Source organism: Chanodichthys erythropterus, chromosome 8 (genome assembly GCF_024489055.1).
Source record: "Chanodichthys erythropterus isolate Z2021 chromosome 8, ASM2448905v1, whole genome shotgun sequence".
NCBI lineage: Eukaryota > Metazoa > Chordata > Actinopteri > Cypriniformes > Xenocyprididae > Chanodichthys > Chanodichthys erythropterus.
This window is the reverse complement of record NC_090228.1, coordinates 27,673,887-27,962,244: the sequence shown is the minus strand read 5'-3', so window position 1 is coordinate 27,962,244 and position 288,358 is coordinate 27,673,887. Positions and strand designations below refer to the sequence as shown.

The window sequence follows — 288,358 nt, the reverse complement described above, 5'->3', positions numbered from 1 at the left end:
ATGTTAAGTCATTATTACGAGAAAGTTTCTCATTACGAGAAAGTTTCTCATTATTACGAGATGTTAAGTCATTATTACGAGAAAGTTTCTCATTATTACGAGATTTTAAGTCATTATTACGAGAAAGTTTCTCATTATTACGAGATGTTAAGTCATTATTACGAGAAAGTTTCTCATTATTACGAGATTTTAAGTCATTATTTCGAGAAAGTTTCTCATTATAACGAGATGTTAAGTCATTATTACGAGAAAGTTTCTCATTATTACGAGATGTTAAGTCATTATTACGAGAAAGTTTCTCATTATTACGAGATGTTAAGTCGTTATTACGAGAAATTTTCTCATTATTACGAGATGTTAAGTCATTATTACGAGAAAGTTTCTCATTATTACGAGATGTTAAGTCATTATTACGAGAAAGTTTCTCATTATTACGAGATGTTAAGTCATTATTACAAGAAAGTTTCTCATTATTATTGTTACGGTTTGCTGCAGGAAGGAGCACAGATGTAGGAGTAGAAATCCAAATACTAGTTTTAATGACGTAATCCACAGGTTAACAGGCATAGAGAAGCAACACAACATCTTACAACGGTGAACGGACAAGGACTGAGTGAACGGGGGCAAACTAAATAGCAAACATAACAAGGGTGATTAACTAGACACAGGTGATACAGATAACTAATGATTAAGGCGGGAAACAGAACATGTGATCATAGAACGAAAACAAAGTCCATAAACTGAAACTGAAACTAAACAGACTGTGACATTACGCCCCCCCCCGGAAAGGCGTGTCCTCACGCCGTGAAAGGAGAAATGGAGGCGGCTTGGGAGGAGGACGAGGGTGTGGCCAGGAGCAGGAACCGGAGGCAGGCAGAAGACTGGAAGATGACAACCAAGGCGGGATTGGAGGAGGTAGGAGTGGCCAGGTGGATGTGACCCAGAGCACAGCCAAGGCGGTGACCCAAGGTGACGTCAACGGTGGTAGGAGCCTTGATGGTGGTTTCGTGGAGATGACCAACGGTGACGGAGCCTTGGAGGGTGGAATCCCCCGCGCAGACGGAAGTCCGAGGCGGTGATGGGATGCCGATGACCTGGGCGGCCGCGACGAAGCCGCAGTGACGACTTTCCGAGGTGAAGGTGGAGATCCGGAGAGCAGAGGGCGAGCTGGAGTGACCGAGGGCGGAGGTGGAGCCTGAGGGAGGGCGGAGCTTGCCGAAGCCGAAGGGGTGGAGGGCCGAAGAGCAGCGTACGGCCCGCAAGTCCGCAGCGGAGGCTTGGCGACGTCCGACCCAGGGGGAGCCGACGTACCGAGGGAGCCCAGTGAGTCTGAATGCTCGATGGTCGGAGCCGGAGTCGAGGGGAGGAGGAGTGTAGGTGCAGGAGCCAGGCCGACGGGTCGAGGCAGGACAGAGCACGACGAGGCAGGAGGCGGAGCCACGGACTCCTGACGCCCAGAAGGAGTGACCTCCCAGCAGGACCATGATGAGGCCTCGCCACTGAGAGGAGGATGAGGTGAGTCAATGGGAATGATGGGAGGTGACGATGGCTGGGTGACAGGCTTGGCGATGCTCTGGAAATGAGTGGCACAGGAAACCAAAGATGAAGTGTCCTTACTGGTAGTTATTTGAGGTGGTGGGAGAGGGAGGTTGGGTGGGGATGATAGAACTGTCGAAGAATCAGAATCATTGAAAATGCAGGGATACAAAGTATTTTTCACACCACTCTCTATAAAACTGTCCAATAAGTCCAACTGTTGCTCGCTCTCAGTGGCGGGGGTATGGGCGGGGCTCGCATCCATCCCCTCGAACTCCACTAGGACTCCCACGGCGATGGATGATGACGTCGGCTCATGCCCCTGGTCAGATTCCTGGTGGTGCTTCGGCTCCGGGGCGATGTTGAGCTCCACCTCTTTGTCCTCGGGTGTAGGCTCTAGCGTCGCGGCAGGCGGAAGCTTCCAGTCTGCGGGGGGCACAGGCGTCGTCAATCGCGGTGGTGACGGGCTAGGCTCTGGGTCTGGCCGGGTTCGGAGTCGGGACCGCACGCTTTCCAGACACAAATATACGGCTTCCCTCCAACTAAGTCCGGTGGTGTCTGGAAGGTGGGTGGCATGGTAGAGGTTGGCCCCGATCCAGAACAGGTCCTTGATGGTTTCATCCTCCAAAGAGGTCTGTCTAGCCAAAACGCAAAAGTTTGTGGCAAAATGAAAAAAATCGTGGCTTTCCTGGGCCACGGTGATGAACGTGGCCCGTTCATCAAATTTGGGCGGTCCGTTCATCTGTTACGGTTTGCTGCAGGAAGGAGCACAGATAAGGAGTAGAAATCCAAATACTAGTTTTAATGACGTAATCCACAGGTTAACAGGCATAGAGAAGCAACACAACATCTTACAACGGTGAACGGACAAGGACTGAGTGAACGGGGGCAAACTAAATAGCAAACATAACAAGGGTGATTAACTAGACACAGGTGATACAGATAACTAATGATTAAGGCGGGAAACAGAACATGTGATCATAGAACGAAAACAAAGTCCATAAACTGAAACTGAAACTAAACAGACTGTGACAATTATGAGATGTTAAGTCATTATTACGAGAAAGTTTCTCATTACGAGAAAGTTTCTCATTATTATGAGATGTTAAGTCATTATTACGAGAAAGTTTCTCATTATTATGAGATGTTAAGTCATTATTACAAGAAAGTTTCTCATTATTATGAGATGTTAACACTCTGAGGTCTAAAAACGCGCCGGCGCGTTTTGCAGTTTTTTTTTCACATTGCAGCAAAACAGACTTCAAATACTCCGTCATTTTTTGTCATAGAGACATAAGTAATATATCAATTGAAACTATAGAATGTCTTCTTTTATTTATATACACTCAAAGTAAAAACAAAATGTTGTGCTTTTTGTAAAATAAAGAAAACTAACATGATGCGTGATCTCTCCTCTCCCTCTGAACGAAATCCAATCTGATAATTCTCAGAAAATGAACTGTAACTTAGTGAATACTAATCGCAGAAAAATTAAACTTATGTCTAAAAAACGTTAAGATGTCAGGTTTTAAATCATGTAAGTCAAATCGAAAACAAACCTTCTGTGTTTATGTAATCTGTATGAAAAGAGAGCCATGTCAGAAGACTGTGATTCAGCTCATTATCCGCTAATGCGGCCACGCCCACGGAGCCAGCGCTATTCAGACGCAAATTCAGAGGCAATACATGCATTCATCATCTCAATCGTGTATTTATTGTCTTGAAAAGTGTTTATCTGGATGTAAAAGTCATGGTTAGCGATCTCTAGAAGACATACAGTTAGTTCCTGTTTACTTTTCTTCTATGGATGAATTTTAGATGAGTTTTTGTTTCTTTAGCGCCCTCCTGCAGCTGTATGAATTGGAAACTCCATTCATGGAATAGCCTCTTCTTCTTTTAGATGAATTTGTGGACTAAAAATGCATAGAGCGCCCTCCGACTTCAAGGATGAATTGAAAACACCAGCGCTCATAGTAATGACAGTGAATATTAAATAAAAATAACTCCTCTGTATAGAAAATTGACATAAGCATATGAGAATCCAATATTTCTACAAATGTGCATGCTTTTAAACTAAAAGCCTATATTCAGACTCTTTGCATCACAGAAATACATTATATTTTAAAGTATAATATAAAACCATTACTTTATATTGTAATAATATTTTTCTGTATGTTTCATATATCATAATGAGCTTGAGACATCACAGGAGGTTTTTTTTCACAGCCTACCTGACTGAAATGCCTCATTAATATGCAAGTCATTTCAGCTCATTACTATCCAATTCTTTTGTCTTCTCAGGTGAGAATGGCCCATTTTCAGTGGTGATTCACGCCTCCTCGCATACTGTGTTCCTTGGCAAAAAGTGTCTTACAAAAACTAAATCAATATATTGTTTTATATGAAGGAGTAGGCAGCATAATTTTTACATAATTCTGAAGCAAAAATTCTAGTCTACAACCTCCAATACCCAAAAGTCTTGTGAACACAGATTTACTATACTTTTTTTGGCCTTATTTCAGTGACTTAAGTTTTTTGTTTTTTCAATAACCACGCATAAATGTTATTCCTTCAAAAACACAAACATGTACATACATGTTCCTCACATATTATTGTAGCCTAGTTTGTGCTGAATACAGTGTAATGCCACTTTTTCCATTAATATGTTTATGAAGAACTGAAAAAAGCACAAATGTCAGAGCATGTCAAAACTTCTCCAGGCCCCAAATCAGCCTCAGACTCCAGAGGGTTAAGTCATTATTACGAGAAAGTTTCTCATTATTACGAGATGTTTAGTCATTATTTCGAGAAAGTTTCTCATTATTACGAGATGTTAAGTCATTATTTCGAGAAAGTTTCTCATTATTACGAGATGTTAAGTCATTATTACAAGAAAGTTTCTCATTATTATGAGATGTTAAGTCATTATTACGAGAAAGTTTCTCATTATTACGAAATGTTAAGTCATTATTACGAGAAAGTTTCTCATTATTATGAGATGTTAAGTCATTATTACGAGAAAGTTTCTCATTATTACGAGATGTTTAGTCATTATTTCGAGAAAGTTTCTCATTATTACGAGATGTTAAGTCATTATTTCGAGAAAGTTTCTCATTATTACGAGATGTTAAGTCATTATTACAAGAAAGTTTCTCATTATTATGAGATGTTAAGTCATTATTACGAGAAAGTTTCTCATTACGAGAAAGTTTCTCATTATTATGAGATGTTAAGTCATTATTACGAGAAAGTTTCTCATTATTATGAGATGTTAAGTCATTATTTCGAGAAAGTTTCTCATTATTATGAGATGTTAAGTCATTATTACGAGAAAGTTTCTCATTATTATGAGATAAGTCATTATTACGAGAAAGTTTCTCATTATTATGAGATGTTAAGTCATTATTACGAGAAAGTTTCTCATTATTACGAGATTTTAAGTCATTATTTCGAGAAAGTTTCTCATTACGAGAAAGTTTCTCATTATTATGAGATGTTAAGTCATTATTACGAGAAAGTTTCTCATTATTATGAGATGTTAAGTCATTATTTCGAGAAAGTTTCTCATTATTATGAGATGTTAAGTCATTATTACGAGAAAGTTTCTCATTATTATGAGATGTTAAGTCATTATTACGAGAAAGTTTCTCATTATTACGAGATGTTAAGTCATTATTACGAGAAAGTTTCTCATTACGAGAAAGTTTCTCATTATTATGAGATGTTAAGTCATTATTACGAGAAAGTTTCTCATTATTATGAGATGTTAAGTCATTATTTCGAGAAAGTTTCTCATTATTATGAGATGTTAAGTCATTATTACGAGAAAGTTTCTCATTATTATGAGATAAGTCATTATTACGAGAAAGTTTCTCATTATTATGAGATGTTAAGTCATTATTACGAGAAAGTTTCTCATTACGAGAAAGTTTCTCATTATTACGAGATGTTAAGTCATTATTACGAGAAAGTTTCTCATTATTACGAGATGTTAAGTCATTATTACGAGAAAGTTTCTCATTATTACGAGATTTTAAGTCATTATTACGAGAAAGTTTCTCATTATTACGAGATGTTAAGTCATTATTACGAGAAAGTTTCTCATTATTACGAGATTTTAAGTCATTATTTCGAGAAAGTTTCTCATTATTACGAGATGTTAAGTCATTATTACGAGAAAGTTTCTCATTATTACGAGATGTTAAGTCGTTATTACGAGAAATTATTTCATTATTACGAGATGTTAAGTCGTTATTACGAGAAAGTTTCTCATTATTACGAGATGTTAAGTCATTATTACGAGAAAGTTTCTCATTATTACGAGATGTTAAGTCATTATTACGAGAAAGTTTCTCATTATTATGAGATGTTAAGTCATTATTACGAGAAAGTTTCTCATTATTACGAGATTTTAAGTCATTATTTCGAGAAAGTTTATCATTATTACGAGATGTTAAGTCATTATTTCGAGAAAGTTTCTCATTATTACGAGATGTTAAGTCATTATTACGAGAAAGTTTCTCATTATTACGAGATGTTAAGTCATTATTACAACAAAGTTTCTCATTATTACGAGATGTTAAGTCATTATTACAAGAAAGTTTCTCATTATTATGAGATGTTAAGTCATTATTACGAGAAAGTTTCTCATTACGAGAAAGTTTCTCATTATTATGAGATGTTAAGTCATTATTACGAGAAAGTTTCTCATTATTATGAGATGTTAAGTCATTATTACAAGAAAGTTTCTCATTATTATGAGATGTTAAGTCATTATTACGAGAAAGTTTCTCATTATTATGAGATGTTAAGTCATTATTGCGAGAAAGTTTCTCATTATTATGAGATGTTAAGTCATTATTACGAGAAAGTTTCTCATTATTATGAGATGTTAAGTCATTATTACGAGAAAGTTTCTCATTATTACGAGATGTTAAGTCATTATTACGAGAAAGTTTCGCATTACGAGAAAGTTTCTCATTATTACGAGATGTTAAGTCATTATTACGAGAAAGTTTCTCATTATTACGAGATGTTAAGTCGTTATTACGAGAAATTTTTTCATTAGTACAAGATGTTAAGTCGTTATTACGAGAAAGTTTCTCATTATTACGAGATGTTAAGTCATTATTACGAGAAAGTTTCTCATTATTACGAGATGTTAAGTCATTATTACGAGAAAGTTTCTCATTATTATGAGATGTTAAGTCATTATTACGAGAAAGTTTCTCATTATTACGAGATTTTAAGTCATTATTTCGAGAAAGTTTCTCATTATTACGAGATGTTAAGTCATTATTTCGAGAAAGTTTCTCATTATTACGAGATGTTAAGTCATTATTACGAGAAAGTTTCTCATTATTACGAGATTTTAAGTCATTATTTCGAGAAAGTTTCTCATTATTACGAGATGTTAAGTCATTATTACAAGAAAGTTTCTCATTATTATGAGATGTTAAGTCATTATTACGAGAAAGTTTCTCATTACGAGAAAGTTTCTCATTATTATGAGATGTTAAGTCATTATTACGAGAAAGTTTCTCATTATTATGAGATGTTAAGTCATTATTACAAAAAAGTTTCTCATTATTATGAGATGTTAAGTCATTATTACGAGAAAGTTTCTCATTATTATGAGATGTTAAGTCATTATTACGAGAAAGTTTCTCATTATTATGAGATGTTAAGTCATTATTACGAGAAAGTTTCTCATTATTATGAGATGTTAAGTCATTATTACGAGAAAGTTTCTCATTATTATGAGATGTTAAGTCATCATTACGAGAAAGTTTCTCATTATTATGAGATGTTAAGTCATTATTTCGAGAAAGTTTCTCATTATTACGAGATGTTAAGTCATTATTTCGAGAAAGTTTCTCATTATTACGAGATGTTAAGTCATTATTACGAGAAAGTTTCTCATTATTACGAGATTTTAAGTCATTATTTCGAGAAAGTTTCTCATTACGAGATGTTGTCATTATTAAGAGAAAGTTTCTCATTATTACGAGATGTTAAGTCATTATTACGAGAAAGTTTCTCATTATTACGAGATGTTAAGTCGTTATTACGAGAAAGTTTCTCATTATTACGAGATGTTAAGTCATTATTACAAGAAAGTTTCTCATTATTATGAGATGTTAAGTCATTATTTCGAGAAAGTTTCTCATTACGAGATGTTGTCATTATTAAGAGAAAGTTTCTCATTATTACGAGATGTTAAGTCATTATTACGAGAAAGTTTCTCATTATTACGAGATGTTAAGTCGTTATTACGAGAAAGTTTCTCATTATTACGAGATGTTAAGTCATTATTACAAGAAAGTTTCTCATTATTACGAAATGTTAAGTCATTATTACGAGAAAGTTTCTCATTATTACGAGATTTTAAGTCATTATTTCGAGAAAGTTTCTCATTACGAGATGTTGTCATTATTAAGAGAAAGTTTCTCATTATTACGAGATGTTAAGTCATTATTACGAGAAAGTTTCTCATTATTACGAGATGTTAAGTCGTTATTAAGAGAAAGTTTCTCATTATTACGAGATGTTAAGTCATTATTACAAGAAAGTTTCTCATTATTATGAGATGTTAAGTCATTATTACGAGAAAGTTTCTCATTACGAGAAAGTTTCTCATTACGAGAAAGTTTCTCATTATTATGAGATGTTAAGTCATTATTACGAGAAAGTTTCTCATTATTATGAGATGTTAAGTCATTATTTCGAGAAAGTTTCTCATTATTACGAGATGTTAAGTCATTATTTCGAGAAAGTTTCTCATTATTACGAGATGTTAAGTCATTATTACGAGAAAGTTTCTCATTATTACGAGATTTTAAGTCATTATTTCGAGAAAGTTTCTCATTACGAGATGTTGTCATTATTAAGAGAAAGTTTCTCATTATTACGAGATGTTAAGTCATTATTACGAGAAAGTTTCTCATTATTACGAGATGTTAAGTCGTTATTACGAGAAAGTTTCTCATTACGAGAAAGTTTCTCATTATTACGAGATGTTAAGTCATTATTACGAGAAAGTTTCTCATTATTACGAGATGTTAAGTCATTATTTCGAGAAAGTTTCTCATTACGAGATGTTAAGTCATTATTACGAGAAAGTTTCTCATTATTACGAGATGTTAAGTCATTATTTCGAGAAAGTTTCTCATTACGAGATGTTGTCATTATTAAGAGAAAGTTTCTCATTATTACGAGATGTTAAGTCATTATTACGAGAAAGTTTCTCATTATTACGAGATGTTAAGTCATTATTATGAGAAAGTTTCTCATTATTACGAGATGTTAAGTCATTATTACGAGAAAGTTTCTCATTATTATGAGATGTTAAGTCATTATTACGAGAAAGTTTCTCATTATTATGAGATGTTAAGTCATTATATCGAGAAAGTTTCTCATTATTATGAGATGTTAAGTCATTATTACGAGAAAGTTTCTCATTACGAGAAAGTTTCTCATTATTACGAGATGTTAAGTCATTATTACGAGAAAGTTTCTCATTATTACGAGATGTTAAGTCATTATTACGAGAAAGTTTCTCATTATTATGAGATGTTAAGTCTTTATTACGAGAAAGTTTCTCATTATTATGAGATGTTAAATCATTATTACGAGAAAGTTTCTCATTACGAGAAAGTTTCTCATTATTACGAGATGTTAAGTCATTATTGCGAGAATTTTTTTCATTATTACGAGATGTTAAGTCATTATTACAAGAAAGTTTCTCATTATTACGAGATGTTAAGTCATAATTTCGAGAAAGTTTCTCATTATTATGAGATGTTAACTCATTATTACGAGAAAGTTTCTCATTATTACGAGATGTTAACTCATTATTACGAGAAAGTTTCTCATTATTACGAGATGTTAACTCATTATTACGAGAAAGTTTCTCATTTTTATGAGAAACTAAGTCATTATTTCGAGAGTTTTTCATTATTACGAGATCTTAACTTATTATTATGAGAAACTAAGTCATTATTACGAGAAAATAAGTCATAATTACGAGAAATTTTCTCATTATTCTGACATACAAAGTCATTATTATGAGAAACTTTCTCAATATAATGATATACTAAGTCATAATTATGAGAAATTTTCTTATTATTATGACTTACAGAATTATATTTTTTTACTCAACTGTGGCGGAAACGGGCTTCCATATGCAGATGTCTTATGTAGCATAATTTCACAAAGCTAAAATCAGACCATGCTGTTAATCTTGAAATTATACAATAATTTAAATTTCTTCATTAACAACAAATACATTTGCTTTTAAAAAAAAAAAAATCTTAAAAAAAAAAAAAAAAAAAAACAGTACCAGAATCGGACAATTTGCTTAAAAAAAATGTGGAATTGGCCATGAAAAATAAAACTTGGTGCTAATAAAAAATTTTAAATAAAGCATTATTTAAATAAATCTAAGTCTTTTGCTGTAAAACAAATGCAGTTTTAAAGAGCAGTGTACTAGTTCTCTCGCAAATTAATTTGTTGTTTAAATGGTTAATATTAATGCAACACATTTTTTTCTAATCCGGCCATCAGCCTAAAATAAGTTTAACAGCCCTGCTCTAGACAGTGTTAGTTTACTCAGTTGCTCATGACACATTATGACACACAGCGAAAAGGACTTCTAATATGTTTTATGGTCCCACTTTATATTAAGGCCCAATCCCAATTCTATTTTATACCCCTTCCCCTTCCCCTTACCCCGTCGCTAGCTCCTACGTCATAGATGCGCCGATGTTTATCTCACACTTCTAAGATGCCATCGATAGCTGTAGTGATCTCTGTTGCTTGGGCGACAGCTATTTTTACTATTAGTGCACATATCTCACAGTAATTAGGCACAAGCAACATAAACGTTTAATAGATGACTCACTCCCTTGTTTTGCTGTGTATTTCTATTTCAAGAAATGCTGCTCGTTTTCTGCACGAAAACGTATGAGCCTGTGTGTTTCCTCAGGAGTCCCTACATACAATACTGACGAATAAGCACGCAAACTGAATGCACTTTTTGTTTATATCATGTAATGTACACGTATTTATGGACGTAACCACAACAAAACAATACATTAATCAGGCATGCGGCAACAAGACAAGTTAGCTGCCACCGGATTTGAATTTATGTTGTCAAATCAACGCGGGTTTCAATAAAATATAAAAAAATATGTTGTGGAACTATCATAAAGTAAAAAACATTAGCAAACTTTTTTCATAGCGATTTTAACAAATCTTTTTTCAGAGAACATAACTGTATACATGAACACAAGATTAAAGGCAACATAAAACGAGTGATTATTTATTACTAAAATACTGTTTACCGTAAAAAAATACTTACATTTATGGGTCTCTCTGCTCGCTCGGTCGGCCATGTTGGAAATTGATCATACCCCTTCGTCTGAAGTGTGGTCCCGAAAAATCTTTGTTTGAAGGGCTACCTGGCCCTTCCCCTCCAACCAAATGAGAATTGGGACACCCCTTCACGTGAACGCGCGAAACAAAGGGGAAGGGGTAAGGGGTAGAATTGGGATTGGGCCTAAGTGGCCTTAACTACTATGTACTTACATCAAAAAATAAGTACAATGTACTTATTGGGTTCATATTGAATTGCAAAACACATTTGCTGCTATTGGGGTGGGGTACGGGTAAGGTTAGATAAAGCTTTGGTGGTATGGGTAGGTTTAAGGGTAGGGGTAAGGTGTAAGGGATGGGTCAACAGTGTAATTATAAATGTAATTACAGAAATTAATTACATATGTAATTACATGCAGGTGTTTTTAAAATATAACTACAATGTAAAAACATGTATGTACACAATAAGTGCATTGTATCAAATGATTCATTTAAATGTAAGTACATAGTAGTTAAGGCCACTTAATATAAAGTGGGTCCTGTTTTATTGAGAGTGGCCTACATTTACCTGTGGAGACGTGCCTTCACAAGCACCTGTAAGAGCTTCTGTGATGTTTGAGTCGACGGAGGTGCTACATATGAAAGGTGCGTTTGCAAAATATGCTGTATTTTTGTAATTCGCTAGTGTCACACAAACAACATACTTCACCTTTAATCGTATCAGTTTAGGACACACATCTAAATCAGACATGACAAATACAAAACACCATGGTGTCAATTTAAATGTATGCCAGAAGTACTTTTTAAATTAATAATTAGAAATAAGTAGGCCTATAATATAATTAGTATTAGCAGTATATTGTAAATAAAAAGTAGAATGTAATTATAATAAAATAAGTAGGCTATAAAAATACAAATATCAGTATTCTTAAAAAATATTTGAAATTATGCAAACTTTAACAAATGCACAGACTATGGATTAACATCCTGATAGTTACAGTAGGACTGTCTTATTTTGTTTTCAGTTTTCATACAAAAATTAGGCTAATTTCCTGATGGAGAACATTAAATACTATGCAAATAGTGTAAGTTATGATTGGTTTCCCCATTTGGTTTAGTCTAGTTAGATTTGTATCAAATACAATGTGATTTTCTGTGATCGAGATCTGGCAGCAGCTCATTTTTCCTCTTGGGCGAGCGATCCGCTCACAGCTTATCCTGCCATTAAATCTGCCATAGACCAGCAAACCAATGAGAACACGGGATGATGATGACGCTCCAAAAGCGTGAAGGCCCGGAAGTCTCCGTAACTGGCAGATTTAAGAAAAATACTGTTGTTTGGCAAATAAATAAATTATGGACAGTTACATACACATTACCAATCATGTAGGCTTTATGGTACACCTCAAACAAGGGATTTAATAGTAATTTATAATATTAATATTAATTGCCGAGTCCACGAATGGCTTGGGTATGCAGAGCATTCGCAGCTTAAATGGACCACACAACACTGATATATATATATATATATATATATATATATATATATATATATATATATATATATATATATATATGCACACTGCTGTGATTGTTCTGTCATTTAATTGCTTGCTCAGTTGGAAAATGATTTTAAGGAGACGTTATTAAATCCTAAAGTAAAGTGTTTTTTCATATTATTAGGAAACATTCTAGATCTTTTTTTCCCACAAAATGATGCATTTCATTGACAAAACATTATAATGTGGAAAAAACATGAAGGACTGTGAATCAGGATTCAGTTTAACACAGTGTTGATATGAAACTATATATGAAACTAAATGATCAAACCTGCAGTATATTCACAATGAAATGTATTAGTTCTTAAATTAGCTGGTAAAATAATAGACCATATAGTAATTTGCATATCTGTAATATCAAAGATGAAAGTAAATAATGAGAGTAGTTTCATTTTGAATAAAAAAGAGCAACTGATTCTGTGTTTTTAAATTTTATTTTAAAACGAGGAGAAGTCATGACATATTTAATTATCAAAAACACTTGTACTTAAACACACATTAACACACTTTACACAGGGTCTTGTGATCCCAGACAGATGAAAGTTTGATCTGATCATGTGATCCCAGTGATTCCAGCCTTTGCTACTGACACATTCAACCTGAAATATATCATAAAATGAAATTACAACAAACCTGTGTTATTAAAATTAATACACTCGTGTTCAAAACAAAGTGAAAAATAAAAGTGTCTGCTTTGTCTGGTGTACAGGGATATTTATTGTCATATTACATTCATATTTGGGAATGAAACAAGGCTATAGATATTATATTGTCACATGCATAATTCATCATGGTCTATTTGGATAATCTTCAAACTATATTTAAAGTACATTAACATGTTTTTATACATGGGTGCAATTTTGGAAACATATTACATATATAACACTAGAAATTCAAGTCTACTCAGATTAGAAGTGCTTCTGCAAACTAGGAAAGTTTCCTCTGCCTTCAGCACAGGAGTTTATAATTAATACTACCATACATTTTGGCAAACTTTTAAAACTATATGTTTTAAGATTCAAGGTAATACAGAAACAACAAACATAGGCTACTTAAAAGGCTATTGGCTTGTTTAGCGAATCCTAACGACACCTCTGGCCAATCACTGGCTGTGTTCATATCAAACATAGACAGGACATAACACAATGTTGTGCATCAATAACTGTTAGAATATAAGCTTATCTTCATTTAACGCTGAAACATAGGCTAATTACCGTTAATGTAAGCCGAAGAGCGTGCACTAGCATCTTCAGAGTCGCTTCAACTCAAAACAGGAAACTCGTGAATATTCATTGTTCATTCACCGAAAATCTCAGACACAGAATATTTCAGAACACCGGTGTTATGAGATTTTCGGTTTCTGAAGGCGGAGCTTACATGAATATTAATGAGTTTGGCAGACATGCGCGATTGCACGTGCGACTGAGAATATTAGTTCACACTGAATCTCCAGACATTAGTGGATTGATCATCTCGATATCTTACATCTATTCCAGCTGACTACCCTGCTCCTCCCGATTCTCCAGCTCGACTTCTACAGGACTCTGTTTCGCGGATTGTCATTCGACCTCGTCCGGAGGGAGTAAACACTGCAAATCTTCGCTTTCTGAGCAAAGCCCCGGTCTCGTGCGGCACTCTGGCGTTGCATTCTCCAAAAATGGCGCTGATAAACGCTCACTCCCTGGTTAACAAGACTTTTATTCTCAACGATTTTATCTCCTCTCACTGCCTGGACTTCCTGTTTATCACCGAAACCTGGGTGAAGGTAGGAGATTTAAGCCCTTTCTCAGAACTTGCTCCTACTGACTACTGTTTCTATAACTCTCCCCGTCCTGTTGGAAGAGGTGGAGGACTAGCTATAATCACAAAGAAAAACTTTAGTCCCCGTTGTCGGACGTTGCCGTCCGCAAATTTCACGAGCTTTGAAGTCCAGCTATTACTACTTGACTGGTATGACCCCATTGTTTTAGCTCTGATATATCGGCCACCGCATTTAACTAAAGGCTTTTTAGCAGAATTCACAGAGCTTTTAGGGGATCTCATCACTAATTATGATCGGATTATTTTACTAGGTGATTTTAATATCCATGTGTGTTGTCCATCGAAACAACTAACGTCAGAGTTCTTGAACATCATTGACTCTTTCAATCTAAGACAATGGGTTACTCTCCCTACACATACCCAAGGTCATACTCTGGACTTAATTCTGTCTCTTGGCCTGCTGATAACTGACAATGAAGTGATTGAATCTCTCATATCAGATCACTTTCCTATCATATTTAAAATGTCTCTTCTTGCCATCTCAAATAAAGCAGCATCTGACACAAGACAGACCCGTATTTACTCACCACCATTCTGCGAGGCTTTTACTAAGCTTTATAATGAAGCCAGCATTTCTATGTCACTTGAATCTTCATTAGCTGCACTAGATCCTGAACAACATTATCAAGTTTTAAATACTGTATGGCTGGATGTCTTGAATGTTGTTGCTCCTTTTAATTCTTTTAAGCCAAAACCTAAATCCGAGCCATGGGTTGATCAAAATATTCGCTCTCTAAGACAATCATGTAGGAAAGCTGAAAGAAAATGGAAAAAGGACAAACTGCAAATTTCTTTTGATATTCTTAAAAACTGTTTGACTTTGTATCAGTGTGCTGTTAAGAAAGCCAAGTCTCTCTACTTCACTAATTTGATTGACAAACACCACCACACTCCTAAAATTCTTTTCTCTGTTATAAATTCAGTGTTAAATCCTCCTGTAAACACCTTTCAAAATCCTACCTCTGCACTCTGTGAAGGTTTCTTAAGACATTTTAGTGACAAAGCGATGAGTCTGAGGGCCCAGATACAAGCAACTGATCATGAAAACTTGACGCTTGGAAACCCACCTGCCTTTTGGACTACCTTTAACCCTGTCTCTCTACAATCAGTTAAGGAAGTAATTGTAAAACTTAAACCTTCCCTATGTCCCTTTGATACAATACACCCTCGTTATTTGAGGCAATTGACTGACACTATTGGACCGGGACTGGTGTCCCTGTTAAATAAATGTCTACATTCAGGGTATGTCCCGGACAGCTTAAAAATGGCCATGGTCACTCCAGTTTTAAAGAAACCTTCACTGGATGCATCTGTCTTAGCCAATTTCCGGCCTATATCTGTTTTACCATTCATTTCTAAGGTGATGGAAAAAAGTGTGTTTTTACAGCTCCAATCCTTTTTAACTAATAATCACATTTATGAGACATTTCAGTCTGGGTTCAAATCTATGCACAGCACCGAAACTGCCCTTGTTAGAGTCCTCAATGACATCCTCATGGCTACTGATTCAGGCAATTCTGTTATTTTAGTTATGCTTGATCTGTCCTCAGCCTTCGATACTGTTGATCACGAGATTCTTGTCTCTCACCTGGAATCCTGCGTCGGTCTACGGGGGGAGGTCTTAAGTTGGTTTAAATCTTTTTTAACTAATCGAAGCTTCTCAGTTAAAGTCGGTAATTTCACCTCCTCCTTAGGCAACCTAAGCTGCGGTGTTCCTCAGGGTTCTATTTTAGCTCCCACCCTTTTCTCTCTTTATTTACTTCCTTTGGGCTCCATCTTTAGGAAACATGGCGTTTCTTTCCATTGTTACGCAGATGACATGCAAATCTATCTGCCTGTAACAGGAAAAGAAAAATCTCCTCTCCATACTCTATTAGCATGTCTGGACGATGTTAAATCATGGCTTTCCAATAATTTTCTTTTCCTGAACTCAGATAAAACGGAAGTCATTGTCTTCAGCCCCTCTGACTCCAGAACACAAAATCAAATTGATCTTGAGTCATTAAGTTCGTTTATCTCTCCCCAAGTGAGGAATCTGGGAGTGGTTATTGACAACTGTCTGAAATTTGACAAACAAATAAGTACCGTTGTTGGTTCAAGTTTTTTCCATCTTCGCTCTCTCTCAAAAATCAAAACCTTCCTTTCGGAGGGCTCTTTAGAGACTGCAATCCATGCCTTCATTACATCACGACTGGACTATTGCAATTCCCTGTACTACGGGATCGCAAAAACCCAAATTTCTAGATTACAAGTAGTCCAAAATGCTGCAGCTAGATTTCTGAAGAGGCGTAAGAAATTCGATCACATTACGCCCCTCCTGAGATCTCTACACTGGTTGCCCACCCAGTTTAGAGTCGAGTATAAAATCCTACTACTTGTATATAAGTCTTTAAATAATCTAGCTCCCTCCTATCTGACCAACCTTCTTCACCCTTACACTCCTGCGAGAGGACTGAGATCGGAGGCAAAACTACTCTTAAAGATCCCTAGAACCCGTCTAAAGACAAGGGGAAATCGAGCTTTTGAAGTGGCTGGCCCCACGCTCTGGAACAATCTTCCAAACTCTGTCAGAATGGCTTCCAGTTTATCTGAGTTTAAATCATGCCTTAAAACTCATCTTTTCTCTCACACTTTTGGTATATAATGTAGGTATTTGAGTGTAATTATATATATGTGTATGTTCATGCATGTATATGTATGTCTGTATATGTGTATATGGGGTGTATTTATGTGTGCATGTATGCGTATATCATGTATGTCTCATGTACGTGCGTGTGTACGTGCAAATATCTATATATATAATGTAGGTGTATATGTATGTGTGTATACATATGGATGTATATATTTGTGGATATGTGTGTGTATATAACGTCCATATTTCTCTGCCTTCTGTTTCTTTGTCTTTTAACTGTTTCTTTTATATTTTATGTACACTTCTCTTCTAATTGTTGTACAGCACTTTGGTCGGCCTGGCCGTTTTTAAACGTGCTTTAGAAATAAACCGAACTTGAACTTGAACTTGATTATTCCATTAAGAAAACTATACACTCAGCGTCACGGGCGGCTGACTTATGCCTAAACTACAGTTGTTTTCTTCTAGCTAACAGTTCATAATGTTGTCATTAGTATGCTGGATTTGTGCAGTCGTCTGTAACTGAACGACAGACACTTTGTGTAACAACCTTCAGCTATCGTCCAATGAGTCAAAGAATATACACTAACAAGAACATACACTCAATAGAACGATCCATTGAAACACCGGCGCCCAGCAGCAGCCCTGCGTTTCCGCCATTTCGGGGTGAAAACCACGGGGCAGTCCAATAGATTTCAATGGGAATATCAGCTGCTTTGTTAAAACAATCCTGAATGATGACAACACACAATAAAATACTATCACTAGTGATCGTCAAATCCTTTTTACGGTTTATTTTACACACTTTGTGTTTAAGTCTTTCACTTTTTTCACAAAACCTTTGCTCTCTAGAAACCCAGTCAGTTTGGGTTCAAATTCTTTAAAAGGCTTATAAACACTGAATTATTACCAGCATATGAAATTAAATTAAGGACATGCATCAGAAATTGGGAATGTTGGACAATAAATATATGAATATAAGAGCTTGATTTTGCAGTGTTGTCTAATGTCCGTTAAAGCAAAAGTGTCCAAAAGTGTGAATTATGGGATAACGGACACAGCAATGCATCATGTGTTATAAGATCATTATGTTTGTAGCGTGATCCATTAAAAGTACAATATATATTTCAATTCAGATCTAGATATTATTACTATTACTCCACTAGATATGAAATATTGTTCGCTGCAAACATGATGATCTTAAATGTATTAATTATTAATTTACTATTAATAAATGTGTAAAGTTGCATAAAATGGAAATAATAAAGTAGGCTAACTACGTTACCTCAGATGGAGGAATGGTTGGATTCCACAACTGGTCAAATAAAACATATATAAGACAATACAACATTTACTGTAGGATCATACAATTTACTGGTGACTTAATTTAAAAACGTCTCGGTTACAAAGGTAACCCTCGTTCCCTGAAGGAGGGAACGGAGACGTACGTCGGACAGACCGACGAATAGGAATCTCGCTAGAGAGGCCAATCTACTTCGAGTGTAACTAAACGAGCCAATGCACATTGGCATGCAATCATATGCATCAGCTGCTCGCCTCGCAGCGCGGGTATATAATGAGCAGCAGGTGCGTTGCATCTTCAGGTTTTCGCTGAGGAGCCGAACCGGATAGGCGGCAGCATCAGCGGGGTACAGCGACTGTGGCGACGGGACGTACGTCTCCGTTCCCTCCTTCAGGGAACGAGGGTTACCTTTGTAACCGAGACGTTCCCATTCAGTCGGTCACGTTCGACGTACGTCGGACAGACCGACGAATAGGAATCCCTACCAAAGCGCCACAGGAGCTGCCCCCTTCCAGCGCTCTGTTGCAAGCCACCTGAACCCCCTTGCCCGAGGATGGTGGGACAGGGCTAACACAGAGAGAGTCGATCACTGCTGTTCCCCAAAACCCATTCAGTGAGACTATTGGATAACGCTGGGAAAGCGTACCCTTCGCTGGGAAAGGAACGCTGCGGAAGCCACATCCTTCCCCGAAGGAGTTATGTGGAGAAGTACATATGGACTAACCCTGTAGGGCTGTGCTACATATGGAAGAGCTGGGGTGACTCCAACCCGATGAAGGGTAGGTTCTCCCAGAGGGAAAGACACGGGCTTCGTTTAGGAGCAACCGTGGAACCAACCATATGGGATCCCCGTAGGGTCACACATATGGAACCCAGCCTAAACCCGGTTCTCAAGGATACAACGGAGTATAGGCCTGGCGCCAGACGCTCCGCCACGTCGGCTGCCGAAGGGATATCGGAGGACTCGACAGGGTCTGCCTTGTAGGGACTCTCTGGAGAAAAGAAGCGCATGTAGCGCAGCAAGCCGACACTAAGCCGGGGCCTCTCCGTGCCTCTGACCTGTGGCGAGAACATGGGAGGAGACCGGCTCGACACGAAGGCTATAGTATCTAGCGAACGTGTTAGGTGTCGCCCAGCCCGCAGCTCTACAAATGTCTGTCAGCGAGGCGCCACGAGCCAGCGCCCAGGAGGATGCGACACCTCTCGTGGAGTGAGCATGCAACCTGAGCGGGCAGGGCACACCCTGAGCTTGGTAAGCCAGGGCGATGGCATCCACTATCCAGTGGGCCATCCTCTGCTTGGAGACAGCCTTTCCCTTCTGCTGGCCTCCATAACAGACAAGAGCTGGTCTGAGGTCCTGAGGCTTTAGGTTCTGTCTATGTACAGTCGCAAAGCGCGGACTGGACAGAGTAAAGCCAGGGCTGGGTCTGCCTCCTCCGAGGGCAGCGCTTGCAGGCTCACCACCTGGTCCCTGAAGGGAGTGGTAGGAACCTTGGGCACATAGCCAGGCCGGGGTCTTAGTACCACGTGGCTATCACCCGGCCCGAACTCCAGGCACGATTCGTCGACCGAAAATGACTGCAGGTCCCCTACCCTCTTGATGGAGGCCAATGCCACCAGCAGCAAAGTCTTCATAGACAGAATCTTTAAGTCTGCTGACAGCAAAGGCTCAAAGGGAGCAATCTGAAGTGCTCTCAGCACCAGAGTGAGGTCCCAAGAGGGTATGGAGAGGGGACGAGAAGGATTTAACCGTCTCGCCCCCTAAGGAACCTGATGACCAGGTCGTGCTGACCAACAGATTTGCCATCTAAGTGGTCGTGGTAAGCGGATATAGCAGCAGTATGGACTTTTGAGGGTGGAGGGGGGACAGCCTACGCTCCAACCCTACTGCAAGAAGGAAAGCACGACTCTGATCGAGCATCTTCGGGGGTCTTCCCGGCGAGAAGAGCACCACTCGACGAACAGGTTCCACTTTGGAGGCGTAAGCACGTCTCGTAGACAGTGCACGTGCCGAAGTGATGGTGTTAAGTACCTCAGGGGGTAAGTCACCTAGAACCTCCGCATCCCGTCCAAGGGACCAGACATGGAGTTTCCAGAGGTCTGGACGCGGGTGCCAAAGAGTGCCCCGTCTCTGAGAAAGAAGGTCTTTCCTCAGAGGGATGGGCCAGGGAGGGGCTGTAGCGAGGAGTGAGAGTTCTGGGAACCAGGTCCGGTTGGGCCAGTAAGGCGCAACTAACAAGACCTGCTCCTCGTCCTCCCTGACTTTGCACAGGGTCTGTGCAAGTAGGCTCACTGGGGGAAACGCATATTTGCGCAGGCCCCGGGGCCAGCTGTGAGCCAGTGCATCTGTCCCGAGTGTCCCCTCGGTCAGAGAGTAAAACAACTGGCAGTGGGAGGTTTCTGGTGAGGCAAACAGGTCTACCTGAGCCTTTCCGAATTCTCTCCAGATCAGCTGAACCACCTGGGGGTGGAGTCGCCACTCTCCTGGCAGCGCAGCTCGTGATAGCTCGTCGGCCACACGGTTGAGCACACCGGAGACATGAATGGCGCGAAGCGACCTCAGATGCTTCCGACTCCACAGGAGGAGATGGCGGGCGAGTTGTGACATGCGACGGGAGCGTAGACCACCTTGACGGTTGATGTACGCAACGGTCGCAGTGTTGTCCATACGGACCAGTACATGCTTGCCCTGAAGCAGGCCTTTGAGGCGGCTCAGAGCAAGGCGTACTGCCAGCAACTCGAGGCAATTGATGTGCCAATGCAGATGGGGTCCCGTCCAAACCCCTGAGACTGCATGCCCGTATTACGTGGCACCCCAGCCGGTGGCAGAAGCATCTGTGAACACCACAGCATGCCGGGACACCTGTTCTAGGGGCACTCCTGCCCGAAGAAACAAGGGGTCCGACCACGGACTGAAGGTTCGGCGGCACTCCTGAGTGATTGGCACCCGGAATGTGCCGCGCTGCCACGCCCATCTCGGGACTCGGCCGTGAAGCCAGTGCTGAAGCGGTCTCATATGAAGCAGACCGAGCGGTGTTACAGCCGCAGCAGCCGCCATATGCCCCAGGAGCCTCTGAAAGAACTTCAGTGGGACCGCTGTCCTGCCATTGAATGTATTCAGGCAGTTCAACACTGACCGAGCACGTTCCTCTGTGAGGCGTGCTATCTGCTCGACCGAATCCAACTCCATACCGAGAAAAGAGATCCTCTGCACCGGGGCGAGTTTGCTCTTTTCCCAGTTGACCTGAAGCCCCAACTGGCTGAGGTGTCTGAGCACCAAATCCCTGAGTTTGCACAACTGATCCCGGGACTGTGCTAGAATGAGCCAGTCGTCGAGATAGTTGAGAATGCGAACACCCTGTTCTCTCATGGGAACAAGGGCTCCCTCCACGACTTTCGTGAAGACGCGGGGAGACAGGGCCAGCCCGAAGGGTAGGACTCTGTACTGATATGCTCGACCTTCGAACGCGAATCTCAGGAATGGCCTGTGTCGCGGAAGAATTGAAACATGGAAGTACGCGTCCTTCAGGTCAATCGCTGCAAACCAATCTCGGGGACGGATGCACTCGAAAATGCGTTTCTGCGTGAGCATTTTGAATGGTAGCTTGTGGAGGCTCCGATTCAAAACTCGCAGGTCCAAGATCGGTCGTAACCCGCCGCTTTTCCTGGGTACAATGAAGTAGGGGCTGTAGAACCCCGACCTCAAATCGGCTGGAGGGACCGGCTCTATCGCGTCCTTCGCCAGTAGGACTGCGATCTCCGCATGCAGGACAGGGGCATCGGCATCTTTCACTGTAGTGAAGAGGACGTCCCTGAACTTGGGGGGGGGGGGGGGGAGCCGGGCGAACTGAATCGCAAAGCCGACCCTGATGGTCCGAAGGAGCCAGCGAGACGGACTGGGGAGCGCTAACCCGGCTCGCAGAGACCGTACAAGCAGGACCAAAGGGACCACCGGTGTACCCGCAGCAGGGCAGCGAGGTGGAACACAGGGACGCGGCTCGGGGGCTCTCTTTGTGAGGCGGCCCGAAGCGGCGTCACAGTGTGCTAGGCAACACTTACCTGGCTCCACGGATGGACAGAGGGAGCAGTCGAGGCTTTGGCTGCCCGCTGCTCGCTGCTGTCCGCTGGCGACAGAAGAGGGGGATGAGAGTGGTGAGGTTTTTCTCCTCCCACTGCTCTCCAAACCCTCTTCAGACCTGGAAATGGAGGAACTGCTCTTTAAAATTTGGGTACCGCTGCCTCTTGGGTCAGTGGCGGAACAGAAACAAACCCAATAAAGGATTTACCACCTGGCCCTCCTCCAGGGGTGGAAGAGCAGCCCCACCCATCTCTGGGTCGCCCGTCTCAGGGGTGATTCTCACCAACCAGTTAAACAGCTGCAGAGACGGGAGGCGTCATCTCCCCGCAATGGATACAGCAGAGCCTGCTGGGCCGGAGTTTCTTGCAGGGGACGACACCCTTGGCGACGAGCAGACTGAGGGGCGGCCCAAGAGGAACTCAATGGTTTGTCATGGGAAGCTCCCCTATCCGCTACTAACTGAGGAGAACCGCTGGGCTCAGTCCTCGACAGTGTCACCGAAAGGCCACCTCGTAAGATGGGAGCATTGAGAAAGCATTTAGCTTGACAACCTCTCACACCTCACAAGGTAAGCCAGGGGGCACTTCTGGACCACGGAGGTGGACATCGTCTGGCTGAGGGCCTGCGCCGTGACTTTGATCACGGTTAGTCAACAAGCGCAGCTCAACCCCAGCACAGAACTACCCTCATGCAAAAAGAGTGCCTTGGCCTCACATGCAGGGTGGGTGTGGTCTGTGTACAGCCACCCCATCCAAGAGGGTAGTGAGAGAGGAAAAACTTATGCAGATTGGCACCTTTGGCATTCCATATTTATGGCACCAATATACCCCCATACTGCCAAGTTTTCCATGCACATCTGGAAGACCCAGGAAAGCATGGCTGTAAACTCTGAATCTGAGTCAGCATAAGCACACACCATTACAGTGGGCAGCGTCACCCTCATTTCCAGAGCATAACAGCACTCTCTCCGATGCTGCAATCGACGTCTGTCCCTCAGCTGGAGCTCTGAATGAAATGCTAGGTTCCCCTATGAAAAGGACCAGCAATCCAATCCAGAAACTGCACAGCTTGCAATGCGCTAGAGAGGGAGGGGCCCTAGGGGGTTGGTTCCCCGAAGGAACCCCTCAACCTCATGTCACCCAAGCCATATCAGCAAAGTAGACCTCTTCTGGTGCACCAGAGAGGGCGCTACAATGGAGATTACGCAAGGGAACCGCGCATCTAGAGCGCCGAGCGAGCGCTGGGTTGCCGTGACAACCCGCGCTGCAGCCCGGCAGCTCGACGGCACACGACACGCAGAGGAGCGAGAGGTTTGCTCTCGCTGATCTCCGCGGTCTCCCAGAGTGTCGGGCAGAGCCGCGGCTGTGCTTTTACACACAAGCGGCAGCTGGCCAACAACAGAGGGGACTCAAGCTTCCCGGAGAAAGAAGAGTCACGACCGGCGTGTCGACGTGATCATGTTCTCATATGAAAACATGAACACCCACGAACATCATTTCAGCACGCGCCCAGACATGCGAAACGGTGATCGTGGCCGTCAGTGAGGACAGGAACGATCGCATCCAGAAACACAAGTAGGATGTCGTCTTTAAAAAGACGCGAATCTACTTGTGTAAGCTCTTTCAGGGACTTTACTCTTTTAGAAGTGCTGAAGCACGCAGGGGAACGGCCACCGCAACACAGACAGGGATTGTGTGCAGCCTGTCATGTGCTTTCTCTCTCTTTGAAGGCGCTCACTCTTACCAGCCGTAAAAACGGCTTTTCAGCGCTCAAAAGCGCACCGTACCGGCCGTGAGAACAGCCTTCTGACGCTGTCAAACAGCTATTTGCTCAAAAACGGCAAACGAAACAGAAAAAGAGAGGACGTCGACCCCGCTGCTGTGCTGTTCGCCCGCACTCGGAAAAAAAGAGAAGTTCAACCAAAAGCTTGACTCGTCTTCTAGCAGACACTCGCTTGCAGAGAACAGGAACAACACCGTTCGGCTCCGAAGCGAAAAGCTGAAGATGCAACGCACCTGCTGCTCATTATATACCCGCGCTGCGAGGCGAGCAGCTGATGCATATGATTGCATGCCAATGTGCATTGGCTCGTTTAGTTACACTCGAAGTAGATTGGCCTCTCTAGCGAGATTCCTATTCGTCGGTCTGTCCGACGTACGTCGAACGTGACCGACTGAATGGGAACTGTTCTACTGCGCTTCTGATTTGACAGTGATATTCACCAATTTTGGGTGTGTAAGATGTGAAGGATTCAATGGTCCAGTTAGTATTTTCACCCCGTAATGGCAGCTGCGCTACCAGAGCATCATCTAGTGGCTGTTACCCAAAAAATATCAAAGTGTCGCCTCTTGGGTTCTGAGCTCTTTGAATGAGTTCAGCTTGTGCTCTTCCTTTGTACCCTGCGATGTAACAGCAGAGATTATATATAATAAGGAGATAAGAGGGTCTGTCTTTCTTACCATTGGAGAAAGCATGACGGCTAACTTAATCACATGCTCACCTCTCAGCCAATCGCGTTAGCGTTTCCCGGTTGGTGACAAATTCTGAAACTATTACTGAAACTATATTGTCTTTTCATGGTTTCCGTTTATATATATTAAAGAAAGATACTCTGACACCACTAGCTTTAATTTTTCAATTGCACAATAAAACCAAGCATCCCAGAACACCTGAATGAGTTGAAGTAGATTATACGGATTTCATATAACAAATAAATAGGAAAATAAATAAATAACATTGTTAAAAATATGCAGCTGCCATCCATTTCAGTGTTGCTATGTTCTTCTGTTACCTCACATTATGAAGATTTAAAACGGGGTCATCCTTCTGGAAATGAAGGAAATAATGTCTAAAATCAGTGGCCTAATTAAGATTTTTGCAGCCTTGTGTTATTCTCTGCCACCTGTTATTTTGACCATGTGTGACTTGTGTACCTGGATATACAGTTATGAACACTGATGTAAACGGACCATTTATTTTGATACACATTCATTTGGCATATATTCAGGTTCATCGGGAAACTTTTTCCCAGTCATCTCAATGGCCAAAAGTGTCCCAGTCAACCTGAATTCACTGGTGTAACACCACACCAGCAGAGGGAGCCCTCGCCTGAGTATTGACTGTGTCTCACTCCCTCTGCTTCCACTCTTACTTCCTGTTTGTTCAGTATCTCAGGGTGTGGCTATGCACCTGCCCATTGTGAAGTATTGCCAGTCCATCTGCCTTACCGAGCGTTTTTCTATATTCCTGATAATAGTAGCTCAGAATGGTTCTTGATCATAAAATCATCATATTAGATTGATTTCTGAAGGATCATGTGACACTGAAGACTGGAGGAGCAGGAATAAACAGCCATTTGAAATATATTAAAATAGAAAACAAATCACAAAATTACTGTTTTGCCTTTTTTGATCAAATAAATGCAACATTGGTGAGCTTAAACATAAAGAATTGTATTAATCCTTTTGAAGAGCAATATATCATATCAAAATGAACAAGAGCACAATAACAGAACTGATATCGGTCCTCAAAAACATGTACACAGGTTTATTTCAGTTGTTACAGGCAGTGATGAACTCAATGATAATAACTAATGAAATACAGAGTTTTAAAACATGGCAAAGGAAGAGCAGAACGAGCTGAACTCATTGTAGACGATAGCTGAAGGTTGTTACACAAAGTGTCTGTCGTTCAGTTACAGACGACTGCACAAATCCAGCATACTAATGACAACATTATGAACTGTTAGCTAGAAGAAAACAACTGTAGTTTAGGCGTAAGTCAGCCGCCCGTGACGCTGAGAGTATAGTTATCTTTATGGAATAATCCACTAATGTCTGGAGATTCAGTGTGAACTAATATTCTCAGTCGCACGTGCAATCGCGCATGTCTGCCAAACTCATTAATATTCATGTAAGCTCCGCCTTCAGAATAGCTGTTCTCACTGTCCAATGACAGCGCGTGTTACATTCACAGTGACAGAGGATTGGCTCTTCACACTGAAGTGAAAGCTGATGCTTTTAAAAAGAGATTTAAAATGATTTATATTTTTTTTTCCATCAATCTCTTTATTGAATTTTAACATGAAATAGAAACAAAACTCCCCTTCACATATATAAAAAAAAAGATAATAATAACAATACAAAGACCAAAACACCAAGAATCAACAAAAATAAACAATGACAGACAACATAATAATTAAAAAAAACAAAACAAAAAAAAAACTTTAAACTATTAGCTGTGAGTAACGGTCCAAAGGGCTACTGCCCATTCATTTGCAGCAAAAATGCGGGTCACTAAGTTTACTGAGGATTATCTGGAAAGGTCAACTTCCCAACATATTCAAAAAAGGGGTCCCACGTCTTAAAAAAATTTTCTTGGGAGCCCCTTAACAAATGTCTAATTTTTTCCAGTTTGGCAAAGTACAGAACATCCCTAATCCAGTGAATATGCGATGGAGGTGTAGGAGACTTCCAATTCAAAAGTATCAAACGCCTTGCTAACAAACTAACAAAGGCTATGAACATCTTGAGCTCTGCAGACAACGGCATTGTGACTGGAGTTACCCCGAAAAGTGCAGTGATAGCATCAGGCACTATTCTCTTCCCTGTGACCTCACTCAAAGAATCAAAAATATTTTGTCAATAGGTTGTTAAAACAGGGCAAGACCAAAACATATGTATATGTGTTGCTGCTGCCTGGTGACATCGGTCACAAGTCGGGTCAATGTTATTAAACATCTTAGCGAGCCTGGTTTTAGTTAAATGAAGAAGGATGTAAATTTTACATTGGATCAGTCCATGTTTGGCACAAACTGAGGAGTGGTGTACTTTGTCAAGAACATTCCCCCACATATCATCACTGAATGCAATCCCCAGATCCTCCTCCCATAGCGCTTTAATTGACGACAAAGAAACCAATCTAAGTGAGTGGATCTGAGCATAAATAAATGAAATCATACCCTTCAAAGCGGGCGCTGGTTTTAAAAAAATATCAAGGGATGTGTCAGAGGGCATAGAAGGAAACTGAGGGAACCTATGAAAAACAAAATTACGGATCTGCAAGTACCTAAAAAAGTGTTGACTTGGGAGGGAAAATTTTTTGGACAACTGTTCAAATGAGGTGAAAGTGTTATCAATGTAGAGATCCTTAAATGTTTTAATGCCCGTGTTAGACCAAATCTCAAATGCACGATCAATTAACAATGGAGGAAAGGAGTGATTAGCTGTTATTGGTGCCAAAATAGAATATGTTTGAAGGACAAAGGAACGTCTAAACTGATTCCAAATCTTTACAGTTGTCTTAATAATGACATTTTTAGTGTAATTTTTTATAGGTGATTTAATAGGCGAATGAGCCAAAGCTGAAAGTGAAACAGGCTTGCAGGAAGAATGCTCCATTCCCAACCAAACTGACGATAATAACTGTGAACCAGAATGTAGCCAAAACTGAATTATTTTGTGATGAGTAGCCCAGTAATAAAACTTAAAGTTGGGTAAGGCCATTCCTCCTAGCTTCTTCGGGCTCTGTAAATATTGTTTACGTAATATTGGTGGCTTCCCACTCCAAACAAAATCCGAAATAATGGCGTCTAATTTATGAAAAAAGGTTTGCGGAAGGAAAATCGGTACACACTGAAACAAGTATAGAAACCTGGGAAGGACATTCATCTTAATACTATTAATCCGAGCTGCTAGAGATAAGTTCAGCACTGACCAACGATTAAAACTACTTTGTACTTGAGACAGAAGAGTAATGAAATTAGCGTGATAAAGATCCCTGAATTTAGCAGTAACCTGAATCCCAAGATATTTCAACTCATGCTGAGCAACTTTAAATGACAGGGTGTGAAGTAGGTATTCACGTGCTGCCTTATTAAGAGGAAGCAGCTCACTCTTTCCTAAATTTAGTTTGTAACCAGATATGGATCCAAAAGAACCAAGAACAGAAAGTGCAGCTGGGACTGACACAGAGAAGTCAGTAATGAATAAAAGAAGATCGTCTGCATATAGAGACACCTTCTGTTCTTGCCCACAACTCACAATACCTTTAATATGTGGGTCAGCACAAAGCGCAATAGAAAGAGGCTCAATTGCCACAGTGAATAAAAGAGGACTTAAAGGACACCCTTGCCGCGTTGAACGATAGAGAGGAAAGTAAGAGGACTGATTATTATTTGTCCTAACTGAAGCCAAATGTGACGAGTATAAAAGCTTCACCCAAGAAATGAAATTTTCCTTAAAGCCGAATTTCCCCAAAGTATGAAATAAGTATGCCCATTCCACACGATCGAAGGCCTTCTCCGCGTCTAACGATATAATTGCTTGCGGTGAGGTTGTTGACGGAAGATTATAAATAGTATTAAAAAGCCTTCTCAAATTAAAAAAAGAGTGCCTATTTTTAACAAACCCCGTTTGATCAGAAGAGATGATATCTGTAAGTTCTAATATCAGGAGAGATGATATCTGGAACCCTAACAGTTTCCAAATGAAGAGCAAGCATTTTGGATAAAATTTTAAAATCAACATTCAATAAACTAATTGGTCTATACGAAGAGCAACTAAGGAGATCCTTGTCCTTCTTCAAAATAAGAGAAATCGAAGCCTGATTAAGCGTAGGGGGAAGTTTACACGTCAGAAAAGATTCATTAAACATATCAATCAGAACCGGAGCTAGTTTATTTTGAAAGCATCTGTAAAACTCTACAGGAAAGCCGTCTGGCCCTGGGCATTTGCCAGACTGCATCGCTTTAAGAGGACCTGAAAGTTCAAGGGCAGTTATTGGGATTTCTAATTGATCTGCCATGTCCAAATTAACCTGAGGGATTTCTAAATGGGAGAGGAAGCCATCAAAATCACACTTTTCCACATTTGTCTCTGATGTATATAATGAGGCATAATAAGCTCTAAATTCATCATTTATTTTTCTGGGTCTATCGTAGTGCCTGAAGATGTGGCAATTTCCGGAATCTGATGAGAGGAGATAGTCTGCCGTAATTGATGTGCCAACATTCTACCAGCTTTGTCCCCCTGTTCAAAGTATGTACTGTTAGTCTTAAGTAATAGCTCAACAGCACGGTCCGCAGCCAATGTATTAAATTCAGACTGAGCTGTGAGGCGTTCCTTATACAACTCAGGAGTTGGAGAAGTGGCTAACGCTGCGTCCAATTGGGCAATGCGATTGGTTAGAGTGACCACTCTCTCCCTCCTCCGCCTTCTATCATAATTCACATAAGAGATTATTTGACCTCTAATGTAAGCTTTCAACGTCTCCCATAAGACAGACACAGACACATCAGAGGTCCTGTTAGTACTCAAAAATAAATAAATTTGGCTGGATATCATATCAACAATTTTTTCGTCTGACAGTAAGCGCGTATTAAGACGCCAAGGGTAGTGTGATCGAACCAAGCCTTTAAACCTAATGTTGAGTACAACAGGAGAATGGTCTGAGATAACCATTGGTTCATATGAGCAAGAGGTAGGGGTGAGACATGGAAGAAATCTATTATCCAATAAGAGATAATCAATCTGAGTAAATGTACAATGCACAGGAGAGAAAAAAGAAAATGTTTTACTTGTAGGGTTAAAGAAACGCCAAGGATCTGAAATTGAAAAGTTCACCATAAAGTCTTTTATAACTTTAGCCGAATTTGAAAGTATTGCCGCTTTATTAGAGGAACGGTCAAGATCTGGGTTCAACCAACAATTAAAGTCCCCACCTAAAATGAGTAAGTGGGAGGACATGTCCGGAAGGGCAGAAAAAAGTTTCTTGAAAAACTCAGCATCATCCCAGTTTGGGGCATATACATTAACAAAAATCAGTTGGATGCCGTATAAACTACCTGTAACAATCAAATATCTACCATTAGGATCAGAGACCACTTTAGAACAAACAAAAGGGATTGATTTATGAAATAAAATGGCAACTCCCCTAGACTTGCTATAAAATGAAGAGAAATAGGACTGACCCTCCCACCTACTTCTAATTTGAAAATGAGGAGTAGATTTTAAGTGCGTCTCTTGAAGATAAACAATCTGTGCTCCTAAGTTTTTGAGATAGTACCTTAATGCGTTTCACAGGGGAGTTCAGGCCTTTACAATTCCAGGCCATCCACCAAAAATAGGGCAGAAAAAGAATGTCAAGAAAAATGACAAATAAACCGTCACCACAGCTGCGTAAACTGGTAAAATAATTATAAAACCAATACAATAAAACCTTGAAAACACATGACAACCACAACAAAAATAAAACACAAACCTCCCCATCCCACCACACCACCCCATTGTTAGCATCTCCCCAACTGAGATGCACACAAACCCAAACCTAACTAAAGGCACAGAACGCTCCGTAATAGCTCTACGCTAAAAAAAAATAGTGCTACCTGAGAGAAAATTGTTCTGCAGAGAGCGGTAAGCACGATCAAGTAGCGGTTTTTCTTCCAGTCCTAATAGATCCTGTAGCAAAACTGCAATAAAATCAGTAGGACGAGGTCCTTCCATTCCCTCCGGTACACCAACCACACGGATATTATTTCTTCGAGATCTGCTTTCCAAGTCTTCGCACTTATCATCCAGACGAATCACCTGAGCGGATAACTTGGTGACGGTAGCCTCGAGTTCAGTTATACGGGAGCTATGGTCGTTAGCGGCCTGCTCGAGATCCCGCACTGCTGCTTCATGAGAGTCTACTAATCGCTGAAGTGGTTCAATTGAAGCTTTCAATTCTCCGCTAACAGACGAGATCTCAGAGTGCAATCCAACAGCAACCGTGTCCATTTTAGAGAAAAGATTGTTCTTAAGCAGGTCCATCATGGCTTGTATCCTAGCATCCAAAGTGCTAGCCGTGCTGCTCTACCGATCCGGTGTTTCGGAATCAAGCGGAGGCGGTGTTTTGCGGTCTCCTCTTTGGGTGTCCTGTTTCTGTCGAGTGTTTTTCATCTTGTAATGCCTCAGTTGAAATAATTAGTATAAACTGTCTTCTAACTACAGTAAAAGCAATTGCAAAAAGTTATATTGAAAAAGGTACAACAAAATTAATATAAAAGTCAATTTCCCTCGGAGCTAGTGGAGGACACGTCTACTCTTCACCATACGCCATAGCGCCCCCCCAACCTTTAAAATGATTTATTAATGTACGTTTAAAACATGAATCAAATAAACGGTTTTAAATGTGTGTATTTATTGATACGTGTAAAAATGTCCATTTGTGTTTGAATGATTAAATTGATGAATTGATTGTTGATGTTATTTTTCAGTGGGTTAGTGGATCTAAATCTGTAAGTGTCACTCCTGCTCCTCATAACGACACCACATGACACAATATACATGAGTTCAACATTTATAACAATATTTCAACATTTACTTCATCATGTGACTCTGAGTCATTAACACACATTTATTGTGTCCTGATATTTCAGTGTTAATGTCATGAAGAGACTCTACAACAGTTTCACTGATGATCCATTAGACCAAACACTAAACCCAGGATAGAGCGGTTGAGTGAATGTGGTCTGGACTGTGTGGATGAGGATCATTGTATCTTCAGAGACGCTGTAGAAGGACAGAGTTCCTGCACTGTGATCCACATACACTCCTACTCTATAGTGATTCTCCTCATTCACTGTTCTCCTGATGATGGGCTTTACAGGGAGAACAGTCTTTATGTTATTGTGCCAGAATGAGTAACTGGAGGAAGAGCAGAACAAACTCCAGGACTGATCATTAGATCCAAACACACACTCATCACTCCATCCATTCCTGCTGATGCTCTTATATGACACTGATATACGCACACCACTATCACTCCACTCAATCTCCCAGTAACAGCGTCGATCACACACACTCTCTCTACACAACACCTGAAGATGATGATCAAATCTGTCTGGATGATCAGGATACGACTGCGGTGTGTGAGTGAATGTAATCACTGTGTTGCTCTCAGACAGACAGAGGCGTTTATTCACTGTGTTCAGATCCGGAGTGATCCGATGGGAATCTGATGGAGATAAAACACATCACAATCAGGAATCATCAATCTGTCCATCTTTTAATCTACACTGTAAACATGATTTCTGCTGCTTGTTAAATGAACTTCATTAAAATGAGTTAAAGCACACAATTACTGCACATTCTGTCCTGATTTAATGGAGTAAATCCACTTAAACACGTCAAACTGAAGTTCACTTCATCATTAAAGGAACTGAAACTGGGCCGTTCCCAGCATGCTTTGCTCTGGTCTGGATCTATCACAGAATCTGACGAGTTCATGTAGGATTTGTCTCAGATCTGAACTTAATTGAGGATCTTCTGGTCTCTAGTTGTGAATCTTAAAGCCTCCATCAGTTCGGTGGTCGACTCTCAGGTCTGTTACCAAGTGCAGCTGTTGTGAAGAAACGCTCCAGATTCAAATGGAGGATCAAAACAGCTTTAATGAAGTTTGATCAAAGCCTGGCACTGTATTTCACTAGTCTGTCATTATTCATCAGTGTTTTGTGTTCAGAAAGTCTTTCCAGCGCTGATCTTCATAGTTCATCATTAACTCTTTCCCTCCAAACACAGGATTTTCCAGGTTTCCATGTTTTCTCTGTTACACACTGTTGTGGCAAAAATCAACTCCGACTCTACTGCATAAGAGACAAACACGTCCAATTGTCTTTAAAGCTTTTATTTCTTGCAAGAAAGGTCAGACAGGTCATACAGAAACACAAGTAGCTGCAGAGTGTAAGACCAAGAACGAAAGCTTCCCCTCACTTTTATATCTCTAACCTCCAAGGCCGAAGCCTCTGTCCTTTTACCATATTTGGAACATCTCTTAGTGGCTGTAACTTTCCACACATTGTTAGCAAAGACATGTTTTAAACATACATCTTGCATGTCCCCATACCATATCTTGCTCTTTCTATTTCCAACATCTATGTTAACACTATGTTAAACATTACCACTTAAGCCAACATCATATCATGTTCCATAAGCATCATATTTCACAAGAATACAGGTAAAAAGCATATGAAAATTTAAAATTTCCACAACAATTCCCTCTTCTTATCATTCATTGATAACTAATGATTACTTCTACTTCATTTCACATCACAGTGAGGTGAAGAAAGTTAGAAAATGCTTAAGGCTTTTTCTGTGGGGATAGACCCTGTGTTTTAGCAAGTTAAATAGGATAGATAAAGAATGGGCTTTACCATGAAGTCAAATACCTCGGTCATGTAAGGCTTGATTTTCCTGCTAAACAAAAACTGAGATCAAGCGTCCTGCAATAAAGTAATAAAACTTTAATCTGGAAAGAAGATCTCAAAGAAGTAGCAATGGACAACTCCTCGCCCTAACCCCAAAAGGACAACGCCTCCCCCACCACACACACACACACACACACACACACACACACACACACACACACACACACACACACACACACACACACACACACCTCCCCTTCCTCTGGCTCAAGTCACTGAAAGTTATTCAAAACATGTAATGTAACTTGTGTATCTATTGTTTCTCCCTTTTCATGTTTGGTATCATTTAAATTGTCTCAGTGCGAGTGGTAAAACGGTCTCAATTTCACAGCAGTCACTAGTATCATGAAGAAGATTGAAAACTAAGGAAAATTCTGTCCTCTTTTGGGTGGTGCCTTTTGTGAAAACCCACTTCTCTCCCCCAAAACAGGTGTTGGTGTAATAAACATTTACAATCCTTTTGTTCTGGTTCTGATATAAAAGGTAAAGAGCAAAGCAGTCACGTGGGATCTTCTGCAGGCCCCCACAGAGAGGTGGGTGAATGTCTGAGGACATTCACCCATCCCTGTGTATATATGCATTTCTTTGAGTAATCGATATTATGCATTTATCATTTCTGAATTGGCTTCTAATTGTCATGATATATTTTTACTTGACAAATAAAATGTTATATTTGGTTGATTCTGTATTATTCTTAATCCATTATTTCTAGTAGATCAAAGCGAAGGTATTACCTCAAATCTGTGTTCAGGATTGTTCATACGAAAGGTTTAATAGATGGAGCATGGGGCACGTCAATTAAGTCCATTTCGATTTCTGACTATCACTGCCTTAAATAAGTTGCAGTTTTCGTAAATATATCAAAACTATGCCTTTTGTTAAGAGTTAGCAGAGCGCGACCGACTTAAAGGTAGATATTTACCCTGCATCCAATGTTTAAGGTCAGACTGACGAGTTTGTGTCCGGGAAGAGTGCTCAAATCGGCCGAAGTAACTCTTCTAAAGCGATACCTGGACTGCAGTGAACTAAATAATTGAAGATAAGGTAATCAGAATAATCGAATATCTAAATTAATACATAACAAATGATTAATTTCTAATTGGAGACACAACCCTTAGAATAAGAATCATTTGAAATTGGAGTCAGATTAAGCTAGTGAAATTAAATGAACTTAATAGAGACGCTGAAAAGGTATACACGCGTTAACCTTCCCTGTCCTGTGGGAAACCGTTATTGGACCCATTAGGCGGGCCTTACAGTCACATTTTACTATCACATTGCTTCTACTTCATTTCTGATCTTCATACAAACAACAAATTCAGATACATCACCCAATCATAGAAATTCTTCATTTTACAGACATATAGCATGCAAATTTATGTTCTATAACATCTTATCACAACAGATCCATTTTGTAGCCCATGATGTCATTGTCCAGCCTCAGTGGTGATTTGGAATTCCTTGAGCTGATTTCACCTACATGAAAATTTTAGACAGGATACAGATAGAAATAGAAAACATAATAGAAAATAGAAAACATTACTTTGCAATAGTTCAACATGTCATGTTCACCAACAACACTAAACTAAAATCCATCTTCAATTCTGCAACCAGATTTTCTCCAGCTTTGTCTGTCTCTGAACATGCTCTGTAAAGAGTTTGAAAAAATCAAGGTTATTTTCAGATGACAGATTACACACAATCTCCTGTGTCTGCTCCAGCACTTCCTAAAGAAACAGAAACCTTTTTCATTAGTTTGGGCACAACCAGAAATTCAAACCACAGCACCCCAAAGATCGTCTTCTACCCCAACCTAAGAATGGGCACCTGTGTAGAAGGTCACAGTTCTTCCCACCTTGTCTTCTCCCTTGTTTTTGTGTCATAAAAGCTCCTAACTTCTCACTGTAACTCACATTGTCACTCTTCTCTTCAGACTCCAGTCTGTAGTCTCAACACACTCTCTGACAAACAGGACCACTTTATTCTTATGTTTAGCTCAAAATTTAGCAGGTACCTCAGCCAATGCCGGGTGTACTTCTGAAGCGCACTCATTTACTGTGCAATGATTTTTCTTTTCTCTGTTTTTCAATTGATATTACAATTCTTTCAGTCACTCTACCCCCTCCAGTGAGGGTCAAAACTCATCTGCTTATGCCAAATAGAGGACAGTAGCTCTGAAACCAACACTTCACATCCCATGGTCGCAATTTATCCTTCGCTATTCCGGTCTGTTGTTTTGTCTCTGAAGACAGAGCCATCTACAAACAACACGTCCTCACAGTTATCAAATGGTTTATCTAGCAGGTCAAGTCATGGTGTACAGACTTGATCAAGGATAGTCAAACAACAATGATCTTTCTTCTCATCATCCTTCGTTCTATGAAGGCTACTGGGCTCTCTGGATAATCTGGTTTACTGCCAGTGTGTCACTGTTTCTCTGCCGTCAAGTCTACATTTTTACATTTAGCATTGTGATCACACATAGCTGACAGTGTTTAAATTCAGACTCCAAGTTAAATTTAGACAAGGGGTTTTAACCCATGGACGGCAATTTTCAATTTCACAATTCCAATTTTCCATAAATACTTAAACTTACTGATCCAGAGAGTAATTCAAATCAATATCATCAAATGACAAAAGTATTTGAACTGTAACAATAAAACACTCATTCACACTAGTTACTAACATATACTCTCTCTCTATGGATTTTCTCCAACTTAACGCATACAACACATAAAGTCCAGTCACTCTCGCACTCACTCATATTAGACACACATGACTATAAACTGCTCACTTTCAAAGTTGCTTTTGGTGTTAATCCTAAAAGCATATCTTTAAACTTCCCTTTTTTTTCTGTAGATCTTTACTTAGTTTCTTACATGATCTTTCATTCAGTCTCAAAACATCTCTGTTCATTTTAATTCTTTTTCACAAAAGTCAGCTGGGTTGTTTTGGTTCTAGTCTCATTGCTTTGTTTTGTTTAAACTTTAGCAGATTGATAACAGACAGACAGAGTATCCTTGCCTCTACCCCAGCCGTCTCTCTCTCTCTCTTCACAAATAATCACTTCAGCAGCCTCTTAAGACTGTAACTTAGACTGAATTTAACATCAAATTACTATACATAACCCTTGGTCAAATGTAAATGTTTTAACTTTCAAATATGTTATGCCAGTAGCCATTTTTGAGGGTATCTTTAGTTTAAATGCTGAATGCACTTAACTTTCTCTTGAATCTACAAAATCAGTCTTCATCTTTCACACCACCATTGCCTTGGAATTATCCTCTGCCATGTCTAATGACCTGCAGGAGTAAAAACTATGATAGAGACACATTAGTTCAAAAATCACACAGCCTCATGAATTCAGGTATTCATCATCCTGCTGAATCCTAAACTTCTATACAGTTCTTGCCAACAGGGCAACCAACATCATGTTACTAAATTTTACTCTGGTCTCCCCAGAACTTACGGACAATCACCTCATGTTCTCAGTCGGCTCTTGAAAGCTCATTCCCATCAGCTCTATATCAATACTCTTTTTCCTCAGGGTCTTTTCCCCTGGCATAGTTGCTTGTCACAATGAAAAACAAGCCCTCTCTGGAATGCGGTTTCTGGTGAGTGGTATAGAGGAGCATTTTTGGGTCAGACTGCTGTTCTTCTCACAGGTCATTCCCCCTTCATGATGCTGCTGGCCTCACAGACATCCTGCTCAACTCTCATACCCATCTCACATAAACACCTCCCAACAGGGTAGATGCCCAGTGGCGGCGGCAACCCCCTGCCTTAGGTTGTCCTCGTCTGGCCAAAGAGGATCTTACCTGTCTTTGAGAAATCACCTCGTGCACACTGGTTACCGCTCTTTCCCATCATTCCAGATCTTTGACAGTTTTCTTCAACAGAATCAGGTGTTTTCTGGAGCTTAGGGAAGTTGCATTCAAGAGCCACCTGAGCCATTGGACTGCCTAATAGTGTTAAAACATGGAGACAGGTTAATAACAGCAGTATTTAATCACTAAAATCATAAGACTGTGTATTCTCTCAGCAGCAACATATTAGTGCTGAGACTATTCTCAGTGAATCAAACTCTCACTGTCCATTCAGTGTAATGTTCTGCTACATCTATAACTGGAGCCATCGGCCCTGCACATGGTGGTGACAAAGATCAGACAAAAAAGTTACTTTCCTTAGCTTTCCTGTAGCTCAGTGGTTAGAGCATGGCACTAGCAATGCCAAGGTCATGGGTTCGATCCCAGGGATTGCACATACTCAGATACAAATGTATAGTATAATGCAATGTAAGTCGCTTTGGATAAAAGCGTCTGCCAAATGCATAAATGTAAATGTAATGTAAATGTTACTGGTCATACAAGAAATTCATCAAAATATTCACTTCTGACCTTCAAGGTCTATATTTCTAATTTAAAGACCTCATTGAGTTTTCCTTTAACAAATTTAACAGTTAATTTCCCTCTTCATGGCAATCATTTCTTTTCACATCTCTGTGTCCATGATTTTCAGCTGAGACACTGTGCTTCACTATAAATAGCTTGTTATCTCTTATGACACAAGCTCAGATAGCAGCATTTAGCTGACTTTGAATGAGAGAGACTGAGGATTTCAGGACTGGTACTCTGCCTTTTATAACTTTTAACATCAAACTTTATCTACTGTCTTTTGACTCTGGCCTAGCTTAAGACTTTGCCAGAAATGACATTAATTCCCAAATAAACAACTGTTTATATTTGTCTTTTACTCACACATCATGGAAATTAGAGGTTACAAATTTCCAGTCAGGTTGAGTCTTTGTTACAACTGTGTAGTGAACAGCACATTCTAGGGCCCAGTTTATGGCCAGGCCTCTCTCTGTCCGTAACAGCGGACAAACGTTTGCTACATTTTGATTGGATCTTGGTGGCCCAACACAAACAAACTGTCCAACGCCATCAGATAAAGATGTAAGGACAACATCCAGACCTTTCTTAGAGGGTAAGAAGAAGACCTCTTGTACCAAGCCTGGGAAGGACAAGGCTTCTCATTGGTCCACAGGCAGTTACTGCCCTTCAGCCATCTAGACATTATTTCCTAATGTTGGCCAGAGACTGCCATAAAAATTCCTTGGGACCTTAGCAGAAATGGGTGAAACAAAGAGAGATCCATCCGAATCCATTCAAAACTATGTTTGAAAACCTTAGAACTAATGCAAACTACACATCCATTTGATACTTATTCACCGAAATAAGTATTCTCAGTGACAGCCATTTGTAGTGCAACATCTGATACAAATACAGCTGTTAATGTACAATTGAATGACAGTTCAATCTTTTTCCATCATGTTTAGTCTCTATTTGTTTAGAATATTGCCAAAGGTATTCTGGTGGTGGTTTGGAAAGTGAGAAATGCATTGGTAAACTTTAAAGACACTGTAAAGACTTCCAACTTTGTGCTTTATGCAAATGAGTTCCACAGGGGAGAGAAGGGTGGGCCACACTCTGTTTGTCCCCTCTGATGCCAGCAGCCAATCACAGCACTCGAATGGAGAAGCGCCAAAATGCAATCTCCTCCTCATCGGAAAGGGATAAAGGTACCCTTTCTACCGACACTCCTTGTTCTGAGTCTGCCCTTCAAACAGGGAAAGACGTAACAGATATTGTTCTGAGTCTGCCCTTGAAAGGGGGAAGACGTAACAGATATAGCGTTCTGAGTCTCCCATCGGGTGAGACATAACAGATATTGTTCTGAGTCCCGGCTTGCGAAGCTGAGACACAACAGATACACGGTTCTGGGTCTTAACTCTGTAAGGAGTGAGACATTAACAGATATACCGTTCTGAGCCTCTGGTCCATCCAGAAGAGACAACAACAGAGATGACCACGTTCTAAGCCTCCAGCTTTGGAGGAAAGAGACATTAACCAACACTACGTTCAAAGTTTCAGTCCAGCGAGACAGTGACGACATCTGCAACAAGGTTAAGCTCAGGAGAGCAAACTTTCACTTCAAGGTACCTTCGTCTGCGTGTTCCAGATTGTTAAGGACCTTCTGCACCTACGCCAGGGCCTCGTCTGCGTGTTCCAGATTTTAGGACCCTTTGGTGCTCTAGGAGATCAGTATCCCACAGAGCTTCGTGTTCAAGACTGTTGAAACAGATTCTGGCTCCTCTCCCCACTGCATTGTCACCCAGCACAACCAGTGGAAGACGTCACCGTCATCGGACTCGACCAAGTGGAACGTAAATATCACTTAACCAAACCTCTTTCCAGAGACCTTGGCATTGTTGTATATTATCAGTATATAGTTTCCTAATTCCTATTAGATTCAATATAGCTGGTGTTAGTCAATAACAAATAATCTCTCGTTTATTTGTTTGTTGCATTATAAGGTTCTCCACCTTACTATTTTCAGAGAAACAGTTTATCTTTCCCTAAGATAACGTAACTCTTCCATAGCCACACTCAACTTAATCACTTGTATTCTATGTATCTTATGCACTTTATTCCTTTATCATTCATGGTATTAATTTAGTAGTTGTGTTAGTTATTTTTGTTTATCTTCTGTTAATAAAATTTATTTTATTACACTTGTGTCTTCCTTGTGCTGATAATACAGAAAAGGCTCTACAAGTTAGCAATTTCACCAGTCTTTCAGATAAATCAGCTAACCACTTTACATTAATTCTAAATGAATGAAAGCCCCTGTAGGGAGTGAAAGACCCTGACTGGTGCCCTGATCTAGGGAAAGGGGGGAAAGTGGTTATCTGATGTACTCATAACCACACCTTAAGAGACGTGTGATCCAAAATCACAACGTCAGCGGTGACGTGAGTACCAATCCCTATTTTACTTCGCGTCCTTGGACGGACAAAGTAAAAATCACTACAACTGGCAGTCTCATTTTTCCTGCCATTTAACTTTTGACCATCAAAAACCAAACATTTAGACATTAAAGGTCCAAAATCATTTTAGTCATTTTACATTGTGATAGCGATGCGCTAATCACATAAAAACATACTTGAGACTGTTCAACCTTTTTTTTCCCCAAAGTGAAACTTTCTTTAAGAATTTTCATTTTCACTTTCACAAAATTAATTTTCTCCTGCTATATTTCCCTTCATCATAGCCACTTATCTCACTATCAAATAGTTAGTTTGCAGATGCAAAACACATTATCAATATGGTTTCTACTGTTTTGCAGAACCACAATATTATTTTAATCATATTTCTACTACTTGGTTGGACTGACAGCCTTATAGCTGCTTTCTCCTTCAACCATTCTTATATAAATTGTCGTTCTCTAGACATCTAATGTCATGCATCCATTTAATGGATGAATAAACAAAACTTTTTTGTAAGTTACGTTCATTAACCTTCTTTCCCTTCTGTCTGCTTCCTCTAGCCTACAATCTATTGTCTGCTTACATTTCACACACACATTGCTCTCACACAAACACAACATCCCCAAATCGCAGTTCTCTTCAACTCATTCCCTTACGACCTTAAGTCTTATGACCACTCAACGTTCCCTCTTCTGGTAAATCACAATTCTTAACTAACTTTTCCTTAATTTTTATTGTGTTTTATATTTTTCTATTTTTCTTCAGGTTTTTTTTTTTTTTTTTTTTTTTTTTATCCTGCATTTCCTCCTCTACCGGTTGCACTAACTGTTTCTGCAGAGCTCTCCGCTCTCTTTTCTGCTTCCTGCAACCAGCAGTTCACACATGTTTTCTTTTCCAGCTGGGAAATCGTGATACTTAATTAATTTATCAATGTCCCCTAGACACACACGTTTTGCAAGCTTGCTCTGGGATTCCCCATTTTGGTTCTCCTTTTCTGACTCCCATGGATTTACTTTCAGCACGCACCTAATAATCTGGTGGACGTCTCCTCCAGATCCAATTTTTATCCCAAAATTGGACGGGTTGAGCCTCTCTGCTCAGATCACTATATACTCGAGCGCTCAGACTGTCACACCTTCACAGATTTATAAATTACAGCAACCTCGTCTGTAGTTGGGCTCAATCCCAAAATTTGTTTCAGTGTGATCCAGCCTAGATTTATCACCCCAAAATCGGCAACGGGTATCGCCGATTGTTTACCCCAAAATCGGTAACAGGTATCGCCGATCCAGACCACGACCACAGAGTCAGTCAGAGTCGCCACAATGGTTTGTCCTGTTTCTAATTATTTGTTTTCAAATCATAAATTCCCCTTTTTTCACTTTTTCTATTCAAAAACTTATTTTACCCACATAAACTCATATTTAAATCACTTAAATCACAAAGTTTCCTAATCTTCCAAACTTTACCAAATCACACTTACTCTTAATTCCCCATAAAATTTAAATTTATCTCTTACCAGAGAGTCGTGTAGCCACCCGGGTTCGTTTTCTGATTCCAGTGGTGTCCCCCTCTGGACCCTGGCGGTCGGCCCCTCATCCCTTAATCTATTCGGGGTAGGGCTGAGACTACTATTAAGTCCAGGATGATCAGTCACCGTCCGCTCTGGGGTCCAAAAGGCACATCCAAGGAATCCCACTTCTGACACCAATTGTTGTGGCAAAAATCAACTCCGACTCTACTGCATAAGAGACAAACACGTCCAATTGTCTTTAAAGCTTTTATTTCTTGCAAAAAAGGTCAGACAGGTCATACAGAAAAACACAAGTAGCTGCAGAGTGTAAGACCAAGAACGAAAGCTTCCCCTCACTTTTATATCTCTAACCTCATAGGCCAGAGCCTCTGTCCTTTTACCATATTAGGAACATCTCTTAGTGGCTGTAACTTTCCACACATTGTTAGCACAGACATGTTTTAAACATACATCTTGCATTTCCCCATACCATATCTTGCTCTTTCTATTTCCAACATCTATGTTAACACTATGTTAAACATTACCACTTAAGCCAACATCATACCATGTTCCATAAGCATCATATTTCACAAGAATACAGGTAAAAAGCATATGAAAATTAAAAATTTCCACAACACACACTGTTAAACATCATCTGAATGAGTACAGACTCTGCTTGATTAAAACTCATTTATAAACTCGGGATTTTGGTCATGAAACATCATCTGTCTGTGTCCATTATCTTTTCATCTCCCCATCTCCAGCGGAAACACTTCAAAATAAAAGTCCCAGTAAATATATATATATATATATATATATATATATATATATATATATATATATATATATATATATATATATATATATTTTTTTTTTAAAAAAAATAAGTACATAACTAATACTAAAACACACTTAATTAATACTTATACTTATATTTAACCCTTGATCGGCTCTTGGGGTCAGGCTGACCCCGCTGACAGTTCCCTTCGTTTTTAAAAAGTGTTCCCTTCATCTCAGGGGCATGAAACTCTGTCACTTTTCCTAATTAATCTATCTAAAAAATCTGGGCTTGATATGGTTGTTCTAAAGGTGAGTAAAAAACATTTTAGTCCCTCGTGGTCAGATTGACCCCACACTGAAAATGAATGGAAAAATAAAAAATTACTTTCTTTTCATTGCATGTGTCAAAAAATTAATACATAAAAAATCCAGAATAAATCTGAAATGTTCTACATTTCCATAAAGGTCTGGTCCTAGACCATAAACACAAAGTGGAACGAACTTTCTATCTCACACACACACACACACACACACACAAACACACACGTGTGCCGTGGTGTAGTCTACGTGATACGCAGGTATAGGCCGTATACCCACTAGGAAAGGTCAAGGATTTCCGTATGTAACCATCCAGTAAATTACAATAAGATTTGTTGTTTGTTGCTTTTGACATGAAACAAAGTCTAATTGTCTAGTCTAAATGAATTAATCCATCAAGTTGACAGCCAGCCATATACATTTATATTTCAAAAAACGAATTGGATCATTTTAGTTAGTAGGCCTACTTTATTATTACAAAAATGTCCTTAAGTGTAATTTAAGTTTGTATACAAATCAGTTCATTTTAACCTTCAATATTTATGTAGTACCAAATGATTCCCATTTATATAAAGCATTTGTTTAGCTTTTTTTTTCTTGAGAAAATTTGCCATGTACTGATATACAGTATATCCAAAATAACTGACACTGAATCGAATTTCAAGTTAGTGAATTGAAATGTATAACTATGATGACAGATTGGCAGGAATCACAGAAAAACTACAGAAAAACAGAAAATAAAGTCCAAACGGTGTGATATTGTGACATACTGATATGCCTCATCTTTCCATTATTGTTACACTCTAAACATGCTGGGTTAAAAACAACCCAAGTTGGGTTGAAAATGGATTGGGTTTTTTTAACCCAGCAGTTGGGTTAAATGTTTGCTTTTATTTAACTCAACTATTATTTAAAAATGACTATATGGCTGTCTTAAAATTAACCCAAAATAGATTGGAAATTAAAAATCAGACACAATTACAGAGGCAGCAGTAATAATCAAAAGGTGAACATTTATTAATAAACAATTTAAATGTTTAATGTTTAATTAGTAAATATAATATTAATAAATGTTAATTTCCAACTTATTTGGGGTTCATTTTTAACAAACAAGCAATACAGCAATTTTTACACAATAGTTGGGTTAAAACAACCCAATTGCTGGTTTTGTCCATTTTCAACCCAACTTGGGTTGTTTTTAACCCAACATTTTGTAATAGTAGTTGCAACTTGCACTCTTAAATGTGCATAGAAACTTGCCACCTGATCAAACTTATGATCCAGGGACCATATCCATATAATGTCTAAGGTTATCTTAACTGGCTGAGTTAGATGGTGATTGACACTAAACAGTAGAAAATCATCCCGTCTCTTCAGCTGTAAATGCCATTGGATGTTAAAGTCTTGTTTTGCCCAGATTTAAGTCTTTCAGAATGCCCTCGGTAACATGTAGCCTAGATCAGATGCACACTATATGCATTAGTGAGTGTGGCGGTGCTTATGGGGTGTCGCTCTGGGACGGGTGAGTATGAGGCTGGGAGGGAAAAATCACAGTATACTCACTACAAAAAACTAGACTACACCACTGCACATGTATGACTGCAACTGAGAGCACTTTTATAGAAACTGGCTAATAAAATCAACAAAACTGACCTAAATCTGAAAAATGTTACATGCAAGTAAAGGTCTGATCCTTGACCATAAACACAAATACTATCTCACACACACACACACACACACACACACACACACACACACACACACACACACACACACACACATACAAATATACTCTCTATTGACCTCTATTGGAGATATGTGGTCATTGCACTTTTCTTCTTTCACTATAATTCCTGAAGTTCTTCTACAAACCTCTAGATGGTAGCATTCTATCCCTAACACATAGAGCAATGTCCAAATACAATTTAGATTTAATTAAGTTCATCATTAAAGTAAATTTTTTTTATTAAAAATCAATTTTTCATAAGCCAATTTATGACATTTTATGACATATTAAGTAATTATGCAGTAAATAGGTAAAAGAAAATACAAAATATCCACTAAAACACAGCATAAATGCATAGATGAGAAGTAAATAAAAAATGATATGTAGTTTAGTAAATTTATATTTGTGCGATCGCTCTGTAAAAGTTTGGGGTCGATCTGACCCCAAGGGACTAAATCGTCGGTACAATTAAGGGTGCGTTCACACTTGTAGTTCGGTTCGTTTGGTTCATTTGGTCTGGACCAAAGAAAAAAACATTTAGTCCTGGTCTGATTAGCGTTCAAGCAATTTTATCACCGAACCAAAAGATACCGAAACTAACGGCATAGGGATACATTCACAACCTGATTGGTCGGATTTTGAGACGGAACTTACCGAACATCAAATCAATGCTGTGTGCTGAGGTAAATGCGCTCTTGTGTGTGCGTAGCCTGCATGTGATGGTATTTTGGCCAGCTGGGAACTCGTGAAGACCTTATAAAATGTGTAAAGGAGTCAAAACAGCGGCAGGAATCCCTCCGTCACACACACAAATGATCTGCTGCGTGGAGACACGCATCTGATGCCTGTGATGGGCAAACTCACGACTATGAACCGGATTCTGTCCTTTTTAGGGTCTCGTCTTCCTGTTTTTGGTTCGTTTACATGTCTTTGGTCCGTGTTGTGTTCATATATCATTCGAACCGCACCAGAGATCTTTTCAGCGGTCTCGGTCCGCTTGCCTGTCCAGGAGCGAGTGTTCAAAAGAGCACAGCTGTGTCGATGGGGCACATGACGAGTAAGAAGTGTCTCTGGTTAAAGGGATAGTTCACCCAAAACTGAAAATTACCCCATGATTTACTCACACAGCTCTGGGGGTTAATAAAGGTCTTCTGAAGTGAAGCAATGCGTTTGAGTAAGAAAAATATCCATATTTAAAACTTTATAACCTGTAACCTCCAGTTTCCGCTAACCCATTATACGGTGTTCATGAGAGAGTGGAGCTCCAGCTCATGACGTAAGACGCAGCGTGAGCTCCGGTGATGAACACGGAAGTGCAGAGGAGAGAGCAAAACAAAACACCAGTCACGAATTATAAGAATACAGAATACAGACCAGGAACTCCAGGAGATGGAGGAAGCTGCAGGAGCAGCGGCACAAACAACTGACCTGAGGAGACAGAGAGCTCGTGACCCACTGAGGAGACGGAGAGCTTGTGACCCACCGAGGAGACGGAGAGCTTGTGACCCACCGAGGAGACGGAGAGCTCGTGACCCACCGAAGAGACGGAGAGGTCATGACCCACCGAGGAGACGGAGAGCTCGTGACCCACCGAGGAGACGGAGAGCTCGTGACCCACCGAAGAGACGGAGAGGTCATGACCCACCGAGGAGACGGAGAGCTCGTGACCCACCGAGGAGACGGAGAGCTCGTGACCCACCGAGGAGACGGAGAGCTCGTGACCCACCGAGGAGACGGAGAGCTCGTGACCCACCGAGGAGACGGAGAGCTCGTGACCCACCGAGGAGACGGAGAGGTCGTGACCCACCGAGGAGACGGAGAGCTCGTGACCCACCGAGGAGACGGAGAGGTCATGACCCACCGAGGAGACGGAGAGCTCGTGACCCACCGAGGAGACGGAGAGCTCGTGACCCACCGAGGAGACGGAGAGCTCGTGACCCACCGAGGAGACGGAGAGGTCGTGACCCACCGAGGAGACGGAGAGCTCGTGACCCACCGAGGAGACGGAGAGCTCGTGACCCACTGAGAAGATGGAGAGGTCATGACCCACTGAGGAGACGGAGAGCTTGTGACCCACCGAGGAGACGGAGAGCTCGTGACCCACCGAGGAGACGGAGAGCTCGTGACCCACCGAGGAGACGGAGAGCTTGTGACCCACCGAGGAGACGGAGAGCTCGTGACCCACCGAGGAGACGAAGAGCTCGTGACCCACCGAGGAGACGGAGAGCTCGTGACCCACTGAGAAGATGGAGAGGTCATGACCCACTGAGGAGACGGATAGGTCGTGACCCACTGAGGAGACGGAGAGCTCGTGACCCACCGAGGAGACGGAGAGCTCGTGACCCACTGAGAAGATGGAGAGGTCATGACCCACTGAGGAGACGGAGAGCTCGTGACCCACCGAGGAGACGGAGAGGTCGTGACCCACCGAGGAGACGGAGAGCTTGTGACCCACCGAGGAGACGGAGAGCTCGTGACCCACTGAGGATATGGAGAGCTCGTGACCCACCGAGGAGACGGAGAGCTTGTGACCCACCGAGGAGACGGAGAGCTAGTGACCCACCGAGGAGACGGAGAGCTCGTGACCCACCGAGGAGACGAAGAGCTCGTGACCCACCGAGGAGACGGAGAGCTCGTGACCCACTGAGAAGATGGAGAGGTCATGACCCACTGAGGAGACGGATAGGTCGTGACCCACTGAGGAGACGGAGAGCTCGTGACCCACCGAGGAGACGGAGAGCTCGTGACCCACTGAGAAGATGGAGAGGTCATGACCCACTGAGGAGACGGAGAGCTCGTGACCCACCGAGGAGACGGAGAGGTCGTGACCCACCGAGGAGACGGAGAGCTTGTGACCCACCGAGGAGACGGAGAGCTCGTGACCCACTGAGGATATGGAGAGCTCGTGACCCACCGAGGAGACGGAGAGCTTGTGACCCACCGAGGAGACGGAGAGCTTGTGACCCACCGAGGAGACGGAGAGCTCGTGACCCACTGAGGATACGGAGAGCTCGTGACCCACCGAGGAGACGGAGAGCTTGTGACCCACCGAGGAGACGGAGAGCTCGTCACCCACTGAGAAGATGGAGAGGTCATGACCCACTGAGGAGACGGAGAGCTCGTGACCCACCGAGGAGACGGAGAGGTCGTGACCCACCGAGGAGACGGAGAGCTTGTGACCCACCGAGGAGACGGAGAGCTCGTGACCCACTGAGGATACGGAGAGCTCGTGACCCACCGAGGAGACGGAGAGCTTGTGACCCACCGAGGAGACGGAGAGCTTGTGACCCACCGAGGAGACGGAGAGCTCGTGACCCACTGAGGATACGGAGAGCTCGTGACCCACCGAGGAGACGGAGAGCTCGTGACCCACTGAGGAGACGGAGAGCTCGTGACCCACTGAGAAGACGGAGAGGTCATGACCCACTGAGGAGACGGAGAGGTCATGACCCACTGAGGAGACGGAGAGGTCATGACCCACTGAGAAGATGGAGAGCTCGTGACCCAGACAACGTGCCCCCTAATCAGTCATTCAAATTCCCGATTGAGAGCAAAAGCTTATTTCTGTGGATCTGGCCATTCACATATTCCATAACGAACTGTCTTCAGCAGCATTTAGCTCACAGGAACCAATAATAATTAATCAGCAGTGTTTATGTTGGGATATGTAGGTTGAGCTGTGTCAAGTGAGGTAAAGCTATTTCGAGGAAATCTGTTTAAATGTGTTTTTAAATGGCAATCACATCTCTTTAGTTGGTTCACCCTCCGCCTATGATCAGAAAATTCATATTTAACACATTATTACACAAAACTGAACTTGAAACATAATTAGACCTCATTTATTAATGACTATATCACTCAGAGACCCGCCGTCTTCAGCTATTTTAATGGTGAGTACACTCACAGTCTTTACACATCAATATGATACAGATGTAGGCTAGCCCACATGTTTTTATTGCTATATGGTATGTTTTTATTATTGTGTTGTTCGAGGAATTGAAAAGCTTTTGTGCCTCGCGTTTGCAAAGTAAACGGCCATAATGCAAAGGGGTTTAGTTTTTGGTGTAGTTTGATCTAATTAGGATCTTGTGTTTTGTGGTAATATAGAGCTTTATTTCATTATAGAAGTCTATTTCATTAATAATAAACACGGTAACATGACACTATTATTTTGGCGAACGTGTTTCTCAGATTATAAAAGTGTGTGCCCCTTATTGATGCTGCCGGTGAGAGGATGAGCGCTGCTGTGGGACACAATATGAAGCTTTCTGCCTTTGCTGAGCTAAAGTGTTCTTGAAGAAGTGTTCTCCTTAACTCGTATAAACTGGAGCCATCGGCCGAGGCCTGAAGGACGATGGCTGATGATTTCTGATCTCATCATGTGTCTTCTCTGCCTTGTAATCGGAGTGGAAATGTTGACTGCACAGCACATGTTTAGATCATTTTTCTACGGGTGTATTTACAGCTTCAATCGCTCCGGATCCTTTACAGGGAATTTGTGGAATGGTGCATCTGCCTTTGATGTCGGCGCATGTAATCTCAAGACTTTAGCTTTGTTGAAGCAATCCGATATTCACAAGAAATCAGCTTTTTAACTCTAATAAAATGTAGAGTATAGCTCAAACAATTCACGTGGATTTCCTTTGCTGTACACAACGTGGTTCTCGCGAGACTAGCATATTCTCACCGGAGCTCACGCTGCGTCTTATGTCATGAGCTGGAGCTCCATTCTCTCTCGTGTATAACGGTTAGCAGAAGCTGGAGATTACAGGTTATAAATATGGATATTTTTCATACACAAATGCATTGCTTCACTTCAGAAGACCTTTATTAACCCCCAGGAGCTGTGTGGACTTCTCTTATAATGGATTGGTGCAATTATTTAGACTTCAAATTTGGGCCACCATCCACTCCCATTATAAAGCATGGATTAGCCAGGACATTATTTAATATAACTCTGATTGTGTTCGTCTGAGGGAATAATGTCATATACACCTAGGATGGCTTGGGAGTGAGTAAATCATGGGGTAATTTTCAGTTTTGTGTGAACTATCCCTTTAAGTTTCCTATGGAAATGCTTAGATCTGTGCTTCCAGATCGCAGGTATTGATGAAGGAGAGTTGTAATCATAAATCCATCGATGTTTTGCAGACCGATGGATGTACTGTGCACAATGAGCAATTCTGAGGGTAGTACATCAATCAAATGTAGAGTCCAGTCGGGAGGGGCGATTTAGGTTATGCAGCTGCAATGAGTTATAATAATGATCCATGCTATCAACGAGAATCAAAACAAGCCCGAGTATGAGTATACGTAGGGCCAGCGGTCTCAATGCTGGAAAATCATCAATAGCAAAAGACATCTGCTTGCATAGTTTAAGACAGCACTCACAGAAAGCAGTATAGCCACCCTAAACAACACTACATTAGCCAGACCCAGCTAGGCATGATCGGTTGCAAGACACGCTCCCTGTGCAAGCAGAGGGTCACAGGCGCTGTTTAATATCATTGCTCCTGCTGGACTCATGGTACGGCAGCAAAGCTCCTTGATTATTACGCCGGAATGAGAGTATAGTTCCTAGCCATATCGGCCTAGAAAATCACAACTTTTAATTTTCCATCAGTCTTTGTACACAATGTGACTACAGAAGAGTCACGTTTTAAATAGAAAAAAAATATCAAAACTCTTTGGTCATTTTTGAGCGAGATGCTAACGGTCTAATCAGATTCAATGAACTATGACAAAAACGGTAAAAGTTGGAAAGGAGAGTTGGAAAATGAGTCTATTTTCAAAAAAAGTACAGTGTTCCTTTAAGAGAGAGACTCTTGAAAGAAAAGAAGAAACTTAAATGTTTTCTCTGTTCAGTTGACCTGTGTGGTGAACATTTTTGAGTTCCAGATTTCAGGGGAGGAGTGTTGTGTATTAACAACATCACCAGAACCACATGATTGCAAACAACCTATTACAGTTACCAGTTACATCAGCCTCAGTGTAATCTGTCAGAATGACGGATGATTGGTGATGTGACCTCTGACACATTATCTTCAGAAATGATTGGTTAATGTGACCTCTGGTCCCGCCACAGATTTATGTTCATTTAATGTAAGGATATCTGCCATTCTGCAGAAGTCGGCTGCTTTAAAATGCTCCTGTGAGCACTTGTGTAAGTGCTCTGTGAAGAGTGTTGCTATATTTACAACATATTTCTGCAGCGCTGAGCTTTGTAGCCAATCACAGACATTTGTGTTGAGCACGTGAACACAGTGGCCAATCAGAATCGTTTAAGTTAGTCGGTATGTGCTCAACATCACTTAAATTGGCTGAGTTTTTGCTTAGCCCGAGTGCTGCACATTGAATCCTTTCATTATAATCAACAAAGTATAAGGTAGCACTTTACAATAAGATTATACGTCACAACACTGGAGAAAAGATTTTTGCAACTTCCGGTTCACGCGGACTTTAAAGTCCCCCTGTAGTCAAATATTTTATCCCTTAATAATCATCTTTAATCACCATAATGACATATTTAAAAAAATTCAAGTGAAAAAAATTTCTTCATGCCTTAAAATAGCTTGAATGTAACTCTACACCCTTGCTCATTTAACCCTTTAAGACCTGAATGATTTTTTAGAGTTTTTTTTCTCTGAGCGACAAACACAAAAGTAAAGACTCATAACTGCAAAACTGTAGAAAGGAGGGTCAAAAGATAGGTCTCATTTGATAGAACACTTTTTAAATTTTAAGAAAATATAAATTACATTACATCTGGACATTTTCTTGCTGAGAAACAGCTGATAAAAGACAAAAAAATCTATATAATTTTTCTTAATAATTTTTCTTTTTTTTATTTGACATGGAATAACTCAGGAATGCAAAGTGAAAATTCAAATTTCGTGGTGATAGCATAAAGAATAGTTTAATAAATTGTTGTTCATTTTTTCGCAGCTAAATGGCGCCAACGGGCGGTAAACTCCGATTTAAAAGGCACTTCTCAGCACTTGTTAGGAGTTTTTCAAAATGGTTAGATGCATTAAAAAGAGGATATTTTAAGCTTTAAATGATATCTATTTTGTGTTATTCCACGTTGGTAAAATGTACATGGATGGGTCTGGGAACATTGGATACACACTTCATCCCTGAAAGATGAGAGACATGTTTTTAGCCAAGTATGTTATATATTATGTTGATTTTGGATTCATTTTAATCTTGAGAATCTGCTTTAAATATTGATGTGCCATTTTCTATGATCTGTGCATTTTTCATGAAGTTATGAGCACGTGAAATATACATACTTGTATTCAGTTAGCTGCTGTGCTGTTTTTGTTGTAAACGCATATTACTCAGTCAGAGCAGCGGCAGGCCTCAAGACTCTCGTTCGGTCCGGTTGAAGGGTTTTTGACCCTGTGCCGCCGCCCAGTCCCCGGCGCCATGGGCGGGCATTGGGGGGCCTGGCCCGCCCTGTGAGTCACTAGTGCCCGCCCTGGACGAATCAACTCCAAGTCCCACCAATCACCAGTCCTTGCTTTTTTTTATCAATAGGCTACTGTTATCAGAAGTTATCGTTTTGTATATACATAACTCCTGGATAAAAATAAAAATGTGTTTGGTCTGATTTAAAAAAAAAATAATTGATTGGTTTGTCGATAGTGAGCGCGGAAAATGTTTGGTTGTGTGCTAAGCATAGCGCTGCCGCTTAACGTTAGCTGTCATTTTTTAAACAACTATGCTGAGCTATCTCGTGTGACAGTGTCTGAGGATATACGGCGTTTCTTTGATCAAAGGCCACCAAAGTTGGCAGGAGAGATCAGCGAGGTAATGCTAGGCGAAAGCCCGAGTGTTGCTGTGATCTTTGTCTGAACTATTTTCGCTGCTAAAACAGAACAAAAACAGTCAATATTGTGTCTAAAATGTAATTAAATTCATATTAATTACTTGTTTATAGAACTGCCATATGAAATCAGTGTCATTTTCAGTCGTGATGGTATTATTCGTCACTCTTGGTCGTGTAATGTTGCTTTACTGTATCATATGTCATAAATATAAAAACTCCACATTTTGAATTTTTACTGCAGTATTCCGCGGCTCATCTGTATGGGCAGGTGGGGCAGAGCCCAACAAAATATTCATCCAAACATAGACCTCTATATACACTGAATTAATAATAAATTATAAACGTGTTCAGCATTCTGCAACAAATATTTTTCAGATTTTCTAGTCATAAAGTGAGCAGAATATATTAAAATGTAGCGCAAGGATTCGGCAGGCATGAATCATGATAAGCGGGGCATCCGGTCTCAGAGCCCTCCCAGCTTGTTTCCAATGTAAATCTGTGGTGTAAAATGGAACTGCAGTACCTCTCGTAGAGAGCAGATTTCTGGCTGCCCCGCTTATTTCCATGTGACGTTACCTCACGTAAACCTCGCTCGAGACTTGGGCTGCGTTCCAGTTCGGTTTTTAAATGCCTTTCCCTCGCTAACTTCCCTCGGTCTCGTTGACTCGGATGCACGTCATTGCTTACGTTGCACGAGTGCCCACTTCTGGCGGAACCTTTCTATGGGCTGAACTGGAACGTCATAAGCCCTTGATCACTTGGAATCCGCAATGGAGCTGATTTATTATTTATTTTTTCCCCTTACAAATTTGTTTAATACAGCATTCTATATGTATGTGAGTTTGAAATGTTTAAAAAAATTATTAATATATCATAGAATTGTTTGTGGTAGGGTAAATTAAATGCGATATGCGTTGACGTCATAATCGTGTTGCATTGTGGGTTATGGAGCTGCCTGAAGTGTACATGTGAAGTAGACTCACTCCCTCGGTTAAAATCGAGGGAGCGAGGGTCTGTCCATGTAAACTTCCCTCGTCCACTTCACGAAGTGGAACGCACTTCAAAATGGCGGCAGGGATTCCCCCGAGGGGAAGTGTGTAGGGAAGTTCGCGAGTGCGTGTCTAAAACTGGAGTGGAACGCAGCCCAAGACGACATCAGTCCGCTTCATATGTGTCTGTATCTGGTCAGTAACTAGATAACATGTCTGTTCTTCCTATGTGGAGTAGCGTATTAAATGAATGAGAGTATAAACCTTATTTTAAACGTGCTCATGTGAATATCTTTTATATACAGTAGTTCTGTTGTGTTTGTTTTAGTTTTTTCTGAGAATAGACCATTCCTACACACCTTGTAACATCCTAAAACATCATTCGGACATAATAAATACTACATTGAGGCAATTCAGATTTTATGCGTTTGTTTGTACTAAAGTCTTTCAAACATCATTAGAGCGCCATCCTCGGGCTGAATAACGCAAGGACATTCGAATTCTGCCAAAGTGTGTCTGATATGTTCAGGGATTAGGATATAAAGCTTACAAAATGTCTATCATAAACTAGCGCTAAGACCCAGAATCTGCCCTACCTAAATTTATGGCCAGGAGACGCTACTGGCAGGATGTTGACTGAGTTTCTTTGTTTCTGCTGCGCTAATTTGTTTGGATTTCTCCTCGAGAGGCAGCGCGAGCGCATCAACAGCGCAACGTTTTGTTAGCGTCAGTACATTACATCAGCCTATATATTATTATGCACTATCAATAATATCATATTATTATGCAATAAGCCACTTAGACTAAATGAATGCAGAAGCATCATCGCGTTTTGGTGATTCCCTAGTCATTTTTTTGTTATTGGCATTTTAATCAGGCCAGGCAATTAAAATTCTCTTTCACTTGCCCCTTTAAAAAATCAACTTGTCACGGGCAATGTCGAGCCCTGCGACGTGTGTTTAGTTCTTCCTCGTTTTTTTTTTTTGTCCATTTAATTCATAATTAATGTTATTATGCAATAAGGTTGATCTCATTTGTGCCCCCCTGAAAAAAATGTAATGCCCGTCCGTGAATTTGTGTCTGGCGCCGGGTCTGCTGCCGCCATTTCATAATGAACCGAAAATTTAAAACATGTAAAAAGTCTCTACGTCGTATTTTGCCAGCGAACTAAAATCGAAACCATGAAATGGCTTTGTGCCTTTATAAAACAGCAAAATACAGTGATTAAGTATATTTACAGTCTGTCTGTGCTGCGTTTTAAAGAGAAGTACACACATTGCTCACACAATCAGCTGGCGATTTGGTGATCAAAATAAAAGATATTACAAACTGTTGTTTTAATTTCCCTATACGTTGTGTAAAGTAGCCTACCAAAAAAAAAAAACAAACAAAAAAAAAAATAATAATAATAATAATAATAATTTTAGTGTGCATTTGTTACAATAGCCTATATGGCTATTATTGTCATGGATAATTATATAAGCCTTAAACATTATTATATTATTATTTTATTGTAATAATTGTTTGGCATCCTAAAACACCTAAAACGTAGGGCTCCGATTCCGATTCCAATTCCTGTTTCTGGAATCGAAAGAATCCAATTCCTCCCTGTTATTCTTGATTTTTTTTTTTTAATGCCAACACCGTGTCTAACATTGTCGCATCTTACCGTGCCACACAGCAAGTAACTCTCTACACCGGGCGTGCAAAGCGACCGCTGCAAATCCATTTGTACTTCCTATTAGACATATTGCGACTGCTGCTTGGTCATAATTAGAACGAGGCATTTACTTCGGAGATTTGTCACATCGTGCTTCCTGCGTCAGGTGTAGACAGTAGACACAGTGTAAAGACTAGGAATATGTTCACCATATACATATAGGTACATTTACAGGGTGCGATTTGTGAAAAAAAAAGGGGGGCGGGGGGGGCTGGGTTTGAAAAGTTTACTATATATTTTTTTTTAATTTATTAAAAACCACAGTGGAGCTATATAGTATTTTTGGCAGCTGTTACAGAAACATTTTTTTATTTTTTTTTAAATGATTTAACCTTGAGATTTGAAGTATTAGATAGCTTAGATATTTGCAACACTAGTGTCATTGTAGTGTTGCAAATATAAGCTATCTAATAAATTAATATAATTCTTAATGACTTTCTGATAGAAATGCATTATCAATCAGTATTATTAATAGAATAACGATACACAAACCTTTACATTCAATCGCGTTTGGTCCCATTTATTTTTGATCACGCACTGCATACACAAACTTTCAGTCCAAAAGTGCGCACATTTGGAGAAATGCACGTTTACCTCATATTTCATTAGATATAAGCTGGCCAGGGTTTCATAATTACCGAGGACAGAAAATGTAGTTTGCCAGGGCGGTACGGGGGTATGCTCCCCCGAGAATTTCCCTGGTGTACATATATGAATGTTTAAGATGTTTTAAGGCCAACAAATTGGATAACAATAAAACCATGTCAACAAATACATGCACGCACAGTTTTGAGGCAGCTTTAATCGCATGTTTGGTAATTTCATGACTTAACTTACAACAGAACAACGACGGTTGACAAATGAAATCAGCTACGTGGCCGCGGGTTGTGTTAAAAAAACGATTCCCCTTAATGGAATCGATTCCAACCTTTGGAATCGACTCTCGATTCCCAACGCCTCGGAATCGAGGAATCGATTCTTTTTGGAATCGATTCCCAGCCCTACTAAAACGATATAGACTTTATATCACAACTAAAAAGATGTTTTAACCATCTTTCATGTCCAGGTACAATGCTGTTTCTTTGTTCAATGTGCACACTGTACATGGGTTGAAGCTCTTAATTTTGAGCTTCCAAAGTGCACCAGATTGATGCACTAAACCTTAAAATGTGCAACATTTTCTTCCGGGGGGGCATGCCCCTGGACCCCCTTACAGGAGGAATACCGAACATTTTACAAATTCCAGTGGGAAATAATAAAGTAGCCTACATTTTATGAACTTTACTCATGAACACCACAACAAAGCTCCTTTCATGTCAGTAAAGCTGTTAACAGCAAACTAAAATGTCACTGCACAAAAGTTGTAATTTCGTTCAGTATAAACAGCTTGTGAAATTTAAAATATTCAGTTCAATAATAAATGTTGCAAATATTATTTGTGTTATTTATCTCACATTATGTTTTGTAATGTGATTTTTCAAAATAGTTTAATAGTTTTTTGTAGTTAGGCCTACTGGCTAGTTATTTTGGTGAATTGTATTAAAACCAGACCAAAAATTGTAATAATAAAATTAAATCATAATATTTATTAATGTAAACTGTGAAACCCACAACAATAAAAAATAAATAAAAAATGTACTGTCCCTGTTTTTTAATTAATAGATAATAACAAATGAGATTTTGGTGGTATTTTGACCACTTAGATAGGAAATGTCCCCGGTTTCCATTTCAGAAATCTAGTCACCTTAACCTATATGGATTCAATTTTTTTTGGCTCTTAAAGAGAGACGGGCAAACAGGAGCGCCGACGCTCCATCTGGTCTTAAAGGGTTAATATACACTCATCAATGAATATGCAAATTAGCCCCGCCTCCACTCGCTCACGGCAGCTCGGTCAAGTCAAGTCAAGTCAAATTTATTTATATAGCGCTTTTACAATTGGTAATTGTTTCAAAGCAGCTTTACATATTAGAAGCAGAGAAAAAAAAAGGGAAGTGGTTAAAACTGTACAAACAAGCGTGGTAATATGTAACATATAGAAGATGGTGCTACATTAAGCCAATGTCGGCTGACTTCCAGGGGTGGAAAAAAAAACCCTAGGAGAAAACCCCAGCGTGCTAGCACTGGGAAAAAAGTCCTAGGAGGGAAAAAACCCTTTGGAAGATATATATAATATATGTAAATGTATATGGAGATCAAAATCTGAATTGTACATTTTTATTATAGAGATTAAAAATCGATTATATATAAATATATGTAAGCGGATACGGGGATTAAAAATCTGAATTGCAGCCAGAATTGGATCTTTAGGCCCATTGTCTCCTGGGCTACGTTGTAGTCAGGTCCAGACGCAGGTTCTCCATCTGATCTGGATACGGCCTGGATCCAGCACCCGGCAAACCTCAGGATAAGCAGAGAGACAGATATTAGCGGAGATGCAATTCTTATTCTGATGTACAGGTATATCTAGTGTTATAGGAAATGTTCTCGGTACCAGCCGACCTAATTATTGCAGTGTAAGGGTGGAACTCCTACAGGGGTTCAGGCTGTAAGGTTTGCCGAGCGACTAAAGAAACTTCATCAGTAAGATGTTAGAATACTGTACATTTCTTGTCTATTACCACCCACTGCAACTTATACCAACGACGGAAATAAGCGCAGTTATAATAGCAAAATATGTGGGAGAGCGTTGCTATAGTGTGACAAAATTGTATTGCAATAGGGAGTACATTAATGTTACTAAATCAAAACTAGTTAGCACATCATTTGTAATAGAAAGGGTTTAATGACAATATCTGATTATGGCTACACTTAAAATAATTACAAAATAGATGTATGAGATGATAAAATCATATACCATTAATTGTACACAGCATGTATGTAAAAAGTTACCTGAGAGAGAGAAAGAGAAATAAAGAGAGAGAGAGAGAGAGAGAGAGAGAGAGAGAGAGAGAGAGAGAGAGAGAGAGAGGGCAAGGGAGTGCCCGAGATCCAAGGAAGAAGAGCATAGAAAAGAGACCAGAGCAACAGTTAAAATCTTCTTTTATCCCTTCCTTGACCATGTGACTGAAACTCAAATGTGAGACATTCAAACTGACCAATCAGAAGATTTAAACTTCCCCCCACTGTACTAAAGGTGTGACCATTTGTAGACCCCCGATGTACATACATCTTGGCCTACAGGGCTTGATCACTATCAACACCTTTGAGCCTTCCAAATGGCCCTTGGCAAGAGAGAGGGGGTTGAAACAGTAAAGCAAATGTCTTTGTTCATTTTAAAATATCTTTAGATATTTTCAATTCTTACAGTCCCTCCTTGGCACCGTTGGCCACACTCATGTGTCAAAAGGTGGCACAGTCCATGAAGACATGCTTTCTGTTGTGTGTAGATGTCAACTTCAGACTTCTTGTCCAGACTTGTTGCAATAGCAGTCGGTCAGTCTTCAGTCTTTGTTCTCCTTTCAGTCCTGCATGAGAAGGTCCATCAAATGGTGTTGCACCATTCATAGATATGCAAATCGTCCATCGAACACTTCACACCTCCACAAGAATCAGGTACTGATAATGGCAGAACTCAGTTGTCCCTCCTTTGAGACAAGACACAGGATTTGAACTTTGGCAGTAGGGACCCTGTGATTTAAAAGAACATATAACACAACAAACAGCAAAAGCATACATATGGCATTTGTCATTGGTCAGAGGTTTGATGTGGTCAGATTAAATTTGTCTCTGGCAATAAGCCCTTAAATCGATGTACTTGATAAAGTGGTCATGGCGAGAATAAAAGAAGATCTTACAAGCTCTTACATTGTTTCTGGAAACATTGAAATAAATTGCATAATAACAAAACAACAAATGTTGGTTTAAAACACCCCATTTCATGAAGAGTATCAGCAAAATATTCAGTGTAACCAAATGCAGAGATTCAAGTGAATAAATGTCCAAAAACATTGTTACAAGTCAATTGGACAAAATACAAAGAAACAAATGAAATAAGCTTCAAAATTGTTTCAAATGCATTTATGATAATACACCTTTTGTGCTTAGGTAGAATGAGAAATACTAACATACATTTTGATATTTAACTTGGTGAGACAAATAACGAAGTGATTTATTAAATCCAAAGTAAAAAACAACAACAACAACTGGATGAAATTCACAGTTATAGTGCAGTCTAGACTTAAAGATTTAAAAACAAAAACATTATATGCAAACATTTTGTGAGACATATGTAGATGTAGATTTGACTTTGTGTGAAGATCAAATCTATGTGGCTGCATTTAGCTGTGGCTATGTGTAAATTCAATCATGCTCCAAACAAAGGTGAGGGAGTTTTACAATTGTGATGCAAATTTGGTCCTGTTATAACAGGGAGCCAGCATGAGAATGTGAGCATGAGGTTTGATCCGGCTCAAAAACCTTCAACACCAATGTTTTTGTTAGAGAGCATGATAAAGTGCAAAGTTCAGAGTTACTGAATCCTGTTGTGAGGAAAGCATTTTCATGGTTAATGCAACTGTGAATCACATTGTAGCCACATGGCAATTCTATGCTCCTGTACATGGTTTTACTCTAGCTATATGGAAAATAGCTGAGTTTTCCATTTAGGAGGCAAATAAATTCAACATAGTGCACGTGCAACTTGAAATTGCTACACAATTTCAGTACTACACTTATTATTCCAATTAACACAAGATACATGGCCTAGAATGAATAACATCTACAACCTTAACCTAAGTGTTTAATCCAACACTTACAGTAAAGCAATCATGTGTTTTAAAGAATAAACTCAGCTAGTCTATGTGTACATATAGTATCACAAACAACTTTAATGTGTTCTATGCGCACAATCTGTTTAGCACAATTACAGATTTGAAAATACAAAAGGGATGATCGCTATTGGGCTGCTAATCCACTAGCAAGTGAAGTTAAAAGTTGGAGGCCTTGCATGAACAATGCAGTTAACTCACTTAGAGTTTTTCCTGCAAATGAGCACTGATATTTGCTCTTAGAATGTGGTTTCCTATTTTTCTGAAAATAAGGTGGAGGTCTACCCCTACCCAGTGACCAGCATTTGTCCTCTGTATGGCCTATTTTCTGACAGGAACTGCAAAACCTGTTCTCTTTGCCACCGGGTTGTTTGCTGTGTTCTCCTGGAGTTTGAGGATTTCCATGACTCTCAAATGCTTGAACACCATGCGTTCTGGTACATGACTCTGCGCTATTACGGTGCTGCATCACCTTAAGAACTGAAATAGGCAAACTTTCTTGAGCAGTGGCCTCTGAACAAAACATTCCAGATTCATCAGAGCAATTCACCTCATCTAAGAAGGGAACATGCTTTTTAGCCCCAACGCTGTTAAGCATTTTGGGAGACTTTTGAGCATTTAGCTTAGCTTTGAGATCTGCAATGGTCTCTTTGTGTTTTTTACACTTTTCAGTCAGAACTAATTGTTCAGCTAGTAAATTATCTAGCTGTGTTTGAAGATCCTGAATCTTTGCCTCACACTTTTGTACCTCTGCATTTTTAGAATGCACTTCTTCACATTTAGCATCTATACTTGAAAATAGATGTGTGGTCACATCACGCAGCTGTGCACAACTTATGAAGTTTAAAGCCTCAATTATTTCACCACGTTTTGATTTCTTTTGGTGTTTGCCAATTATGTCCCACCATTTGAGCATTTCATCATCTGAACATTTAATCCCAATGTATTGTTTCTTGAGTTTGCACAAGGTAGGCTCAACTTTTTTGCTCCATAAAGCAAACAATACTTCACTCTTTCCAGAAATTTTCCCTTCCATCCCTGAGGAGATCTGAATATCATACCATTAAACAATTAAAACAGACTTACCCATTCCTTGGTGAGAAGGTCAGCTTTAATCCATTCACAAGCTCAACTGTGAAAAAATGTCCTCATTCTGATGACCGATCAAAGTAGATTTCAGAAAACTCACTGCAAGGGATCCCGGGTTTCGGCACCATCTGTAAGGGTGGAACTCCTACAGGGGTTCAGGCTGTAAGGTTTGCCGAGCGACTAAAGAAACTTCATCAGTAAGATGTTAGAATACTGTACATTTCTTGTCTATTACCACCCACTGCAACTTATACCAACGACGGAAATAAGCGCAGTTATAATAGCAAAATATGTGGGAGAGCGTTGCTATAGTGTGACAAAATTGTATTGCAATAGGGAGTACATTAATGTTACTAAATCAAAACTAGTTAGCACATCATTTGTAATAGAAAGGGTTTAATGACAATATCTGATTATGGCTACACTTAAAATAATTACAAAATAGATGTATGAGATGATAAAATCATATACCATTAATTGTACACAGCATGTATGTAAAAAGTTACCTGAGAGAGAGAAAGAGAAATAAAGAGAGAGAGAGAGAGAGAGAGAGAGAGAGAGAGAGAGAGAGGGCAAGGGAGTGCCCGAGATCCAAGGAAGAAGAGCATAGAAAAGAGACCAGAGCAACAGTTAAAATCTTCTTTTATCCCTTCCTTGACCATGTGACTGAAACTCAAATGTGAGACATTCAAACTGACCAATCAGAAGATTTAAACTTCCCCCCACTGTACTAAAGGTGTGACCATTTGTAGACCCCCGATGTACATACATCTTGGCCTACAGGGCTTGATCACTATCAACACCTTTGAGCCTTCCAAATGGCCCTTGGCAAGAGAGAGGGGGTTGAAACAGTAAAGCAAATGTCTTTGTTCATTTTAAAATATCTTTAGATATTTTCAATTCTTACAGAACACAGAGAGGTTATGGCAGTTATAAGGTACTTGAGAGATGAATCGAGAGTAATACTGTCCTTGTATGGTTTGTTTGTCCAGGAGCTGAGATGGGATGAAGGGAGACGTTGGAGACACTCACACACACAGAAGGGTAAGCACATGCAGGAACCAGGAGACGAAGGAGATGAAGGAGATCGCTGGAGCAGGTAAGTTTGATGAAGGGGAGTCCTTAAGGTAAGCATCAACACAAGGTATAGCAAACGAGACCGGACAGTGAGTGTGTGTGAGGGTGGTGGTTTTGTAGTGCTGGTGATTGCAGAGTGAATGAGATGCAGGTGGCGGTGATTAGTATGCTGGTGATTGGGTGCGTGGGTACTGTGGTGAGGTGGAGCCTGGCGTGTCTGTGACACCACCCAGTAGAGCGTTACAATAATCTAGTCTTGAGGTCATGAATGCATGAACCAACTGTTCCGCATTTGTCATTGAGAGCATATGTCGTAATTTAGATATATTTTTTAGATGGAAGAAGGCGGTTTTACAGATTCTAGAAACATGACTTTCAAATGAAAGATTGGTATCAAAGAGCACACCCAGGTTCCTAACTGAGGACGAAGATTTAATGGAGCACCCGTCAAGTGTTAGAGAGTATTCAAGGTTTTTTCGTGAGGAAGTTTTTGGTCCAAAGATTAGGATATCGGTGAGTCTATTGTTGCTGTAGTGACGACTGACGAGCAATTTGTTGCTTGAATTTATAATGGACTGAATAGCTCTCTCAGAACTTGACGTGCGATTCCACACTGACTGATTATGCACATGAATCATGGTCACACGCTCAGAGCAATATTGTTTTATTGTATGTTTTATAGTATTAAAATATTTCGAAGGACAAAAACATGAACTTTATTGGCTTTACTTCAAGTCAGCTGTCACTTTATTTTGGCGTGAGCTCGCACACTTGACACAGCCCTTGCGACGACTGTGTCATTAATTAATATGAATTAATATGATTAGCCTTTTGCTTGACTACATTATCAAACAGCTAACAATGTGTTGCTAATGTTACACACACCGTTCCTGTTCTTCATCTCAGAGTCAGACAGCCTTCTAACAATCGGTATCCTCACAAACGCTTTAATCAACTCAGAACATCAGTGGAAAAAGGCTTATAGTTCATCATAACATCGTAATAGACTCGCTATATTGATAAATCTACACAATTTTTACTTTGATAACCTGGCTTCTCTCGAGACTTTCCTGCTTCAGAGCAGTCATAGTTAATGATATGCTAAAGCCTGCCAGCACGTTGTTGTGATACAAGGTAATCTGTGACGTCACAAACACCACCGATTTCAAACCGCGGGTTTTTGGTTTACTGTAGTTTAAACATAAAATACTCAGCAATGGTGCTGACTTATGAATTTGCACATGGTTTGTCTTAAAGCATATTAAAAGCACTACGGCCCAATCCCAATTCTATTTTATAACCCCTTCCCCTTACCCCTTCCCCTTGCCGACAGAGTGTCAAGGGGTAGGGCTGAAAATATTCCCCTAAGAAATGGGACACCACTACTAGAGCGTTACACGTCACCATAAGTCGTCGCTAGCTCCTACGTCATAGATGCGCCGATGTTTATCACACACTTCTAAGATGCCATCGATAGCTGTAGTGATCTTTGTTGCTTGGGCGACAGCTATTTTTACTATTAGTGCACATATCTCACAGTAATCAGGCACAAGCAACATAAACGTTTAACAGATGACTCACTCCCAAAGTTGTTTTGCTGTGCATTTCGATTTCAAGAAACGCTGCTCGTTTTCTGCACGAAAACGTATGAGCCTGCGTGTTTCCTCAGGAGTCCCTACATACAATACTGATGAATAAGCACGCAAACTGAATGCACTTTTTGTTTATATCATGTAACGTACACGTATTTATGGACGCAACCACAACAAAACAATACAGCATGCGGCAAAAAGACTGAATGAGTTGAATCATGGATCATTCCGATGGATCTAATCATGTTTATGGGGAACGAATGTTCATGGATGAGTGAATGCATTCATGGTTTTAACATGACTGGGATTAAGCAGGGTGTGGCCGAGAATCGTGGGCTAATGAGAGACAGATATCAGCGCCACACGCCAGTCCCAGGGGATATAAAGGAATGAGGACATTTCATTCTCCAGAACTACTCACAAAGCTGAAATACTGCTCATACAGGTCAGTTTACTTGACAAATTACAACTGTGAGGTAACGCAGCGTTACACTATCAATCTAAACTGCATTTGAAAGTTGTAAAGTTGTTCTATGTATTAGTTTGTTGGCTGTATGAGACCAACAGTAAGCTAGATCAACATTACATTATCATACTGATGATATTCTAACATTTCATCGTGTTATAATCTATATAACATTGATTAGTCTTACGTAACCTACATTTGCTTGTCTAATAAGGTGCAAGAACGGCGTCTCTGTCAAGTCAAAGTTTGTCACAAAGCTCTCGCCATCTCGGAAATGCCACACCGATATTGATCCTCGTTTTATTTTTTATTTTTGTCCCAAAGTTTGCTTGCCATGGTCCATAATGTTTGAACGAATCAACAACAGTAGACGTAAGGCAGCTGTCCCATCTGTTGCCATGGTTACTATGCAGTACAAGGAAACCAGGATAACGCAGATATTACATCACTGACAGGCGCCAAGTGACAAGGGAGGGACGGGCACTATTTAAAACTGTGGGTAACACTTTAGAATACTGATCCTTCATTAATGAATAACTACACAGGAACAAATGAGTAATGCATTATTAACACTCTAGTAACTACTATTAACTAACAAGAAACTCTGATTAATGAATTAGTAAGTAATAGTGCTCAGTTAAAGGTGGTAGTTCACTATTAACTAATCAGTAACTACTGTTTTTTCATTCCTCCCAGAGAACTACTAAGAACTACTATATACAGGTTCATAATTAACATGAATGATGCATAATGTATAATTAATTCTAAATTAAAGGTCATGGTAACCCACTAGTAATGACTGAAGTATTACTAAATACTTAAGAAGGAATTACTAATTATTTGGATCAGTATTCTAAAGTGAAAAGCATGATAACTCTCTAGTAACTACTGTAGTCATTGTAAACCTTTGATGTTTTTGTATGTTTTTGTACAGTAATTCCTTATGATATATTTGGTAACACTTAAGTAATTACTAGAGGGTTACCATGATCTTCACTGTAGAATACTGATCCAAATAATTAGTAGTTCCTTTAGAAGGACGTAGTAACACTTGAGTAATTACTAGTGTGTTACAAAGATCTTCACTTTAGAATACTGATCCAAATAAGTAGTAGTTACTTTAGAGTTATATAGTAACTCTTGAGTTATTACTATCCAATACTTTACAAAAACCTCAAAAGTTTACAGTGACTCCAGTAGTTACTAGAGAGTTATCATGCTTTTCACTTTAGAATACTGATCCAAATAATTAGTAATTCCTTCTGAAGTATTTGGTAATACTTCAGTCATTACTAGTGGCTTAACAAAGCCTTTACTCTAGAATTAATTATACATTATTCATTATTCACATTAATTATGAACCTGTATATAGTAGTTCACTGGGAGGAATGAAAAAGCAGTAGTTACTAATTAGTTAATAGTGAACTACCACCTTTAACTGAGCACTATTACTTACTAATTCATTCATCAGAGTTACTTGTTAGTTAATAGTAGTTACTATAGTGTTAATAATGCATTACTCATTTGTTCCTGTGTAGTTATTCATTAATGAAGGATCAGTATTCTAAAGTGTTACCAAACTGTGAATTTCTCTTAAACATTTAGGATAATGTAACTACACAGCTGAGTGAAATATATAACACTGTGCAGGTGGTTTTTGGATATTTTAATGTAAAAATCTTACATATTGTGCCTTTAATGTTAATTTCAACATTTACTAATACATTATTAAAATCTTGTTAACATTAGTTAATGCACTGTGAACTAACATGAACAAACAATGAACAGCTGTATTTTCATTAACTAACATTAACAAAGATTAGTGAATACAGTAACAAATGTATTGCTCGTAGTTAGTTAATGTCAGTTAATATATTAACTAATGTTTAACCAATGAACCATATTATAAAATGTTACCAAGTATAAACACAATACAAATAAGAGATAAACAGCACACTGTAGACAGACACCTTCGTTTATTATAACTGAAGTTTTGGCAGAAGCGTTGTGTTTCTCGTGTTGACTAATACAGCAGCAATCTTTGCTTTCTGTAGGCCTATATAATGAATATTTAAAATATATTAGTTTCTGGATTGACAAATGTATTTAAATGTGTGATTAAATCCAACTGACCCTGATTACCATAGCAATTGTCGGAACAAAATAATCTCTTTATTAAGTATTGGGGTGTAAATGTAAAAATAACAGATCTCCTACTTTTGCTGTGTAATGTATTACTCTGTTCATTTTATTACTAACTTTTCAAAGTGGTCACTTAGTGACTTTTTACATTTAAATGTACAGATTTTTAAATATAAATGAGTTTTATTATCTGTCCTGACAGTGTTCATTCCTAAATTCATGAATAGGATATGTTGATATTTGTTGGATTTACTGTCAGTACTGAACTCACAGATCACATGGGTATGGTATTTTGTACTGTGGATGACAGTGTTTGTCCACCACCACCGAAGATCATTTCTGACCCAGGAAAAACCCTGTATTGTGAAAATGTTTTCAGTTGACAGATCAATCAGTGTTAATCAGTGTAAAGTTTCTGTGCTGCTTCATTTGGATCATCTCTGAATCTTTTGTCTGCAGTAAAATGTTTTCTTGAGAAAAATAAATATAATTTTTTTCTGAAATATAAAGCTTTTGTAACATTATAAATGTCTATACTGTCACTTTTGACCAATTTAATGCATCCTTGCTGAATAGAAGTATTAATTTCTTTAAAAAAAAAAAAAACTGATAATAATCATAAATGTTTCTTTAGCAAATCATCATATTAGAATGATTTCTGAAGGATCATGTGACACTGAAGACTGGAGTAATGATGCTGAAAATTCAGCTTTGATCACAGGAATAAATGACTTTTTTGAATATATTTAAATAGAAAACAGCTATTTTAAACTGTAATAATATTTCACAATATTAATGTTTTTGCTGTGTTTTGGATAAAATAAATGAAGCCTTGGTGAGCAGAAGAGACGTCTTTTAAAACCTTTAAAAAATCTTACTGTTCATAAACTTTTGACCGGTAGAATATAGCTGTGACGACTCGTCACACGAAGTGGGATCTATAAGCAGGCTTTATTAGACGATGATCATGGTCAGACAGGCAACGGTCAAACAACAGCAGACTAGAACAGCAGAGGGCAGGCAGAATCGTAGCCATTATACAGGCAATGGGTCAGGGCAGGCAGATAACAATCACCGGTCAGAATCAAGGCAAATAGTCCAATGGGCAGGCAGCAGAGAATCCTAATGGGGATCAAACGGGGTCAACAACAGGAAGGCAGAAAAACTAAAAGCAAAAAAAGCAAACTGTAGTAGTACAAGACCTTGCAAAGAATGCAAGACAATGCAGCTTAAGTAGTCCAGGTAATGAGTTGCAGCTGGATGGGATGATCAGTGGAAAGGTACGGGGCCGATGGGAAATGTAGTGTGTGCGTGTGTGTCAGTATTCCGGTGAGGGTGACCTCTGATGGCCAGAGTAGGGAACCACGGATTTCGTCTCTGTGACAATAGCACACTCTCACATGTTTATTTTTTAGTATTTTTGGGAGGAGTATAATTTACATATGTGGTATAAAACAACCAGATGCATTTAGACTTCAGTTCAGTTTCATCTGGAATGCGTCCCAGACCACCTCTTGAAGTGATTTGAGCGAATGTGTTTCAGAGGGCATTTACACCTGATAACTATCCCATCAGAGAAAATGCATGAAGTGACCAGGTGTACACAGATTTTAAAGAAACACAGTTTGAACCAAAAATATTTTACATGTCTCATAATAACATAAATCTTTGTGTTTTGTGTCGTTGCTTTGGTAAAGCATCTAAAGATACAAAGAAGTTCTGCACTCTAAAAAGACTTTAATTGAAGTACACAGGAGATAAGTGGACAAACGTTTCTTCGCCTTCGTCAGTGTGACAATTTCATTCACTCTCAATAGTAATATAGAGAATGAAATCTAAATCCACAGGTGTTTACAATCATGATTAAAACAGTCAGATAATTAGCCCAAAACTTCAAGTCAAGTCTATAATAGGTCACAATTAAATAAATGACAAGAGTAAATCACATATCCGACAAGAAAAATCACAAATCTGACAAGATAGACAACGATCGCTGAGGCACCAGAACAGATCCTTCAAAAATAAAATAAACACCAGAATAGCTCCATCAAACAAACAAATATAAATGGGATACAATAACAAATCAGGCAGCAAGCCATTCATAAACAGAAACTAAAATAAAAAGCACGATATGGCTTTGTGCCCTTATCAAATCACAAAAGACGATAATTAACACTCTGAGGTCTAAAAACGCGCCGGCGCGTTTTGCAGTTTTTTTTTCACATTGCAGCAAAACAGACTTCAAATACTCCGTCATTTTTTGTCATAGAGACATAAGTAATATATCAATTGAAACTATAGAATGTCTTCTTTTATTTATATACACTCAAAGTAAAAACAAAATGTTGTGCTTTTTGTAAAATAAAGAAAACTAACATGATGCGTGATCTCTCCTCTCCCTCTGAACGAAATCCAATCTGATAATTCTCAGAAAATGAACTGTAACTTAGTGAATACTAATCGCAGAAAAATTAAACTTATGTCTAAAAAACGTTAAGATGTCAGGTTTTAAATCATGTAAGTCAAATCGAAAACAAACCTTCTGTGTTTATGTAATCTGTATGAAAAGAGAGCCATGTCAGAAGACTGTGATTCAGCTCATTATCCGCTAATGCGGCCACGCCCACGGAGCCAGCGCTATTCAGACGCAAATTCAGAGGCAATACATGCATTCATCATCTCAATCGTGTATTTATTGTCTTGAAAAGTGTTTATCTGGATGTAAAAGTCATGGTTAGCGATCTCTAGAAGACATACAGTTAGTTCCTGTTTACTTTTCTTCTATGGATGAATTTTAGATGAGTTTTTGTTTCTTTAGCGCCCTCCTGCAGCTGTATGAATTGGAAACTCCATTCATGGAATAGCCTCTTCTTCTTTTAGATGAATTTGTGGACTAAAAATGCATAGAGCGCCCTCCGACTTCAAGGATGAATTGAAAACACCAGCGCTCATAGTAATGACAGTGAATATTAAATAAAAATAACTCCTCTGTATAGAAAATTGACATAAGCATATGAGAATCCAATATTTCTACAAATGTGCATGCTTTTAAACTAAAAGCCTATATTCAGACTCTTTGCATCACAGAAATACATTATATTTTAAAGTATAATATAAAACCATTACTTTATATTGTAATAATATTTTTCTGTATGTTTCATATATCATAATGAGCTTGAGACATCACAGGAGGTTTTTTTTCACAGCCTACCTGACTGAAATGCCTCATTAATATGCAAGTCATTTCAGCTCATTACTATCCAATTCTTTTGTCTTCTCAGGTGAGAATGGCCCATTTTCAGTGGTGATTCACGCCTCCTCGCATACTGTGTTCCTTGGCAAAAAGTGTCTTACAAAAACTAAATCAATATATTGTTTTATATGAAGGAGTAGGCAGCATAATTTTTACATAATTCTGAAGCAAAAATTCTAGTCTACAACCTCCAATACCCAAAAGTCTTGTGAACACAGATTTACTATACTTTTTTTGGCCTTATTTCAGTGACTTAAGTTTTTTGTTTTTTCAATAACCACGCATAAATGTTATTCCTTCAAAAACACAAACATGTACATACATGTTCCTCACATATTATTGTAGCCTAGTTTGTGCTGAATACAGTGTAATGCCACTTTTTCCATTAATATGTTTATGAAGAACTGAAAAAAGCACAAATGTCAGAGCATGTCAAAACTTCTCCAGGCCCCAAATCAGCCTCAGACTCCAGAGGGTTAAGTTAGTCTGTAGACCGTTGTGCTGCATGTTTCAGAGTGAAGAGCACACTTTGCTCACTCCATCAGCTTGTTTTCCACGTCTTGGTTCACAGGGAATGAATGCATCTCTTCATGTGCTTTGAGTTTAATGTGCATTTGGAAACGCAGCGAGCACTGGTTACACTCAGTTTTCACAGTCGCATTATATCCAACATTTTTGTGGACAGCTGATTACAGTATTTCACCTGATTTGTAATAAGATGAATTTATAAACCTGTTTTCACTGAAACTGCTGGTTTCTGCCAATATAACAGTATTGTAACGTCCTATTGTAGAGTAATATACTCTTTATAAAATATTAATTTTCATTCACAGTAGTAGTATTTAGTAGTTCCCTTTCAGTCGGTCACGAATTGGGATATCGCTAGAGAGCCCCTATCAGCTTCGAGAAAACTAAAGCAAGCCAATGAACATTGGCGTGCGATATTTGCATAACGCACCCCTCCCCATCCGGGGCATATAAAAGGGGGAGGAGATGCAATCGCACTCTGTCTTTCGCTTCGGAGCCAAGCTTTGGTGTCCTACAGCTAAGAAGATCTTTAAAACAAGAAGAAACAGCGTTCTTACCGTGTTTGGCGCAACGACACTGCAGCGAGTCCACGAGCTTCCGGGTCCGGGCGGCAACATCGGCTGTGAAACAGCGTTCCGCTGTAATTCCAATTGTTTGGTCTGCGATTTGGCCGGGTCCCGTGTGTGTGTTTACCACACTTCGTGACACTCCCTGTGTGTCTCATTCACAAAAGAGCTGTGAGTTTCCCCCTCTATTAGACTTTACAGACGAACCCTGCATCTGGGGAGATGGCATTTCGTCTGTGCGCTACTGGGTGTGGTCGTTCCCTGGTCCCTGCTGATGGGCACAATCGCTGTATCACGTGCTTGGGCGTTCAGCACGCTGAGGCCGCGTTTGTAGATGGTTCATGTTCTCATTGTGGGAACATGACTATCGCGGTGCTGAGGTCGAGACTCTCGTTCCTTGGTTCTCAGGGAGCGGGGGTCCCCTCCCCTATGCCCCGTGCGGCCGTTTTCTCTGGCTCCGGTCGGGGTGACGGTTCGTCGGCGTGTAGGCAGGGTGACTTGAGGGTCACGGTTAGGGCTTCCCCGCCGAGTGTTGCTCCGCGGGCCCCTGCCGCCTCTGCTGCACTGCAGCCAGTGGTGTTACCGCCGTGTCACGCCGGGCCCTCTTCGGAGCGTCCGGTATTGTCCTTCGGTGCACCTGCGGAGGACCAGATGTCGATCACGGTATCGGAAGGCGAGCATGAGTCCTCGGGAGAGGATGACTCGGCTGAGCCCCCGTCTCACGGGGTGGCGGCTGTGGCCGAGTCGGATCCTGAGTTGATGGCTGTGCTTTCCCGGGCTGCCGAGAGCGTCGGGCTCGTGTGGAACCCTCCACCCTGTCCCGGCCCCTCTTGGCTTGACGATTGGTACCTTGGGGCGGGTCGCGCTGGTCCTCAGCGTCCCGCCCCGATGCCTTTCTTCCCGGAGGTGCACGACGAGGTGACCAGGTCTTGGCGGACGCCGTATAGTGTTCGTTCGAGGCCAGGCCCCTCGTCCGCCTTCACCACCCTGGATGGCGGAGAGGCTAAAGGCTATACGGGAATCCCTCCAGTCGAACGGTCTGTAGCGATGCAGTTGTGCCCTACGGCCGCCGGCTGGCGTGGTGACCCGCGCCTTCCGTCCCGAGCCTGTAAGTTTTCTTCCTCTCTGACGGAGAAGGCTTATAGAGCTTGTGGGCAGGCTGCCTCCGCCCTGCATGCCATGGCCCTTTTGCAAGTGTATCAGGCAAAAGCGTTATCGGAAATGCCACAGGGTGGTCTTGACCAGCATCTGTTGGGGGAGTTGCGAGCTGCCACCGATCTCGCCCTACGGGCGACTAAAGTGACAGCACGCTCCGTTGGTCAAGCGATGGCTACTATGGTAGTCCAGCAGCGCCATCTATGGCTAAACCTGGCTGACATGACGGAGACCGATAAATATCGGTTCCTGGACTCCCCCGTGTCCCAGGCTGGCCTATTCGGCGACGCAGTAGAGAGCTTCGCCCAACAGTTCTCTGCTGCCCAGAAGCAGGCTGAGGCCATTAAACATGTCTTGCCCCGCCGGCCCGCTGCTGCCTCCACCCCGCCGGCGGCGCAACCTCAGCCTGCTCGTCGCCGAGGGCGCCCGGCCGCGTCGTCCTCCGCTCCCGCTAAGTTGGCCAAGCAGCAGCCTCCACCAGCCAAACAGCAGGGAGCCGGCGCCGGCCGGGGCGCCCAGCCCGCTCAAGCCAAGCCAGGTGGTAAGAGGTCGAGGAAGTCGCGATCCTGAAGCGGGCGACCTGGAGGAGGAAGTAGCAGCTCTTCAGGGGGGGATTCCATCTGCCCCTCCACTCCCGGGGGAGGGCCGGGAGAAACTTGTTGTATGTGTTCCGCCGCTGGCTCTCCGGAGTCCAGCGGTACCCACCTTTTCAGAAAGAGCTGTTTCCCTTTCATCCTCCAGGTCACAAGAGGGCGCGGTTGTCAGGACCCGGGGCTCTGCCTTGGTGTCCGCAGCCCCCTCTCATTTCGCCAGTAGGGGGCGCCCCGATGGTGCAGGCCGTACCACGTGTACCGTCTCCCATCGTTGCTGTCACCCCGCAGAATCTGACTCCACTTCGGGCCGCTGTGCTGTGCTGTCCGAGTCGAGTCCCAGTATTCTGCCTCTCTGCCCCACTCCCGGTGCGCCTGTGGTGCCCTTGGTCCCGCTCGTTCGGCGTCTGGAAGCCTGGTTAACGCTTCCCAGCCCGTCCCGCTGGCTCATCCGCACTATCAGGCTCGGCTATGCGATTCAGTTCGCCCGGCGTCCCCCGGTGTTCAGAGGTGTCCACTACACTCAGGTGTCACTGGACAGTGCTCCTGTTCTTCGGGCGGAGATTGCTGTCCTCCTGGCGAAGGACGCAATCGAGCCGGTCCCTCCAGCCGATATGAAGTCAGGGTTTTACAGTCCCTACTTCATTGTACCGAAGAAAGGAGGTGGGTTACGGCCAATCTTGGATCTGCGAGTCCTGAATCGGTCCCTTCACAGGCTGCCATTCAAGATGTTGACGCAGAAACGCATTTTTCAATGCATCCGTCCCCAAGATTGGTTCGCAGCTATAGACCTGAAGGACGCGTACTTTCATGTCTCGATTCTGCCTCGTCACAGACCCTTCCTACGGTTTGCGTTCGAGGGTCGGGCATATCAGTACAAAGTCCTGCCCTTCGGGCTGGCCCTGTCTCCCCGCGTCTTTACGAAGGTTGCGGAGGCGGCCATTGTTCCCCTCAAGGAACAAGGCGTTCGTATTCTCAACTATCTCGACGACTGGCTTATTCTAGCCAGTTCGCGGGAGCAGTTGTGCGAACACAGGGATCTGGTGTTGGCACACCTCAGCCGGTTGGGTCTTCGGGTCAGCTGGGACAAGAGCAAACTCTCCCCCGGGCAGAGGATCTCTTATCTCGGTATGGAACTGGACTCGGTCGCCCCGACTGCGCAACTCACAGAGGAGCGCGTCCAGTCGGTGTTGAACTGCCTGAGTACGCTCAAGTGCAGGACAGCGGCCCCACTGAAAATGTTTCAGAGGCTCCTGGGGCATATGGCATCCGTAGCCGCGGTCACGCCGCTCGGATTGCTTCATATGAGGCCGCTCCAACACTGGCTCCACGGCCGGGTCCCGAGATGGGCGTGGCAACACGGCACGTTCCGTGTTCCTCTGACACAGAGCTGCCGCCGTGCCCTCACTCGATGGTCAGACCCCTCGTTCCTGCGGGCAGGAGTTCCCCTCGAACAGGTGTCCAGGCACGCTGTGGTTCACACAGATGCCTCGACCTTAGGGTGGGGCGCCACGTACAACGGGCATGCAGCCTCAGGTCTTTGGACGGGGCCTCAGCTGCATTGGCATATCAATTGCCTCGAGTTGCTGGCAGTTCGTCTTGCGCTGGGCCGCTTCAAGGAGCTGTTGACAGGCAAGCACGTTCTAGTCCGCTCAGACAGCATTGCGACCGTAGCGTACATCAATCATCAAGGTGGTCTACGCTCCCGCCGCATGTCGCAACTCGCCCGCCATCTCTTGTTATGGAGTCAGAAGCATCTGAGGTCGCTTCGTGCCAGTCATGTCCCAGGTGTGCTCAACCGTGCAGCCGACGAGCTTTCACAGCAGCCTCCACTTGCGGGCGAATGGAGACTCCATCCCCAGGTAGTCCAGCTGATTTGGCATTACTTCGGCGAGGCTCAGATAGATCTGTTTGCCTCCCAGGAGAATGCTCAGTGCCAGTGGTTCTATTCCCTGACCGCAGGTACTCTCGGCACGGATGCACTGGCACACAGTTGGCCCCGGGGTCTTCGCAAGTATGCGTTTCCCCCAGTGAGCCTTCTTGCTCAACTCTTGTGCAAAGTCAGGGAGGATGGGGAGCAGGTCTTGTTGGTGGCCCCTTATTGGCCCACCCGGACATGGTTTTCGGACCTCATGCTCCTCACGGCAGCCCCTCCCTGGCCCATTCCTCTGAGGAAGGATCTTCTGACTCAGAGAGGGGGCACCCTCTGGCACCCGCGTCCCGACCTGTGGAACCTCCACGTGTGGTCCCTGGACGGGATGCGGAGGTTCTAAATGATCTCCCGCAAGCGGTTGTAGACACTATCACTTCCGCTAGAGCTCCTTCCACTAGGAGCCTCTATGCGTTGAAGTGGAACCTGTTCGTTGAGTGGTGCTCTTCTCACCGAGAAGACCCCCGATCATGCTCGGTCAGATCCGTGCTTTCCTCCTGCAGGAGGGTCTGGAGCGAAAGCTGTCTCCCTCCACCCTCAAAGTGTATGTTGCCGCCATTGCCGCACATCACAATGCAGCTGATGGGAAGTCCTTGGGGAAGCACGATCTGGTCGTCAGGTTCCTGAGGGGAGCGAGGAGACTGAATCCGCCTCGTCCCCCCTCCATACCCTCTTGGGATCTTTCCGTAGTTCTTTCATCCCTTCGGCATCATCCCTTCGAGCCCTTGCAATCAGTTGAGTTAAAAGTACTGTCCTTTAAGACCGTCCTCCTGGTTGCATTGGCCTCGCTCAAGAGGGTAGGGGACCTGCACGCATTTTCGGTCGACGAATCGTGCCTGGAATTCGGGCCTGGTGACTCTCACGTTATCCTGAGACCCCGGCCTGGATATGTGCCCAAGGTTCCTACCACTCCCTTCAGAGATCAGGTAGTGAACCTGCAAGCGCTGCCTTCGGAGGAGGCAGACCCAGCCCTGGCTTTGCTCTGTCCAGTCCGCGCTCTGCGCGTTTACGTGGATAGAACTCGAAGCTTTAGGACCTCAGATCAGCTCTTTGTCTGTTATGGAGGCCAGCAGAAAGGGAAGGCTGTCTCCAAGCAGAGGATGGCCCACTGGATTGTGGATGCCATCGCCCTGGCTTATGATTCCCAGGGCGTGCCTTGCCCGTTCGGGTTGAGAGCCCACTCCACCAGAGGGGTGGCCTCTTCCTGGGCGTTGGCTCAGGGCGCCTCGCTGACAGATATCTGTAGAGCTGCGGGCTGGGCGACACCAAACACGTTTGCTAGGTTTTATAGCTTACGTGTGGAACCGGTTTCTTCCCGTGTACTCGCTTCCACTAGCCGGTAGACGCGTTGAACCTGTTCTCTGTGTCGGCTTGCAATGCCATTCCCGCTCTCTGGGCTGGATACGTGCATTTTTGACTCCAGTCGTGTTCCCCGATCGGTGAACCCTGTTGAGTTCCTCCGCCTCCCCTTCGGCTCGGACATTGCGGAGTGTCTGATGCCAGACCAACATCCACCTTCGGTGTTGTCTGTTGGTTGGGTTCCATATGTTGTAATCCCTCTAAGCGAGTGATTCCATATGTGCATGGTCCACGGTTACTCCCTACGGTGAGTCCGTGTCTTCCCTTAGCAGAGTTCTGCTGTCACCTGTCAGATGAGTCTCCCCCTACTTAGGTGGGGCCATCCCAGGGACATGTATGCGTTCTGCCCTTCGGGCCAGGCCATATGTTCCACGTAAATTCCTTCCCCTCTGGGTGGGTAGTGGCTCCGCAGCGTCCCCTTTGGGTTCGCTTTCCCAGTGTAGTCTAGTTTACTTAGTGGGTATTTCGGAACAGCAGTAGACTTCCCGGCGTAAGCTCGCCCCTTCTCCGTCCCCCTGGTGCGACGGGTGGCTAGAGCTTGCGCTGGGCACTGGAAGGGGTTCGTAACTGTGGCGTTTTATTTGGGATCCCAATTCGTCGGTCACTACTGACGTACGTCGAACGTGACCGACTGAAAGGGAACGTCTCGGTTACGTATGTAACCCTCGTTCCCTGAAGGAGGGAACGGAGACGTACGTCCCGTCGCCACAGTTTCTGTACCCTCGCTGCAGTGCGGACACCAGTTGTCTCCTCAGCGAAAAACAGAGTGCGATTGCATCTCCTCCCCCTTTTATATGCCCCGGATGGGGAGGGGTGCGTTATGCAAATATCGCACGCCAATGTTCATTGGCTTGTTTTAGTTTTCTCGAAGCTGATAGGGGCTCTCTAGCGATATCCCAATTCGTCGGTCACTACTGACGTACGTCTCCGTTCCCTCCTTCAGGGAACGAGGGTTACATACGTAACCGAGACGTATTTTACTGTCTTATAATTCAAATATTGGTGATCTAAAAGTATTATAGTTATTATTTATTATTAAACAGCATCATTTTGACAGATACTGTGTGTGTGTGTGTGTGTGTGTGTGTGTAGACATACATTTGTGTAGTCCTGCTGTTATCCTGAACTCTCCCCCATGATCCACACTAGAAAACACACACAGTCATACAGTTAGTCAGTAAACACACACACTCACTCTCTCTATCACACACACACACACAACAATTTTAATTTTGAAAAATCATTAGGCTAAGTAGGGGAGAGCGGGGTAACTTGTCACACTCTTCATAACTCCAAAACTAGAGGCTCTATCTCAAAAATCAAATAGCCACTTTGTGTGACTTCTTCTTCTATAGTGAACTTTCTGTTCACATGTGGTCAAGATCGCTCTAATCTGAGGTTAGCACAATTTTCTTATTTTTTGGCTTAAAAAGGAAAAAATGTGAACTTTAAATTTTATGCAATACAACTTTGTTAGGTATGAATGTTAAAAAATTATTATTTTGCACAACATAGAGGACACACTTGATACTTTAGCTGACGTGCTATGTTGAGAGAACCTTGAGATTTGGCCAACATTAGCACACATGTCAGTTTGGGGCAAGTCGTCACATGTGACAAGTGTGAAACATGTGAAAAGTGTGACAACTTAGCCCACTCTCCCCTATATTACCAACCAAATACAGAACTGTTACGGACACAGCTCGTTCCAATAGACAATTTATTACAAAAAGAATACAAACATAATTCTGGAAGGAAAAACAGTCGGGAGCAAAACAAAACACCGCATAAATCATCATACACGGTCCACAGGTACAGGAAATCAGTTCTACCAGAAAGACTCGGGAGTCAAGAGAACGTTTGAATAAGATTTATTTAAAGGTGCTAAAGAGGATGTTTTGTTTTATACATTTTTTCAATATTACTTGAAACAGTCTTTACTAACTGATAAAAGACTATTTATTAGGTGCACTGAAAGGAATAATATTAATATACATCATCTGTGCACGAGGTAGGGCCTTAAAAACATCAGCCAATCGTTTACACGATCATCGCGTAAACGATTGGCCCTCTGGCTTGTCAATCACTGCCGCGACGTTCCATGTGAGAGACGAGCGCGGCTGCACTCTCCAGTAACTTTCCACACTCCACAGGCGCTGCATGCAATGTTTTTGTCAGGAGACAGGAGTAACAACTGCAGATTATGAGTTACCTGCGGTGAGTCTGACATAATGAATCCACTAACACGACACAGCGAATGCTGGTGGTAAACACTCGTGTTCCAATACTCATGCAGGAGTTTTGGGAGGCGTTTCCTCGAAAGGAGGGTGGGTTGTTCTTACGCATGCGCTCATTTCAAAAACTCAGTAACAGTCTTTGGTTTCTCAGCCGACGAAAAGATCCTCTTTAGCAGCTTTAACAGTTGGTATGCAATTTAGTAACTTAAAGATGAAACGATGATGGGGTTATGGGACAAGCAGGCCGGAGCAAGAGCTGTGAGGGAACAGCGCGAGGCTGGTGGCGTAATTTGTTAAGGAGTGTCAGCTGCGCACTGCACAGGTCTCGTATTTCTCATGGAGGAGCTCCGGAAGCATAAAGGGAGAAGCAATAACATTGAAGGATGAGAGAGGACCAGGCCTGAATTTATGTTAGGTTTTTACTGTGTTAGTGTGTGACAGTCATCCATGAGGGATGGCCGCATTTTACTTTTGTTTTGTATTTATATATTTTGTATTAAAATGTGTTTACCGGTTCCAGCCTCCTTCTTCTCACATCAATGAACTGCATTACACACACCTTCAGGGGTCTTGTGGAGTCCATGCCTCCACAGGTCAGGGCTGTTTTAGCAGCAAAAGTGGCACCAGCACAATATTAGGAAGGTGGTCATAATGTTATGCCTGATCGGAGTAGTTTCGTATGTGTGTGTGAGTGTGTGTCCGGCAGCAGTGTCTGTAATAGGGTAGCTTAACTGTTTAAAGAACAGTGACATTACTACCTCATTACTGAGAAACTGAGTCTGTACTCATGTGCACCTGTTTTCATCAGGTGGCTTCAAATCTTCATAAATCTTGTGTTTCGAATCAGAGGTTCAGAGCGTGAATCAAACTGCCAAAGTCAAGAGAACCATTGAAATTTATTTATGATGTAACAAAGCCTCGTTTACTAAATTCACATGACCTTAACGCTCCAAACGAAATTAAAAACACAAGATTTGTGAAGAGTCAAAGCTTCATGAAGCAGTGTTTTGAAATCACCCATCACTAGATATTGTTGAATAAAGTCGTTATTTGTTATTTTGTGCACACAAAAAATATTCTTGTCGCTTTATAATAGTAAGGTTGAACCACCGTAGTCACATGGACTGATTTAAATATGTCTTTAGTAGCTTTCTGGGAAATGTAAGTGTTGATTGTCTTGCTGGAGATGCAGGCCTCACTGAGCCATCTGATTTTATCAAAAATGTCTTAATTTGTGTTCCAAAGATGAATGAATGGTCCTACGGGTGTGGAACAACCCAGGTGTTTTTTTTTTTTTTTTTTTGCACAACCTTACTTATTCGGAAAAGAATATACAGAGAATGAACTAAAAGAGATGGAAGAGGCTGCAACACAACCACAGCCACAAGCTTCTGAAAGACAGAGAGCAGATGGTGTAGATGTCATCAGTGCCAAGCGATGCCTAATTAACAAGAGCGTGTACTTCATCGACTGTGATATTGTCATGCCAAAGCTTGAAAGTTTGGATAATTCAAATGACGTGTCTCGCACATCAGAGACATATGGAAGTGAGGACATTGTTGAATAAAGTCATCATTTTGTTTTTTGGCACTCTGTTGAACCACTGTCTTTACTACCTTTCTTGTCACTGAAAGTGTAAATTATCTTGCTGTCAATGGAGGCCTCACTGACCCATCGGAGTTCATCAAAAATATCTTAATTTGTGTTCTGAAGATTAATGAAGGTCTTACAGGTGTGAAGCGACATGAGGATGAGTAATAAATGAAAGAATTTGGGTGAACTAACCCTTTAATTCTGTAAAGCCCTTGTACAGCTGTGTTGTGTACAGGATTAAAGTTACCATTGTGTTAGGAACAAATAAACTTCCTTTGGATGAAGCTGATTGGATCCTGTGTTTTGACCAACACCCCTTGAGGAAAGCCAGATATCGGACATCACTTACTACAGTCCCTTTTTCAGGCAAGTCGTGGGGCAGCACTAACACATTCCTGTGCATGTGTATGTTTGAATGTGTGTGTGTGTTAGTGTGTGTCTGTACTGCATTTGTGTTCATTTTTATTGGACACAGAATGGGAAAAATCATGCTCTAATTTAGTTGAGACCTGCCTGGAACTACTTTAACTCTGCATTTACTTGACAATATTTGAGCACCTCAGAAAGTTTGTCAAACTATCATAATCAAGCATTCAACAGCCCTGTAGTGTAACTGCAGCTAAACCTCTGTATTCTCAGTAAGAAATTTTGTAAATGTATGAAAGAAATAAAGTCAAACTCTTCCTGCTCAACATACTTGAGTTTATCCAGTCCGTAGTTTTGCTGGTTGAGTGTATCAGTGAGTAGTTTGACTCCAGAATCTCCTGGGTGATTGTAGCTCAGGTCCAGCTCTCTCAGGTGTGAGGGGTTCGAACTCAGAGCTGAAGATACATAATGACAGCCTTCCTCTGTCACCATACAGCCAGACAATCTACAAACACACACAGCAAAAGTCCACATTACATTAGTTTGGGAATCAGGGGCCATATGTGACCCGTCACGGAAACCAGTGACAAATCTGCAGCACATCTATCGAGCAAAATGAGAAAGAGATTTTTTTCAAAATTGGTGATTTTCGTTTTTTTGCAGAATCTGTTAGTTGAGATCACGAAGAAGCCTCTCCGTGTTTGAGATAGCAGTATTGGTATATTTGAAAGCGCACATTTTGAGGTTGAAATTGGCTCAGAGATTCTAGCACGCAGTAGGGGCGTGTCATTATCTGTGTGTATTTCCATACTGGATAAGCCGACTTTTGTTTCTTTTGTTATTGCCCTCCAAGGGAAGCGTGGCTACTTATTATGTAGCACTCTGGCCGGCTCTAGCTGATATCAAAATTCAATGAACATGGACGCCGCAAAGATTATCTTAGACAAGCTGAACCGTGGCCATTACACCGAAAATGTTTTGAAGTACTTCTTCGACAAGCCGGATGCTTATGAACAAGCACTCACTGATTCTGAAGACGATCTGAGCGACGATGAAAGCAGCGTAATAAGACTGAATAATATCCCTAATCTACAACTGAGCGAAGATGAAGATGAGGAAGAAATGTATCAGAATGGCGTCAGATGAGTTGGACCGTAAGATATCAGAGGCTATATCGATAGTAACATTTGATGGGGATAAAGACAGAGAAATGGGGAAAATCCGTAACTTTGACTGTAAATGCTACACGAGGAGAAAAGAGAACTCTCTGCATGGGAGACAGTCCTGTAGCCAGAAGCTTTCTCCAGACATTATGTACAACATACGGCTGGAATCTTTAGCTGCAGAAAAAGAGTGGCAGGACATGCAAATTATTGGACATTTAGAGGCAAACAGACGCACAGTGCAAACTTCGGAGATGGTTACATCCACAAAGAAGACCCCGACAAAGAGAAAGTGTGCCCGAATTACTTATGTCATTGGAGGCAACGAGATTTCTTATGGGGTGAGTTTCCATAAACATCAAAGTTTGTCGTTTTGTGTTCATTCTAAGAACACGTACACATTATCTCATGTTTAGTCCATGTTTAGACCTTCCCATACCTACCTATTGTTATTAGCTAGCTCAGGACTGTCAGTTTAATTGTAATCGTTAGCATTGTATCACTTGCCAAAAACCCCCATTACTATAATGGGCTTTTAGATGGCAATGTTAGCATCTGCTATTAATTTGAATAATGCTTCAATTGCTTTTATCACAGAATCCTGTTAAAAAAGTCCTAATACTACACAATGAAATCAATTCACCAAGTTTTTTTTTTTTTCATATTCACCAAGTTTTCTCAGCAAATAACAAATAAAATTAGCATCAATATGTACTTTTAGCATCAATATGTACTGTCCAAAGGGATAGAGGGCCCGGAGTTTGGAATTCAGCCCAAACCCAAAGTTCTCCCCATAACCCCAGGACCCCAGCCGAGAGTTAGGAGCGGGGTGGTGGAAGGATGTGTGTGAAAATGTACCTAAGTATTCATTCACTTTTCTAAACGTACAGTAGTGGAGCCTGCGCGATTTCAGACGGTGACAAGTCATGAATATGAAGAATGATTCAACGAAAGATTCAAGCACATACATATTTGTATGAGTACGAATACAAGTACATGAGCTTGGTATCGGGCCCAATCAATTTCCATTGACTATTTCCATTACATTGAGAACAAATGTTACATTCGGTGACAATTATTTATTGTGATAGCATTTTGTTAATTATTTTAAAACCATTTACCTCAGTATCTCCAGCTGACAGTTTGGACTCTTCAGCCCATCAGAAAGAAGCTTCACTCCTGAATCCTGTAGGTCATTGTTACTCAGGTCCAGCTCTCTCAGGAAGGAGTTTGAGGATTGTAGAACTGATGACAAACTCTCACAACACTGAGCAGTGAGATTACAGGTGGAAAATCTGAACAATAAAAACAAAATGTAATTGCATACAGAATCAATATAAGATCAAGATGGCGCCGCGCATGGCAGCCACAGTGCTTAGCTCTTCAGTGTTTGTTCTGTTTTTGTTAGTTTTTCCTGTTTTCTGTTTTTCAAACACCATCAGCTTTACCAGGGATGAACTGCTGAACATTCGGCAGTATACACCACAAAATCTTTTACCGGATTTCGATTATTCAGACGTTTTGTTGAATGTTGTAGTCGGCGGAGCGGCAGCGCTGTTTAGACGCTTCAGGACGCGCAGACGGGGAAAGCGCGCCGGCGCCCTCGTGAAGCTCAGACAGCGCGGATTAAGAACGCCGCTGCCTAGCATCCATCTGGCGAATCTCCGCTCTCTGCCCAACAAAACGGACAAACTCCTTCTGCTCTCCCGGACCAATAAGGATTTCTCGAACTCGGCTGCTCTGTGCTTCACGGAAACCTGGCTGAACGACGCCATTCCGGACAGCGTGTTAAGTCTGCCGGGCTTTCAGCTGTTTAGATCAGATCGCGACGCAGAATCAACGGGGAAATCGCGCGGCGACGGGACGTGCTTTTACATCAACGAAAGGTGGTGTTCAGATGTAACGGTGTTAAAGAAGATGTGCTGTCCAGATCTTGAAACACTCTTCATTAACTGCAAACCGTTCTATTCGCCGCGGGAGTTTTGCTCGTTCATTCTGGTGAGCGTCTACATTCCTCCGCAAGCACAAGTGAGCTCGGCTTTACAGATACTCGCTGATATGATCACAGAGAGCGAGCAACAACACCCGGACTCTGTTCTAATCATTCTCGGGGACTTTAATAAAGCGATTCTCTCACGTGAACTGCCCAAATACAGACAGCATGTTACCTGTCCCACCAGAGACAGCAATATACTCGACCATTGTTACACAGCAATAAAGGATGCATATCACTCTGTCCCACGGGCAGCTTTGGGGCTCTCTGATCACTGTTTAGTTCATCTCATACCAACCTACAGGCAGAAACTGAAATCAGCTAAACCTGTAGCAAAGACTGTAAAGAGATGGACCACCGAAACAGAGCGAGCTTTACAAGCCTGTTTTGAATGGACTGATTGGAGTGTTTTTGAAGCTGCTGCCACCGATCTGGACGAGCTCACAGAGACTGTTACATCATATATCAGTTTCTGTGAGGATCTGTGCATTCCTACAAAGACTCATTTAACTTACAACAACGACAAACCCTGGTTCACTGCAAAACTCAGCCAGCTCCGTCAGGCCAAAGAAGATGCTCGCAGAAAAGGGGACAGAGTCTTGTACAAACAGGCCAAATACACACTGGAAAAGGAGATCAAGTGGCAAAGAGGAATTATTCTGATAAACTTCGGAATCAGTTCTCTTCTAATGACACAGCTTCAGTGTGGAAAGGTCTGAAAGACATTACCAACTACAAGACACCATCCCCCAGCTCTGTGGAGAATCAACAACTGGCAGACGATCTGAATGGGTTTTATTGCAGGTTTGAAAAATCACCATTCACACCTCCAACAACCCCCCTCTCCCCCACACCTGCAATTCAGTTCAGTGAAGATGACGTGCGCCAGGTCTTCAGAAAGAACAAGAGAAGAAAGGCACCAGGCCCAGACAGCGTTTCACCAGCCTGTCTGAAAACCTGCGCTGACCAGCTGGCCCCCATCTTCACACAGATCTTCAACAGATCACTGGAGCTGTGCGAAGTCCCCTCATGCTTCAAACGCTCCACCATCATCCCCATCCCAAAGAAACCCAAAATCACTGGACTAAATGACTACAGACCTGTGGCTCTAACGTCTGTGGCCATGAAGTCATTTGAAAGACTGGTTCTGGCTTTTCTGAAGGACATCACTGGACCCTTACTGGACCCCCTGCAGTTTGCTTACCGAGCAAACAGGTCTGTGGATGATGCAGTCAATATGGGACTGCATTATGTTCTCCAGCATCTGGACAGACCAGGGACTTATGTGAGGATCCTGTTTGTGGACTTCAGCTCTGCTTTTAACACCATTGTCCCATCACTCCTCCAGCCTAAACTAACTCAGCTCTCCGTGCCCACCTCTGTCTGTCAGTGGATCACCAGCTTCCTGACAGACAGGCAGCAGCTAGTGAGGCTGGGAAAATTCTCATCCAGCACCCTCACCATCAGCACCGGCGCCCCTCAGGGCTGTGTTCTCTCCCCACTGCTCTTCTCCCTCTACACAAACGACTGCACCTCTAAAGACCCCTCTGTCAAGCTCCTGAAGTTTGCGGATGACACCACACTGATCGGCCTCATCCAGGACGGTGACGAGTCTGCTTACAGACTGGAGGTTGAACAGCTGGCTGTCTGGTGCAGTCTTAACAACCTGGAGCTCAACACGCTCAAGACAGTGGAGATGACCGTGGACTTCAGGAGAAACCCCCCTGCTCTTTCCCCACTCACCATCATGAACAGCACTGTGGCAGCAGTGGAGTCATTCAGGTTCCTGGGCACCACCATCTCCCAGGACCTGAAGTGGGACAACCACATTGAGTCCATTGTGAAAAAGGCCCAGCAGAGGTTGTACTTCCTTCGCCAGCTGAGGAAGTTCAACCTACCACAGGAGCTGCTGAAACGGTTCTACTCTGCCATCATTGAATCCATCCTCTGCACTTCAATTACCATCTGGTTCAGCTCAGCTACCAAATCTGACCTCAGAAGACTACAGAGGGTAGTCCGGTCTGCTGAGCGAATCATTGGCACAACCCTCCCCACTCTCCAAGAACTGTACTTATCCAGAGTGAGAAAAAGGGCAAAGAAGATCACTCTGGACCCCTCACATCCAGCACACTCCCTCTTTGAACTGTTGCCATCCGGTCGACGCTACAGAGCCCTGAGCACCAGAACGACCAGACACAGGAACAGTTTCTTCCCTCAAGCAATCCATCTCATGAACACTTAACAAACACGGAACACATAACACTATTACACATTATTTACTTAAAACACTTATTTATATCTCAATTTGCACACATAATTGTACATACAATTGTCTATAATATATATTGTCTTTTGGTTTTTTTTTTTTTTTTTTTTTTTTTTTTTTTTGCACTTTGTCTATCTTGTAAATTTGTATATTATTATTTTATTCTTTTTATTATGTGTCTTGTCTTGTCGCTGTCACTCTGTTGCACTGTGGAGCTTCTGTCACTAAAACAAATTCCTAGTATGTGTAAACAACATACCTGGCAATAAAGCTCTTTCTGATTCTGATTCTGATTCTGATCTTAGCTGTGTGTTTATAAATAATTAACTTAATGGGAAATAAATAAATAAATAAAGCATTTAAACTCAAACCTCAGAATCTCCAGCTTACTGCTCTTCAGCCCATCAGAAAGAAGCCTCACTCCCGAATCCTGTAGGTCATTGTTACTCAGGTCCAGCTCTCTCAGGAAGTTTGAGGATTGTAGAACTGATGACAAACTCTCACAACACTGAGCAGTGAGATTACAGGTGGAAAATCTGAACAATAAAAACAAAATGTAATTGCATACAGAATCAATCTTAGCAGTGTGTTTTTAAAGGTGCCCTAGAACACTTTTTCACAAAACAAGATTTTTTTTTAACTGACTATTTTGGTGCACTTCCTGCCCCCGAGCTCGCGACTCTATAATACATTGCATAAACAAAGTTCACACAGTTAATATAACCCTCAAAATGGATTTTTACAAAGTGTTTGTCATGCTTGCTGCATGCATGCATCAGTTCATGTAAGTATAGTATTTATTTGGATGTTTACATTTGATTCTGAATGAGTTTGAGGCTATGCTCCGTGGCTAACGGGCTAAAGCTAACATTGCACACTGTTGGAGAGATTTATAAAGAATAAAGTTGTGTTTATGAAGTATACAGACTGCAAGTGTTTAAAAATTGTCTCTGAATACAGTAAGAAATGATGGTAACGTTAACCACATTTAACAGTACATTAGCAACATGCTAACGAAACATTTAGAAAGACAATTTACAAATATCACTAAAAATATTATGTTATCATGGATCATGTCAGTTATTATTGCTCCATCTGCTATTTTTCGCCATTGTCCTTGCTTGCTTACCAGCATAACATCTGATAATTCAGTTGTGCACAGATCCAGACATCTAATGTCTAATGCCTTGAACATGGGCTGGCATATGCAAACATTGGGGTGTACATATTAATGATCCCGACTGTTGCGTAACAGTCTGTGTTATGTTGAGATTCGCCTGTTCTTAGGAGGTCTTTTAAACAAATGAGATTTACATAAGGAGGAAACAATGGTGTTTGAGACTCATTGTATGTCATTTCCATGTACTGAACTCTTGTTATTCAACTATGCCAAGGTAAATTTAATTTTCAATTCTATGGCACCTTTAAATAATTAACTTAATGGAAAAATAAATAAATAAATAAAGCATTTAAACTCAAACCTCAGTATCTCCAGCTGACAGTTTGGACTTTTTAGTCCATCAGAAAGAAGCCTCACTCCTGAATCCTGTATGTCATTGTTACTCAGGTCCAGGTCTCTCAGGAAGTTTGAGGATTGTAGAACTGATGAGAAACTCTTACAGCACTGAGCAGTGAGCTTACAGCACTGTAGCCTGTGTAGCGCACAACAACAATCAGTGATATCAATGCTTCTTAAGTAGTGTTTATAATCTAGATCATAGATAAATTGAAAAAAACCTTTGACTGTAGAATAAAACATCAAACCTGTATTTTTTTTTTTTTTTTTAATTTACGATACAATTAAGAATATTAAAAAGGGTAAAACTCAGGTTCAACTTGTCTGATGGTGGAGACAATTTGTCATTTAATATTATCACGCACATTGATTTACATTTACATGTATTCTTTTTTTCTGAACTGTCTAGGTCAACAAGTCATCCATGTAAAAAGAAGTCCCAACTACAAAAGACCAAAAGTGCATATAAATGAATGTAAAGAAGACTCTTACAGTGCTTTTCTTGTGTTTTTGATCACTGGCAGCAGTCTTATCACTGCTTCATCAGATCTTCTGTATTTCTGCAGTTCAAACTTCTCTTGAGTCTCTTCTGACATCAGGAGCACAAACACCAGACCAGACCACTGAGCAGAGGAGAGATTCTGTGCTGAAAGATTTCCTGAGCTCAGGTTTTTCTGGATTTCCTCCACAAAGTCATCTTTCAGTTCACTCAGACAGTGGAAGAGATTGATGATCCTCTCCACTGATTCCTCCTTCTCTATTTTCTTTTTGATATAATCAACAGTGCTTTTCATTTTCTCTGTTTTGAGTTCCAGTTCTGGCACTAATTCCTTCAGGTCACTCTGATTGGACTCCAGAGAGAGACCCAGGAGGAACCGGAGGAAAAGGTCCAGGTGTCCGTTCTCGCTTTGTAAAGCCTTGTTGATTGCACCCATATGAAGCTGAAACTGTGTCTTTCTGGACAGTGTCCATGTCAGTTTTTCTCTCTGGGACTGAAAAAGTAGCTTTGCTTTCTTATCTTTGCTAATCAAAAACACATAGAGAGCAGCAAGGAATTCCTGGATGCTGAGATGAATGAAGCTGTAAACGTTTCTTGCTGAAACAGCTTTATCCTCCTGAAAGATCTGAGTGCATAACCCAGAGAACACCGACCCTTCACTGACATCTAGTCCACATTCCTCAAGATCTTCTTTGTAGAAAATCAGATTTCCTTTCTCCAGCTGTTGAAAGGCCAGTTTCCCAAGCTTTAGGATAATCTCATCAAAAGACCTGGAATTGGCTTTAGGCTCAGGGTCACCACTGTATTTTGCTGTCATCTGTTGCTGCTGAGTAAGTAAGAAGCTTGTGTACATCCCTGTGAGAGTTGTGGGTGTTTTGTCATTGCTCTCTCGAGCCAGTAGAGGCTGAAGAACAGTGAGAGAGATCCAGCAGAAGACGGGGATGTGGCACATGATGTACAGGCTCCTGGATTTCCTGATATGACGGATGATGTTTCCAGCAACCTCAGGACTGCTGTTTTTGTTGAAGTATTGCTCTTTCTGCTCATCATTGAATCCTCGCACCTCTGTCACCTGATCAATGTAGTCTCGGGGTATCAGACTGGCTGATGCTGGCCTGGATGTGATCCAGATGAGAGCAGAAGGAACCAGATGTGTCTTAATGAGGTTTGTTATTATCTTACTCAATGTTGTTTTTTCTTTAACATCTGTAAATCCGTCATCCTGTTTAAAGTTCAAAGGGAAGCGACATTCATCCAGACCATCAAAGATGAACATGATTTTACCGTCACCATCAGGAAGAGAGGGCAGTTCTTCAGGACTATTAAAGAAGTATTTTTTAAGAAGTCCTATAAGACTGTACTCTTCTTTAATCAAATTCAGTCTACGGAATGGAAGAGGGAAAATTAAGGCAATATCCTGATTTTTTGTTCCTTCAGCCCAGTCAAGGATGAATTTATTGACAGAGACTGTTTTTCCTACCCCTGCAATGCCCATTGTCAGCACTCTTCTGTTTCGATGACCCTCGTGGACTTCAAAAATGTTATTGCACTGGATTGGTGTGTCCTTGGCATCAAATTGTTTGAATTCAATCTGTCTCACCTCATGCTCACTGAGTATTCCTCCAGTCTCATTCTCCACCACATATAGATCAGTGTAAATATTGTTCAGGTATTTCTGATGACCAGTCTGAGAATTACCGACCAATATTCGTTCATACTGCTGTTTTAATTTGACCTTCAGTCTGAGGCTGATCTCATGAAGAGCAGCTGTATTGTCCTCTGCAGTTGAGCCTTTGAGAAAGAGGGAAAAATTAGCAAGCAAATCTTTATCAGTTTTTAAATAAAATAATAAAATCTTAATGTAAATTCTAATTTAGTCTGTAATTCCTATTAAAATAATAACTACCACACATTAGTGGTGGGATCAATGCATTGCGATTCTCTGTCCAATGATTCTGGATAGATTCTGAGCTGAAGTTTTTACCCACAGATGCGCAATGATGCTGCGTGTGCTTTATGCGCGAGCGTGAAGCTCAGCTTCTATAGGAATGAACTGAATACTCTCCCTCTGCTCCGTGAGTCTGCGACAGTGGACGCACACTGTCAGACTGTCTCGTGACAGGTGTTCGAAATGCCAAGAATCACAAAACTCCAATCTTATTGGCCGACGACAGCCTATGACGTCATACGGTGCAAACCGTGACGTATAAAGGGACCGCCTGAGGAAGCAGTCAACATCTTCTCGTCTTTTCGGGACTGTCTTGTTCGTGCCATTGTTTCACAAACTTCGGTAGGAAATTACTCCATTTATGTCTGCAAACGTTCAGGAGAATGTGTTCATCCATGTCTCAGGGAACCAGGGTTACATCTGTAACCTGAGACGATTTCTTCCTTCTTCATGCTTCAAATAAGGAGGGAAAATCTTCATTCTACAAGCCGCAGGAAGGTAAGCTGGGTCCATATTTTTATGTTTATAAAAAGTGTAGACCTTGTTTTTCCTGTATAGCTTTCCTGAGCATGTAGTCAGTAAAGTTTGAAGGGGTTCTTTTGGGCAAAATAACTGTAGCATTAGGTTGGCTAGTTTTCATAACATGCAGGCCGCTTTATGGCCGCTATTTTGTAGCCTCCTATGTTAGAGTAGCTTCTCAGCTAATACTTTATTTTGGTTTGAGTTAGCACTCGTCGCTTCAGTTATTTGTGTACAGGATGGCTTGTCGGCCGCCTGACACTGTTTGCTTGCAGTGCTTCATTTTCTCCTCATATTTGAAGGTTTCAAAATGAAGCCCAAACTTTGCTTGGCCCATTAGGCCTTAGCTAGCAGCTAGGCTAGAGCTAGGTTTAGGTGTTTGTTTGTTACATCACCCTTACTATTACTATTCCTGTGAGGTTGTATAGTTCCTAGTTCTGGCCTCCTCCTGAGGGAGTTGTATGCCCATTTCCCGTTCGATGTGAAAATGTAGGTGCTATGGCTGAGGTTAACAGCTAAGGTTATAGGCTGTTATTAGCCTTCCTGGTGCTGTTTTTCCCAGGTGGTAGGCCTTTATCTTCGAGAAGATGAGTTATGCAGTGCTGCTAGGCCCCACTTTTTAGAACTTTTGTCATGCTTATAATGTCTTCACATGAGCCCCTTGAATTATATTCAAGTTTCAGATTACGATGCTAAATATTTTAGCTTTCGTTCTCTAGGGTTCATTACAGATCTCAGATCTGTTCTGTGAAACATTTATCCTGTTTGGATGGCATGTATTACAAAGCATTTGCATTTGCTTTGTGGTTCTAAGCTTTAACCCTACATACGTATGTGAGCTTACTCTAGTGCTGCCACAGGTTAGCGCCTGTTTCTGTGATAGCAGGCTGTGATTATCCTCTATCTATGAACATGGTGTTTTGTTGTACTCCCCGGTTAGGGTTTGTGTTTCACTGAGTGCATCACCTGTTGGACTGCACACTCAGTGTAGAGAGTCTTATTCTGGTTAGAATAGTATGATCTCTGCTAGCTCCCAGTCGATCATGACCACAGCAGCTGTTTTGCATTTGCTGTTAGATTGTTGGCTCTTTATTGTAGCCTCTTTCTTAATACAGCTTGTTTTTTGTTGGTTTACGATCACGAGTTTGCCCACGTATTTTAGCACTGCCTCAGGCTTATGCTTTACGTTGTTTGAGGTGGTAGGCCTTCCTTAGACCGTGATAGCATATTTATGTATACTGGGTACATTGCCTGTTGGAATGTGTAGACTTAAGCTCAGGTTGTGTAGCTAGTTACCCACAGTTATCGTGTAGGGTCTAGAGCTGGTCCCCTTTGAGCTTGGGCCCTTTATATGACCACTGGCTGGCGCCACATGGTGCTAAAAGAAGTAGGCCTTGCCAGGCCTCCTTTGAAGCCTCTGTGCTGGCCCAGTTGGGTTGGTTATATCTAGACTCATTCCATGGTTGAGTCGTGTCTTATGACTCATGCCGCCATCGGCCACGCCTACCTCCATATGAATAGGCCCTAGGTCAGGCCTCTCATTAAGTTCTGTGGCATAGTGTGTACTTTTCCTATTGTACTCCTCTCGCTTACAGAGTAAAAGGTGCTTTTACGGAGTATATTTTCTGAGTGGCTTGCCTCTCGAGGTGAGCTCCTGTATTAAAACCAACTGTTTGTCTGGTTTTATGCATTTGCTTCCTTGAGCTTGGTTTCCTTTAGCTCTTTAGCTACCTTGTTTGCTACTCTGTTCTATTTTGCTCCTAGAACTTTAGTGGCCGCTAGCTGACGCCGCGTACGAAAGGTAGGCCTTAAGGCCCTCATTTGGGAGCTTTCTCAAGGTTTTTCTCTCTGACAATTTTATTGAAGCAGGCTGGCCGGGGCTCGGACTGACTGATGACCTCCTTTGTAGTCGGTCTGTTTAGCCTGAACCTCGATAACACTGCCACGAGCTGATGCCACGTGTCTGCTGAGGTTATAGGCCCATGGGGCCTTCTTTAGCACGTGATGGCGTACGCTGTACTCCTCTTGCTTAAAGAGTAGAAGGGTGCTTTTACAGAGTACACTGCTCGTTGGATTGTGTTGGACGGGCTGTTTCATGGGCACTCACAGCTACCTAATTACTTGGTTGGTCATGTGCTCAGCATGTTATGTTTTCAGTCAAATGGCCTTATGGGCCATCCTGAAAACCACCTTATGGATTGGGTTCTTGTTGTAATATTAGTTAATTTATAGAACTTTAGTTATGTTGTATGCCCCTTCTGGTTGGCCTCCATGAATTTGTGCCTACGGTATGGTCTGTCTGTTAGGTTGAGCTTTATACTTCCCTTTGGGTTGACTATGTAATTGTGCTTAGCTCCCTAAGCTGGTCATTGGTTGTAGACTTCTGTGAAGTCTCCCGTTCAGACTGGCCCCAGGCTGGTTTGTACTCCCTTGTACCAAGGTTTTTCTAGTGCACAGCCTCCTCAGCGCTTTAATCAGAAGCTTAGTAGATCCTAGGACGAGTGGTTTATACTCCCCTCAATACGAGGATTTTTAGTGCTCAGCTGAGTTCCGCTCTCCAGGATGCCCATCTCTGCGCGTGGTTTTGAGTTGCTTACTGCCCTTTTGCAGTCATTCTTATCTGCTCTCCTCTTTGGAGATTGTGCCTTGGAGATTCTGTGTATCAGACAGGGCTGGCCCAGACTATGTTTGGCTTTCGCTAGATTAGTACGGCCTCCTTGGTGGCATTGGGGGTGACTTAGTTCCCATCTTGGTGGGACCTCGTCCTCTTGGGGCAGTCGTGGCCTAATGGATAGAGAGTCGGACTTGTAACCCAAAGGTCATGGGTTCGAGTCTCAAGTCCGGCAGGGATTGTCGGTGAGGGGAGTGAATGTCCAGCCCTCCCCCCACCCTCAATACCACGACTGAGGGGAGACCCTTGAGCAAGGCACCATACCCCCAACTGCTCCCCGGGCGCCGCAGCAATGGCTGCCCACTGCTCCGGGTGTTCACTGCTGTGTGTGTGCACTTGGATGGGTTAAATGCAGAGCACAAATTCCAAGTATGGGTCACCATACTTGGCCACATGTCACTTCACTATCTAGTGACTGGCCAGGTTTCCGTTTGATTTCCTGGCCACATTCCCTTTAAGGGACCACTTTCCACGGATTGCTGGTCCCAGACGCCTTGAGCAGCCTTGGAAGGCTTTCTTCGGAAGGCCTCTTTTAGGCTCAGGCCATAGGAAATACTGTCACTGACAGCCTTGGGGGGGAGTTGCTCCCGGCTTTTCTCTGGAACTGCTGGACATTTGTCCAGACATTTGGCATGCACTCTCCTTTAGCATGGTGGCGTGGGTATATCATTCCCCATTTGCGGTAAATGCAGAGTTGAGTTCCCTTTCGAAAGGGAACGTCTCAGGTTACGTATGTAACCATGGTTCCCTGAGAACAGGGAACGAGGCTCTGCATTGCCCTGCCATGCTTCGGGATGCCTGCTGAACAGTCCTTCAAAGACGAGTAGGTGTTAACTGCTTACTCAGGCGTTCCCTTTATACGTCATGGTTCGCGCCGTATGACATCATAGGCTGTCGCCGGCCAATAGGATTGGAGTTTTGTGTTTCTTGGCATTTTGAACACCTGTCACGAGTGACGGTTCCCCATATGCGGTAAACACAGAGTCTCGTTCCCTGTTCTCAGGGAACCATGGTTACATACGTAACCTGAGATGGTTTATTAGAGGTTGAATTCAAATCAAATACTGCCAAGCTCGTACAGAACAAAACCTAACAGATCAGTCAGATCATCAGGATCAAGTCATTTAGAAATACCAAGGGTTCACTCAAAGCAAAGAGAGTCTGCTTTTAGCGTTACGCCAGCCGCAGCTGGAACCAGCTTCCAGAAGAGATCAGGTGTGCTCCAACAGTAAAATAAAGCATTACCACAAACTATTAGTTTATAGTTAATTCATAGTTAATATATTATACAGTAGTTTCTACATTGTTAACATATTAATAGGCTATATACAAATATTGAGTTTTCCATTCAGTCACTGTAATTTGTTTAATAACCTGTAATAATGTTTAATAAGCTCAAATGTTAGATCTTTTTTATGCTTTGTTAACAACTTATTAACCGTAAATAGTTCCCACTTTAGATTAGATAAATGAAACTAATATATATATATATATATATATATATATATATATATATATATATATATATATATATATATATATATATAATATACATATACACATATATACACACATAATATATATATAATATTATTTTCAGGAGCTCAGTGAACTCAGTGTGGTACCGTGATAGGTTGCCGTCTGTGCAATAAGTCCATTCGTGAAATTTCCTCACTACTAAATATTCCACGGTCAACTGTTAGTGGAATTATAACAAAGTGGAAGCAATTGTGAACAAAATGTTGGCCAATCAAGAAGTCACAAATCTCTCTAATTCCCAGATCAGCTCCAGGGCCATATCTTTACTCAACAGGAGAAAGAGATCGTTACACGTAGGCCACAGGTCTCCAATCACCACCCTCTTTCTGCTCCCAGTCTTCAGATACTTTGAGTGGCGTTTTCAGTTAGTATATAAACAGTTGTTATTTAGCATTCATTAGAGAGAATCATTGAAGCTACAAGAGGATCTGCATACTGTAAGTGTTTTGCTGTCGTTTCTAGTTGATTTTAGTGCTGTATAGTTGCTTTACTGCTTGTTTACTGAGGTCACGTGGCAAATCGCGTTTGGTTTCGTTTGCTCTGAGTCAGTAAGGCGTGGTCAAAGCCAGCTTAGTATATAAACAGTTGTTATTTAGCATTCATTAGAGAGAATCATTGAAGCTACAAGAGGATCTGCATACTGTAAGTGTTTTGCTGTCGTTTCTAGTTGATTTTAGTGCTGTATAGTTGCTTTACTGCTTGTTTACTGAGGTCACGTGGCAAATCGCGTTTGGTTTCGTTTGCTCTGAGTCAGTAAGGCGTGGTCAAAGCCAGCTTAGTATATAAACAGTTGTTATTTAGCATTCATTAGAGAGAATCATTGAAGCTACAAGAGGATCTGCATACTGTAAGTGTTTTGCTGTCGTTTCTAGTTGATTTTAGTGCTGTATAGTTGCTTCACTGCTTGTTTACTGAGGTCACGTGGCAAATCGCGTTTGGTTTCGTTTGCTCTGAGTCAGTAAGGCGTGGTCAAAGCCAGCTTAGTATATAAACAGTTGTTATTTAGCATTCATTAGAGAGAATCATTGAAGCTACAAGAGGATCTGCATACTGTAAGTGTTTTGCTGTCGTTTCTAGTTGATTTTAGTGCTGTATAGTTGCTTTACTGCTTGTTTACTGAGGTCACGTGGCAAATCGCGTTTGGTTTCGTTTGCTCTGAGTCAGTAAGGCGTGGTCAAAGCCAGCTTAGTATATAAACAGTTGTTATTTAGCATTCATTAGAGAGAATCATTGAAGCTACAAGAGGATCTGCATACTGTAAGTGTTTTGCTGTCGTTTCTAGTTGATTTTAGTGCTGTATAGTTGCTTTACTGCTTGTTTACTGAGGTCACGTGGCAAATCGCGTTTGGTTTCGTTTGCTCTGAGTCAGTAAGGCGTGGTCAAAGCCAGCTTAGTATATAAACAGTTGTTATTTAGCATTCATTAGAGAGAATCATTGAAGCTACAAGAGGATCTGCATACTGTAAGTGTTTTGCTGTCGTTTCTAGTTGATTTTAGTGCTGTATAGTTGCTTTACTGCTTGTTTACTGAGGTCACGTGGCAAATCGCGTTTGGTTTCGTTTGCTCTGAGTCAGTAAGGCGTGGTCTGCTGAACTAACGTTGTAATAAGCTGGTATAAGTGCACAGTGTACCGCGGCAGCGGACGCGGCAGCCCTCATGTGAAGCCCTCCTCGTGTGAAGACCGAAGAGTGTAAAGACCAGCGACTCTACCTGTGCGACTCTACCTGTGCGACTCTACCTGTGCGACTCTACCTGTGCGACTCTACCTGTGCGACTCTACCTGTGCGACTCTACCTGTGCGACTCTACCTGTGCGACTCTACCTGTGCGACTCCACCGAGCAACGACACCGACAAGGCACTTGAGTATTGCTCTTTTCTTTCTTTCCTCTTTATACCGTGTGTTCTTGTCTGTCTTTTGACTTGTTTTAGATATGTGCTTCCAAATTCCCACTATTACTAACCCTCGTAAATAGCATGCTACACGCTGTAACCAGCGCAACCATAACAACCTGCGTTCTTTACCCATGTCACCTAGTACATTGTTTTCTATTTCGATTGGGCTCTGGAATTGTCAGTCTGCTGTCAACAAAGCAGAGTTCATCACAGCTATTGCTACTTATTCAGATCTCCATCTCATGGCTCTGACTGAGACATGGATCAAACCAGAGGACACTGCCACACCAGCAGCCCTCTCCTCTAATTTCACTTTCTCTCACACCTCACGCCAGATTGGGAGGGGTGGTGGTACTGGTTTGCTTATGTCCAATGAATGGAAGTTCAATCCTTTACCATCTCTCTCTGAAAATGGCTCATTTGAATCACATGCAATTACCATCACCTACCCTACCAAAATTCATGTTGTAGTTGTCTATCGTCCCCCAGGTCAGCTAGGTAACTTCTTGGAGGAGTTGGATGTGTTACTCTCATCCTTCCCTGAGGATGGCACTCCTCTGCTAGTACTTGGTGACTTCAACATCCATCTAGACAAACCTCAGGCTGCTGACTTCCACACGCTGCTTGCCTCATTTGATCTCAAGCGAGTGGCTACCTCAGCTACCCACAAATCAGGTAACCAATTGGACCTCATCTACACACGCTGTGGCTCCACCGACAATACACTGGTTACTCCACTACACACCTCAGACCACTTTCTCATTACTTTCACACTCAACCTGACCCCCAACTCATCACACACCCCACCACACGTCACTTTTCGGCGAAACCTACGCTCCCTCTCACCATCTCATCTATCCTCTTCGGTCTCATCCACACTTCCTCCCGCTAACCAATTCTCATCAATGGACACTAACACTGCTACTGACACTCTCTGCACCACTCTATCATCCTGCTTAGATGATTTCTGCCCCCTCTTAACCAGACCAGCCCGCGCCACCCCTCTGCCCCCTGGCTCTCTGATGTTCTCCGTGAGCATCGGTCTAGACTCAGGGCTGCAGAGAGGAAGTGGCGCAAATCTAAAAATCCTACTGACCTTAGCTTATATCAGTCACTCCTTTCTTCTTTCTCTACTAATGTCACCAATGCTAAAACCTCCTACTATCACACTAAAATTAACAACTCAAATGACTCCCGAACACTTTTCAAAACCTTCTCTTCTCTTCTTTGCCCTCCTCCCCTCCCTCCCACATCAGTTCTTACAGCTGATGACTTTGCCACTTTCTTCACACATAAAATAACAACCATCAGCGGCCAATTCTCCACACCACACACTGACAAGAACATCTTAATTGAAAACACACAAATTCTCCCCTCCTTCTCCATGCTTTCTGAGGCAGATGTTTCCAAACTCATTCTTTCCAATCACCCTACTACCTGTCCGCTAGACCCTATCCCCACTCCTCTTCTTCAGGCCATCTCCTCCTCAATTCTACCTGCACTCACTCACATTATCAATTCCTCCCTTCACACTGGAACATTTCCCACAGCTTTTAAGCAGGCTAGGATTACCCCACTGCTTAAGAAACCCACTCTGAATCCAGCTCTTTTAGAAAACTACAGACCAGTATCCCTTCTTCCTTTCATTGCTAAGACACTTGAGAGAGTTGTATTCAACCAACTGTCTACTTATCTCTCACAGAACAACCTCCTTGACAACCACCAGTCTGGTTTCAAGAGTGGCCACTCTACTGAGACTGCCCTGCTCTCAATCACTGAAGCCCTGAGACTGGCACGAGCATCTTCAAAATCATCAGTACTCATCTTGCTGGACCTGTCTGCTGCCTTTGACACAGTGAACCACCAGATCCTCCTGTCTACACTCATGTCGAAGGGCATCACGGGAACCGCGCTCCAGTGGTTCGAGTCTTACCTCTCAGGTAGGTCCTTCAGGGTATCTTGGAGAGGTGAGGTGTCCAAGTCACATCATCTTGCTACTGGGGTACCTCAGGGCTCTGTGCTTGGTCCACTTCTCTTCTCCATCTACACGTCATCACTAGGATCGGTCATTCAGGATCATGGTTTCTCCCATCACTGTTATGCTGATGACACACAACTCTACCTCTCATTCCAACCAGATGATCCGACGGTTGCTGGTCGCATCACAGCCTGCCTGACAGCCATTTCTGCCTGGATGAAGGACCACCACCTCCAACTCAACCTTGAAAAAACGGAACTGCTTGTGATCGGTGCAAACCCAACACTTCATCACAACCTTTCAGTTCAACTTGGGTCTTCAACCATCACTCCTTCCAGGACAGCCAGAAACCTTGGAGTGGTGATGGATGCTGGTCTAACCTTCACAGATCATGTTGCAGCAACGACCCGGTCCTGCAGATTTGCCTTGTACAACATCAGGAAGATTAGACCCTTCCTATCTGAACATTCCACACAAATTCTTGTCCAAGCTCTTGTTCTATCCAGACTGGACTACTGTAATGCTCTCTTGGCTGGCCTTCCAGCATGCACTATCAAGCCTCTTCAACTGATCCTAAATGCTGCAGCAAGACTGGTCTTCAACGAACCGAAGAGAGCGCACGTCACTCCTCTCTTCATCAGTCTGCACTGGCTGCCAGTAGCTGCTCGCATCCAATTCAAGGCTCTGATGTTTGCTTACAGAACGACAGCTGGCTCTGCACCGCTATACCTTAACTCACTACTTCAGACTTACGCGCCCTCCAGAAACCTGCGTTCTGCAAGTGAACGGCGCCTTGTGGTGCCATCACATAGGGGCACAAAATCACTCTCACGGACCTTCTCCGGGACTGTTCCTGGCTGGTGGAATGACCTACCACGCTCTATCCGAGCAGCCGAGTCTCTAGCCATTTTCAAAAAAATGCTAAAGACGTATCTTTTTCGTCAGCACTTGACCCAGTAGGAGTAGCACTTACCTTGACTAATATTCTTCTCCTATCTGTGTATTTATTTATTTAAAAGAAAAAAAAAAAAAAAAAAAAAAAAAAAAAATTCGCTATGAGCACTTTACTGACATAACTGTGACTTCACTCAGCACTTATACACCGTTGTTCTCATGTTGATTTAATTGATTCTACTACTCTCATTTGTAAGTCGCTTTGGATAAAAGCGTCTGCTAAATGACTAAATGTAAATGTAAATGTAAATGTTTTCCCCGTTTTCGTTTTCCCCTTGTTTCCTCATGTTAAAACATGCTTCCACAGATCACGTTTTTCTTCACAACAAAGAAAGCTTGAAAACGCTCCTTCACTGCGTCGTACTGTTTCTTGTTTTTGTTCGTCAAGTTTAGCCTTTTTAAAATGTCGTCCACTTCATCATGAGTGTATTTATTTGATTGGCTTGCGTGGAAGTGTGGAGATTACTGGCCTGATGGAAACATTCGAACCATCAGATTTAAACCTCCATTCGTGAGGTTTAGAAGTTAAATGGCTCAGGTGGCTGGATGCTGAACGTAGCACATGGGCGGCTCCGTCCCCCCAGCAGCTGCGTCAGCGGGAGCATGTCCTCTTGACACTTGTGCCGTGACTTTGTGACCGAAAACAAAACTTATTCCACATGCTCATTAGAGTATCCTACTCTAACACCGTGTCTTATTCTCTGGTTTATAGCGAGAGTAAACACACAAACACCTGTGGACTCTTCACTAGCCTTGCTGTTATTCTACTGCCCACAGAACGCCCTCTCGTGGGAGGAATCAGTTTTCAGGGGTCAAACCATGTAAAACATTATGTAGTTTCACTACTATCCCACAGGTTTATGTGACGACTGTTTTAAGTTCACTTAAATAAAAGTAGTATTGTATAGTTTTGTGACAACACTATTGTGGGGTGCCACAAATTTCTGAACATTTTCGAAGTGGTGTAGAGACGACAATATAGAATAAACTATTAATAGTTTGTTAATAATTTGTAAGTACTTCCTTAAGTAATGTATACTTCAACACTGTGTGTTGTAGCTGCGTAACATTATGTTCCTGTTCAAACATCCCACAACCTGATAAACACTTGATGAAAACCAATGTCAGCAGAGGAAACACTGATCCAACCAAACCCAACAAACGTGTCTGTTGGTGTTAGTCAGCATCTGTCAATACAGTGTGAGAGAATACAACTGTTGTACCTTGATCTGCTGTGTGCTTCTCCGTCTGTCTCTCTGAGGCTTTTTGTGGCACTGTGTGGAGAGAGAAAATAATAAAAGTAACATAAAACATCTAGCTAAAACATGTCTGCCCATGAGCAATATCTCCATAAAACAAACTTCATTAGTTGTGTCTCAGTGAGCACTGTTATATTGATACCGTTTCCTGCAGTGTTGTAGATGTTCAGTGGTCCTGTGATGGTGTTTCCAGTGAGTACAGAAGCATTTACAGCTGCTCCCGTATGAGCATTCAGATCAACACTGACTCCAGTGTGAGCGCTGCTGCTCATCTGGACTGGAATAGAGACAGAGATTAATGACATTTCCTAAATGACAACTTTAACATTACTGATATTCTTTCCTTTATTACCTTCCTTGTGTTTCAGCTTTTCTTCTTCCTGCTGATCAGCAGATGCCATCATCCTTCACTGACTCACTGCTGTTAGACATGAAGAAAAAGCTTTACAATAAGTCCACTTTTACCAGACACACTCAAAATATAAAGGTACTATTAAAAAAGGAATAAATAAATATATATATATATATATATATATATATATATATATATATATATATATATATATATATATATATATTTAAAATAGTCAGTGAAAGCAGGTGTTGAACCTTCAGAAAATGTTGATTACTTGTAGAGATCAAACTAAATATTTAGTGTTATTTAGCTACACAACTCTATTAGTTATTGGTTTTCTAGCAGTTTTCAGGACTCAGACACTCTCACAGTTTAAATCTTGAACAGAGACTCATGTCTTTAGCCTGACATACACCTAACTTATGTCTTAACCTTGTAGTAACGCTGCTTCAGTCAGGTCAGCAGGAATCACACTGTGAAACATGAATCTCACTCCACTAACATCATCTGTTTGTCTTCAGCTCCTGCTCCAGCCTATCATCATGTGTCCATTAATGACTATGGAGCCAGATCTGCCTCAAAAATAATACATTTACAAAACTAAATTCATAAATGTACAGCACAACTCACATTTACAAAATCCGATTCATAAATTCAAAACACAATTCATAAATACACAAGTAAAAGCATAATTATTTCCCCAAATGCTCACACCTAAATCCTGGCACATTAAGATTCATAAATATAGTCTTATACTCTCTCTCAGCACTGATATCTGATGCGCGAGGGCTTTTTAATTAATTCATTTGACTTTGTGTTGAGTTTTTCATTCACTGAAGTGCGGGTAATCTGATCGCTTTCTCGCGTATCTCGAAAGGGATATTAGGTCGCGTAACACTCAGATAACAACACATTTTGCCTGTTTTAACAAAAGTGGGTAATTTGTGTCCTTGTGTATATGCAAGGGCTAAAATAAAGCAATATAATTTGAATTAATATCAATACTGGAGTAAAAAAAAAAAATTACTCTAAAATCGTAAACAAAAAAATCACGAAAGTGAATCGATTTTTTTTTTTTTTTTTGTCCCAGCCCTATTACATAATTGTTGTTATTAAATGAAATATCTGGACATTTAACACTTGTTTAATAACATTACAGATTGATCTGAATAAACAGGGTTTGTGCAGCTTTGGTGTATAAGAAAGCAGGCTAACTGTATCTTGTGTGAATGATATAAATCATAACTGTAATCAGGTGCTGGAAAAAAAAGAGCACCCATTAAAATGTCTTTATACACTGTAGGGAAAACACCCTAGGATGTAAAATTAGCTCAAATTAAATATTTATAGGGAATTATAAAGAGTTGTTTAGATTACGACCGAGCAACTGATTCGTCCAGCGTTCATTTGCTCGAGCCGTAATAAGCTCTAGTAACGGATATAAATATCCAACAATCGTGGAAACACTGGTTAAAGCATGGTAACTTGAAATCGACAGTTTAAGACATTAAATCATAAAGCACATAATACAAGACACTTTCCTTTTAAAATCTACAAGAGATTTTATTTATTCTAACACAAACTAATCTAACACAAAGGCACGCACATACACACACACACACACATTCATACGCGTTGCAGTAAGAAGGAAATGAGAGAGAAAGAGTTTTGAAAGAGAGAGAGAGAGAGAGAGAGAGAGAGAGAGAGAGATCTGATTAACCGAATTCCTATCAATGCATTTCAAGGACCAGAACGAACCATGAATCATTCATTTATGCACCAGTTCAGTTTTGGTCTGGAGGTACTTGCTTGCGTTGACTTAAAGGTGAATTTCCCTCGTCGTGCAGAGAGGGGTTTCCCAAGTCGATGATTGGTCCAGATCAGGTCCGTGTGGAACAATGAAGGAAGTCTCTTTGTCGCTGGAGTTGAAGCGGCCAAAGTCGTTGGTTGAACTTTGCGGCGAAACTTAGGACACAAGACTTTCAGCGGTAAAGGAAAATTAAGTAAAAGAAAAGAAAAGTGAGTGAGTTGGATGGCTTGAATGAGCGGCTTGTCTGTTCTTCTTGTCACTCCATTGTTCTTGGTACTTGTCTTGGCTTCTTTTCCCAGAACAGAACCAACTCCTTTCTCGTTTACTAACCAACTCCTCCCCTCACTATCTTGCAATATGATCCTTTAAACTTAGTTGTTTGTCACCCCTCTGAGGAGTCTTGGCCAATCAGACATTGTCCTGTTTCAAGAGGGCCTTCCTCTGCCCCCAATAAAACATAAGCGTTACATCCTGTTTCTGCTTCAGCAGAGAGTGCCATTTTAACATAATTTCTATTAAATGGAATACAATACATTTTAAACAGATTTCATTCAAGTCAGGATATAGGAAAGGGGGAAAGAATCAAATTAAGTCCAAATAAGGCATACTTTCAGTCATTCAGTCAAGAGTTAACGCATTTACACGAATTATGAGTGTTCTAAAGCCTAACTGTTTACAGGTAGTACTTGTGGACACATAATGCAAAATGTATGTAGTTAAAAGATGTTTGATAAGTCCGTTAAAATTGTTTGAACAATTTTGAAGCAGATTTATTTGTTCAACAGTCTCTTTGGCTTCCCTGTGAAGTAAGGAAACAAAAGGGTCTGGATTGTCTCTCTGTCTTCTTGGGTGACCCTTTGGTATGTCGCTTCTGCTATCAGGAAGCGTGTGTCGTAAAAGTAATCAGCCTGGCTTTATCTGCAGACGGGCCGGAGCCGAAACCTTGATTCTAAATTAGAAATATGTTTTGAAAGAATCATCTGAATGATTCATTTGTCTGGTTCGTCCACAGTTCCTACAACACTATAAAGGACCCAATCATGGACCAATGCACAGTACAAGTGCAGCGTTGATCTTCTTGAGTCTGTTCAGTAAGGAACGTTTTGATTGGTGGATTGAAAGCTTGAAATGATTGGCTAAACAGAACATCCTCCAAAAAAAGATATTTATGAATATTAACTTGCCAGGACACAAATTCAGAGCAGTCCACACATGTGTGACGATTCACAAATGCAGATTCAACGATCCATAAATGCATCATTCATAAATGTGTGTAAACATTTTACATTTATTTAGGTGTGAGCATTTGGGGAAATATTTATGATTTTACTTGTGTATTTATGAATTGTGTTTTGAATTTATTAATCGGATTGTGTAAATGTGCTGTACATTTATGAATTTTGTAAATGGGTCAATGACGTGACACAATTTTTTTTTTTTGTGTCCATATGGTTTAATTAAATTTTAAAAGGTTAAAATTTCTAAATAAATTAGCAAATTTCTTGCATACATTCGCTTTTCTGAGGACCAAGTCTGTTTGAATTAATTTTGAGAGAATAGTTGGAGGATGATTGCAAAAATGTCAATTTGGTGTAACAGTAAAAACCTCATTCCAAATAGATGAAAAAAAGGTGAAATTAAAAAACACTTAAATAGTTCCAAATAGTAGGTTAGTTTATATTACATCTTTAATCAGCATCATAAACTGGGGATATTTGACTAAATTGGCCCCTGTAACAGAAAGACTTGAAATAGGAGTCAAATGTTGTAATCAGTTACACCATTTGACATTTCAATTTAAAATCAAATTTGATAGGCATTATCATGGACACCTACTGTAGTAAGCACATGGCCTTGGAGGGAATATTTTAAAAAATAATAATACTTATGTCACATGGTCTTCTTGCACAGTTTGGACAAAATGGCTGGTTACACCACCTTGACACTTCAGAAATTTGATTTGAATCACATGATTCCCCAAATTAATTATGATATCCAGAACAATGGTGTTTCATTTACTTTTATTGAGAATTTCACATTTTTGCAATCATCCCCCAAATATTCTCTCAAAATGAATTAAAATCAGACATTTTCGACTTTGTCCTCAAAAAGAGACTGTATACAAGTAATTTGCAAATGTAATTGGACATTTTTAACCCTTTTTAATTTAACTAAACCATATGGACACAAAAAAATAGTGTCACGTCATTGACCCAAATGTATTATTTTTGAGGCTGATCCGGCTCGATAAATGACGGACCTCAACCTCCATCAGCCAGACACGTCAATAAACACTAATGAAAATAACATTTCTTACATTTGACAGATGAAGATCACTGGACTAACATATTAAATGACTGTAATATTAATTCTGCACACATCAGTTATTTTTTTAATGAATCTCAATTAAATTTTCTTTTGATATAATTGCTAAATATTTGATTAGAAGCACAACAACTACTAAATTGTTTTGTCTGTTACATGAAATACTGAACAGACATTTCAAAGTTGAAAGTTCAAAGTATTGAAAATTAAAATGTGTAAATAAAGCTCTGTAAAAACTGTACCTGTACTTGGTCCCGTCCTATTTTAAGCCTGTCCTGGTGTAGCCTCTTAAAAAAATAAACAAGTCTGGACACTTTAGTGTTCAGTAATTATAGACTGATCTCAAAGTTGCCCTTTTTGGCTAAAATAATGGAGAAGGTGGTTCTTAATCAACTTTTGACATTTTTAAATGAAATCAACATTTCTGATTAATTTCAGTCTGGATTTAGTTCTGTATAGCAGCGAAACTGCCCTTACATGTATTCAATAAAGGCAATTAGAATAACAAGACATTGATTTGTTATCAATCAAATTAAATTAAACCAACCAACCAAATTAAACCAACCGAGGGCACGGGCCATATGCAGCTGTCTGCGGGTCCTGAGCCGGATTAACCCCAGGAAGGCAGATAACATCCCGGGGCGCGTGCTCAAAGTATGCTCATCTGAACTGGCTGACGTTTTCATGGACATATTCAACCTGTCTCTGGCACAGGTGTCTGTACCTCGCTGTCTTAAGTCCACCATTGTTGTGCCCCTCCCAAAGAAAACCCCGGTTACATCATTTAATGACTATCGACCCATAGCATTAACGCCTATCATCATGAAATGCTTTGAGAGGATAGTTATGACACACATTAAGAAATGTATTCCAGCCATGCTCGACCCCTATCAATGTGCATATCGTCAGAACAGATCCACTGATGATGCAGTAAATGCTGCCATTTATACCATTCTCAGACATCTGGAGGGGAGGGACACGTATGCGAGAATGCTCTTTATTGACTATTCTTCAGCATTCAACACTGTCATCCCTCAAAGCTTGTGTGACAAGCTCCTCCTCCTGGGATTGACGCCATCCCTCTGCAGCTGGGTGCTGAGTTTCCTCTCAGACCGGCCCCAGTCTGTCCGTATTGGGAATATAACATCAGCCACAAGATCTGTCAGCATTGGTCAGCATTGCCAGCCCCCTGCTCTATACTCTCTTTAACCATGACTGTGTGGCATCTCATCAATACACTAGCATTGTTAAATTTGCTGATGACACCACAGTTATTGGGCAGATCACCGGTGGAGAGGAGACAGGGCAGAGGTGGCATCACTCGAGGTCTGGTGTAGGGAAAACAAGCTCCATTTACACATCAACAAGACCAAGGAGATGATTGTCGACCCAAGGAAGAGGAGAGTGCAGCACACACTCATCTACATAGGAGAGACGGAGGTAGAGAGGGTAACAACTTTCAAACTCCTCGGAGTCTACATCAGCGAGGATCTCACCTGGTCACAAAACACAACTTATCAAGAAAGCCCATACAAGACTCTACTTTTTAAGAAAGCTCAAGCAATTTGGCATGAGAACCAAAATCTTGAGTAACTTCTATAGAAGTACAGTGGAGAGTATTGTTACCAGCTCCTTTTGGAAACTGCACGGTGCAGCAGAGAAAGGCGCTCCAGCGTGTGATTAAAACTGCCCAGAACATCTGTGGAGCGGCCTTCCCTTCTCTACAGGACTCCTACAAGAGTCGAGTCATCAGGAGGGCCCAGAACATCATAAAGGATCGGACACACCCTCAAAACTCGCTGTTTGCACTACTCCCCTCTGGGAGGCGCTACAGAAGCATCAGGTCGAGAACAACACGCCTCACCAATAGTTTTTTCTGCCACACCGGTCTCTGACGTTATAGTCATTGACTGTTTCTTTTCCCTCGTACTCAATCCTGATCTGTGTTCACAAATATGCTTATAATGCAAATCATTTGCAATAATTTGTTACTTTTGGATATCCATATTGGAAATTGCAAACAAAGTAGAAACTATATCTATAGGAACTGTATCCATAGAAATCTAGAGATGTACCAAACGATTCATTGATTAACCAGTTGAATTAAATAATAGACAAAGGTATTAAACTGAATGAGAAGAGATGCAAATCAAAAGATTTATAGTAATAGCATTATGAAAGTCAGTTACTGTATAAAGATGAAACACTTATTTTGTGTTGTGAAAATGATACTTTATGATTTTGTGTATTGTGCTCACACAATTGAAAATATGCTGAAATGTTAAAAAAGTGCACTTTTGATGATTAGTTGGGATATTAATACTAAGAGTTTGTGAAAATGTACCAATTGCTTGTGAAAATTGCTTTAAAGTAATTAAAAAACTGTAAAGACCCAGAAGTGACGTATGACACATCATAAGACGACACACACACATGAAAACAACTGAAGAAAGATGAAACTCGTTCTGTTTCCTCTGAACTGTCGTGTTGAACAGCAGCTCTGGGATTTCTTTCACTTCTACAGAATCAGCAGGACGAGACGTGAGAACGAGAAGAATGACAGTCAGACATGTCAACACACGCTCTCAGAAAGATTCATTCTCAGGAAACACTGATGAACTTTACTGTAACTCACACTTATAAAAATCAACTACATTATAGATTCAGTGACAACATTTACTGTATTGGCAGCAAACTCTGTTCTACACCAAACCTCATGACCGTTTTATAACTTCATCATAACTGGATCAATGCTATTACAAACATTAACCATTCAATTACATCACTTTTGAAGAGTTTTGAAGAGTTTTGAAAATGGACAACTTACTCGTGAAAATAGTACCAAAGTGAATTAAAAAACTGTAAATGATCCAGATTTATGTATTCAGGGTAAAAAAATTATATACATATATTTAATAATAATAAAACATGATTTTGTTTGTCTGCTTTGCTTAGCTTTTACTGAAAACAACATCTTCTTTAAGTGAATTTGTGTATTGGTGTATATTAAAATAATTCTAATAACAATCATAAACTAAACTAAAACTAACTTGTCCTGCCTCTCTGAGCGATTATCGTCCTGTGGCTCTCACTCCTTTAGTAATGACGTATAACTGTTCAGAGCTTATATTTGCTCCTCTCAGTTTGCATACAGATCCACAGATGATGCTATTAACCACATTTTGCTCTCTGCTCTTTCACATCTGGACCAGAGAAAAGACAACTGTAACCCAGTTCATATATGTGGGATGAAGGAGGTGGGAACGTTCACAAACTTGAATATATAAGATAAACAAACAGCAAAACAAAAGTAAAATGTCGTCAGATCCTCACGGACGTCTGCCGCCCACACAAACACAATAAAACACAAAGTCCAGGCCTGGTCCTCTCTCGCACCACCAGCCTCGCTCTGTTCCCTCATGTCTCTCTCTCATGTGCGGATGCTTTTCGTGGATTATAGCTCTGCTTTTAACAGCGACGTCCCCTTACACACACATCACCTCTTAAAGAGGGAAAATCAACACATCTATCATTTAGACGGCTGGACAGGTTTAAGGTTTCTCAAAAGTGAGCACTTTCTACACTGGAGCTGTGGAGCTTTTCATTCTTGATTTGTGAAGTTTCAATTTCCTTCAATTCATCAGCCAGTTCATCCAGTACAGAAAGAAACTAATGAAATCGCCACTGACAATCAGAAGACTGTTCTTCTTAGCTCTGTTACTTGTTTGGTTTAGAAGTAATCATGTTATGGCTTTAAATAAAAGGATAAAAAGAACTTGCCAGATCTCTCAGGGTCTCAGATCCATTCATACATTCCACTGAACTGCAGCCGTAGACTCGTATTCTTTACTCTTCTCTGAACTGTTGAACAGCAGCTCTGTCAGATGAAGTGAATGTTTCCAGGAAGAGACGTGAGAATGAGAAGAATGTCAGTCAGACATGTCAGCACTCGCTCTCACTCTGATCTGTGTGTTATTCAGACAGATTCATTTTCTGTGCATGACTTTTGGACTTTCAAGGATTAGTTCACTTTCAAATGAAAATGACCCCAAGCTTTACAAACCCTCAAGCCATCCTAGCTGTATATGACTCTCTTCTTTCTGATGAACACAATCAGAGAAATATTAATAAATATCCTGACACATCCGAGCTTTATAATGACAGTGAACGGGATCAGCGAGTATGAGCTGAAGAAAGTGCTTCATCCATCATAAACACACTCCACACGGCTCCAGGGGGTTAATAAAGGCCTTCTGAAGAGAAAAGATGCATTTGTGTAAAAAATATATCCATATTTAACAAGTTATGAAGTAAAATATCCAGCTCCCGCCAGACCGTCTTCTGTATTCAACTTTTAAACGATGAAACATTTGAAGTATTTAATTTCTGTAGCACTGCTGTACCTGAATACTGACCTGAAAACCTTTCTGTTTATTTATTTGTGCTTCTGCTTGTAATTTGTTTATTTGTTCTTGTTTGCTTGATATTTAAATCAAGCTTCCTTGTCTTGTGTGTCAACAAGCATAAGAATTGTAACCTCATTGTAAAAACACAAATACACTGAGTGAGCAAATAACATTAGGTAACATTATATATATAATTTATTTAGACACTCCGCCTCAAATGACAAAAATCCCCCCATAAGAGTCACCTAAGGGGAAAATTCCCCCCTATTTTCAAAAATGAACTAGACTAACAAAGATTTAACATCAGATATATCGGCATTCATGTCCCCTACTATAAATATACAAGTCTACACTTTCCTTAATAAAACCAAAAGCCAATTGCTATATTCATCTTCATTTTGACAACATTCATAAGGAGTATACACATTCAAAATAACAAAAGCATTCTTCTTTTGTTCCACTTTAATTACGATCACCAATCCTCGTCTAATCTAATCACACTAATCAGTGGATCATATTCTTGGCCACACCCCCTGATATTCTGATACTCCACACACTGTTCCATACTTAAATCAGTCCTAGATTCTCCCACACCATACACATCATCATTAACAGAATTAAGTGTGTCTAGATCCTGTTTTGATAAAAAGTCTCTTGTATACGTACAATGCCCGCATTCTCCAGAAGCTGTCAGTAACAATGCATTGCGCTTCATCACCATCACTGTCCCAGTGCAGCCCATGTGAGTTATATGACACTACTCTAAAGTTCATAAAATCATAATCACACATTCACTTCAGCAGACACATGTGCCTCCGCTGCACACACACCTCTTGCACCACTATGGGCCCTTTTTTTAACGATCTAAACGCAAAGTGTAAAGCGCACGGCGCAGGTGCACTCAGGGCGTGTCCAAATCCACTTTTGCTATTTTAACGACGGAAAAACGGTCCGTGCGCCGGGGCGCATTTTTGAAATGGGTTGTCCCTATTCTCTTAATGAGTAATGGGTGTAACGTTCAATAAACCAATCAGAGTGTCATCTCCCATTCCCTTTAAGAGCGAGATGCGCTCGCGCCATGGCGGATTGCTATTTACATGGCGGAATTTGTTGGCGGAAAAGCTGAACGCTTTTCAATCGAAGAAACTGATCTGCTCGTGCGCGAAGTTAAAGCGCGCGAGCAGATCATCTACGGGACAAGCAGGATATAACATGATATATATTATATAATTATATATTATATAACATATAACATTATAAAATACACTGACTTATTAAACACACCGATTCAACTGAGGAGTTCAACGAGTGATGTTTTGCTGAAATTACCTGTTAAGTGGCCAGTCAATCTTTCAGTCGTCGCAAACTAGCAAACACACTTGCGCTGCGCCTTGCGTCGCATTGCGCCGGGTGTATTATAGGGCCCTAGGTGTTTCTACATTCGCTGGGCCTGCATTTATCCTGGGTTTAAAAATAAAACACCCCATCTGGCCAGAGCTGTGCTTCAAGTCAAGTCACCTTTATTTATACAGCTCTTTTTACAATGCAGATTGTGTCAAAGCAGCTTTACATTGATAACTGGTAATTTTTGCTGCACAGCAGCTCTTAAATAATAGTGTCAATGCAGGCAGATCAAAGCACTGTTGAATAAATGTCAAGAATACTGTTGAATATCAAATGTCAAGTCAAATGTCAAGTGTCCCCAACTAAGCAAGCCAAAGGCGACAGCGGCAAGGAACCCAAACTCCATCAGGTGACATCAGGTGGCAAACAAGTGGCAAATAGGTGTTAAAATGGAGAAAGAAACCTTGGGAGAAACCAGTCTTAGTCGGGGGGCCAGTTCTCCTCTGGCGAACAGTGCTTTGTTACGAATCAGGTTGCTATCATAAGTCTGATAGGATTGCAACAATCAAAGTATTTATTTCAGTTCCATCCAGTTGAGGATCATATTCATCACGCCGGTATGGACGGTTTGTTGAGGAACTGTGGCACTGGCTGTCGTGTTGATGATGTCTTCACAATGGATGATCTAGTTAATATGCAAGTCATTTCAGGTCATTATTATTCAATTCTTTTGTCTTCTCAGGTGAGAATCACCCATTATACATGAGGATTCCCGCCTCCTCGCATACTGTGTTTCTTGACCAAAAGTGTCTTAGAAAATTTAAATCTCTCTATTGTTTTACATGAAGGAGTAGGAAGGATAATTTTTACTTCATTCTGAAGCAAAAACTCTAGACTACAACCTCCAATACCCAGAAGTCTTATGAACACAGTTTTAATATACTTTTTTTGGCCTTATTTCAGTGACTTAAGTTTTTTGTTTTTTCAATAACCACGCATAAACGTTATTCCTTCAAAAACACAAACATGTACATACATGTTCCTCACATATTATTGTAGCCTAGTTTGTGCTGAATACAGTGTAATGACACTTTTTCCATTAATATGTTTATGAACAACTGAAAAAAGCACAAATGTCAGGGCATGTCAAAACTTCTTCAGGGCCCCAAAAATCCTCAGACCCCTGAGGGTTAACTGCTTGAAGATAACTTGGGAGAATGAGTTGCAAATCAAGTTATCGCAAGAGCTATGGTCTGAGGCCCTTGCTAGAGTTAACTCTACCACTGTATGTGCTCGACTAAGTCTCATTCAGCTAAAAGTCTTGCATCGAATTCATTTGACCAAAGCTAGACTTCATAAATTGTTCCCACAAACAGAAGACTCTTGTACCAGATGCTCCTTCTCTCCCGCTGATCACACTCATACATTCTTTAGCTGCCCAAAACTGGCCTCATTTTGGGCTTCTTTTTTTGACTTCATGTCTAAGGCTTTGCACGTTTCTTTATCCCCATGTCCTATAGTTGCCATCTTCGGTGTGTCTCACTTGTCATCTATCACAAGGCAGAAAGCAGAGGTTATTGCATTTGCTTCTCTTATAGCTAGAAGGTGCATCTTGTTGCATTGGAAGTGCCCAACCCCACCCCCAACTACCTCTTGGTTAAAGGATCTGATGTCATTCCTTTCTCTTGAAAAATTTAAATATACTTCTCGGGGCTCAACTGATAAATTTTATAAAATTTGGAACCCTATTCTAAATCTTTATGACTCAATGTCCTCACTAGATTCCAACTAATTATATAAATCTTGGGTGTGCATCCATGGATTTTTGAACCGGTATATGTGTGCATTGTTTTGGATACATAACTGTATGAAAATGCTTCTTTATACTATTTCCAATTTACACTTTTTTTTCTCTCTCTCTCTTTTTTTATATATGCATCTTATTAGTATAATTGTATACAAAGACTGTTGATATTTTCTAATCCTCCTGGGGGGGGTTTAGGGTGGGGAGTGGCTACTTTTACTTATTTGTTCTTTTTATCTTCCTTGTCTCTTTCCTCATTTAGTTATATGTGGGAAAGAAATGTGTAAAAAGGAAAAAAAAATGCAGACAATGTTTTCTCTTTTATGATTGCTTGTTTTTCATTTTGTCTGTATAATAAAAATTGTGGATAAAAAAAAAAAAGCCACTCTGTGTAGCTGTTTTTATTCTGAAATCTGTTTGGAAAAAGTTTGTTTCAAGTTTGTTCAGTTTTTACAGTTGCTAACATCCTTTTGTCCGATCTGTAGTCACATTTTCAACACTCTAAACTCATCCGTCTGTTGTGATCACACCATTAACACAATTCATGTTGTTTTCACACAGTAGGTTGTTTGCAATCACGTGGTTCTGGTGACATGCGAAATTCAGGTGGAGGGCAAGCAGTGAAAATTAGAATGGAAGAGATGGAGAAAAGCCCTTTCTGTGCTGGGTTAGAAAGGTATAAACAGAAAATCACAACATGTGTTGGACGTGATCCTTGTGTTATGAAGAGGAGTGACTTTTCCACTGAACTGAGAGACTTGACTGCCATCGAGGAGGAAGATATAGAGAATGTGAAGCTGCCGTCACGCCGCGTTCAGCTCTAGTCTGGGTTTGTTTATATCTGCTAGTGACGTCAGGGGCAGTATTTTGATTTTCTGTCGTGATTGTGAAAAATGTCGCCATTGTAGGTAATTTATGCTGCATCGAGAACTGCAAAAGCAGCTCAGAGAAAAACTGGACACTGTGATACAATTTTACCTTTTATACGTGTAAAAACACTAAGAGAATCAGATGAGGAGGTGACAGGAAGGCGTCGGATAGAAAATCTAGTAATTTCACTGACTGAACCCACTAAATATCACTCAATAAAATAATCACATAGTGTTTTTGAAAGTTTTGGTTTATAATTCACATTAGACTACATTTGCAAGCCAGCTTGTGAATGAGTTTAACTCGCAGGCAGCCACTTCACAACCGTTCACAAGCTTCATGGGTTTGAATTTGGTTGTCATTTTTGAAATAAATACAATAAAAAGTGTGTCGGTGTCTGTCATAGACTGTAAAGAAAGGTGTCTGTCTGCTGAATGCCCCTCCGATTCTCCTCCGTGGCCATATGGGAAAGTGAATATGTACAAAGACAACATTAAAACTACAGCAGATGCAAAATGCTATTAAAGGTGAGGTAAAGTTAAAAAAAAAAACAATAAAAGTTACTTGAACTATGGAACCTCCTTGTGGTTTAAACGACGCGAAACATATGATTTTTGAGTTTGTGATAGTGATTCCTATGTAGAAAAATCACTTCATGCCCTCCAGCCTCATTTCATGCCACAGCAATGACGTCATTCACAAACAACCTATAGACAGTCAATTAACATTTCTAAAATGCTTAAAGGGTTTGTTCACCCCAGAATTAAATTTCTGTCATTAATTACTCACCCTCATGTCGTTCCACACCCGTAAGACCTTCGTTCATCTTCAGAACACAAATTAAAGGTGCTACAGAGGATGTTTTGTTTTATACATTTTTGCAATATTACTTGAAACTGTCTTTACTAACTGATAAAAGACTATTTATTAGGTGCACTGAAAGGAATAATATTAATATACATCATCTGTGCACGAGGTAGGGCCTTAAAAAATGGGATGAAACTCAACATTTACGTGAGTTGAGGCTGTAGCGATAACAGTTTGAACAACAAACTAGATTGCAACAAAAGCTCAACGTTTATTAACGGAGGGAATAGACAATAGTAGAGCTGCACGATTCTGAATAAAAAGAGATTCACGATTTTTTGGTTTCAAATACAGATCACGATTCTCCCATGATTCTGAATATACAACCAAACAAAATAACATCTTACTAGAGGTTCTGACAAAATATAAATTGCTGGAAAATGTTTGAATGAATTATTTAAAAAATGGTTCTGAATGAATTCAATGACTCATTAATGAATACTTGTTTCATTGCTGGATGAATATCAGTGTTTTTGAATCTTTTGAATTAATGATTCAATGACAAATACATTTTTTAACAGTCAGTTGTCGCCACCTAGTGGAATTAGATGTAATTGATACTGGCTCTCTCTGGCTCTGGCAGCACAAACACAGATTTGAACATTACGGTGTGATTTTGTCAAAGGTTTAATAGACGAATCGAGATTGCGATCTCTTTACGATTAATCGTGCAGCTCTAGACAATACAATAAAGACTTAAGAACAAAAGACATTTGAACATTAGGAAACAATAAAACAGAAGAGAAACAATAACTGTCGACCCAACCCCTAAACCAACTACCAAAAGAAAAACGTAAAAACAAAACCGTAATCTTGGACTTATGCGACACCTTAACTAAACTACACTACATGAAGAACAGAAACACAATAGTGGCGAACACCCTTCCATTAACTGACAAAACCGCCTGCCGTATTCAAACCACCGTCAATAGAGTAGTTACGCTGGAATTTATAAGGTTAATTAACGGTTAAATCGAAGTTAACACTCGGTAGTGTCAGGCGACCGCAGAAGACTCAGAGGCGAAGAAAGACTTCATAATATTTATTCAGTCTGGGTGTGTGCCTCATACGTCCTGAAAAGTGAAGCTGCGGGCTCTTTGATCGCCCCCTGGAGGCTGGATGCAGTACAGGTCATAAACCCCGCCCGCTCAATGCAGACGAATGAGACTTAAGTTAAAACATAAAAATTAATTATGCTTCAAATAAAATTTTCCGGAAAATGGTTTTGGTCACTTAAGATAGTTATCACGCTGATTTATATTCAATTGTTCGTTTTTGTGATAAGTTTGATTTTAGCTAGCTTGATTGACAGCTCATCTGAGGACTGTCGGGGCTTCGAGGGGAGAGTGAAGATAAATAAAGAACTATTAATTTTCAATTTCTGTGTTATTTCACACCGACATGAGCTGTTCAGCAGTAAACTGTACTAACTGACCTACAGGATCTGACGGATATCTGAGCTTTTCTCAGTAACGTTAAATGTGGACTTCATAAGCTAATTAATAAACGTTATTAGTCAAGATAACACGCCTAACGTTAGCCATGACGGAAAAAAATCAGGTGATCGTTATCTGGCAGTTACTAATTATTTTTATGGGTATAAAATAATAATTAGCAGGATAAAACTAATTAATTATAGAGCACTGTCTACAGCAATCGATCTCCTGTAACATTAGTTTAAACATTTTATGGCAGGACCGTTTCTGACAGTTTAGAGTTGTTTCTAGTGGCATATTATATTGAGTTCATCTACTGAATTTGCTGTTTCAAAAATATTATTGCTCTAGAAACAGAATAGCCTATTATTTTATAGGTAGAATTTTAAATTGTGTATAATTTATATAGTCTATTTAAAATACATGAATGATGACGCAGTCGCCTGGGCGGAAGTTTGATACTGCGACTCCGCCTCCGGCTCCACTGACGATTCCTTCTGCGCATGCCCAGAATCCAGACTTTGAGTAACATGTCAGCGCCCATCAGCGTCCGTTTTGGCTTCAGTTCAATACAATGGAAGGAAGCGGCGTCGCAGCGTCCATCTTTTTTTACAGTCTGTGATTCAGTCCCACAAACAAACAGAAACAGTCTGCCAGGCGTGGAATTGTAGCACGCTGCAGCTGGTGAACAAATGCGGACGCGAGCGGCAACCAGGACCAGCTGACACAAATGAAAGAAGAGCAGAGAAGGAAAAAAACCCAAAAACACAAACACTCAAACCTGGCTCATGACAGGCTGGTTCGTACAAGAAGAAATATTCACATTTTAATATAGGTCAAACTAAATCAAGTGGTTGGTACAACACACCTCAAGTCACTGACAAACCACACAATAAACAGCTCAACATCATGATAACTGGACTTTCAGCATGTCTAAAGGCACAGAAGATGAGTGAGGGCCGAAGACAAAACGCTCACTGCAACACCGTCATGACATCACCGAGATCATGTGACAGAATAACCCAAGAATAACTCAAAAGAGAGAGAAAAAACAACAAAATACAACACACGTGGGACGTAACAATACTTATATTGTAATAAATAAGGTTGTTATTTTAGATATCAGTGAAATTTAACAATTCTCGATTCCATTGAGACCTAAAACTACTAATATAAATGTCACAGATTATTAAAGACAAGTAAACAGTCATTAATAAAAAGAACAAAATAATTACACTACAAGCAATAGCACAAATAAATAAAGAAACAAATGAAATAATCAGTGTGTTTTTCAGGAAGGTCTAACAGTAGAAACTGAACAATCAAATGTAAAATACTGCATATAATCTTCACGGTACAAAATGATTAAAGGTTCATCCGTATTAAAGCTACAAAAGAGTTATTCAGTGAAGAGCAGGAGTGATTTTCTCTTTGTCTTTTGTGGTTTGATCAACATTAAAGGGTCAAAGACGAAAAAAAATGTGTTGTCCGAAGGCCATTAATTTAACATAAAAAGATAAATATGTGTAAAAATAATATTAAATCACTTAACTCTTACCCTTCTTTTGAGCCAGAACCATTTGTGTTGCAAACTAATAAATTAAGGGAGTAATTGAGCTCTAAAGTGTCAAAATGTCATTCAGTGTAACTGTCCGGAGTAAATTATAATGACAAAAGTGTTTTTAAAATGCAGAAATTCATCCTAAAGATATAAATAACACCATGGCATTACTGTGCTGGTGTTTGCAGATCATGTGACAGTGTGTGAAATCACAAAGAGGACCCACTGAAGAGCCTCCATCTAAATCTCTGAAATATGTGACGATTTCACTGTTTCACCCTCTAGTTGTAACAGTTCTCTGTCACATTAGTTCCCAGTAGATTTCCTAATGTCATAGCTAACCCAATCAGTAGGGGACGATCTGTAGGCTGAGTTGGCTGACTGCCTAAAAGGGGTACAGAAGAAGTATTGGGCAGAAAGTAGTGTGCTAAGCACATGGGATGTCTTCTCATGTAAGTCAGCATCTGACTATGTATGTATGTAGGGTTTGTAAATATGATTTTGTTGGGGCTTAGAATCAGACACATGTTGGTTTATTGTTTGTTTTGTATGCAGAGGGTTTCTTGTGTGGGAGGATCAGCACAATTTCAAACAGGACCTAGACCAAAGGGACTAATCGTCTTCGTTCATCCAACAAGCGTCTGCTGACCATCTCATTAGCTGTGGTCAACAACTGATGAATTGTTTGCTGATATGGATTGTCTTATCTTAATTGTCTCACACATTCAACTTTGAGGACGGATCTGTGGCCGGATACCACTTATTGCTGTACCTGTGAACTGATGGACTTTCCAACTGATGGTGTTTCCTAGATTGTGGTGCTGGAATAGATACGTTGATGCTGATCTATTGCTCACAATATGCATTGAATACACATGGGTCATTGAGATGTAACAGTCTGTGTGGTCCCTCAAAACTTATTTATGTAGCATCGAAAAGTTAGGTGTTACATAGTAACCTCTGGAACAAAAGCACACTTCTTTCAGTTCGACACAGAGAAGACACTTTTAATGTTGTTATTTTATAAAAAGCTATATTAAATATGAAACTTAAGGATATTATATTATGCTGAATGACAGTGGCTTTGTTATTCCACATTTTCAGTATTTTACAACATCTAAATTCATATTTACTCGCTGTATGAAAACTGAATATTATCATATTTTATGGCATTGTCTAATTATACCTGAAGTTAAGGTGAACTGATGGATTATTTTAGTTAATATAATATTACACTAAACTTGATTATGACTTATATTAGCTAATATCTGCTTCATATTTGGGGCACTTGAGACCGAACAAGTTTGGGAGTGTTGGTTTATCTTTTAAACTTTGATTAAGTGTTATAACCTACTACTGATGGACTATTAATAACATTAATGGATGAAATCATATTCTGTTCCAGTGTCATAGCTATCAGATTTTCATTTTTTAGTTATTATCAGAGAAGAAAGAAGGATGTCAATCCTGATCATCCACCAATCCACACAATCTGATGCTGGAAACACCTGATGTGAAAGGACCTGTCGTGATGTTACTTCGAGAAAGATATCAATGTTTTGTGATGATTTCTGGGAGGTTTTTTGGCACAATGTTTCTGAATGTTTTGTAATAGCTTTGTTTGAAATGTTCAATGCTGTTTTAATCCTACAATGAATGAAATTGAACCTCTTGCATCAGATAAACTATAGTAAAATCCATGTTCTTTATGAGTGTGGCGTATGGTTCATCTCTCACATTTCTAAACATCTCCAGTTTTTTACAAAGTTTTATAACTTCAATAGCTAAAGAAAAACACTATTGCGGCTACTAACAATAGTTGATAGGATCAGTGCTGTTATTGCTGAAGAACATTTAATCAATATTTTTAGGTCGCAGTGATGAGATTATCGTTATCTTTTTTATCGCCCACACAACATTATCTACTCTTCAGAGGACAAGTCACATTACCTAAATATAGCTTCAGTAGAAATACCTTTATGGTTTTGATATAATCTGGATAAAGATTAGAAAAGTGAAGTCATGACGGAGATCCGTTATATGTTCCTTCGTTTCCGGCGTCATCCATTCACGAGCGTCAGTGTTTGTTGTTGTCAGTGAACAAGAGTGTGTCACGATCATATAAACACACAGAACAGCATCATATAACAACATGACACGATATTAAATTAAGCTGATAACTGAACTTACCGTCAAACTCACTGATGTTCGTTCAGCACCGACACTAATTCAAGCTCCTCGAATCAAAACGAAACCAAAAAAAGTGAAGCACTGAGGTCCGTTGAAAAACAGAGTTGGGATACTCCCATAGACTCCCATAGGAACTTTGGAATGCGGAAGGAAGCGTGTCGTGGAGCCGATTGTTTAAACTTTAAGTTTCAGCGCTGAACTCATTCCCCTTACAAAAATATCCTGTAGTACTGCAGCAGTATCACAAGAATTTACCATTAGATGTCATATGTGTTTTTTCTAATGTTTTTGTGTGGTAATAGCCCATTAACAGCCCCTAATAGCCCCTAACCCTAACCCATTATAGCAGAGCAAGTTATGACAGGATTATTACATCATTTACTAGAAGAAATGCAGTCTGTTGTATTGCAATTGTTTTTGTGTGGTATAATTAAATAAAATATCTTAAAATATAGCTTCTTCCTTACGCAGGCTATTCAAATTACGGGGAAAGTGTAAACTAGTGCCACGTAAGTTGCACTTTTTCCGTAAGTTGAATATGGAAGGCAAAACGCTCACTGTAACACCGTCAAACGTCATGACATCACCGAGATCATGTGACAGCCTTCCGCTCCAATCAGAATAACCCAAGAATAACTCAAAAGAGAGAGAAAAAACAACAAAATACAACACACGTAGGACGTAACAATACTTATATTGTAATAAATAAGGTTGTTATTTTAGATATCAGTGAAATTTAACAATTCTCGATTCTATTCGAGACCTAAAACTACAAAATAAATGTCACGGATTATTAAAGACAAGTAAACAGTCATTAATAAAAAGAACAAAATAATTAAACTACAAGCAATAGCACAAATAAATAAACTCAATAGAACAAAGAAACAAATGAAATAATCAGTGTGTTTTTCAGGAAGGTCTAACAGTAGAAATTGAATAATCAAATGTAAAATACTGCATATAATCTTCACGGTACAAAATGAATAAAGGTTCATCCGTATTAAAGCTACAAAAGCGTTATTCAGTGAAGAGCAGGAGTGATTTTCTCTTTGTCTTTTGTGGTTTGATCAACATTAAAGGGTCAAAGACGAAAAAAAATGTGTTGTCCGAAGGCCATTAATTTAACATAAAAAGATAAATATGTGTAAATATAATATTAAATCACTTAACTCTTACCCTTCTTTAGAGCCAGAACCATTTGTGTTGCAAACTAATAAATTAAGGGAGTAATTGAGCTCTAAAGTGTCAAAATGTCATTCAGTGTAAAGGCTCCGGTATACTTCAAACGAACTTCTTTTTCGTTCTTCGTTTAGGAGTAAAACGAAGTTCGAAATGCGTGACAAGCGATATACTGTAAACTAACATCTAATGCCGCCCACACTGCTAAGAGCGATGTTTAGATGAATATGTAAATATGTGCTGTGCACTTTCTGCTCAGTAACAAAATAAACAAAAATGAGAAAACAGTAAGCATTTATTATAGAAAGCATAAGAAAAGCGTCTGATCATAACAGCATGGGTATGTTAGCACGAGCTCTGCAAATTAGCGCTCCAGTCATGTCACATCTTCATTTATATTCAATGGATTGCTTAAAATCAATTTACAGTATCAAACATGAAAAACAGTGTCAGTGCCTCATTTTTACAAGCACAACTTCATTTTGTACTATAAAGTAGCTATCCAGTGTGTTCATGTTTTCGCCCGCGGAGATCTTACCTCGACAAACTCTACAGATCAAATGAGTCAGAGACGCGGTCCACGTGAGTGAAGGCGGAGCCTCAGCGCACACCTCCTGTTACGTTATCGTCACTGACCAATGGTAGTACGAAGGTGTTTTTGGTGCTGGAACAAAGTTTTCCTGAGAGTTCGCTTTGGCAAGCCGTTTCGAACTTCCAAAAAGAACACAAAACGAACTTCGTTTTGGCCTGATTTTGTTCGAAATGACGTCACATCAGTTCATTCTTCGATTTCGTTTGAAGTACCGGGGCCTTTAAGTAGGGCTGGGAATCGATTCCAAAAAGAATCGATTCCTCGATTCCGAGGCGTTGGGAATCGAGAGTCGATTCCAAAGGCCGGAATCGGTTCCATTAAGGGGAATCGACTCCTCTTTTTTAACACAAACCGCGGCCACGTAGCCGATTTCATTTGTCAACACAATCACATCACCTGTAAAGAAATAACGTTCAGAATAAATAAATGGATCCAGTCGTGACACAGAGTATGGTTTAGGGTAGGATGATTATTTCAGCATTGTGTAGCCAATCACGCGCAATGACTGACCCAACCGAATCTTTAGAATCGGTTACTGGGCCGGGTTTGATCTTGCTTGTTGTAGTTTAGGGACAAAAAGAATAAATCAATCGACAACAACAATCAATCGCGCGAAGAATGTGTAAAGGCCCTAAAAAAGTTTATATGTGTAAAGGCCTAGGATTTTCCCCCTTCTGGTCTATGTATCCCTGCCTCTGCTGAATTATTTTTATCCCCTTTATCCCGGTGGGAATAAATAAAATATCCGGCTTCGCCTCAGCGCCAGATCGCACCCTGTATATGTATGTAAATAGAATCTACCTATATATGGTGAACATATTCCTAGTCTTTACACTGTGTCTACTGTCTACACCTGATGCAGGAAGCACGATGTGACAAATCTCCGAAGTAAATGCCTCGTTCTAATTATGACCAAGCAGCAGTCGCAATATGTCTAATAGGAAGGACAAATGGATTTGCAGCGGTCGCTTTGCACGCCCGGTGTAGAGAGTTACTTGCTGTGTGGCAAGGTAAGACGCGACAATGTTAGACACGGTGTTGGCATTAAAAAAAAATTTGAAAATAACAGTGAGGAATCGATTCTTTCGATTCCAGAAACAGGAATCGGAATCAATTCCAAAAAATACGGAATCGAACAGCCCTACCTTTAAGGTGAACTGATGGACTATTTTAGTTAATATAATATTACACTAAACTTGATTATGAATTATATTAGCTAATATCCTGTACCTGCTTCATATCCTGTTTCAATATCCTGTACCTGCTTCATATCCTGTTTCAATATCCTGTACCTGCTTCATATCCTGTTTCAATATCCTGTACCTGCTTCATATCCTGTTTCAATATCCTGTACCTGCTTCATATCCTGTTTCAATATCCTGTACCTGCTTCATATCCTGTTTCAATATCCTGTAGCTGCTTCATATCCTGTTTCAATATCCTGTACCTGCTTCATATCCTGTTTCAATATCCTGTACCTGCTTCATATCCTGTTTCAATATCCTGTAACTGCTTCATATCCTGTTTCAATATCCTGTAACTGCTTCATATCCTGTTTCAATATCCTGTAACTGCTTCATATCCTGTTTCAATATCCTGTACCTGCTTCATATCCTGTTTCAATATCCTGTACCTGCTTCATATCCTGTTTCAATATCCTGTACCTGCTTCATATCCTGTTTCAATATCCTGTACCTGCTTCATATCCTGTTTTAAAATCCTGTACCTGCTTCATATCCTGTTTCAATATCCTGTACCTGCTTCATATCCTGTTTCAATATCCTGTAGCTGCTTCATATCCTGTTTCAATATCCTGTACCTGCTTCATATCCTGTTTCAATATCCTGTAGCTGCTTCATATCCTGTTTCAATATCCTGTACCTGCTTCATATCCTGTTTCAATATCCTGTAACTGCTTCATATCCTGTTTCAATATCCTGTACCTGCTTCATATCCTGTTTCAATATCCTGTAGCTGCTTCATATCCTGTTTCAATATCCTGTAGCTGCTTCATATCCTGTTTCAATATCCTGTACCTGCTTCATATCCTGTTTCATATTCATATCCTGTTTCAATATCCTGTACCTGCTTCATATCCTGTTTCAATATCCTGTACCTGCTTCATATCCTGTTTCAATATCCTGTACCTGCTTCATATCCTGTTTTAAAATCCTGTACCTGCTTCATATCCTGTTTCAATATCCTGTACCTGCTTCATATCCTGTTTCAATATCCTGTACCTGCTTCATATCCTGTTTCAATATCCTGTACCTGCTTCATATCCTGTTTCAATATCCTGTAACTGCTTCATATCCTGTTTCAATATCCTGTACCTGCTTCATATCCTGTTTCAATATCCTGTACCTGCTTCATATCCTGTTTTAAAATCCTGTACCTGCTTCATATCCTGTTTTAAAATCCTGTACCTGCTTCATATCCTGTTTCAATATCCTGTACCTGCTTCATATCCTGTTTCAATATCCTGTACCTGCTTCATATCCTGTTTCAATATCCTGTACCTGCTTCATATCCTGTTTCAATATCCTGTACCTGCTTCATATCCTGTTTCAATATCCTGTACCTGCTTCATATCCTGTTTCAATAGGAGGAGTGAACAAAGAGCAGGACAGACGGACAGTTCTCTCGTAGTGGATCAGAACCATCAGAACCTACGAGATCAAAGGCGGATATCACGGGATTCACACTCGCGCGCTGTGTTGCTGAAAAACTGGATGTAATTTAAGTTCTGTTGCTTTTATATGAAAATAAACATAATGAACAAGACATCCAAAGTACTTGTCATTTATTTCCATTCAAAAGATGTGTGTATCACTCATTTCAATTTTAATTACAGACATGTTTTTTATATATTTTTTTATAAATGACAACAATCACATAACCCACAGAGAGATCACACTGTCAGAGAGTTTGGGAATATTTGCACATTATGTTTACACATAAAAACTTGGTTTTAGAGTTTTAAAATCAAACATTTAAAAAAAAGAGATCAATACATCACGGTTACAGTATCATGTTATTAACTTAATTCAGACTCACTTTATGTGATTAATTAGTGTAATGGATCCTTCGGGCAGTTGTGGCCTAATGGTTGGTGAGGTCAGAATGGTAACCTGAAGGTTGTGGGTTTGATTCTCAATACCAGCAGGAAATGACTGAGATGCTCTTGAGCAAGACACAGAACTCAAGTGTGTGTGTGTGTGTTCACTACTCTCTGATCCTAATGTGTGTGTACTAACTTGTATGGGTTACCATCCCTTCACGTCACTTTCACTATAATATGGTGAAATATGAAACATTCATCACATGTATCTCATAACATCAGTGTATGTAGTAGTTTCATGGAGTGTCTTAGAAATGGTAATAAGAAAGGCTAAATCTGTGTTTAGTTTATGTATGCATCTCTGAGTGAATCAAACTAATGACCTAGACAAGACAGCACAGTAAACACAAAGACTACAGAAACAAGAAAGACGTTATTTCCTTATTTATTATTTCAACATGATTATTCTTCAGATGTTGTTGGTAAGAAACACTGAGATGTTTACATGCACAGCGATACTCCCTGAGATCAGTTTATTGAAATATAATATATATATAATATATATATATATATATATATATATATATATATATATATATATATATATATATATATATATATATATATATTATAGTTATATAATATAACCCTGTAGAGAAGTTGTGTTTGTAGAAATGTCCTTTAGAATAATGAATGGAGCATGTCTTTCATGTTAATAAGAGATTCAGATGTGCATTACATTAATAAAGATGGTGATGCCTGAGAAAACGCTAATCTTTTCTCCTGTTCATTCAGGATTGAATTTTTTTTTTTTTTTTCAGAAAAAAATAAAAAAAAATATAATTTTAGACTCTTATTCCTCATCTGGGATTGTGTAGAGCGTCCGGCCAAAGAGAGGGGAAGAGCTGACCACCGAACAAAATCACAATTGGTCTTGAAAAGATCTAAACACTTGCGTGTAATTATTACCCCTAAATATTTAAAACTATAAAGAGCAACTTTAAAGGTGCCATCGAACATTTTTTTACAAGATGTAATATAAGTCTAAGGTGTCCCCTGAATGTGTCTGTGAAGTTTCAGCTCAAAATACCCCATAGATTTTTTTAAATTATTTTTTTTTAACTGTCTATTTTGGGGCATCATTAACTATGCACCGATTCAGGGGCTGCTGGCCCTTTAAATCTCATGCTCCCTGCCCATCGAGCTCACGACTCTATAATACAGTGCATTTATAAAGTTCACAAAGCTAATATAACCCTCAAATGGATCTTTACAAGATATTCGTCATGTATGCTGCATGCATGCTTCTGATCATGTGAGTATAGTGTTTATTTGAGTGTTTATATTTGATTCTGATAGTGCTCTGTGGCTAACGCTAACACTACACACTGTTGGAGAGATTTATAAAGAATGAAGTTGTGTTTGTGAATTATACAGACTGCAAGTGTTTAAAAATGAAAATAATGACGGCTCTTGTCTCTGTGAATACAGTAAGAAACGATGGTAACTTTAACTACATTTAACAGTACATTAGCAACATGCTAATGAAACATTTAGAAAGACAATTTACAAATATCACTAAAAATATCATGATATCATGGATCATGTCAGTTATTATTGCTCCATCTGCCATTTTTCGCTGTTGTTCTTGCTTGCTTACCTAGTCTGATGATTCAGCTGTGCACAGATCCAGACGTTAATACTGGCTGCCCTTGTCTAATGCCTTGAACATGAGCTGGCATACGCAAATATTGGGGGCGTACATATTAATGATCCTGACTGTTACGTAACAGTCGGTGTTATGTTGAGATTCGCGTGTTCTTCAGAGGTCTTTTAAACAAATGAGATTTATATAAGAAGGAGGAAACAATGGAGTTTGAGACTCACTGTATGTCATTTCCATGTACTGAACTCTTGTTATTCAACTATGCCAAGATAAATTCAATTTTTGAATCTAGGCAACCTTTAAACACTGAAGCACAAGCTGGAAAATCAGAAACATGGAGAGTTTTTAGCAATACATAATCAACATCACAAAAATATAGTGTTAATGAAAAATGATATATACTCAGTTATCCCTGATTTAAAGAGAAATAAATGTGTAAAAGAGGAGATCATTATAATCAATCATAGTCTAAGAAGGGAAAAGCCTATACATAAAAATAAAGTTGCAGACTATTTTCTTCAGTAAGGTTCAATTAGATGATCCCTAAATCCAAGCCAATGGATGCTCCATTTCTGAGGAGTCTTTGTTTTCCAGAGCGACTCTGAGCTTCTGCCAGAAGACCCTGGTGTCCTCTCCGGGTTCAGGCCAGCTGAGATAGCTCTTCTTCTGGATTAGTCTCTTCATCCTGTAGTACGGAGACAGCTGATGACTCGGAATATGCTCCAGGAACACCAGGATAAGAACGTCTTTTTTCTCATCAAAGAGACGGAAACTAGCAACCTGGATCTCTCGGGAACACCACTCACTCTCCAGGTAGTGATGGCTATTCACACAGATGGTTTTGCAACTACTTTAAATGCCGTTAACAATATTATCCATGATAGGTTTGCCTGATTCAAAGTCCCTGTGGTGCAGACACAACTTCCAGCCCTGCTCGCCTTCCAGCTGAGGCAGCAGTTCCCTCATTACCCACAATTCATCATGAACATTATAGGAAATAAAAGCATCGTACTGCAGACCGTTGGGCTTTCTCTGCTGTTTGTTATCATGGAGGAAAGCAAGGAGAAGGTAATAGGCATAAACAACCTGCCATCTGAAGAAGTGAAAGAGAAAAGAGCAGAGAAGGGTCATTGACACTAGTGTGGCTGTGGAGATGAAGCAGAAGAACCCCACATCTACGTTACATGAATCCAGATCCAGGAGTTTGTGTCCTTTGACTTTGTCTGGGTAATTGCACGTGAGTTCATAAGCACTCTCGACTTCGGTGTCATTGCTGCTGATGGTCCAGTTGACGAACCAGGCGTTGGTACAGTCACATGAGAGATAATTTCCTCGCAGATCAAGGTAAATCAGAGTCGGCAGAGACCGGATCAAGGTCTCGTTAATGACGGATAAGGCGTTCGTGCTTACATGCAACAGATGCAGCTTACTGAGATTTGCGTTAATGAGAAAGTCCAAAGATTGCAAGCCAACTTTGGACAGGTGGAGTGTCTTGAGGACCCGGAGGGGCAGAAATATTCTCGTAGTGAGTGAAAGGAGTTCATTCCTGCTGAGATCCAGCTCCCACAGATAAAGAGTGTAAGTGAATGTGTCTGGATCTAAAGAGTTTATATTGAGATTCTCTGCTTGAAGTTCTTCCAAAGACCTCAGTCCCTTGAAAAGGTTTGAAGATAACACATTCCTTTATGACCTTGGCTAAAAATGTGCAGAGTCTTTAGCTTTCTTAGATTTTGAAAGGGTGGATGATCAAGAGGCTTCTGGTTGTCATATGAGATATAGTTATTGTTCAACAGAAGGGTTTTCAGGTTTGGGAGTCTTTTATTGAACCCCGAGAGTGTCAAGGATCTGTGAGGGAGGACTCAAACGCAGGATGAGTTTTACAGGTTTATTGACAAACTGGGAATATAGAGGGTGTGGAGGTGAACACAGTCCATACAATAGGAAGGGGGTGCGACACAAAGACGAGCACGCTGAGGGAACGGCCACTGAGAACAGCCCAGGTAGTAAGCAGGCCGGTGAGCATTGGCAGGTGTGCAGTATGAGGCCCAAAGATGTAGTAGGAGCCAGACAGGATCAAACAGCTAAAGCAGTTAGAACCATCAGAAACGATCAGGCACTGAACCGGTCTTGCTGCTTGTCGGGGAGAAGGAGCATCCACAGGGATCCTCAATCTGTAGGACAGGACAGGGGGAGACCAGAGACACTACGAGGACTAGACGAGACAGGTGGTTAGATGGTCTGGAACAGGGAAGACAACAATGGCAAAAAGGGATACGAGAATCTCCAACACAAAACGCTATGAGCTTAGGTGAACAAAAGACTAGAACACAGGCACGAAGCTTAACGAACTGGCAAAGACATGAGGGAAAGAGTGCACAATATAAAGGAGGCAAAGAACATGAGGAACAGGTGACAACACTTAGACAAACGAGGACTCAACAAGAAAGGGAGCAGGGAGGATAGGGAACAGGTGAAAACACTAAACAATGACTAGACCAGGGGGCGTGGTGACAAACAAGGAGGAGGGAACAGAGGAGCACATGGCAAACACAAACATAGACAAAGCCATGTGCTCAGACACAACATAAACAAGGACACATTAAACAAACACAAAACAGACAGGGCTGTCAGGGCAGAACCCTGACAGAGAGAGCTTGTTTGATTGCAAATTCAGGAAAATTAAATTTGTCAATCCATCGAAGGACCCCGCTTCAATAAATGAGATTTGATTGTCTGGAAGAGACAAATTCTTCAGGGATTTTAAAATCTCAAAATCTCCCCTACGGACCGAGTCCAGCTTGTTATTCGCTAGATCCAAAATCGTAAGTTTTTGAAGATCTTTTTTAAAATATCCATTGAGAACGAGTCTGTTAGATCCAATCATTAGAGTTTTTAAGCTTTTCAGATCTTTAAACGCAAAGTCCTCAATTAAAGATATATAATTACTGTACATCTGAAGGGTCCGTAATTGGGTTAAGTTGGCAAAATCAACACGACTTATGTTCTTTATATGGTTGAAGGTGATGAGGTCCAAAAACTGAAGACCCAGCAGGCTGCTGATGACAGCAGGAACGCTGTTCAGTCCGTTGTTGGACAGATCCAGCTCGGTTAACTGTGTGCAGAACTGCATCTCATCTTTGGATATGGATGTAATGTTGTTCCCCTGCAAGCCCAGAAATCTCAGAGAAGAAATCAGACAGCCGTTCCTCATCAAAGCTTTCACCTTTAAATCCCCCAGAGAGTGAAGCCTCAGGCTGGCCAGAGAAGAGTTGAAGGTCTGCAGGAGATCTGTGATCTTCTCCACGGGCAGCTGTATTCCACTTAGATCCAGATGTCGCACGCTTTGAAGATAGCTTCTATCCTGCACATCCCATGTCATGTTCTCAGCAATAAAAGCCAAGCTCAAATTATCCAGGCGAGAGAAAATATCTGCAGTGACACTGAACACTTCCAAAGGATTCTGAAATAAATCCAGGACTTTCAGTCTCAGAGATATGTTGGACACCTCAGAGGTCTGAAAAGAGCTGAAGTTATTGCTCCCAATGTGCACTTCCTGTAATTGAGGTAATGAAAAGAGCGGCTGAACTTTGCTTATTTGCTTCAGATGATTTCTGGACAGATTTACTTTTCTTAAACTGATCACGGGTGAAAATGCAGAGATGTTGATATTTGCGATCAAGTTGTCATTTAGATGCAACACAGTGAGATTTCTCAGATCCTGAAACATTCCTCCAGAGATGTCTATCAGTTGGTTGAAGACCAGATTCAACTCCTGCAAAGCCACCAAACTGCTGAACGCTCCGACCTCCACTTCCCAGATCCTGTTGTGTAGTGCAATAAAACTTTTAAGATTAGACAGATGAGAGAAATACTCCTGGTGTATCTTCTGTATGACATTGTCAGAAACGTCCAGATATGTGGCTTTGTCCGGTATATTCCTTGGTATAAAATGCAGGTTCCTCTTATTACAGAACACATTTATGTTTTGTGCATATTTCAAAGACCCTCTGACGGTACAGTTCTTTACTGAGTATCCATTGACCAGATTCATGAAAACACAGCAGTGAAGCAGCCATGAAGTCAAGCGAATGAAGCACATGATTTACTAATTTGTTCCCACTATTTGCAAAATTGTAACCATGATTTACCCATTCTTCCTGCTGATGCTTCACGTTTTATTGGTTGTACCAACTTTTGTTCTGTTTGTTCTGTTTTTTGTTATATGTCAGAAATGACAAGGAGGCAGCCTCACGCAATACAAAGTAAATGCCCCCCCCCCCCGTGGGCGTGGCCTAAATGCGCTCTGTCTCTATGAGCGAGAGATGGAGAGGAGGAGCCTAAAGGTAAACCCTGCCCTCTATTCAATGTTCCGTTTCACTTGGAAATACGTCACAACACTGGAGAAAACCTCCGGTTCACAGGGACTGTAACTATTTCTTTCAATCAATTTCTAAATTGTGTGCATGATTAACTATTTTGTCTTGCGCATGATTTAGCCTACTATTTTTTTCTGCATGTGATATAAAGGGGCTCCATATTTAACATAAAGATATGACAAAGATGCGGTGACGTCATGGTCAGAACAACAGGTTAGAGACGAGGCTCCGTCAGAAAAAAGGTAGAAAAAAGTGACAACTGCAGATACATAAAGCTTTCAGGATAAAAAAATAGCCAGTGAACAATATGACTACCACATCGAAAACAAGAAGACAAGGAAAACCAGGACATTTGAAAGAAACTGACAATAAATCACCGAGCACGAACAGCGCTAGAAGCGAGGAGCAGGTAGCACGTGAGGGTGAAATGTCTTTGATACAAGAAATGAGAAAACTTTGTGAAGAAAACAGTTAGGGACATAAACGAATAACAAAGACCCTTGAACGCTTGGAAAAGACTGTGAGAGATATTAAGGAGCAGCTCAGTGACCACCAGCAGAGGATTGGTGAGCTGGAGTGAGCGATGTGGAAGATGCGGGGGCAGAGCAGCACCGTGTGATACGGCACCTGTTTCAACATGAAAAACAACTCACAGCTGTTTGTGATGATTTACAAAACAGGCTGAGGAGAAACAACCTTCGATTATTTCAAATACCAGAGAGGAGTGAACATGGGGACATGGTTGCGTTTGTGAAAGCCCTGCTTCCCAAAGTACTGACGTTACCATATCAGGAACATGGCCTAAACAACTAAACAAGATGGTGTCATTTCACTGGTCTAAACAAGCATTTAGGTAATTGGGGATTAATATCACACCTGAAACTACAAGACTCTTTGAGGCAAACTATAATAAGCTATTTAATCAAATAAGGAATGATCTAGTTCATTGGGAAGTTCTTCCTTTATCTCTGTTTGGCAGAGTTGAGACCATAAGGATGAACCTGCTCCCACGTTTCCTATTTTTATTCCAGTCGTTATCCATAAGATTTCCAATTTCCACTATTAATATGTTGAACAAATTAATTTCTCAATTTATATGGCAACACAAAAGACCTAGAACTAAACTTAAAACACTTTATCTGGCTAAAAATAAAGCAGGTTTGGCTTTGCCAGATATAAAATGTTATTATTGGGCAGCTCAACTAGCAGCAATTGTGACTTCCGATTCAACGCTGCTCAACGCTGCTGCCTGTCTGCTGTCTGACCTACGCTCAGAGCTTCGTGGAGTTTATCCTAAATCCTTCTCTTTATTCCTATTCACATAATATAACTTTCTTATTTTCACTAGATTACTTAACCTATTGCATAGTATTACTAAACGGAACGATTTATTACTAGCAATCCACCAGCGTAATCACCTAGTGTTAGCCATAGCCCGCTAGCCTGCTAGCTACCGTCTACTTTCTTTTTTCCTTTAAACCAACCTTCCTTGTCGATTGAATGGCGGATTCATCCGATGTATGTTATTCTGATCTGTCCTCGCCAGATCGGGAAGCTGTGGAGACGTTGCTGCCCGGCATTCATCGATCCACCGCGAGGTACAGCGTCCCGCACATCACCCTCGCCCCAGGCACCGGCAAGCGACCGAGACATCCAGCCAGCGAGTCCCGTGTGCGTTGCACTTTTTTGGACGGCGTTCATCAAATACACGGTCAGTCATGTCCGACGATTATCATGTGTAGTAAATGCAACATGTACAGCTTAGCTCTTTCTGTCAGCAGTGAGACTTACACATGTGATAAATGCAGGGATATTGTCAGGCTGACAGAGAATCTCAGAATTAGAGACACACATCCAAACTTTAATTGAGGATAGTGAGACTGAAAGGGCCTTAGATACTGCTTTGGATGCGACTAGCCTAGTAAACACTGCACATTCGGTTCCGGTTGTAGAAGCCACGCAGCAGGCTAACTGGGTGACTGTGAGGCGGCATAATGGCAAGAACAAACACCACTCTTCCGTTCCGATTAGAACATCAAACAGGTTCTCCCCACTCAGTGACGCACCCACTGAGAATCCTGTTGAAAGTGCCCTAGTAATTGGCGATTCTATTACACGGAACGTGAAAATAGAGACACCAGCCACCATAGTCACATGTTTGCCGGGAGCCAGAGCACCTGACATCAAAGCAAATTTAAAAGTGCTGGCTAAAGCTAAACGTAAATATTCTAAAATCATTATCCACGTCGGCACAAATGATGTTCGACTTCGCCAGTCGGAGATCACTAAAATTAACATAAAAGAGGTGTGTGAACTCGCAAATTCAATGTTAGCAAAAGTAATTTGTTCTGGCCCTCTTCCTGTTCGTCGGAGTGATGAGATAGTTAGCAGGTTATCATCACTCAATGGCTGGCTGTCTAAGTGGTGTGCGCAGAATAATATAGGTTTCATAGACAATTGGAAAAGCTTTTGGGGCAGACCTGATCTGTTGAAAAGAGATGGTATTCATCCCTCCCGGGATGGTGCTGCTCTTCTATCTAGAAATTTGGCAAATAGTCTTAGAGCTGAAACATGACAAACCAGGGCCCAGATCAGGACGCAGACAAACTGGCTAAACCGACCGTCTGCTAGCCGCCTCACGTCACAGAACTCAGATAATTCACAGCACATAGAAACTCTTTCACCTAGATATTATCACATAGAGACTGTGTCTGTACCTCGAACTAGTAAATACAAAAAACTTCCGAAACCTTTTAAGGGTAAAAATTTAATTGATGTTCAAAAAATGAAAATCACAGATAAATCAGATAAACAAATGATAAAGCTTGGGTCACTGAATATTAGATCTATTTCTTCAAAAGCACTTATTGTAAATGAAATTATCACAGACAATAAACTAGACTTGCTGTGTTTGACAGAAACCTGGCTAAAACCAGACGATTACATTACTTTAAATGAATCTAGTCCTCAAGGTTATGATTATCGACACAATCCTCGACAGAAAGGCAAAGGGGGAGGTGTTGCTGTAATTTATAGTAATATATTCAGAATCACTCAAAAGAATTTCAAATATAATTCCTTTGAAGTGATGGTGCTTTATGTAACATTATGTAAGTTGGCATTTGTGCTGGCTACTGGCCACCAGGGCACCATACTGACTTCATCAAAGAATTTGCTGATTTTCTATCAGAGTTAGTACTGGCTGCGGATAAAGTCCTTGTTGTTGGTGATTTTAATATCCATGTAGATAATAATAAAGACGCATTTGAATTGGCATTTGCAGACATTTTAAACCCTATTGGAGTTAGACAACACGTGTCAGGACCCACTCATTGTCGTAATCATACCCTAGATCTAATACTGTCGCATGGAATTGATATTGATGCTGTTGAAATTCTACAGAAGAGTGATGATATATCAGATCATTATCTAGTCTCGTGTATAATACAATTAGCCAAGGCTGCAAAACCACCACCCAGCCATAAATATTGTAGAACCATCACGTCTACCACTAAAGATTGCTTTATAAATAATCTCCCCGAGCAGTTTCATCGCCTTAGTATACCTGACAACTTAGAAGAACTCGATGCTGCAACAGAAAATATTGGCTCTCTCTTTCCCAGCACATTAGATGCAGTCGCTCCTTTACGTCTAAAGAAGATTAAGGAAACTAATCCAACGCCGTGGTATGATGAGCACACTCGGGCTCTAAAACGAGCTGTTAGAAAAGCTGAACGTAGTTGGAAAAAAAAAAATAGAAGTTTTTCGCCTTTTGTGGAAAGAAAAAATGATTGAGCACAGAACGGCTATAAGAAATGCTAGATCTACTTATTTTTCAAATCTCTTAATAGAAAACAAACATAATCCTAGGTATTTATTTGACACAGTGGCTAAATTAACTAGAAACAGAGATTCAACTGCTGACGTTTCCATAGAGCACAGCAGTAATGACTTTATGAACTTCTTTACTTGCAAGATTGATAATATTAGAGAGAAAATTATAAACATGCAACCGTCTACAGTTTCGCTTCAGACAGTGCACTGTAGTGTCCCTGAGGTAAAACTAGAATCATTCGCCGCTATAGGAGAGGAAGAATTATCTAAACTTATCAAATCATCAAAATCAACGACATGTATGTTAGACCCAATGCCGACTAAACTACTGAAAGAAATGCTTCCAGAGGTCGTAGGTCCACTTCTTGATATAATTAATTCATCTTTAACACTAGGACACGTGCCAAAAACCTTTAAGCAGGCTATTATTAAACCTCTTATTAAACCTCAACTAGATCCAAGAGATTTAGTAAATTACAGGCCAATCTCGAATCTACCTTTTCTGTCAAAGATACTAGAAAAGGCAGTTTCAACACAACTGTGTTCCTTTTTTAGAAAGAAATGGAATCTGTGAGGATTTCCAGTCAGGATTTAGACCATACCATAGTACTGAGACTGCTCTCGTTAGAGTTACAAACGATCTACTCTTATCATCCGATCGTGGCTGTATTTCTCTATTAGTGTTATTAGATCTCAGTGCTGCTTTTGACACTATCGATCACAACATTCTTCTAAAAAGACTTGAAAACTATATTGGCATTAGTGGAATTGCTTTGGCATGGTTCAAATCGTACTTATCTGACCGTTATCAGTCTGTAGTAGTTAATGAAGAGATGTCGTATCGATCACAGGTTAAATATGGAGTACCACAAGGCTCAGTATTAGGACCGTTGCTTTTCACTCTGTACATGCTGCCTTTAGGAGAGATAATTAGGAAGCATGGTGTTAGTTTTCACTGCTACGCTGACGATACTCAGCTCTATATTTCCTCGCGATCTGACGAAACCTACAAATTCACAAAACTAACAGAATGCATAGCTGACATTAAAAACTGGATGACAAGAAATTTCTTATTATTAAATTCAGAAAAAACTGATATCCTAATCTTTGGACCAAAAACTTCCTCACGAAAAAACCTTGAATACTCTCTAAGACTTGACGGGTGCTCCATTGAACCTTCGTCAATTAGGAACCTGGGTTTGCTCTTTGATACCAATCTTTCATTTGAAAGTCATGTTTCTAGTATCTGTAAAACCGCCTTCTTCCATCTAAAAAATATATCTAAATTACTTTATATGCTCTCAATGACAAATGCGGAACAGTTGGTTCATGCATTCATGACTTCAAGACTAGATTATTGTAACGCTCTACTGGGTGGTTGTTCTGCTCAGCTTTTAAACAGACTACAGTTGGTCCAAAATGCGGCAGCTAGAGTTCTTACTAGAACCAGAAAGTATGACCATATTAGCCCAGTTCTGTCAACATTACATTGGCTCCCTATTAAACATCGTATAGATTTTAAAATCTTGCTACTTACTTATAAAGCTCTAAATGGTTTAGCTCCCCAGTACCTAAGTGAGCTCTTAATGCATTATAGTCCTTCACGTTTATTGCGATCTCAGAATTTAGGCCAGTTGATAATACCCAGAATATCAAAATCAACTGAAGGCGGCAGATCCTTTTCCTATTTAGCACCTAAACTCTGGAACAATCTTCCTAGCATTGTTCGGGAAGCAGACACACTCTGTCAGTTTAAATCTAGACTAAAAACACATCTCTTTAACCTGGCATACACATAACACATTATCAATACATTAACATTTTTCAAATCCGTTAAAGGATTGTTACGCTGCAATAATTAAGTCGGCCGGAACCGAGAACATTTCCTATAATACTAGATATACCTGTACTTCAGAATAAGAATGGCATCTACACTAATATCTGTCTCTCTGCTTATCCTGAGGTTTGCCGGGTGCTGGATTCAGGCCGTATCCAGATCAGATGGAGAACCTGTGTCTGGACCTGACTACAACGTAGCCCAGGAGACAATAGGCCTACAGACCCAGTTCTGGCTGCACCTATAATTCTGATTTTTAATCCCCGTATCCACTTACATATATTTATATATAATCTATTTTTAATCTCTATAATAAAAATGTATAATTCAGATTTTGATCTCCATATCCATTTACATATATTATATATATCTTCCAAGGGGTTTTTTTCCCTCCTAGGACTTTTTTCCCAGTGCTAGCACGCTGGGTTTTTCTCCTAGGGTTTTTTTTCCACCCCTGGGAGTCAGCCGACATTGGCTTAATGTAGCACCATCTTGTATATGTTACATATTACCACGCTTGGTTGTACAGCTTATTTTTAACCACTTCCCTTTTTCTGTGCTTCTAATATGTAAAGCTGCTTTGAACAATTACCAATTGTAAAAGCGCTTTATAAATAAATTTGACTTGACTTGACTTGACTTGACTTGACTTGACTTGACTTGGATCAGTGGAGATGAGGAAGCAAAGTGGACTCAAATGGAGCAAGGGGAAGTTAAGGGCGCACAACTGTCTGCCCTACCCTTTATGGATCTAAAACATCTCAGTAAAATGAAGATTGACAATGAATGGATAAATCATACAATAAAGGTATGGGCAGAAGTGAAGAAAACGCTTAAGGATGTTGGAACAATTTCTCGAGCAATGGCCATAGCGGGTAATATAGATTTTCCACCTTCAGTGTGTGATCATGGTTTTAGGAGATGGGCAGTTAAAGGCCTCTTTATTTTTAGTCAGCTCTTTGAAGAAACACACTTAAAGTCTCGTTTTTCTTCTTTAACAGAAAAACGTCTCCCTGTCGGTAAACATGTTTCTCATCTTTATAAAAGATTGTTAAGAGACATGGCTGGAAACACTTACAATATTAAGAAGCTAATACAGTAATAGAGGACGAGTTATGGGATAAACTCTGTTATAGGTGCCATAAGGGAATGAACAGTCAACAGTGGAAGGAATTCGACTGGAAAATTAAAATACGGTATTTTCATACTCCTCTGGTTAAGACCCCTCTGCTCCTTTATGCTGGAGACAATGTGGTAAAACAGGCGACCATACATATATATTTTGGGACTGTCCAGTAATCCTTGCGTATTGGACAAATATTAAAGAAGAGATGGAGAAAATTGTAAAAAGAGAAGATTTTTCTTACTGTGTGTTATATCAGTTGATGTTTTCAATGCTGACCAAAGATATATTTTACGTGTATTACTACTAATTGCCAAAAAAACACAAAAAAACATTACTGCTAATTGGAAGTCTGTGAGATCACCAACTGTAACTGAATGGAAACAGAGACTAAAACAGATTTACATGATGGAAAAAATGACTGCATCATTACAGTTGAAAACTGACCTTTTTAATCAGAGTTGCAGAATATTTAAATTTATAAATTAAAATAAGTTTGTTATTGTATCACTTGTCTCAGATAATGTTCTTTTTGTTTTGTTTTTTCTGTGAAAAATATAAATAAAAAGTTAAACTACTAAAAAGATATGACAAAGATTTCTGGTACACATGATCTTTAATGTGTCTATATTAATATATGAATTCACAGTTATTCAGTTTTGTCGAGTGTGGTCATAGAATGAGTGATCATGGTGATGGAAACAGTAGTGACAGGTACAGGATAATACAGGATTTCCAGTTTCAGTTGTTAAATACTGTAAATACTGCACTAAATTAAAATCCAGTAAATACTGCACTAAATTAAAGGTTCAAATGCTACAAATTACAGTATTGATGTTTTAAATGCACTTGCACTAATATAATGTAACGGTGTGTCACCACAGGCAAGAAGAAAGCAGGTTTCCAAATAACACAAAAGGTTTATTAATAACTCAAAATGATGGTAAGGCACGTCCAGCTGAAAATACGTTTCTATTTGTACGTAAAATTTGACCATTGCAAACGTATGCATGTGACGTATAAATAGACACATATACGTACGATATACACGTATTTGGGCTTCAAAAATGTAAAGGTTTATACATATTTCACATAAATAACGCATAAATGCTTACCTATCGCCTATACTTTAAAGTGTAGCCTATAGGTGGCCGGATAATGTGTGTGTTTTCTACCAAATTCCATGGATGATTCTCATAACTGCAGCTTATTCGATCAGGTATTGCGCCTTGTAATGTGCTTTTTAAATAATAATAATTTTCATATATAATTCTACATTCATTGGCGTCCAGATGATCCTTCACGTTCCCTTAACGCAGGGGTGGGGGACGTCCGGCCTCCGGGCCTCATACGGCCCGCGAGACAGTTTGATCCGGCCCACGAGTCAATTAAAAATAAATAAATGAATAAATAATAATGATAATTGTAATCATGTAACCCAGGCTGCGCTGCTGCTGCTCTAAGCATGAGCAGATGAAAGAGAAAGACACGAGACTGCTGCACAGGTTTCCAGAAACCCTCTGTGAGAAAACGGATATAATTATTATCTGATTATATTATGTTAGTTACAATATAATTATGTTATTGCAGTGATGGAAGTGTTGCAGTGATGCAGTGGTGGAGCCTGGCTGGATGTTAGCATGATGATGCATTGCTAAAGAGTATCTAACACCGTCTTTTTTCTTCTTTAATAATTAAGATGATGTTTTATGAGCTCAGATTACGTCAGAGTTACTGTAATAATTGAGATTGACCATTCATAACTTTAAAAACACAGCTGTATTTTGTATTTTGCCTCAAGTATCAGATTTTTGAAGGCAGTCTGAGTTGATCTTCCATTGACCAGCTGGTCCAGGCTTGGATTAGCTCATTTCCTTGTTGGACCAGCTTTGATCTGCTCATGACCATCTCAAAAGGCTTGGACCGACTTCGACCTGTTTATAACCACTTTATGACATTTTCCAGAACACATCACCCCGGCAGCAGCGTTAGCCAGCATGGGACTTTTTACAAGCATAAAAACACAACCTGCTACATGTATGGTCATCATGTGAAAATGTTCTTCACACTGTTCATCACAGGATGCCTGGGACTGCGCTAAAAATGAGCAGATCATGCAATGTCCACATTTCAGTGGCTTGAAAAACCTGCAAACACTGCGGGCAAAAACAAGACAAGAAAAAGGCAGAAAATCAATGACAAATGGGTCAAAAACATGAATTTCTGCAAATGTTCTGGTAAGTCACTATATTAAACTCATTCAAGTTGAAGCGTGATGAACTCTATTAAAGGGACAGTTCATGTGAAGCTGAAATGTGTTTTCAGAAAGAAATCTCCGTCTTCCTCTAATTCTTCACACACAGAGCTGCTGCGTCCGGCTCAGTGGATTGATCACGTGTGTTGAGTTGTGTATAAAAGTGTTTTCTTAACTTTTCTGGAATATTTTCCAACAACATTTAAGGCACATGAAGACAGGTGGAGATGAAAGAAAAAGAGTCTTTATATCTGACACACTCTCAGTTGAGTTCAGGAAGCGTTTTCCTCATGAGCTGATGATCTGAATGAGGTGTTTTCAATAAGGAAGACCATCAGAGGGTCCATCAGAGATTGGTGCTTCTCAATCAGATCACTACGCAAGTTCTGAAGCGCTAAACTTCAATCAGGTGAGCCGACTCATTACACATGACGCCTGACAACGACACGCAATATATGTTTTAAAACACAAACTGTTATTTAATTATATTTGATCGTTAGACAGGTCATGTGAACACAATCTAGCGAACACTGATCATTTATTCATTTATTACTCCTGACGGCTAAATGTTGCTCGTATGTAACAAGCAAAGTTTCATCATCATTTGAATCATTATGATCTCGCAAGTACTTCCATGTGATGTCATAAAGATATCAGCTCTGCTGTAGTTCATAAATACAGTAGTGATGTGGTACATGAGGACGCTGTCATGTCGCCGGAGATGTGTCGTGAGCCAGGACCCCTGCTGTCCTCACCAGTGCCTGAATCTGTACACCATATACTGATGACGAGTTTGGGAGCAGATTAAGACGCACCCATTAATGGGGAGATGAGAGGGTCTGAATCTCTTACCATTGGAGAAAGCCTAACAGCTGACTTGATCATGGAATGGAAACATTTATGTTAAAAACTGTACATGGTCCCTTTATAAATAAATAAAGTGAAGAAGTAAAGGGACTTCAGCCTATGGTGTGACATCAGTTCCCGCCGTTCAAAGTTTTCTGACAGTCACAGTTTACATGAATCAGTTTCTCGTGGATCAGCGCTCTGGTCTTGTGAATAAATCTTCAGTACTTGGTGTCGTGTCACAGTAAATGTACAGTAGGACTGCATTGTGCTTTAATTTTCTCTCCATCCAGCCAGCATTGTGTATGTGTGAAGCCTCAGTCCTTTTCAAATAGAAATATAATTCTGTTTTTGCTCTCTTCCTAATAGACTGCCCAGTGCACTGAAACAATGAAGACTTTCCATTTGTAAAAACCATGGGAAAGTAATGGAAGTAACATTGAATTTATTTTATTCAGCTTGAATGTGGATTTCTGTGAGACAGCTTCAGACAGCTTTGGGATTTAAAAAAAAAAGAAATCATTTAACTTTCTGAGAAAAAAACAAAAAAAATAAAGTAATTTGCTTAATTTCAGGGGAAAAAGAGACAAAGGTGCGCTGGCATCTGTGCTCCGGCTGGGATGGACTTTTGATATTGATATTGATTTATATTGAATAATGCATTTTATTTAACGGCGCCTTTCAAAACACCCAAGGTCACATTTATCATGGACCTGTGCTAGCCGAGATATGAAACAGTTTATATTCACACACACACACACACACACACACACACACACACACACACACGCTTCCCTGTCACTATCAGAGCTACGCCGCACTCAACATGGATATGGTGATGTTCCTACAATCTGTTCACAGTGGATCTGGTCTCATTGAACTAGAAAGAGTCAACAGGGGGCAGTGTTTGTTCAACTTCTAATACGCCTCTTTAAAAGAAAAAAAGATAAGACCGGGTTATTTGAACTTTAACTTTTTAAACTTTTTTACTTACCCTCTTTAAGTTGTGCGATTTCATCGTCTGGTAATGAAATGTCAAGCACAGGAACATGCATCCCGAGGTTTGGTCCTCTGAGTATCTGCTGTCCTCCCATTCAGGGTTTGGTATGGCTGCATCCTAAAGAAATTATTATTTTATTTTTTTTCCTTTTCACACTTAACGTTTATTAGCTCTGGATCCATAACTGGATTTTGGAGCACAACTGATTAGGTGTCAGATTTTGTTCTGTCCTCATGGGATGGTGGTCCCACCCCTCTCCAAAGACATCCAAGCTGGCCTGGATGCTTTCAGGAAGACATAATGACAGCTGAATAAGTGCGAGGATCTGCTAATATCCAGCAGGTGACTGTCCTCCAGTGTGTGCGGGATGTTGTAGTAGATGCTTGTGACCCCTACAGATACATCACGCCAGAGACGCTCGATTCTGTGGGACAAGAGTATATAGATGAGTACAGTGATCCTGGAGAGTCTGATAAACATTTATCTGCCTACAGCTTTATATCAACCCTTCAGAGCTCGATTAGCTTGTTTGTTCAGGTTTGATCAGGGTTGGAGTGTCTCTCCAGGACCGACGTTAGCCACCCTAGACCTAGCAGAACCAGCACTGATGAACCACACTATATATGACTTTAAATCACTCTACTGGCCTCTCTTATGAAACTCAACCTGAACAAATGTGTAGATCATGACTTAATGTGAATAATGAATTGACACATTAGTATCTGTAGCTGAAAACTATGATGTTAACTATGATGCCAGGTCTCACTGGAGCTTCTAGACCACATAAAAACACTTGAACATTGTGATGAACCCCACTGTATAGTAGGAAGAACCCAGCAGATTAAAATGGTACTGTATCCAAATGTATAGTATTCATAATAAAATGAGTTCTGTGATTCACATTTGATGAACACTATCCCATCAGAGAAGATTGATTGATTTAGTTTGTGGTTGGTGTTCTTGGGGTAAGGAACAGTTCTCATCTCAGGCTGGTCATCCTCGAGGGAACACCGACGGAGCATGGATGCACACACCCTATCCCGCTGTACGCCCCTCGAACCATACGATATCCTGCTTCTGGCATGGAGTTCTTCCCCTCGAGAGCATCAAGCTCTTCATCTGAACATGAGCTGGACAAAGCTCTGACTGATCAATGGCTTTCAGTCATCCTCACGAGACACAGCAAGCAGATGGATATCTATGAACTGTGTTTTGCCTTTGTGAAATGTATTTTATGAATATATAAATGTATTTTGTGCACGTGAATTAGGTTTCACTAAAATTATTTTTGAGGCATTTTTTGCTCCATGTTTTTGCCCTGAAAGGATCTCTTGGCTTTAAATGATGACAGAACTGTCCCTTTAAGTACAATATTACTGCCATATGTTTGTTCACAGATGACTGAAAGTGTTTAATGTGATTGACAGATGAAATAGAGGCGTTTAAACCCATCTGCCCAGAGCCTGCATGGCATTTTAAATGCCTTTAATCACTCAAGTTTACCTTTTAGTTAAGTGTTTTATATAACATGGTGTTACAGATCCCTTGTTCCCCTGGACTCCATTTCCCATGATCCTCCTGTTTCTTCACCTGCACTCACTTCCCTCGTCAGCTCCTCATCATCACAGATCACCTGCACCTGGACTCTATCATCTGCACTCCCTTTATAATGCACTCACTCCCTGCACTCCTTGTCCGTTCTCTGTTTATGTTAACGTGTACGTTTGGTGTTCCTGCTCTTTGTTCATTAAAGTACTGTATCATTGTGGAAATCCGTGATCTGCCTCGTCTCTGCACCAGCTACCGTAACACATGGATGTTCTTATGAAATATTAATGACATTAAAATATCCTAAAGACTTATTTTTAAATACCAGCGAGTGTATTAATGTGTGCATCAAGTCGCTCTAGGGCAGCTCTGTCCAATGTGAAGGAACATCTGCTCAAACACTGGTGTCTCCTGCTCTGATCCTGAAGAACACTTTCATCTGCTGTTCTGCCAAACATCTCTTCCATCGCTGTGCTTCTCTGTCCTTCCAGACGGCCTCGGACCAAAATCTGCACGGGTGTCTGGTGTCGCTCTGTTCTCAAACCATGGCTGTTCCAGTGTCGGGTAAAGGCTGATAAACGCCTGTGAACAGCTGGACCCATCCATACCACCGTCAAGGACAATTCTCCACCTGAAACAAGACAGAGAAAACCATCAATGAAGAGAGACATTAAAGACAAAACAAGTCAGTTATTCAAATGCCTCATTTTCAAGAATGGCACTTTATTGAATTCATAAAAATGAAAACATCCTCATTTTCTCACTTTAATTTTTCTACTGAACAAAGCTGATGAATGACCAGCTTGACACAGTACCGTATTCTCCCCTCCATCAATCCTGCTGTTGAGAGGGGCTCGACCACACACTGACGAGAGAAGAAGATGTGAACATGCCTCACAGACAGAGAAGACACATTCATTCTGTGTGGAACAAGACGCTCGTGATGACCACTGACCATCTGACCTGTGTGTTTAGACAAAGACAAAGTGAGTGGACCATCATGAGCTGATCAGCTGGTTTGTGTCGCCCACAATCCTTTACATCAGCGCTGGCACACACTGGCATGAGAGAAAGAGAAAGTCTTTCACCTGAACAATGGTGCTGATTGATCTGAGCAAAAACACCTTTTTATTCTCTTCATATGACTTTGAAATCACTCAAGTGACTAACCTAAATTAGTTTCACAAGTGTGTGAATCAGACACTTCTGAGTTTTTAAAGTGGCCATAAATTATTATTATGAGGTAAAAGTGATGTGGTTGATGGATGAGGACCCAAAGCCCAAAATGTACACTGTTAAAAACTGTCCCTTTTAACTGTAAGCTACAAATATGTTATTATATTGAGAAATGGACTGCTATGAAAAACAGGTGGAATTATTTTTCTAGATATTTCTTAGATTTTATGAATTACCCCTTAGAGGTCTTGCTTTAAAACCATGTTTTAATACAATGTGCAAATATATCCTTTGAAACATGAAACATTTAACACAATGCAGTGTAACTTCAAAATGTGCTGCTTTAAAACTTTGGGGGAAAAAAGCCACTTTAATCACAAAATATTCTCAAAATTAGTGGCTGATGCAGTTGGAATGACTGAAACTTAAGCTTCAGAATAAAATGTTTAACTGAATAAACAAAACATTTATATAACATTAGACAAAACTACTTTTCCAGTGATATAGTCTGGCTTTGATTTGTTTTTCCAGAGATGTTGTTAGAGTACATGAATATATCAACCAAACTCAACACAGTACTGCACATTGATGAAAATATTTATTTCTCTCCGCATTGTGAAATCACACAACACATCAATGCTTTTCCAAAGGTTCATTTTGCTCTGAAAATCAGAACATATTCTAAATACACCAATATTCTGCTCACCCTTTATTTGATCCAAAATACAGTAAAAACAGAAATATTACAATCTTAAATCACTATTTGAATCGATTGTAATATATTCCTGTGATCAAAGCTGAATTTTCAGCATCATTACTCCAGTCTTCAGTCACATGATCCTTCAGAAATCATTCTGATATGATGCTTTGATGATCAAGAAACATTTATTATTATCATTGTTGAATACAATCATTTATAAATATAGAAAGCTCAAAAGAACAGCTCTGATCTGAAATAGAAAGCTTTTGTAACATTATCACAACAAATTAGCAAATCATCATATCAGAATGATTTCTGAAGGATCATGTGACACTGAAGACTGGAGTACAGTTTACTGTATATTCACATAGAAAACAGCTGATTTACAGTGGAAAAATATTTCACAATATTGCTGTTATTTTGGATCAAATAAATGAATCTTGGTGAGCAGAAGAGACTCTTTTAAAACTATTTTTCTTCAAAAACATTTGACCGGTAGTGTACAGTATAGTAAATGAACAAAAGCATTTGTGGAGAGCAAAATAAAGCCTGATTTAAAAGAAGCATCATCTCTGGCCTATCTGGATCTGGCCATAGCTCTTCATCCCCGTCACAGGCGGTGTCCTCTCTCTCCAGAATCTCCTGACTGGAGAACCCTTCCTTTCACAGACCTTGCATCAGTTGGGTCACAGGCTCCTCCAGGACTTCTTCAATGAGGGATCTCCTGATATTGGGCTGGAGATCAGAAATCTCATGAAAGCAGTTTTGGGCCAGAACAGATCAGTGGAGAGATATATGTGTCTCATCTGCTCTGCTCCAGCTGGTCTTCTGCTGTGATGATGTTGTGTAGTCTGTCTAAAATGTGAATATGTGGTCGTGATGTAAGGGCCTTGGCGTGCCGGTGGAGGACCCCATTCAGTGTGATTGGAGCACACATTGTGATTGTTTCCTCCACGCTGGCCCAGGACATTCAACAGCTCCGTGGACACTGATGTTTCCACGGAGCTGTTTATAATATTTATACTAATTTTATACTAATATACTAAAAAAATCTTCTTTAGTTCTTCTTGAGATCATCTTAAGAACATCTAAGTGTACTCAACTGTGCTGTTCTGAGACACCATGAAATATGAGCTAAAAAGTGCTTTTAATAAACTATCTCTGTATTTAAAAAATATATTTAGTTATCACTTGTAGTACACTATGGGTTCAAGTGTACTTGTATTTGTGAAATATTGTAACAACAAATGGGTTTAAGTTCACCACACAAACATTAGTGTCAAACCGGTCATCAAAACGTACAGCTGACAGAAAGTTATAAATGATCTCATATCATCCTCTGACGAACTGTTCTCTCACACACTCCAAATAAATGAGCTCTAATTCCAGCAATGTGTCCCAAAAGGAGCTGTGCCTCGATTACCTGTGAAGGTAAAGGTATGGTGGACGTCCCATCATGTTTGTCTGAGCGCGTGTGAAGCTGTCCTGCTGCGTCTTGAACACAGCTGGATCAAGGTCTGCGTCCATATCAGCACTGAGCTGAACTAAATCATCCACTACACAACGAAACACAAGGTAGACGTTTATCATCTGTATCGTTTGATATTAAACGCAAATCATTAGCAGTGGAACCCGCCATATTTAACAGAAATTGTGCACAGTAGTACAGCCCTAACTATTCTCTTGTGTAATGCCTTGAACATGGGCTGGCATATGCAAATATTGATTGATCCCGACTGTTGCGTAACAGTCGGTGTTATGTTGAGATTCTCCTGTTCTTCTGAGGTCTTTTAAACAAATGAGATTTACGTAAGGAGGAGGAAACAATGGAGTTTGAGACTCACTGTATGTCATTTCCATGTACTGAACTCTTGTTATTTAACAATGCCAAGATAAATTCAATTTATAATTCTAGGGCACCTTTAAAAATATGTATTAATTAATTCATGCATATGTGACATGCCTGGGTGGTCTTTCTGCCGAACTGCACAATGGAGAACACGTAGAAATAAGGGAAACTGCACAGAGAATTAAATGACTTCCATAGCATCTCATTATCTCTGCTGTTTATTTAAAACAGTTCTTTCTTTTTTAATCTTTTAAATCAATTACATCTTTATGCGTTGTGATCGTATAGTGTTAAACATTTTTCAATTTAACAACAATAGATATTTCAATGAATTGATCACAAATAAATTAAGTTGGATCGGAGGGTAAACATCCCCACCTAGTGGCGAACTTATATAATTTCATTTGAACTATTAATTAATACATTAAACATTAAAACAACACATCTTACAACATACCTGCACAATGGAGAACATGTAGAAATAAGGGAAACTGCACAGAGAATTAAATGACTTCTACATAAAACAAAGACAAATTAATTACGACTAGGCCTCGTAATACAAACTAAAAATAACTCAACATAAAACAGCACATTCGACGCCAAACACACATCATAGTGATGTTACGTATGACACTGAAGCTTCGATGCGCGTATCACACAAGCGAAACAATTTCTAGTGAAGCCCCGTATCGGGGTGTGTATTGGTTTACTAGAGTCACGTGATCGATGACAAACGAAGCCTCACTTTCTCTCCAGTCACGTGCGCGTTTCGCTTTGGGTGTCAGAAGGCTCGAACTCCAGATCTTATTTAACGAGTCATTGTTGCCTCAGTCTGGTTGATGTGTTTGTGAGGAGAGTGCTGTACTTTGAAAGTTAATCAATATATTACATTTAAATAACCAACAACATTTATTTGTCACTACTTATTCATTCTTTTTTTTATTATTTATTCTTACTTTATTGACTTTTTGTTTTTGTAAAATCTTTGCACTTTTGGTGTTTTTTTAGGTAACTTGGTGTTGGTATTTGGGGTTAGGGTGGGATTAAGGGAGAGGGGATAGGGTTGGTGTTTGGTGAAGGATTTGTGGCAACAGCCAAAAAAAGAAAGACTTCCCCTATCTGGGAATATTTTGAGCTTGTATGTTCCAATGTAATGTATGTATGCTTTTCTAAAAAAAACATCAGTTTTTGCTTAAACTTATTTTGTTCTTGTATGTAATTTCTTAATTTCATATAACTTTATTCAGAAGGTGAGATGCTTGGTGTGTGACAAGGAAGTTGTGTATGGAAACAGCACATCATCCATGCTAAGGCATTTCAGAGCTTTACATGAGACTGCACAGAACAATCCTACAAGCACACAAAGTAGGACTGTTGCTTCATGATTTTTATTCATAATTGTGAATGCATTATCATGATTTAAGTCAATACATGTATATTATATAAAACTTTCATTTCAATTCATTATAGCATCTCGCAAGCAAATGGTTGATGAGGCATTGGTCAACATGGTCATAAAAGACTCTCAGCCATTTTCAGTGGTTGAGGATGAGGGTTTCAGGGGCCTCATCCATGCCCTTAATCCTTCCTATATAATCCCAAACAGACAGGTGAGTTTAAAAGAGGTCAATTTTGATGTATAATCTATATAATACATCTATATCTATAATAATATTTATGTTTGAGAGTTGTACCAAGACAAATTCCTATCAACTGTGTTGACATGGCAATACATTTATTGAATTGAATTGAATAATAATGTAATTATATAATTGTCTTATTTTTGGTGACCTCAAAAAGGCTTTAAAGAAAATGGTGTCTTTAAAATATGAAGAAGCAAAGAGGAAAGCCAAGGCTGAGATGGAAAAAGCAACTGTTGTGTCTCTAACATCAGATATGTGAACTTCTATCAACACAGACACAATAACCTGCCATTACATTGATGACAGTGATAAGATGAATACAGTGTTGTTGGATGTTGAGAAGTTCCCAGACAGACACACAGTGGAAAATATGGCCCTGGTGAAAAAGAATGTCATGATGGAGTGGGCAATCAAGGACAAGATGAAGTGTCTTGTCACAGCTCGTAAACTAGTGAATGATGTGGAAACACGCTGGAACAGCACTTGTGCATGATGTAAGGCAAACTGTGGGAGCGTCCCTTGCATCACTTAAAACTGATATAGCTCCACTTCATGCACAGGACTATGAAGCCATACAGCAAATTCTGTGTGTTCTTGCCCCATTCCACCTAGCCACAGTAGAGCTGTCCGAGGAAAAATTAGTGTCTGGCTCCAAAGTAATTCCTTTGCTAAAAATGATTCACCATTCATTACTGGGTGAACAAAACAGGTATTGATTTTTATTTATGTACATTAACAAATGTAATAAATGTTTTGATGCCTTTTTTATTCATTTTTAATGTTTTATTTTTGTATTTCAGTAAATCATTGTATATTTCATAGGTTAACATTGGCCATTGCAAAGGAATTAACAGACAACCTCATCATGCGTCTGAGGGAACATATCTGGAATATGGAGTCGCTCAGCATAATGACCATGGCAACTCTGCTGGACCCAAGGTTTAAAACTTTGGGTTTCCTTAACCACACTAAAATGACAGAGGCTGTCAAACGGCTAACAGAAGAATGTGCTAATGTCATTAGGGCCGAAGATGAAAGACCGTCCACATCATCAAGCACTCAGTCAACAGAAGCACCATCATCAACCCAACAGCCCACACCAAGCTCAAGTATGTTTTTTTAATCATTTATTTAATAATTGTTGACCACTGATGTGGCTTATCTTCAGTCAATGTACATGTTCAGTCATTCTCAATCATATATTTTAGGTGGAAATCGTTGGCTTCTGTTGGACAGTGCTGTAGACCACGGCAAACAAAGCTCAAATGCCACTTCTGATGCGATCGTACAAGTTGATAGATACCTTACCGAGACAAACATACAAAGAGCTGAAGATCCACTTGAATACTGGAGAACGCAGAAACATGTCTACCCCCTTCTATATACATTGGCATTACAGTTTCTGTGTACCCCGGCCTCCTCTGTACCACGTGAAAGAGTGTTCTCTAAGGTCGGAGAAGTACTGTCTAAAAGGAGAAATAGACTCAGCCCCAACACTGTGAAACAGCTTTCATTTCTCAATAAAAATAATTAACACAATTGTATCCCCTTTCTGTCTTTCCTACAGTTACACAAGCACTATCAAAGTGTTATAAGCACATTTAAAAACAGATGATCCTATCACACAATGTCCTTTTCACTGGTGAATGCGTGTAGAGATAAATACATCATATTAAATCATGTAAGGTCATATTATATTTTATTGTCACACTTTAAAGGGTAAATTAATTTATTTAATGGACAAATGAAACACACATGTGTAAGGCTTTTATTTGTACACATAACATTGAAACTGTGGAGCGTGTGGTGGTTACGTCATCTGACAGAGCTTCTTCCAAAAGCTTCTTCCTAAGCACCAGATGGCACTGTTCTCGACACTCTTGAAGCTTTGAAGCTTTTCCCGGAACAGTCAGGGGAAAGCCTCAGTGCTTCATGAGGCTTCATTTACCCATCCCTAACACATCAACAGTTCTAAGAAGTTCACTGCAGGATAAATCAGCAATAAAGCAGTTAGTTGTGTGTTTTTAATCATTTTAACTTATAATTCTCCGGCTGCTGAAAATGTGTGACTTACCCGCAGCATGTCTCATTATCTCTGCTGTGGGCGGTCCCTATTTCACGTGCTATATGCCATCACGCAGCAGACAGATGGCGCTGTCCCCATTTATGCATCAATTTAACACTTTTACACACTGTTACACATATCTTTATTTATTTCAGCATGTAATTATTTATTAATTCATTCATTTATATATGTATGTGCATTTATTTATTTATTTATTTATTTATTCATTTATTTATTTATTTACGTATTTCTATATTTACACATTTATCTATTTATTTATTTATGCATTTACGTATTTATTAATTTATTTATACTTGAGTCATTTCTGGTCCTCCATATGTTGTATGCTCGTCTCCTCTCAAACTTTTTTCAGCAGTCAAGCATTTTCAACCTTTCACCTATCCAGTTAGAAATCACTTCAGGGGCACATTCAAGCTCACACCGGTGCGCAACGTTTTGATACGGTTTCCGTGTTGAACGACATGTTTCCAGGAAATGGTTTGCAACGGGTTTGAGATACACTTTGCAAAAATTTAAAAAATTTACAAAAATGTCCACCCAATCACCATCAACATGCATATAAACCACGTGCTATTAAAGAAACTGCTCATAAATGTACATGTAACATCAAAATAAATTGACAAGAGCAAGTATATTACAGGGGCAGTCGTGGCCTAATGGATAGAGAGTCGAACTTGTAACCCAAAGGTCATGGGTTCGAGTCTCAGGTCTGGCAGGGATTGTCGGTGAGGGGAGTGAATGTCCAGCGCTCTCCTCACCTTCAATACCACGACTGAGGTGAGACCCTTGAGCAAGGCACCGTACCCCCAACTGCTCCCCGGGCGCCGCAGCAATGGCTGCCCACTGCTCCGGGTGTGTGTTCACGGTGTGTGTGTGTGTTCACGGTGTGTGTGTGCACTGCTGTTTGTGTGCACTTGGATGGGTTAAATGGAGAGCACAAATTCTGAGTATGGGTCACCATACTTGGCCACATGTCACTTCACTTCACTTCACTTCACTTTGTTTGCACATGTTTATTTACATGAATGGCAAAATAACTTAAATACTAAGAGCACAAGTATAGATCTGGAACTTCTTTAAGTCTGTCTAAATATCACTTAGTAATTGCAATGTCTTCTGGTCCATATAGGAAGGTATGCTAGACACTAATTAATGCAACATAAAAATACTATACTTATATATTTTGCTATTGTATTGTGGATACTTTCATAAACGTAAAGACAAATGTTGGATCACAATAAATAGGAACCACAGTTTCCACAAATCCGTTCACACGATTGAGATGTTTTATTCTGGACGGCAACAGCATTAAAGATCCAGCCGTATATTTCATTGTACACATGGGGTACTTTTTACCCCTGTGAGCACCAAATCCACCTTAAGTGTTTGTGGCTGAAAAGGCAAATGTTTTGTTGCATCTGACCGTATAACCCATCCTGTTTGAAGTTCCAGTAGTGTCAGTTACTTTTCAAATGTCCTGAGATTTTTAGCAGCAAACGCTTAAGATGGGTTTGGTGCACACAGGGGCAAAAAGTACCCCATGTGTAAAATGAAATATACTGCTGGATCTTTAATTTTGTGGGCTTATTTTTCTGCTGGAGGTCCTGGACATCTTGATCAGCATCATACATAGCATCATGGATTCTATCAAATACCAACAGATAAAAAATCTAAACCTGACCACTTCTTCTAGAAATCCAATAATGGGCTGTGGTTGGCTCTTCCATCAGGACAATGATCCAAAACAAACATCAAAACCAACACAAAAATGTGTCACTGAGCACAAAATGAAGCTTCTGCCATGGTCGTCCCAGTCCCCTGACCTGAACCCTGAAGAAAATGAGTGGAGTGAACCACCATGAAGAGAAGAAGCACCAACATGGAGCTGGAATCTGAAGGATCTGGAGAGATTCATGAAGGAATCTCTGGTCAGGTGTTCTCCAAACTCATCAGGCATTATAGGAGAAGACTCAGAGCTGTTATCTTGGGAGTGTTGATTAAAAGGGTGTGATTAATTGTGAGCAGTGTGTTTTAGAGAAAAAACATTTCTCTCATAATGAGATCCCCCCCCCCCCATTTAAAATTATTATTCTCCAATTAAATGTTGGATTTTGTCAATTTTTAAAATGAAAGATCAAAAGTATTAATCATGCAGATTTATTTTCACAGCTGTAACTATCTTTAGCGATTTTACAGGTATTTAATCAATTAGCTCAAATCATAGGTGAAATATATGTATTACAAATCATAATGCCTTATGATTAATTATGATATATGTTGACACAAGAGGGAACTATGCACATATATTGTGAATTAATTACACCGGATTATAATAATCGGATTATAATATCGATTACATATATGATTAGTTCTAGTTTAATAATTGTTTGGAGAAACTATCCTAGTTTTCTCACAGACTATTATAAGAAGAATATTATTCTCTGGCCACAAGAATAACTTTCTATTATAGCATTTCAGAATTGTCAAGTTTTCACTTTAATTTTTCTATAATAAGTCAAATGGCAAACAAAACAGATGGTTGAGAAAAAGAACATTACAAATCAGAACATGAATAAGGACTATGTTAACTATGTCAATTCATGCTGAGTTTTGAGTTGTTATACACACCTGATGAGTTTGTGGTTGGTGTTCTTGGGGTAAAGAACACTATATGTTCTCATCTCAGGCTGGTCATCCTCGAGGGAACACCGACGGAGCATGGATGCACACACCCTATCCCGCTGTGAAATGTGTAATGGAGTTTAGAAATATTATTGTTAAATTCAGCATAAATTGGGAAACTCTCAATTGGCTGGTGCATCACTCTTGTTAGTGCACATCAGAGCCATAGAGAGAGAGAGTTGCGACAAAGGAAGTTCAAAACGCTTGATCGTCACGTGATTCGCATAGACTTCAGATAGTTCCAGGAAATGCTTCGGTGGCAATTCAAAACCATAGGGTTAGAGAGACAGAACCGTGATTTTTGGTAATTTACAGTCAATAAATGCATTGGTTTACAATATTTATGTAATACTCCGACATGTGACTGTAGTATGTGTTTGTAGTTACAGCAATGTTGTTTTTAAAAGATAAAAACCTGCTAATATTTGAGGATTAGTGTTTTCAACTAGCGTTGCCTGCCTTGTTAACATATTTCTGGCTAACATTACCTTGGTTAAGACCGTGTTGCAGTTGTTTTGAAGAATTTTTATGTTTTTAAACTTTTATGTTAGTTAAGGGCAATCATGTCATGTTCACTATGGTTTCACAGGGACATGTGACAGGTGATTGTCTTAAAAAACCCACTGCAAACAAGTGAAATGTGAAATTTGAAATGTGAAATCTCCGCTATGGTTTGCAGTGTTGCATGAGCATGATCCAGTCGCTCAGAGAAAGCAGTATGAATGCATGGTTTCCCCACTTCCCCAGGAGAAAATATGTTCTAGTCATCAGGAGCAATCTAAATAGAACTAAAGATTGTGTGCCAAGTTGAGTGTTAATCATATACAGGTGTATCTGCCCTTTTTCCCAAAAAACAACACTTGGAACTTTTATGTTTATTAAAGGTTTATTAAAAATGAGGTGCAAGGAAAAGCTTGCAAAACAGCATCATTGCATGGAGTCTTCAGGATCTGAATCCCCTTTGAGTTTGTATTGAAAGCAAGATAAAATGAGACAAAAATGGGAGAAATTAAATACAGTTATAATATATAATATACAGTTTTGGCATTTAGAATGATTTCCCATTTAGCCTAGTATGATTTTTTTTTTCTTGCTGCTTTTAAGTATTGTTCCCTCTCCCCATCAATCCAAAAATCAGCTGAGCTGACACATAATAGACAGACAAAAGAATCACAATGTATACATTCTCACATAAGGATTTTTTCTTTATTACCAGGTGAAAAAAAAAACACTGTAGTAATTTATAGTAAATACTATAGTGTTTTTGAACTATAGTAAAGTACTTGAATTAATTTGTTGTGGTAATTCTATAGTTGCTGTGAAAATATAACAACTATAGTAATAATCAAATTACCCAATACTGTACTAAGTTTTCTACAACTTTAGGGTATATTATACTACAATATACACTACAGTTTACTATTGTAAAAACTAAAGTATACTACAGTATTTATTACAGTTTATCAGTTCACTACATTAAAGTATTCTGTAGCATTCATTAACAACGTGTTGTAAATACTATAATATATACAGTATACTACAATTTATTATAGTATGGTTCAAAACACTAAACTATTTACTATAGTATTTTTTCACCTGGGTTGTACATTTAATAAAGAATAAGGATATTCTCATTTTACCACTTTCACCCACCACAAGCCCCAAATTTATATTTAATCCTGTTGGGAAGCCTTTTTTCTCTAATTACACAAAAATGAATAAAGCTGTTTTAATCTATTATCTAATCTACTATCTGAAACTACGCGTTCTCAAGATGGTGTCGGTATAGGTTGTGTTTTCTTGGCTCTTTTGTAAATTTTGTGCAAATCTTGTTTTTTCTTACCCTCTGTAGATTTTTTTGTACTCATGTGCTGACTTTATACTCTGTTTATGCTCTCCACATATCTAATGTTCTGTCGTTAGTGAACTTTCACATTTTTGAGAGCTTTTTTCAAGTTTCATCAACAACTTCTCACTGGATAGGCTACAGGCTTGTCAGTGTCATCTTTGCTCTGTGATTTTTCACTGCATGTGAGAGCGTCAATTGCGCGAGTCTTGCGCTGAATGCCTGAGATCTGACGGGTATATTTCAAAATAAAACAGGACAGTCATCTTTGCTTCTCCATGGGAGTGATAATAACAATCCAACGCTCATGTTTTGTGGGGACAGCTATAGTAAAACATGAGTTTAAAATATCCTAACTGACCCCCAGAGTGTTTTTTTTTTAAGGTGACCGTTATTTTAGAACGTTTCCATGGCATGTCTAACAATAAAACTACTTTAAAGGGTTAGTTCACCCAAAAATGAAAATGATGTCATTAATGACTCACCCTCATGCCGTTCCAAACCCGTAGAACCTCCGTTCATCTTCAGAACACAGTTTAATGATGAAGACAGAATTTTTACCCTACACACCGCCCCCGCGCCAGTCCCAAAACATACCCAACCTGCCCGCAACCCAGGCCCGTTTAAAGATTCATCAAAGTTTTTTGTATCAAAGAAGGTACAAATAGACAGCGGGTACTACGCGAACGTTCGTGAAGTGATTCGTGCGATAAGTAACGCTCTCGTACTGACAGCTGTATTGAGTCATGATCCTTTAAAAAACAAGATGTATATGGTTGCGAGACCTAACGTTTCAGTATCCTTCTTTGGGAAACTCGCCGCTATTTTAGGAGTGAATCCGGATGATGCTATCGGCCGTTCGGCCTACAATAAAGATGCTGATTTTACAAAGAGCCAAACTACATTTGCTCCTCATCAAACCGATATCCACGGCGGTTTCTATACTATGTACGTTTACACCGACATTATCCAATATCAATCGGTCAGTGATTCGTATGTCCCCCTTTTGAGATGCGTACATATAACGGGCGAGAACAATGATATCGTCAGTGTTAGATACGACAAACCACATTACGCATCGGTCAACAAGGAGCTCATCACAGATATTACCATCGAACTGAAGGACGACCAAAACCGCGAAATACCATTTTCTTATGGCAAAGTCATCGTAAAACTACACTTTAAACTGTTGAAATTTTTTTTTTAAAAAATGGCATATTACAACCAATGTGGGATGGATGCTACGGATTATGTTAACTATTACCAAAATCAGGCCGGCGGTGGTCTACCGGGATATTCAGGGGGTGGCGTCATGTACGGGGCGGGGTTAGGGGGGTTGTTTAGAGGTTTGTTTAGGATGGCCATACCGCTGTTGAAAAGGGGGTTCAGTATTGCTAAACCCCACCTAAAATCGGCTGCTAAAAATATAGTATCCAACGTCATCTCAAACGCGTTGTCGAGAACGTATAACGATAACGCTAAATCTCAAGACGGGTCGGGTTTGATGGTCATGGCTTGTAAGAGAATGTCTAAACCACCGGGTATAAGGAGGCGTGGTCATTCGATAAAGAAGAAAACAAAGCGGGGTCCCAAGAAACATACAGTCATACGCAGAAAGCGTAAGAAGTCTGTAAAGCGAAACTTATCAGTTAAAAGAACCATTTTCTAACATGGCATTACTCCACCGTATGTCAGGAGAGTGCATCAAGTCTGAGCTGGACTTATTTACGGTTCCTCTGATGCAGACAGTTATTGAGAAAAGCAGTTATTTATAATTACCTCCTTTATCGGCTATATCGGACTCTTCACCTCTGGAGTTTTTTATAGCGGGGAATGGCGACGATTATGGCCCCCATTCACAGTGATATTTTCTTTCAAGAAAAATTGATGCTAAATAACATCGACATTAAACTGAGAATGATCAGAGCCAAAGACGAATTCTGTCTGATGAGGGACGGCAATGTGGCGTACAAATTAAATATTATGTCAGCGAGCCTATTTGTCAAGAAAGTCTCTGTACCACCCCCTGTAAGACTGGGTCATGCCCAGGCTTTGCTATCGACTACAGCAAAGTACCCCATAGACCGTGTTTGTCTAAAAAATTTGTCCATACCAGCAGGGTCCCGTGTTTCGAATCAAGAAAATTAGTTTTTAGGAACGCTACCAAAATCTATCGTCCTGGCTATGGTCGATAACGATGCATTCACAGGTGCCTACAATAAAAACCCTTCCGCTTTCAAACATTACAATTTGGAGTTCCTAGCAGTCTACGTTGACGGCCAGCAATTTCCTGCCAAACCACTACAGCCGAATTTTGAATCTAGGGCCGCTGTATGAGAATTTTATCAACTGGCTATGGCCTCTGGAAGACATCTTAAAAACCAAGCGCTCTCTATTGACAGGGATGACATTCTGAATGAATACACACTTTACGCCTTCAACCTCACACCTGACGAAGAGTGCAGTCAGTTTTCAGATCGTTATGACCGTTTTCAGAATACGGTAGCGACAACGTTAAAACGTTATTCTCCCGATCACCTTGTTTAACGATCGTCAAAAACCTGCTCAGTATGTTTGAGTAGAGTTTGGCTTTTTCGTACTGATTCAAATCAGACCTGAGTAAGATATTTCTTATGGATGCATCCAGTTCGTTCTCTACGACCTGTTGAATATTCTCGCGAACGATTTCATTTTTCAGCTTTTCCAGCTGGTGTTGGGGAACTAAATACATTTTCTCTGCATACTCCATCCTCAACCCCGTCTAGACGCGATTAAGCTGGAAATAAAGGGTACTGCGACGCTAAGGAGCGGTAAAAGAAATCCTCCAGTCTGATTGAAGACACGCTTCTTGGCAGATTTTTTTATTTTTAAATTTTTTTTACACATTTTTTTATTGACGACAAATGTAATTTTCTTTTTTTCTCCTTTTAAGTTTTTGGTACTGTCGCCGGTTGATAGGAATCGTACCATAGAGAATGTTAAGAGCCACTTCGCACAATGTTAACACTCTGAGGTCTGAAAACGCACCGGCGCGTTTTGCAGGGTTTTTTTCACATTGCAGCAAAACAGACTTAAAATACTCTGTCATTTTTTGTCATAGAGACATAAGTAATATATCAGTTGAAACTATAGAATGTCTTCTTTTATTTATATACACTCAAAGTAAAAACAAAATGTTGTGCTTTTTGTAAAATAAAGAAAACTAACATGATGCGTGATCTCTCCTCTCCCTCTGAACGAAGTCCAATCTGATAGTTCTCAGAAAATTAACTGTAACTTAGTGAATACTAATCACAGACAAATTTAACTTATGTCTAAAAAAACATTAAGATGTCAGGTTTTAAATCATGTAAGTCAAATCGAAAACAAACCTTCTGTGTTTATGTAATCTGTATGAAAAGAGAGCCATGTCAGAAATCCGTGATTCAGCTCATTATCCGCTAATGCGGCCACGCCCACGGAGGGAGCGCTATTCAGATGCAAATTCAGAGGCAATACATGCATTCATCGTCTCAATCGTGTATTTATTGTCTTGAAAAGTGTTTATCTGGATGTAAAAGTCATGGTTAGCGAGCTCTAGAAGGCAGATGGGAGTTTTACTTACTCAAACATGTTCTAAGGGCAGAAAGGAAAATGATTGGTTTACAGATTCAACCAATGAAATTGAAGCAGAGGCGGGATCAAGTTTTTTTTTTTAATTTGGCAAGATTCTATAGATACGTTATCAACTGTTGATAGAAGATTGCGGTTTTAAGGTAAGTGAATTTACACTATATTTTGTTAAAATTCTAAGATAAACAGCCTCTAAAGTGTAAGATAATTGGGGAACATTGAAAATGCAAAGAACTAACTGAATCATCGTCTAATATCGGATCATTTGTATTTTGAATCGACTGCTAACTCCACTGCACCTAAGCTAAAGGTCTAAATGGGGTTAAACCATAGTTAAACATGTTTTCCAATACTACCCAGCTCTATGTAAAGCCGATATATGCGAACACAGAACTTAAATAATTTCATATCGATGTTATTTTTGGTCTACTATGCTGATCTTAAAGCAGGAGTTACACCGTGACCAGACGCGATCTTTTATCGCGTCACGCCGTGCCGTGCCGCGCCGCAACAACAAGACGACCATTGCAAAGCACGTGGACAGAAATAGAACGAGGAATCCGTTTACGGTCGGGAATTTGAGTCGCTGCTCTCAGGGCTGCAGTACTCAATAGATTCATTTTACTGTGTTATTTTAGTGTACTATATGCTGCTCTCAGGGCTGCAGTACTCAATAGATTCATATCGCTGTTATTTTAGTGTACTATATGCTGCTCTCAGGGCTGCAGTACTCAATAGATTCATTTTACTGTGTTATTTTAGTGTACTATATGCTGCTCTCAGGGCTGCAATACTCAATAGATTCATATCGCTGTTATTTTAGTGTACTATATGCTGCTCTCAGGGCTGCAGTACTCAATAGATTCATTTTACTGTGTTATTTTAGTGTACTATAGGCTGCTCTCAGGGCTGCAGTACTCCATAGATTCATGTTACTGTTATTTTAGTGTACTATATGCTGCTCTCAGGGCTGCAGTACTCAATAGATTCATTTTACTGTGTTATTTTAGTGTACTATATGCTGCTCTCAGGGCTGCAGTACTCAATAGATTCATATCGCTGTTATTTTAGTGTACTATATGCTGCTCTCAGGGCTGCAGTACTCAATAGATTCATTTTACTGTGTTATTTTAGTGTACTATATGCTGCTCTCAGGGCTGCAATACTCAATAGATTCATATCGCTGTTATTTTAGTGTACTATATGCTGCTCTCAGGGCTGCAGTACTCAATAGATTCATTTTACTGTGTTATTTTAGTGTACTATATGCTGCTCTCAGGGCTGCAGTACTCAATAGATTCATGTTACTGTTATTTTAGTGTACTATATGCTGCTCTCAGGGCTGCAGTACTCAATAGATTCATTTTACTGTGTTATTTTAGTGTACTATATGCTGCTCTCAGGGCTGCAGTACTCAATAGATTCATTTTACTGTGTTATTTTAGTGTACTATATGCTGCTCTCAGGGCTGCAGTACTCAATAGATTCATGTTACTGTTATTTTAGTGTACTATATGCTGCTCTCAGGGCTGCAGTATTCAATAGATTCATTTTACTGTGTTATTTTAGTGTACTATATGCTGCTCTCAGGGCTGCAGTACTCAATAGATTCATATCGCTGTTATTTTAGTGTACTATATGCTGCTCTCAGGGCTGCAGTACTCCATAGATTCATTTTACTGTGTTATTTTAGTGTACTATATGCTGCTCTCAGGGCTGCGGTACTCAATAGATTCATATTGCTGTTATTTTAGTGTACTATATGCTGCTCTCAGGGCTGCAGCACTCAATAGATTCATTTTACTGTGTTATTTTAGTGTACTATATGCTGCTCTCAGGGTTGCAGTACTCAATAGATTCATATCGCTGTTATTTTAGTGTACTATATGCTGCTCTCGGGGCTGCAGTACTCAATAGATTCATTTTACTGTGTTATTTTAGTGTACTATATGCTGCTCTCAGGGCTGCAGTACTCAATAGATTCATGTTACTGTTATTTTAGTGTACTATATGCTGCTCTCAGGGCTGCAGTACTCAATAGATTCATTTTACTGTGTTATTTTAGTGTACTATATGCTGCTCTCAGGGCTGCAATACTCAATAGATTCATATCGCTGTTATTTTAGTGTACTATATGCTGCTCTCAGGGCTGCAGTACTCAATAGATTCATTTTACTGTGTTATTTTAGTGTACTATATGCTGCTCTCTGGGCTGCAGTACTCCATAGATTCATGTTACTGTTATTTTAGTGTACTATATGCTGCTCTCAGGGCTGCAGTACTCAATAGATTCATTTTACTGTGTTATTTTAGTGTACTATATGCTGCTCTCAGGGCTGCAGTACTCAATAGATTCATATCGCTGTTATTTTAGTGTACTATATGCTGCTCTCAGGGCTGCAGTACTCAATAGATTCATATCGCTGTTATTTTAGTGTACTATATGCTGCTCTCAGGGCTGCAGTACTCAATAGATTCATTTTACTGTGTTATTTTAGTGTACTATATGCTGCTCTCAGGGCTGCAATACTCAATAGATTCATATCGCTGTTATTTTAGTGTACTATATGCTGCTCTCAGGGCTGCAGTACTCAATAGATTCATTTTACTGTGTTATTTTAGTGTACTATATGCTGCTCTCTGGGCTGCAGTACTCCATAGATTCATGTTACTGTTATTTTAGTGTACTATATGCTGCTCTCAGGGCTGCAGTACTCAATAGATTCATATTGCTGTTATTTTAGTGTACTATATGCTGCTCTCAGGGCTGCAGCACTCAATAGATTCATTTTACTGTGTTATTTTAGTGTACTATATGCTGCTCTCAGGGCTGCAGTACTCAATAGATTCATATCGCTGTTATTTTAGTGTACTATATGCTGCTCTCGGGGCTGCAGTACTCAATAGATTCATTTTACTGTGTTATTTTAGTGTACTATATGCTGCTCTCAGGGCTGCAGTACTCAATAGATTCATGTTACTGTTATTTTAGTGTACTATATGCTGCTCTCAGGGCTGCAGTACTCCATAGATTCATTTTACTGTGTTATTTTAGTGTACTATATGCTGATCTCAGGGCTGCAGTACTCAATAGATTCATATTGCTGTTATTTTAGTGTACTATATGCTGCTCTCAGGGCTGCAGCACTCAATAGATTCATTTTACTGTGTTATTTTAGTGTACTATATGCTGCTCTCAGGGTTGCAGTACTCAATAGATTCATATCGCTGTTATTTTAGTGTACTATATGCTGCTCTCGGGGCTGCAGTACTCAATAGATTCATTTTACTGTTATTTTAGTGTACTATATGCTGCTCTCAGGGCTGCAGTACTCAATAGATTCATTTTACTGTGTTATTTTAGTGTACTATATGCTGCTCTCAGGGCTGCAGTACTCAATAGATTCATTTTACTGTGTTATTTTAGTGTACTATATGCTGCTCTCAGAGCTGCAGTACTCAATAGATTCATGTTACTGTTATTTTAGTGTACTATATGCTGCTCTCAGGGCTGCAGTACTCAATAGATTCATGTTACTGTGTTATTTTAGTGTACTATATGCTGCTCTCAGGGCTGCAGTACTCAATAGATTCATATCGCTGTTATTTTAGTGTACTATATGCTGCTCTCAGGGCTGCAGTACTCAATAGATTCATATCGCTGTTATTTTAGTGTACTATATGCTGCTCTCAGGGCTGCAGTACTCAATAGATTCATTTTACTGTGTTATTTTAGTGTACTATAGGCTGCTCTCAGGGCTGCAGTACTCCATAGATTCATGTTACTGTTATTTTAGTGTACTATATGCTGCTCTCAGGGCTGCAGTACTCAATAGATTCATTTTACTGTGTTATTTTAGTGTACTATATGCTGCTCTCAGGGCTGCAGTACTCAATAGATTCATATCGCTGTTATTTTAGTGTACTATATGCTGCTCTCAGGGCTGCAGTACTCAATAGATTCATATCGCTGTTATTTTAGTGTACTATATGCTGCTCTCAGGGCTGCAGTACTCAATAGATTCATATCGCTGTTATTTTAGTGTACTATATGCTGCTCTCAGGGCTGCAGTACTCAATAGATTCATTTTACTGTGTTATTTGAGTGTACTATATGCTGCTCTCAGGGCTGCAGTACTCAATAGATTCATTTTACTGTGTTATTTTAGTGTACTATATGCTGCTCTCAGGGCTGCAGTACTCAATAGATTCATATTGCTGTTATTTTAGTGTACTATATGCTGCTCTCAGGGCTGCAGCACTCAATAGATTCATTTTACTGTGTTATTTTAGTGTACTATATGCTGCTCTCAGGGCTGCAGTACTCAATAGATTCATATCGCTGTTATTTTAGTGTACTATATGCTGCTCTCGGGGCTGCAGTACTCAATAGATTCATTTTACTGTGTTATTTTAGTGTACTATATGCTGCTCTCAGGGCTGCAGTACTCAATAGATTCATGTTACTGTTATTTTAGTGTACTATATGCTGCTCTCAGGGCTGCAGTACTCAATAGATTCATATCGCTGTTATTTTAGTGTACTATATGCTGCTCTCAGGGCTGCAGTACTCAATAGATTCATGTTACTGTTATTTTAGTGTACTATATGCTGCTCTCAGGGCTGCAGTACTCAATAGATTCATTTTACTGTGTTATTTTAGTGTACTATATGCTGCTCTCAGGGCTGCAGTACTCAATAGATTCATGTTACTGTTATTTTAGTGTACTATATGCTGCTCTCAGGGCTGCAGTACTCAATAGATTCATGTTACTGTGTTATTTTAGTGTACTATATGCTGCTCTCAGGGCTGCAGTACTCAATAGATTCATGTTACTGTGTTATTTTTAGTGTACTATATGCTGCTCTCAGGGCTGCAGTACTCAATAGATTCATTTTACTGTGTTATTTTAGTGTACTATATGCTGCTCTCAGGGCTGCAGTACTCAATAGATTCATATCGCTGTTATTTTAGTGTACTATATGCTGCTCTCAGGGCTGCAGTACTCAATAGATTCATATCGCTGTTATTTTAGTGTACTATATGCTGCTCTCAGGGCTGCAGCACTCAATAGATTCATTTTACTGTGTTATTTTAGTGTACTATATGCTGCTCTCAGGGCTGCAGTACTCAATAGATTCATATCGCTGTTATTTTAGTGTACTATATGCTGCTCTCAGGGCTGCAGCACTCAATAGATTCATTTTACTGTGTTATTTTAGTGTACTATATGCTGCTCTCAGGGCTGCAGTACTCCATAGATTCATGTTACTGTTATTTTAGTGTACTATATGCTGCTCTCAGGGCTGCAGTACTCAATAGATTCATATCGCTGTTATTTTAGTGTACTATATGCTGCTCTCAGGGCTGCAGTACTCAATAGATTCATATCGCTGTTATTTTAGTGTACTATATGCTGCTCTCAGGGCTGCAGTACTCAATAGATTCATATCACTGTTATTTTAGTGTACTATATGCTGCTCTCAGGGCTGCAGTACTCAATAGATTCATTTTACTGTTATTTTTAGTGTACTATATGCTGCTCTCAGGGCTGCAGTACTCAATAGATTCATATCACTGTTATTTTTAGTGTACTATATGCTGCTCTCAGGGCTGCAGTACTCAATAGATTCATTTTACTGTGTTATTTTAGTGTACTATATGCTGCTCTCAGGGCTGCAGTACTCAATAGATTCATATCACTGTTATTTTAGTGTACTATATGCTGCTCTCAGGGCTGCAGTACTCAATAGATTCATTTTACTGTGTTATTTTAGTGTACTATATGCTGCTTTCAGGGCTGCAGTACTCAATAGATTCATATCACTGTTATTTTAGTGTACTATATGCTGCTCTCAGGGCTGCAGTACTCCATAGATTCATGTTACTGTTATTTTAGTGTACTATATGCTGCTCTCAGGGCTGCAGTACTCAATAGATTCATATCACTGTTATTTTAGTGTACTATATGCTGCTCTCAGGGCTGCAGTACTCAATAGATTCATTTTACTGTGTTATGCAAACTAACCCTATATGGCATTTTACATATTTAGAGGCTGATAAACTATTATTAAAATTCACTAATAGATAGTCTGTTCTCTATTCATTTAATATTATTTCTAAATACATCAATTATGTTAGAAGACAGCACAGAAGATGAGACAAAGAACCTGAGGGACAAGACAGCTCAGGAGAAAGAGACAAAGAACCTGAGGGACAAGACAGCTCAGGAGAAGGAGACAAAGAACCCGGGGGACAAGACAGCTCAGGAGAAAGAGACAAAGAATCCGGGGGACAAGACAGTTCAGGAGAAAGAGACAAAAAACCTGAGGGACAAGACAGCTCAGGAGAAAGAGACAAAGAACCTGGGGGACAAGACAGCTCAGGAGAAAGAGACAAAGAACCCGGCGGACAAGACAGCTCAGGAGAAAGAGACAAAGAACCCGGGGGACAAGACAGCTGAGAAGAAAGAGACAAAAAACCTGAGGGACAAGACAGCTGAGAAGAAAGAGACAAAGAACCCGGGGGACAAGACAGCTCAGGAGAAAGAGACAAAGAACCCGGGGGACAAGACAGCTCAGGAGAAAGAGACAAAGAACCCGGGGGACAAGACAGCTCAGGAGAAAGAGACAAAGAACCCGGGGGACAAGACAGTTCAGGAGAAAGAGACAAAGAACCCGGGGGACAAGACAGCTGAGAAGAAAGAGACAAAAAACCTGAGGGACAAGACAGCTCAGGAGAAAGAGACAAAGAACCCGGGGGACAAGACAGTTCAGGAGAAAGTAACCAAAATGAAGGAATTCAGGAAGCAGCTCAGGACTCAACCAAGTTCAAACAGGTAATTTTTTTTTCTATAAATGTGTTATTAATTATAGCAAATTATGCTGCATATCAGTTATTTTAAAAATCAAGCAAATTATCTTATTGCCATGGTTCAAATCCTTCTTTCTTTTGTATTTGATTCTCTAAAGAGAATTTTTTTAAAAGATAAAGGCCTTCTGTCTTTTCAAGGATTATTATAATGTACATAACACATTGATATTTCAGATACCTGGTCACATCAGATGAACTGAGGAGAGGAGGTGCTCTGCCCCAGAGAATTACTCTCCAAACACTGTAGTGGCTTATCTACGGAAGGCCAAGGGACAAAAAAAGAAAATTATAGAGAAGTTGGCAGTGAACCCCAAACTTTGTGAAGGTAAAAATATAGTAGTAGTAATAACTTTAAAGGGAATTCTGAGACCAGTATCCTTGTTTTGTGGTTTTGAATCATTGAATCATGTTTCTTTATAATAGTAAAATTTTATAACAATATATATTCCAATGAAATTCCACATTACTTATAACTGTATTGTTATACTTTTAAAATATATATAAATAAAAAGTAAATATAATCGTAGACAAGTTGTCTTGCCACTATGGGGTGTTCAGTTTTACCAAAATAGGTCAATATATTATGTTAATAGCCTGACTTGCTATGTTTTACAACCAATTTTGGAATATACACTCACTGTCCACTTTAATAGGAACTCCTGTACACCATTTCCTTCATAGAGTCATACAATCAGCCAATCATATGGCAACTGCACCCTGCATAAAATCATACAGATACAGGTCAAAAGCACATCAATCATCAGAATGGGGAAAATGTGATCTGTGACTTTAACTGTGACATGGTTTTTGGTTCCAGATGGGCTGATTTGAATTTCAGTATTTCAGAAACTAGGATCTCCTGAGAATTTCTCACACAACACAGAATAGTTGGGTGGGGTCTGGGGGGCAGCAACTCATGATCACTCTTTATGACTGTGGTGAGAAGAAAATCATCTTAGCACGTATAAGACATTGAACCTTAAAGTGGATGGGCTCTAACAGCAGCCAAGAATAAGAATCTGCAGATTTCATGGGCACAGTGTAACGAAGCGGGACTCGAGGTAAGATCCATATGCAGAGCTTTTATTAAAAGTGAGCGTGGTCGTACAGGCAGGGTCAAAACAGGAACAGTGAGGAACAGGCAGAGTCGTAGTCAGGGTACAGGCAAAGGATCGAGGCAGGCAGCAATGGGTCGTAAACAGGAATCAGGCAAAGGATCGAGGCAGGCAGCAATGGGTCGTAAACAGTAACAAACAAGAAGACAGGAAGATAACGCTTAGAATTGCACACTGGGGAAACAAGACTTCGCGGTGAGTTGGTGTGTGTGAAAGTCCTTTATAGTCCTGGTAATGAGCTGCAGCTGGGTGTGGTGATTAGTGTGGAGTGTGTGAATGTGGCTGGCAGAGAGGATGATGGGGAATGTAGTCCGGGAAGAGACAGGAACAGACGGTGATCATAACACACAGACTCACTGGACAGTTGAAGACTGAAAAAGATGTTTTTTTTTTTTTTCAACGGTACAGTTTCTGTGCCTCAGATTAGGCATTTGCACCCCCATAATTATTGCGTACTTAATATTTTTTGTACCATTCTGTGCAAACTCAGAGACTTTTGTGTAAGAAACATCCCAGTATATCAACAGGATCTGAAATATGGCACCAACAACCATGCCACGGTTATTGTTTTGTTGATTCTGATAGTTGATGTGAACATCATTAACCGGAGCTCTTGAATTGTATCTGCATGTTGTTGATGTTTTGTTAATATTATGCTGCTACCATATGATTGGCTAATTGGTAACTGCATGAATATACAGGTGGTCTTAATAAGGTGGACAGTGAGTGTATCCACATACTTCATCTTTTGTTATTTTTTTGTAATGCTTGTAAGTTGGACATTATTACAAATAATTATGCTGTTGTGTTTATTTGTATTTTAGATGAATGCAAGGATCTGTCTGGGGACATAATCTACCTGGCAACAAAATACATCCCCCAGAAAAGAGCGGGTCAAGCCTTGTTAAGCCCCGGGTATACTTCAGCCGTCTGCGTTCGTGCACCGTCCGCATGACATAATTTTCGTCATGCGGAGGGCTCGCGGCCAGCCGCACACCCCGTCCGCGTACAGCCCAAATTTTGAGACCGTGTGGACGGTGCACGTGTAACAGTGCAAGCGCAAGCAGGACAGAAGAGTCCACTAGGTGGCAATACGCACAGTACTGAGCACAATGTGCAGTCGTCGAAGAAGAGTGTGTGAAGAACGATTCAAAAATAAGACGAGTAAACTCAAAAGCATGCCTTCTCCATCGTTTTTGATTCTTGTTCTCTTGGTATATCTTCTGAACTATGCTGCAATGGTGGATGCACTATTTTTCTTCTCCGATCCTGCCCAGCGAATATCCATGACACAATGTCTGATAATAGTATAGAAAAAATTGCACTGCGCATATGTCGAACTCGGTCATCTGCGCGCATCCTTGGTTTAGTATACTTTGAAAGATGCGCAGACGCGACTGCGTGTGACATGTCCGGGCGCGGAAAGTGGAGTATACCCGGGGCTTTAGGAGAGGGGAATGTCCATGCAGCTATGGCCAAAACCGAAGACTGCAGGTAATTTAATAACAATTTACTACTACACTTGACATTAAAGGGATATTTCACCAAAAAATGAAAATTCAGTCATTAATTACTCACCCTCATGACGTTCCAATCTCGTAAGAACTTTGTTCATCCTCAGAACACAAATTAACATATTTTTGATGAAATCTCTTATTCGACACAAAAAGTTTCGTAAAGATTTAAAGCTTCATGTAGCAGTGTTTTGAAATCATCACTAGATATTGTTGAATAAAGTCTTTATTTTTATCATTTTGGCGCACAAAACGTATTCTCGTCACTTCATAACAATAAGGTTGAACCACTGTAGTCACATGAACTAGATATGTCTTTAGTAGCTTTCTGGACACTGAATTATCTTGCCGTCAATGCAGGCCTCACTGAGCCATCGGATTTTATCAAAAAAATATCTTAATTTGTGTTCCGAAGATGAACAAAGGTCTTACAGGTGTGGAACGACATGAGGGTGAGTAATGAATGACAGAATTTTCATTTTTGGGTGAACTAACCCTTTAACTTCATGATTCAATGATCAGTTGAACTGGAAATAGCTTTTTGTATTTTCTATTGCAGGAAGACCTTGAAAGGTGTAAAGGCTGCTCTAGAGAATAACTGGGAAACATTTGACCTGGCAATACATGGTCTTGGTCCTGCTGTTATAAAGGGCACTTTTTCATTAATTGATGCATGTCCACACGAGTAAGGTTTTCCCCACTTTATTTTATTTACTTGCACATTGTTTCGAACTCTTGTTTCTTGATGTGCAGTGTTCAGCTGTACAAAAAAAATAAAAATAAAACAAAACATTAAAAAGAATTGTGAGGGTTTTTTTTAATTTCTTGATTACTTAAAATTATTTGTTCTTATACAAAGCATCTGTACAGTCGCTTTTCTTTTTCTTGACAGTTTAGTAAACTGTGAAAAAACTAACTTGTGTGCTCTTTTAACTAACCTGTACACTTCATTATCCTCAAAATTTTTCTGATTTGCTCCACTCATGGAGATCTGTAAGCATGGCTTGCAGTGTAACTGGTTTTCTCTCACTGGACCTAAAGCTGTGTGAATCATCAGATATGTTCTCAGATGATGTTGGGTACAGAATGTTGTGAACCAATATACATACACATACCTCTCCATGGCTATTCGCAATGCATGTCCAAAATTTGGTCCCTTTACAACTTACAGTTTCTACACTCCCATCATATTGATAGACGGTAAGGTTTTCATTGACCCTGATGTAGGATTCACTGTCAACAATTTTTTTTGCTACTTCTGCTGTAAGATCTTGAATTATAAGTCCTTGTTTCTCTGCAATGTTCTGTGAAAAAATTAAGTGTTTGCACACACATCCACATTGAAATCTTTTGCAGTCGCATTTGTGCATGGCCAAGTCCACACTGTGACATTGTGTACTTGTGTCGGGTGGAACAAAACACACTCCATTTTTTAACTCCACTTTTGCACCCAGGCCTGGAATGGGCGGCATTACTGGTCTCTTCAGTGTTTGCTCCTTTGATTCGTCCAGTTTCTGTAAGGTCATCCAGGTAACTGAACAATGAAATAAAAGAACAAGTTAGTTAATAGTAAACTGTTGTAAAAATGAAATGACTTAAAAAAAGCAAATACCTTTAAACATTTGTATAGATTTTATAAGCTATAAAAAAAAGGAAAAAACTATACAATATAGAACGGGGGGTTATTTTTATTTGAATTAGAATTTTGTTTTTCAAAATTAATAGGTCTGTGACTTTATTTTAACTCAATACTGCCAATTAAAGGCCCAGGATTTTTTCAAGTACAAAAGATTTAATAAACCTACCTGGAGTACATGAAACCAGCAAAGAAGAACCTTGGCTGTTGGAAAAACTCTTCTTATGGCATCGAGTTCCTTAAGGTCACGGTCAATCATTATCGACCTACATGATAAGGAATTGAGAATGAATGAAGCTATGTCAACATCTGTAGAGTTTGTAAAAATGAAGTACACTAAAATAACACAGTAATATGAATCTATTGAGTGCTCTAAGAGCAGCATATAGCACACTAAAATAACACAGTAAAATGAATCTATGGAGTACTGCAGCCCTGAGAGCAGCATATAGTACACTAAAATAACAGTAAAATGAATCTATGGAGTACTGCAGCCCTGAGAGCAGCATATAGTACACTAAAATTACACAGTAAAATGAATCTATTGAGTACTGCAGCCCTGAGAGCAGCATATAGTACACTAAAATTACACAGTAAAATGAATCTATTGAGTACTGCAACCCGAGAGAGCAGCATATAGTACATTAAAATAACAGCGATATGAATCTATTGAGTACTGCAGCCCTGAGAGCAGCATATAGTACACTAAAATAACAGCGATATGAATCTATTGAGTACTGCAGCCCTGAGAGCAGCATATAGTACACTAAAATAACAGTAAAATGAATCTATTGAGTACTGCAGCCCTGAGAGCAGCATATAGTACACTAAAAATAACAGTAACATGAATCTATTGAGTACTGCAGCCCTGAGAGCAGCATATAGTACACTAAAATAACAGTGATATGAATCTATTGAGTACTGCAGCCCTGAGAGCAGCATATAGTACACTAAAATAACACAGTAAAATGAATCTATTGAGTACTGCAGCCCTGAGAGCAGCATATAGTACACTAAAAATAACAGTAACATGAATCGATTGAGTACTGCAGCCCTGAGAGCAGCATATAGCACACTAAAAATAACAGTGATATGAATCTATTGAGTACTGCAGCCCTGAGAGCAGCAATTAGTACACTAAAATAATAGTAAAATGAATCTATTGAGTACTGCAGCCCTGAGAGCAGCATATAGTACACTAAAATAACACAGTAAAATGAATCTATTGAGTACTGCAGCCCTGAGAGCAGCATATAGTACACTAAAATAACAGCGATATGAATCTATTGAGTACTGCAGCCCTGAGAGCAGCATATAGTACACTAAAATAACAGCGATATGAATCTATTGAGTACTGCAGCCCTGAGAGCAGCATATAGTACACTAAAATAACAGCGATATGAATCTATTGAGTACTGCAGCCCTGAGAGCAGCATATAGTACACTAAAATAACACAGTAAAATGAATCTATTGAGTACTGCAGCCCTGAGAGCAGCATATAGTACACTAAAATAACAGTAACATGAATCTATGGAGTACTGCAGCCCTGAGAGCAGCCTATAGTACACTAAAATAACACAGTAAAATGAATCTATTGAGTACTGCAGCCCTGAGAGCAGCATATAGTACACTAAAATAACAGCGATATGAATCTATTGAGTACTGCAGCCCTGAGAGCAGCATATAGTACACTAAAATAACAGCGATATGAATCTATTGAGTACTGCAGCCCTGAGAGCAGCATATAGTACACTAAAATAACACAGTAACATGAATCTATTGAGTACTGCAGCCCTGAGAGCAGCATATAGTACACTAAAATAACAGTAACATGAATCTATTGAGTACTGCAGCTCTGAGAGCAGCATATAGTACACTAAAATAACACAGTAAAATGAATCTATTGAGTACTGCAGCCCTGAGAGCAGCATATAGTACACTAAAATAACAGTAACATGAATCTATTGAGTACTGCAGCTCTGAGAGCAGCATATAGTACACTAAAATAACACAGTAAAATGAATCTATTGAGTACTGCAGCCCTGAGAGCAGCATATAGTACACTAAAATAACAGCGATATGAATCTATTGAGTACTGCAGCCCTGAGAGCAGCATATAGTACACTAAAATAACAGTAAAATGAATCTATTGAGTACTGCAGCCCTGAGAGCAGCATATACTACATTAAAAATAACAGTGATATGAATCTATTGAGTACTGCAGCCCTGAGAGCAGCATATAGTACACTAAAATTACACAGTAAAATGAATCTATTGAGTACTGCAGCCCTGAGAGCAGCATATAGTACACAAAAATAACACAGTAAAATGAATCTATTGAGTACTGCAGCCCTGAAAGCAGCATATAGTACACTAAAATAACAGTAAAATGAATCTATTGAGTACTGCAGCCCTGAGAGCAGCATATAGTACACTAAAAATAACAGTAAAATGAATCTATTGAGTACTGCAGCCCTGAGAGCAGCATATAGTACACTAAAATAACACAGTAAAATGAATCTATTGAGTACTGCAGCCCTGAGAGCAGCATATAGTACACTAAAATAACACAGTAAAATGAATCTATTGAGTACTGCAGCCCTGAGAGCAGCATATAGTACACTAAAATAACAGTAAAATGAATCTATTGAGTACTGCAGCCCTGAGAGCAGCATATAGCACACTAAAAATAACAGTGATATGAATCTATTGAGTACTGCAGCCCTGAGAGCAGCAATTAGTACACTAAAATAATAGTAAAATGAATCTATTGAGTACTGCAGCCCTGAGAGCAGCATATAGTACACTAAAATAACACAGTAAAATGAAACTATTGAGTACTGCAGCACTGAGAGCAGCATATAGTACACTAAAATAACAGCGATATGAATCTATTGAGTACTGCAGCCCTGACAGCAGCATATAGTACACTAAAATAACAGTAAAATGAATCTATTGAGTACTGCAGCCCTGAGAGCAGCATATAGTACACTAAAATAACAGCGATATGAATCTATTGAGTACTGCAGCCCTGACAGCAGCATATAGTACACTAAAATAACAGTAAAATGAATCTATTGAGTACTGCAGCCCTGAGAGCAGCATATAGTACACTAAAATAACAGCGATATGAATCTATTGAGTACTGCAGCCCTGAGAGCAGCATATAGTACACTAAAATAACAGCGATATGAATCTATTGAGTACTGCAGCCCTGAGAGCAGCATATAGTACACTAAAATAACACAGTAAAATGAATCTATTGAGTACTGCAGCCCTGACAGCAGCATATAGTACACTAAAATAACACAGTAAAATGAATCTATTGAGTACTGCAGCCCTGACAGCAGCATATAGTACACTAAAATAACACAGTAAAATGAATCTATTGAGTACTGCAGCCCTGAGAGCAGCATATAGTACACTAAAAATAACAGTGATATGAATCTATTGAGTACTGCAGCCCTGAGAGCAGCATATAGTACACTAAAATAACACAGTAAAATGAATCTATGGAGTACTGCAGCCCTGAGAGCAGCATATAGTACACTAAAATAACACAGTAAAATGAATCTATTGAGTACTGCAGCCCTGAGAGCAGCATATAGTACACTAAAAATAACAGTGATATGAATCTATTGAGTACTGCAGCCCTGAGAGCAGCATATAGTACACTAAAATAACACAGTAAAATGAATCTATTGAGTACTGCAGCCCTGAGAGCAGCATATAGTACACTAAAATAACAGTGATATTAATCTATTGAGTACTGCAGCCCTGAGAGCAGCATATAGTACACTAAAATAACAGCGATATGAATCTATTGAGTACTGCAGCCCTGAGAGCAGCATATAGTACACTAAAATAACAGTAAAATGAATCTATTGAGTACTGCAGCCCTGAGAGCAGCATATAGTACACTAAAAATAACAGTAACATGAATCTATTGAGTACTGCAGCCCTGAGAGCAGCATATAGTACACTAAAATAACAGTGATATGAATCTATTGAGTACTGCAGCCCTGAGAGCAGCATATAGTACACTAAAATAACACAGTAAAATGAATCTATTGAGTACTGCAGCCCTGAGAGCAGCATATAGTACACTAAAATAACAGCGATATGAATCTATTGAGTACTGCAGCACTGAGAGCAGCATATAGTACACTAAAATAACACAGTAAAATGAATCTATTGAGTACTGCAGCCCTGAGAGCAGCATATAGTACACTAAAATAACACAGTAAAATGAATCTATTGAGTACTGCAGCCCTGAGAGCAGCATATAGTACACTAAAATAACACAGTAAAATGAATCTATTGAGTACTGCAGCACTGAGAGCAGCATATAGTACACTAAAATAACACAGTAAAATGAATCTATTGAGTACTGCAGCCCTGAGAGCAGCAATTAGTACACTAAAATAATAGTAAAATGAATCTATTGAGTACTGCAGCCCTGAGAGCAGCATATAGTACACTAAAATAACACAGTAAAATGAATCTATTGAGTACTGCAGCCCTGAGAGCAGCATATAGTACACTAAAATAACAGTAAAATGAATCTATTGAGTACTGCAGCCCTGAGAGCAGCATATAGTACACTAAAATAACACAGTAAAATGAATCTATTGAGTACTGCAGCCCTGAGAGCAGCATATAGTACACTAAAATAACACAGTAAAATGAATCTATTGAGTACTGCAGCACTGAGAGCAGCATATAGTACACTAAAATAACAGCGATATGAATCTATTGAGTACTGCAGCCCTGAGAGCAGCATATAGTACACTAAAATAACAGTAAAATGAATCTATTGAGTACTGCAGCCCTGAGAGCAGCATATACTACATTAAAAATAACAGTGATATGAATCTATTGAGTACTGCAGCCCTGAGAGCAGCATATAGTACACTAAAATTACACAGTAAAATGAATCTATTGAGTACTGCAGCCCTGAGAGCAGCATATAGTACACAAAAATAACACAGTAAAATGAATCTATTGAGTACTGCAGCCCTGAAAGCAGCATATAGTACACTAAAATAACAGTAAAATGAATCTATTGAGTACTGCAGCCCTGAGAGCAGCATATAGTACACTAAAAATAACAGTAAAATGAATCTATTGAGTACTGCAGCCCTGAGAGCAGCATATAGTACACTAAAAATAACAGTAAAATGAATCTATTGAGTACTGCAGCCCTGAGAGCAGCATATAGTACACTAAAATAACACAGTAAAATGAATCTATTGAGTACTGCAGCCCTGAGAGCAGCATATAGTACACTAAAATAACACAGTAAAATGAATCTATTGAGTACTGCAGCCCTGAGAGCAGCATATAGTACACTAAAATAACAGTAAAATGAATCTATTGAGTACTGCAGCCCTGAGAGCAGCATATAGTACACTAAAATAACAGTAACATGAATCTATTGAGTACTGCAGCCCTGAGAGCAGCATATAGTACACTAAAATAACACAGTAAAATGAATCTATTGAGTACTGCAGCCCTGAGAGCAGCATATAGTACACTAAAATAACAGTAAAATGAATCTATTGAGTACTGCAGCCCTGAGAGCAGCATATAGCACACTAAAAATAACAGTGATATGAATCTATTGAGTACTGCAGCCCTGAGAGCAGCAATTAGTACACTAAAATAATAGTAAAATGAATCTATTGAGTACTGCAGCACTGAGAGCAGCATATAGTACACTAAAATAACACAGTAAAATGAATCTATTGAGTACTGCAGCCCTGAGAGCAGCATATAGTACACTAAAATAACACAGTAAAATGAATCTATTGAGTACTGCAGCCCTGAGAGCAGCATATAGTACACTAAAATAACAGCGATATGAATCTATTGAGTACTGCAGCCCTGACAGCAGCATATAGTACACTAAAATAACACAGTAAAATGAATCTATTGAGTACTGCAGCCCTGAGAGCAGCATATAGTACACTAAAATAACACAGTAAAATGAATCTATTGAGTACTGCAGCCCTGAGAGCAGCATATAGTACACTAAAATAACAGCGATATGAATCTATTGAGTACTGCAGCCCTGAGAGCAGCATATAGTACACTAAAATAACAGCGATATGAATCTATTGAGTACTGCAGCCCTGAGAGCAGCATATAGTACACTAAAATAACACAGTAAAATGAATCTATTGAGTACTGCAGCCCTGACAGCAGCATATAGTACACTAAAAATAACAGTAAAATGAATCTATTGAGTACTGCAGCCCTGAGAGCAGCATATAGTACACTAAAAATAACAGTAAAATGAATCTATTGAGTACTGCAGCCCTGAGAGCAGCATATAGTACACTAAAATAACACAGTAAAATGAATCTATTGAGTACTGCAGCCCTGAGAGCAGCATATAGTACACTAAAATAACAGCGATGTGAATCTATTGAGTACTGCAGCCCTGACAGCAGCATATAGTACACTAAAATAACACAGTAAAATGAATCTATTGAGTACTGCAGCCCTGAGAGCAGCATATAGTACACTAAAATAACACAGTAAAATGAATCTATTGAGTACTGCAGCCCTGACAGCAGCATATAGTACACTAAAATAACACAGTAAAATGAATCTATTGAGTACTGCAGCCCTGAGAGCAGCATATAGTACACAAAAATAACACAGTAAAATGAATCTATTGAGTACTGCAGCCCTGAAAGCAGCATATAGTACACTAAAATAACAGTAAAATGAATCTATTGAGTACTGCAGCCCTGAGAGCAGCATATAGTACACTAAAAATAACAGTAAAATGAATCTATTGAGTACTGCAGCCCTGAGAGCAGCATATAGTACACTAAAAATAACAGTAAAATGAATCTATTGAGTACTGCAGCCCTGAGAGCAGTATAGTACACTAAAATAACACAGTAAAATGAATCTATTGAGTACTGCAGCCCTGAGAGCAGCATATAGTACACTAAAATAACACAGTAAAATGAATCTATTGAGTACTGCAGCCCTGAGAGCAGCATATAGTACACTAAAATAACAGTAAAATGAATCTATTGAGTACTGCAGCCCTGAGAGCAGCATATAGTACACTAAAAATAACAGTAACATGAATCTATTGAGTACTGCAGCCCTGAGAGCAGCATATAGTACACTAAAATAACACAGTAAAATGAATCTATTGAGTACTGCAGCCCTGAGAGCAGCATATAGTACACTAAAATAACAGTAAAATGAATCTATTGAGTACTGCAGCCCTGAGAGCAGCATATAGCACACTAAAAATAACAGTGATATGAATCTATTGAGTACTGCAGCCCTGAGAGCAGCAATTAGTACACTAAAATAATAGTAAAATGAATCTATTGAGTACTGCAGCCCTGAGAGCAGCATATAGTACACTAAAATAACACAGTAAAATGAAACTATTGAGTACTGCAGCACTGAGAGCAGCATATAGTACACTAAAATAACACAGTAAAATGAATCTATTGAGTACTGCAGCCCTGAGAGCAGCATATAGTACACTAAAATAACAGCGATGTGAATCTATTGAGTACTGCAGCCCTGAGAGCAGCATATAGTACACTAAAAATAACAGTAAAATGAATCTATTGAGTACTGCAGCCCTGAGAGCAGCATATAGTACACTAAAAATAACAGTAAAATGAATCTATTGAGTACTGCAGCCCTGAGAGCAGCATATAGTACACTAAAATAACACAGTAAAATGAATCTATTGAGTACTGCAGCCCTGAGAGCAGCATATAGTACACTAAAATAACACAGTAAAATGAAACTATTGAGTACTGCAGCACTGAGAGCAGCATATAGTACACTAAAATAACACAGTAAAATGAATCTATTGAGTACTGCAGCCCTGAGAGCAGCATATAGTACACTAAAATAACAGCGATGTGAATCTATTGAGTACTGCAGCCCTGACAGCAGCATATAGTACACTAAAATAACACAGTAAAATGAATCTATTGAGTACTGCAGCCCTGAGAGCAGCATATAGTACACTAAAATAACACAGTAAAATGAATCTATTGAGTACTGCAGCCCTGAGAGCAGCATATAGTACACTAAAATAACAGCGATATGAATCTATTGAGTACTGCAGCCCTGAGAGCAGCATATAGTACACTAAAATAACAGCGATATGAATCTATTGAGTACTGCAGCCCTGAGAGCAGCATATAGTACACTAAAATAACACAGTAAAATGAATCTATTGAGTACTGCAGCCCTGACAGCAGCATATAGTACACTAAAAATAACAGTAAAATGAATCTATTGAGTACTGCAGCCCTGAGAGCAGCATATAGTACACTAAAAATAACAGTAAAATGAATCTATTGAGTACTGCAGCCCTGAGAGCAGCATATAGTACACTAAAATAACACAGTAAAATGAATCTATTGAGTACTGCAGCCCTGACAGCAGCATATAGTACACTAAAATAACAGTGATATGAATCTATTGAGTACTGCAGCCCTGAGAGCAGCATATAGTACACTAAAAATAACAGTGATATGAATCTATTGAGTACTGCAGCCCTGAGAGCAGCAATTAGTACACTAAAATAACAGTGATATGAATCTATTGAGTACTGCAGCCCTGAGAGCAGCATATAGTACACTAAAATAACACAGTAAAATGAATCTATTGAGTACTGCAGCCCTGACAGCAGCATATAGTACACTAAAATAACAGTGATATGAATCTATTGAGTACTGCAGCCCTGAGAGCAGCATATAGTACACTAAAATAACACAGTAAAATGAATCTATTGAGTACTGCAGCCCTGAGAGCAGCATATAGTACACTAAAATAACAGTGATATGAATCTATTGAGTACTGCAGCCCTGACAGCAGCATATAGTACACTAAAATAACAGTGATATGAATCTATTGAGTACTGCAGCCCTGACAGCAGCATATAGTACACTAAAATAACAGTGATATGAATCTATTGAGTACTGCAGCCCTGAGAGCAGCATATAGTACACTAAAATAACACAGTAAAATGAATCTATTGAGTACTGCAGCCCTGAGAGCAGCATATAGTACACTAAAATAACAGTAAAATGAATCTATTGAGTACTGCAGCCCTGAGAGCAGCATATAGTACACTAAAATAACACAGTAAAATGAATCTATTGAGTACTGCAGCCCTGAGAGTAGTACATAGTACACTAGAATAACACAGTAAAATGAATCTATTGAGTTATTATTGAACCTATTGACTCCAGCTCGGAGAGCAGCGCGTATTTCTTTGTTTTGTTGCTTTACAAATAGTGACAGATATTTTTAGGCTGTTGTCAGTAAATACACGGAACTATTGCAGGAAAGCACGGAACCAATATGATGAAACATCTGAAATTTGTATAGATCGAGAGGGGTATTTAATGTCATTCGGTGTGTGTGTATGTGTGTTCGTTCAAGAGCAAAGAGTAGCGAAATTTACACAGCAACACAACTTGAGTACTTCTTTCTCTGACAGCAGCCATAGAAATAACAGCGATACGAACCTATTGAGTACTGCAGCCCTAAGAGCAGCGACGCGCATAGTTTAACGTTACTAAAAATAACAGCACAACCACTTCTTACATGCAGCGGGAGATGTATAATGTCACGGAGATCTGAGCCAGTTCTGTCGTAGCATATTGGCTTCATAGATCATGCTTTTTTAATGCTAACATTAAAATGAAGCCTATTTACCCCATTTCACAATAGCAGCATTGGTTCAGTCGACTGATAATGGAGCCGAATCAAAATTCATACTATAAGATGAGTGTTTCTTTGCATTTTAATGTTTATCAATTATCTGAATTTTAGCAAAACATATAGCAAAATTCACTTACCTTACATTAGATGCGCTCTCCCAGTAACATCAGTTTGAAGTGTTCACTCTAAAATTTCAAACGGCTTGACCCCGCCCCGCCTCTGCTTCAATTTCATTGGTTGAATATGTAAACCAATCATTTCCTTTCTGCCCTTAGAACATGTTTGAGTAAGTAAAACTCCCATCTGCCTCTAGAAGACATACAGTTAGTTCCTGTTTACTTTTCTTCTATGGATGAATTTTAGATGAGTTTTTGTTTCTTTAGCGCCCTCCTGCTGCTGTATGAATTGGAAACTCCATTCATGGAATAGCCTCTTCTTCTTTTAGATGAATTTGTGGACTAAAAATGCACAGAGAGCGCCCTCCGACTTCAAGGATGAAATGAAAACACCAGCGCTTATAGTAATGACAGTGAATATTAAATTAATATAACTCCTCTGTATAGAAAATTGACAAACATTTGAGAATCCAATATTTCTCCAAATGTGCAAGCTTTTAAACTAAAAGCTTATATTCAGACTCTTTGCATCACAGAAATACATTATATTTTAAAGTATAATATAAAACCATTACTTTATATTGTAATAATATTTTTCTGTATGTTTCATATATCATAATGAACTTGAGACATCACAGAGGTTTTTTTTCACAGCCTACCTGACTGAAATGCCTCATTAATATGCAAGTCATTTCAGCTCATTACTATCCAATTCTTTTGTCTTCTCAGGTGAGAATGGCCCATTTTCAGTGGTGATTCACGCCTCCTCGCATACTGTGTTTCTTGGCAAAAAGTGTCTTACAAAAACTAAATCAATATATTGTTTTACATGAAGGAGTAGGCAGCATAATTTTTACATAATTTTGAAGCAAAAACTCTAGTTTACAACCTCCAATACTATACGATTTACTATACTTTTTTTGGCCTTATTTCAGTGACTTAAGTTTTTTGTTTTTTCAATCACGCATAAATAGTTTTTTCAACCACGCATAAATGTTATTCCTTCAAAAACACAACATGTACATACATGTGTTACAACAGAGACACAGGAAGCAGAGATATAAGCAGTTTCGGTGTTTATTGAAGTGACCAGCAGAGCAACAGGTAAGTAGATGGTAATGAAGATGGTATTTGGAGAAGAATGCAAGTTAATACTGTCCTTTTTTGTACTGCAGGTGATGGTGGATGGAGACGCTGGAGATAGCAGACAGGAACACTCACACACACAGGCAGGTAGGAACACGAGGAGAACTGGAGACAATGGAGACGAAGGAGACGATGGAGACGGGTAAGTATCACTTGGGAAGTCCTTGAGGTAAGCATACAACAAGTTGTACAACGAACGAGACCGGACAATGTGTGTGTGTGAGTGTGGGGTTTTTGTAGTGTGGCTGATGACTGTGATGATGAGCTTCAGGTGGCGGTGATTAGAATTCCGGTGATTGAGTGCGCGGGTAAGGGAGTGAGGTGGAACCTGACGTGTCTGTGACAGTACCCCCCCTCCCACGGCCCGCTCCTGAGAGCCGAGGACCCCGACGTCGTGGTGGTCGTCCTCGAGGTCGTGGGGCAGGTCTGTCTGGGTGGTTGGTGTGGAAAGTCTGTAACAGAATAGGATCAAGGATATCATTCTTGGGGACCCATGAGCGTTCTTCGGGGCCGTAGCCTTCCCAATCCACCAGATATTCTAAGAGACCACCACGCCGCCGGGAGTCCAGGATCTCTCGAACCTCGTAGGCAGTCCCATCGTCCAGGATGAGTGGAAGGGGGGGCTCGACGGCTGCCACGTCAGGTTCTGTGGAAGGAAGAACAGAAGGGTGGTGAGGTTTTAAGAGTGACACATGGAAGGTTGGATGAATTCTTTTGTACTGTGCAGGAAGTTGTAACCGGTAGGTGACGGGGTTGATCTGTCGGAGGATGGTGAATGGGCCAATGAAGCGGGGACTCAGCTTCTTGCAGGGCAGGCGCATCCTGATGTCTCTGGTGGACAGCCAGACCTTCTGCCCCGGTTGGTAGGTTGGAGCGTGGGAGCGCCGAAGGTCGGCTGTCATCTTGCGCCTGCGCAGGGCTCTCTGCAGCTGGTGGTGAGTTGAGTCCCATACCCTCTCGCTCTCCCGGAACCAGTAGTCGACTGCAGGCACGTTGGAGGGTTCCCCGTCCCAGGGGAACAGTGGGGGTTGGAAACCGAGTACGCATTGGAAAGGTGTTAATCCAGTTGTGGCTTGACGGAGGGAGTTCTGGGCGTACTCGGCCCAACCCAGGTACTGGTTCCAGGAGTCCTGGTGGCCGTGACAAAAGGTACGCAGGAAGCGACCGATCTCCTGGATCTTCCGTTCCGTCTGCCCGTTCGACTGAGGATGGTATCCAGACGATAGGCTGACGGTCACACCCAGGAGGGAGAAGAACGCCTTCCAGACTCGAGAGACAAATTGAGGTCCTCTGTCAGAGACTATGTCTTCGGGGATTCCATAATGACGGAAGACATGATTGAACATTAATTCCGCTGTGGCCATGGCAGTGGGTAGACCTTCCAGGGGGATCAGTCGGCAGGCTTTGGAGAAACGATCTGCGACAACCAGAATACAGGTGTGACCCTCAGATTCGGGGAGATCCGTGACGAAGTCCACTCCCAGGTGTGACCAGGGTCTCTCAGGAACGGGCAGAGGATTGAGCTTGCCGGTTGGAAGATGGCGTGGGCTCTTGGAGATGGCGCACTCCCTGCAGCCCTGCACGTACCTTCTGACGTCGCTGGCCATGTTTGGCCACCAGAAGCGCTGTTTGAGCAGCGAGAGGGTCTCATTGACCCCCGGGTGACCAGTGCCAAGTGATGAGTGAACGGAGTGCAGTAGTGGAGTGCGTCGTGTCCTGGTGATGTAACGCAAGCCCTGGGGGCAACCCGGCGGAGTGCGTGAGGAGGCATTGGAGGAGGGTAAAGTCTCTTCTGACCATTCAATGGGACTCATGAAGATAGATTCAGGTAGAATGGTTTCGGGGTCGTCATTCTTTTCCTCGGGAGCGTGGAGACGTGAAAGAGCATCGGCTTTGAGGTTCTTGGAACCAGGGCGGTATGAAATGGAGAAGTTAAATCTTGAAAAGAACATTGCCCATCTGGCTTGGCGTGGGTTGAGTCGTTTGGCAGCTTTCAGATATTCAAGATTTTTATGGTCTGTTAGTACTTGGAAAGGGTGGTTTGCTCCCTCCAACCAATGCCTCCATTCTTCTAGGGCGAGCTTTACAGCTAGGAGTTCACGGTCCCCGATGTCGTAATTCACCTCCGCCGGGTTGAGCTTGCGGGAGAAGAAGGCGCATGGAAGGAGCCTACTTGGATTCCCCTGCTGCTGTGAGAGGACCGCTCCCACTCCAGTGGTGGAGGCGTCCACTTCTACGACGAATGGCAGGTCCGGGTTAGGGTGGACGAGGAGGGGAGCGGTGGTGAAGGCCTTCTTGAGGGTCTCAAAAGCTTCTGTGGCAGGCTGGGACCAGGACAGAGACTTGGGCTGCTTACGGAGTAGGTTGGTGAGTGGACTGACTATGGTGCTGTAATTCTTGATGAAGCGACGGTAGAAATTTGAGAAGCCAAGGAAGCGTTGGAGTTCTTTTATGGTACTTGGAGTGGGCCAGTTCTGGATTGCAGAGACCTTCCCCTCGTCCATCCGGATGCCACTGTGGTCAATCACATATCCGAGGAAATGGACAGAGGGCTGGTGGAAAGAGCACTTCTCTGCTTTCAGGAAGAGATGGAATTGCCTTAAGTGCTTGAGGACCTCCGCAACGTGGTGGCGATGTTCGGCCAAGCTCCGGGAGTAGATGAGGATGTCATCAATATATACCAGCACGAACTTGTGGAGAAACTCCCGGAGCACCTCATGTATGAAATCCTGGAATACGGAGGGGGCGTTGACCAGGCCATACGGCATCACGAGGTATTCATTGTGGCCGGTGGGCGTGATGAAGGCGGTCTTCCACTCGTCCCCCTCGCGTATCCGGATGAGGTTATACGCGCTGCGGAGGTCCAGCTTGGTGAACACAGTGGCACCGCGGAGATGTTCCAGGGCCGCTGGGACGAGGGGAAGTGGATATCTGAATGTAACTGTGATCTTGTTCAAGGAGCGATAATCGATGCAAGGCCGCATGCCTCCGTCCTTCTTGGCCACGAAGAAGAAGCTTGAAGCAGCAGGGGAAGTAGACGGGCGGATGTATCCTTGGTTAAGGGTCTCTTTGATATATTCCTCCATGGCCTTCTCCTCCGGTACTGATAGGGGGTATATACGTCCCCTAGGCACTGGCTCACCCGGTAACAGATCGATGGCACAGTCCCATGGCCGGTGTGGAGGAAGCTTGGAGGCACGTTGCGGGCAGAAGACGTCACTGAAGGGGGCGTAGTCGGGTGGAACATCGACGGAGCACTTTTCCACAGGACTTTCGATGGAAGTGGCATTGATGGAGATATTCTTGGAGGAAGGAGATCTTGAAACTGGAAGTTCTGGGAAGCAGTTGGAGAAACAGTTATCGCCCCACTTCAGGACTTCGCCCGTGCGCCAGGAGATGGTGGGATTGTGGAGTTCCAACCATGGGCGCCCTAGAACCACGTCAGCGGTGGATTCCTCCAGAACCAGCAGATGGATGTACTCTGTGTGGAAGATGCCCACTTGCAGTTGAAGGGGTCCCGTGACACGACGAATCATCTTGCGGCTCAGGGGTTTACCCGTGATAAAGTGGACCTGGTACTTAGTCGGAGAAGGCGAGGTCTTGAGCCCGAGGTGTCGACAGAGGGCGCCGGAGATGAAGTTGCCTGCTGACCCTGAATCGAGAAGCGCCACCACTGGAACAGAAGCATTATCAGCAGTAAGGTTTACTATAGTAGTGAGTGGTTTCATCTGTTGTATAGAAGGAACGATAGCACTCACCACGGGCCGAGGAGGACGGGTTGGGCATGTGGAAATGACATGCCCAGGAGATCCACAATATAAACAAAGATTCAGGGTCAGCCTTCTCTGTCTTTCGGCTGGGGACAAACGGGAGTTATCCACTTGCATTGACTCGGGGGCTGGTTCTGGAGGGCTGACGGGCTCGGATCGACGGAGGGTGGAGGTCAGTGGCTGGCCCTGGTGCTCTAGGAGACACGACTGCATACGAGAACCCACGCGGATAGCGAGTTGGATGAATTGTTCGAGTCCAATGGAGTCCTCGTATGCAGCGAGATGCAACCGCACATTAGGCTCCAAACCTTGTCGAAAGGTGGTGATGAGGGCTTGTTCATTCCATCCGCTGGTCGCGGCGAGCGTTCTGAAATGCAAGGCATAATCATTAACAGTACTGTTTCCTTGTTTTAAATTGTACAATTTCTCACCAGTTGAAGAGTCAGTTAGGGGTTTTCCGAAGACTTCTCTGAAGTGGGACACGAATGCAGAATAGGATTGTATGACAGAGCCTTTTTGAGTCCAGAGGGAATCCGCCCATTGAAGGGCCTTACCTTGCAACTGGGAAATTATGAACGCTATTTTCGCCGTATCGGTGGGATAGAAATGCGGCTGCATCTCCAGGACCAACTCACACTGAAGGAGGAATCCGCTGCAGTCCTCCGCCGATCCTGAGTAGGGCACCGGTTTGGCCATGGGACTGGCGGTGTAAACAGGTGAAGCAGCGGTGACTGCGGGTGCGGAAGAGGTAGCGGCGGTGGGTGCTGGTGACGGTGCTGGGTGTTGAGGAGTGAGTGCTCGGCGCAATGCGTCCACGAGCTCTTGAAACGGGTCCCGGTTGCTCATGCTGATGGGTAGCTGTTAAGGTCCGGTCTTCTGTTACAACAGAGACACAGGAAGCAGAGATATAAGCAGTTTCTGTGTTTATTGAAGTGACCAGCAGAGCAACAGGTAAGTAGATGGTAATGAAGATGGTATTTGGAGAAGAATGCAAGTTAATACTGTCCTTTTTTGTACTGCAGGTGATGGTGGATGGAGACGCTGGAGATAGCAGACAGGAACACTCACACACACAGGCAGGTAGGAACACGAGGAGAACTGGAGACAATGGAGACGAAGGAGACGATGGAGACGGGTAAGTATCACTTGGGAAGTCCTTGAGGTAAGCATACAACAAGTTGTACAACGAACGAGACCGGACAATGTGTGTGTGTGAGTGTGGGGTTTTTATAGTGTGGCTGATGACTGTGATGATGAGCTTCAGGTGGCGGTGATTAGAATTCCGGTGATTGAGTGCGCGGGTAAGGGAGTGAGGTGGAACCTGACGTGTCTGTGACAACATGTTCCTCACATATTATTGTAGCCTAGTTTGTGCTGAATACAGTGTAATGACACTTTTGTCATTTATATGTTTATGAACAACTGAAAAAAGCACAAATGTCAGGGCATGTCAAAACTTCTCCAAGCCCCAAATCAGCCTCAGACTCCAGAGGGTTAAAATGAGTTCGTCGGACGCCGATTGTAAAATAAGTCGTCTTTGTTTAGGCATAGCTTTATGTATCAGTTTTAACAGCGGTAGATGTTTACAAAGTCTGGCCGACATGATGATCGATCACGTTCTTCTTTTTTTCAGGAGATAAACCACTTGGCAGTCTGAAAGCAAGCCTGTTCTGAGACGGTATTGTTCAGGAGTTTTTGCTTTATAGTCTATCATTAAATATCCAAAAAGCCTGCTGGTAGCGTCTTTATAGCACTCCATAAAGTATTTTGCATTTCCAGGATACATTTGATGTACTAGCACCGCTACTTGATTGGCATCCCGTGGGTTTTTAAACAAAATCATATAATTTGTGTTTAAGCTAATGGTTCTACTGGTTTTGCCTTGAGCGAATACATTTTGTACGATATAAATAGCACTGAGATTACGATGATGTACAAATTGAGTGAAAACCTTTTCGACCTGTTTGTTTTCACCCGCTTCGTTCATTAGATCGTCCAGAATCAAAAGATTTGTTTTGGTCACAGGTAATAAATCATCATCATTGAGACTCTCAGGTATTCCTTCCACAAATTTAATGGGGTACAATTTCAGTAATTCATCATACAAGGGTTGCCAACAACTGTAAATGTATACAATGTTTTCAATTTTTTTAGAAATCATTTTCATTCCATTTTCCAGCAGACTTCTTACAAAATAACTCTTCCCCGAATGGATGCTGAAGTCTGAAATCAAAATCAGAAGCATCCCGAAGGCCCCTATGCACCGTTGAATCAGTAGCCATAAGGAAGAGTGGTGAAATCGGACAAAAGTCGACGTTTATTATACACCACCTTAAACCTTTTAACGACTGATTTGTTGATTTGAGTGTGATAGTCTTTTTATTCCTCACAATGTTTTCGTTGTGGGCCAGGATGCATTGCGTGCTGTCACGTGCAGTCACATAGCTGTCAACCAGACCAATAATACTCTCCAACCGAATAGCTTGGGAATTTTTATTATTGAGCGTTATCCCCTTTGCCTTCATGCATGCTTTACCTTTGGCGGTGCGATACCCATATGATTTTGGCCCGCTAGAGCAAAATTCCATAGTATAATCACCATCGTCTAACTCATTAGTCAGCTCCCCCAAATGATCCCCCAGAGGTGGGTCCCAGTCTCCCTCCCTTGATACGAAAATAACGCTGTCCGTGTCTGAGTATAACAAAAGGTCACAGAGTTTGTCCATGAGTTCGTACAACTCCAAGCGTGTGTGAGTCGTAGTAAACGCCCCGACAAACACATTAATGTCACGAGTCTCGCGAACCTCATCTTTTGCAGAGCGATGCTGGACAAGAGCAACGTCGTCTGAGATGAATGTGAAATATGACAGACTGTCGGTTTTACCAAAAACAATTCTGGTGAAATGTTCAGGGTCTTTCACAAGAGTAGTCTGAGGAAGATTCTCCCTCATAGAGAATAATAACAATAACTTGTTGATAGACCTCTGTGCTGGGTTGTGGGAGATCTTTTCGGGGTCGAGGCGAATACCCTCTTTCTCATAATACTCACGTAAATAAGCCCGTTTTTCAGCATTGGTGACAATGTTTGATGGGTAACCGGATGCCTGCTGTTTCAATCGTAAAAAAAGTCTTTACGTAATCGTGAAACAATGTATCTGACCTTTGAGGAAAATGCCAAACTTCATAGATCTTGGCTACCACATAACCCTTCTCTATGGCTTTTAAAAGTTTGAGACTGACCCTGCAGCCCATGAGGGCCCTCTCTTTATCCGTATGGCTACAGCTTGTTGTCTGGTTTTGAACGTGAGCGCACGTCCGACATAAAGGGAACATTAGTTTCCCACTGCATCGGTAAGGGAGAACAGGGTGTAGTAATTTGCAGGGCGGATAAACGGTAGCTTTGATAAGACCGCAATAATTTTCGATCGGTTCAAAATCTTTGAAAATTATTTGGGGGTGACCGATCGGATAGGTTTTCCTGGCCTGACAGAAAGGATATAAGCTTGTAAAATCTACGTAACTTATTTTCTCACCATCGGCCATTTTGTGATAGAGTTTATAAGCATTAGTACGCCCCCAAAACAAGGCGTCTCTTGGTTTCAGTCTCTCGGGGGCTAAATAGGTACTCATAAATTCCATCACAGAAGGGTCGGTCCGCTTCATCTTTTCCCATTCACACTCCCAAAGAACCTCAATTTGCGAACCGTACGCATTCCGCAGAATATCAACCTTATCGTCAAATTGTCTCCTAAGAATCCCATAGGGCACTCCTGATATGGGATGTGTCCGATGGGGTTCAAAGCGGCAGTCGTGACCATGATGTAAACATCCGTTGTACTCTAGACCATACCTTACCCCTGACTTTTCATAGAAACCGTCTAAAAAGAAACGACCGATCGACACTTCACCGTAGTTTGCAGCATGATGAATATCCACATTTCGACTCATTTTTACATACTCGAGCCATTCGATCGAAGCGTTCGAGTAGGTCTTACTCTGTTGGACGTATGCATTATTGTGTGTCAGAGCCAGCGTGCTTCTTTCGAGATAATGCGATTTGAAGACCCCCATACAGCACGATGCTAGAGTAGTAAAGCTGAATGGGTCAATTTCAGCGCATTCTATGAACGCCTCTCTGTATTTCATGCATGCTTCGTGTAGCAAGACAACATCGTTCACACCGTATTTACACAGCTCTTTCCTGAAGTTAAACAATTTACCCGAAACGGCGCTGTACCACGCATCAAACTTTACACGGTCTTTATCAGACATGTTTTCGTAATTGTAAAACTTTTTATCGGGGTAATGTCCTATATAATTCTAATTTTCCACCGTATTGAAAAGATGGGGAAAATATCCTTTCTCCGTAGTCGTTAAGTTTAGGGCCGCAGGCATCTTAGACAGAGCCATTGGTATGAATGCGTAGCTGTTGATGTATCGTTGTGCGAAAGCTTCGTCGTACATGAAGATTAATTTACAACCTTGCATTATGACATCGAGCACAAGACCTGCATTGCAAAAATACTCTAGAATTAGAAACTAATCAAATCTGGCCGTGCAATGAGCTATGAAACAGTATCCTTTGTATCGCGGCTGTCTGAAGTGTGTGATTAACTGTGCAATACACCCGGGGCCTTCTGCCACAAATTTTACTCCTTCAAAAGTGATCGCACATACAAAATTGGCTATATGCTTACCATCTTGATATCGCGTTTCAAAATCATAAAAAATTCTTGTTAGGTTCTTTGGGTACTATAGGTTGTATGAAGCATTGGTGTAGCCCATGATCCTGCAGATCTTCGCCGCAATGACAGCAACAGTTGGGACTACATTTGTGTTGATCACCCTTACCATGACCTATGACGTTGTATCGTTTGTTACACAGTTTGCAATATTTTATAGCATTGCACGGTGCTTTTTCTCATACAGGGTGTGTTTTTTTATGGGCGTTGTAACAGTAACTCGACTTACAAAATCGCAGACAATCGGGGCAATGCATGGTTCTTTCAAGATGTTTGTAACAATCAGCATCAAAACATACGTTGCAGACGTGCTTGCCTTGATGATTTCTAGGGCTTGAGTAGCCTTTGAAACAAAATTGGCATACATAGGATGTGCCGATGAATGCGGTCAAATCCAGAATTCTATAGTAATGATCGTCGTACAAATAGAGATATACCGTTTTAGGGTGAGGCTCACTGTGAATTTTGTTTCTAATGCACCGGCATTCGTCCTGTAAAAAAAAAAAAAAAAATACTTTCAAAGGCATTTAAATCACCCAAACCAATTTTGTCTTGAATTGAGAAGCCTGCGTCATTTTGGATGGATGTGCCCAGTCTTTCTAACTCATTCTCGGACGATTGCGGATTTAGGAAATACGCAAGACAGATAGAGAAGCACAATTTATTTGATATATTCGTGGGGCAGAATAACGACATCTTTTTACGTTTGATGACCTGATCAAGTGCTAAATCTGTAAGTTTATGATGACGACCGCCTCCTCGTCTGTTCATGGCTACATCAACTTCGACCGTGAGTGCATCGTCCATCAATATCTGTTCATTACTTTGTAAAACTCTCTTGATTTGATCGGTAAATAGATTGATATCATAATTATTCTGATCTGTTAAAATGGTTTGAATGGGCGACAACAGAGAAGCCCCCGTAAGGGCCATATTGATTACGCTAGCGTCACCGCCAATGTCTCTAGCAAATTCCACTATTTCGCTAAAAGCGTTGTGTAAAAAAATGTGGTACGATGCTAAATCTGTGGAGTTAATCACTCTCAGATTCAGCGGTCTTCGCAATTGTACGCTATTGAAACGGGGTCTCGGTAATGTACGGTAACCATTTACTTCACCGCCTTCACGAATCAAAGTATCAATGTCTGGCTGTGTTAGTCGTGACCTACCTGTAGGGGGTTCAGGGGGTGCTGCATTGCTGGTTGACGTTCGCAACGGAACTGTAGGCTGAGCCGTGACAGTAGATGCAATACCTGTTGACCCGTGACTATTATTTAAAGCTCCACCATCTTGTGCTAATCGTATGTTACATGTGTTTAATAATTTCTGTAATCTTACGGACAAATTAATAACAGGAATCTGGTCAATAGAAGATTGCAAATGTTCCAAATTAAAGTTTGCTGTAATGGTACATCATTAAAAGTTGTTTCTACAAAATCTGGAAACAAATTTATCAATTGTTGTAATCTTTCACACAAGAGATGCGGATTTGCATTTTGTATTTCAAGCATACTCTGTAACAAGTCTGAGAGAGTTTGGTCTGGTTGACAGTTGGGTGCTTCAGCTGTGGAAAAAGGTTTCTCAGCATTCATTTTAATCTTTTATTTTTAGGTCAAAAGCTAAAACATAATATGCAATAAACAAAATAAAGAAAAAACACAAATAAAAGATACAACAATCAGAAAAATGATGACATTTCTGTTCTGAAAAAGGTACTACAATCAGATGTAACTAATACATAATCCATTATACATTTCTAACTTGGATGCACACAGGTAACCATGGCGCTGAGAAGACTAACGGTTAATTGTCTTTCTCTCAACTGATCATTTAATTCTCTAAGGATACGCTCATGATTCTCTTCGATGTGTGTCTGCAATCTATGGAGAGAATCTTCTAATGACTGATTCAGCTGATATATGCGATCTAATATTTCATGAACCAATGCATTAAACGGCTTCAATCTGTTATGCACTTCAAAAAACTCTGCAGCTATTCTGTCACAATTTATTTGAAAATGGTAATCCAATTTGTTATGAATCGCTAAAAATTCAGAGGCGATTCTGTTTTGATTCTCTTTGAAGTGACCGTCCAATCTGATATTAATGTCATCCAATCTGCTATTAAGTTCATCAAAACGCCTATTAATGGTAGTTGTGATGTTACGTCTCGCTATGGCCTCATCATCTAATCTTTTAATGATTTCACGATCCAGAGTCCGAACATCATACTGCTCATCATTTCTGCCCTCTGTCTCCCGCACTTCTTCTTCTTCTTCGTCATCTTTGTCTTCTTTCTTCGTAGCAATGTAAAAAGGATACGGTGTCTGTCTGGCTCTCACTGTAGCCTCGTCGTATCGATCACTGGTCCATGACGAACGATCCCATTCAACGATCTGTGATTCCGTCCATGTTAAAATATCATCAGCGCTCCTGATGCTTCTATCTGTATAGAACATTTTTAAAACATTAAAACAGATTTTCCACATTAATGATCGTTATGCTGTGAAATATGTTGATAACTGTAAATCTGAAAATAAGATAGTCTTGCCTTGTGGAGTTTGGTGTGAATTAGATCCTCTTATGTTTTTCCGCTTCCTCTGAGGTTCAACGACGGAAACGTCAGATTCTATGTCAGAATCCGATTTGAGGCCGATTATTTGTTCAGCACAGCCGATGCCTCTATCTGTATAAAATATTTTTAAAAAACATTAAAAACAGATTTTCCACATTAATGATCGTTATGCTGTGGAATATGTCGATAACTGTAAATCTGAAAATAAGATAGTCTTACCTTGTGGGGTTTGGTGTGAAATAGATCTTCTTATGTTTTTGCGCTTCCTCTGAGGTTCAACGACTCTATGTCAGAATCCGATTTGAGGCCGATTATTTGTTCAGCACATCCGATGCCTCTATCTGTATAAAATAATAAATAAATAAATAAATACTTTCTATATCTAAGGTAATGCGTTGAATATCGTAAAAAAAATCTATAAAAAACACTCCTACCGTAAAATAATACAATTTGGTGTGGTGTAGATTCATCTATGTTTTTCCGTTTCTTGGGAGCTACATTGACACACCTCAGACTCATCGTCTGAATCTGACGTGAGGTCTACCAGTTCAGCAGTACTGATTTGTTCAGCCGGAGATCTCGCTGCTGCGTAAGTAGGCAGGGCGTCTGTTATCCTATCACCATCACCGGCGCTAGGATCATGTTCTTCAAAATCCTGCGTCAGATCAATAAACCCTGGTTGTGTCACTAGAAGTGCAATTTCTATAAAAGATAAATATGATTAATATTTTACATTAACATTATAATATTATTATTACAAAAACAAAGAATAATTACCAGCGTCTGAGACATGTACGTCATCCGGGGTTCCCGTTACTTTAAACAAATAACAAATTGGTAAATTGAATTTGTATAAATAAATAACAATAAATAAATAAAATAAATAAGATATGCACTTACAGAGATTTATGGCAGTGAATGCATCCTGTTCAACATTAGATCCTATTAAATATATATATAAAAAACCTGTTATGAATTTACACAAATAATAAGATTCATATTGAGACATTACAAATAATAAATCAGTGAATAAACAACAACAACAAAAAGCAGCACGTTCCTCAATTAAAACATTAATTAAACCAGAAATTATTTCCAATAAAACACTGTATCAAAAGCGTCTCTTTGTCTCCATCTCGTGGACAACGTGTAGAGATGCATCATCATAATATCTAAACAAAAGCATTCATACATTATAACTTTTTAATAATAAAATCAGCATTTTAAACGACGCAATAAAAACTTTTTTCCACATGTGTAAAATCAATCGTTGTTTAGCACGTATGAGAAGCTACAAGTTAAAAAACTACATTTGTCTCATACCGATTACGTCAGCATGGTCGCTGCGTTATGACGCCATCTTGGTGAGCCAACAACAACCGAACATAAGCCCAAAGCATAATATCAATGCATAAAACAGAAGTCATACATGCAACAAAAAGATGAATAAAGCTTTCGCCAGTTATGAAAACAACGTAACTAACAAAATAATGAACAATAACGCAAATGTAGATCGTAGAAAAACAATCTTTCATATAGGCTAATGTCAGCTGGTGCTAGAAACATTTAATGATAGAAACTTTTTCCTCTTTTCAATGAAATACCTCCATCCTTACTAAAACACGTGTATTTTAAAAACCACAGCTTAAATATTAAAAAGAAACTCACCATTCGAAGACATCTTTTTCGGAGACTGGAGAAAAGCAGTTGCAATTTAGTTAAACTCGCAGAGATTTGATAGAGCCCAAACTTATATACACACCCTCGCAGCATAGGGATGGCGTCTTGTTTTTATTTTTCCATGTTGGGGGTTACCATGTGCTGAACAGATTAAGTCACCAGATAATGACTTTATGTGATATATATATATATATATATATATATATATATATATGTGTGTGTGTGTGTGTATAAGAGGATGTGCGTGTGCGTGTGTAATTATATATATAAACAGATTTAAACAGAAAATATACTGCTTGTTTTATCATACAGAATTCATTTTTCTTTTTTCTTTTGTAGTTAAATAATTATCTTTTTCTTTTTGTAGTTAAATAATTATCTTTTTCTTTTTGTAGTTAAATAATTTTAGTACTCCATATTAAATCTAAAGAGAATACCATTTTCATCAATGACCAAAAGATGGCGCCAGAGCTCTATATATAGCATCTGAAAAACCAGATGTTTTTTCCATTTTTTCACAGCAGAAGGGTGAAAAGGCCAGCTTATCTCTCCAAATGTCTGAGTGCGCCCGAAAGACAACAGAAGATGCTTTTGTAAAGGATTTCCCATATGTGAAGGTGGTATTCCCACAGACAAGATGTTATTTAAACAAACTTTTAAATGTGCGTGACTGTGGGTGTCACAAATTAGTTTGTGTAAGACATCAACCGTAAACATTACAGAGCAATCTGTTTTTCAGAGCTGTTGTCTCAAAATGCTAACGGACATTTTAATTTGACTAAAAACTATAAGAACGTGAGAGGGCAACATTAGACTATTGGATTAATTCAGCTTATAATTTTAAATAGAATAAAACACCATCTGAATGATCTGTCACATCCTACAGAGGGTTACAGCGATCTTATAGCGGGGTGCGCGAATAAATGTGTGTGTGGGCGTTTTACGCACCCAAAAGGCATCGGGCGTCCTTAGAATAAAGTATTTAAAAATATATGTTGAAGAGACAATTATCCATTTGTAGGAATTGTATTCGTTCAGACTTTTCCTGGGAGATGACTCTGTAAACAGCACTCTGTCCCAACTCCCGCTGCTTTGAGAAAACAGTATTTTCTCAGGTTTCACAGCATGGTTGCTTAGATAGAGGGAGAGATTTTTAGACTTCATTGGATTCTTCTATTTGCATTAAGGACTGCTTTTTCCCCTACTCTCTAAAAAAAATGTGTTTGTTTTAAAAATAAATGTTTAATACTGCTTTAGAAGTTTAATTATATACATTTTATTTATAAACTTTTAAAAGAAGTGAATGTTATTCAGTGAACTTTTTGAAATATACCGTGCTTTTAGTTTTCAATACTCACATTTGAAATCTCCTCCGTGTTCGATTATGACGTATCCTCTCCCGTGGCCTCCTGGGATAGAAGAGTGTCCATCGAGGAACACTTCAGAATCTGGGCGGAAGCAGTAGATCATCCGGGAACTTCTCGACTACTTATTTATGATTACTGCGGTTTCTGACACACTTATTCTCTCGCCTGCTGCTTTCCCCCTACTATATAGTAGAGAAGTAGACGGTTTCAGACTCTTTCAGCCAGAGTGTCTCAACTCTCATATGTAACGGTGTGTTCTGAAATATTCAGTGTCAGAGATTTACGGAGACACTGTTGCTGGGCTTACATGAATATTCATGAGATTCTGTTTTTTCTATAATAAATGCTTACTGTTTTCTCATTTTTGTTGTGTTTATTTTGTTACTGAGCAGAAAGTGTACAGCACATATCTACATACTCATCTAACCGTCACTCTCAGCAGTGTGGGCGGCGTCAGATGTTCGTTTACAGTATATCGCTGCTCACGCATTTCCAACTTCATTTTACCCCTAAACGAAGAACAAAAAGAACTTCGTTTGAAGTATACCGGGGTCTTAACATTTTCAGAGTCGCTTCAACACAAAACAGGAAACTCGTGAATATTCATATAAGCTCCGCCCAGTGTCACCGTCAATCTCAGACACTGAATATTTCAGAACACCGGTGTTACAATATATTCAGTTTTTCTGAAATATTCTGTTCCACTGGGTGGCGCTGACGTGAATATTCATGAGATCCTCCTCTTGTGGGCGTGTCCTTGAGAGAACGCGCAAGCGAATGGAACTGAAAATATTAGTACACGCTCCTCAAATTTCAAAAAGGTAATCAAATATTTAATGTTAGTCAACAGTTCACATGTTCAAAACAATGCATAGTTTGTGTAATATATGATAAATCGTCTGAGCTATTTTGCCTGATTGAGGACAGGCATTCAGATGAACAGTTAACGTAAGGATACAGCAGAGCAAACATGAGCCAATAACCTTGTTTTACACTGATGTGTTTTTGTTATTTTTATTTGAGGATTTAGAAAGTTTTTGAATAGTTTGATCATGCTTTCTTCGTTGTCATTCTGTGACTACAGGCTACTGCATAGTGTTGACAACTGGAAATAAACCTCTACAAATGTATCTGTGTCCTAATAAAAATAAGCTATAGACTGGTGTGAATGTTCAGTGTCAACCTTATTTTCTTGATTATTATTCAATCAATATTGGTGCACATTGAGTTTTTCACTTTCAGCTGTTTTTCCAGCAAATTTCTTAACATGTAAATATTTGTACAAACAAAAAGATTCAACAACTGAGACATAAACTGAACAAATTTCACAGACGTTTGATGAACATCTGAAAGTCTGGTGTGGCACCAGCTGCTTTACAGAGGAGCATCTCATCCTCATGGACAGCACTGGATTTGCAGCTCTTGCTGTGAGATGTTACTCCACTCTTCCATCAAGGCATTTCACATTCTCAAACATGTCTGGGGGGACTTATGGGCACATGTGGTTTGGCACTGGAAGGACAATCAGCTGTCCTTCTGTCTCCCTGTAGCACTGTCTCAGACATCTCACATTACAGACATTGCAGTTTATTGCTCTGTTCTCATCTGCAGTCCTCTTGTCTCCTGCAGCAGGACTAAGGCACGTTCGCACAGGTGATCAGAGACCCTGGGCATCTTTAAATCCACTTGTAGTAAATATTAATTAGATTAAATGTTATAACAAGTACAGACGTAATTACTCTATAAATATATCTCAAACTGAAAAGACATATAAAAATTCAAAACAATGTGTGAAAAGAAGCAATGCTGAATGTGAGGTTCTGAAGTAAATATTAAAACAGGGTCTTGGCACTCGGGAACAGCCTTCATTATGTCCGGATCACACACTGCCAGAGCTATCCAAGACTTCAGCTCTCACATCCAGCCTGAAACAGACAGTGACTTTACAAGATGATGAGAATAATGTGGAAACATCACAAGAGCAAAACAGAACCATATTATGACATTGGTGACAAAACAAGTATAATGTCATCTTGTAAAGTAGCTGTCTGTTTTTTCAGTGCATTAGTGCTGTATTACCTCACAGAAATAAATTATATTATTACCAGAATTATTTTATGTGACTGCTTTTGAAATTGTTTAAAATCAGGTACATACGGTTGTTTGAGTATGTGTTATGTTTGACACATTTCATGGTTTTGTGCTGCAATATCCTGCCTTGTCAAACTTTAAATAAAACAAAACTGAATTATAATTTCCTATCATTATTATAATATTTTAAACAAAAATAACATTATTTAAGTAGCTGCTGGCATGAAGACTGTCATCAAAACAAAGCTCCAAAGGTTTATATTCCAAAGGAATATTTTATTACCTTTTCGAAATAATCCATTAAACCGATGCGATTTGAGGAGCGTGTACTAATATTTTCAGTTCCATTTGCTTGCGCGTTCTCTCAAGGACACGCCCACAAGAGGAGGATCTCATGAATATTCGTGTAAGCGCCACCCAGTGGAACAGAATATTTCAGAAAAACTGAATATATTGTAACACCGGTGTTCTGAAATATTCAGTGTCTGAGATTTTCGGCTTACATTTAAGATAATTAGCCTATGTTTCAGCGTTAAACAAAGTCAAGCGTATATTCTAACTGTTATTGATGCACAAGATTTTATATATAAGCTATAATGTGTTATGTTGTGTTTCAAAAAATGGACACATGCAAGAAAACATGTTAATGTACTTTAAATTTAGTTTATTTATTATCCAAATATCTATAGCCAATATTCTTTCAATCTTTTGCCAATAAATATCCCTCTACACCAGACAAAGCAGACACTTTTATTTTACATTTTGTTTTGAACACAAGTGTATTAATTTTAATAACACAGGTTTGTTGTAATGTCATTTTATGATATATTTCAGATTGAATGTGTCAGTAGCAAAGGCTGGAATCACTGGGATCACATGATCAGACCAAACTTTCATTGGGATCACAAGACTCTGTGTAAAGTGTAACGAAGGCGGGACTCCACAGTAAGATCCACATGCGAAGCTTTATTAAATGTTGAGCGTGGTCGTACAGGCATGGTCAAACGGGGTAAACAGGAACATCAGAGACAGGCAGGATCGTAGTCAGAGAACAGGCAGTGGTCAAAAGGCAGGCAGCTATCAATCACAGGACAGGAGAACCAGACAGGGATCAGAAACAGGGACCGGAACAGACAGGATAAACAGGACAAACGCTTGGAAATGTTACACTGGGAAAACAAGACCTAGCAGTGAGGTGATGTGTGTAAGAGTCTTTTATTGTCCTGGTAATGAGCTGCAGCTGGGTGTGGTGATTAGTGATTAGTGTTAAGTGTGTGCAGGTGAGTGGCAGAGAGGATGATGGGAGATGTAGTCCGGGAACTGACAGGAACAGACGGTGATCATGACATAAAGTGTGTTAATGTGTGTTTAAATACAAGTGTTTTTGCTAATTAAATATGTCATGACTTCCCCTCGTTTGAGAAACTACTCTCATTATTTACTTTCATCTTTATTACAGATTATTATACTTTATTACAGATATGCAAATTACTACATGGTCTATTATTTTACCAGCTAATTTAAGAACTTATACATTTCATTGTGAATATACTGCAGGTTTGATCATTTAGTTTCATATATAGTTTCATATCAACACTGTGTTAAACTGAATCCTGATTCACAGTCCTTCATGTTTTTTCCACATTATAATGTTTTGTCAATTAAATGCATAATTTTGTGGGAAAAAAGATCGAGAATGTTTCTTAATAATATGAAAAAAATAGCACTTCACTTTAGGATTTATCATTTTCCAACTGAGCAAGCAATTAAATGACAGAACAATCACAGTAGTATGTATTAGTGATGCGCGGGTCGTCACATAACCCGCGGACCCCGCGGGTAACCCGCGGGTCGGGTTGGGGCGGGTAAAGAAATTGTCACTTTATTTGCGGGGCGGGTTGGGGCGGGTCATTAAAAACAAAATAAATAAATAAATCCATGTTTGTTGCGTGCAATTCCCTATAGCCTATATTAAATATTTGGGAATAACGATTTTCATATTTTATTAGGTTCTTTGATAAGGTTACAATACGAAGGCCGTAGCAACATAACTTGCGTGATGTCCCCAAACCTTTGGCGTCACGTCATGAAAGCGGCGCACCAAGCAGCTCCCGGCGCCAGCCACGACAACAAAAACGGAGAAATAAATGTGCAGATGGAAGACGAGGTGTGGGAGAAATTGAGGTCGGGAATTTACATAATTAAAAGAAAAAAATTCAGGCTGCTAAATCTAATGTTTGGGACCGGTTCTCAGAAATAGCTGCAGCAAGAGACAATCGAGACAGTACGTGAAGTGCAACTCGTGTGAAAAAATATACAAACACGAGAGCCACAAAATGAGCACTTCCAGCATGTCAAGACATATTTTCCGTGTGTTAAATAAAACAAAAGTGCAGTGGTTATGTAGCTGTAAACTGTTGGCCAATACAAATTTGAAATAAAAAATTATTAAGCCTGTTAGATGAATACAGACGCTGCTTTGTAAATGTTGAAAATGTTTATCATTATCTTGTTATTAATATGACCTGATTTATGGTTCATATTCATAATCGTGTGTTGTTGCCTGTTTACAGGGCGATGTTTCCAAGCACTTTCAGGCTGAAATAAAGGCTGTTTTCATTTATATTACAATGCCTAGTATGTAGGGTGACCACCTGGCTATTGATCTGTTGCAGGACAGTAGATGTGATTTTGCTGGACAATGCGAGACACCACGTGAGACAGATACATTTGTGAATTAAAATGTAAATAGTGATTTACACTTGTTGGCAAACTTGGCATACGCGCCGATTAATGTTTCTGCCGTTGGGTGCCCACACTACAATGTTGCTCTTATGGCAACATTAAATTCAACAGAATTTTATGTTAAATACAACAGAACATTAAATACAACAGAAAATTCTAGATTCACGGCTACACATGCAGGATGACAAATTTTGAGCGCGCAGATGTAATACCTGAGAGAGAGCACGGGCGCGTCCAGTTAATCCGCCTGTGAGCGGAGATCGCTCGTGCATTTGATGCGCTCTCGTGATACAATAATGCGCTCTCAACATTTTTCATTATAACAACGCCATATAACCCGCATTAAATGAACTATAAACGTGAGAAGAAAGTCGTGTCTGAACGTCGCAATTTTGTATTGGTTAAAACAAATGGAGAACATCTCGTTTTTCCGTAGGTGCTCGACCATTTCCGTGTGTGGCGCTTGATCGCTGCCGTTCGTTGGAAATATTTGCCATCAGAATGGATGATTACATGCTTTAAATCATCGATTTAGGCAGCTTTGAGCAGCTCCTGAGGTTCTTATCTAGTAGGCTATGTGAGATAAATCCTGGTTGTTTACTGAGTAAACTGAGTTTATGTCCACTCTCTCTATGATTGCATTGGTTAGTTATTTTCACAGCTAGAATATGACGGCTGCACAAACAGATTTTTAAATGCCTGCCAGTCATAGTTTTTATTATATTTCTTACTGTTGTGTTGTAATTTCAGGGATAAAAAAAAAAAAAAAAAAAAACTACAGACGTAAATGAAATGCTGGACACTACTTAAGTCTTGCGGGACGCGGAACAAAGCTCCCAATTTCGGGACTGTCCCGCGAAATGCGGAACGGGTGGTCACCTTACTAGTATGTATATTTAATGGCTGCGGGTGCGGGGCGGGGCGGGTTGTAAAAATGGATACAGTGGTGCGGGGCGGGCTGGGGCGGGCCAAATAATTTCATAAAAGCGGGACCCGCGGGTTGGAAAAAAAGCCGACCCGCGCATCACTAGTATGTATATATGTCTGATTATCCACATAACAATAATATTCCTCACACTTTTGCCAAGTGTCTTCTCCATATAAATATTTTTAAATAAAACCTGCATTAGTAACTTTTAGTTTTGTAGCTGATCAATTTAACCACTTGTAATTCAGTTTTAACATTTTAATTGTTGTGGAAAGCGCATTAAAATAAAACCTTGTGAAAGTGCTGCAGGGAAGCTAATATCACTGTCTCATCATGTTTCTGTTCATATAGAGAGCATTGTGTGTTTTGCAGAAAAGGATAAAGAAGGTTTACATTAATTCATACAAGTCAAAAACAAAGGGAACATAAACCTTATTACCCTCAGTGTGTTTTAAAATAATAATGTCTGGTTAAAGTTATGCAGGCGATCTGAGAAAGCAATAGGTGTCATGAATGTGGCTCCCTCGTCTCATCCTCCGGACCGCCGGAGGGAGCCATCACCGGAATACTGAATCTCATTCGGACTCCATTACCCATAGGCCCTCATTCCTGGGACTGATTGCACACACACCTGCACGGCATCACACACACCCTATATAACACACACACTTGCATTCATACATCGCGAAGTCTTGATTTGCTACGGTGGTCATTTCTGAGCGTTATTCCCTGGACTGTTATCTCGTTGTTTCTTGGACTGTTACTCTCTGCTGAACCTTTGCTGCCTACCCCGATCTCTGCCTGTGCCCTGGACTGTGTTTGTTTGCCGCCTGTCTTGATCTCTGCCTGTGACCCGACTCTGATTCTCTGCTGCCAGCCTCGACCCCTGCCTGTCCCTGTTTATGGTACTGCTTTGCCCTTGTTTGTAAACACTGCTGTGTTTTAATAAAAAGCTGCAAATGGATCCGCACTCTGTTGACCCCTCATTACAGAAGACTTCGCCACCCGGTGATCCAGCAGCTCTAATACAGATTTCCTCCGAGCTCTCAGCTCAAGCCAACCAGCTAGCGATGCATCACCATCAGCTGAGTCGACTAACTTCATTAACGGAGGAATTAGTAAAGACACTGCAGGGCCTACGGCTCAACCCCACCGAGGTCGCCACGCCGCCTCCCATGGCATCTGCCACACCAACCTTCCCGTCTCCTCCTGCTGTCAATCCCCGCCTGGCCCTTCCTGAGAAGTTTGACGGTACCCCGCCCAAATGTAAGGGCTTTCTGCTACAGTGCTCCCTGTATGTTAACCAACAGCCCTCTCTGTATACCACCGAGACGAGTAGAATATCATTTGTCTGCTCGTTACTGACGGGTAAGGCTTTGGACTGGGCTACTGCTGTTTGGAGGAATGACAGCTCAGTATTTCCCACTTTCACTGAGTTTCTGAAACAATTCTGAGAGGTGTTCGAACATCCTGCAGGCGGCCAGAGCCCGGGTGACCAGTTAATCTCTCTCACGCAAGGTAAAACAGCCTCTGAATATGCCCTGCAATTCCGCACTCTAGCAGCTCAAACTAACTGGGTGGAGGATACACTGAAACTGCTGTTTCGTCGAGGGTTATCGCTGGAATTACAAGCAGAACTCGCTTGCCGCGATGAGGGAAGCTCACTAAACACGTTTATCGAACTTGCTATTCACATTGATAACCTCCTTCATACCAGGCGTCCTGCACGGATTCCCCGCACAACCAACATTGCCCCTGAGGCCATGCAAATTGGATACACTCCACTTCTGCCGGAGGAGAGAGAGAGGAGACGGCAGATGCATCTCTGTCTATACTGCGGCCAGGCTGGCCACGTCAAGGCTAACTGTCCAGTTCGACCCACGTCAACCAGCTCCCGGGCGGTGAGTTCTCCTCTTCCCTCTGATTACGCATCTAACTGCCTCAAAATTCCTGTCCAGATCACCTTTCATGAACGGAACATACTCACTCACGCCCTGCTGGATTCTGGAGCTGCGGGAAACTTCATGTCTGACATGTTCATTAAAGATCACCATATCCCCTTAACTGACTGCCACTTTCCCTTAACAGCTAGACGGGAAACCCATTGGAGGAGGAAAGATCGCTCATATCACCGACGAACTTAAACTCCAAGTAGGAATCCTTCATCAAGAACCCATCCGCTTCTACGTCATCCACTCACCTAACAACCGCATCATCCTTGGTATACCGTGGCTTCGTATCCATAACCCACATATCTCCTGGAAGGAGGGTCAAATCCTGCAGTGGGACACTCTTTGCCACCAAAACTGTTTAAAACACGTCACTCCTTTACCCATTCGCTCTGTGGAAATACAGGAAACCGTCCCTGGACAGCTTGACATCCCAGCTGAGTACACAGACCTGGCCATAGCCTTTAGCAAACAAAAAGCTACAGAATTACCACCTCACCGACCTGGAGACTGCGCTATAGACTCGCCTCCTAAAGGCAGAATTTTTCCCCTGTCACAACCAGAATCCGCGGCCATGAAAGCTTACATTGAGGAGGAACTAGCCAAAGGTTTTATTCGACCATCCACGTCCCCTGCATCATCAGGGTTCTTCTTTGTTAAAAAAAAGGATTGAGGTCTGAGACCCTGCATTGACTATCGAGGTCTGAACGAGATCACAGTCAAGTTTCGCTACCCATTACGATTAGTACCTGCCGCTCTGGAGCAACTAAGACAAGCCAGATACTTCACGAAACTCTACCTCCGCTGTGCCTACAACCTCATTCGGATACGTGAGGGGGACGAATGGAAGACGGCATTCTCCACAACCACCGGTCACTATGAGACCCTTGTTATGCCGTTCGGGCTCTCCAACAGTCCATCCGTCTTCCAATCCTACATTAATGATGTGTTCAGAGACATGTTGAACCGTTGGGTTATCGTCTACATCGACGACATCCTCATATATTCCAATACACTGGAGGAACACATACAACATGTTCGGGCCGTGCTACAAAGACTCATCCAACACCAGTTATACACAAAAGCAGAGAAGTGTGAGTTCCACCAGACTTCAACCTCCTTCCTGGGGTATGTTATCAGTCAAGACGGCATCGCAATGGATGACACGAAGGTGAAAGCCGTACTGGACTGGCCGAAACCACGCACGCTAAAGGAACTACAGAGATTCCTGGGCTTCGCTAATTTCTACAGGCGGTTTATACGAGGCTTCAGCAGTGTTGCAGCCCCTTTAACTTCCATGACTAAGCGTCACATATCTCGGCTGCACTGGTCCCCAGAGGCAGAGGCGGCTTTTAAAGGATTGAAGGAACGGTTCACTACAGCTCCCATACTCCGTCATCCTGATCCTGAAAGGCCCTTCATCGTCGAGGTTGATGCCTCCAACATGGGCATTGGTGCCATTCTTTCCCAACGCCAAGGTACCACAGAGAAAATGTTTCCTTGTGCTTTTTACTCCAGAAAGTTATCCGCGGCTGAACGTAATTATGATGTGGGAGATCGTGAATTGCTGGCAATGAAGGCGGCGCTGGAAGAATGGCGTCATTGGTTGGAGGGAGCCCAACATCCATTCACGGTACTCACGGACCATAAAAATCTAGAGTACCTCCGCTCAGCCAAACGGCTTAACCCTCGCCAGGCTCGGTGGGCAATGTTCTTTACTCGCTTCCAGTTCAAGGTGACATACAGACCTGGGTCCAAGAACACGAAAGCCGACGCACTATCCCGGCAAGTTGAACACCTAGAACGTACTGAACACGCAGAACATATCATTCCTGACACTCTGCTTCTCGCACCCGTCCAGTGGGATGTAATATCCGAGATCACACAGGCCAACGAACAGTCTGCTCCTCCAGCTACATGTCCCCCTAACCGTCTGTTCGTACCAGTTGCTCTGAGAGAGAGGCTCCTGCATCATGTTCACGATTTGCCCAGCTCTGGACACCCAGGAATTACCGCCACTCACCACCTCTTGCAAAACCGGTTCTGGTGGGACACCATGCTCCGTGACGTCACCCAGTTCATTCACCACTGCACCGCTTGTCAGACATCCAAGACACCACATCAATCTCCCGCTGGCCTGCTTCAGCCACTACCCATTCCACAACGTCCCTGGTCACACATAGCCATAGACTTTGTAACTGATCTACCACTGTCACAGGGCAACACCACCATACTCACGGTTGTTGACAGATTCTCCAAAGCCTGCCGCCTCATTCCCCTTCCTAAACTTCCCACTGCCTTCGAGACTGCGGAACTACTATGCAACTTCGTGTTCAGGTTCTATGGGCTGCCTGAGGATATCGTGTCAGACAGGGGACCACAATTTACCTCTCGTGTGTGGGCAGCGTTCTTTAAACAACTGAACGTCAATATCAGCCTGACATCGGGCTACCACCCAGAATCTAATGGCCAGACAGAACGGCTAAACCAGGAGATCACACGGTTCCTCCGCACCTACTGTCAGCAGAACCAGTCTGAATGGAGTCGGTATTTGATGTGGGCGGAGTATGCCCAGAATTCTCTGAGAAAACCGGCCACGGGTATCACTCCCTTCCAATGTGTCTTAGGATTTCAACCACCAATGTTCCCGTGGTCTGGTGAACCCTCTGACCTACCCTCTGTCAACGAATGGTTACAAAGGAGCGAGGAGACTTGGAACTTGGCTCATCGCCACCTACAACGGGCAGTTCGGCGACAGGAGGTACAGGCCAATCGACACCGGCGTCCCAATCCCCAGTACACCGTGGGTCAATGGGTCTGGCTCTCCACGAGAGACCTCCGACTAAGACTTCCATCCAAGAAACTCAGTCCCAGGTTTGTAGGGCCTTTCCAAATTGTTAAACAGATCACTCCTGTCTCTTTTCGGTTAAGTTTACCTGCTAACTATCATGTTTCTCCCACTTTCCATGTTTCGCTGCTGAAACCCTCCGGGGGTCCGAGAGGAGAACCAGAGGGAGCCGAGGGCCGTCATCCCCCACCGCTGGTAATTGAGGGCGAGGAGGCTTACCAAGTTCGGGAACTGCTCGATTCCAGGCGTCGGGGTCAGAGACTACAATACCTGGTCGACTGGGAGGGGTACGGACCGGAGGAGCGATCCTGGGTCAACCGGGATGATATCCTAGACCCCACACTCATGGAGGAATTCCATCGGACGCACCCGGAGAGGCCGGCCCCTCGACCACGTGGTAGACCCCGGCGTCCGCCTCCTCGCATCTGGAGCCGCTCGCAGGGTGGGGGCTCTGTCATGAATGTGGCTCCCTCGTCTCATCCTCCGGACCGCCGGAGGGAGCCATCACCGGAATACTGAATCTCATTCGGACTCCATTACCCATAGGCCCTCATTCCTGGGACTGATTGCACACACACCTGCACGGCATCACACACACCCTATATAACACACACACTTGCATTCATACATCGCGAAGTCTTGATTTGCTACGGTGGTCATTTCTGAGCGTTATTCCCTGGACTGTTATCTCGTTGTTTCTTGGACTGTTACTCTCTGCTGAACCTTTGCTGCCTACCCCGATCTCTGCCTGTGCCCTGGACTGTGTTTGTTTGCCGCCTGTCTTGATCTCTGCCTGTGACCCGACTCTGATTCTCTGCTGCCAGCCTCGACCCCTGCCTGTCCCTGTTTACGATACTGCTTTGCCCTTGTTTGTAAACACTGCTGTGTTTTAATAAAAAGCTGCAAATGGATCCGCACTCTGTTGACCCTTCATTACAATAGGGAATGACACAATAATCACAACTGAAGCTTTTATTATGCCACCACAGATACATTTATACAAGTTATCTTCTCAAACTAATTAAAAGAAAATCAAAACAGCTAAAACAAACAAACTCGATGTCTGTTGGCTCATTTCCTAACGATAGACCAGCAGTGTCTGTAAACGCTACTAAATTATCTGTCGCGACTCAATGTGACCTACAGACTATTGAGATTCATAAACAGTTATTAATAAAGAAGAATCATAAATTCATTTGACGCGGAAACACAATCAGGTGACAGAAAACAGTTCTGTGATCCAAGGACAGTCCACTAACATGTTCAGTGGCGCTCAGACACCGAATATTTCATCACACCGGCTCTGATGAATAGTTGTTCTCACTGTCCAATGACAGCGCGTGTTACATTCACAGTGATAGAGGATTGGCTCTTCACACTGAGGTGAAAGCTGATTGGTTGCTCCACGTGTGTCCTGACCAATGGTGTTTTTAACTCGACTGACAAACGGATAAAGAAACGCAATTGGCCAATGCTTTTAAAAAGAGATTTAAAATGATTTATTAATGTACGTTTAAAACATGAATCAAATAAACAGTTTTAAATGTGTGTATTTATTGATACGTGTAAAAATGTCCATTTGTGTTTGAATGATTAAATTGATGAATTGATTGTTGATGTTATTTTTCAGTGGGTTAGTGGATATAAATCTGTAAGTGTCACTCCTGCTCCTCATAATGACACCACATGACACAATATACATGAGTTCAACATTTATTACAATATTTCAACATTTACTTCATCATGTGACTCTGAGTCATTAACACACATTTATTGTGTCCTGATATTTCAGTGTTAATGTCATGAAGAGACTCTACAACAGTTTCACTGATGATCCAGGATAATAAAAACTAAACCCAGGATAGAGCGGTTGAGTGAATGTGGTCTGGACTGTGTGGATGAGGATCATTGTGTCTCCAGAGACGCTGTAGAAGGACAGAGTTCCTGCACTGTGATCCACATACACTCCTGTTCTATAGTGATTCACTCCATACACTCCTGTTCTCCTGATGATGGGCTTTACAGGGAGATCAGTGTCTATCTTATTGTGACTGAATGAGTATCTGTCAGGAAAGCAGCTCAAACTCCAGGACTGATCATTAAATCCAAACTCACACTCATCACCCCGTCCCTTCCTGCTGATGCTTTTATATGACACTGATATATACACAGCACGTCCACTCCACTCAATCTCCCAGTAACAGCGTAGATCACACACACTCTCTCTACACAACACCTGAGGAAAATAATCAAATCTGTCTGGATGATCAGGATACGACTGTGGTGTGTCAGTGACAGTAATCACTGTGTTGCTCTCAGACAGACGGAGGTCTTTATTCACTGTGTTCAGATCCAGAGTGATCCGATGAGAATCTGATGGAGATAAAACACATCACAATCAGGAATCATCAATCTGTCCATCTTTTAATCTACACTGTAAACATGATTTCTGCTGCTTGTTAAATGAACTTCATTAAAATGAGTTAAAGCAAACAATTACTGCACATTCTGTCCTGATTTAATGGAGTAAATCCACTTAAACACGTCAAACTGAAGTTCACTTCATCATTATTGGTGTTGAAGGAACTGAAACTGGGCAGTTCCCAGCATGCTTTGCTCTGGTCTGGAGACTTTAAAAATAAAAATTATAATGTTACTTGATTTGTGACACCATTAGTATTGTGATACTTATGTTTTTCTCTCTTTTTCATTTCAATTATGGTGTATACAGTGTTTGATATAGAATGATATGTAATCTTTAAATTCTTTCACTCCTGTTTCCCTGAAGTAGCATAACCAGGTGATTGTTATCAGACTAATTAACTGCTGCTCAAGATGAACTTTCAGTGTGTTTGCTGTTCACACCCTGACGAAGGCAATAGGTGTGCAGCTTGTGTGTATCACCTGTTTTTAAGTAACAGCCAAGATGAAATAAAGGCTTTTTAACATTACTTTTCGCTCGATTCGAGTGCCTTGGATTACCTTCTATTATAAGTAAATAATTGTGTGTTTGACAGTGAACACTCTCACAGAAGACGAGATAAATAGACGAGATGCTGTAAATGTCTTGAAATAATGTTTTCTGGATGTTCAGGTTCTTCCTCTCAGTCTTTATTCATCTTTTTCCATGGTTTCTCAGCAGAAATTAATAAAAGTTGATTATGCCAGTTGTATCGAAACTGTATAGTATAGCGGGACACATTGTAACGCAGAACGAACCCAATCTGGATTATAAACCTGGTCAGTGTCTTCTGATAGTTACTGAAGCATTAAAGAATGAACAGATTGGAGATTAAAATAATATCAGATTTGTCTCATTTTACATAAACACAAAAATATAGATGAAAATTTAGCGTAAGTAGTAAATTAACTTTTGCTTTATGTTAAATAAATGTTCAGTGATATCTCACAAAGATTTCTGAATTTTTTTTAATATTGTCTATATGGCTACTAGTAAATAAGTTTGTTCATGCTAGCGTGTGTTGAAGTTTTTAAACCACGTGTGTTACAACTAACCCCGCATTACATGATTAACGAACAACAAAGCCTCACTTTCTTTCCAGTCACGTGAATGCTTCACTTTGTGCATTGAATGTTTGAACCCAGACCACTACCAAGTTCAAAACCCTTTACTAACATTTTAAATACGTAACGATATACACTACCGTTCAAAAGTTTGGGATCAGTAACATTTTTAATGCTAGAGGGCGATCGAGAGCCGCAGGACAGGAGCTTCATTTACAGATGAAGAAGTCACTGAATAACTCATTCCCTTTTTTTTTTCTTTTTTTCCCCTTTTTTTATTTATTTATTTATTTATTTATTTATTTATTTTTATTGATTATTAACAAGAACAGAGTATAGTTTACAAACAAGAGTACATATAACCATGCATGTCAGGGGTAATACAAGAAACATAAAAGAAAAAAAAGAAAAATAATAAAAAACAGGCATTTTACATGAAATTGTATCTATTAAATAACTATAGTTTTTATTGCTTTCAGGTTTTTGCTTTTGGATATTGTATCTAAATATATTTTAATATCTATTTTAAATTCTTCAAAATTTGGCATTTTTTCATTCCATTTGACTTTATGAATATAGTAACGGGCAATTATAATAATTAAATCAAATATAAATAAAATACTTCTATCACCATCAAATGACAAACATTTTAACATAACATCAATTTCTTCAAGGTTAACAAGCATCATAGTCTTTTTTTGTAAGTAAATACTTCTTTCCAAAACTTTTGGGTCTTAGGATACTCCCAAAATAAGTGATTAATAGTCTCAGGGGAAATTTGACAAAAAACACAATTATCCTCCATATTCACTTTAAAACGCTGTACCACAAGTGACTTAACTGGGTAAACCCGATGAAAAAATTTATATGAAACTTCTTTCACTTTATTTGTGATGCAATATTTATGAGGTGTCATCCAAATTTTACCCCAATCAAGACATTTTTTAAATATAGAATTCCAGCGAGTAGTAACAGCAAGTATACTTTTGGATTGAAGAAGGGAGCGTAAGAAAATATTATTACATCCAAAACTTGTGAAATCTTTACCCTGCAACATAATACAAGAAGTAAATTATTCAATTGTTTGTAAAGAATAATTATTACTATTACTTCTAATAGCCTCTAAATTTCCTTGGGAATTGCCTGTAAAACCAAACCGTATTGGATAGGATCAACTAAAAAGTTATGAATATGAACAAATTCAGTATAATTGTATAAAACACCATCTTTTTTGATCAGCTGTTTAACCCAAATAATTCCCTTTTCAAACCAATTTTCAAAAAATATTGATTTGTTGCTAATCCTTATGTATTTGTTGTTCCAAATGGTACATTTATGGGGGGAAAAATTATGACTATACATAAGAGTCCATGAAAGTAATGCTTGTTTGTGGAAATTTGCAAGTTTAATGGGTATTTTATTAATATCATAATCACATTTCAATATAAACTCAATACCACCTACTTTTTTAAATATAAAGTTCGGTACTGTATACCACATACTTTGCTTATTTTTTAAATAATTTTTGATCCATTTTATTTTAAATATTGTGTTAGAAGTCTTAAAATCCAAACATTCAATCCTCCATCAATTTTTGATCTACAAATATTTTCTTTTTTTAATATAGTGTGATTTGTTCTTCCAAATAAATTTAAAAAGTTTGGTATCTATCATTTTAATTAATGAGGGGGTTATATCTAGCACTTGAGCAGCGTAAACCAACCTAGATAAACCCTCGGCTTTAACCAGTAATACAAGGCCAGTTAAAGAAATATCTCTCATCAGCCAAGAATTCAGTTTCTTTTCAAATGATTGAATGATAGGTGTAAAATTTAACTCATTCCTGACTTCCTTATTTTTAGATATCTTAATGCCCAGATATTTGACAACTTCTTTAACTGGAATATTGCATATTGCTGGAAAGTTACATGAACCTAGAGCCATAAACTCACATTTATTAATATTCAGGGAAAGACCAGATACATATGAAAATAATTGCAGGCATTTAATTGCTGTTTCAACTTCAGTATATTCTCTTAAGAAAAGGGTAGTGTCATCTGCTAATTGTGTGCATTTAATTTCGTTCTTTTCTATTTTAATGCCACGAAAAATATCTTTCTTAATATGAATGGCCATAATTTGTGCAACCAACAAAAAAAGTAATGGACTAATAGGACAGCCCTGTCGAATCCCCCTTTTGATTTCAAATCTATGAGCAGTTCCATATGTCAATTTTACATAGCTATTAATCTTGTTCCCATTCAGTCGGTCACGTTGACGTACATCGGACAGACCGACGAATAGGAATCTCGCCAGAGAGGCCAATCTACTTCGAGTGTAACTAAACGAGCCAATGCACATTGGCATGCAATCATCTGCATCAGCTGCTCGCCTCGCAGCGCGGGTATATAATGAGCAGCAGGTGCGTTGCATCTTCAGCTTTTCGCTTCGGAGCCGAACTACTGAGCAAACACGGTGGTTTCTACGAGCGAGTGTTTGAAGAACGGACTCTCTCTCTGACTGCTCTTCTCGTCCGGTGCAGGAGGAACAGCACAGCAGCGGGGCCGATTTTTCTTCTTTGCTTTCGTTTTTGCCTTTTTTGTTTGAGCAAAAAAAGAAGCTGTGTATCAGCGTGAAGGCCGTTTTCACAGCTGGTGAAACGGTGCGCTTAAGAGCGCTAAAAGGCTGTTCTTACAGCTGGTAAGAGCAGCGCCTGCAAAGAGAGTGCACACGACAGGCTGCCCATTCCCTGTCTGTGCTGCAGCGGCTTTCCCCTGCGTGCTTCGGCACTGAGAGAGTTAGTCCCTGAAAGAGCTTACACGAGTAGTTCGCGTCTTTTTAAAGATGTCGTTCTACTTGTGTGCTGCTGGATGCGGTCGTTGCCTGGCGCCTTGGGATGGTCACCAAAGCTGTATCGCGTGCTTGGGCTTAAGGCACGCTGAGGTGGCGTTTGTGGACGAGTCATGTACCCATTGTGGGATGATGACCGTCGCGGAGTTGCGGTCTAGACTCCAGTTCCTGACAAGGGGCGGAGTCCCGGTGCCGCTGCCTCTTTTCCAATCCTCCTCAGAGGGTTGCTTCAGGCAGCGGCACTGGTGACCTGAGGATCACGGTGAGCGCGCTTCCTTCGAGGAACCTACCCCCTAGGAACCCTCATCCCTCCTGCACTCCGCAGCCAGTAGAGCTGCCGGGGGAGCGCGGTGGACCGCCCCAGAGGTGTGTACCATCCGTATCCTTCGGAGCTCCCCAGGATGACCGGATGTCGATCGCTGCATCGGAGGGTGAGCCTGACACTTCTGGGGATGACGATTCGGCGCAGCTGCCTCCCTCGGGAGTGACAACTGTGCCTGATTCAGACCCGGAAATGATGGCTATGCCCGGGCCGCCAACAGGGACGGGCTCGTGTGGAATCCTCCACCGTGTCCCGAACCCTCGAGGTTGGATGATTGGTATCAGTGCCTTTCTTCCCGGAGGTGCATGAAGAGCTCACTGGCACGTGGACAGCACCTTTTACTGCCCGAAACCGTGTCGGTGGGTCCTCCTCCCTCACCACCCTTGATGGCGGGGCAGTGAAGGGTTACACGCGCATACCCCCTGTGGAACTATGCAACTATTGCTATGCAACTGTGCCCTAACTCCACCTGGCGGGGGGAGCCGTCTCTCCCTTCCCGGGCCTGTAAGTACTCGTCGGATCTTACCGGCAAGGCTTACCAGGCCTGTGGGGAAGCTGCCTCTGCCTTACACGCTATGGCGTTGTTGCAGGTCCATCAGGCCAAGGCACTGAGGGATCTGCACGAGGGTGGTCATGACCCACAAGTTCTCCAGGAACTTCGTGCCGCGACGGACCTCGCGTTTCGTGCGATGAAGGTTACGGCGCGGTCAGTGGGTCGTGCGATGTCCACACTTGTGGTCCAGGAGCGCCATCTCTGGCTGTGTCTCGCGGACATAAGGCCGTGGAGCCGCTCGCGTCGGGGCGCCCAGCCCGTCCCACCACCCCCCGAGAAGAAGGGTGGCAAGGCCAAGTCCAAGCGGCCCTAGGACGGGCGACCCGGAGATGGATGGGACTGCTCTACAGGAGGTGGTGACCGCACCGCTCCTTCCCCCGGAGGAGGGCCGGGTGGAGAATCCTTTGTTTCCTTCTGTTTTTGTTCCGCCGCTGGCCCAACAGCCAGCGGTACCCAAATTCTCAATAAAAGAGCAGTTTCCTCTATCTCCGGGTCCGAAGAGGGCTCGGAGAGCAGTGGGAGGGCAAGAACCTCACCACTCTCATCGTCCTCTTCTGTTGCCAGCGGACAGCAGCGAGCAGCAGGCAGTCAAAGTTTCGACTGCTCCCTCTGTCCACCCGTGGATGCAGGTAAGTGTTGCACAGCGCACTGTGACGCCGCTCCGGCCGCCTCGCAGAGAGAGCCTCCCGGGCCGCGTCCCTGCGTTCCACCTCGCTGCCCCGCTGCGGGTGCGCCTGTGGTCCCTCTGGTCCCGCTGGTACGGTCTCTGGGAGCCTGGTTAGCGCTCACCAGTCCGTCCCGCTGGCTCATTCGGACCATCAGGCTCGGCTATGCGATTCAGGTCAGAGGCACGGAGAGGCCCCGGCTTAGTGTCAGCTTGCTGTGTTGCGTGCGCTTCTTTGCTCCAGAGAGTCCCTACGGGCAGACCCTGTTGAGTCCTCCGGTTACCCTTCGGCAGCCGACGTGGCGGAGCGTCCGGCGCCAGGCCTATACTCCGTTGCATCCCTGAGAACCGGATTTAGGCTGGGTTCCATATGTGTGACCCTACAGGGATCCCATATGGCTTTCTCCACGGCTGCTCCTAAACGAAGCCCGTGTCTTTCCCTCTGGGAGAACCCATCTCTACTGAGTTGGAGTCACCCCAGTTCTTCCATATGTAGCACAGCCCTACAGGGTTAGGCCATATGTTCTTCTCCACATAACTCCTTCGGGGAAGGATGTGGCTTCCGCAGCATTCCTTTCAAACGAAAGGTTACGCTTTCCCAGCGTTATCCAATAGTCTCACTGAATGGGTTGGGGAACAACAGTGATCGACCCTCTCTGTGTGTCAGCCCTTTCCCACGGTCCGCAGGCAAGGGGGTTCAGGTGGCTTACAACAGAGCGCTGGAGGAGGGCAGCTCCTGTGGCGCTTTGGTAGGGATTCCTGTTCGTCGGTCTGTCCGTCGTACGTCGAACGTGACCGACTGAATAGGAACGTCTCGGTTACAAAGGTAACCCTCGTTCCCTGAAGGAGGGAACGGAGACGTACGTCCCGTCACCACAGTTGTTGTCCTGCTGTGCTGCCGCCTGCTTAGTTCGGCTCCTCAGCAAAAACCTGAAGATGCAACGCACCTGCTGCTCATTATATAGCCGCGCTGCGAGGCGAGCAGCTGATGCAGATGATTGCATGCCAATGTGCATTGGCTCGTTTAGTTACACTCGAAGTAGATTGGCCTCTCTGGCGAGATTCCTATTCGTCGGTCTGTCCGACGTACGTCTCCGTTCCCTCCTTCAGGGAACGAGGGTTACCTTTGTAACCGAGACGTTATATAGGGTTCTGATTACTTTCTGAAATTTGTCCCCAAAACCAAAAAATTCAAGGGTTTTAAAAATAAAGTCATGTTCGATTGTATCAAAGGCCTTATAAAAATCGACAAACAGAATAAAACTATTTTCATTGATAATTTCATTATAATCTATGAGATCTAATACAAGTCTAATATTATTGGAAATATGTCTTCCTTTTATAAAACCTGACTGCACCTCATCAACAATAGAATCTAATCCTGATTGTAACCTTTCAGCAAATATAGAAGCAATAATTTTGCTATCATTATTAATTAAGGTGATTGGTCGCCAATCATCTAGTGATAATAGGTCTTTATCAGGCTTTGGAATTAGTGATATTAGACCTTGTGTCATAGAGGGAGGCAAAAAACCCTGATCAATAGACTCTTTAAAGACCATTAACAAAAATTCAGCTAAATCATCCTGAAATACTTTAAAAAATTCAGCAGTTAAGCCGTCATTACCTGGGGACTTGTTTAATTTAAGTTTTTTTATAGCTGTTTTGATCTCTAAACTGGATACTTCCTCATCACAATGGGCTTTAAAATCTTCATCTATATTATCTCTGTTATATTTTAGGGGCTTTAAAAAGTTATCTATTTTGTCTATAGAACATGCATTACTAGAATATAATTTACCATAAAAATGTGAGATATATTTTGAAAGAATAATAGGATCCTGTGTTTCATGGCCATTAATATTAAGCTTTCTAATAGATGTATACTCTCCATTCCTTTACTCTAAATTATAAAAGTATCGGGAATTAGTTTACCCTTCCTCTAGCCAGCGTCTTCGTGATCTAATAAATGCTCCTTTTGCCTTTATTAGATATAATTTATCTAACTCAGCCTGCAAATCTATTAACAAATTAGAATTCCTGTCAGTAATGTTACAAATAGATTTAATAATTTCCTCTTCTTTTGATTTATTTAATTTTGCAACTTCTTTGCCTTTTTTAATTGCACTAAGTCTAATCTGAAACTTCATAAGCTCCCAATTTTTACAATATAAATTTGTTTGCTTAGCTTGATTCCAATAGGTTTGTATTATTTTTTTAGTCCCATGTTTAAAACTATCTATTTCCAGTAGTCTATTATTGAGTTTCCAATAAGTCTTGGAGCCTTTAAAATAAGTTTCGTTATTTCATTTAATGAGAAGATAAATCATTTTGTGATCAGACAATATTGATGGTTCAATGGATACTTTGTTAGTATTTTGTTCTAATGAATTAGAAATTAACCAAAGGTCTATTCTTGACTGTTTAGATTCATCTCTATTACTCCATGTGTACTCTTTAATAAGTGGATGTTTATTTCTCCGTATGTCAATTATCCCTAAGTTTTCACAAAATTTAGATAGCTCTGAATTAGATTGTTTAATTGGGATAGGAATTCTATCTATTTTAGCATCTGGGACAATATTAAAGTCCCCACCTAGAATAATTTCAATATCATGAAATCTTTCTCTTACCTTATTAATCTCATTTTCAATATCAGAGAACAAATCAACATTATATTTTTTAATATTTGAGGCATATACAGTACCTAACAAAAACATTTTCCCATCCAAGGATACTGTTAAAATTATCCACCTACCCTCATTGTGGACTTTAGTATTAACAATTTTACCTTTGAATGAACCCTTTAAAATCGCAACTCCTGCTGAATGATTACTTCCAAAAGAATGCCAAACTTCACTGCCCCATTGTGCCTTCCAAAAATTCACATCTGAAGAGCAAGCATGGGTCTCTTGTAACAAATAAAAATCTACATTAAATCTCTTGCAATACAAAAAAACAGCCTTTCGTTTAGTTAAATCTCGAATACCCCTGACATTAAAAGAACAAAAAGATAACGACATGAACTTTTAACAATTACAGAAAAAAGAGAGAAATAGAAAACTCTTAAAAGATAAGGTATCTGTAACTCAAAGGGTGCATAATTCCTATTTATTAACAATTTAAGCTGGGAGATTATTATTTTGTATTTATTTTTTCGTCATCCCCCCTCGTCCATTGTCTTTTAATTTGTGCCTATTTTATGGTCAAAAATCACCTGAACCAAACCTTTATGTGGGGAAAATTTCGACGCCATCAGCAAAGGCTCTACTTCCCACAAAAAAAGCTTTACGACCTTTCTCTCTGGCATCTTTCACCATGGGCCACAGGAGTTTTCATCTTTCCACATCCAGCGCAGTCAGGTCCTCTGTAAACCGTAAATGCTGCGCTTGAAAGAATTCACAATTCTTCGCCCTTTTCCAGAGTAGATCCCGAGTAGACCTGTTCGTGAACTGAACTATCGTTGTTCTTGGGCTTCTGCCGTGTTCTTTCCTACCCAGTCTATGAACAATGTCCACATCGATCTTGCATCTTTCATTTAGTTCTGGAGCAACTGAACCACAGATTCCAATCACCAGATGCTTAAGATCCTCATCCGTTTTCTCAGGAACACCATGTAACCTCAAGTTCCATCTCCGCCGATATCTTTCAGCTTCATTGACTTTTCGTTCAAGCTCAGCAACTTTCTGCTCGTGTAATTTAGTAATTTCTTTAACAGCTTTCATTTCATCTTTTAACTTCATTCAGCGCAAAGTCAATTGACTTTTTGAGGGTTCCAATGCTGATCGTATTTTCTCGAATCAGATTCTCCAGGTGCCCCGAGCTCTCATTAAATTTTTTGGACAAAAGAGTTACAATATTCTCTTGCATTTCAAGGAGTGACGGTTCGTCTTTCACTTTTTTTGGCGCAAGGTTTTTCCGGCGTGTCATCCATATCTGGCATACGCTGAAGATCTTTCTCGAAAGTGAACGAGTGATCTGTCATCTCAATGTCATTATTTGTCCCTTCATCTTGACCTTTTTGAGTCTCTACAGATTTTGTTATTTTAGAGGCAACTTTCTCTTTTCGTTTAATGGCACCACCAGAGCTGTTGATCGGACTCGGTTTCATTTTGTAAAAGGACTAGGAGATCAATACAACTGAGGGGGAACTATTCCAGAGTCTATCGTCTAGTTAATAATCCATTATAAAATACAAGTAGTACATAAAGTATGAAAAAGAATTTCTCCCTTTACAAATATTTGGAAAAAACACCCCTAAGACATCCGCACTTAAAAGAAACCATCCACCCTGGCCGCCATCTTGCCGCGGCCCCCGAATAACTCATTCCTTGCTCTGTTTTTGTGTTTTTACAGGTAAGATGAGAGATGTGGCATCACAGTGTCTGTTTATACGATAGTTATATGTCTTTGTTTGATGAACTTGCATATTAAATCGATAAATTTAGCTCCATTACGACATAATAGCGAGCTTAAAGGGTCATGAAACCCCAGAACACATTTTGAGCTGTGAACAGATATGTATAGGCTGTGCATCATTGAAAACACTAAAGATACTCATTAATTTCATTTATCATTTGAAATTAGTTATTTTTCAGAGCGATTCTTGTCTTCCGGTTTGAAAAGCAAAGTCGGAGCAACGTCACAAAATCTGACGTCATCGTGTGCTACCAGAGTTACGAGATGTTCGGTTTCAGTTTTTTTCGAGTTTGAGTTCAGCTCTCTGAGCTCTTCCTTCGTCCCCTGCAATGTAACCGCTGATAGGCCTGTATAAATGTGTCCTTGACTTGATCTCGATTAAATTAATGTTTGTATTTTCAGACAAAGGTCTTCTTTATGATTTTCAGTTTTGTTCAAGGTAATTCAACCAACAGTTTTTCAATAACGGGTGAATATGTAAAAGTATGTATTTGGGGTAAAAAGGCACCATAATTAACATGATAATGAATAGTTTGCTGACTTTTCCATTTGTTGAGACATGGAGTGAGATGGCGAATATCATTTATCAAATTGGATATCCATCTTAGAGATAATACCCATATTTATAATGAAACAGTCATATTTAAAAACTATTATATTAATCATATAATACAATATAATTTATTGTTACTACATTAATTTAATCTGCTTCGACACAATCTGCATTGTAAAAAGCGCTATATAAATAAAGGACACTTGACTTGACTACTATAAATCTATATTAATATTATGGAATTTCATTCAATGCTTTACTTTTTAGAGTAAGTTTGTTTCTGTATTTTCAAAATATATTTTTATATTAACATTATTAACACTATTTTAATAACAGTATATTTATTGAACACAAATGAATTATTCTGTTTTTTAAAATAAACAGAAAATAGTACAAACTTTGCTAAAGTGATTCTTTTGAACAAGTATTTACTTTCACATTACTAAAAACATTATTTTAGCTAAAGTATCTGTATGAACACTGTGTGCCTTTTACCCCATGTGTGTCCTCACCACCTCATACATTTATAAGATTTTTAAACAAAATTAACCACTTTTATGATTTATTTTTACACAAAATCTGCTGCTCCATCAATGTTCAATACAAACATATATATTTTTCCTGTAAGCATCTACTTTGAGAGTAGTGAAAAACACATTTTTTCTTAAGGCGTGCCTTTAGCCCAGGGGTCTCAAACTCAAATTGGCAGGGCCCTTTTCTGTGATTGACACCTCATAGGAGGGCCATATTAACATTCAAGCACAAGAAAGTGCAACATTTCAGAAAATTTACGTTCCTTTGCATTATTTCTCATTTACTTCAAATTTCATTAGGCCTACTAAAATATTTTAAATATTTTCTTATTTCTTGGGCTTCACTTTCTGACTTTCTCTGTGTCTTGGGATTTTTCCATTGTGCAGCTCATGTGCCTACCTAGACAAAACAACAAGTAGTAGTCCTTGGACACATTGACACTCTCACACGTAACCAGAAGTTGAAGACACACAGACATTTACGCACATACATTTCTTATTTGTTATTATATTTTGTGAAATGCCATACATGGTAAGGTTTACATGGTAAGTCGTATGATTGGATGCTCAAGCCAACCTGGAGATTGTTGTTTAACCTATGTCTATAAATATGACCCTTCTTCCTGAATAAATCTGAGAATGCTTTGTACCACACTTGATCTGTGTCTGCTTGGTCATTCTTCCGAGATCTCGCGCTGCTGCTGCCACACATCACAGGGGTTGAGGTGCCTGTTTCTTAACTGATGACCGGAATTACAAATATTCTACCTATTACTGAGATTTTGATCTAACAGTTTGGGGGCTCGTCCGGGATATTCCCAAGAAACACGGGACTGGGGGACTGAGAGGTCATCCTTCATCACAGGTAAGTTGTTTTTTAATAATTTCCTGTGGTGGTAGGATTGATTGAACTCATCCCATGTTATCCTTGGATGCAGCTCTAAGAGTTAGTCCAGGAAGATTTGTCTGGAAGGATACTGTTTAAACGCACAGCTACCTGGCAAATATTTTGGTAATCCCTCCGGTGCGAGGAAGATCCGTGCAGATCCGCTCTGACGGATATCCGTTTAGATCCGCTCTGACGGAAAATAAAGTGTTGATGGGAATATTCCGGTTGACAAATTAATAAAATTGGCTGAATAATTATAATTAAAGAATTATAAAAAGACCCCTTTGGTGTGGTGTGGCAAATTAAAAATCAAATTAGGTGAAGGATGGGTCAAAAGATATCAAGACCAATACAAGATGAGACACCCCGAAATTGGATGTTTAGAAATAATTGTGGATATTGGACTGAACCCTATTTATCAAATTTAAGTGGGTGGACTCAAGGAAAAGTACAATTGGATCCTTTCCCCAAAGAAGGCTCTTTTAAGCCAGGGGATATGGAAAGTGCAAATTCGATGATGAATGGGGGCTGGGGAGACCCAGAGTGGAATTATAAGTACATGAAAGAGTCATACAGTAAATGGAAAGAAATGAAAACATATTGGGATAAAGGTCCAGAGAGGCAAAAATTGCCCTATGCCTCAGCATCCTCTTCAAATATTTGTCAATATAAGGCTCCTACAGTAGAGGAATTTAAACAACCTCTCATTCCATCAAAATTGTATCCCACCCTGCCAGAAAGTAAAGACGGCTATGCAATGATGAGTGAGACAAAACAGTGTGCAGTGGCAGCTGCAGCTGCAAGTAAAAAGGCAGACGGTGAGAAGTGCGAGAAGCCAAAAGATGAACAAAAATCAGAGCCTGCTTTTATGTTTGTGAGACAGGGAAATCAAATTTCCATACGTCCTGCTAAGGCAAGTGACATCGAAAGCATATGTAACAATCTACCTTCTCCCTCTCATCCAGTGAAAATTGTGTAGATTCTGAAATGTCATACCCGTTATGCACAATTGACGGGTCCAGATTTTAAAGTAATACTCCTCAGAACTTTGGGGGATGATGTGACAGAGACAGAGATAATTGATATGTGTCCTTCTTTGAAAACCGAAAATGATAAAATGACTGGAAAAGGGAAAGGAAGGCGAAAGAAATGTCATTATTGTGGCAAACCTGGTCATTGGGCAAAAGAGTGCAGGAAACGAAATGATGGGGAAAGACGCAGACAGGGAGAAACAGACAAAAAGGAGAATTAAAAACTCCAACCAAGAGTAACAAATACCAAACAGAATGGAATGGACTCCCCAATAGGGATGCCTAAGGAGTGAAGGAACCCCAAGTACTTCTGCTCACTCTAAAGTATAAAAATAACAAAACTGATTTGTCACAAGTGATGGTCAACGTTTTATGAAAATGATTTTGATAATGATTTTTCTTTTTCTTCCCTTCTGTGCTGGTGGTGTCCACTGAGCCACACCCTCATCCTACTGTGTGAAGCTGAGAGTGAGGGAGAAGAAATAGCGTCACTGAAATGAGTAAATCCAAAACTGCGTTACTGAAAACAAAAACACCGGTCTATGTAAAACAATACCCTCTTTCTCCAGAAGGGCATTGAACCTGTGATTGAAAATTAGTTAAAACATGGCATTATTATTAAGACGCACTTACCATATAACACACCTTTTAATCCTATTCTCAAAGCAGATGGACAAAGTTGGCGACTGACACAAGATTTGAGAAAGATCAAAGATCTGATCTTTCAACAGTGGTACTGGATGTGGTAACTATAATAAATTCAATATCCTACACATAAATTCTATACTGTCCTTTATATATATGTTCTGATTTTTTTTCAGCATACTGATATCTGAAGAGGTGCAGCCATTATTTTCATTTATGGACACGTCTTCCCCAGGGCTATGTTGACTCACCTGCTGTGTTCTCTGCAATCGTGCACAAAACCCTCAGCAACATCAAGCTCCCACCAACTACGCTCATCTCAGCCACAACAACAGAGAACTGAACAGGCCTCCGTCATTGTCTGCTTCAAGAAAGAAAGTACAGTGGGTGAGACCACAAGTCTGTTATCTGGGACACATTATCTCAGAAGGCCATTGACACCAAGCCTCACCACAACAAGTCATCAAGTGGACTGTTGAAATGAACTACAAAAAAGACTTCCACCTTTACGTGCACGAGAGCGGGGGCATTGCAGCGGGGATACTGGCCCAGGAACACGGTACAAGTTATCGCCCTTTGGCGTATTTTTCCAAAACATTAGACAACATTACACAAGGTCTGCCTTCGGGCAGTGGCTGCTGCTGCCCTGATGGTATGAGATGCTGAAAAAACAGTACACATCCACTGACGTTACACACCTCACATCAGGTAAATGCAATTTTACATAATTTTAATACACATGACGGCACAGTGCAACTACAAATTCAATGATTAAGCCAACATCTGTGCCACACACTGCTGTCATTGCTTTGAGAGAGTTGCTTGGTACTGCTGACCAAACCACTGACAGCACTGATGAGGTACCTGATTGTTTGAAATCAATTGAAACTGAAACTGCTTGTAGGACCGATCTGTTAGATACGGCCCTAGAAGAGGGGGATAGTCTATATGTTGATGGTTCATGTTCTAAACCATCAGATGGTTTATAGTTATGCAGAAAAACATTACCATACACATCAGCACAGGCAGTGGAACTTGTTAACAAAATTGTCAAAATTTATACTAATTCTAAGTACGCATTCTGATTTGATAGTAGATTTAATTAAAGTAGTCAAGGTTAGGGGACATGCAGCAGGAGATTAAGAGGAAGCAAGTAAGTAATCAATTGGCCAAAGTCGACACTTGTGTTGCTTATACGTCACTATCATGGTCTCTCGCACACAAGTGCTGCTAAGACAGCTCAGGCAATTAATGCTTTATCTGTGCAAAAAACTAACATCCATTGACAGATTCACAAAGTGGCCAGAAGCTTTCCTATGTGCGAGGGAGAATGCAAAAAATGCAAAGAAATTATACCCAGATTTGGGATACCAAGTGTCATTTAAAATGATTATGGAACACCTTTTACATCCAAAGTAACACAATTATTGGCTAAAACTTTAACTATTGATTGATTTAACAGAACAATCAAAGATATATTAACTAAAGCGTGTTTAGAGACGGAAAAAATTGGATGACTGTATTGCAAGCTGTTTTAGCTGAAATATGAATGACACCATCCTCCACTACTAAAATGTTTCCTTTTGAAATTCTGATGGGTAGGCCTTTCCCGACACCATTTGTCAAAGGCCGCGCTGGCGTTTTTCTTCTTTAGGTGAAATGGAGGATCCTGGACGACTATGTCACGGAGCTGGTCGAAAAATTTAATTCTATTAATGGTGATGTTTCACTAACTCTTCCTCTCCCCTCAGAGAAACCAACACACAAGTTTGTGCAGGTGCTGATGAGGAGTCTGAAACCAGTCAAGATCGGAGAGCCAAAATATCTGGGGCCGGCCATGGTGATTGCAGTGACAAGGATGGGAGTGCTGACTGACCTGCAGCCGCAATTGATGCACACGAGTAGACTGAAGGCTGCCCCGTGCCAAGGGGGACGTTCAGATTAAAAGGTTAGTTAATCTGGACCAACATAACAACGTCAAGGACCATGGAAGGAGAGAGCAGTTCAGCAGTGTTGGAGAAAACTTTGACTGCAGAATGGGACTTGTAATAAATAACTTTGAACTCGGCTATGCCTGCTGCCATGACATGGACACATGGATGACACCAAGGATTCTTTGATTTGTCATGCCATACACAGCGTCTGGTCCGTTATCCCTCTAACTTACAATGCTGCCAAGACAAATAACATGAACTATTTAAAAAGGACAATGGTTCTCTAACTGGGCGACATACTTTAATTTGTTGTTTCCTGTTCTACTGTTTACTGATGATTTTACTGCTTTTATGTTTGGCTCCATGCATATTACAATCCATACAGGGAATGATTAAGACAAGTCTTGGAATATGTGATTATGATTATGTCTTTAGATTTTGCTTGCTATTATTTGAAAAACAGATTGATCAATTTTCCTTAAAGGGAAGCACTAAATCATAAATGATTTAAAGTGGCCATTGTTAAATATTTTCTTATTTCTTGGGCTTCACTTTCTGACTTTCTGTGACTTGGGATTTTTCCATTGTGCAGCTCATGTGCCTACCTAGACAAAACAACAAGTAGTAGTCCTTGGACACACTGACACTCTCACACGTAACCAGAAGTTGAAGACACACACACATTTACGCACATACATTTCTTATTTTTATTATATTTTGTGAAATGCCATACATGGTAAGGTTTACATGGTAAGTCGTATGATTGGATGCTCAAGCCATCCTGGAGATTGTTGTTTAACCTATGTCTATAAATATGACCCTTCTTCCTGAATAAATCTGAGAATGCTTTGTACCACACTTGATCTGTGTCTGCTTGGTCATTCTTCCGAGATCTCGCGCTGCTGCTGCCACACATCACAGGGGTTGAGGCGCCTGTTTCTTAACTGATGACCGGAATTACAAATATTCTACCTATTACTGAGATTTTGATCTAACACTATAATATAAATATCTTATTTACCATACTAAATGTAAACAGCAGTGTCTCTCTCATTGTTACAGAGTGTAATATAATTATATAATACTATTACTAATATAATACTAATATACAAATATAATACTATTTCATGCCCATATAATCTTAGCGTAAGTGGTAAACAGGTTTGGCTTGCTGTCTGCTATAGAGGGGCTCGGAAAGAATATCCTACTCGAGCTCCGATTGCCCCCCATAACAGGCAAAATTAGTACAAAAGGAGGAGAAGGGGAGGAGGAGGGATGCAAAAAGAACTAACAGGAAGAGGTAAGATGCTGGTTTTATACCTTGGTATTAATTGGAAGATTAGATGGGCGTACTCCTCCCGAAATTACGTTTATTAACTTCACTTCACGAGTTTGTGTGTCCATATAATCTTAGCGTAAGTGGTAAACAGGTTTGGCTTGCTGTCTGCTATAGAGGGGCTCGGAAAGAATATCCTACTCGAGCTCCGATTGCCCCCCAAAAACATGAGTGCAGAATTTAGACAGCAAGCAAGAATTATAGGATTTGAACAGATCATAATTATTGAAGGAATCGGCATGTGAAATTATTTAAATAATCCAGAAGACCCCCCAAAATTGGAGAAGAGGGGGAAAGGAAGACGGCACTGCAGAGGTAGTATTGAGGTAGGCAGGTCACTGTTGCAGCAGTTTTAAGTTAGGTGAGGCACTGTGGCGGCAACATGGGATCAAGTGGAGCACTGCAGCAGCCGCATCATGTGAAGCACTGCAGCAGCAGTATCAAATTGGGTAGAGCAATGCAGCGGCAGTATCGTGTAAAGCACTGCAGCGGCAGTATCAAATTGGGCGGAGCACTGCAGCAGCAGTATCAAATTGGGCGGAGCACTGCAGCAGCAGTATCAAATTTAAGCAGAGCACTGCAGCGGCAGTATCAGGTGAAGCACTGCAGCAGCAGTATCAAATTGGGTAGAGCAATGCAGCGGCAGTATCGTGTAAAGCACTGCAGCGGCAGTATCAAATTGGGCGGAGCACTGCAGCAGCAGTATCAAATTGGGCGGAGCACTGCAGCAGCAGTATCAAATTGGGCGGAGCACTGCAGCAGCAGTATCAAATTAGGTGGAGCACTGCAGCGGCAGTATCAAATTTGGGCGGAGCACTGCAGCGGCAGTATCAAATTGGACGGAGCACTGCAGCAGCAGTATCAAATTAGGTGGAGCACTGCAGCGGCAGTATCAAATTGGGCGGAGCACTGCAGCAGCAGTATCAAATTAGGTGGAGCACTGCAGCAGCAGTATCAAATAAAGCAAGATTTGTCAGGCATAGGTTGGATTTAGTTTCATGGGTCAGCTATCTTAAAGAGAAGCAAGAGTTAGATGGGCTTGTTTGAAGAGTCTGAGGTCGGAGCGAATGTAAGACTGAAAGGCGTCTGAGGACCACCGACCCAGTAGTTTGATTTGATGATCTGGCATGCCTTTTTGGGCTGCGGTGGTGGCTGCTCCAATGCGGAAGGAGTGAGATGAATACAAGTGAGCTTGGATACCAGAGTGGGTGAGGATGTGTTTAAGCTTTTTATGGAACCAATGCCTAGTGACTGGAAGGTTGTTTTCATCAATGAAAAGCGGGTCGAGTGGAGAGGAGATCTGAACCTTTCTGTGTGCAAGGAAGTAGGAAAGAGACTGATATGGCTGGATGGGTGTCGGAAGATTGAAGATATGGATGAAATGGCCGTTTTTTAATTGATCAGTTTTGCTACATTTGAGGAGGAAACGGATGGTGTCTGTGTCTAAAACTTGGAGATCAGAGAAGGTTGGGTGAATGGCTGGATTGAATTTAGAATTGGTCGTAAATTCAGAAACTCTGAGGAATCCAAAAAAGGCCAGGGTAAACATAGCATCCAGAGTTCTTGCTGTATCGGGGAGCATATGACCAGAATGGAGGAAGGTCAGGCATTTAGCTAAAAGATCAATGGTTAGAGGTTGCCTAGAATCGGGATGAGTGGGGTTGGTTTTTTGAATTCCTTTGATAAGGAGTGTGATCTGAGGGTTTGTTATAGCAGGGCATGGATGGCCATAGATTAGTTTAAAGAAAAATTGGATGCCGCTAAGATAAACTTTGATGGTACTGGGTTGGATGGACTTAATCTGGTTGAGATGTGAAATTATTGAAGACACTGAAAGGAGGGAAAAATTGGGAAAAGGCTGGTTGTAGGAGGAATGGAATTGTTTGAAAGCTCTCCAAGCTGTCCAGTAGGATTGTAATGTTCTGGGTGAGATGGCGTGGAATATTAAATCCAGAGATGAGGTGTGGAGATGTTTGAGTGGGTGAGTTAAAGGAATATCAAGTCTAAATAGGGAGGAACTGGGGTTGGGTCTGGGTCCGCCTCCGGGGCTAATGCTCTGAATTTCTGAAACAGAAAACGAGAGAGTGCGTCAGCAATTTGGTTTTGGTGGCCTGGAATATGAACGGCTTTGAAGATGAACTGTTTACAGGCAGATAACCAGGTGAGGCGTCTCAAGAGGGGCATGATTTCAGGGGAATTTGAACGGCCTTTGTTAATGCAGTGAACAGTGGATAGATTATCACAGTGGAATTCTATGCTTTTAGAAGACCATTCATGACCCCACAAAAAAGCAGCTACGACTATCGGATATAACTCAAAAAGAGCTGAGGATGTGGCACGTTGATTTGACATGGAGAGCTCAGGAGGCCAGGTTGAAGCGAACCAATGACTCTTGTAAAAACCTCCAAAGCCTACCGAGGGAGCGGCGTCTGTAAACAGAGGGAGATCACTAGACTGAGATTGAATGTCATCGTAAAAGAAAGTAAGGCCATTCCATTGTTTTAGAAACACGATCCATAGATTCAGATCGGCGAGGCAAGATGGGGTTAGAGATATGGTATTATCCAATTCCTGAATGGAAGATGCAAGAGACAGCAAGTGGGAGATGAAAGGGCGTCCTTGAGGCACTATACGCATGGCGTAGTTTAAGTGGCCTAGCAGGGATAGCAAATCTCGTTTGCTGCACTGAGGTGCTTCCAGCAGATTGGAGGAGATGGCAATTATCCTGTCTATTTTGTCTTTGGGAAGGGAAGCTTGGAATTTAACAGAGTCAAGGTTAATTCCAAGGAATTCTAGGGATGTGGTAGGGCCTGATGTTTTCTCTGGGGACAGTGGAACTCCCAATTTAGAAAAAACTTCCTGAACGGTGGAAAGGTGAGCAGCTGGAGGAAAGAAGCTTGGGGAAATGGTGAGAAAGTCATCCAGAAGATGCACCAGGTAAGGGACTGCATGGTTGTTTTGCAGGATCCAGCAAAGTGCTTCTGACAGCATGTCAAAAATGTTTGGACTACTTTTGCAGCCAAATGTTAAACGCACTGCAAAATAGAATTTTCCTTTCCAGCGAATGCCAAAAAGGTGCCAAAAATCTGGATGAATGGGCATGACTTTGAATGCTGAAGTAATGTCAACTTTTGCTAGCAAGGCTCCGTAACCTGCATTTTTGATTAGGTTAATGGCTTGGTCTATGTTATGGTAGCACAAGGAGAATTCTTCTAGCGGGATGAGGCTGTTAATGCTTGGATGAGTGCTGTTGTGTGGAGCAGAGAGATCAATGATCATTCGTTTTTTCCCTGAAAATTTCCTCATGGCTACACCGATGGGATTAATCTGAAACAATTCAAAAGAAGGGGAATCAAAGGGGCCAATCATAAATCCAGACTCTAGCTCTTTGGCTATTAGGGTGTCAACTGCTTCAGGTTCGGCTATTGCAGACTGTAGGTTTCTGCAAATAAGGCTAGTTGTAGGCAAGCTTTCCAAACCAGGATTAAAACCTTCCTTTAAACCTGTAAGTAGATACTGTGTGAAGCTTTGGTCTAGGTGATTCGCCAGTTCGTGCGCTAAAGAGGAGACAATGATAGGAGAAGACAGATGCTTTCTCAATTCTTTATTGGAGTTTGCTGAGGAGTGATAGACAGGGCATACAGAGCGAGCATGAGCTCCACCACAGAAATTACACACATGTAAATATTTGCAGCGTTGTCTAGTACAGCCAAACTGATTGAAATTATTACATACTTGTCTGCTTGAAGTAAACCTGAAATTGCAGCTTTTGGAATAGCCCCTGGACTGTGGTACGTGTGGAAGATGTGGAATTTACGAATTGAGAAGTGCCTGGACTATAACCCAGATTGCTTGGAGGGGCAGAATTGAAAAGGGGGCACGAGGACGGCTCATGCGTGGCGGAATTACACAAAACGCAAGAGACGCTACGGCAACCCAGAAAAACCTTATTGTACAGCTCAAGGTCGAGAGCTCCCCAATAAGGACATTGATTCCACTGGGTGACTCGAGCTGCGCATTTGGCTGAAAAAAGCCTGTAATAAGTGAAGAAATGGGTACCGCCGAAGGAGTGGGACAGTTCGGCTATGATGGTTAAAAAATCATTAAGCTCTTTGCGCCTTGAAGGGAAGACAGAACAAATCATTTCTGTATATCTTCCGAAAGCGATACAAAATTCAGCCATGGTAAGTATACGATTTGATTTGGAATTTGGATTTTTCAGATTGAACGTAATAGGACCACAGTCAAGGGTGCGATAGGGTTCACTTATTGATACAGAGGGGAGGAGAGAAGAGAGATCAATGTCCGCACCTGCTAAATCTGGGAGCGTAGATGGGTGGAGACGGGTGGTGGATCCATAGCAATGGCATTGGAAGGAACCGGAAGAGCAGATGCAGTTGAGAGTGTATATGTTGGGAGGCGAGGAACAGTCGAAGCAGTAGCTGGATGTAATAAGGCCGGAGAATAGATTGCTTGGGGAGGCATGCTTGGATCGGCTCCGACAGCGGATGAGAAAGGAAATGGAGGGGGGGGCAGGACCGTTTGCGGAGGCAGCCTCACGCTTGGGTCTGCTCCGATAGCGGATGAAAAAGGAATGGGGGGGGGGCAGGACCGTTTGCGGAGGCAGCCTCACGCTTTGGTCTGCTCTGGTAGCGGAGGAGAAAGAAATGGAAGAGAGGGGGTGGGGGGGGGGTAGGGGGGAAGGGGTGCCGTTTGCAAAGGAAGCCTCAAATTATTTATTCCATGGCTAGAAGAATTAAACTGAGACTGAAAGACAGGAGGAAAAGAAATGTTGGAAGTGTGGACAGAGGAAGCAGTAAGAGACTCACCTGTGGGAGGAGGAAAGGAAAGGTAACGGTAACGGTCGGAGAGGACGCGGAACTATTACGAGCTGCCGCGATAGACTGCCGGCTGGAATGAGTGGCGGACGAGGAAGCGACGCTGTGGCGCTCGCGGCGCCCGCGGCTGCCGCTGCTTCGGGCTGAAACTGAGGCGGGTTGGAGGCAAACCGTATGGTTCGAGCCGCTGTTTGCTTTGTAACTTGCGTGTTGCTGGGAGGACGCGGAGAGTTTTGGACATTATTAGATTTGATATACGGCATCTTCCCTACTTTCCTTACTGTGTTTTTACATTTTTGATTTTCTGTCGTGATTGTGAAAAATGTCACCATTGTAGGTAATTTATGCTGAATCAAGAATTGCAACAGGAGCTCAAATCATCATTCAGAGGAAAAACTGGACAGTGTAATACAATTTTCACCTTTTGTACTGTCCTAACTGAACTAGTAGAAAGGCAGCGCGATGAAAACAAACCCAGACTAGAACTGACATTCTCTTTATCTACCTTCTCGATGGCAGGAAAGTCTTTCAATTCAGTGGAAAAGTCGCTCATCTTCATAACATAAAGATCACATCCAACATATGTTGTGATTTTCTGTTTATACCTTTCTAAACCATCACAGAAAATACTTTTCTCCATCTCTTCCATTCCAATTTTCACTGCTTGCCCTCCACCGGTATTTCGCGCGTCACCAGAACCATGTGATTGCAAACAACCTATTCCGTTGTTTTATCCATTAAGCACAAACAAAAGCCTGACGACGCTAAATGTGTTTATTTCAATAATATAATTCACATATTAAAGTTTGGCAATAGATGAAATGGATCAACAAAAACAATAATTAGGCCTCTAATAATAATAATACTAATGCATACTGAGTTGTTTGAGGCAAGTAAATTGTGCTGTTATTTTACTGTAAATACTGTTTATATGACAGAACATATGATGATGTAGTATAGGCTACAGGCTTTAAAATGTTTAGTAAATGGACTTGAACTTCCATATAGTAGTGGTGTGGATGGGTTCAAACATTCTGACATGCAAAGTGAAGTTTCACTTGACTAGAAAAAACACGAGGATCGTTTCTACTGTGTTATCAGTCTAGTATCAGCGAGTCTTACCTCTAGGCAAATACGCTTAGATAATTCTGCTTAATAGTTTGTGTTTTATTATTATTTTATGCATTGTTTCAGATAGTTTAAAGAAAAAAGTGTAAAGAAAAATACTATATATATATAAAAAATGTGGAGCTACCTAAAAGAGAAATCAATAAACAGTACAATATTAACTGAATGAAGCAAAAATATAAGTTTAATATATTCTGTTATCAGTGATCTGAAGATGTCTGAAATATGTATTCATATGTATTCTCCCTGGTGGACAGCTTGAAATTGTATCTATTGTAGAGATTTTTAGTAAGTGTTAATGGAAATAACTTTTGCATTGTGTTGTAACATCTGGATGGATCCGTTCAGAGTCAATTAACTTTGGAGTTTTCAGAACGCTTTTAACCTGATGAACTTTGTTTCTTAATCACTAAATCGGCTCCGAACAGTCTACTAAAGATGAGCCACTTGACACCTTTGTTGCCCTCCGAGGAAACACAGCAGGCCCAATTTCCTTGCTCTTAGGACATCAAAGGGGCCCCTCATGTGGACTACGGGCCAGATCCAAATTCCAGCACCCACACACACTGGCACACACAAAAACACACACACACAGACACACATACAGAAACACACAAACATACATTTTTAACTGTATATGTAAACTACCACTATGCTGAAATATATATTTCATATATTTTAGGGCCTAGGCATGTTTCCTAGTGTTTAAATGAGTGTATTTGTGCTAGTGTGCATTTTAAACGATATAATTCTGTCTGTAAACCATAACTTCTCTCCTATGCCTTTCTGACCTGTCGAGTTTGATCTCTCTGTAAAGCTCCGGACTCGAGCTATTTACTGAGGTGGGTCACATGGCTGACATATGCATTTTTCTATGTGTTTAATGATACTGTGAAGAAAGCACTCGATCTCGAAATCCGATCTGATAGCCAAATTCATCTAGGAGACCAAACCAAGGAACTTTGCCCGCGAAATAGTGCTGCGCATCTATTGGCCGCTACAATTCAGGAGGTGTGTTAGCTTTGGTTTCCATAAAAACAACGACACACAACTTTTCTTTGTTCTCCCGGTGACCTCCCGATCGTCTCGTGCACGTCTCTCCGGACGCCTCAGGTGACCGCGCTTCCCAACCACGCGCGCAGCTCGGGAGGACCACTTCCTCTCTCTCTCTCTCTCTTCTCTCTCTTCGGTTAAGTTACTTAAGTTTAAACTTCTTTTGAAAACCCCGCCGGAGAAACCCTCTCGGAAAGGACCAACCCAGCCAGGCGCATTGAAACTGCTACTCACGGACTCGAACCAATAAGCAAGTATTATCATTTACCTTAAATTTGTCTAAACTGATTTCTGTGCTGGCTCTCTCAAAAAAGTTTGACTGTGTAATTTGCCATTCTTTGATCATCTTTCTTTCCCTGTATTTTCTTCATTTTCATTCTCGTGTATATATATGTGTATACCTTCTGTATATATTTTAGACGTATAATCTCTGTATTCGTAGTTTGCATATATTAAAACGTTATTCACGCTCGTTTGTTCTGTTTGTTCTTTCAGCTGAAAACCAAGTCACTTTAACGTTTTTTGATCGCTTTATGCTTTGATGCAAGTTATTTTCACGGCCAGAGAATAACTCTGTTCTGTGAGGGACTTAGTTTGCTGGACAAACGAACAGTTTCTCTAAATAATTATTAATAACCAGAACTAATCATATATGTAATTGATTACAATTCGTTGTAATTGATTCACAATATATGTTTAATTCCCCATTGGGTCGATATATGAATCATAATTTATTCATAACCTTATGAATTATTATATTCATATTCCATCCATAAATTGATTAATAACCACTACACATTCGTTACAGTGTTGAATGAGAACGAGATTGAGTGACTAAGTTAAAATTGAATTGATTTAGGTAAAGAAAGTAAAGTTTAATTTAGTTTTGTTTGATTTTGATGTATTTGTGAGTATCATTTATATCTTCAGATAATTAGAAATATAGTTTAGTTTGCTCTTTTCTGCATTTTGCAAAGAAGAACTTGCTTGCTCTATTTTCTGCAAAGAAATAAAATATTAAATAAAATACAGAACTGCTGTCGTCAATTGGACGAGACTCTTAAAATAAGTAAAAGCAGAGCAGATTGCTCATATACGATTGTGATGACAATTTGTGTGGGGTCAATTTGATTTATGCCAATTTTCTGAGTGTTCAGTTTGCAGAAGAAGATGTCCCAACACAAACAAGAGTGAATGGACTGTGCATGCCAGTGGGGGAAAGAGACTCAAAGACCCAGGCTGCAGAGAAACGCAGGCACCTGTTTGATGGGCTTCAGCTCACCCCTGATTCCAGCTAACCCCTGAAAGAGGAAGCTGAAACTTCTGAGGGCTGACAACGAAAAGACTGAGTTAATGCAGAAACAACACATCCTGCCATGATCCAGAGAGAGAAAGACGGCTGCATTCAGAGTCAACCTCATGCTCCACCTGGCCCTCATGACAGACTGAGAGACCCAACGTACTGGATGAAGAAGGACACTAAAACTGCCAAACAGGCTCAACTGACTAACTGACCCTACGAGTGGGGGACTTCCCTCTCTTCCTTGTGTGTGTGTGCAGGTACTGCCTTTACTGTGATCACTGCAGAGAATGCTTCAGAATTAGATTCGTCATCATAACTTACAGACTGATAATAGTCTCATAGCAGTTCTTGATTTTGTTAACCTCCTGCACTTTTCTATTTAAGAGTATGCTTGTTATGTTCAGTTGTTCTTCAAGTGTTCCGGTGTGACAGGTCACGTCGACATGTTTGTGGTTAGACATTGGACGCCTGAAGTACTGCAGAAGTGATGTTTTTCATAATCAGTGTTTGCTGACATTTAATAGTGCAAGATTTGCAAAATTCCCTAAGGGTTAAAACAACTATTTTTGACACTGGACCAGAGGACGACGTAATGGGTGAAATGAACCTTTTTCGTTTTAACAGAAACATCAGTTTGAGTGGGTTGGGAATCTCCCTGTATGCTCATGGTATAATATGGACTGAGTTGTTGATAATTCAGCTTCTTCCCTCCTTTGCTCTCCTGGGCTTCTGCTTCTTGTCTCTTATCTGCAAATGTCTTAATGTTTTAATTCTTTTTGATTTTCATCTATTAGATACAATACTCTGGATTTTACAATACTCTAAATTTTATTATTAACTATATACTGCTTCTTTATGGTTGTTATTTTACCTTTTGGTTTTATTAAATATTTACATTATCGATTAAAGTTTGCATGTGAGGCTAAATTTAATTGTAATGAATAAATAATTTTTCATCAACTTTATCTACTGCCTGGATCTCATTTTCCCAAGAATTTGCACCAGGGTGTCAAACTCATTTTAGTTTGAGGGACGGACTGGAAAGAAATGAACCATATGTGGGCCGAATGACCTTCTTCTGAGAACCTTAGTGCGCTGATAGTTGCATTAATATTAAACATATGAACAACAAATTAATTTGCAAGAAAACTATTTTTATTTTTTTTTACCGTGAAAAGACCATTCGATTTTTAAAATGATTTTTTATTTAATATTTTTTATTATCACCTATTTTGATTTTTCATGGCCAATTTCAATTTTTATAAGAAGCAAATCGTCTGATTCTGATACTGGTTGCAGATTTTTTTTAAAGCAAATTTATTTGTTGTTTATTTTTTCACAGGCCAAACTGGCCTTAAACAAATATCTCTTTGATATTAGAGGCAAACACTGGCATTTGGATATTAGAGGCATTTTTATCATAATCCCAGCAAAGATGTTATGCACATGAGCATGAGCAGTTGTTCTTAATTTAAATTACTGAATAATTTGAAGATTAACAGCAAAAACTAGGTCTGGTCTTACTTTAGCTTTGTGAAATTATGCTACATAAAACAAAATCAGCAGACGAACTGAATGAAAATGGAACAGCAGTGATACAGCGTTTCCATGGTTACTGCTATACACACACACACACACACACACACACACACAGCAGTGCTTTTCGATAAATATAGGCTAATACTACTACTTTATATGGAGATAAGAGGAAAAGCCATCAAATCTTTTCTGAATACAGTTCCCTTCAGAGATACATTCATATCAATCCCACTGTAATATTTATATTACTCTCCCTATTTTTCGCGAACAGTGAGCTTGTGCATGGTACAGTACTTCCTCCACTGGCGCGTCTGTTCTCATCTTTGTGTCCGTATTCAGCGTGTTAAAGTCCTGTTTACATACTTCGTAAATACACATTAAATTTTGGGAAATTATTATAAAGCAGTTTGTTTGCAAGCCCGGAATAATAATAATTAAAAAAAAAAAAAAAAAAAAACGCTTACAAACATTTTTGGCCCCTAGACTAGTGCATCTCTATGTTTTATTATAGTTCAAATCAGATTGGACACCGGGCCGAAAGTTTGACACCCCTGATATACAGCTATTTGCACTGTAAATTGTTTTATTTACTATGGGCTAATAAATTTAACCTCAATAAAGGTTAGCCTGGGATGAACGCAAATTCCCATGATAACCCTCTGGGATTTTGGAGCACCAACTTGTAACAGTAGATGAACATAACTATTGCATTCTTTAATTGATTCGCTGTCTTATTCTGCCCTCTAGTGGCTATTATCGAAATAGAATCAAAATTATTTGCACTTTTAGAACATTTTTTTCATTTTTATTGAAAATAAATGCCTTTTTTGCCACGGCGATCACAGTAAAAGCTAGTATTGTGATCCAATACGTTAATGTTGCGCCACTGAAGACATTGACAGATGCGCGTCCTTTATTATACTTGATAGACAACATATGATATGTATGATACTTGATACGTATGATACTTGATAGATAACGACTTAATATCTTGAAATAACAGGATATTATGATGTCGTTATAACGACTTATCATGTTGAAATAACGACTTAATATCTTGAAATAACCATTTAATATGTCGAAATAACAAGATACGTTTTCATTATAAATGTCTATACTGTCACTTTTGATCAATTTAATGCGTCCTTGCTGAATAAAAGTATTAATTTCTTTCAAAAAACAACAAATAAAACACTGATAATAATCATATCAGAATGATTTCTGAAGGATCATGTGACACTGAAGACTGGAGTGATGATGCTGAAAATTCAGCTTTGATCACAGGAATAAATTACTTGGCCATTTTGAGTTGACATCATTGTAGTCTTTAGTTCACAACACTTAAGTCAGCACTTAAGAATCTGGCTTATGTAACAGCTATACAAAGTATACGACTACATATTGTTATAATTCACACAAAATTGTTCTCTTATATATATATGATACCTGATCTAAAGGTGCGCTTCCCCTTTAAGTGTTGCGTGGTCAACAGTATGACCTAATTTCCTGTCCTGTCTCCTCCTCTTCCCTTTTGAAATGTGATTCAATGGAAGAGGTAGGTTTCTTTTGTCATCCTGTTAATTTCATGATTTGTTATAATAATCCCTATTTTAATTATATCTTAATTATATATTTTATATCTGTATTTCTACCCAAATCTATGTGTAAAGTACTATTTTATCTATCCTTGGGATTCTTTTCGTCATTTTACATTCTTTGAGGTATATTTCTGTCTTTTATGTGAGACCAGCACATGGTAATGGAGGTGCATCATTTGTTTATAGAGTGTTATAAGGGCCACTCAATCTGAGGCTGCTTATTTGTCTCTTTTATTCAGGTATGTTTTCTGTATATTATATTCCTTATGTTCATGTTTTCTGCCCTTTTGAAATGTGATTCAATGGAAGAGAGTGTTATAAGGGCCACTCAATCGCAGACCAAGTTTTAATACCCGGTGTCGCTGGCCGCACATCACGCTGGGCATAAGTGAGCCGCACGGCTTACACTTATACTTTACTAAAAGTTGCACTTATAAAAGTTCTACTCTTTACTAAGTATTTTTGACACTTAAGTCAAAACTTAAGACTATTCTTAAGGGCCCAGGTCTTTTAATGATCGGATAGCTATCCCATCAGATAAAACACATGAAGTGACCAGGTGTACACAGATTTTAAAGAAACACAGTTTGAACCAAAGATATTTTACACGTCTCATAATAAGATAAATCTTTATGTTTTGTGTCATTGCTTTGGCAAAGCATCTCTCAAAGAAACTAAAATAAAAAGCATGATATGGCTTTGTGCCCTTATAAAATAAAAAAAGACGAAAATTAAGTAAGTTTGTAGCCCGTTGCGCTGCATGTTTCAGAGTGAAGAGCACACTTTGCTCACTCTATCAGCTTGTTTTCCACATGTCAGTTCACAGTGAATGAATGCAGTGAACTCCATCTCTGCATGTGCTTTGAGTTTAATCTGCATTTGGGAACGCAGCGAGCACCGGTTACACTCAGTTTTCACAGTCGCATTATATCCAACATTTTTTGTGGACAGTTGATTACAGTATTTCACCTGATTTGTAATAAGATGCATTTATAAACTGAACTGAAACTGCAGGTTTCTGCCAATATAACAGCTTAAGTGAAGAAATTAAGACAGAAGTATTGTAACGTCCTATTGTAAAATAATATACTCTTTATAAAACACTTTTCATTTACAGTAGTATATTACTGTCTTAGAGATAATTTGAATAACAGTGATCTAAATGTATTGTAGTTATTATTTATTATTAAACAGCATCATTTGACAGATACTGTGTGTATATGTGTTTGTATGAGAGTGTGTGTGTGTGTGTGTGTGTGTGTGTGTGTGTGTGTGTGTGTGTGTGTGTGTGTGTGTGTGTGTGTGTAGACATACATTTGTGTAGTCCTGCTGTTATCCTGAATTCTCCCCCATGATCCACACTAGAAAACACACACAGTCATACAGTTAGTCAGTAAACAAACTCACACATCCTCAGACACACACTCTCTCTCTCTATCTCACTCACACACACACACACACACACACACACACACACACAAAACAATTTTAATTTTGGACAATTGTAAGGCTAAGTACATTACCAACCAGGTCTGTTACGGACACAGCTCGTTCTAATAGTCGATTTATTACAAAAAGAATATAAACATAATTCTGGAAGGAAAATCAGTCCGGAGCAAAACAAAACACTGCATAAATCCCGCTGCCCAATTATGGCAACAAGGCCTCTAATCTCAAACTCACACACGGTCCACAGGTGCAGGAAATCAGTTCTACCAGAAAGACTCGGGAGGCAAGAGAACATTTGAATAAGATTTATTTAACAGTTAGTATGCAAAGATGAAATGATGATGGGGTTATGTGACAAGCAGGCCGGAGCGAGAGCTGTGAGGGAACAGCGTGAGGCCGGTGGCGTAATTTGCTAAAGGCGGGCGTACACGGTGTGATTTTTGGTGCTGACGAGCTCGCAGGTGATTTTTTTCAATCGTGTGGAAATCTTTGATGCTCGTATGGTCACGGCTCGTATCATGTGCGAGGAATTACGAGCCCTTCCCGACTCCCGATCATTTTTAAACATGTCAAAAGAGTTTGGGAGCTATCGGTTTGAATTCGACACGTGTGGTTGAACAAGCTGTTTTTTCAGTCTATCTGAAATTGACCAATCAGGAGCTATGAAAAACCATAGAAGAAAGATGAAGATGACAGCGCCACGGTGAATTTGGACCATTGAAAAAGGAGGATAAACTCGCTGAACTTTGGGCGAGCGCGGTATGATGTGTCAAGCAGTGTTTGCCACTCTTGGGATCGCCCAAGAGCTACAGTTAGAAAATAAATTCTGCTTGATCCGATTCATTATCCGCTCTTGATCACGACATGAAATTTCTCTGTACTACTGTACTATACGTGTTGGTAGCCATTAAAGAAAACATATTTAGTTTAATATTTATGTTTAAATATGCCTATTACAATGTTATTTTTCATCTATTTGATTAAGACAATTGAACAGCATGAGTAAGATAAATACCTCATAAGATGCGCATTACATCTGGAGACATGGAGTGGGTCAGACATGATTTTGACCACTTCATTAAGTTTTGTTTTGTAGTAAGCCTTTCTTTAAAGTGAATTTCGTTTTGTAAAAATTGTATCTTAATTTTAATCAATGTTTCATCAACCAATTATCTGGATTTAATAAATCAGAAGCAAATGTAACCCAGTTAAAAACATGAAGTAATAAGTAATGCTTGTAGTATCATTTAATAAGAGTATATAATAGCTAAGCAGTATAGTAGTTAGCATAGTATAGTATAGTATATAGTTAAAAGCAGTTTCAAAATTATTATATGTTGTTGAATTTCATGTTAGGTTAAAACTGTTAAAATTGATTGACAAAATGATTGTATGTTTATTGTTTTATGTAAAAGATAAGGTATTTCTGAAAACTGTCTAAACCAGCATTTATGGGGTTAATAACAATCGGCAGTAGAGTGATGGTCGGGCTGGCAGCACGGAGTGGGGGAGGGGACTACAGAAGGTGGGAGTGAAAAGGTAGAAGTAAAAAGGTAGAATTTTCTGAGTAAAAAGTAGAATTAGTAGTGCACAACGAACTCAGTATGTGGCTTGTTTCTGATGATTGTTTGTACAACAACCAGATGAGAAGAGTGACAAGGTGTATATTGAGAAACGGGAGGAATTTCTACGCAGAGTTCAAAGACTGTTTACTTTTGTGCTATTGCTAATGCTAACGCTGAGTTACATTGAAGTACATGCTGGAGTCAGTTCATTACAAGTGAACGACATTTTCTAGTTAAAGTTTGATTCTCAGTTGAACTGTTTGAGGAGGTTATCTGCTGCTTTCGATCTGAAGACAGAGAGAGGACTCATATAGAGCTTGAAGCAACCAGGATTTCACTCGTGAGCTTTTCTGAAAACTTGGAGGAGAAAAGAGAGACCGACTTCGTGTTGTAATGCTGATCGGATGATGCGACTGCACCCATGACTGTTGGTGAAAGGCCGGGACAGAAACATTAGCGCAAGGTATCTTTCGTTTTGTTTGCTCGCTGACAAGTGAAGCGGCCATTACGTTTTGGGCCACTACGAACCCAAGCCACGCATCAGGCCTATTTTTATGTAATTTGCTTATTTCCTTTGAGATAAATTATATTTTAAGTAAATAACTGAGAGTTGTGTTGTGTTATTTTATTATTCACCTGGAAAGAGGTTATTATTTTATTTGGGGAGAGACATACACAGACACACGGTTAAAATATTTATTAAAACTACAACTTAAGAAAGGTGAATTCATAGTTAGGTTAGGAAAACATTTCATGTGTGTACTTTAAAAGAAAGATCCAAGATAACATTTAAAACTGAGTTAATAAGTGTTAAACACATTCAATTAATACCTTAAAAGAACCCAAAGCTCTGCCCTAGTTAATATAAATACTGAGGGGAGTGCTACATGAATATAGCTGACAATATAATCATGATATGGGGGCGCAGGCGCGATCACTTGCACATGAACTGGAGCACGTCTTATAGGCTAAATGAACTGAAACTCAACATAAAGGCTGAGAAATATATATAGAAAGCTTGAAATGTCTTCTTTTAAACTAAATAATTCAAAACGAAAAGAAATGGGCTACTCTGATGATGTAATCCGAAAGAAATGTGCATTCTCTAGGCACATCCACTGCAAAGATGATGAGAGTCAGAAATGTCAACTTCATCTTTGCAGCCGACAGTGATTTAGAAAACATTAGATTATTAAACAATTAAAATGTTTCTGATTCTTGCTGGGGTTTTTTTGTCACATTCATAATCATTTATTTTGCTGATTCTTTATGGCAAGCTTATGTGTGCACTTGAGTGCTATATATGCTAATTATAATAGTTTATTCTCTCCAGTATTTAAGAAATTAAATGTGACAAAAGGCTTAAACAACTATAGTCAATGAGAAAAAAAAACTTATTTCACATAGGCCTATTTTCTATCCAGCATGTCAAAAAGGATGCTGAGCTCGCACTCCGCTCGCATGCTCACACACACACACACACAAGGAAGTGTCACACTCACAAGGAACTTTGTGCGATTGCTTCGGAAATTGGCAGGTCGAAAAATCGTACACAATTTGCACCGTGTACGCCCGTCTTAAGGAGTGTCACCTGCGCACTGCACCGGTCTCATATCTCTCACGGAAGCATAAAGGGAGAAGGGACGACAGTGAAGGACGAAAGAGGACCAGGCCTGGATTTATGTTTTTATTGTGTTAGTATGCAGCAGTCATCTGTGAGGGACAGCCGCTATTTTATTTTTGTTTTGAATTTGTATATTTTGTATTAAAGTGTGTTGAACGTTTGCTGGTTCCAGCCTCCTTCTTCCCACATAAATGAACTATGTTCTAGTGGGGTCTAGTGGAGTCCATGCCTCGACACGTCAGGGCTGTTTTGGCAGCAAAAGGGGAATCAGCACAATATTAGGAAGGTGGTCATAATGTTATACCTGATCGGAGTAGTTTCGTATGTGTGTGTGTGTGAGTGTGTGTGTTTGGCAACAGTGTCTCTAATAGGGTAGCTTAACTGTTTAAAGAACAGTGACATTACTACCTCATTACTGAGAAACCGAGTCTGTACTCATGTGCACCTGTTTTCATCAGGTAGCTTCGAATCTTCACGAATCTTGTTTCGAATCAGAGGTTCAGAGCGTGAATCAAACTGCCAAAGTCACGTGAACCATTGAAATTTCAAAACACTTATGACGTAACAAAGCCTCGTTTACTAAAATCACGTGACTTTGACGCTCCAAACCTTTGATTTGAAACACAAGATTCATGAAGATTCAAAGCTTCATGAAGCAGTGTTTTGAAATCTCCCATCACAAGATATTGTTGAATAAAGTCATTATTTTGTTATTTTTGGTGCAAAAAAAGTATTCCCGTCACTTTACAATTTTAAGGTTGAACCACCGTAGTCACATGGACTGATTTAAATATGTCTTAAGTAGCTTTCTCTAAGTGTTGATTGTCTTGCTGGAGATGCAGGCCTCACTGAGCCATCGGATTTTATCAAAAATATCTTAATTTGTGTTTTGAAAATGAACTCTTATGGGTGTAGAACGACATGAGAGTGAGTAATAAATGACATCATTTTCATTTTTGGGTGAACTTTAATTTACACTTTCAATGCCCAGAGACTAGCAAAGGTAGCAAAGACTATATTTTAAACAGTTCATGTGACTGCAGTGGTTCAACCTTAATGTTATGAAGCGACAAGAATACTTTTTGTGTGCCAAAAAAAAAAAAACTAATTTTCTGGGCATTGAAAGTGTAAATTAACTTGCTGTAAATGCAGGCCTCACGGACCCATTGGATTTCATCAAAAATATCTTAGTTTGTGTTCTGAAGATAAATGAAGTTCTTACGGGTGTAGAATGACATGAGGGTGAGTAATTAATGACTGAATTTAAATTTTTTGGTGAACTAACCCTTTAATTCTGTAAAGCCCTTGTACAGCTGTGTTGTGTACAGCCTGGATGAAAGTTACCATTGTGTTAGGAACAAATAAACTTCCTTTGGATGAAGCTGATTGGATCCTGTGTTTTTACCAACACCCCTTGAGGAAAGCTAGATATCGGACATCACTTACTACAGTCACTTTTTCAGGCATACTACATTAATTGTGAAACTATTTTACTGATGAAGTCGTGGGGCAGCACTGACACATTTCTGTGCATGTTTATGTTTGAATGTGTGTGTGTTAGTGTGTGTCTGTATTGCATTTGTGTTTATTTGTATTGGACATAGAGCGGGAAAAATCATGCTCTAATTTATTTGAGACCTGCCTGGAACTACTTTAGCTCTGCATTTACTTGACAATATTTGAGCACTTCAAAAAGTTTGTCAAACAATCAGAATCAAGCATTCAACAGCCCTGTAGTGTAACTGCAGCTAAACCTCTGTTTATTCTCAGTAAGAACTTTTATAAATGTTTGAAAGAAATAAAGTCAAACTCTTCCTGCTCAACATACTTGAGTTTATCCAGTCTGTAGTTTTGCTGGTTGAGTGTATCAGTGAGTAGCTTGACTCCAGAATCTCCTGGGTGATTGTAGCTCAGGTCCAGCTCTTTCAGGTGTGAGGGGTTCGAACTCAGAGCTGAAGATACATAACCACAGCCTTCCTCTGTCACCATACAGCCAGACAATCTACAAACACACACAGCAAAAGTCCACATGACATTAGTTTGACAATCTGACCAGTCACTATCACACACTGACCTGTGCAGTTTGCATGCTGTTATTTTCTGTAGATTCAGTCATAAAAGTAACAAAAGTGTTAGTGGAAATGTACCAAAGTATTCATTCACTTTTCTAAACATGTACAGCAATAGAGTGTGTGCCATTCACAATAGCAACTTTTGATTCCATCCACCGAACCAGTGATTTTCTATGGCGATCAATCAACTGTGTTGAGCTTATTCCGAAGGTGACAAGTCAAGAATCTGAAGAATGATTCAACGAACGTATGAGTACAAGTACATGAGCTTGGTATCGGGCCCGATCAGTTTCCATTGACTATTTCCATTACATTGAGAACAAATGTCACATTCAGTGATAATCATTTATTGTGATAGCATTTTGTTAATTATTTTAAAACCATTTACATCAGTATCTCCAGCTGACAGTTTGGACTCTTCAGTCCACCAGAAAGAAGCTTCACTCCTGAATCCTGCAGGTCATTGTTACTCAGGTCCAGCTCTCTCAGGAAGGAGTTTGAGGATTGTAGAATTGATGAAAAACTCTCACAACACTGAGCAGTGAGATTACATATGGAAAACCTGAACAATAAAAACAAAATGTAATTGCATACAGAATCAGTCTTAGCAGTGTGTTTTTAAAGGTGCCCTAGAACGCTTTTTCACAAAACAAGATTTTTTTTTTTAACTGCCTATTTTGGTGCACTCCCTGCCCCCGAGCTCGCGACTCTATAATACATTGCATAAACAAAGTTCACACAGCTAATATAACCCTCAAAATGGATATTTACAAAGTGTTTGTCATGCATGCTGCATGCATCAGATCATGTAGGTATAGTATTTATTTGGATGTTTACATTTGATTATGAATGAGTTTGAGGCTATGCTCCGTGGCTAACGGGCTAATGCTAACATTGCACACTGTTGGAGAGATTTATAAAGAATAAAGTTGTGTTTATGAAGTATACAGACTGCAAGTGTTTGAAAATTGTCTCCATGAATACAGTAAGAAACGATGGTAACATTAACCACATTTAACAGTACGTTAGCAACATGCTAACGAAACATTTAGAAAGACAATTTACAAATATCACTAAAAATATTATGTTATCATGGATCATGTCAGTTATTATTGCTCCATCTGCTATTTTTCGCGTTGTCCTTGCTTGCTTACCTGCATAACGTCTGATGATTCAGTTGTGCACAGATCCAGACGTCTAATATCTAATGCCTTGAATGTCTAATGCCTTGAACGTGGGCTGGCATATGCAAATATTGGGGGTGTACATATTAATGATCCCGACTGTTGCGTAACAGTCAGTGTTATGTTGAGATTCGCCTGTTCTTCGGAGGTCTTTTAAACAAATGAGATTTACATAAGGAGGAAACAATGGTGTTTGAGACTCATTGTATGTCATTTCCATTACAATTACTGAACTCTTGTTATTCAACTATGCCAAGGTAAATTTAATTTTCAATTATATGGCACCTTTAAATAATTAACTTAATGGAAAAATAAATAAATAAAGCATTTAAACTCAAACCTCAGTATCTCAAGCTGACAGTTTGGACTCTTCAGCCCATCAGAAAGAAGCTTCACTCCTGAATCCTGTAGATCATTGTTACTCAGGTCCAGGTCTCTCAGGAAAGAGTTTGAGGATTGTAGAACTGATGACAAACTCTCACAACACTGAGCAGTGAGATTACAGGTGGAAAATCTGAACAATAAAAACAAAATGTAATTGCATACAGAATCAATCTTATCTGTGTGTTTATAAATAATTAACGTAATGGAAAATAAATAAATAAATAAATAAATAAATAAATAAATAAATAAATAAATAAATAAATAAAGCATTTAAACTCAAACCTCAGTATCTCCAGCTTACTGCTCTTCAGTCCATCAGAAAGAAGCCTCACTCCTGAATCCTGTAGGTCATTGTTACTCAGGTCCAGGTCTCTCAGAAAGTTTGAGGATTGTAGAACTGATGACAAACTCTTACAGCACTGAGCAGTGAGCTTACAGCACTGTAGCCTGTGTAGCGCACAACAACAATCAGTGATATCAATGCTTCTTAAGTAGTGTTTATAATCTAGAGCATAGATAACTTGGAAAAACCTTTGACTGTAGCGATGTAAGCAAAGCTAAAACAATTTTCATAAAACATCAAACCTGTATTTTTTTTTTTTTAATTTATGATACAATTAAGAATAATAAAACTCAGGTTCAACTTGTCTGATTGTGGAGACAATTTGTCATTTAATATAATCACGCACATTGATTTACATTTACATGTATTCTTTTTTTCTGTCTTGGCCAACAAGTCATCCATGTAAAAAGAAGTCCCAACTACAAAAGACCAAAAGTGCATATAAATGAATGTAAAGAAGACTCTTACAGTGCTTTTCTTGTGTTTTTGATCACTGGCAGGAGTCTTATCACTGCTTCATCAGATCTTCTGTATTTCTGCAGTTCAAACTTCTCTTGAATCTCTTCTGACATCAGGAGCACAAACACCAGACCAGACCACTGGGCAGAGGAGAGATTATTTTCTGAAAGATTTCCTGAGCTCAGGTTTTTCTGGATTTCATCCACAAAGTCATCTTTCAGTTCACTCAGACAGTGGAAGAGATTGATGGTCCTCTCCACAGATTCCTCCATCTCTATTTTCTTTTTGATATAGTCAACAGTGCTTTTCATTTTCTCTGTTTTGAGTTCCAGTTCTGGCACTAATTCCTTCAGGTCACTCTGATTGGACTCCAAAGAGAGACCCAGGAGGAACCGGAGGAAAAGGTCTAGGTGTCCGTTCTCGCTTTGTAAAGCCTTCTTGATCACAGCTTTATGAAGCTGAAACTGTGTCTTTCTGGACAGTGTCCATGTCAGTTTTTCTCTCTGGGACTGAAAAAGTAGCTTTGCTTTCTCATCTTTGCTAATCAAAAACACATAGAGAGCAGCAAGGAATTCCTGGATGCTGAGATGAACAAAGCTGTAAACGTTTCTTGCTGAAACAGCTTTTTCCTCCTGAAAGATCTGAGTGCATAACCCAGAGAACACCGACCCTTCACTGACATCTAGTCCACATTCCTCAAGATCTTCTTTGTAGAAAAACAGATTTCCTTTCTCCAGCTGTTGAAAGGCCAGTTTCCCAAGCTTTAGGATAATCTCATCAAAAGACCTGGGGTTGGCTTTAGGCTCAGGGTCACAACTGTATTTTGATTTCATCTGTTGCTGCTGAGTAAGTAAGAAGTTTGTGTACATCCCTGTCAGAGTTGTGGGTGTTTTGTCATTGCTCTTTCGAGTCAGTAGAGGCTGAAGAACAGTGAGAGAGATCCAGCAGAAGACGGGGATGTGGCACATGATGTACAGGCTCCTGGATTTCCTGATATGACGGATGATGTTTCCAGCAACCTCAGGACTGCTGTTTTTGTTGAAGTATTGCTCTTTCTGCTCATCATTGAATCCTCGCACCTCTGTCACCTGATCAATGTAGTTTCGGGGTATCAGAGTGGCTGCTGCTGGTCTGGATGTGATCCAAATGAGAGCAGAAGGAACCATTTGTTTCTTGATCAGGCTTGTAACTATCCTACTCACTCTTGTCTCTTTGTGAACATCTGTAAATCCATCATTCTTTTTAAAGTTCAAACGGAAGCGACATTCATCCAGCCCATCAAAGATGAACATGATTTTACCATCACCATCAGGAAGAGAAGGCAGTTCTTCAGGACTACTAAATAAGTATTTCTGAAGCAATCCTATGAGACTGTACTCTTCTTTAATCAAATTCAGGCTACGGAATGGAAGAGGGAAAATTAAGGCAATATCCTGATTGTCTTTTCCTTCAGCCCAGTCAAGGATGAATTTATTGACAGAGACTGTTTTTCCTACCCCTGCGATGCCCATCGTCAACACTTTTTTGTTTTGTCGACCGTTATGGACTTTAAAAATGTTATTGCACTGGATTGGTGTGTCCTTGGCATCAAATAGTTTGAATTCGATCTGTCTCACCTCGTGTTCACTCACTATTCCTCCAGTCTCATTCTCCACCACATATAGATCAGTGTAAATATCGTTCAGGTATTTCTGACGACCCCTCTCAGAATTACCAACCAATATTCGTTCACACTCCTGTTTTAATTTGAGCTTCAGTCTGTGGCTGATCTCATGAAGAGCAGCTTTACTGTCCTCTGCAGCTGAGCCTTTGAGAAAGAGGGAAAAAATCAGCAAAAAGTGATCCGGTTTTATTATTTTATTTAAAAGCTGATATTCCTATTACAAAAATAATCACACATGTGTGGTAACTTGAAAACTGTGCTTCTACTATTCAAATGAATCACACTTATGCTTAAGTTGACTGCATGGAAATGTCTTCACTCTTAAACACAGCTTGTAGGGGTGAAAGATCAAAATATTACATCTCATATCGCGATATGTGTGTTTTTAATTCACGATAACAATATACACTGATCAGGCATAACATTATGAGCACTGACAGGTGAAGTGAATAACACTGATCATCTCTTCATCACGGCAACTGTTAGTGTTTGGATATATTAGGCAGCAAGTGAACATGTTGCTCTCAAAGTTGATGTGTTAGAAGCAGGAAAAATGGGCAAGCGTAAGGATTTGAGTGAGTTTGACAAGGACCAAATTGTGATGGCTAGTTGACTGGGTCAGAGCATCTCCAAAACTCCAGCTCCTGTGGGATGATCCCGGTCTGCAGTGGTCAGTATCTATCAAAAGTGGTCCAAAGTAGGAACAGCGGTGAACCAGCAACAGGGTCATGGGCGGACCCCATGACAGTTTGTTGCGTATGGGGCTGCATAGTGCCCATGCTGACCCCTGTCCACCGCTGTTGTTTGAAAAAAAAAGTCTATATAAATCTATATAAAATATATAAATAAATTAATATTATGTAGGTAATATAGTAAGATAAGACTGAAGTATTACTTACTGCATATTTCTCTTTTGAACTTTTTTATATTTAAAACTAGGGCTGGGCGATATATCGCATGCGATTGTCAGTAAAGCCGGTTCCCTGATTACCGCTAAATCGCCATCACCTGCTTTCAAATGGAGCGGCATTTAATAGACAGAGCCGTAGATCACTGACAAGCTACGCAATATCGTGTTCATTATTGAAGGCGATTCATCTGCGACATGAATACGATATTGCATAGCTTGTCAGTGATCTACGGCTCTGTCTATTAAATGCCGCTCCATTTGAAAGCAGGTGATGGCGATTTAGCGGTAATCAGGGAACCGGCTTTACTGACGAAATGTGCGTGACAATCGCATGCGATGTATATCGCCCAGCCCTATTTAAAACATTATTTATTTTAAAAGGAATTTATAAAGGAAAAAATTACACTGGAAAATAAATTTAAGGGGGCAACTATTGTTCCTTAATTTTACGTAATTACGTCAGATTAACGACATATTAGCAACAGCATTAGTTGCAGCAGGTCAATTTACAGCACCATATTAAACATTCAGACATGTGCACATAGGTAATATGGTCGCCCTAACATAGGTAATTCTTGAGGCTTTAAGCTTTGGGTATTATTTTGTTGAAATGAAAAAAAAAAAGACAAAGCAGGGATTAGAGCGGAGAAGCACCACCGTCATGCCTATGTGCATGCGATGCAGGAGCAGCACGCACTTTTGTGCATTCACATATGACGCGTTTGCAGTGCGCAACTGATCAGTGGTTGTGTACTATATCACAAACACAACATTTACTTTTTATTTCACATTCAAAAGTTGTTACTGAACATGGCTTATCAGCATTGCAATGTACTCAGGTGAAAAAAGTATACTTCTATAATGTGCTCTATTTTCGTGTACTAATTTTGTACTTAAGAACTACTAAAGAAGAATTGTTAGTATATTAAGATAATTTTAACATCATCTATGTGTACTCAACTGTGCTATTTTGAGACACCATAAAATATGAACTAAAATGTGCTTTTAATATACTATCTCTATATTTAAAAAATGTATTCATTTTGTATTGATGATTGACAAAATGTATTCAGATCATTATTTACCCTGCAGAGGTTTTGAACTGACTCCAGCAAGTGCAGGATCATCAATACTGTCCTCAGCCTGAGCTGTGGAGAGAGATGAGAATGAAAATACTGTGACATTAAACCACACAAACACATCTGCAAAACAGAGAGATGAAAGATTCAGCTAAAAAAGCAGTCGTTAATTTATGAGTTATTCTATAACCCAGGATAAAGTGGCTGAGTTTGGGGATTCTCTGTACAGTGATCATTATTTACCCTCTGTCGGTTTTGAACTGGGTCCAACAAGTGCAGGATCATCAATACTGTCCTCAGCCTGAGCTGTGTGAGAGAGAAAGAGATCAGGATGAAAATACTGTGACATTAAACCACACAAACACATCTGCAAAACAGAGAGATGAAAGATTCAGATAAAAAAGCAGTTATTCACTTATTCTCTAAACATTCACTCTGTGAGACATCAGTTATAGAAAAATAATACAACTTTATTATTTCACATATATTTATACAAAATCAATTAAGTAGTTTCACATTTTATTTATATTTTAAACAGCACATTTAACAAGTTCATTTTAATTTTACCTTGCTTGTGTTTGTTCTCTAGCTGCTCAGCCAGATTATTCTGGTTCATCTTCTTCAGGATCTCCACCATGATCTTCACAGCTTCTTCTGGTCCAAAACGTGCCACCATCTTATCCACTGTGTCTAACCTATCTGCATTCTCCATTTCACACTTTGATATACACTCATGATCGTTCACTAAATGCCACTGGAACTTCTTCAGTTCAGCTTGTACCAGTTCATTCAGTGATTTATCAAGCAGATCTTTCACAGAGGCCATCATCCTTCACCGTCCACAGCTGCAGGACAAAAAGAAAAAGATCTGTTTTTAGTGTCTCAACTTATTATGAAAAAAAAAAAGTTTTGCCCCGTATTTCATCTTTATTGCTAGATGATCATAAAAGCAAGTATCAGTCTTCTGTCACGCAAGAATAGCCTAAACAAAGGTAGCCAATCTCATCATAGTTTATTTTGGAGAACAAAATTACCATTCAATCACAATTCGTTATCATTTATTGCAGTTAGTAATGGCGGGATATTAGAAAGTGCGAAGGAGATCAAGTGAGACATGAAGATGTCAACGAAGCCTGTGTCTGTACCTTTAATGAGGATCTTCCAAAGGAGTTTATCATGGTATTATACAGTAAGCTGTGCAGAAAGAACTGAATGTGGAATCGCCAGCCCTGGTCTAGTGTTCAAAAACAAACAAAAATACCCTCAGGTAGAGGTAGCTTTTTTTAATGCCTGATCAAAAGTTACTGCAAACCTGATGCTACTACTATAACAGAACACATTACATAATTATTGTTATTAAATGAAATATCTGGACAATTAACACTTGTTTAATAACTGTACAGATTGATCTGAATAAACAGGGTATGTGCAGCTTTGGTGTATAAGACAGCAGGCTAACTGTATTTTGTGTGAATGATATAAATCATAATGTGATTTTGTATAAACTATAATCAGGTGCCTAAAAAGGGAGCACCCATTAAAATGTCTTTATACACTAAAAAGGACCCGATCATGTAACAATGCACAGTACAAGTGCAGCGTTGATCTTCTTGAGTCTGTTCAGTAAGGAGCATTTTGATTGGTGGATTAAAAGCTTGCTGTGATTGGCTAAACAGAACATCCTACAAAAAAAAGATATTTATGAATATTAACTTGCCAGGACACAAATTCAGAGCAGTTCACACACGTGTGACGATTCACAAATGCAGATTCAGCGATCCATAAATACATAATTCATAAATGTGTGATGGAAATTAATTCAAGAACTTGGTATATACTTATTTGTGTAAGCATTTTTAATTTATTTAGGTAAGATGCATTTGTGTGAGCATTTGGGGAAATATTTATGCTAATTTTGTTTTGTAAATGTATTATTTTTTAGGCTGATCTGGCTCGATAAAAACTGTACCTGAACTTTACTTGGTCCTGTCCTATTTTAAGTCTGTCTTGGTGTAGCCTTTTAAAAAATAAATGAGTCTGGACTCTTCAGTGTTCAGTAATTATAGACTGATCTAAAAATGGCCATTTTTGGCTAAAATAATGGAGAAGGTGGTTCTTAATCAACTTTTGACAATTTTAAATGAAAACAACGTGATCAATTTCAGTCTGTATTTAGGTCTGTATAGCACTGAAAAAATTAAACAATAGAAGAAATTAAATTTAGTATCAACAAAATCCATGTTTGCACTGCAGAGGAAAGTGCATGTAGATTAATTATTTACAGTGTTTTTAATGAAGCTCAGATGTGCAATGAAATTTTCACCACAGTTACAACTGCATAAATAATTTTGAGATTTTAGATTAGGGTCCAATATGTCTTTTGCCTCAGTAAACTCCTAATTACTGTGTAGCGATGAGGACGAGGGCAGAGTGTTAATGAGTGTCAGCTGTGTGCCACACCGGTCTCGAGTTTCTCACGGCCCTCGGCCTCGTCCTGCTTACCACATTCTGCTTTGTGCAGGGTTTTACTTGCTGTACATTTTCAAAACACAAAAATCCAAACTGATCTTGTAACACAAAACCTGATCTCATGTTTTCATTCTAGCTGTACATATTTTCATTCTTCATAATCACTGTTTCAAACACAAGATCGTTGTGATATGTAATGAGAACATCTGGTTTAATCACTGAAACACAACAGTACGATCTTCTTTACTGTCCTTTAACAGTCAGTATGACACGGCCATGATGTTCTGTGCTAGAACAGAGTTTGCTGCCAATACAGTAAATGTTCTCACTGAACCATAGTGTGTTACAGTAATGTGTCAGTCTCTACCATCTGTTTACAGTATCACATGTCAAACTGTAATGTAAAATGCTGTATTTGACGTCACCTGTCTCTCTTCTGATCAATCTGACGTTATAGTCATTGACTGTTTCTTTTCCCTCGTACTCAATCCTGATCTGTGTTCACAAATTACAAATCTCTCTGTCACACACACACACACACACACACACACACACACACACACACACACACACACACACACATTTTGAACATAGTGGTTATAATCTAAGATATCCATATTGGAAATTGCAAACAGAAACTATATCTATAGGAACTGTATCCATAGAAATCTAGAGATGTACCAAATGATTCATTGATTAACCAGTTGAATTAAATAATAGACAAATGCATTAAACTGAATGAGAAGAGATGCAAATCAAAAGATTTATAGTAATAGCATTATGAAAGTCAGTTACTGTATAAAGATGAAACACTTATTTTGCGTTGTGAAAATGATACTTTATGATTTTGTGTATTGTGCTCACACAATTGAAAATATGCTGAAATGAAGTGCACTTTTGATGATTAGTTGGGATATTAATACTAAGAGTTTGTGAAAATGTACCAATTGCTTGTGAAAATTGCACTAAAGTAATTAAAAAACTGTAAAGACCCAGAAGTGACGTATGACACATCATAAGACGACACACACACATGAAAACAACTGAAGAAAGATGAAACTCGTTCTGTTTCCTCTGAACTGTCGTGTTGAACAGCAGCTCTGGGATTTCTTTCACTTCTACAGAATCAGCAGGACGAGACGTGAGAACGAGAAGAATGACAGTCAGACATGTCAACACACGCTCTCAGAAAGATTCATTCTCAGGAAACACTGATGAACTTTACTGTAACTCACACTTATAAAAATCAACTACATTATAGATTCAGTGACAACATTTACTGTATTGGCAGCAAACTCTGTTCTACACCAAACCTCATGACCGTTTTATAACTTCATCATAACTGGATCAATGCTATTACAAACATTAACCATTCAATTACATCACTTTTGAAGAGTTTTGAAGAGTTTTGAAAATGGACAACTTACTCGTGAAAATAGTACCAAAGTGAATTAAAAAACTGTAAATGATCCAGATTTATGTATTCAGGGTAAAAAAGTTATATACATATATTTAATAATAATAAAACATGATTTTGTTTGTCTGCTTTGCTTAGCTTCTACTGAAAACAACATCTTCTTTAAGTGAATTTGTGTATTGGTGTATATTAAAATGATTCTAATAACAATCATAAACTAAACTAAAACTAACTTGTCCTGCCTCTCTGAGCGATTATCGTCCTGTGGCTCTCACTCCTTTAGTAATGACGTATAACTGTTCAGAGCTTATATTTGCTCCTCTCAGTTTGCATACAGATCCACAGATGATGCTATTAACCACATTTTGCTCTCTGCTCTTTCACATCTGGACCAGAGAAAAGACAACTGTAACCCAGTTCATATATGTGGGATGAAGGAGGTGGGAACGTTCACAAACTTGAATATATAAGATAAACAAACAGCAAAACAAAAGTAAAATGTCGTCAGATCCTCACAGACGTCTGCCGCCCACACAAACACAATAAAACACAAAGTCCAGGCCTGGTCCTCTCTCGCACCACCAGCCTCGCTCTGTTCCCTCATGTCTCTGTCTCATGTGCGGATGCTTTTCCTGGATTATAGCTCTGCTTTTAACAGCGACGTCCCCTTACACACACATCACCTCTTAAAGAGGGAAAATCAACACATCTATCATTTACGACGGCTGGACAGGTTTAAGGTTTCTCAAAAGTGAGCACTTTCTACACTGGAGCTGTGGAGCTTTTCATTCTTGATTTGTGAAGTTTCAATTTCCTTCAATTCATCAGCCAGTTCATCCAGTACAGAAAGAAAATAATGAAATCGCCTCTGACAATCACAAGATAATAAAATGATAAATGTACTTGCCAGATCTCTCACGGTCTCAGATTCATTCGATGCGTCCCACTTCACCACATACATGAAAACAAACTGAGGAAACTAGATAAAAACAAGCCGTTTCATTAGACCATTCCAGTACAACAAGTGAAACAGGTTTTCAGGACGAGCTGTGAGTTATGAAGAAGTGTGAAGAATGTCTTTTATACACACATTCACACACAGAAAGACAAGAACTACTGACTTATGAAATCAACTGCAGATAAAGACATTGAATCTCTGAAGATCTCAGCAGATGAGGATTAAACACCAACAGCATTACCAGCTTCACTAATCACAGAAATGAACTAGTTAGTGTGTCTACAAAGCTTCTCATTGAGAATGAACAGAGCTTTAGCTGCAGTCACTGCTGGTGTTTTAATGAAACTGTTTTTCTAAGAAGAGTGTCTGCAGGATGCTGCATGTCAAGTTCATGTGTTCAGAAAAATGAAAGATACAGTAAGAAATGCAATAATATTAATGTATCGACGGGTGTGAAATGAGCAGGCAGGGAAGCGGATCTAAGCGCAGGAACATTTAATGACAGCACTAGTGTCTTTATAAATGGCCGTAGACTCGTATTCTTTACTCTTCTCTGAACTGTTGAACAGCAGCTCTGTCAGATGAAGTGAATGTTTCCAGGAAGAGACGTGAGAATGAGAAGAATGTCAGTCAGACATGTCAGCACTCGCTCTCACTCTGATCTGTGTGTTATTCAGACAGATTCATTTTCTGTGCATGACTTTTGGACTTTCAAGGATTAGTTCACTTTCAAATGAAAATGACCCCAAGCTTTACTCACCCTCAAGCCATCCTAGCTGTATATGACTCTCTTCTTTCTGATGAACACAATCAGAGAAATATTAATAAATATCCTGACACATCCGAGCTTTATAATGACAGTGAACGGGATCAGCGAGTATGAGCTGAAGAAAGTGCTTCATCCATCATAAACACACTCCACACGGCTCCAGGGGGTTAATAAAGGCCTTCTGAAGAGAAAAGATGCATTTGTGTAAAAAATATATCCATATTTAACAAGTTATGAAGTAAAATATCCAGCTCCCGCCAGACCGTCTTCTGTATTCAACTTTTAAACGATGAAACATTTGAAGTATTTAATTTCTGTAGCACTGCTGTACCTGAATACTGACCTGAAAACCTTTCTGTTTATTTATTTGTGCTTCTGCTTGTAATTTGTTTATTTGTTCTTGTTTGCTTGATATTTTTTTTAAGTTTAATTTTTTCTATACATTAGGCCCCTGGGCTAATGTCCTATTTCAAAATACATCTGACATGTTTAAATCACTTCTGAAACACTTTAAAAAAGCTAGTTCACACTGAACACTGACACTGCTCAATCACCAGACTGTACCTTGCTCTTCTGTGTTTATCTGTGATATTCTGTGGTCCTGTGAGGAGAAAAGGAGGGAAATAAAAAATATATAGTTTTACACACAAAAGAACATGCCTGTGAACAATATGACTAAAATGAACTGTTAGATTTATAGGCCTCTTACAGCCCTTTTATTCTCTTCCTGAGTGTAATATAAGTCACCATTCACTTCCCTTATGTTCAGTCACCATAGAGAATATGCATGAGTGAAAAAATGTCACATAGCCTCTATTGAATTTTTCCATAACTGAAAAACAACTCCTTATATGTTTATTTTCTTCTTATTTCTAGTCACCTTGTTTCTCTTTTTGCAAGGTTATATTCTATATTTGTTATGTCCAATTCCAACTATGAAATAATTGCGTTAATGGTTTTATCTTTGGGTGTCATTTTTGTTCCTTGGAAAGTATACATTATGTAAACTTCTCAATAAATACTGAAGATTTGGGGCATGACTGTGTGTGATGATTCTTCCCACGGCTGCTGACCATCGTTGACTGAGAGGGACTGAAAAGCAATCATACTTGGCTGAAGAGTAAGAGATTGAACTTTAATAAAAAAGGGTTCACAGTCACTGAGCATTATTGCACTTATCAAGCTATTAACTGACAGCTACTAAGCAGTGTGTCTCAGTGAGCACAGCTATAGTAATAGTACCTGCAGTGTTGTAGATGTTCACTGGTCCTGAGATGGTGTTTCCAGTGAGTACAGGAGCATTTACAGCTGCTCCCGTCTGAGCATTCAGATCAACACTGACTCCAGTCGAGGCCAGCTCATCCAGTCCCAGTCAAGACTGAGTTTTCAGAGAGGTTGAGGTCCAAGACAAGTCCACATAAGGTTGAGTCTGAGACAAGGCCTGAGGAAATCTTCAAGAATATGTCAAATGATTGGTGGACACAATAAAATTGGCACCATACTCAAACAGCACATCAAATATGGCATGTACATTGTATTTCATTTACTCAGTGATATTGGTTTAAAAGCCACTCTGTGTTTTAGCGCCACCATCTCATCACTTTGTGTAACAGCAGCAGAAAATCGAATGCTGTAATCTCACTGGATGGTGCGTTTTAATGCGGGGTAAAAAATAAAATCTATACACTAGTCGAAAACCTTTTTAATAAACCAGTGTTTGAGCTAATAAGCCCACATGATCCAACAGAACTGTGGAAAATCCACATTAGAACTCAATTTGATTGACTTTTGAGTTACGGAGGGTGTGCACAAGAGTGACTGCAGAAAAATAATTTTCAATGCAAAAGTGTGAATGTGAAAGTATTGTCCCTTACAGACTTCTACACCGAACTAAGCATTAGCTGTCAAAATGCTAGAATTTATGCATATACAGAAATTATGAGTTCTTAATCTTACCTTTCTTTGTGCTTTTGCTCCACATTGGAAGTTGTTCCCTTTGCTTCAGTAAATGATTTACAGCAGATTTTACATATGGCAGAATGTTTCTTTTTTAGAGTCTTACTGCATATGAACTCTTTACGGCTCTTATATGCAAACTGAATAATAGATGATAGCAGGCATGTTCAACGCATAGTTAAGAGCTGGAGGCTCCACATGACATCCTGACCCGAGTCCTGCTGCCTTCGCACTAACGCTAGTCTCAAGCCATGCGCAGCTGCGCACACCAATCACTGTCAATCAAACATCAATTTACAGAGATAATAACAGTTATAATCATGAAATATGTTAAATGGGACTCCAGTGGACTTGGGAATGAGTCCGAGTCCTAATATGTTTGAGTCAATTCAGAGTCAATATGCACACAAGTCCATGACAAGACCAAAATCATTACAATATGGTCTCCAGACCAAGTCCAAGTCTGGAGTACCACAACACTGCTGAACAAACTACATGATTTATGGACACTTTATTTTTACAATGGGAGTTTTCAATATTCGGGAGCAGTATATATTTCTATAACTCTGTTGTGTTCAACACTTACAGTGAACTTGCTGCTATTTTATTAAATGTCTTTCACAGAGTTCACCATATAGACACAGTATTACATCAAAACTGTCTGCAGACACATGAAGCTGTTGATAGTTTCTCTCTCAAAGACCAAAGAGCACATGATCAGAACACACAGAATCTAGTAAACACAGTAAAACTGAGAAAAACCCTGATTTCACACCATGTGACACAATGTGCAGCTTTCTGTGATTCACTTACAGACACATTTGATCATCTGTTTGATCATGATATAAAGAGGTTTAAATAAATCTGGCATTTGACAGGCTCTTTTGTTAAGCTGCTGGGGGCGGAGCCCTGTGCTTCAGCCAATAACAGGTCAGACGGGTCCAGTTCAGATGGGACGGGGTGATAAAGTGTCAGAGCGTTTTTAGATGTTCCCTCACCGGAGTGTTGAATCAGGATCACTGAGGTTTATTATTTCAGTGAATGAAAGTGAGCTATGCTCTTATTCTGATGTTTTGGCAGCTTCTGAAGTGGATCAAAGCGTTGATATCAGCAGAGCACTGATCAGCTGAAGTGAAGAGAAACTCACACAAGCTCGATCACTGCTGTCATGCGAAGCGAATGCACCATCAATGACATTGAACACCTCATTCTCTAGCCAGTGTCAGTGTGCAGTTCCACACGTAATGTGTTACGGCTGTATGTTGAGAGATGAGGCGAGTACGCAGATCCACAATACAAACGGGTTTATTCACAATACCAGAAAACAGGAACAACGTACATGGTTAGCAAACAATCCAGAACAGACAAGGAGTGCAGGGAAAGTGTCCAGCTTAAAAGGAGTGCTGACCAGGAACAACAGGTGCAGGGAATCCGGCGAGATGACGGGAAGACTGATGATGGGAGTGAAGACGGGTGCGCAGAACAAGAGGATTCTGGGAAATGGAGTTCGGGACAGACATGGATGTAACATAATGAGAGTGGATGTCTGTTTATCACAATTGACGTGAAACAAAATAATCCTTCACGAAAAATAAAGCGCAGTTGATGAATGAATGACAAGAAAGCACAAAAAGTGAACACACAGTCGGCTACACAAGTAAATACAAACAAGAGTGTGCAATTTTGCATCAAAACCATCAAAATATGAGGAAAATATTTTTATTTTTATGTTTATACTATTTAAATGTTTTAAAATATGACATTGACTACAACAATCACTTTTTAATATTTACTGCAATTGGTTCTCTCTTTGTTTTTGCATGTGTTCATCATTTTTTTATGACAGTCACACATTAAATAATTGACTTTAAGCACAGCTACACGATATGCTTGCATCTTTGAACACATTTTTAAAGATATTTGAATTAAGGTTGGAGATGTCTATTGGCTGATTCTGAGGTTAAGGGCGGCCATTTTGAGTTGACATCATTGTAGTCCTTAGTTCACAACACTTAAGTCAGCACTTCCTATACTTTACTAAAAGTTGCTTTTAGCTTCTTTATAAAAGTCTCCTACTCTTAGAAAATTCCTACTCTTTACTAAGAATTTTTTGCATTTCTGAGAAGTTTTATACATACGGGCCCTGGTAATTAAGAAGGACTGACATGTTTGTGTGTGTGTATATGCATATATATAATATCCAGATATTACACACACACACACACACACACATATATATATATAGATATATATATAGATATATATATATATATATATATATATATATATATATAATGTGTGTGTAATATCTGGAGTATTAACAAAAGAAGGGAAAGGAAATGTACTGTTTGAAAAGCTTATAATTATGCATTTGTTTTTTAGGTGACTGTCCAGATCCTAATTGTTCATGTGTTAGAGGAGGAAGAGACCACGGTCAGGGGACAGAGAATGAAAAGAAAGAGCATCGTTGTGGCTGATGCTAAAGATCTGTTGCTGTTAACTGTCCGGGGTCAGCATGAGCTTGTGGAAGGATACTGGTACCAATTGGACAATGTGTCTGCGGCAGTTCAAAGGAATGGCAACTCTAAGCACAACTGTGCAGACACAGGTGACAAGATCGATGATTGTGGTGCAGCAAGGACTTTTTCAGAGGCAGAACTGCAGACAGCTTTGGGTGAATTTATTGAAAATTTCTACCCGAAACACCACGTGTTGCAGGCTGTGAACAGAAGTACGCTGATGACCAGGTGTGATCGTTGCCAAGCTTTCTATAAGACTTCCAAAACGACAGTGGAGTTACGGGGTCATGTGACTGTGAAGGTCCAGTCTGCACAACAAACAAATAAAACTGCACAACAGTCAAATTCGAGACCTCTTGTCTGTCAAGGATGCAGAATTTGCTGATGCACGCAGTTTGATTACAGACATCCTAGTACATGATGAGATCCACATACAGACGTGGAGAGAGTATGTGGTCACAGTCAGCAGTGCTGCAGGAGCTTCAGCTTCAGTGGAACAAACACCTGGCACAAGTACAGAAGCTTCTGGTTTTGAGCTAAAGGGAGAAGAGGCTGCAGCGCTGGAAGTCTTGTTTGAAGGACAGTAAAGAACCACGTGGTTTAGCATTGGACGCCTCCTGTTAAAGTGTGTGTGTTTAATGCATGCTTAACAGGAGAGAAGAGGCGAGACGAAAGAGCACTGTTTATTTAATGTGAATAAGAGTTTGTTCTCTTCTGAAGAACTTCTGAAGTTGTGCAAATCAGCAGAGACAGTAGTATGTAGCTTTTTTAGTTGTATTAGTTAGGGTTATAAAAAGAACTGAAACCTGGGCCCGTATGTATAAAGCCGCTTAGAGTAAAATTTTAGTCTTAAGTGTGTCAAAATTCTAAGAATGACGACATTTTACTCTTATTCTTAGACTTAAGAATAAACGTGATTCATAAAGGTTCCTAAATGTCAAGACTAGGTCTTAGCTCTTAAATTATTTAAGAGAGCTGCAGAGGTGTCTTAAAGTGCATATTGCAGGTTTAACATTTTTTTCGAGATGAATATATAACCTTGTACAAAAATACCATATAAAAAGGTACTGCAGGGTTTAAAAATGTTTTGCGAGACATAAGGGCATAAAGTGACAGTCTCTGTAAAAAACGATTTTACGTCACTACAGGGAGATGTTCGCCGAGCTCTGTGTTGATTCAGTGCAGAATATATTGGTATTTAGCAACAGCGGCCGTGAATCAGTGTGTTTTCGGTAGTTTTTGTATTCTATTTATCATCGTAATGGTAAATTATTGTGTTTGTGGAGGTTGCACAAACTTCAGCCTGTCAGGACATCGAGTACAGAGGTTTAATAACAAGAAAAACTACACTGCTATCTTCTGTGCCGGGGTTTGTTTTGTGCAGATGGAGAGACGGGACTTCACTTCTGCATGTGCTTCGAAAAACGTGTTCATTTTAGACTGGAGGATTATCATCCTGGCGATATGATGGGAGTTCAACACTGTAATACTTCTGTAAATGATTATATTAAATGAATAAACTTACACACGCAATGGTTCTTCACCGTTTTTACTTGAAGCAATTTCAACACTGATGAATACAAATTATGTACACATGCATACAGTCTCACACTTACACAAAACGTATGTAAATACTCCAAATGTAAATACTCCAATTTCATGCATGCCATGTATGTAAACTTATATATACATTCAAGTTCACACAACTACATAATCATGGCGTCATACATCCTCACACTATCAGTGAATGGGCACGGAATAAACTCATAACACAGAATTAATGAATAAAGGATAACATGAAATACAGTAAGTTAACACTATATGTTTGGCCGCCGGCGGGAGACATGATCACGGATTCGTCAGAGATGCAGCTCGATGAAAACTTACGGTGCACATTTTAAGTTTTGTGTTTGATTATTACATTTGCTAACTACCAAATCAGTCGTGATGAGAAACGGCTATATCACGTAACGTTAGTGTGGACGGATATTAACGCGTGTGACATACGCTTGATCAAACTTTATTCGTTACTGTTATTAGTAATCAGTTACTCATAGATGACCAATAGCTTTGCTATTGCCTGATTCATGATAATAATCTGTACAATATTGTGATCTGAGCACATGTCGTTACCTAACGTAATAAGCTAACACCGGTTTCTGTCATGTTCTCCACTGCTTCTCCTCACAATTTGTCTCTTTTGACCGTTATTCTGTCTAATCCTGGCCTGTCGCTGCTCTCTTAAACACATAGCAGGCTAATTGTATGGCTGTGGTTTGTTTAACGAGTATGAATAAACATTTACAATTTCCTCAGCGTCCAAACTGTCATTGAGATCCATTGTTTTCCTATAGTTTATATTGATCGCGCTCCCTTGAGTTACGTCACTTCCGATTTGGCATTTTTCAGATGCAGAAGTAAAATATTTTCACAAAAAATGGCTCCAGAAGCCTATGTAGCGTATTTATGCGTGTTTTTTCAAGAAAATCTATTTCATACATTATTTTTCTATACATTGAATCACTAAAGCTCTAACCTGCAATATGCCCTTTAACCTAGTTAAGAGTAACAAGATGGCAGCAAAGAAGAGGAGATACACTATTTCCAATGAAGTTTGTAATAACTTTAAATAAATGTAATAAATATTACTTAAACAATAATTAATATGTTTACTGCATTTTAATACATTTAAAAGTGCTGTGATTTCTCAAATTCGTTGTTGAACACTGTTGATTATTTGAAATCAACCCAAACAAACACACCCCTCTCTTCATTGCACACCTCCAAAACTTACACTCCAATCCTAACCTCTGAGTCGCCACCCTGCTCTGAGTCGGTCAAGAACCCCGGCCTGATTGCTGCTGGCGCGTGAGGCGAATGCACTACCAATGACGCTAAACACCTCATGCTCTAGCGGGCGTCAGTGTGCAGTGGTTTATGGAAAGCCATTTTAACATTTAACAGCTAGACTGGATATGTGTTGCAGATATCTGTATTACAGTTTTGCCTCGTCAAAAAGAACATTTCAGATATCCGTAACTACATTCTTCCTATCCATAATTGTCATTTCAGATATCCACAAAGACATTCTTCCTAGGACAAATGACATCACTTTTGCCATTCATTTGTATGGGGTTTATCATTACAGATATCTACAATTCAGTTGCAGATATCCACTATGTGAATTACGGATATCTGTAACTTAATTGTAGACATCTGTAATTCCAGTTTGAGATATCTACAATTTGATTCTGACTAGTCATAACTCCAGTTCAAGATATCTTTAATTCAACTCAATTCAAGATATCTACATGTTCCATTTCAGATATCTCAAATTAAGTTTTGACTAGGCGAAATGACGTTGTAGATATCTCAAACTGGAGTTAGGGATAGTCATAGTCAATTTTGAGATAAATTTGAGATATCTATAACTTTCATTCCGCCTAGTTAAAATGAAATTACAGATATCTTGAATTAGAGTTTTGACTAGGCGAAATGACGTTAGGCGGGAGCAGAGCGTGCTGTCCATTCAGTTGTTCATTGTTCATGTTAATCATTCAAATCGCACCTGTTAACTGGTAATTAGCACTGATTAGCACCATGTCTGAGCAGCCAGAGGGTGAAGGAATTTTTAATCGTCTTTTTAATGCTGCAGCCCGTGCAAGACAGGAGCTGGCAGCGAGAAGTGATGATTCAACCTTACTTTCCACAACAAGACGACTGTTTCGCCGGCGAGTTCATCGAGTTCAGGGTAATTTTTCTTTTTTAACATCATATTTGCTAATTTGCTATCAGAAGTTTGGGGTAGTTGTTTAATAACTTAAAGCAAAACGGTTGCCAAAATGCATTCTAAGGTCTTTTTGTGAATGTAACGTACTGGAGTCAAACGTTCGTTTAAAATGATATTGACGACAAATGGGTTAGTTAGGGGCACTTCTAGCAGCTAGAACTACTGCAAATGCAATTACACATCAAAATAGCTATATTTTTTTAATATCAAGAAGGCTCGACACAACATGACACTTTGTAGTATTCTAAGATATGGTAAGGTCTTTTTGTAACCATAAGTTAAAGATCTTTTTTGGCAGAATCTAATTTAGGGAAATTCAGAGAAATTAGCCACCTCACGTTGTCTTCCGGTTTCTGCCCATATGTAAGTTCCAGCATTAAAAACGTTATTTTAAGTAAACCGCTTGTACACGAACAATGTTCCCAATGCTCCTCGAGTTCAAGTGCAGATTTTGTCGTCAATATCCTTTTAAACGAACGTTTGACTCGTTAATTTACCTGTTAGCTACTGTTTCAACCTGAAATCAATACCTACAGGCTATCATGGCTTTTTACTGTGAAAAAAAAAAAGAACTAATCTGAACTAAACTTTTTTTTTTTTTTTTTCCTGATCTAAGGAAGTTAGTGTTATTGCATTTCCATTGCAAGAATAGCATGCATGTCAGCACCTTTATTAAAGTGTATTAGTATGAATCTCTCTCATAAATATTATGTCAACAATAACCTACAGTAATTTTAAGCCTTAAAATTACTCATACACACAGGGACATTTTAGCCAAGAATCACTGCTGACCGTTATGTATTTGTTTAAAAGGATATTGACGACAAAATCTGCACTTGAACTCGAGGAGCATGGGAACATTGTTCGTGTACAAGCAGTTTACTTAAAGGTGCCCTAGAATCAGAATTTGAATTTACCTCGGCATAGTTGAATAAAAAGAGTTCAGTACATGGAAAAGACATACAGTGAGTTTCCAACTTCATTGTTTCCTCCTTATGTAAATCTCATTTGTTTAAAAGACTTCCAGAAAACACTCGGATCTCAACATAATGATCCCGACTGTTACGTAACAGTCGGTGTTATGTATGACCCCAATATTTGCATATGCCAGCTCATTCGACGCATTAGACAAGGAAAGGCAGTATTAACGTCTGGATCTGTGCACAGACAAGGTAAGCAAGCGAGAACAACAGCGAAAAATGGCAGATGGAGCAATAATAACTGACATGATTCATGATATCATGATATTTTTACTGATATTTGTAAATTGTCTTTCTAAATGTTTCATTAGCATGTTGCTAATGTACTGTTAAATGTGGTTAAAGTTACCATCGTTTCTTACTGTATTCACAGAGACAAGACTGTCGCTATTTTCATTTTTAAACACTTGCAGTCTGTATAATTCATAAACACAACTCCATTCTTTATAAATCTCTCCAACAGTGTGTAATGTTAGCTTTAGCCACAGAGCATAGCCTCAAACTCACACAGAATCAAACGTAACCATCCAAATAAATCCTTTACTCACATAATTCGAAGCATGCATGCAGCATGCATGACGAACATCTTGTAAAGATCCATTTGAGGTTTATATTAGCTGTGTGAACTTTGTTTATGCAATGTATAGTCGAGAGCTGGTGGGGCAGAGGGAACGCATCTCTTAAAGGGGCCGTGCTGAAAAAATCAGTGCATAGTTAATGATGCCCCAAAATAGGCAGTTAAAAAAATTTATTTAAAAAAATCTATGGGGTATTTTGAGCTGAAACTTCACAGACACATTCAGGGGACACCTTAGACTTATATTACATCTTGTAAAAAAACAATCTATGGCACCTTTAAAATAACGTTTTTAACACTGGAACTACATATGGCAGAAACCGGAAGACAGCTTGAGGACTTGGGTAAAGTTGGTTTTATATTCGCACATTCGGACATCCGTATTCAACAGCCTTGTGAATGTCCACTGAATGTCCAATGTAGTGTGATTAACAAGTAAATATGCCATTAAAACAATACTTGCCTAATTTGATCGACTGTGAAAAATGTTGTAAGTTGACAATCGTTGGTTGTCATTATCATGCAAACATTAATTTATTTCACATTTATTGGAAAGTCTGAATTTATCAGAAGTCCGAATGTGCAAATATAAAACCAACTTTACCCAAGTAATGTGAGGTGGCTAATTTAAAGAAAAAATGCTAAAGACCTATGTAAAAAAGGCCACACTCAGGTTATATTCATGTGCCTTAGTTCCCCTTGTAATACACTAGAGTTGACTCACACGCAGCATCCATTCAGCAAGCCAATCAGCGCTGTGCACAGGACGTGCAGATCAGCGGTCCCGCCCACTGAGCTGAGTCATATCGATCGGGAAAGCGGACAGATGCTAGCTGTACTGTAGCAATTTATATCTTTGATAAAGTTGTGTGCGTACCTATAAAGTGAGTAACAGTCTGTTTATATTTTGTTTCTACATTGATTGTGCATGTTGAACTGCCCCAAGTGTTTATAAGTTTATGAATGTGAGTGACAAAGACGAACTAGCGTGTAAAGATGTTCATATGTATATTTGCATACTAGTTTCCTCACATATATCACTATCAGGGACGTGCACAGACATTTTGGGGGGCAGGGGCTCAAGTGGAAAAAAGGGCACTTTTCATAATTATTTATTTAAAAAATAATGAACCCTTAAATATATTAAGACAACTTTGACTTCCCTGATACTCACTCAATTGTTTTATACTCCACAGATTTCTACAAAATAATCAGTTCACACAGAGACCATGGTCTTCTTCACTAGGTTTATCACAAGAGAAGTCAACACCAACTATTTTCAAGTAGATATATATTTAGAATAAATTACTGGACCAAGGAGAGGGACATAGTTTCACTAATAATTTGTTTATTTTGCACAAATCAATAAATCGTTGTAATTTTTTGGTGTTATTGGAATACTTCTTTCATGAAGTGGACAATTTTAAGATTTTACAATTTTACAATGTTAAGGTCCATTTTTGCTGCCATGTCTTTTACTCTAATGGAAAGAAAACTTAACCCTAGCCCTACACATTTAGATGGTGTTTGTTTTAAGCCTACTACCCTCCGTCTGTTTGCATCTGTAGATTTCTTCTAAATTAACCAAAACAAGCTAATCTGCATATATTTAAGCACATCAAGAGTTTTTTTTTTTTTTTTTTCCTGAACTGTTAATACGTTATATATTATAACAAATGCCTGCAGAGGACGACAAAAGCCTGCTGATTTTTGTTGTTAGACAGCACAGCACGATCAAAGCCACCATGATTAAAAATATGTTATTAGCTAAATAATAATATGCGGCCACTTCTTTGTGATAGAAATGCTACAGCCACTGTAATTTCTTCAACAAGAATATATGGACAGAGCGAGGGTTTAAACTTTTATTGATGTATTATCCTGTGTAAGTGTAGATGTAAGAATAGCATTATGTAGCTGATGCTGTATTTTGATTTTAAAAAGTTTAAATAAACCATGCATCTTTAGAAAACTGTCTAAAAATGTGGTTCATGAATGTGCGTCCATGGAATGATCCTCTTCTTGTATTGACAGCCCAACCAATATCTTTACCATGGTTCAAAACGCAATGCATAGCACAATAAAATGATTGAAATTATAATATGACATAAATTTCATTAGTATCAAATCAGGCAGATGTGTTGATTGTGGACAAACTATTAATGCAGCGTTAAATGTATAAATAACCCTTAAATAGACAAAACTTTCAGGTTTGTGAACATAGGCTAGCCTACCTGAAAGAAATGCACGGGATGCATCCATCTAGGGCTTTTTTCTTTTTCGCTTCTCATCGCCAGACAGCAGTTGCATTTTTTTTTTTTTTTTTTTGCGGGAATAGTTGTCACAAGTTATCAACCAGCAGCAAACTCGAGGTGAAGTGGGGCATGGCGCGCGAGCGCGAGCGTGCGGGCATGAATGGCGTGTCGCGGAGCGAGGGATCTGAACTCGACAAAGCCGACCTGATATAGTATTTTTTTATTATTATTTGTTTTACACAGTAAATATATTTGTTTGACAGGGAAGCTAAGCGCAAACAGGAATATATATTCATTTATTTAAAAAAAAAAAAAAAGCACCCCAGAAAAAAGGGCACTTTCTCTCGAGGAAGAAAAAGGGCAGGGGCTCAAGCCCCTTTTTTGTCTATGTGTGCACGTGCCTGATCACTATTATGTTTATAAGACAAATTCTATGTGTCATTTGATCATTATATGGTTTATTTAATATATATATATTTAATATATATCGCTCAATTCTGAGAGTTAGAGCACTCTTTTGGTGCATACGCAGTAATAATTTAGACAGAGCGGCTCCATCTTTGTCCTCACGCTGAGGTGTCGGATTTCAACTGCTCAATATTAGTCATTTCTAGTAGCGCAGCTTTCAATATAATGGCACATTTGTTTTCTTATTTGATTGTTTAATTACTGTATTTAGTGTATGCTTTGTGCAGAAATTGTAATGTTATTATATTTATTGTGACCACTATTATTTGTTATTGTTATTTGTACTTATACATTTTCCTTATATCTTTAGCTTGTAGAAAACCACACACACACACAGACATGCAAACCAGCCAATAAATGTGGTGACAATAAATGGGTTATTCCCGCATACCTGAACATCTGTCAGAAAGTCTCTTACCGGACGTTCTGTAGTGGATTTGTTATCAACCGGCAAATTCACATAATCCAAGAAAAGCTACCAGTAGTCACTCAGTTTTACAACATATCTTTTTCGTCAGCACTTGACCCGCCAGTAATAGTAGCACTTACCTTGATTTCTATTCTTATATCTATTTATGTTTATTTAAAAAAATAAATAAATAAAAAAATTCCTTGCTACGAGCACGTACTTCACTGTCATAACTGACTTAACACAGCACTTGCATACTGTTGTTCTCATGTTGATTTGATTCTGCTACTCTCATTTGTAAGTCGCTTTGGATAAAAGCATCTGCTAAATGACTAAATGTAATGTAAATGTAAATTTGTGTTTACAGGAGGATCTGGTGGCCGCAGGGAAAACCCTATTTGGCAAGCGCAACTTTTCCTCCTTCCAGGGCCAGATAATGGTTTTCTGCCCCCCACAATAGAACTTGAGGAACTGGCTAAACATGGATTAGGTAAATGTGAGATTGAAGCAGATAAGAATTGAGTGTTTACTTTTACTCCTTATCTAACCTTCTTGCAGAGAAAGTTATGGAATGAGCTGCTTTGGATTTTATGTTAGCTTGAGCCTGTATGGTCCGATTTGTTATACTGTCTCTATATTGGGAAACATTTGACTGTTAATACATTTAGCATTTGTTTTAAAGAAATATTGCAGAGTAGTTTTCTCTTTGATGCATTGGTGCATTCAGACGCTAAGCTACACCATATATTGCATGTTAATGTTCTTTTACATATGGTCAAATGTGTGATGGCCTTGTGAGTGAGACCAGGCTCTTTCTTCTGTCATATGCAATTTTCTTAGGAGTGTAGGGTTCGTTTAGTTTCAAAGCTGTAAACTTAGAAACACAAATGATCTTAGGTTAACTGTGGTAGTCACACAGGTCTACTTTTGGTGTTTGACAACACTACGATTATGTCTGAAAATATGAGTCCTGAATGCTAGGAGTCCTGAAAGATCTTGTAGCAACTAAAAAATTTACTTTGCCATTAGGAACCAATTATACTGATGTTTACATTTCCATTTTTAGGAAAACCTGTGCATGAGTCAACGGAGGCCGGACGCACAAACTCAAAGATTGGGTTAAACTGGAGTTTATCTGAATTGAACAACTTTGTTTGCCAAAGCTACCCTCGCCAATTCAAAGCCTACCAAATTTAAACTGATGCAAGGACAGGCAAAGGACGCAAGATCCAGAAATTGCAAGTTAGTTCTGTGAAGGAACTAAAAGCAGATGTTGGCAAAAGCAGGCTTTACATCGTGCCACGAGCCACTGTCTTGCAGGTATGGAATTATACACAGGGATTTGTATCATACTACAATCATATAAATGTGTTCTCTGTAATGTCTATACCTATAACCGTTACCCTCTCTACCCTCAGGTAACATCACCACCCTCTGCCATGTCCCAGAATTCATTCCCACCACTCGCAGCTCCAGCAGTACATGAGACCTCATAAGTGGTTTCAGATCAGGTCCATATTAAAATGATTGCACATCTAATGATTTTTGTTATGTCCACTCTGCACTTTGTAGTGATGAGTGGCAAATGCAAATATAAACTGTTTTTATTTTTTTATTTAAATATGTATTAAGATCTATCTATTTATTCTGTGTGATGTCTGAGCAGTTAAATTCCCTAGGATAAGTTTTGGTAATTTTTCTACCTATTGATATTTTCTAATGATGTATTTTGTTTCCACTATGAGTGCGTGTTCTCTTGCTGAAGGAGAAATCATTTGGATTTTCTGTGTACTACCAGTTGGCATCCACATCCTCTGCCATATCCATAAATTCATTCCCACCACTCTCAATTGCTTCAGTACAAGAGGAGACCGTGCCTATGGCTGAGAGTACCCAAGCTCAAAGTGTGGTTGCAAATCAGGTAACCAATTTTGACACTGTATAGAATAAATGGTAGGTTTTTTTTTTTTTTTTTTTTTGCGTGTACTATTTATGGTTATTTGTGAGAAATGCCTTTTTTTCTTTTTCTTTTTTCTTTTTTCTTTTCTTTTTTTTTAGGCTCTTTAAGAATGGCGAGCAATACGTGCCCAGCAAGACCAGGAGTATAATACAAGTTTGTTGGTGGATCAAGAGAAGGTAATACTTCCAAGTTCTATTTATGTATGATTTACACACTCTTACAGAATGCATACGTACTTTTAATGTGATCTTTTAATAGGAGAGGAAGAAACTAGTCTATCAGGCTTGTGAGGAAAGACGTCAAAAGGTTTGTTTATAATTAGTTTGATAAAATAGCTGAAGGTTTTTTTTTTTTTTTTTTTTAAATGAGAGATCACATTTTCAGGCTATAGAGGCAAGACGTTGACGAATGTCTGCATGTGAGGAACCCTCAGATGGGGTGTTGATCAAATTTAAATTTCCAAATGGACACACCAATATGAGGAAATTCCGCTTGTCGGAGCCAATCCAGGTGATGTGTGTTCAGCTTGAGAAACTATCAAGTGTCTTCTCAGTGGTTCAGTGGGTTGTAAAACTTGACTGTTTAACATCTTTTTAGATCTTGTTTGACTTTGTGGGACAAGATGATCTTGCCAGTGAAATCTTTGTGGTGCAAGAAGCCGCATCATCGAGATCAGTTGAGAGCAGTTCCTCCGGGTCAATAATGGATTATGGTATAAAAGCATCCTCAACTCTATGTGCTTTGGTTTTCAAATAAGGATGTACAGGTATATGTGTTGCATTTTCCAGACTCAAATGAAAATGGAATGTGTTTTGGTTTGTGCAAGCTCATGTATTGTGCATGTTTGTCTTCAGGAAATTCTCTCAGATCAACAAAATGAGCTTATGTCCTACACCATACATCTCATGGTCAGTCATCACTGTCTGAGACCTCCACCCAGCCAAGTCTCTGTGCCCTCTTTCCAGCCACTGCTGTCTGAGCCCTCCACCTTCTCACTGCTGTCTGAGCCCTCCACCTGCTCACTGCTGTCTGAGCCCTCCACCCGCTCACTGCTGTCTGAGCCCTCCACCTTCTCACTGCTGTCTGAGCCCTCCACCTTCTCACTGCTGTCTGAGCCCTCCACCCGCTCACTGCTGTCTGAGCCCTCCACCTGCTCACTGCTGTCTGAGCCCTCCACCCACTCACTGCTGTCTGAGCCCTCCACCTGCTCACTGCTGTCTGAGCCCTCCACCCGCTCACTGCTGTCTGAGCCCTCCACCTGCTCACTGCTGTCTGAGCCCTCCACCCGCTCACTGCTGTCTGAGCCCTCCACCCACTCACTGCTGTCTGAGCCCTCCACCCACTCACTGCTGTCTGAGCCCTCCACCCACTCACTGCTGTCTGAGCCCTCCACCTGCTCACTGCTGTCTGAGCCCTCCACCCGCTCACTGCTGTCTGAGCCCTCCACCCGCTCACTGCTGTCTGAGCCCTCCACCTGCTCACTGCTGTCTGAGCCCTCCACCTGCTCACTGCTGTCTGAGCCCTCCACCCACTCACTGCTGTCTGAGCCCTCCACCTGCTCACTGCTGTCTGAGCCCTCCACCCACTCACTGCTGTCTGAGCCCTCCACCCACTCACTGCTGTCTGAGCCCTCCACCCGCTCACTGCTGTCTGAGCCCTCCACCTGCTCACTGCTGTCTGAGCCCTCCACCGTGTCTGTGCTGTCTGAGCCCTCCACCTGCTCACTGCTGTCTGAGCCCTCCACCCACTCACTGCTGTCTGAGCCCTCCACCCACTCACTGCTGTCTGAGCCCTCCACCCGCTCACTGCTGTCTGAGCCCTCCACCCGCCTGAGCCCTCCACCTGCTCACTGCTGTCTGAGCCCTCCACCCACTCACTGCTGTCTGAGCCCTCCACCCGCTCACTGCTGTCTGAGCCCTCCACCCGCTCACTGCTGTCTGAGCCCTCCACCCGCTCACTGCTGTCTGAGCCCTCCACCCGCTCACTGCTGTCTGAGCCCTCCACCTGCTCACTGCTGTCTGAGCCCTCCACCTGCTCACTGCTGTCTGAGCCCTCCACCCGCTCACTGCTGTCTGAGCCCTCCACCCGCTCACTGCTGTCTGAGCCCTCCACCCGCTCACTGCTGTCTGAGCCCTCCACCCGCCTGAGCCCTCCACCTGCTCACTGCTGTCTGAGCCCTCCACCCGCTCACTGCTGTCTGAGCCCTCCACCCGCTCACTGCTGTCTGAGCCCTCCACCCGCTCACTGCTGTCTGAGCCCTCCACCCGCTCACTGCTGTCTGAGCCCTCCACCTGCTCACTGCTGTCTGAGCCCTCCACCTGCTCACTGCTGTCTGAGCCCTCCACCCGCTCACTGCTGTCTGAGCCCTCCACCCGCTCACTGCTGTCTGAGCCCTCCACCCGCTCACTGCTGTCTGAGCCCTCCACCCGCCTGAGCCCTCCACCCGCCTGAGCCCTCCACCTGCTCACTGCTGTCTGAGCCCTCCACCCACTCACTGCTGTCTGAGCCCTCCACCCGCTCACTGCTGTCTGAGCCCTCCACCCGCCTGAGCCCTCCACCTGCTCACTGCTGTCTGAGCCCTCCACCCGCTCACTGCTGTCTGAGCCCTCCACCTGCTCACCCGCTCACTGCTGTCTGAGCCCTCCACCTGCTCACTGCTGTCTGAGCCCTCCACCCGCTCACTGCTGTCTGAGCCCTCCACCTGCTCACTGCTGTCTGAGCCCTCCACCTGCTCACTGCTGTCTGAGCCCTCCACCCGCTCACTGCTGTCTGAGCCCTCCACCCGCTCACTGCTGTCTGAGCCCTCCACCTGCTCACTGCTGTCTGAGCCCTCCACCTGCTCACTGCTGTCTGAGCCCTCCACCTGCTCACTGCTGTCTGAGCCCTCCACCTGCTCACTGCTGTCTGAGCCCTCCACCTGCTCACTGCTGTCTGAGCCCTCCACCTGCTCACTGCTGTCTGAGCCCTCCACCCGCTCACTGCTGTCTGAGCCCTCCACCTGCTCACTGCTGTCTGAGCCCTCCACCTGCTCACTGCTGTCTGAGCCCTCCACCCGCTCACTGCTGTCTGAGCCCTCCACCTGCTCACTGCTGTCTGAGCCCTCCACCCAGGCACCGCTCCCTCTATTCTCAGAACCACAGGAAATCCTGACTCTTCATGATGAACCATCACTCTCTCCTTCATCTGCACAAGAACCAATCATTATTCTTGATGAACAAGATGAGACTGTTTCACAAAATCAGTCTCCTGTATCAACACATCACCTTGGAGGACCTGTGGATGAGTGTGTTTTTCTCATTAACCTGATTTTGTATATTTTCTTTAGTATATGTAGAGGTTTCATTTTCTATATCTTGGTCTGTAGAAGTTACATTTAATCAGGTGGTTAAAATAAAATGCATGAAAAAGTTGATGGAAGCTTCTGTCCAACAAGCAACCAAATAAATGTGTGCAGGGATAATATTTTACTGTGTAGCCTGCGGGCATTCAAGCGTAGGTTCTTCATCCACAAACACAACATCCAATTTTGCTTCAGGGTTGAAGATGACAATGGTGAAGGAGCAGTTGACGAAGGCGGCCCGACAAGAGAGTACCTAAGGCTGTTGATGAGGGCTGTCCACCAGTCAAATATCTTTGAGGGACATAAGACCGACAGTTGTCTCTTGATACTCAAGGTAGGGAAGCCCAAATTCTTAGGACTGTCCTCATTCAACTGGCAGAATTCTAGAAATGTATACACGGAAACCCATTTACAAATGATTGCTCCCTTATTTCTCCTGTCTGATTTATTGTTTATTCTGTTTGTTTTTTTTATGTCTTGTACAGGTTTCATCCTGTTTGTTGTCTGTGTCGTGTGTTCTTTTTTGTTTTGTTTTTTTTAAATTTTATTTTGCCTTTAATTTGTTAGGATTTTTCCATGATTCTTCGTTTCTTTAATGTACTGAAACACCTTTTTGAAACATGTTTTGAAAGGTGCAATAAGTTTTGTAGTAGCACTAATATTAATCATAGCATTTTAAGGTATTAAATTAACAAGCATTACAGCAGAGCAAGATTTTACTTTTATTTCTTTAATTTTAGCTTTGCAGACTAAACTTTACATGTGGGTGGCAAAAATGATTGCTGTGTGTGTGGTCCATGGAGGAGTCGGTCCACATTTCTTTTCCGAAAGGCTTTTCCATCAAATCTGTGGGATACCAACACGCCCGGCCACGGTGGATGAAGTTGGTGACCATACTTTCAGGGAACAGTTAATAAAAGTAAGCAGGAGAAAGGTGTTATACATTGAATGTACAGTACTGTGACAGCCCTATGTTCTTTTAACTTTCTATTTATGAATTGCTTCAAACGTGTTCAGGTTACCTGCGTCACTCTGCCTTCGGCCTCATGGCTGCGGCCGAACCACAGCCGTGAGGATATCCATGTTCATTCTCATGAACACGAGTGCTATGTTGCTTAAACATCTAACTTATATTGGGAAGGTATCTTTACAAGCCAATTTTGGACTCCCTCACTGACTATCTCTTTCTCCCTTTTTTTTTTTTCTCTTTTTAGATACAGGAAGCAACAGCGGTCCGAGAGGCGAACGGTGCAATTGCAGAGGCAGCAGATAGTCTCAGCATTATAGGTGCCTTAAGACATGTGTCCAGCCTGGAGGAGAAGGACTCCCTTGTCCAGTCAGCTGCAGACTTCTTTGTCAATGGAAGATTGGCGACTGCCCTGGACCAGTAAGTGCCTCACCTGTCTTATCTGTCCGAAAAATTAAACCGTCATTGGCCCAGGGTGATTCACACATTGTAACATGGTTTTTATAGGTTTGTTGAGGGGTTAAAAACCCTTGGTTTACTGGAGGAGCTGAGGAGGAATCCAGACGTGTTCTACAACATGTTTGTCAGTGAGGAGATTCCACTACAGGTGAAGGACCTATGCACTTTATTTGACGTGGACTTCTCTGCGCAAGGAAGCAACAGGAGAGAGCGAGAAAACATGACAATATGCTTTTGGCGTGACTGGTTAATTGATATTGAAGGTATACTATTTATTGTACAAGTTATAATAACATGGACTTCATAAGTAAAATTATTAGTGGTCATTTTGTTGTCCTGGTTGGCAGGAAAATAAATGCTGATAATGCCATAGTTGAAGTGATATTGAGAAGTCTGGTTGTGTGAACATGGGTAGCTCCCTTAAACTTGTTCATATTGTGTTGTAATATTTTACCAAAAATGTACTTTACTGAGGCTTTTGTGGTTGATATTCACCACAAAGTGGTGATTTTTAATCTCTATAATATTTTTAATCTCTATAATAAAAATGTACAATTCAGATTTTGATCTCCATATACATTTACATATATATATCTTCCAAGGGGTTTTTTCCCTCCTAGGACTTTTTTCCCAGTGCTAGCACGCTGGGTTTTTCTCCTAGGGTTTTTTTTCCACCCCTGGGAGTCAGCCGACATTGGCTTAATGTAGCACCATCTTGTATATGTTACATATTACCACGCTTGTTTGTACAGTTTTAACCACTTCCCTTTTTTTCTGTGCTTCTAATATGTAAAGCTGCTTTGAAACAATTACCAATTGTAAAAGCGCTATATAAATAAATTTGACTTGAATTTGACTTGACAAAGTCCTCGATGTCAGCATGCAACTTCCAAATTGCATACAAAAGGTTAGGGCTAGGTAACATGGGCTAAAAATAAAATCAACATGTGTTTTAAGGGGCCTGAATTACTGTTTCTCAGACTACTATTTCTTGTGTTACAGAAGGAGAATGCAGTCCAGTCACCCTAGAGAAGGTATTGGAGTTTACATCTGGAGCTTCAACAGGGCCTCCACTGGGATTTCCACACCGTCCACAAATTCAGTTCCTTCATGAGGGCAACGGACTATTCCCAGAAGCCAATACTTGTATTCTTGTACTCCGCCTGCCGCTGCACTCTTCAAAAATGGATGCAGTAATCCTGTTCATTTTGCATGAGTAACAGTTCACTACAGTTGATTTGGCGGTTATTCAATATTGAGTTTTTCAGCTAACTCAAACTTGTGTAGTTTTTTTTTTGCTTTAAATTATTTTTAAGTTATAAATTTATATATTTTACTTGTTTTGAAAATGTATATTTTCTTTAGGTTTTATGAGACATATATTGGGCTTATAGTTCATGGTTACTATGATGACACTGAGGTTGATCTAATGAATTAGATATCTTTTATAAACCAACAGTTATTGTGTGATTTCATCAAACTCATTGAATTATAAGCCCATTACAGCTAGTATGTTTGGTTTATGTACATGTTGATGAATACACAGTGAATACAGAGAAGGCAAACTAAAGGTCTGGCTGGTTTGCTGGATGTCAACCTCAACAGCTTATCGTAGTAACCTGTCCCCATCACAACTCAGTCTCTGTTCTGATTAGTGGATTGATGTTAAGGTATTTTTGGCAGTTAAACCTCTCTCCTCAACTGGTAATCTAAAATTCTCATTCAAGCCATTAAACATTCTGTTTTTCATACATCACCAGTTTATTCATCTTTTTTATCCATCTTTTCATCCCATACAAAATAGTTAGATCCTTCTCCACTTTTCCAAAGATTCATATTGAATTTTCTTTTTCATGCATTTTCAGATCTTGTCTATTGATTCATATTCCATTTAAACCTTCAGATGTTTCACGTTTTTCATATATTGAGTTTTATTCAACATTTAAATCTCATTCATACTAATTAGATGCTTTTCCACTTTTTCTACGAATTATAACAATGGGAGTAGAAAGGAACAATACGAATATTGTCAGCCAACAGTACTACAAAAAAAAAAAAAAAGACAATAAAACATAACACAGCACCAACAGTGTTAGCTACTGCCAAATCTAGCACACCTGGCATTAGCGCCATCAGCTGCAGCTGCACTACCATACCACCTTATTTTAACAGAAAATGTAACTTAAAGCTGTTGAAACTAAAAATGTCTTTCAGTCCTGGATAATATATGCAGCCAATAAACTTTTGTCTCTGGGCTTGTAATTGGACTATACCTGAGTTTGCAAAATACTGATAATTGCAGTACAGCAAGCCTGATATTTTATCTTTAGATCAGAAAGGTGTTGGATTGCATTGTGTACAGATGTCTGTTGTTGCTGAGTGAGGATGAGTTGAGGTGGCTCTACATTAACAGCTGGGAACTCTTCCTCATCAAGTGTAGGCAGTGTTTGAATTCCATACTGCGCTAGGATGGCATCAATGTTTTGGTCACTGTAGGGATTTTCCCCAAACACATTGTTGACAGCTGTGCTGTCTGTTGCAATGTTTTTGAGCATGCCCTCTGTCCAGAGTTGAGTTGGTGTGCGATTATTTTCTGTCCGCAACGGATGGAGGTTCCAGGCCTGTCTAAACTGCTCCAGTCTTTTTTGAATCTCAGGAAGATAAACAATATGCAGTGAAAGTCTGTGGACATCATCATCTGGGTTTAGAACCTCTGAATCCTCTAAGGTGTAGAACATAAGGTAAAAGTGCTGCAACACATGCAAAAATACATCACGCCAAAGGCGTTCAATTCTCTGATTGTTCGGTTATGAAACCTCTGTGTTCAAGTCCTTGAACTAGATGCATGAATAAAGCCACAAGGATGTTTTCAACACCATGGTCAGATCTGACTCTTGATGGTAGGGCATAGAGGCATGTTGCTTTCAAAAACTGAGAAAGCACTGTTGTGGCACGATTGTCTGTGCTGCAGTTGAGGGAAGTAATCAGACGGGAGTATCCATCAATTGCACCATGAATCACAAAACCCCATCTAGAAAGGTTGAAAAACAAATATTACTTGAAGATTATAATACTATTGACAGTAGTCTGGAAACAATATAGCTGTAAACTTTTTTTTACTTGCTGAAGTTCTTTTCTAAATATTAAAAAGTATGACAAGTCTGGTAATACTAACCTTATGAGACGCATGTTCCCATCAATGTGCCACAAGATATCTGACATGATAAACACGTCTTGCAACTGTCTGGCTCCATCTCCTTGCAGCAGCAGTAGGATTGACCCGTACCAACATCTCACGCACCCTGGACCGTGTAACAAGCACACCCTGTGCACGCAACAGGGCTCTTATCATCTGCAACAGATTTGTCAAAAGATCTAAATTGACATGATATTCACAAAACAATGGCACACAAATGTGAATTAAATACAGCCTAAAGATAAAGACCTCCAATTACCTCATTTCCAGAATTAGGATATTGGCTCTGAAGTTGCCTCACATGTTGTTCTAGTTCACCATCATCTATTGCAGACAGCATACTTCTAACAGGTATACCCAACAACTTTGACTTCTTGTACAGAAATGATGAGGAGCATCCCAGTATTTCAGCAGTTTTTGAAATTGTATGGCCTTGCTTCAGCAGAAATTCAATGTGTTCTCTGGTAACATCAATGGCTGGCCGGCCTCTTCTCCCTACAAAAAGAAAAAGTAAACTAAGTTTAAGTGTTTAAGCAGCATTGGACTGTTTATTTTTTGTAATTTTATAGTATATATCATCATACCAATTCTCATACATGCATTGAAATTGCATATTGTTAATGAATAGGCCAGTACGCTACACTGGAAATGGAGAGACTTGTGGAATTGCAAAAATACAGTATTATTGCTGTGACCAGTGGACATAACAGTGGTGTAAGACCAATACCTTTAATGATTGCACAAATAAGCACATGTTAATAAATATAAGTCAGAATTATTGCTAATTAGTATAGCCATAAATGCGCAGCGCCATTGTTTTATCCATTAAGCACAAATAAAAGACTGACAACGCCAAATTTGTTCAGTTTTCTGATAATATAATTGACATATATAAGTGTGGCAATATATTATATAACATTTATATTAATACTAATTATAAAAAGAACAACAGAGTTGCTTAATGCAAGTAAATGGTGGTCTAATCATTTTATGGTTTCTATACTGTTTATGACAGAAGAGCTCCTGCACGGAGCTTCATGAGATTGCGCTGCATTTTTTGTCGTTTTTTTCTTCTTCCTACAGCTCCCGCGGTGAACCCTTCTACTGTCTATGGGTGAGCCGAGAAAACCATAGATGTTAAAACGGCCGGATTTCCCCTTTAACGTGAATGAATATGATAATACATGAATACAGTGATAAACAGACTCACCTGAACTAATGCGCCTGACAGAGAAACGTCCGTCTTCCCCAGCATGGAAATTTGCGTCTATTAGAGTTTTCAGTTGAGCCAAACTGCTTTTGAGTTCATTGTTTGTGTCTGGTGATAGCAAATGCTCAATTCTTCCGAGATTTCTTTCACAGTTTTCAATAGAACGACGTTCTCTCTCTCCACAAATCCCCTGTGTGAGGGCTCGTTAAATTTCATGCCATTTTCTGGTGTTTTTTTTGATTACAGCCAACGCCATGACTGCTTCTTTCTTCTTCTATTCATAGAAATAAGGAAATGATCCCCTTCCCAGGGAAGGGAAATTACGTATTTATGGATATCTAAAATAGAGCAACGTCATGCACAATAATTTGCACTAGTCATAATGACGTTTGATATATCTTTAACTTTCATTCTGCCTAGACAAAACTGAATTACAGATATCTGCAATTGTCATTTAAGATGTGTGATGAGTTGAATGTCGTTTTCAATGACGTCATTGCAGATATCTGTAATTCAGTTTTGCCTAGTCAAAACTGCATTACAGTTATCTCTATCTATCGTTTCGACTAGTCACAATTACGTTACAGATATCTTGAATGACAATTCCAACTATCCAAAATGTAATTACGACTAGTCAGAAAGACGTTGGTGATATCTACAATGTTAATTCCGGATAGTCAAACTTAACTTCTAAATGTTAAAACGGCTTGCCATAGTGGTTTACCTGCAAAACTCTCAGAGTCTGGCCACTGTTACACATGCAATGAGAGTGGATGTCTGTTTATCACAGCTGACACGAAACAAAATGCTTCACGAAGAATAAAGCGCAGTTGATGGAAGCACAAACGATGTACATACAGTACACAAGAGTAAATACAAACAAGAGTTTCTTGTTAATCGCAAACAATTTCGCTTAAACCATCAAAATATGAGGAAAATATTTTTATTTTTATATTATTTAAATGTTTTAAAATATGACATCGAATACAACAACATCCGTTTTTAATATTTAATTGGTTCTCTCTTGTTTTTGCATGTTTTCATAATTTCTTTGTATGACAGCCTGGCCAAACATAATTTGAAATTTCATTTCATTATCACACATGAAACAATTGACTCCAAGCACAGCTGGTCGATATGCTTACATCTTTTAACACATGTTTAAAACTTTAATTAAGTTGAATTAAGGTTGAAGATGTCAGTTTTCATATGGCTGGACATCACAATTGGTCTCTACTCTATGGCAGTTCATTGACTTTACAACTGACCATCAAACCATGCGGCAAAAGAAAGCCACTTTAATGTTGACTGTGGGCTTCCCTGCAGTTGTTGGAGCCGTTGATGAACTCAGGACACATCATTGCTCTAACTGTAAATGAGGAGACGTATATCAATAGAAAAAGATTCCACACCATCAATACTAATTTGTGATAATTTTGCGCAATGCAAAGCTATTGCTTTTAAATCAATTTAAATATTAACACATTAATACGTTTGTGTTTTTTTATATATATTATTGTTATTATTGTTTTTTATAATAACATTAAATGACTGGTATTGTGCTGCTGTGACTTCACCCTTCCAGGCTCACTATTGGCTGATTCAGAGGTTACAGTTTTTTCCAATTGCTAACACACTAAAATGACATGCACAGCACAATTATTTAAACTGACACACAGAGAGCAAAACTTCTTCTCAAGTCTCCAAAAGTCTAAACACCTTTTCTGTTTTACACACATTTTGCATTTCAAAATAGCACTTTTTAAATTCACTAAATACAGTTCTCTGCATAAGACACAACAATCTGACATAAAGTCACATGTTTGCCATTTCAAAACACTGCCATTCAAAATGACACTACATGAGCTAATTGGCCAATTACATGTGCCACCTGGCCAAACACCTCAGTGGTTAATTGTTAACACTTCAATCAGGATGTAAGCACTATGAAAAGACCACAGGTGAGAACCTTTTTTTTTACAACAACAATGGAAGACATTGCAGAGAGAGGAAGAGGAAGAGGAAGAGGGAGGTTGAGAATAAGAGGGGGAGGAAGAGTGAGAGGTAGGGGTAGAGCAGGTAGAGGAGTTCATGGCCAAAGAAGACAAACACTTTCAAATGAAATCAGAGCAACCTTAGTAGATCATGTCATCAACCATGGGTTGACAATGCGTGAGGCTGGACAGAGAGTGCAGCCAAACTTGAGCCGTTTTACTGTCGCCTCTGTCATCCGGACCTTTAGACTGGAGAACAGGTATGTAACCAAAATTTCATGTAGTACACATGTAGTATACCCCATGTCATAGTGTATCAGTTGGGTGACACCTGTTTACTTAGTGTATGACATCAGCCATTCATGAACTGTACAAGTTTCCTGTACAATGTACTCTACTGTGGGGGAAAATATTTAGGCTGCATTGTCCAAGCCCTTTATATATTTTTATTTTATTTTTTCTAAAGGACTGAGAGACGACACCATGGTGGAGGAAGGGGCCAAATGTTCACCGGGGTACAGGAAGCTGCCATTGTAAACTTGGTTTTGGAAAATAATGAAATCAGATTACGAGAAATTCAAAGCCACATCATCCAAGACAACACCTTATTCAGCAACATTCAACGAGTTAGTCTGTCCACATTGGCTCGCATTCTCAAGCGAAACCAAATCAGAATGAAACCACTTTATAAGGTGCCGTTTGAGAGAAACTCTCAAAGAAACAAAGAGTTCAGACGAGCATATGTGGATGTAAGTACTATATTGACTGCAGTACACTACACACAACATTGTTTCCCAGTGTACTGGATAACACCATATTGAGTGATTTTTGTTCTTTGTTTTCAGGGAGTACTGGAAATGGATGCTCATGCAATCCCACATGAGTTCATCTTTATAGATGAGGCTGGGTTCAACCTAGCAAAGACCAGAAGAAGAGGGAGAAACCTCATTGGCCACAGAGCCATTATAGATGTTCCTGGCCAACGTGGTGGGAACATCACAATGTGCGCTGCCATCTCCAATATGCATGGTGTCCTCCACCGTCATGCCAAACTTGGACCATACAACACAGCCCATATTCTCACATTTCTGGACAGACTTCACAACATTCTCATACCACCAGAGCGTATGAATGATGCAGACCATCAAAGAAACCGGTACGTTGTAGTATGGGACAACGTGAGCTTTCATCGTGCAGCCCCAGTCCAAAACTGGTTTGCTGACCACCCAACATTTCTCGTGCAATACCTCCCACCATACTCACCATTTCTGAACCCCATAGAAGAATTCTTTTCGGCATGGCGGTGGAAGGTATACGACCGGCAGCCCTTTGTGCGCATGCTCTTGTGCAGGCCATGGAAGAGGCATGTGATGAGATTGATGTGGGTGCAATTCAGGGATGGATAAGGCACTCAAGGCGCTTCTTCCCTCGATGTCTGGCAAGGGAAGATATTGCCTGTGATGTTGACGAGGCGTTGTGGCCAGACCCGGCTGTGCGGCAAGATGCTGCCTAATTATTTTTCTTGCCTTTTTTTGTTTTTTGTTTTTTTTACTGTAATATATTTTTTTTCAGAAATTTTCTTTTTCGGTTTACTTTTTTTGTAAGAATATTTTTGTTCAGTCCCATGTAAATATATCTGCTGTGCTTATGTTGTACTGACTTGTTTACTGTAGTGAAGGAAAAAAAAAAAAAATGTTGCAACAGCATGTGTGTATCTGCAAATATTTCTGTGCATGTGAACAATCTGATACATATTTTAGTATTATGGCAAAGCATACTAAAGATGGGGGTGCTTTTCATTATGCCCAACAGTGTGTAGGTGGTTAGGCAAAAATCTGGTAATATGAATGAAGTGTGTGCAATTTCATGCAAAAGTTTGATTTTGATAATGCTCTGTGTAGTTTCGGTTGCAGTGCTTCATTTTGCAGGATATATGAGGTATTTTGCAGTTTGGGTGTGTGGTTTTGTGAATTGTGTTAAGTGTTTTGATAAAACCAGACTAGTTTGAAAAATTGTGTGTTAGCAATTGGAAAAAACTGTAAGAGCGGCCATTTTGAGTTGACATCATTGTAGTCCTTAGTTCACAACACTTAAGTCAGCACTTAAGAATCTGTCTTACACTTTACTAAAAGTTGCTTTTAGCTTCTTTATAAAAGTCTCCTACTCTTAGAAAACTCCTACTCTTTACTAAGAATTTTTGGTAACACTTTACAATAACAGTACATGAATAACCATGAACTAATACCTGAGTTAATAGTTACTTCAACATGAACTCATGATTAGTTGAGATATGAACTAATGAAGAGTGATCCTTAACTACGACAGGAGTCATAGGGATTCATGCATGAAAACAGAAGCCTTAACTACGCGTTAATACATGTTTTAATTAACATTTAGGGTAAACTAAATCAAAGTCTCTATAAGAAGGAATAATACATATTTGGACTTTGAAATAAATTTAAACAATTTATTCTTGTCAGAATTTAAACTACTGACATCAGCAGCTTCATTATAAACGTTACTGAAAGGCACAGGATTAGCTTGCAATTATTTTCACTTATCCTCCTTATCAAACATATAAAATACTAAATACACTATTTATCTTAAAAGGTTTATCTTAATCTGTTTTGTGATATTCTTTCCTATCAAACTAAACTACTGTGACTTACATCAGTTCCTTAGGAATCGGTTCCCAAAAAAATAACCAAACAGGAAACATGAACTAAGGTCAGGGAGCATTTGCTGGGATCAGATTCAGAAGATCACTCTCCATCCAGACGCAGGCCGTGATCATACTGTACCTCCATTCTCTGACTTTTTGAAAAGTCACACAACATCACTTAACTGGGCTGAGTACTTATATAGTTGTGTTAGTACAAGTGTATTTGATAGTGAGTTAATGATAATCATGAGCTGAATTTGGTAAGTAGTTAACAGTGAATTAATTATGATTGTGCCCCCTCAAGTAAAGTCATGACATAAGTATACATTAACAAACCATTAGTTGATGTTAGTATATGCTTAGTTAATAATGAGTTAATTATGATTGTGCCCCCTCAAGTAAAGTCATGACATGATGCACATATCACACATCATTAACTAATATATGAATTAACACTATAGAGTGCCATCCTTATTCCTTTACACCCCGGTACAAAAAAAAAACCTAAAATAAAAAGTATTTGTATTTTATTTTTATTTATATAATTAAACATATATGGACTTGAAAGCAAGCCATAAACATACCTGTAAAGACACACATAAGGCACATTTACATGTAAAATAGCGCGCGTCCACAAGCTAATGCTAATCAAAGCATATACATTTAAATGACAAAAATACAAATACAGTTAATAACTGCACATAACCTCCTGAAAACCCCAATAAAACATACATGTAAATATGTCTTTAATTATTAATTCGGCTTACCAAAGCAGTCAACATTTATTAGTTTAAAATGCCAGCAACACAACAAACGCGCCAAGAGAACACCTAGCGTGCGCCACTAATGAGTGTCCCGCCAGAAACAAACCCTACATACTTTAGTTCCGGGAATAAACTATGACTATTTAGCTATATGACTAAATATAAATGAACTGTAAAAATCAGAAAACAGTTTAGATCAAATTAAATTTATTAGTGGTAGTTAGTCTATTTTCCACATTTGATTAGACAGATCTATGTAATTAATGGCTAAATAATCATGTGCCATTGCAATTATTTGTCACAAAGCTGCAGATGGCAGATTATGATATTACAGTGTAAATTATGACAGTATTAAATCGCGTTTAATTCAAATTCAGAGTACTTCTTGTTTACTCTTATGGAGGCTGATTTATTTAATTTACCCCTAAATGTTAATTAATGCATTAATTATCAAACATGTATTAACGCATAGTTAAGGCTGCTGTTTTCATGCATGAATCCCTATGACTCCTGTCGTAGTTAAGGATCACTCTTCATTAGTTCATATCTTAACTAATCATGAGTTCATGTTGAAGTAACTATTAATTTAGGTATTAGTTCATGGTAGTAGAGTATCATATACACTGTGCCAGAATAATGATTTATTACCCTAATTTATGGTTTAATTTATGACCATATTTCTGTGTGTTGTCAGTCAAGCTGGCTGGACAGTGGATGTCAAATATGTTTTATGAGGGCTGTGAGCCTTGATTGGCAGGTCAGTGGTTGTCAATGGTTGTTTTTTATGGCTGAATTTATGCCTGTTGTCCCCTGATTGGTAGGTCACGAGTGTCAATGAGATATAGGGTGAGTTGGATTTATAGTTAGATAAATGGGTAAATTTATGGAGGTTGTATCTCAGCCCAGATTTGGCATTTTTATGACATTTTGGTGAAACCCGGGTATCTGGCTCCTTTCAGTCTGTTGGGAGCTGGTGGTGACCATGTTTTTCCTTTGATTGTGGGTTGAAAGTCACCCAAGCAAATTTCACACCTTGGAGTGAAAATCAAGTGTTGTTTCATCTAAAATATTGAGTCTGTAGAGAAGCAGTACGGGGCTCTCTCTTATCTTAAATCATGCTGAGGAAGCAAGATGTCTGCATTTTCATGTTTGCATTTTTTAGATTGAGACCTCAGCAGGGATGAGCATCAGAAGCCTAGTTTCTCTTATCAATTACCTGCTGTGATGCAGCCAGTATGTCTGTTAGAATGTGTTTTTAATGTTTGTTAACATGAAAGTTGCAGACGCAAGGTCTACTGATGTATACTTATATCTATACAAAAATATCCTTTGCTATAAAATAACTTTTTATAAGCTTCCCTAAATACAATAGACAAATTGGATGTGTTATTTTAAAGATTTTTGTTAAATCTCATCCTTTGAACAAAAAACAGTAAACTTTCTAGGTAAATAATAGATGTACAGGGTTTTATAATTATTAAAAATTGTAATGCATCTTTTTATAGACGGATGAAGCTATGCATTGTTTTTTTGTTGTTGTTTTGTTTTTTATCTTATTTTTTATTTTGAAAAGCCGACATAGTTTTATTCTTTAAATATTCCGGTGTTCAATCCTTTTCCTCAGGGGTTTGTAAGGAGGTGGGGTCTACCGAGACGTAACACCCCCAGTTTTCACACCACTGATTGTGTTACCTATAAAGACCATTGGAGGCTAGTAGGCTGGTTTTTCTGTGTGGCTAACACATAGAGCATTTGCTACGATTTTACTTGGTTTTACTTTAGATTTTCTAAAGTCATCAAAAGGGTTTCCAGTATTCCATTTTCACCCTAAGGACATATTTCTGAAAATGGATCCTCCTTCAAACGGTAGGCCTATTTTTCTGATTTGGTGTTTTAATCATAAATAAAATAATTCAATAAAATGCATAAATAAATTGTTTATGTAGTTCATGGCATCAATATGTTGTTCACTAGGTGATATGACGTTCTGCGTACAGAACTCCCATTATGACAAGGCTGTGGATCAGCTTCTAGCTTTGAACGGTGTGGGTATGATGTTATGATGTCAATTTTCAACTCTATAAATATTAAAAACGTATATGGAGTGTGTTATAATTGTGATTTTAAAGTATTTTCCCCTGCCCAATAGTGCGGGGCCCTCAGGTTTCTGGGGCTGATGTGAGCCAAAATCAACAACAATCTCCGCTTGGTAAGTTTTAGCTCATCTTTTATTGTTTGTTATAAGGTTTTTATCATGTTAAAAACATGAACTAATATGAATTTTTTTTTTTTTTTTTTTTTTTAGCATCCTTGAGAAGTATTGTGAACAGTGTTGGAAACAACGGTTCTGAAACGAAGGTTGGGAAGCATTTGAAAGTAAAGGCCCAAATTCACACTCCAACTGAGGATACTGGAATATCTGATCCGATCGGTATGTGGGTCAATGCATTGGTGGATAATATATATATTAACATAACATATTGCAGGGATGCATATGTTAAAAATCGGGAAAAAATCACTCATACAGAATTTCATTCCCCCCAGGACATATAAGGGATGCTGTTAGAGCCATACCACCACCCACTGCATTTGCTGATGATATCACCACGCATGGTATTAAAAGGAAAGAGCCTGGGTCAGGATCAGTAGTACATAGTTCTGAAGAATCAGATGAAATATGTGTGATACCCAACACCCCTGAGCAAAAACGTCAAAGACAATCATGGGGTATGTATATACAGAAAAATATAGATATATGCTAATGTTTTCATGTTATTAGATTAATCCCGATACACTTATACAAATTATTTTTCCACAGAATCGTTCCCGGAAAATGGGGTCCCAAGCGTGGATAATGCAGATAATTGGGATGATGAGATGCTGCATGCATGGAGCATTTCTGACTTTTCAGAGGCTTTACCAATTGAGTCTCAAACAGTAAAGAGTGGTTCGGAGAACGTCGCTCATGTGTCTGGTTCAGAACCGGATTCGGATTCGGATGCACTACCTTCCAACCAAGAGGCCTTCAAGAATGAGGGGCAATCCTGTGTATGCCAGAGTAAGGATGTGATGTCGGGACAATTTCCTGCTTTTAGAGAAGAGAATGAACTATTACATCAGAAGAGAAGAGCAGAAAATGAGATATTACGTCAACAAGTGAAAAGTTTAAAATCATCTGTTGAATTGCTGGTAAAAAATCAGAACATTGCGTCAGACCACAGACGAAGGGATAGACAAGAGTATGAACTCTTTAACCGGACTGTGACTACCGAGCTCCAGGGACAAAGAGCTGGTTTGAAAGAAGTTATTGCGTTACTAAGACGTCACGGTTCTATACAACAGCTCTTAAGAACTGATCAGGAATTAACTGTGGAGTTGATGAAGCAAATGGTTGAGAAGTTTATACCTCGCTTTGGTAAGTCCTGATTGATTTAATACAAATGTGGATTTACAAATGTTCGCTATGTTTATGTTATGATTTTGAGCTATATTTTATGTATTATGCTTACGATGTAGTTTTAGGGTTTCATTTGTAGGATTATTTTGTGTTCTGGTGTTTTGACACTTTCCAGCTTATTGTTGATTATTTAGTGTGTTTGTGCTAGTTGGTTGTGGATTTTAAATAATTTGTGTTAAAAATGGCCACAAAACGTTGTCTGGAGTCAGATGATAGTGAACAAAGTCCAGCAGTGAGATTTAGATGTGATAATGATTCACATCATCAGCAAAGCACAACAGAAACTATGCGTTATTTAATTCAAACAGTCGAAAATATGGATAGACCTAAATCTAGTACACAAGTTTTGGTAGATTTGCTAAACACTGTACAATCAGCGGTGGTAAATCAAGAAGAAGAAACAGATTTTGATGTAGACCAATTTTTTAATTCTCCTCTGACCAACAATGTGTCTAATGATTCGTCAAACACCAATTTTGATGTAGACCAATTTTTTAATTCTCCTCTGACCAACAATGCGTCTAATGATTCGTCAAACACTAATTTTGATATAGAGCAATTTTTTAATTCTCCTCAGATAGGTGGGGGGGCGACCCCCCCGCAGTACCAAGCATTTGATCCAGCAGCACCCAACATGGGCCTTACGCAGGGTGAAATAGATTCTCTTGTGAGAGATGGGGGTGTCGTGCATGAGTACACAGTGATTCCCAGAGCCCGATTCAATGGTTTGGAAATTCATAGGCTTATAAATCTGCGGCAGATATCTTCTACAGATTTATCTGCCTACACTACATTTTTACATGATCTATTGGCCGAAATTGTCTCATTTTCCAGATTATTAGCAGGTGATGGGGGGGTAATTAATATTACTTTGCGTGGGTCCAGCCTGACATCTGATGTTGATGCTCTCTTGTCACCTCAAAATAATTACGATCCAGATCTCTTTATTAATCAGCTTGAAAAGATATTGCAAAGCAACTCTGATGTAACTGTCGATGAGGCATTGGATTTAAGAGTGTCGATAGCAATGTGTAAAAATGGCGGTGCTCGTGGAAAGATACGTGACCTTTTGCATAACCAAGTAATCAGTAAAAACAGGATGAATTTGTTCTGCCCAACAAACATTACAAATAATCTATGTTTTACAATTTGTCTCGCTCATTTTCTAAACCCAGAGAAACCACACACAGAGTTAGAGGCTGTAGCAGCATCTATACAGAAGTCAGCTGGTTTCACAGATCAGCATAAAATACGTTTTAATGACATTTCATGTTTTGAGCGCATGCTGAATATCAAAATTGTTACTTTCCATCGCACAAATGCAAGAATGTTGGAGAAGTATACAATGACGGACGACCCGCATCCAAAAACTGTGTTTTTATATTTGCATGATTCGCATTACTATTTGATAAAAAACCTAAAAGCGTTTTTAGGCGTGCCATATGTATGTGTGTATTGTTACCAAGGG

At 40.0% G+C, this 288,358-nt stretch overlaps 2 protein-coding genes and 1 pseudogene across 4 annotated transcripts; 1 reads left to right on the top strand and 2 right to left on the bottom strand.

Annotated features, from left to right (window-relative positions):
- Positions 1-57,026: 57,026 nt before the first annotated feature.
- Positions 57,027-249,140, bottom strand: LOC137024667 (NACHT, LRR and PYD domains-containing protein 12-like). 3 transcript variants are annotated; one of them, XM_067392463.1, is made up of 10 exons: positions 248,882-249,140; positions 244,672-246,469; positions 244,143-244,307; positions 243,817-243,990; positions 242,681-242,854; positions 86,871-87,041; positions 85,761-85,925; positions 82,252-82,425; positions 80,299-80,472; positions 76,758-76,916 (listed from the first exon to the last, which is right to left on the bottom strand). In XM_067392463.1, the coding sequence occupies exons 1-10, from the start codon at positions 249,138-249,140 to the stop codon at positions 76,817-76,819; spliced, it is 3,354 nt and encodes a 1,117-aa protein (XP_067248564.1). In that variant the 3' UTR covers positions 76,758-76,816. The 3 variants fall into 3 exon arrangements, with proteins under 3 accessions (XP_067248566.1, XP_067248564.1, XP_067248565.1); XM_067392464.1 differs by lacking the exons at positions 242,681-242,854; positions 243,817-243,990; positions 244,143-244,307; positions 244,672-246,469; positions 248,882-249,140 and adding exons at positions 87,398-89,195; positions 100,131-100,181; positions 100,309-100,443; positions 100,519-100,587; positions 119,135-119,185; XM_067392465.1 differs by lacking the exons at positions 76,758-76,916; positions 85,761-85,925; positions 242,681-242,854; ... (2 more) ...; positions 244,672-246,469; positions 248,882-249,140 and adding exons at positions 57,027-57,656; positions 87,398-89,195; positions 100,131-100,181; ... (1 more) ...; positions 100,519-100,587; positions 119,135-119,185.
- LOC137023996 (toll-like receptor 13) lies at positions 126,176-129,731 on the bottom strand (annotated as a pseudogene).
- A 36,272-nt stretch (positions 249,141-285,412) lies between the features above and the next one.
- Positions 285,413-286,859, top strand: LOC137025109 (uncharacterized). Its single transcript, XM_067393141.1, has 5 exons — positions 285,413-285,482; positions 285,583-285,642; positions 285,739-285,864; positions 285,978-286,160; positions 286,252-286,859. Exons 1-5 carry the CDS (start codon positions 285,413-285,415, stop codon positions 286,857-286,859), a joined length of 1,047 nt encoding a protein of 348 aa, XP_067249242.1.
- The last annotated feature ends 1,499 nt before the right edge of the window (positions 286,860-288,358 follow it).

Excerpts from the sequence above, each read along its gene's own strand:
- LOC137024667 (XM_067392463.1), bottom strand. The coding sequence starts at position 249,140 with ATGGCCTCTGTGAAAGATCTGCTTGATAAATCACTGAATGAACTGGTA. Across the intron at positions 243,991-244,142 it reads AGTAAGCTGGAGATACTGAG|ATTTTCCACCTGTAATCTCA; the intron begins GTTTGAGTTTAA and ends TTTATTGTTCAG. Across the intron at positions 76,917-80,298 it reads TACGGACTGGATAAACTCAA|TGTGGATCATGGGGGAGAGT; the intron begins GTATGTTGAGCA and ends TGTGTTTTCTAG.
- LOC137025109 (XM_067393141.1), top strand. The coding sequence starts at position 285,413 with ATGACGTTCTGCGTACAGAACTCCCATTATGACAAGGCTGTGGATCAG. Across the intron at positions 285,483-285,582 it reads TCTAGCTTTGAACGGTGTGG|TGCGGGGCCCTCAGGTTTCT; the intron begins GTATGATGTTAT and ends CCTGCCCAATAG. Across the intron at positions 285,865-285,977 it reads TGGAATATCTGATCCGATCG|GACATATAAGGGATGCTGTT; the intron begins GTATGTGGGTCA and ends CATTCCCCCCAG.